The sequence below is a fragment of the Larimichthys crocea genome, chromosome XXIV (assembly GCF_000972845.2).
Source record: "Larimichthys crocea isolate SSNF chromosome XXIV, L_crocea_2.0, whole genome shotgun sequence".
Classification (NCBI taxonomy): domain Eukaryota; kingdom Metazoa; phylum Chordata; class Actinopteri; family Sciaenidae; genus Larimichthys; species Larimichthys crocea.
In genome coordinates this window covers 2051061-2328075 of record NC_040034.1, presented here as the reverse complement: position 1 = coordinate 2328075, position 277015 = coordinate 2051061, and the positions used below count along the sequence as shown (strand labels likewise).

The 277015-nt window shown below is 42.1% G+C and overlaps 26 protein-coding genes and 1 non-coding gene across 44 annotated transcripts in view; 11 read left to right on the top strand and 16 right to left on the bottom strand.

Annotated features, from left to right (window-relative positions):
- Positions 1-14129, top strand: part of gng2 (guanine nucleotide binding protein (G protein), gamma 2) — a 16166-nt gene extending 2037 nt beyond the window's left edge. The window contains exons 2-4 of one of the 2 annotated variants that reach the window (XM_019277961.2): positions 7838-7914; positions 12095-12212; positions 13339-14129. In XM_019277961.2, the coding sequence (XP_019133506.1) occupies positions 12126-12212; positions 13339-13467 (216 nt within the window). In that variant the 5' untranslated portion in view covers positions 7838-7914; positions 12095-12125 and the 3' untranslated portion in view covers positions 13468-14129. Of the gene's footprint in view, positions 1-7837; positions 7915-12090; positions 12213-13338 lie in introns of both variants that reach the window. The other variant, XM_019277960.2, reaches the window with a different exon arrangement.
- A 1699-nt stretch (positions 14130-15828) lies between these two features.
- On the bottom strand, positions 15829-15911 carry trnal-cag (transfer RNA leucine (anticodon CAG)). Its single transcript has one exon. It is a non-coding gene; the product is annotated as a tRNA-Leu (tRNA).
- A 155-nt stretch (positions 15912-16066) lies between these two features.
- Positions 16067-19662, top strand: dusp23b (dual specificity phosphatase 23b). Of its 2 annotated transcripts, none has more exons than XM_019277956.2 (3): positions 16067-16254; positions 18116-18391; positions 19042-19660. In XM_019277956.2, the coding sequence occupies exons 2-3, from the start codon at positions 18122-18124 to the stop codon at positions 19225-19227; spliced, it is 456 nt and encodes a 151-aa protein (XP_019133501.1). In that variant the 5' UTR covers positions 16067-16254; positions 18116-18121; the 3' UTR covers positions 19228-19660. The 2 variants fall into 2 exon arrangements, with proteins under 2 accessions (XP_019133501.1, XP_010751719.1); XM_010753417.3 differs by lacking the exon at positions 16067-16254 and adding an exon at positions 17832-17962 and having other exon boundaries at positions 19042-19662.
- Positions 19663-19686: 24 nt separating this feature from the next.
- afdnb (afadin, adherens junction formation factor b) lies at positions 19687-32916 on the bottom strand. The gene is made up of 22 exons (XM_027274979.1): positions 31657-32916; positions 30962-31154; positions 29438-29544; positions 29207-29340; positions 29044-29117; positions 28848-28928; positions 28551-28756; positions 28301-28446; positions 27522-27616; positions 27173-27444; positions 26821-26964; positions 24702-24900; positions 24487-24578; positions 24319-24405; positions 24146-24211; positions 23988-24061; positions 22646-22881; positions 22450-22544; positions 22206-22346; positions 20524-21390; positions 19853-19916; positions 19687-19745 (listed from the first exon to the last, which is right to left on the bottom strand). Exons 1-22 carry the CDS (start codon positions 31750-31752, stop codon positions 19690-19692), a joined length of 3525 nt encoding a protein of 1174 aa, XP_027130780.1. The 5' UTR covers positions 31753-32916; the 3' UTR covers positions 19687-19689.
- Positions 32917-36410: 3494 nt separating this feature from the next.
- On the bottom strand, positions 36411-40537 carry LOC104937232 (uncharacterized). Of its 2 annotated transcripts, none has more exons than XM_027275042.1 (9): positions 40278-40537; positions 39995-40088; positions 39787-39840; positions 39070-39115; positions 38845-38966; positions 38647-38761; positions 37630-37752; positions 37410-37547; positions 36411-37261 (listed from the first exon to the last, which is right to left on the bottom strand). In XM_027275042.1, exons 1-9 carry the CDS (start codon positions 40384-40386, stop codon positions 37154-37156), a joined length of 909 nt encoding a protein of 302 aa, XP_027130843.1. In that variant the 5' UTR covers positions 40387-40537; the 3' UTR covers positions 36411-37153. The 2 variants fall into 2 exon arrangements, with proteins under 2 accessions (XP_027130843.1, XP_019133487.2); XM_019277942.2 differs by having other exon boundaries at positions 38845-38972; positions 40278-40536.
- Positions 40538-42414: 1877 nt separating this feature from the next.
- Positions 42415-48206, bottom strand: txlnbb (taxilin beta b). The gene is made up of 10 exons (XM_010753416.3): positions 48100-48206; positions 46356-46608; positions 45918-46009; positions 45667-45837; positions 44172-44366; positions 43783-43902; positions 43596-43670; positions 43398-43490; positions 43155-43250; positions 42415-43075 (listed from the first exon to the last, which is right to left on the bottom strand). The coding sequence occupies exons 2-10, from the start codon at positions 46591-46593 to the stop codon at positions 42491-42493; spliced, it is 1665 nt and encodes a 554-aa protein (XP_010751718.3). The 5' UTR covers positions 46594-46608; positions 48100-48206; the 3' UTR covers positions 42415-42490.
- A 759-nt stretch (positions 48207-48965) lies between these two features.
- Positions 48966-66543, bottom strand: hivep2b (HIVEP zinc finger 2b). Of its 2 annotated transcripts, none has more exons than XM_019277864.2 (7): positions 66348-66543; positions 55098-59068; positions 54336-54499; positions 54066-54241; positions 53341-53439; positions 52476-53263; positions 48966-51769 (listed from the first exon to the last, which is right to left on the bottom strand). In XM_019277864.2, the coding sequence occupies exons 2-7, from the start codon at positions 58962-58964 to the stop codon at positions 51344-51346; spliced, it is 5520 nt and encodes a 1839-aa protein (XP_019133409.2). In that variant the 5' UTR covers positions 58965-59068; positions 66348-66543; the 3' UTR covers positions 48966-51343. The 2 variants fall into 2 exon arrangements, with proteins under 2 accessions (XP_019133409.2, XP_019133407.2); XM_019277862.2 differs by lacking the exon at positions 66348-66543 and adding an exon at positions 61845-62697.
- A 954-nt stretch (positions 66544-67497) lies between these two features.
- On the bottom strand, positions 67498-73346 carry fuca2 (alpha-L-fucosidase 2). The gene is made up of 7 exons (XM_019277928.2): positions 73048-73346; positions 70732-70919; positions 70305-70644; positions 70013-70223; positions 69295-69485; positions 68983-69091; positions 67498-67980 (listed from the first exon to the last, which is right to left on the bottom strand). Exons 1-7 carry the CDS (start codon positions 73233-73235, stop codon positions 67843-67845), a joined length of 1365 nt encoding a protein of 454 aa, XP_019133473.2. The 5' UTR covers positions 73236-73346; the 3' UTR covers positions 67498-67842.
- A 1468-nt stretch (positions 73347-74814) lies between these two features.
- On the top strand, positions 74815-78886 carry LOC104929415 (putative deoxyribonuclease TATDN3). Of its 2 annotated transcripts, none has more exons than XM_019277939.2 (10): positions 74815-74946; positions 75035-75067; positions 75149-75222; positions 75297-75381; positions 77107-77169; positions 77262-77371; positions 77924-77979; positions 78077-78189; positions 78383-78463; positions 78551-78886. In XM_019277939.2, exons 1-10 carry the CDS (start codon positions 74863-74865, stop codon positions 78692-78694), a joined length of 843 nt encoding a protein of 280 aa, XP_019133484.2. In that variant the 5' UTR covers positions 74815-74862; the 3' UTR covers positions 78695-78886. The 2 variants fall into 2 exon arrangements, with proteins under 2 accessions (XP_019133484.2, XP_010742234.3); XM_010743932.3 differs by having other exon boundaries at positions 74818-74946; positions 78386-78463.
- A 1424-nt stretch (positions 78887-80310) lies between these two features.
- coq8ab (coenzyme Q8A, genome duplicate b) lies at positions 80311-90786 on the top strand. Of its 2 annotated transcripts, none has more exons than XM_027275024.1 (15): positions 80311-80592; positions 80801-80941; positions 81945-82214; positions 82315-82381; positions 82964-83035; positions 84626-84751; positions 86268-86353; positions 86435-86575; positions 86659-86740; positions 86893-86986; positions 87946-88087; positions 88335-88442; positions 88536-88601; positions 88783-88869; positions 90227-90786. In XM_027275024.1, exons 2-15 carry the CDS (start codon positions 80834-80836, stop codon positions 90518-90520), a joined length of 1743 nt encoding a protein of 580 aa, XP_027130825.1. In that variant the 5' UTR covers positions 80311-80592; positions 80801-80833; the 3' UTR covers positions 90521-90786. The 2 variants fall into 2 exon arrangements, with proteins under 2 accessions (XP_027130825.1, XP_010742232.3); XM_010743930.3 differs by having other exon boundaries at positions 80313-80592; positions 80819-80941.
- Positions 90787-91082: 296 nt separating this feature from the next.
- On the bottom strand, positions 91083-97473 carry LOC104929424 (zinc transporter 2-like). 2 transcript variants are annotated; one of them, XM_019277932.2, is made up of 8 exons: positions 97361-97473; positions 97079-97287; positions 95658-95804; positions 94603-94756; positions 94317-94521; positions 92510-92615; positions 92252-92386; positions 91196-91385 (listed from the first exon to the last, which is right to left on the bottom strand). In XM_019277932.2, the coding sequence occupies exons 1-8, from the start codon at positions 97411-97413 to the stop codon at positions 91288-91290; spliced, it is 1107 nt and encodes a 368-aa protein (XP_019133477.2). In that variant the 5' UTR covers positions 97414-97473; the 3' UTR covers positions 91196-91287. The 2 variants fall into 2 exon arrangements, with proteins under 2 accessions (XP_027130835.1, XP_019133477.2); XM_027275034.1 differs by lacking the exons at positions 92252-92386; positions 92510-92615 and having other exon boundaries at positions 91083-91385.
- Positions 97474-97672: 199 nt separating this feature from the next.
- dnajc5gb (DnaJ (Hsp40) homolog, subfamily C, member 5 gamma b) lies at positions 97673-104068 on the bottom strand. 2 transcript variants are annotated; one of them, XM_019277949.2, is made up of 6 exons: positions 103876-104068; positions 103458-103587; positions 102472-102685; positions 102232-102385; positions 101531-101599; positions 97673-99548 (listed from the first exon to the last, which is right to left on the bottom strand). In XM_019277949.2, the coding sequence occupies exons 2-6, from the start codon at positions 103568-103570 to the stop codon at positions 99490-99492; spliced, it is 609 nt and encodes a 202-aa protein (XP_019133494.1). In that variant the 5' UTR covers positions 103571-103587; positions 103876-104068; the 3' UTR covers positions 97673-99489. The 2 variants fall into 2 exon arrangements, with proteins under 2 accessions (XP_019133494.1, XP_019133495.1); XM_019277950.2 differs by lacking the exon at positions 101531-101599 and having other exon boundaries at positions 103876-104067.
- A 905-nt stretch (positions 104069-104973) lies between these two features.
- Positions 104974-109095, bottom strand: tp53i3 (tumor protein p53 inducible protein 3). 2 transcript variants are annotated; one of them, XM_010743926.3, is made up of 7 exons: positions 108984-109095; positions 107419-107483; positions 107113-107283; positions 106717-106984; positions 106412-106624; positions 105517-105713; positions 104974-105403 (listed from the first exon to the last, which is right to left on the bottom strand). In XM_010743926.3, the coding sequence occupies exons 2-7, from the start codon at positions 107470-107472 to the stop codon at positions 105212-105214; spliced, it is 1095 nt and encodes a 364-aa protein (XP_010742228.3). In that variant the 5' UTR covers positions 107473-107483; positions 108984-109095; the 3' UTR covers positions 104974-105211. The 2 variants fall into 2 exon arrangements, with proteins under 2 accessions (XP_010742228.3, XP_027130836.1); XM_027275035.1 differs by having other exon boundaries at positions 107419-107494; positions 108984-109054.
- Positions 109096-110131: 1036 nt separating this feature from the next.
- Positions 110132-116951, bottom strand: cenpo (centromere protein O). Its single transcript, XM_010743925.3, has 6 exons — positions 116816-116951; positions 115123-115274; positions 113021-113174; positions 112662-112933; positions 112424-112583; positions 110132-111405 (listed from the first exon to the last, which is right to left on the bottom strand). The coding sequence occupies exons 1-6, from the start codon at positions 116835-116837 to the stop codon at positions 111296-111298; spliced, it is 870 nt and encodes a 289-aa protein (XP_010742227.3). The 5' UTR covers positions 116838-116951; the 3' UTR covers positions 110132-111295.
- Positions 116952-117028: 77 nt separating this feature from the next.
- Positions 117029-126539, top strand: slc5a6b (solute carrier family 5 member 6). 3 transcript variants are annotated; one of them, XM_027275015.1, is made up of 17 exons: positions 117071-117165; positions 118707-118769; positions 118980-119430; positions 119519-119584; positions 120447-120498; positions 120580-120647; positions 120801-120955; positions 122558-122698; positions 122906-123035; positions 123263-123351; positions 124392-124504; positions 124595-124665; positions 124740-124826; positions 125226-125398; positions 125479-125585; positions 125679-125800; positions 125917-126539. In XM_027275015.1, the coding sequence occupies exons 3-17, from the start codon at positions 119083-119085 to the stop codon at positions 126061-126063; spliced, it is 1869 nt and encodes a 622-aa protein (XP_027130816.1). In that variant the 5' UTR covers positions 117071-117165; positions 118707-118769; positions 118980-119082; the 3' UTR covers positions 126064-126539. The 3 variants fall into 3 exon arrangements, with proteins under 3 accessions (XP_019133454.2, XP_019133455.2, XP_027130816.1); XM_019277909.2 differs by lacking the exon at positions 118707-118769 and having other exon boundaries at positions 117029-117165; XM_019277910.2 differs by lacking the exon at positions 118707-118769 and having other exon boundaries at positions 117032-117165; positions 118956-119430.
- A 2608-nt stretch (positions 126540-129147) lies between these two features.
- adgrf3a (adhesion G protein-coupled receptor F3a) lies at positions 129148-141202 on the top strand. Its single transcript, XM_010743922.3, has 18 exons — positions 129148-129199; positions 131206-131260; positions 131346-131358; positions 131462-131584; positions 131681-131833; positions 131920-132026; positions 132142-132200; positions 132579-132700; positions 132966-133181; positions 133806-134051; positions 134165-134296; positions 137095-137209; positions 137378-137450; positions 137820-137999; positions 138814-140139; positions 140222-140263; positions 140991-141026; positions 141117-141202. Exons 2-18 carry the CDS (start codon positions 131213-131215, stop codon positions 141168-141170), a joined length of 3045 nt encoding a protein of 1014 aa, XP_010742224.3. The 5' UTR covers positions 129148-129199; positions 131206-131212; the 3' UTR covers positions 141171-141202.
- Positions 141182-143159, bottom strand: ankrd66 (ankyrin repeat domain 66). The gene is made up of 3 exons (XM_010743923.3): positions 142993-143159; positions 141746-141974; positions 141182-141566 (listed from the first exon to the last, which is right to left on the bottom strand). Exons 1-3 carry the CDS (start codon positions 143129-143131, stop codon positions 141428-141430), a joined length of 507 nt encoding a protein of 168 aa, XP_010742225.1. The 5' UTR covers positions 143132-143159; the 3' UTR covers positions 141182-141427.
- Positions 143160-144631: 1472 nt separating this feature from the next.
- tdrd6b (tudor domain containing 6b) lies at positions 144632-152519 on the bottom strand. Its single transcript, XM_019277865.2, has 3 exons — positions 152358-152519; positions 145143-150304; positions 144632-144773 (listed from the first exon to the last, which is right to left on the bottom strand). Exons 2-3 carry the CDS (start codon positions 150277-150279, stop codon positions 144748-144750), a joined length of 5163 nt encoding a protein of 1720 aa, XP_019133410.2. The 5' UTR covers positions 150280-150304; positions 152358-152519; the 3' UTR covers positions 144632-144747.
- Positions 152520-152618: 99 nt separating this feature from the next.
- Positions 152619-167320, top strand: smc6 (structural maintenance of chromosomes 6). The gene is made up of 27 exons (XM_010743939.3): positions 152619-152852; positions 153870-154045; positions 154123-154234; positions 155416-155521; positions 155640-155776; positions 156386-156447; positions 156529-156609; positions 156717-156818; positions 158111-158230; positions 158373-158468; positions 158657-158803; positions 158886-158974; positions 159059-159229; positions 159314-159492; positions 160427-160628; positions 160715-160829; positions 160925-161085; positions 161961-162096; positions 162195-162275; positions 162374-162544; positions 162633-162770; positions 162900-163045; positions 164904-165029; positions 165142-165247; positions 165589-165741; positions 165819-165916; positions 166714-167320. Exons 2-27 carry the CDS (start codon positions 153884-153886, stop codon positions 166799-166801), a joined length of 3285 nt encoding a protein of 1094 aa, XP_010742241.3. The 5' UTR covers positions 152619-152852; positions 153870-153883; the 3' UTR covers positions 166802-167320.
- A 937-nt stretch (positions 167321-168257) lies between these two features.
- vsnl1b (visinin-like 1b) lies at positions 168258-173226 on the bottom strand. Its single transcript, XM_010743921.3, has 4 exons — positions 172823-173226; positions 170883-171049; positions 170581-170796; positions 168258-169369 (listed from the first exon to the last, which is right to left on the bottom strand). The coding sequence occupies exons 2-4, from the start codon at positions 171042-171044 to the stop codon at positions 169172-169174; spliced, it is 576 nt and encodes a 191-aa protein (XP_010742223.1). The 5' UTR covers positions 171045-171049; positions 172823-173226; the 3' UTR covers positions 168258-169171.
- Positions 173227-175755: 2529 nt separating this feature from the next.
- Positions 175756-180686, bottom strand: LOC104929406 (sex comb on midleg-like protein 4). 2 transcript variants are annotated; one of them, XM_010743917.3, is made up of 8 exons: positions 180533-180686; positions 179406-179642; positions 178905-179034; positions 178606-178806; positions 178248-178409; positions 177946-178170; positions 177710-177858; positions 175756-177608 (listed from the first exon to the last, which is right to left on the bottom strand). In XM_010743917.3, exons 1-8 carry the CDS (start codon positions 180533-180535, stop codon positions 177483-177485), a joined length of 1233 nt encoding a protein of 410 aa, XP_010742219.1. In that variant the 5' UTR covers positions 180536-180686; the 3' UTR covers positions 175756-177482. The 2 variants fall into 2 exon arrangements, with proteins under 2 accessions (XP_010742219.1, XP_010742220.1); XM_010743918.3 differs by lacking the exon at positions 180533-180686 and adding an exon at positions 180007-180208.
- Positions 180687-183254: 2568 nt separating this feature from the next.
- Positions 183255-191092, top strand: afg1la (AFG1 like ATPase a). Its single transcript, XM_019277938.2, has 13 exons — positions 183255-183412; positions 183663-183868; positions 185269-185320; positions 185413-185514; positions 187506-187636; positions 187737-187836; positions 188046-188104; positions 188193-188275; positions 188362-188432; positions 188528-188628; positions 189416-189556; positions 189651-189761; positions 190488-191092. Exons 1-13 carry the CDS (start codon positions 183286-183288, stop codon positions 190617-190619), a joined length of 1416 nt encoding a protein of 471 aa, XP_019133483.2. The 5' UTR covers positions 183255-183285; the 3' UTR covers positions 190620-191092.
- A 1726-nt stretch (positions 191093-192818) lies between these two features.
- Positions 192819-202390, top strand: foxo3a (forkhead box O3A). Its single transcript, XM_019277911.2, has 2 exons — positions 192819-194097; positions 199119-202390. The coding sequence occupies exons 1-2, from the start codon at positions 193543-193545 to the stop codon at positions 200430-200432; spliced, it is 1869 nt and encodes a 622-aa protein (XP_019133456.1). The 5' UTR covers positions 192819-193542; the 3' UTR covers positions 200433-202390.
- Positions 202391-203706: 1316 nt separating this feature from the next.
- si:ch73-242m19.1 (coiled-coil domain containing 162) lies at positions 203707-220403 on the top strand. Its single transcript, XM_019277842.2, has 45 exons — positions 203707-203780; positions 203867-203977; positions 204050-204163; positions 204712-204906; positions 204997-205042; positions 205216-205367; positions 205450-205602; positions 206196-206297; positions 206378-206512; positions 206588-206655; positions 206922-207057; positions 207137-207340; positions 207457-207756; positions 207828-208028; positions 208476-208597; positions 208671-208899; positions 208975-209177; positions 210392-210544; positions 210717-210810; positions 210912-211046; positions 212051-212169; positions 212272-212383; positions 212468-212517; positions 212605-212760; positions 212989-213100; positions 213179-213332; positions 213426-213564; positions 213753-213906; positions 213998-214093; positions 214300-214464; positions 214557-214759; positions 214845-214983; positions 215068-215188; positions 215271-215380; positions 215477-215626; positions 215761-215808; positions 216163-216330; positions 216453-216605; positions 216692-216826; positions 217002-217154; positions 217362-217571; positions 218450-218570; positions 218649-218711; positions 218889-219043; positions 220302-220403. Exons 2-45 carry the CDS (start codon positions 203906-203908, stop codon positions 220353-220355), a joined length of 6054 nt encoding a protein of 2017 aa, XP_019133387.2. The 5' UTR covers positions 203707-203780; positions 203867-203905; the 3' UTR covers positions 220356-220403.
- Positions 219565-232216, bottom strand: zbtb24 (zinc finger and BTB domain containing 24). Of its 2 annotated transcripts, none has more exons than XM_027275007.1 (7): positions 232117-232216; positions 223174-223989; positions 222721-222888; positions 222566-222649; positions 222403-222486; positions 222247-222328; positions 219565-222161 (listed from the first exon to the last, which is right to left on the bottom strand). In XM_027275007.1, the coding sequence occupies exons 2-7, from the start codon at positions 223961-223963 to the stop codon at positions 221273-221275; spliced, it is 2097 nt and encodes a 698-aa protein (XP_027130808.1). In that variant the 5' UTR covers positions 223964-223989; positions 232117-232216; the 3' UTR covers positions 219565-221272. The 2 variants fall into 2 exon arrangements, with proteins under 2 accessions (XP_027130808.1, XP_019133449.2); XM_019277904.2 differs by lacking the exon at positions 232117-232216 and adding an exon at positions 226407-226536.
- Positions 223929-274636, bottom strand: sash1b (SAM and SH3 domain containing 1b). Of its 5 annotated transcripts, none has more exons than XM_027274982.1 (19): positions 274450-274632; positions 273353-273898; positions 241159-241287; positions 240226-240276; positions 239770-239819; positions 237975-238015; positions 237632-237718; positions 237356-237471; positions 236973-237074; positions 235739-235871; positions 234860-235254; positions 233995-234069; positions 233745-233885; positions 233528-233660; positions 233100-233269; positions 232796-233002; positions 232531-232690; positions 232117-232251; positions 223929-223989 (listed from the first exon to the last, which is right to left on the bottom strand). In XM_027274982.1, exons 2-19 carry the CDS (start codon positions 273797-273799, stop codon positions 223973-223975), a joined length of 2589 nt encoding a protein of 862 aa, XP_027130783.1. In that variant the 5' UTR covers positions 273800-273898; positions 274450-274632; the 3' UTR covers positions 223929-223972. The 5 variants fall into 5 exon arrangements, with proteins under 5 accessions (XP_027130783.1, XP_010742237.3, XP_019133416.2 ...); XM_010743935.3 differs by lacking the exon at positions 223929-223989 and adding an exon at positions 229516-230866 and having other exon boundaries at positions 274450-274635; XM_019277871.2 differs by lacking the exon at positions 223929-223989 and adding an exon at positions 229516-230866 and having other exon boundaries at positions 232540-232690; positions 274450-274634.
- Positions 227683-229393, top strand: ddo (D-aspartate oxidase). Its single transcript, XM_027275040.1, has 4 exons — positions 227683-227885; positions 228015-228123; positions 228212-228388; positions 228466-229393. Exons 1-4 carry the CDS (start codon positions 227714-227716, stop codon positions 229022-229024), a joined length of 1017 nt encoding a protein of 338 aa, XP_027130841.1. The 5' UTR covers positions 227683-227713; the 3' UTR covers positions 229025-229393.
- Positions 274637-277015: the final 2379 nt, after the last annotated feature.

The following is a 277015-nucleotide window of genomic DNA, read 5'->3' as shown; positions in this document are numbered from 1 at the left end:
GTGTCTTGGATTGGACTCGAGATTAAGAAGTAAATCAAATCTTAAATCAAGTCTTGAGGTAGTCTCACAGCTGTAACGTCCAACTGAAGTTCCTGTTCTTGTGTGATTTAAGTGTGACTCGAGTCCAAGTCTCCAGAGCTGCTGCAGGTCAAGTATCAAGTCTTGTCCAACCAAGTTTTAAATCAGGTTTTAAGTGCTGGATGGTAAAACTCGAGAGTCAAATGTATTGGGAGTCAAGTCAAGTCTTAAGACCTGTTTTTTTGTGACCTCAAGTCTTGTCCAACTAAGTCCTTGAAGGCAAAACATGAGACCTTTCAAGTCTCAAGCCAAGTCTTCAGGCAGTCATGTCACTGAAGTCTTGTTGTCCAACCAAGTCTTTAAAGTTTTTGATTGTCTCTATGACTCTCTTGTATAGTCTTTGGTCAAGTCTTAAAGTTTGTTGTCTTTTAGTTCCTACAGCACTTAAGTCTAAGTACTTAACTACGACTCAAGTGTAACTCTCGACTCTCAAGTATGTCTCAAGTCTTTGAAGAGTCGAGTCTAAGTCAAGACTTAAGTCAGTTACAAATGCAGGTTTCTGACAGCTTGGACGAAATCTCTGACTCCTCGTAGCAGATCATTTTCATCCAAAATCTGCAGTCAGATGAATCCCGGGTGTGAAAGAGTCCGAGCAGCAACACTCACACAGAATCAGCAGAATCTAAACAAGCCCGGATGTTTGTAATATTGTTAACAGCCCAGGAGTCTGGCCGTGTTATTCTTGGCATGCTGATTGATTCCAGAGGAAAAGTATGTTTACGCGTTCCTCGCTCAAAAGCAAATGCACCAAGTGCTGATTCCTCCTCACAGAGACGAGAGCTTCACGTAAAATCATGTAAAAAGTCTGATAAAACCATCGTTTGTGACACGCGGGTGAGAAGTGAAGCTTTTTCAAATCTGGTGACCACACCGGGCCAAGAGTGATCTCCAGGGTTGAGAAGAAGCTCCACTCGGCGGTGGTCGGTTTCCTGCCAAAGTGTCCGGGACGAATTTAAAACCAACTTTCTCACTCGCAGCCAGATTTCAGCGGCGTTATTTGGCCGGTGGCTGGTGTTAATTTTCCACCCTGGACACTCGTTTATTTCTGCAGAGATCTGAAGCTCTTCCTGTGACAGCGGTGTCATGCATTGTTTCTACACCACTAACTACCCCGCCGTTACATAACAGGCGTATAAAAGGTTTTATACACGAGTCTTTGAGGGAAAAAAAAGAAAACCACTTGGTCACTGCTTTAACCTGACAAAGAAGAAACATGCCAGGCCTTGATTGTTTGATTTAAGAAACATAATAGACCACATTTGCGCTCCCTGGAGCAATAAACCTCCTCCCTGCTGCCGCCTTGACTCCCAGGGGATGCATCATTTCCTGGGCCACTGCTTTCTCCCTTCCCCCCCCTTCTGGGACCTAGATTAACCCCCCAACACACACACATATACACACACTACAATCTCTAAGATGGCAGGATGGGCAGGGCATGCTGGGGGTGGCACAGATGTCCGGGCTAATCGAATATTCACGGGTGGCGGTGGTCTGACTGAGAGGCAGCGAGTAAGGAAAGAGAAAGTAGAGGTTAACACGAGGCTAATACATCGAGATCTAACGTGATTATTTCTGTCCTCTTCTCGCTGGTTTGGAGTGGATCTGTTGCAAACACCGGTCTGATGATCGGTTCATTCATTCCGCCTGACGTCGTGTTCACAGTAGCCTACTTGTTGTTGGGAGACGGGGTCTAATTTCTCAGTCGCGAGCGACAAACCCGTCACGCCGAGTTTACAATCAAAGGGATTACAGATTCATATCGCTGCATCGAGCTCATCCACCCTCGTGTACTTTGTGTACTTTGTGTTTTTGTGACGGTTTCTCTGTCGCGAGGTAGCTTTTGAAACATCGTTTCTGATTCCACCTACAAAACTCGGATAGTTTCACTGTTTCTGTTCGTCACACTGATTCAATCCTGACAGCTTTTGTTTCCCCGTCAGTCAAATCTGATGAAATCACGCCCACACAGCGCTGATGACGCCATTCATTTCTAACTGAAGAGAAACTTTAATCGCTGTAAATATATTCTGAAGAAAGGCCCATAACTTTATGAAACGTCATGAATGAATCAAAATCACCAACATACAGAAATCCATCCAAACCACTGAGGCACCATTGTTGTACCATAATTATGTCAACATGCTGCTGTAAGGAGCTGATTTAGTCAGTCTGAGTTTAGTTTATCCAAGGAGAGGACGCTGACAGATCCATCTGGAGTAGAAATACAAATTGTTGTTGTAGAAATTCAGTTTAAAAGTTAGTTTCACCCGCGGACACGCTAAGGAATGGACGGCGTATCCGTGAAGACGTGGATCATCGTCTCGTTTGAGCAGCCAGGCGTCATTCCAACGACGAGCCACGTCTTTGTCGATTTTTATATCACCTGGGAGGCGGAAGAGGCCGCACAGCCAGCATGGCAGCAGCCGGCGTGGCATATGTTTGGCTTCATCATCGTCACTCATGCTCTGTCCATTCTTTGGTTTTCTCTGATTAGATTAGATATACTTTATTCATCCCAACCACGGGGAAATTCACTTGTGACAGCAGCAAAGATATAGAAACAAAAGTAGAAAAAAAAAAAAACGAAGCACAATAAACCGACAGAAATATCTAAACTACACAATGACCACGAAAAAGTAATCAACCTTCAAAGACAAAGTACTGAGGATAAGTGTGGCATGATATATAACGAGTATTGTAGTGTAAAGTGACCATGATATAAATAAAAGTATTATTTCCAGAGTGGTGACATATGGTAAATGGTATAGATGACATATCATGATCATTTTATGATTTAATACAGTAAATATCTGACATATTGTTGCTTTAATACAAAGAACTTAGATACAAACATGTTGTCTGCCTGGTTTCGGTGTTATTACCTAATTTAAGAACACAGTTATCGATATATCTTGGTGTAATGGAGGTCTGAGTCCCGCTCAGAGCGCTGACAGAAATAGTGACGCTCAGCTGTCACGCTCAGCGCCATCTCCCCAGACAATCCCAGCACCGGCTGACAGCTCTGCTCTCTGTGTGTGTCCCGTCTCTTTCTGTGCGTCCTTTCTCCTATTCAAGGGCAGAGATCTGTGCCGTGTTACATTCAGTAGTCGATATCCTCTTGATTGTGTTCATTAATAACCCCGGAGGTCAGTTTTATGTTACTCCAGCTCGCTGCGGTCGCTGTAAAGCCACTCTGGAAGAAGATATTACCATCGCCTCTCTTCCTGATGAACTTTATTCCTATTTCCATCTTTTATTTTTTAACTCTCTGTGTCAGTTTACGACTCTGTGAATCTCAGCGTGCCCTTCACCGCCTCTTGTTTCACGGTGACATCGCAGGCCGTGCCTCATTGTCCTACGGCAAACTGAGGATGGATGGTACAGTCCCTCCGTCACACTGCGAGCGCTCCTGCCTACGTGCTGAGGCGCTGCCGCTGTCTGTCGCTGCTGAAATGATAAAAAACAGGCTTGCATTTTTTGGAAAATCCGCAGTGGAGGTTTGGATTAGTTTTGTGGGATTCATGAAACACAAAAAAGAAACGACACGGTCAGCACAGAAAAGGGTCGTGTCAGCTTTTACAGCAACAACACTGGAGTCAGGAGGGTTGTTCTTTCTTTTCTTTTTTCTTTTTGTAGCATCCCAGTTTTTCCTTAAACATGACATGCAAGTTCACCCAAATAAGAATAAAACATATCCAGGCAGATATAACCAACCCTTTATTAGAAAGACTCAGATAAAGTCAGGGATCTCCAATTAATGATTGTTGAGACATAACTCATCGTTCATTAAACATTCCCTGAACAGCGATAGTCCAATCATAGCAAGACAATACTTACAACTTCTTTCGATACCACTTGGATATTTCTAGTATCTCCCATGTCACCATTTGATTTGTACTTAATTCTTCACCTTATTTTAGTGTTTACACACAAACTACTTTAACTTTCAAACCCTGCAGTGTTATTGTTGGACATGAAAACACATTTTTTCTTTTACTTTTTTCAGTTTTAGGCTGCAAGTCAAAGAAGTTCTAGGGTAAGTTCCCTAAAATATGTGGAACATTTATTTCCAAATTAACAATCAGACGTATGACATTTTTATTCAAAATATCAGGCATGTGATATATTTGAGTTGAGTTTGAGTAATGCTACCTGAGACGTAGCCTGACATTCGATGATTGGAAGTGACGATTCCTCGCCTCTAACCCCGCTCGTCCTTTATACCGTTATATCGTTCACATAGGCTGATGGTAAAGAGTCTTTTTAGGACTCTGGATCTTTTTCTAATGACTTTATGATCTCCAGTCACTAGTTTTAAGTCTTTTTCTTCATGCAGCATGATGTTCATGTGATAAAACAGAGTATGATTCATCAAAATCAGATCAAACTGTCAGGCTATGCAGCACTAATCAAAGATTAATCTAGATACTGCACTGACGATTTCCTAGCCAAATGTTTCCTAGAAAAATATTTTAGTTTTTTTGCAAGCAGCAACCAAAAACTGCAGTTTCTCAAACGTCCACTTGTTGTTGTGCACCCGGTTGTCATTTGGTGTCACTTCTGGCTCCAAAAAACCAAAATGCCAAACTCTAGGGTTCAAAACAGTCGTCCACTAAACAATTTGTGAAGGCTTCATTGGTAAATCTGTCAAAAACACAAAACTTGACCGGGTGGGTCTTCGCGGTCTTTAAAACTTCGCCTCTGTTATCTCTGAGTGGGGGTCCCATTCTGCATCCTCGTGTCCCTGCAGACCTTCTCAGGTTAATCACCGGCTCTCCAGGGTCCAGATGGCTGTGCTAGGGACAGATTTTTAATTACCACGCTCTGATTTCACACCCTGGGCATCACAGAGGACAGAACACTCCCTGCCTTGCTGCCTTAATTTCTCCCTTTAGATGGTGTAAATAAAAAAAAATAAAAAAGGATAATAAGGTGTGGGGAAGAGAAAGGATGAGGGCGTGTGTGGGAGCGTGCGAGAGATCATCACTCTCGACAGGCCAGGAATTATATTTTCCTCACCAGGATGTTTCCTGCGGCGCTTAATCACCCTTTAAGTCAGCGACACCCAGAGTCGAGCAGCAGCTATAATCACATCTGTGGAGGGCCTCGTCACGAACACAGACCCCCTGAAAACCCGGAGGAAGGGGGTTCAAAACGGCTCCAAATGGCAGGGGAAGGATGACGAAGGGGGTCAGATTGATTCAGCGGTGTTAACAGCAGGACGGTGCACGCTGGGAGCGTTTCAGCCCCATCACTGAACACCTGTCTGCAACCGAGGGAGGGACGGGAAGCAGAAGGCTACGACACAGGAGAGAAATGGATCGCCAGTCACGTCCCATCACGTAATGCATCCTTTTTTTTTCCAGTTCAAGATGCTTCACTGGCATAAAAGTGAAGAATAACATCTCTAAAGTATTAAAATCTGTCTCCCTGCTGCTCTGCAACACAAATATGATGACACCAACAGTTCACGGGGAAATCAAATTCAGCTTTTTTAAGCTTCTTTTTTTTTGCAGTAAAGTGATCAAAGAGTGCAGAAAAACAGAAATAAGACATTGAAAGATGTGAAAGTGCAGTCAGCACTGACACACTGATGCTTCAGTATATATCGGCGGGCTGAATGACGCCTGAGCAATGTGTAACGACACCCACCTGTCAATCAAAGCGTCCGTGCTCTTAATCCTGCATAACTTTAAGCCTTAATATAATCTGAACAGGTGAGTTGTATATAAATTCACCCTCAGTACAGTTGTCATGAACGGGGAAATTAGCTACAGAGACCAAAACTGTTTTTTGTACCAGGCTGTAAACATGTTTATTTCTGCTTTAACATGGGGACTTATGGAGACTGACTCACTTCTGGAGCCAGCTTCAGGTGGACGTTAGAGGAACTGCAGTTTTTTGGCACTTGCCAAAGTTTCCTCCATCGTGTGTTTGCTCCTTAATCCTGCAAATATTGGATTAGCTCCAGTTTGGCTTGAAGAACACAAACAGTTTTTTTTTTTGCTGACGTGGACGTCGCTCTCGATGACGATGATGATGACTGACGAGCCGGATGTCTCCGTGAGCAAACAAAACTTGTTATGATGACACAGTTAAAGTTAAAGGTCATGTGACCGCGACTGTGTTTGTCAGCTGAGCTCATATTTCATCAGCTGATTAGTTGTAACTCGGCCATAGTGTTTGCACATATTCAGTCTGCGAGACTCCTGAAGCGTCTTTCTGGTTTTTACGTAGGAACATGTGAGTCGACAACAAAATGTAACATGTAACTCTCATTACTTTTCCATTTGCAAACATTATATACTGTGTAGCCACAACATGATTGTATCTTTTTCTAAGTTTATCTGTCGGCTTAAAGAGACTTAAAGGTCCAGTGTGTCGGATTTAGTGACACCTAGGGGTGAAGTTACAGATGGCAACCAAATGAACACTCTCCAACGCCTCACCTTCTTCTTCGAAACTGAACTGCTGGTCTTCCCACCCAAACCTACTATACACCATGACATCAACATTACAGTTGACTCCCTATCTCTTGGCCCTACCAGGGTAGCGAGAGACTTCCCGACATCAGTGAAATCAACTGACTCAACATGATACCCAGCTCAAGACTCGCTCCTCCAATGATCGACGCCCTGCTCTGCCACCCAGGTGATCTTTTCTCATCTGTTGGTGGAAAGTCCTACCAGTTCCTACCAGATCAGGGGCGCCCTCTCTACCTTCAAAATCCTCCTGAGGACCTCCTCTCCAACACTACCAACAACTTACTTACCTATGGCCGCCACTAACTTTTCTTTGTCACACTGTACCGTGATTGTTGCGTCAGCTAAATGACTGAATGTAATGTAAAATAATCTTGCTACACACCGATGACCCTCAGATTATATTATACATCTTGCATAGAGCAGCATAACGACGTAGATTAATGGCTCCGGTGACAGTACAGGAAGGTCTCCTGCTCTTTTTCTGCTTGATTTTTAAGCTCTAAGCATTTTTCAGCGTTGCTAAAACACTCTGGCTCAGGGCTTCGGCTTCGACTGCTGCTGCTGGCGAGGTTTTGTTAATGGATGCCTTACTGTAAAGTTGCTTTAAAGTTGCGTGCTGCCGTGATTTACGACGGCTGGAATTCCCTTCCTCTGCAGAACTGCTCATGCAGAGTAATTGGCCCATTTATCAGAAGCAGCAGAAAAACCGAGCTGCAGAGTCACAGATGCATTAAAGAATGGATCAGACCGACCGGAGAAAGAGAGAGGGAGAGGAGGGGAGGCGAACGGGTCGGCACCGACTTAAAGGAATACTCGGGGGAATACATTCAGAGTTAGATGAGAAGATTGACACCGCTCTCACGTTTGTCCGTTTAATGTGAAGATGTTGTTACCTTCATCTTAAAGGTCCAGTGTGTCGAATTTAGCGACATCTAGTGGTAAAGTTTTAGATTGCAACCAACTGGATACCCCTCTTGGTTCAAGCATGAAGGAATAGATAGATACCCTCAAATACCTGGACCTTTAAGCAGATAAATATGAAAGTATTATCAATCTTCTTATGCCGCTCTCAGCAAAAAACAAACAAATAAGCACATTTCCAAAAATGCTGAACTCTTCCTTTAACACCATAAATTAAGTTTCACTCCCTCTGCTTTGGTGTTTCTTCATCAGCTGTTTCTCCTCGGTGGAGTTTGTAAGAGCTACACGCAAACCTCTTCCTCTGATCAGCATCTGATCCTCACCTCATCTTTATTATCTGTTTGTGTTTGCAGAGAGACGGGCGGACGCAAACTGCTGACTGAACTGCAGGCAGACGCCAGGCCAGAGCGCGGAGGAGTAAGCAGACAAGGTGAGAGGTCAAGACAAGAGGAGGAGGAGGAGGAGGAGGAGGTTTGACAGCATGAGGAGGAGGTCACTGCTGAAGAGTTTTTTGTGTCGTCAGCTGACACAGTTAAGCCGCGCGTCCACCTAAATGCATTATTTATCAGCATGTCGACATCCATGTGCAACATCTCAGGACAGAGAGGAAGGAAAGGAAGCACAAGAGGGTTCATGAGGAGTCCAGTAGAAGCAGTTAACATCCTAAAAGAGGCAGGAAAGCATCCCACGAAGCCGGTTACTGTTCATTAAACCCCTTCAAGGCAGCGGCTATTCCTCCTGGAGCCGACACATGCATGGACATCCATCTCCTCCGCCCTCCCTCTCCAGAATCGAAAATGTCAGGGTGGCATTTTCACACGCTCGGCCGACAATAAGCAGAGAAATGACTCGGCTAAATACCTCGTAACGTCTCCTGTGTTCTGATTTTTTGAGCGTAGATGCAACGAGATCTTAAAGTTTTTATTTGCTACGTGTATCTTGATCACAAGTCTTGAATTTCCAGAGTTTAGCTGCTACAGAAAATGTTTCATTTCCCCACATACTTGTAAAACTCTCCGTATTAAAACTGTTTTATTTATTTATTAAAAACATCCTCTCTCTCCCCCCCCGTCGTTTCCACTCGAATCAGGCCACCGTGTCACATTGTCTGATTATTTTCTGTAAAGAATAGAGCAGACATCCCAGAAACCTTCAGCAGTGACGTCTCTCCCTATCAATAGTCGAGGCGATACGCTGGCCTGTTTTGACGTCTCCCCAGAGTGTTGGAACAATATTATGGCCTCGATACCGAAGACGCCAAAGACTCATTTCTGCACGTCGATCACACTTTTGTAGTTGGCCTATTTTTATTTTGGTGAGGGGACGAGAGTCAAAGTTTGTGTGCCAAGATATTTATGCATAATTCTACGTCAGTCGTTATTAACTTGACAGATAAAAAGGAAATATTCCGGACAACTCTCGTCTGTGATCGCAGGATATTAAAGCAAAATGACTTCCACAAAGGGAAACCAGATTTTAGCATTTCAACCCAACAAAAACAGTCTGGACGCAGGTCTAAACCAAAGATCCCTCTGGCTGATGAAAACAAAGTCTAGAACAAAGAATTATTATTGTCTCTCTCTCTGCAGCGTCTGCTTAAACAAGGACGTAATTATTATTTTCGAGGTAACATATCGACCCGTCACCTCATTTTCTTCCCAAACGACAGTGTTAAGATTAAATCCCTCGTGACCCTAAAAGGTGAAGCGCTCGTCAGACTGAGAACATCCAGGACACTTTAAAACATCGTGTTTATTTTACACTGTTAATACTGCGCGGCCTGCTGCAGGTCGTTCTCGTGAATCCCTCCTCCATCACGCTGTCAGCGCCTCGAGATTTTCCAGCCACGTTTCAGAGGAAACGCTTCAGTCCTAAAAATGTGTGAATCAGTAGGAAATACTTGACTTTCACTTCAGCTTGAAACTCTTTCCAGTGACTCATAAAGTGACAGTTAAGTATAGATATAGGAAGGAAGTACAGTATGGATATATATAGAGAGAGAAACTCTCCTGTAACGCTTGAAAACTGATGATGATTCATCTTTAGAGGTTTTAAGATTAGATTTAACTTCGTCATCGCACACAGCGAGCAATTAAAATACAGTTTGGCATCTGAACATATGCACACAAGTAACAAATGCATATAGAGAATAAAGAAGGGATCATAAATGCAACAAAACATGTCAGAAATGTGATATTTTGCCGCTTTTCTCCCTTTAACTGAAGATTTTGGACAAAATAAATCACTTGAAGGGCTCTGGGAACTTGTGATTAATGCTAAAAATCTCTGGTAATGATATAAACCTGGAAAATGTGTGTCATATTTAATCAGCTGCATATGTATCGGGCACCACAAGCTGCTAGACCAAGTGTTGCAGGAAGTAAACAGGTTGTATCACTGCATCTGAAGAGGAAGGACACGAGATTAAAACACGGGCAAGTTGGTGAATCTCCTGTGAAACAAACAAACTGTGACCCTGTGCAGGGTTTTTTAATTGAGGACCAGGTCATCCTGGTTTGTGATTCCTGCGGCGGTTCACCGTCCTCGTGAGCAGGTGTGATCAATATTCAGGCTCGGCTCCAGCAGCACCTCTCGCTGGGATCAGTCTTAACCCCACGCCGAGTCGTACCACAGCGCGTACAGACGGATGACGGAGGGGGGGACGGACGCGGGGGGGAGAAGATTGATCACACGCGGAGGACGATGCTGCTTCAGAGCGCTCGCAGCTTGATCCATTTAATCAAAGAGGAGGTTATAAAAGCCAGAGGAGCATCTGAGGACACCGAAACCTAAAAAAAACCTGAATAAACATCAAACGCAGACCTCGCTGAAGCTCTTCTTAAGACTTGTGGTGAAGGCCTCTTTATTCTGTGGTCTACATTAATTATTCATCCATCGGTCTGACATACACACCGTGCACTAATCTGCATCATTTTACATTAACACACACCCTGTCACTCATTACTGCTTCAGTCAGACTGTCGAGCTGTTTCCCAAGAAGTTTCTGAAGCGGTTTCATTTCTTCCACAAACATTTAAATCTTGAACCCACAGCGCTCGATCCAGCAGCCACTCAACCTGAAATATTAACATGTGTGCACACATGTTAATATTTCAGGTTCCAGGTACTCTGAAACAGCCTCAAGCTAAACCAAACACTCGTCTTTTGACACATTTCTATGTACTTTCTGGTTTAGTGTGCTAATTTCAGCACGGTACCGTTCTGAAAATGATGATTGCAATATTTTACCGAACTGCAACCGCAAGCAGAGCGTTACCTCCAACGTTTGACTGCTAAAATATAAATATAAAACACGTATTTGTATATTTTGGAATATACTGCAACCGCCTCAGCTCCAGCAGCTTCCTCGGTTCACTTCAGAGTTGCATAATCAGCCACGTGCATGTGTTTGTAATGGAGGAGTAGCGTAAAAAGCACGTAAATATGTGTTACCTGCAAAATGAACTTTCTTCTGGGATCAGTCAGCGGATATGCGATTTGTTTGCACGTCAGGGTCTCCAAAAGTCTCCGGTAACGCCAGAAAAAGTTGCTAGATTTGTCACTAGTAGCTTTTTTTAAAAATAAAGGTCGCTGGAGCGGTCTGAAAGGTCGCTAAGTTGAAAACAATGGCTCCCTTCCCTTCTCTACGTATCCAAAAAAGCGACTCCTGACGGGGAAGACGTGTCCAGAGTTCCACACTCTTCAATTTTGAGCATCATGAATGCACCATCTGGGTCAGGGGCACCGCCAGGAATTTTGGGCCCTATGACAAAAAAATCTAATCGGGCCCCCTAATTTTATATTAGTGTTTACCTATTTTTGAGGCCCCTGTCAGTCGTGTCAGTCCCCTGATCCGGGTACTCACACTCAGCGCAGCGCCGGTTTCTTGTTTCCGGATCTCACGTTTCTCGAAGAATCTCAGCGATCGAGTTTTATCTTGCAGCTGTTCTTTCATTTCGTGCATCACATCGAAGCATCGAGTGTACATCCTGATCCTGAGATCGCTTTCCCGGTGTGAACACTCGACTCAAGTCAGTTATAAATATATTTTCTGATCATCCACAGACTGTAGACTGTATATATATATAAAACAGTAACAGATGAAGTGAACTGAGGCGTCCACGATGACCCGTCTCACCTCAGATCAATGTATTGATTCATCATCCTTCACATGATGCGGCGGGTCGACACCGTGCCCTTGTGTGACACGCTGACTAACAGAAACGACCATTATCAGGACAGAATTAGAGTTTTTTATGACTGGAGTCAGTAGCGTTCATTATCGGTTTATCGATTTTAAATATAGAGCTGGACAAAGAGCTGCCCCCTCGCTCTCCTCCCACCTTCCCTGCCTCCCCCTCACTGTCACAGGCTGCCTAGCAACTGACACCATAAATAATATGCCTGTATGTGTGTGTGGTGGTGGTGTGTGGTACATGTGTGTGCATTCACAGGCATGTGACAATGTCTGTTACTCGCGCTCCTCTTTGCACCCCTGCTGTGTTATACTGCTCATCATCTCCGTCATCATTGGTGGCACATCACTGTGCATGATCTGCAGCGTTTTGTTTTTTTTGGGGATGTTTGAACCTTTTTTCTCGTCTAGGCAGAGCACGCGAGGAGACCTGACTGACAGCGCCCATGGCGAGCAATAACACGGCCAGCATCGCGCAAGCCAGGAAGCTGGTGGAGCAGCTGAAGATGGAGGCCAACATCGACAGGATAAAGGTGAGCGGACACAAAGTGACCACGAGTTAAAGCTGATGCAGTAAGCTCAGTCCGAGTCCGAGGGTTAGACGAGAAGATTGACACCACTCACACAAATGTCCACTTGAGGCTGGCTCCAGAAGTGAGTCAGTCTCCATAAGTCCCCATGTTCACAGCAGAAATAAACATGTTTACAGCCTGGTACAAAAAACAGTTTTGGTCTCTGTAGCTAATTTCCCCGTTCATGACAACTGTACTGAGGGTGAATTTATATACAACTCACCTGTTCACATTATATTAAGGCTTAAAGTTATGCAGGATTAAGAGCGTGGACGCTTTGATTGACAGGTGGGTAGCTTGTTTGAGCCTGACAACCCCCCAGTTATATTTTTTTAGAGGAGAAATTTCATGCTGTAACTGTTTCCAGTCGTTTTTCTAGGCTAATCACCCCCGGCTCCAGCTCCATACTTTAAGGATCCGTTTGACTTGTTTTGAGAAATATCTATTCATTATGTAGGAGCGGTCAGTAAATCAACGCGCACTCTTTCGTAGTGTCACAAAATACGTTCCTTTAATTGATTATCAGTAACGGCAATATAAATCAAACTCGTCTTAAACAGAAAAAACCCGCTTTGTCTCTCAAAATTGAAAATTGTTTGCCCTTCTGCTCTCAAAACACCTCCCCCCTTACCTGTGCTCAGGTGACATCTACATATAGAGTAACACCCTCTGACATCATCATCATAATCATTTAAGATTTCTTAAATGATTATGATCATCAACATGATCAACGTTATTTCATTATGATCAGCATAATTTGATACATAGGCAGGATTATGTTACTCACATGGATATTATATAAGTAAAACACAGATCAGTGTTATGGCTTCAACACAATATGCAGCTGCAACCAAAAAAACTCGCTACTAATCTTGTTTAATCCGTACAAACACAGAAGTGTAAAACCAACAAAGTTTCCGGTAAAGCTTGGTGGCTCTTTCCGAAAAACCAGCTGCTGTTTATTGACTGTACAGATATTAAAGAGGCATCGATCTTTCTTATCTAATAGAAAGCAAATGAGCTAATTCATCAAAATATCAAACTGCTTCCTTCTGTGTGCTGACACACGTGTGTGTTTGAATTCCAGGTGTCAAAAGCAGCGGCAGACCTGATGTCATACTGCGAAGCTCATGCCAAAGAGGACCCTCTGTTATCGCCGGTGCCGGCGTCAGAGAACCCGTTCAGGGAGAAGAAGTTCTTCTGCGCCATCCTGTAAAAAAATAAAAAAAACTCGGCATGGCCCTTCAGCAAGTCTGCTCAGCGTGGGGACTTTTGAACATGGACGTTCAAAATACGTAGAAATCTTCTAGTAGGTGGGGCACGGCGATTACTGCCCAACCCCACCCGCCCCCATCCTTTTTTTCTCGAACGGCACCTTTAAAGAGTGTGAAAAATTTAAAAAAACAAAAAACACAGAGTTTACATGTAACCATTAAAGGGGTGATGTGATTGCTTTTTTTTTTTTTTTGTTTGAGGGGTGTTGCAGCATGTTGAAGGGAGTCTGTGCTTTTTTTTTAGATGACACAAACGGGATGATGACGATGACGATGATGATAGCCAAGAGACGTACAACGAACAACCCAAGTCTTCAGGTTGTGATGTGTACAAAAGTTTAAAAAATAGAGAAAAAGAAACAGATAAAATGAGAATAAAAAAAAAATATTTCGTGGTTCTTTTTGGGACTTTTTGTTAAAGCATCGTAGGAGAGCAAACGAAAATACGCCACCTGATTATTGGAATGTTTCTTTTCCGTTTCTGTTTTATTTCAGCTTTACCTGTCACCTTAGATATCTTTCTATAACTGTACGTGATTACTGAAACAAACGGCTTTGTTAACTTCTTTTTCTTAGAACAGGTTAGTGAAAGCTTTTTTTAAAAAGAAAAAAACGGGATGTTTGAAACATTCGACTCTGTGATTCTCTTCTTAAAATCAAGTCTCTGTGTATCGACATCTATCTGGCAAATGTGATGCAGTTTGTCTCCTTCAGATACAAACCCTCTTTCTACTATTTGTATAAAATGACTAGCAAGTAAACTGTGCTGTGCTGTGAGTTCTGAATGGTTGTGTTTGTATCATTTGACTATTGCATGAAAGAAAATGGACAAACGGTTTAATCATGTGGAGATTGTATGAGAACAGAGGCGGCCTCCGTCTGGAAGTGCCGAGACATTAAAAAACAAGAATGATTCAATGCGGACTCGACAAGGACGTCTCTCACACAATTTGAAGCGTTGCATTGAGATAGTTAACTGCACTAGGCATTAAGTATTCGTCTGATTGGTTTAGATATTTCATATTTAGACAATTTATATTTATTTATATGCAAACTAAAGCCAGGGATGTTCAGTCTGGATGTTTACACCTTCAAAAAATGAGAGCAAGCTGTAGTTACGGATATATTTTATTTTCTACTTAGACCTGCAGCTAAATCACACATCCTCACATCCTGTACTGTACTAAAGGCCTATATATGTCACTGTAATTGCACTTATCTTACGTAGTCTAGCTGTTAAACTCTCTTTGACTTCTTTAAAACACCTCAATGTGCTCACCTGCAATGCCTTACATTAATTAAAACAGTCAAACCTCCGCCACAAATACAAATGCACAATGTGCCTACAGTAAACCACAGCAAGAATACATAATAGTAGCACACAAATCATCTGTTAGTGCATGCTCCAACTCTTAAAAGAAGTGTTATTGTACTTGAACATGTTTTTATGGTTGCATACCGTGTCCCGAACTCTTCACATAATTAACACTGACATCCAGTATCCTTGAAAAGTCCCCTAGAATTAAAAAGTAGTCTGGTTTCGATTATGGCTTGGTTGCACAACTTTACAAGCAACGTCTGACTTTGGAGAAAGAAGATTTTAAGAGAGAGCGTCACCATTTTGTTGAAGGAGATGATGATACGCCCTCTACAGGTATGTTCATACAAATTTTCTTTTTAAAGATATTTTTATTGAAGCTTTTTTTATATGTCTACTTTCACAAACAAGACACACAAAGGAACAGACATACAAAACTCCCACGCTCAACCCTGGTACAGTACAAAACAAGATAAATAAAACAATTGCATGAGTTCACCTTTGTTTACACCTGCAAAATAAAATACAATCAAATGCTGTATGAGGTCCCAAATAGTCAAAATCATAGAAGTAGACAAAATAGTAAAGGGGAGCAGGTTATATACTGACATACTAGTTAAACTGAGTAGTAGTGGTGGTGGTAAAGACAAGAGCCCCATATCTTTTCATACTTCTCTGGGTTCCTCCTCACACTAAATAAGATTTTTTTCAGGTGTGCTAAATTTATCTGACTTTATTGATAATTTTAAAACATATGAGAAAAAATAAATAGATGTCTGTGTCACAGCTACAGTGCGTTAGTGCGATTCAACACACAATAATCAATAATAACAACGTGTAGTGACGCAGCAGTATCCTAAACAGTGCACAGGACAAACAGACTCCTGTTTATGGACCGTAAACAATGAGAAAGAAAGTAATAATAAGAATGTCCCGGGTGGGATTCGAACTCACCGTATTCAGTGTACATGCGAGAAAAGGTTATTGTCAGAAGTGGGATTCGAACCCACGCCTCCAGGGGAGACTGCGACCTGAACGCAGCGCCTTAGACCGCTCGGCCATCCTGACATAGACACCGTAGAAACAGAAGTCATTTATAAACTGTACTGTACTCTCTTTTATCATTGCTTGATATATATTTATATATATATATGTATTATTATTTATTGTATTAATATTGTGTTTCACAGTTTTAACTAAAACACGAACAGAGCTCTTCTCTGTGTCCGCCATCTTTACGCTGATCTCTAGAGACAGCTGCTCCATGTAGCATGACAGCACCTAGCGGCGGTAACGCAGCGGACCCGCACACTTTGACGTAGTTTGTCAGCCAAACATGCTCCAACTCTAACTAACACCGACCGAAGCTGCACGTAGTGACGGGGAGAACATTCATTCAAAGACAGAAACTGTGAGTATCGCTGCTGTGGCTGTGTTTGGTGCTAAACGAGCTGGTTAACGGCTACGGCTTCGCGTTAGCTCATAGCTAACGGTGTTTCGGTCCAACGAGTGACCGTGTTAACCGGTGACTCGACTTAAAACTGTGGTCGTCGTAGTCACAGCGGAGACGTGTAGCTGTCCTCGTCAATGTTTAGTTTTTCTCTCATTAACGTTACAGTTAAACACACACACACCCGATGTGTCCTTTGTGTTTTTTTGTTTAATTCGCTTCCTGTAACGGTCACCAGCTAACAGGGTCACTCGTTGAACCGTAACACCGGTAACTAACGGTAGCAGAAGAGCTCGCTGTTTTTTTAATGCAGTTATATCGAGATAATGTGTCAATCTTTAATAAATAACTAAATCTGTCACTAAAGTTCAGTTGTTTTGCTCCTGAAGTCATTACACTGAATGTTGTGTTGAGTTTAATTTCTAATAAAACATATCTACAGTTAATTTCCCACTAGTCAAAATTAATTAATTATTTATATCAACACTTTAATTCTCACTTGTGGACATGTTATTTTCAGGTATCTGCAATTACATGACAGATATCATAAATTAATCCTAAAATTCAGTCAAATTAAATTATTTATATGTCTAGAATTGCATTGCACATATTAAAAAAAATGCAGATTAAATACAATTGTAACTAGTGAAAATTATATTGTGCATCTTACACTAATCCAGTGGGACGTCCCACATTGGGCAAAAAAATATATATGACTGATGGTATGATAATTATATGATTACTGTTTTAGCATTCACGTGATACAATGGTGAAATAATGAGGGTAGATTAGTGTGTGTGTGTGTGTGTGTGTGTGTGTGTGTGTGTGTGCAGGTCCATAATACTGCAACAGAGCAGAGCAGATCAATAAACAAATGTAAATGTAAATGTACTTTATTTATACAGCCCTTTACAACAGTCCTTTCGGTGTACCAAAGTGCTTTACAGCAGATAATAAATAACGAGAACAATAGGTAAAAAACAAACAAAATAAAAATAATAATAAAAACAATAAAATGCAACAAAATCGAATAAGAAATGATAAAAGTGTCATCATACTACTGGGTGTTAAAAGCCATCCTAAATAAGTTGCCGAAAACGCTCGGTGACCCCAGTGTTTGTATTTTGACCTGGGCACTTCCAGCGACAGTTGATCTTTAGACCTCAGAGCTCTAGCAGGATTGCGGACAGTTAAAAGCTCAGATAAAATATGAAAGGGCGAGGCCGTTAAGAGCTTTAAAAACAAATGTTAAGAGTTTAAAATCAATTCTATAAAGGACAGGAAGCCAATGAAGGGATTTAAGAACAGGAGTGATGTGCGCACGTTTGCTGGTGTCAGTTAAAAGACGGGCAGCAGCGTTTTGCACAACTTGAAGTTGACTGACTTCACAAAGAGAAGGAACATGATAATCGTAATATAATCTGCACAGTCATTCTCGGACTTTGTGTTATAGATGCTACGCCCACATCGTAGGTGGAGTCTGGTGAGGCCTACACACTGTATGTGCACATACCTACTAGTATATGTCAAACTAATTACCCCCTTCTCACACACTGAACTATCTGGCTGAGCCGGTGAGCTGGCGTCGTCTTGACAAATAGTTTGAGGCTGTCTCTGTCTGTACGGAGTGTTTGCTTTTAAATCAGCCTGAATTCAGCCGGTTGGAGAGGTAATGTTTACTCAGAATGCTTCCTAGAAAACGTCAGTTCCAGAGATAATGTTTTATGACACGGGTTCACTAGAGTGTTTTTCTGACTTCATGCATGTTACGTAATGAAGTGGCGTACAGCTCGATCTGACTGTCTTTGTCTTCCGCTCTCAGTTCGACATGGCCTACGCCGCCCCACACAATTTCTCCTGGGTCGAACCAGGAAAACTGGCCGGACTGGCGCTGCCCAGGATGACATGTGAGTACCAGTACCTGCTGGACAACGGCATCAAGCACCTGGTCTGCCTGTGCGAGAGAAAACCACCTTACCACGACTCGTGCCCGGAGCTACAGCTGCACCACATCAAGATAGCAGACTTCACTCCTCCTTCGCCCACTCAGATTGATAGATTCCTCTCCATCGTGGACGAGGCCAACTCCAAGGGAGAGGTGAGGACTCGCATAGCTGGATGGACTGTGCGTGATGGATGGTTATGCTTATAAAGTACTTTCAGGACTCTCCGGGCTCACACAAGCCACAAGCGCTGTAACCTAATACACTTGGCACCACGATTACTTGATTTTGGCAAAAGCCCTGGAACAGTGGAAAGGAAAAAAGTGTCTTTCACGACCTTGCAGCGCCTCCAAAGTGCATGAATCAAAAAGCAAAAAGGGGGAAATATCTTTAAAAAAAATGTTATTTTCATAAAGACTACCAGCAGCAAGGTTTTACCAAAGCTTAGTCTGTTGTGGGATCTGATTTTCTTCTTCCAGTAAGCAGACAGGGTCGGTATTTCCTGTTTTTTTGTTAGTGGTGCTTGCAGTTATTAGTTATTATTATCATCGATTAGTCTACCAATGACTTTATCTATTAAATTATACATCATTTGTTCTATAAAATGTCAGAAAATAGTGAAAAATACTTGTGATTTCATAACCTGAACATATTTAGAAAGAAAGAAAAGCAGCAGATCTTAATTTAAGAAGCTTGAACCAATAAATGTTTGTTTTGTTGGCTAGAAAATTAAATAGTTGGCATTTAAATTCTGTTGACTGACTGTCTCACAGCTACGTGCGTGCCTGTTGTTGTTTCTCCTCAGGGCGTTGGAGTTCACTGCATGCACGGACACGGCAGAACAGGCACCATGCTGGCCTGCTACCTGGTGAAGACGAGGAAGATGTCGGGCATAGACGCCATCAACGAGATCCGCAGACTGCGGCAAGGCTCGATAGAAACTCGCGAGCAGGAGAAGGCCGTGGTGCAGTTTTATCAGCGCACAAAGTAGGATGAAATAACAGAATCAAACATCGCTAAATTAAGATTTTATTATGTCGGGACAGGAAAGAAAAGAATTAATGTTTAAAGAACGTGATGACAACAATACTGCACCACCAGTACGTCACTAAAATAAACATTTCTACTGTAAATACAAACACATACTGCCTTTTTTACATGTATACTGTCATTGCTAGCACATTATTACTTATAGATTATATAGACACGTTCCACGTCTGAGGACTTCATCCGTCGTGTATTTATGCAGTGGTCGCCAGGGAAAAGAGGCGCTGGCGCTCCTTGAATGTGAGCTTTTCAGGAGCCAGCGCTCTACCGATGTTCCCCTCCTGGTTTCTGTAAATAATAATACGAACAATGACGTCAGCAGGAATACTTGAATTTTATTTACGCTCGTCTGCAGATTTATGTTACTCAGGGATCTGTCACTTTTTTTGTCTGACAGAAGTTGAACTCACTCCATCGAAGCCGTGTCGTTAATGTCTCGACTCTGTCCGCTTGCTCTTTCATCTGTCAGTAACATGAAAATATTTCAATGTAAAATAAAATAATGTGTCTAATATGCACAGACTTAAAATAAATAAACGAAAACTGAAACAGCAAAATCTGACCATCACCTGTCTGCGCCTTGTTTTCCTTCCTTCCTGCCTGCTTCTCCAGCTCAGCAGAGCTTCTCCGGCTCTAAAGATGGAAAAATAATAGAATTAAAACGTCGGTGACTTATATTTGTAACGTGATAAATCTGCAGCAGTGTCATCAACACTAATGTATGATATGAGGAATATCAATGTCTTAAGACATTATAAAGATTTTTTCTCATGTGTAGTTGTGGCATGCTGTGTAAAATGTGACGATGTGCTCATATATAATTAAAAATAGCACAAAGAAAACTTAAAACTGGGAAATTTGATTGTTTTGTTTTTTTGGGAGGAAAATGATCTGCCCGTTTTGAATTTGATGCCTGCAGCATGTTTCCAAACAGTTCGCACAGTGGCAACAAAAGAGTGGAAAAGTTGTGAAGTGCTGAGAGCAAACAGCTGCTGGAACGTCGATGAACGATGAATGAAGTGAACTGGCCACAGGTTGGTAACGTGATCATCGCTCAGAAAGATCCACAGAGGTTTGAACATGCAACATTTTTTGGAAAATCACGTCCCAGAATCATCATTAAGAGTGTTTACATACAGCATCTGGTAGTTTGCGTGTATTTGATCATGTATTCTCGATTCACTCTACGATTTCCTACATTTCCCAGAAAGTCCAGAAGTGGACTTGCCCTTTAACTGACCTGCGATCTTTCCTCCAGCTGCTGTATCGTCAGCATCATGTCCAGTTCTTCCTCCTCTTCTTCATCATCCTCCCCTCTCTGCTGAATCTCCTGCACCCTCTTCTGAAACTGCCACTCCAGACTGAGCCTTCGGAGCCGCTCGCTCTCCTCCACCGTGCGCTTGCCTTTAGCCTGGAGCTCCTGCACCTCCTGCTCCAGGAGCTCCACCACGTGGAGCCTGTGCTGCTTCTCCAGCTTCTCCTGGGCCTCCCTCCTCCACGGATCGCACAGCAGCAGCTCCTGAGGGTGTTTTTGCTTTGAGCCCTGCCTGTGCTGAGTCGGGGGTTCTTGGAAGGAGACGTGCTTGGTTGGAGAGATGCTGACTTGAGGTTTTGCAGTGTTGGATCTCGGCTGCTGTGATAGAAGCGAGGGCTGAGGTAGCTTCTTGGTTGCAGGAACGGGGCACGCATAAATATGATGCGCTTGGCTTTGAGGACTCTGTTTATTTCCATTCACTTTAAAAGTTTGGCTCGCCTTCGTCGCCAGCAAAGCTGAGCTCTGGAAGGTGGTGAGTGGAGGGTTAACGTGTGCGTTCACTGCTCTGCTCACAGGGATGTCTATGCGTATCGGCTGGTTCGAAGGCGTCGGCGTTGGATGTTGTGAGAAAGGAGTTCTCCAGACGCCGGCGCCGCTCGTACGACCGGCCTGCTGTCGCCTCTGATCTGAGAGGATGTCATGACTGGAAACACTCGAGCGGATTGGGAAAGATGAATAGTGGCTCGTGGTTTGCTTTGCATGCTGGTCCTTCTGCTCCCACAGACTCTGCCTCTTGTCCAGCAGGGGGCCTCGACTCTCCATGCACAGGTTCTCCTGTGACAGAGCCTGGCGCTGCAAGGAGAAATGTGAAGTTTTATGAACAATCAGTGGTGCAAGTACAACGTTTTCTTGAGTAAAATACCAGAACAAGTAACTTAAAGTCTTAATTAATCAGCAGATCATGTACTTAAAGTATCAAAAGTAAAAGTATTACGACTTTTCTATTGTCTTTGAAGCTTTTTTGTGAAATATTTGAACAGTTATTGAATGAAATCAGCCGAGGAATATCTTCTTTGGTGCAAGATGAAAAGGCTGCTTTTTGTAAAAGGTCTCAAGCCAACCAAGGGAGCCACTGTATTAATCTATGACAAAGTATTGTATTTTATAAGCTTATCTTGTGTTTTATGTCTAAGAAACTAGTAATACTTCTTTTTCTCCCTCTATGTCACATCCATCTTCTTCTACTACTTATTTTCCTGCTACGTCGGCAACGTCGGAAACGCAGTCTCCGCTGCCCTTTGTCTGTCTGGGTTACCGTAACAAGATGCCGTACATGTAGATAAAAAGACTAAGGTAATAAAAACATGATGATTTGTTTTATAAGGTGTTTAGATATCACTGAAAACATAATTATGCATCTTATATTTAGTCTCTGCCAATAGATTACCCTAAAAGTTACAAACTGAGCTTTTAATTTTCAGATAAGTCGGACAGTAAAAAGTACAATATTTAGTATAAATATAAAAGTAGTGTATATTCAAGTACTTGTAGTTCTTAGTTACTTTCTACCTCTGCCTATGTCAACTTTTCTTTTATTTACAGCTCAGTAAATAATAAATATGATTATGAGTGATATTAACTCTCTGCAGCGTTTGATAAAGACTTACCATTAAGGTCGTCTTACTGGAGCTCTGTCCGTCTAAAGGCCTCAAAGACATTTTGACAGTTTGCTGTGGTCGACCGGATTCAGACAAGTTCTTGTCCTGGGATTTAGGCGTCGGCAGCGTCAAGTATTCCCTGTGAAATGTCTGAAAAACAGGCGTGAAGTAAGCAAACCATTCAGCGTTTACATCCAGCTTGAGTGTTTTCAAGCTGAGAGGAATCATCCAGAGAAATCTAGAAAAGTCTCACATCAGCACAAAGGTCGCTACTGGAGACAGCAGCCATGTTGTTCCCTCTCGCTGCAGGGTCGACGGGTTCGTCTCCGTCCTCGGGGGCAAAATCTGCTGAAATGAGAAGAAGTTGTTCTCATGACTCGCCCTCGGCATTAAACATATTTAACATTAAGACTGTGCGCGCCCAGCAGCGTTTAAAGAAGCGGACCCACCGGTCACGTTGGGGTTGGAGCGGTACAGTTGTCTGTTTCTCTGCATCATCTGCTCTTTCTTTCTCCTGCTGCTTCCATGGAGCGTCTCGGAGGTGCCAGGATCCACGAGCGCTCTACCTGCAGTCCTCTGTGAGGTTGACTCACTCAGCAGAGCTCCCAGGCCGTGGTAACTCGCTCCACACTTTGCGACCCGCAAGGTCACGACGGGGCCGGTTTGCATCATGATCGCTGCTGCCCTGAATCAACACAAGATGAATAATATTCCACATTTATTGCCTTATCAAACTAAACAAACACTGACGACATATAGTCTTTGTTTCATATTTTTTATTAGATTATCTTAATCTGGCAGTAATACACGACTCTTTCATGTTGAATGAGATTTGAAAGCTGCTAGCACCTCCTTCGTGACACAATCGAAGTTTCACCTCGATATGTAGGTAATACTATCCAACCAAACACTGTTGTCACATGATTATATACAGACTTGACATTCGAGTGCATAAACATAACTGTACTTTTGCTTTACAAGGCCTTTTCTTTGAACACAGGTGTACTTCTGTACTCCATCCAACTCATTGTAGGAGGATCTGCTCTCTCTATGGACCCCCTTCATCCAAGGAGCAGATGTGGCTCAAGGTAGAGGTAGAATCAGAAGAATAAAACTTTATTTATTCATATAGCACCTTTCATGCAAACGTGTATCTTTAAAAACATGTCTACAAGAGGTGCAGTCCTTCAGATACACATGTAGACAGAAGGCGGACTTCTCGTATGTTTTTGTTTATGTGGAGGTCCTCAGCTGTCGAGGATCTGAGGGACCTGCTCGGGACATACCAATGTAGCATGTCTACAAGATCGGTCAGCGTCATTCAGCGATTTAAAAACTGAAGAATCTTTAAATCAATTCTAAAACTACACGCCCTCTGTCTGGTCTTCGTCAGTACCCAGGCTGCAGAGTTTTGTACAAGTAGTAGGCGGCCTAATGTTTTTTTAAAGAGCATTGCTGTAATCAAGCCTCGAGCTGATAAAAACATGAATTAGTTTTCCTGTGTTAGGCTTTTGCAGCGCTTCGATCCCCAGTCTGCATGTTGAAGTGTCCATGGGCAGAACACTGAACATGTACCAAAGTCCAAACGTCCAAACATTGTTGTGACATTTCACTCAACCGTAAATTCCACGGTGTCGAGATAATAGGGTATTGAGATATTTCAGTCTGGACCAAAGTGGTGAAAGAACTGACCAAAACAGGCAGACGGTGCCATCGCCCAAGCGCCACGCTGCTGAACAACACAAACATTTCCCACCCTGTTGTATAACAGGCTGTTACGTGGCTGGCTACCTTTCTTGGCTGAGGCCGACCAGGCTTCGACCGTCCACGCTCAGCAGCTGATCCCCGGCTGTTAACCTCCCGTTCTGCACAAAGAAGAGTGAGTTTGTGTTAAAATGATTCTCAAGCGTGAAATAAATCCACACAAAAAAAAAAAAATCAGCTCTCACCATTTCAGCCGGTCCTCCCTTGACTATAGATTTGATATAAATGCCAAGGTTACCTTGTCCTGCTCCCTTTGGCAAAATAAAAGGGAGGATGTTAATTAGTTGAGACGTTTAGCAAATATTTTTCATGTTTGAACAGTTCCAGTTAGTTAAAACACATCAGGAAAAAAAGTCACCTTGGCAGCCACGATGCTGACCCCCATCCCACTATTCAGAGGCTTGTTCAGGGCGATAGTCACAACCTCTGGCTCTCTGTGAGCTGCCTATTCGAGAACATAGAAATGAATTACATGACCGCTCAAATAAATGCTTGTTAAATTTATTGTGCTTCTGGAACAACAGACCAAGTGTGAGCTCTCTGCAGAGGAAGTTGTCTCACTGAAGTACGCGGTCCAGTCACCTCTGGAGTTTGTCTGTGCTGTCAAAGAGCAGAGACCTGCAGGAGGACGGTGTCATTCAATACAAATATCAAAGAGAGGACCCATTTTGGGCGTGTTTATCCTAAATACAATCCATCCCTGGTGTTTTATTTTCACATCTTGACTGAAATATCCTATACCTTTCCGGCATATTGGCTCCAAAAATTCCCTAAACCCTGGAGGGATTCCTCTCACGGTGTCACAGGAGTATCCTCCCTCCGGCAGCAGGAAGGGCAGGTGAAGGTCGAGGCTCTCCTCCAGCTGGATGTCCCGTCCTTCGCTCCGAATCAGGTTATCCGCAGAGGCCCGTGCAGCCGTCACTACGGCATCGATCAAATCCTGCAGCGGGGATGACAGGTGGATCAGGCGGCGGAAACGTTTCAGGAAAAGGTCGTTCTAGTGTATAGATTGGCATTTGTCATTCTGTGACAAGGCTTCAGGGAAGGGACATCCAATCTGTCTGCGGCGACCCTGAGCAAAACACCCGACCTCCTCAGAGGTAGAAAAGTACATTGAAAGAATGCACATACAGTGGAAACTCTGGTAGAAGTACAAATAGTTACCAAGGACTTCCTTGAGGACTACTTTAACGTTGAGTGTTTTTATTTAATGCTAATTTATACTCACACTTCACTAAAAGCTCCACCACTAAACAAAACACTAAAGTCCAGTTAACTACAATTATCCAATCATGTATAATAATAATAATTAAAGCTGCAATGATTACACAATTAATTCATTATTTGTCAACTTTTAATATTTTTGTAATTGTTTCGAGTAATAAATGTGAATATTTTCTGGTTTCTTTACTCCTCTATGATAGCAAACTGAATATCTTTGGGTTGTGGACAAAAACAAAATGATTTAAGGACGTCATAACTGATCAATTAATTGAGAACAGATGAATCAATAATGAAAATAATCGTTAGTTGCAGCCTTACTAATAAAAATAATGACGGGACAGTTATTTTATTATTTAACACTTTAATTACAATTTGTTGATAGGTAGTTTCTTGGAGTAAAAGTGGGATTTTTAAAGTCATGTCAAGCTGTTGCCGTTATCCGCGACTCTTCCCGTTAGCTGTTGGTTAGCTACACCAACTTCCACAAATATAAGCTTCAGTTTGGGAGTCCGGAAGTTTTTGTTTTACCTACGACTCTCATCTCACGATTACTTTATTTTTTTCTGCTAATGTTTTTAATGTGAGTTCTTGTTTTGGCCATGTTCAGTTGGTATTTGTGTGTTTGGCTGAGCTAACGTTACGAGGCTGCTAACACCTGCTATCTGCGACTCTTCCCGTTAGCTGTTGGTCAAATACACCAACTGCCACAAATGTTAAATTTGGGAGTTCAGAAGTTTTTGCCCTGCTTTTGATTCTTACTATACTTATTAAGTATTTTTTTTCTGCAAACATTTTTAATATGAGTCCATATTTTGGCTATGTTCAGTTGGTGTTTGTTTGTGTGTTTGACTAAGCTAACGTAATGAACCAACTGCCACAAATGTTTAGTGTGGGAGTCCAGAGGTTTCTGTTGTGCTGTTGACAGCCCGTGATTCAATGACATTCACACTGCACTATACAATACTTATATTTTTAACATGAGCTGATGTTTTGGCATTTACATGCCTCACCTACAGCTGCTGCCGATATCCGCAACTCTTCCCGTTAGCTGTTGGTTAGCTACACCAACTGCCACAAATATTTACTTTGTTTGAGAGTCCAGAAGTTTTTGTCCTGCGTATGACTCTGACTGTACTTATTAAATATATATATTTTAACATTTTTAAATATAAGTCGATGTTTAGGCTATGTTTTGGTTGATATTTGCGTTTTTGGCTGAGCTAACGTATCTCAAGATCTCGGGAAAGATTATGCCGTTATCTCGCGATAACATTTGTTATTTCAAAAGAATGAATAACTCGAGATCTCAAGCAAACAAATGAAATTATGTCATTATCACGAGAAAACTGAGAGAAAAAAGGTATGAATGTGGCTTTTCCTCTCGAGTCGACGTTCACACTTCACACATTTCATATTTAGAAGAGCATTAGAGAAATATTTCACTCAAAAGAAATGGGTTTATGTGACAACTCGCTTTACTATTCTTCATATATTATTCATCACAGTATTCATCATTGTTAATTATTCATATTATTAAATCTATACTCCTGTTCTGTGGTACAGTACATACTCTCTGTCTTTCATTTCTACAGGCTGTTCGTCTGAGTGTCTTTCAATGGACATGAGACGTACTCACAGGGGGGATGTGAGGCTCGTTGGTGGCATAGAGGTATCCAGCCAGCAACGTGTGCAGCTGCAGTGAGTTCAACTTGAAACAGGTATTCTGGATGTCCTTCGCGTCTTTCATCGAGTACTTATTCATGGTCAGGAGCATGGTTGCCTAGAAACAGACAAGGCAATGCTATTTTAACAGCGTGTACCGACTGAAATCTGTGATCTGACATGAAATTAAAAAAAAAGTGCAGAGCACAAGCAAGTTCTTACAAAGAAAGCTCATGTTATGAATGCAGAAAATAACTGATCTCATGTTTCTGAAAGCCCAGTCTTATTTTTTAACATATTTCCTTGCAGTGCCGGCAGGGACCGACCTGGATAATGCGTCCGAGGTGGCAGTCAGCAGCCAGCTCCAGCCCCTGCCTCTCCGCCCAGGCTTCGATGGCCATGAGCCTCTGGCGTAGGGCGGCTCCCCAGTAGTGGGAGCGAAGGCCCGGAGCGTCGGCCTCTGGGATCATCAGCCGGTTGAAGAGCCAAGCGCTGATGAAGTGGAAGAGCTGGGAGAAGAGCTGGATGGTGAGGGCCGGGTTGACCCGGCAGCGGCGTAAAAGAGACATGGTGTTCATCAAGGTGTTCAGCACCATCTCTGCAACAGGCAGGGTTGGAAGTTCAGAGCACTTGAAAAAGAGTCTTAAATGTGATAATTAGTGTTTAAACAGTTACCTATACCAGCCGGCAGGGGGCCGTGTTGCTCAGGATCGACCAGAAAAGTTGGCAAGTGCTTTCGTAACTCGTTCTGTAGACACTGCAGCAGGCAACTATGGAAACAACACATTTAGACATGAGCTACATAATTATATTCACTTTATTGGTACATAAACAACATTAAATATCCCTAAACATGTTTGTACTGCAGGTTCTGTTGCATGTTTTCTGCCATATAAGCAAGAACCAACACGGAAATGCCAAAAAACTGCAGGTCCTCAAACGTCCACTTGAGGCTGGCTCCAGAAGTGAGTCAGTCTCCATAAGTCCCCATGTTAAAGCAGAAATAAACATGTTTACAGCCTGGTACAAAAAACAGTTTTGGTCTCTGTAGCTAACTGTACTGAGGGTGAATTTATATACAACTCACCTGTTCAGATTATATTCAGGCTTAAAGTTATGCAGGATTAAGAACGTGGAGCTTTGATTGACAGGTGGGTGTCTTTACAGATGGTTTGTTTGAGCAAACAGGCCAATGATCGACCTCTGAAGAAGGACAGCAGGAACATTTATCATTCATTGTTTATAGATTTACAAAGAAGACAGAAAGATTGCATGTTGGTGCTTGTGTTTTACTGTCCCGGTTGGGATTTGGAAGTTCAGGGTTGCTATTGCGGTGGCAAACCTATTTTTAAAGTGGTTTGTTTTGAGCCTCGAGGAGGGCAGAGGCTGTGATTTTGATACTGCAGTTGATGAGGCGGTGGAAGGCCGTGTTGAGCGTTGAGTGCTCCCTGTACCTGTAAGCTTTGTGCACCAGGTGGGACAGATCCAGCTGACTTTGCCCCGTGAGCGAGCCGAGGTCTTCGTCATGCTTGAGGAAGTTCAGCAGCTCGGAGGAGTTGGCCATCCAGAAGGCGAGAGCGCCGGCGATGGCCTGCTGCCTCTGCAACGAAACATAGCAGCGGTGTCATGTTAAAAAACTCACAGGAACACCTGGCTGACTCGGAAAAACAAAAAAACAAATAGTAAGAGCCGTCGTGCACTTGCCTGTATGACCTTCCCTGTCATGGCCACCATTTTGTTTGCGATGGAGGTGGCACCGTGCGTGTGCCCCGAGGGTGGAGAGGCTCGCCTGTAATGGCGTTGCAGCGTGTAGCGCCCCGCAGCATACAGGATGTACGCAGGTGAGAGCTTGAAATGAACTGTGGAGCTGTTGGTGTAATTTATGACTGCAGACAGGAAAGCTTCCTCAGCTGAAATGTAGAAAACACCAGCAGGGGGCAGGAGGACGTTATGAGAAGGGAAGCACAGCTGATTAACTAAAAAATAACACTTCATACTCACAGTTAGCACTGAATTTTATTTGAGCTGGTAATCCAGGACGATCAGAAAAGTCTTGATCAAGACGTCCTGTGTGCTTTCCTCCTGTATTTTAGCAAAGAGAAGTCATAAGAGGAACAGAGAAACAAAGACTTGCCGCTATTATATATTTAAAAATGATCTATCGTTTCTATTTTTCTACAATCTGCAGATGACGTACCCGAGGCAGCCTCCCTCTGCTGCCTTTTTGTCCCACAGATGCTGCTGCTGCTGTTCAGTGGCTTTTCAGTTGACCTGGATATTTGTTTAAAGGGGTGGATGTTACTGTGACGGTTAGGTCAGCAGTAGTCTGCAAAAATAAATATTAATTTCAAACATTTTACCCATTCTCATCCTCCGAAACCTCAGCCGCTTTAGTCCTATTCTTCTCCTTCTTCTTCTCTTTCCTCGACAGCGTCCTCTTGAAGTTTTGGATCATGCCTCCTCCTCCTCCTCTTTCCTTCTCCGGACAGTTTTCCTTCATAGTTCGACACATCGTAAAAAATAACACGCAGATATGAGAGATGACGAGCGAGCGGACAGAGAGTGAAACAGCAGACTAGATGAGGTGTTACCTCCACGCTCTCCTTGTCCTTCTTGAGCACAAAGCGTCCCTCTCTGTTGTCTGTGGTCCAGTTTAATTGTACAACCAGAGGCCTCTCGTCCAGGTCCAGTTTACGCTCTTACAAAATACAGAAGCATTTAATACAGGTGTGTACCTCGTTAATACAGGTGTGTACCTCGTTAATACAGGTGTGTACCTCGTTAATACAGGTGTGTACCTCGTTTGTGTGCAGCATAATGGAGATCAAACAGTTTCAACGAAATAAAAACATGATTTTGGAAACGATTACATCGATCTTTGTTCAATATATTTTGACTTTTGGACTTTACAACGCTGTGGAGTTATTGGAAATGTTTGGATCACATCCTCTGTCAGCTGTGCTGTAAGTTGCAAATCCAAAACAATACATGTGAAGTTCACTATATCATATACTGTACCATATTTTTGTAACTACAAAACTAGCACAGGACAGTTTTGTGTTTGTATATCTGGAACTTATTCAGTTTGTGAAACTCCTCGATCTCTAGAAAGCTTTACGGGACTAGAAAGCATCTCATTGCAGGTCATTACTAAGGCTCGGACTTACATTAGTGTATAATCACCTGAAAATAAGAATTTTTGTGGTTTTGTTACATTCAAAAGAGTTGGCCGTGTTTCTACAGGAACTCAACACTGGCTCTTAAGACTTTCACATCATATGCATAACTCAGACATGAAATGTATCATTTCCATTTGAGATAGCTTTGGCCCCGAAAGAAGAACAATCCAAATGATTAAACTTTCCATTTAGTCGTTCCCACGGCGTTACATAACAGAGGAGAATACTGCTGTGACCATTTTTTCATCCCGAATAACTTCGATTTTTAATTATGTCTTCCAGTCCAGAGAAGCTTAAGCGACCCGAGATCATTATTGAACCAGAGCAGAGCTCGTAATTGGTCTCTAAATATTTTGGGAACCTGTTTGTGTCTTTGAGGCAGCTGCAGTCTACTCAGTGGTTAGATTGAACATTTTTTAAATGGATTTATCCGTGATCCTTAAACCAAACGTCTATTTCTGTTTTAAAGGTTTAACACAGCTCTCTCTCTCTTCTCTTACTGACCTGTGATCCCTCTCCTCTTTGTCAACCCCTGATACAAAATAACTTGTATTCATAAAAAGGACTTTATATAATGTTAAAGCATGAAAGACCATTCAAAGATACAGTGTATAGTCCTCACAGAGATCTGACCGTCTGTGCGAATTGATTGATTTCATTTCATTCGTTGACTCTGCCGTCTCCTGCAATCAGGACAATCTCACACATCTGCCACACACCTGAACACACACCTGAATTCCCAGATCCCCACACACTCACTGCAGGATAGTTCTTAACAGATCTCATGCAAGACTCTCCAGGATTTACTATTTGGACTCACCCTCTTCGCCTGTTTCCCAGTAAACTACCCTTCCTTTGAACTTTATCTTCCTTAATTATTTGACATATTGTGTTGTGATGTCAACCGTACGTCCCATCGAAGAGTCGAGTGATTACCTTTATTGCCGTGGATCTCATACAGGGAATAACTGGTGGTCAGCATTTTCATATCGGGCCTGAATTTCTCCGACAGAGTTTCGATAACTTTGTGAGTTGAAAAGTTGCTGGAAACTCGCAGACACTTTGTGGCCACGTTTCCTCCGACATGATCCTCAAAGTAGAAACGCATCACACCGTGAAACTCCAAGCTCTGCCCGGAGAAAGGAAATTGTAGTTGTAGTAATAGTAAATATCGCATAGTTGACATCAAAAATGGATGGATGGACTAGATGTGGTTTCAAGTGACAAATCTCATCATGTACTGGAGCTAGTTTAATATTTTCTCTCTGAAGAAACTGCTACCGGCTTTTTAAATTCACTTTTGCAAACAAAGCAAAGTGGTTTAGCCCTGAAGCAACGATATTTTTGATACAGTGCATGAATCTAACGGCGACTTTAGTGTTGAAATATAAGATATTGGATAAAACATGAAGAACTGACTTGTAGAAAATGAATGCAGGTGGGTAAAAGTAAAAAAAAGTACTCGAGTAACATCCCATTACCACAGAACTACTTCATACTACAGTAGTTTTAATAGATGTAATTTACATCAGTGGGTGTTGACTTTATAATATTTAAAGATGCATCCAAAAGTGCGTCACAATAAAGGTTATAAGTTTCTGAACCCTGTCTGACGTCTGCAAGCGACTTACCTCATCAGGTTGGCTTATTTCAAACAAGTCCAGTCTGTTGTCGTTCCACTGTCTGATGACTTTGGCTAATTTCTCTCTTTTTTCCTCCTCCGGCATTTTTCCCTTAATTAAACTCAAAGTTTTCGTCCGACTGGCCGCCGCAGATTTTAGATTCCTGTGACAGAAAAGTTCTTATCTGTCCTATTGTTGTATCTGTAAGGACCTGCACCCCGTCTTCAATCTATTCCCCATCAGTTATGAACTCATTGTGCTGCGCAGCGAGCTCTTAAACATAATTGCCTACTTCATCCCCACATCCACATCCCCTCTCCAAGCCCCCCGCATCCCTCTGCCCTCATTTAACGGGTCAGTGGATCTTTGTTATGTGAGGCAAACAGTTTCCTAATCGTATGTCTGTCACAGGGAGAAGATCCCCATCTTCATAGTCCACCGGCAAATTTAATCTGTCGTTTTGTCTTCCCACTCGAGTTTCCTGGTTCGGTTATTTACACACATTTTAAGCCGTGCTGCTGCAGAAAAATCATCATGTGACAGTGCGCCAGAGTCTCAGAGACATTTTCCCTGTCACCATGAGAGATTTATATCCTCTTTTTCTCAGCGACACGGATATTTACGCTCCAGGGAATGCCACTTCTCATGCATACCAGTGATTTTCAACACAATTTATGGTCTTCCCATTCAGTCACCGCCGTGTATGTAGGGCAGCTTTTGTTGGCTGCTCTGAAACTTTCTGGGTAAAACCTACAATGGAACAAAAGGCCCAGCAAAACCAACACTTAATTAGATATACAGTACAGCTTTAAAAACACTGAACAATCAGGGCTATTGTTGTCTGGATGGTGGAAGATGCAGAGGAGGCACCTTTCAGTCGGAAAAAAACAGTTTCAGCCATGAGAAACAGGTACAAGGCTCCATCAGCATCATTATGTTTGTATATGTAGAAAGTTTCTAAATCTATGAAGGTTCTTTTATACAATTTGGAGTCCAGCATCTTGCTCAGTACTCTAACTATTGGACCAGTGATCCTCCAACTACTAGACGACCACAGCCCAATGATTCTTACAGTCAAACATCAGAAGTTAGGTGGCGTTGTGTAAATCATAGACCGTGTAAACATGGATGTTGTATCCGTGACGTCACCCACAAAACTGGCCACCATCGTCGTCTTGGCAGTTCTGTCTCTGCCGGCTCCCAGCAAATCTAAAAATAGATGGATCATCAGTGGACTTGAGGCGGGCTGAGTGACGCCTGGTTGCTCAAACAAGCCATCTGTAACATCTGTCAATCAAAGCGTCAAACTTTAAGCCTTAATATAACCTGAACAGGTGAGTTGTATATAAATTCACCCTCAGTACAGTTGTCATGAACGGGGAAATTAGCTACAGAGACCAAAACTGTTTTTTGTACCAGGCTGTAAACATGTTTATTTCTGCTGTGAAACATGGGGACTTATGGAGACTGACTCACTTCTGGAGTCAGCCTCAAGTGGACATTAGAGGAACTGCAGCGACAGTGCTGTTAACAAATTTATCCCACTAAGTAACAGACAAACATACGAACAAAGGAAGATTTTCACGTGATGTTTGTTCGGTTTCAGTTAGATCTTTTAATCGAGATATAAATAGTTTCACTGTGGAAGATTTGCTTTGCTGAAGTGTGATGTGTTGCAAACATCTGGATCCTTTTTTTCCTAATTTAATTTCCCAACACCTCCCGTGTGCTTTTCTCTAGTTAACACCTTTAAACCCTTAGAATATCTAATGTAGTACAAGACGGCAACAACAACCCCTACAGTACGTCACAGTACTTCACACCGCCTGTAAAGAGACTACATCTGCACATATGTAGACAATAATGATCCAGGACACACATGTGAACATGAAATAAAGATTTCTGCTGCACCTGCCTGTTAATCCACATTTAGGAACATATTTTTGTCTCAGACGTCACGCATTGTCACCCTTTTTCTCACACTTTTCCTGCCATCTTCCTCGCTCTCGACACCTTCCTGCTCTGCCGTTTGTGCTTCATTTACAACCTTTGTCTTCTCTCGTACGGTGTTATGTTTGTTGTCGTCTTCTTGTTGTTCTTGAAATGTTGTTGTAATAAAATCTATTCACGCTATTTACATTTTCATGCGGTGCCACACACAGTAAGTTTGTCCTACACGTGAAGGCGATGTCGACGAGCTCCATCACAGCAGAGATGAATAAATCCAAGAAGAGGTCATTGCCTGTGATCCAGGCCTTGAAATTCAATGACACTTGTAAAGCTGGATGAGAGAATAGTGAACGATCAATATGTTTGATACTATAAAAAAACGTATCGATCTCTCATCCAGGTTTTGCAAGTGTCCCTCAGTCGTTCAAGGCCTGCTCTTGTCTGTAGCGTTCTTAGGAAAAGTACTGACGCAGGATTTACTTCTTTCTTTTTCACAGTCAGATTTGGTAAATTTAAAGAGCCTACCTAAAAAAACAACAGTGCTCACACAGTATAAACTGGGTTACATTAGAAGTCAGCAGTCAGTCTTGTTTGTTGCATTTGTTCTGGCTTTTCTTGCAGTCTACAAACGCAGAAGAACCTTGAGGTTTGTCCAGCCACGTTCCTGCTGTAGCCGGTCAGATCCAGGACTACAACACCAGTGAGTGACTGTCGAACCAACAATCTTCTTACCTGGAATAAGATGCCAGGTCTGTTAAAGCTCCTCCCTGAGCACGTCTGAGGTCTTTAAAAGAGTCGAGCTGGACACCAGTGTTGATCTAAGTCCTCCTTTCTTTGTCACTCTTGAGTTTTCTGGTCATCTTTTAAATGATTTGAGCAAAGCTTAGCTGTAAAATGTGCCCTGTGTACAAAGCTCCAGGTCTGCACATCATATTTATTCCAATCAGGAAATTAACGTCCTCTCCGAAGGACATTTTTCAGCTTTTTTTTAGTGAACTGAATTAATAACATAAGCTACAAAGCACACATTGCAATACAGACTTGTTTTTTTGTCCTGTGATGGACCCGATTAAACGACCTTTGTGTCATGTGGTTTTCTCAGAAATTTGTCCAGTTTGTTTGGTTGATCTTAAGCAGTTTGACATATTTTTATGTGTCAGTGCACATCGACCCCACATGTATAAAATCCCCTGCTCGAGACTCTTTAGTTTCATCATCAGGGACACAGATTGTCCTCAAACTTCGGGATCCAACCCCAGGAACTCGCCGCAAACAGAGCCACAATCACTACATCTGCTTTTACAAGATGTTACTCAAGTTGGTGTAAAAGTCTATAAAGGAAACAGACAAAACACACGAGGGCTTTACACACCCTTTGTCTTTATTTATTTTATACTGATAAGAGCTTTTAGCATGCAGTGTATATCACAATGGAAATTAACCAAGTGTCTTCTTCCAGAAAGTCTCTGAGGTGTTTGATGAGTTTGTCATTTGTCGTCTCTGCCGTGGGGCTCAGTCTGATGAAGTGTGGCGCCGGTGTTCATCAACGTCCCTCTTTCTTTGTCACTCTTGAATTTAGTGGTCATCTGTTGAAGTAATTAAGCTTATCGTGCTATCGAAATGCGTTATAAAAGGAGCCGCCACACCATCTTTACTCCAATCAGGGGAATAAATTAACTCTTCAGAGCTAATTTTTATTATTTTAATGAACACATATTCTATGAAGCGCTCTGTCTGTGGAGGTTTGTTTAAACTAATACACCTTCTAGAAACTCGTCCCAAATATATTGTTTACTTGTGATGAACGTATCCGCCATGGAACGATCAGAAAATAACAACTTTTTATCTTATTTACAGTTTTTCTCGCTATCTGCGCTCCCTCTCTCTCATTCACTGTCTACGACGCTCAACCACTGCTGAATACAACTGAGACAGTGTCATAGTTTAGTCGATGAAGTGGAATAAAACTGCTGTGTGAATTGTAATAATTTTGTCGTAGACTTTTAGACGCTTGATCTCCTGACTTATGCTTTCGAGCCCTTCGATGGGGTTGGGAGTGAAATGTCATGAAAGTTACCGAATGGATTGCCATGAAATTGAAAACAATGACGTTGCCCTCTTTCTTTGATAATCTCGACTTCTTCTCTCACTCTATCATCAGGCCGTTTTAATTTGTCCTTCGGTGCCTGCGAGACTAGTGAAACTCTCATCAGTTCTTTGCATTTAGTGCTAATTATCGAATGTACCGTGCTAAAATACATCAGCATGTTTGACTTGCCATTGTGCGCCAGAGCCACCAACATGGCTGTGACTCTCCCTGTAGTCTTTTTATCTTTAAAGTCTTTATTGATGAGTTTTGTGCAAGAACAACAGAAGGATTTACAGTCGTCCCTCGCTATAACGCGGTTCACTTTTCGCGGACTCGCTGTTTCGCGGATTTTTTGTGTGTAATTTTGCATGCTTTTTTTTTTTACAGCGTACTGTACAGTATGAACACGCATTGTGTTACTGGTAATAATAATGTGTCAAACCTCGTAGATTGATCATTAAAATTAAATTTGTTAAAAATGTTCGGGCTTGAAAACAGGTTTTGATCTTTGGTTTCATTTACTTATACAGTATTATACTTATTTTTGTTAAATCTGCGAAAGTTTGAACTTTGAAAGTGTTTAAATAAGAGAGAAATGTGAGCAAATGTTAATGCCTGTCGGCAGAGCCAGTCTGAGAAAAGTGTATAAAAGTGTGTGGTTAGGGGTTTTACGGCCTCAAAACATGTATAATAATTGTAAAACTTACTTTGCGGATTTCGTTTATTGCGAGTTATTTTTAGAACGTATCCCCCGCGATAAACGAGGGACCACTGTACACCGATTCCTACGCTGGTCAGCCAGTAGCGGTCCATATGTGGCGGAAGTTATAAAAGTCTAAATATTGGTAGAGTAATTCTAAAAATCAGCCAGTCCACTGTGGCGATTTGGTGATTTCTTAAGCTACTTCAAATGTTTATCAGGAAACTAACTGGCAGATGAATCAATAATGACAATAATTAATTGCAGCCGTGGCAGTAATTGTTAATTACTTTTCTCACAGTGTAATTAGTGCAGTGCAGTATTGATTTTGTCACTTTAATCCATGCTGCTGGGAAAAAGACGTGTTGAGGGTGGTTCCTTCTGGCTTACCCATTGAATTAATGGGTGTTCCTGTTATTGTGTCCACACCTATATTATATTCTAAGAAAAATAATAAAAGTGTTTGTCCTGTGCACGGTGTGAACCAATGAGATCACCATCATGTTTTAATTAGATTTTCTTATCAAATTAAAGGTGTTTATCTGCACAGTAACATTTAATTGGATGTGTTTATCATTTATCAAGTTTGTCTATAACAAGTTTGTTACTTTAAGCTGATTGTTACCATGTTTATCAGTTTACAGCTCGGCCCAGCAGTCCCTGTTCATCTAAACTACTGCATGAATTTAAGAGTTTATCAGCTGTTATCGGCCGTTTCTGCTCTCCTTTTTTAATTAATCTGTGTTGTGCATGAAGGAGTTTCATCTTCACTGTGCAGATAAAATGTCCTCCACTGAGGGTCTGTCTATGGGACTCTGACAGCAGTGAGAGAACAGCACCCTCCCATGTTCATCCAGAACAAAGTCGCCGCCCAGCTGAAAAACACAGAGGGAACAAACTCGAGAGGATCACACATGAATCTTAATAGAGTTTCTGAGGAGATTCACTGCAGACTTTAGATGCCTTGCACAAGGACACTTGAAGTTCCTGTGTTTGTCCGTGAAGCTGCGAGCATCATTTTACCTGAAACATGTCGTCTTGAATCGACGGAAGCCCTCGTGGAAACTCCATATTGTCGGCCACGTACTCAGCGTAGAGCAGCATGTTTCTGAAGTTTAACACTTTCTTCAGGGACGCTCCGAGGCCGAATGCTGCGTACATCTGAAACACCCAAACAGCTCGCTGTCAAGCAGATTATTTAATGTGTATTCTGCGTCATAGTCGCGTGATGTCGACCTCTGACCTTCCTATCAGGGTCCAACAGCATGTCGTATTGACAGTCGGTGTCCTGCAGCCAGTGTGAAGCTCCTTCCTGACAGCCGAACGAAACAACCACCACTTGAACTGAGTGCGCATCGAGGGAGCTCTGAAAAATACCGTCATGCACGGAGGATGATGATGATTTGTAGATATGATGGCAACCTGAACTACTCTTGTCTTGGGAGAGAACATGCAGGGTTTAAAAGAAAGAGAATTATAGCGTCCGCGGACAGCTGTGATAAATGTTGATTTTTAAGACCGTGGTCTCGCCTGACCTCTGAGGATGAAGCTGCACTAATACCTCGGTCAGATTAATTTGCTTTCTTACTGATAAAATTTCTGGCAGCCAGCGTGTGAGCGTGACTATTCTAAACTCTGTCTGCAATTTAAATCAAAGAGTTCGTGTACTTTTAATTATTTAGCTGAAGCTTTTATCCAAAGTGACTTACAAAAATGGGCAACAATCAAGGTACAGTGTGACAAGGACTGTCTGAGATTTATCATGTCCAGTTGTTGGTAGTGTTGTAGAGGAGGTCCTCTCTGAAGAGCTGGAGGTCTTCAGGAGGTCTGTGAAGGTAGAGAGGGACGCCCCTGATCTTGTAGGAATTGGTAGGACGTTCCACCAATGAGGAACAGGAAAAGTTTGGATTGCCCTGAGCGTACGGGTGGCAGTTTATTGGAGAAGGTACGTATATGTCTGTACGAGGACGTTCAAGAACCGGAGACTACTTTGTAGTCGGCATCAGGGATTTAAATTTAATGTGGGCTGATACAGGTAGACAGAGCTCGATGACTTTGGGTTGATTGAAGACCAGGTACTTGGTTTTCCTAACAAAGATCTGCCTCATTCAAAATCTTTTGTGATTTGAGGCTTAAACATTTGTTTTTGGATGCTGATTATGTTTAGTGTAGAATCGTTTATAAGATATTATCTAATGAGACATTGCCTTAAAATCTCGTGATACTTTGAGTTTTTGCTGTATCTGTATCTGCAGTTTACCTGTTTCTTCTCCAGATCTTTAAGGTGGAGGCGGCAGAGTAGACAAGAGAACTGACGGATCAACACCAGCAGGATCTTTTTACCTTTCCCGAGATATTTCTCGAATGTCACTGTTCTGCAGAAACACACAGAAACCATGAAATACTGACGATGAACCGCTCGAGTACGGCTATGTGAAAAGAAATGAATCAAACGTACTCTCCCGTTCTGGCGTTGATGAGCGATGTTTCAGGTGAAACACGTTTTGACTGATGGTCCCCATCCAGTATTTTAGCACTCAGTTGTAACTCATCATCCAAACGCTGCAGAAAGGCATCCCACTGCACCTGTGTTACATCGGCCACAGTCAGTTAAAAACAAAAACGCTCACGCAACGGCCCCCGATAAGAATGTTTCTGAATATCTGCGATGTCGATAACTCACCTCTAGCTGCTCAAAGTCTCGGACGGCGTCCCGTAAAGAAGCACAGCTGGAGGAGACGTACAACAAGTTTTTACTGTTTCAGTTTATTGTGAGTGTGAGATGTTTTCTGAATGAAATTAGTGAACGCACAGGAAGGTTTACTGTTGCACGATCAAATTTTGGATCAGATTTGTTTTACTATGTGGAGGGTTTCAGTTACAGTATCAGGGTTACAGCAGGTTTGGAGGCCCGAGGGAAGCGTTTTTTTTTAGAGAGTTAAATATATATTTCTGCATGTAAAAAGATTAATTCATTATTAAAATAGCTTCCAGTAAATTTACTTTACAATCTACATCAGCAGGATTTCCCCTAAGTGGAATGCAGCCATCATTATTACACCTGTGAGGTTTGTAGATGTTGAAATGTCTTGTCTGTGCTGCCAGTCCATTATTAGACAATAATTCACCCTTCCTAAGTCCCGCCCTTTTCAGTCTGTGCTCCAATAACATTTGGGTAAACGACTCACCTGTTCAAATGATATTAAGGCTTAAAGTTTAAGGATTAAGAGCGTGGACGCTTTGACTAGTTTAACCATCTTCTCAACATGACTGAGCCTAGCACGTAGCATGTCTGAGTACAGGTAAAGGTGAGAAGTTGATCACAGGTTTCTCAAATGTCATTGGAGCACAGACCTTAAAGGGGCGGGACTTATGAAGGTTCATTCGTTTCAGGTCTTACTGATTGTTTTTTCTCCAGAGATCTTCGGCATCTTTTATCCTCTTCACAGACAAACTGTGGAGTTAAAAAAAACACAAGTTAACACCTCATATCTGCACGTCAAAGACTGCAAATCTGAAGCTCTGTTTACGTTTTAAATATATATTTTACAGCCATATAAATGATTCAAAGCTGTTACAGTTAGAGGAGTTTGTGTACTGCTCTTAACCTTTTGTACAAAGCTGCACCAGCTTCAATCAGACCCAGCAGTGACTGTTTTTGCTCTATGCGGATTTTCTGCCTGATGAATTCTTGAAGGGAGCCTGTGTGAGATAAAGTAAATGAAGTTAGTCTGTTTGGACTTCATTCTTTATGGGTAATGATTGACAGGCCTCCTGCAGCCCCTCCGCTCAGGCTCCGTCCATAAATCGCCCGCCAACTGCAGAACACGGCGTCTGCATGTCTATTTTTACATGCACTTCAATGCGTCCCCACAAAACGCTGCAGCCTACCTTCCCTGCTCTCTTTCTCGGCGAGGTCCAGCAGAGCTTTTCCATTTTCAACAAAAGCCCTGAGAGCTTTCACACAAGAGTCTGCAGGCGGGTGTGCTCCATCAGCCATTTTCTGTCTCTAATGTGAGATATGTAACTTCTTATCAGCGCGCCGGACTGAAATAATCTCCCTTGCCTTCTCTCGAAGTCCACGCTGGGCAAACAGGGAAACAAAAGATTTGTTGTCGAAGCTCAATTTAAAGGGGCACTCGGCTGATTTTACAGTTTGCTGCTCATGAGGAGTACTGCTCAGCTTTGTCAGGTCTGAGAAAACCACTCATCAACCCAGTTATTTCACATTGTTTTGCTGACAACTGGTGGCAAAAACTGTTTAAGAAGATATAAGACCACACTATATATATATATATAACTGCACACAGCAGTGTATATATACTACATCCTAATCTTTATAGTGTTATTTTGTAGTTGGTATTATAGTTGGCATACTAAATAATAAATACAGATCATTTAGTGTGCTGTTAAAGCAGGACTTAGTGGCATCTAGCTGTTGATTGCAACCCTCTCGCCTCCCCATGAAGGGGAAGCTACAGTAGAAACACGGTAGTTGTTGTTTTCAGGTGATTATATGCAAATAAAAACATAATTATGCATATTATGTCCAAAGACATGCACTTAACGGGTTAACTGGTGACTCTAGATGTGAGTGTGGACGGTTGTTTGTCTCTGCGTCCCCTGTGATGACCTGACGGCTTGTCCAGGATGTACCTTGTGATAGTTTCCAGCCCCACTGTGACCCTGATGAGGATAAGGGCTTACAGGCCGTAAATCTGACACAGTGGACCTTTTTAATGTAAATTATTCTCCCATTATTATCCCCAGTACGGTGCACAAAGGAAATTGAGGAGCTTTTCACAGCAGGAAAAGAAATAAAATAAATTGAGTGTGGTCTTGGAAAAGATCTTGGAAAACTAAACAAAAAAGGATCAAATCTTTAGAAAAAAAAAAAGAAGATTTGGATCTTAGAATAGAAAATAAACTTTATCGATCCCTCGAGGGGAAACTCTTTTTTTTACAGGCCCGAAATACAACCACGCACTCATAAAGGGCTCATGGACATCCAACTGTGGAGAGATAGGAGCAGTTACAGGTTCGGTACCTTGCTTGAACCAGCAACCCTCCGGTTCCCAAGCCGAGTCTCTACAGACCGAGCTACTGCTGCCCACAGACCTTTGGGAACTTTGGAAGTTTAAACGTCTCAGTTGGATTGACTTTTGATGTATTGAATAATATCCTGTATGGTCATTTTTTTGTATACTAACTGATAAATCAGTATATTAGTATTGTAATGAGTATGCAGTATGGATTTGGGCTTTTTGCAGATGTGAGCAGATCATTTCCTTTTGTCACATCAAAAATCTGCTTAGAATTATTATTTAAATGATAAGGAGATATTTGGGTGACTGCGTAATTCCCAGCAAAGCTCGGCTAGAGTAATTGATAACACTTGTATTGGCGTGGACAGCCTTTAAATCTAAAATCCCTCTGCTGTTTTACATTAGACATTTTACATGCTACATAATCACTCTATGATTAGCTGGTTTGGTTTAGGATAGCTCAAGGCGATGATTAAAACATTTAAACGCACATTATCTCCCAGATAATTATGTAACGATCTTAAAGGTTTATGTTAGGAGTCGCGTTTTGTCTTTCGACCTAAACACTACAATACCCATCAGGCCAGAGGGTCAGGCTGCTGTTTCTATGGAGAAGAAGATGAATTTCAAAATGCTTCGTTGTCGTCTGGATTATTCCATTAAGCTCAATGATTGGAAGTCTCTACCTGAAATGCACCATGGGAGTTGTAGTTATATCTTTAGGTGCACAGTCTTCTACTGATGCATTTTTTTTTTATCAAAGAACAAAGCTGTTAATCTTTTTCTATTGATGATTAATCAGGAGATTTTCATGAAAGTGAGTCACTCACTGTTGACTTTGCATCTCTAAAGGTGGAAATAGAAGTGAAGGGTGCCTAAACGTCCTTTATTCTTAGATTTGCATGTTATAAAAGCCTGTTTAGTTGCTGTTGCAGGATCTGAAATGAACCTTGACGTATCAGGATCAGACACCGAACACGAAGCCAGCATTTTTTCCTTTTTATTGCTATGAAGCTCACATGAACCAGATATATATATTTTTCCACAGAAGTGGCAGCATTAATCAACTGACTCCATTTCCAGATCTCTCTGTTCTTGGAATTCGTCCTTCTCGACTTCCCGGAGTTGTTCGCCGTTGCTCTCCTCTATGTGGTTCTCCTTGGGCTCCTGGACTCCTTCAGAGAGTTCTTGTGATTGGCTGTCGCCCGTTTCTGTGGGTATGATGTGAGAGATCGTGAAAGAACTGGCGATCTCCTTCAGACGGGCCTGCTCTGACTTCAGTTTAGCCAGTTCCTTGGTCAGTGGAGATTCGAGTGTCGGCACTGCTGCAGCCGGGGCAGCCGGGGCAACTGGAGCAGCCGGGGCAGCCGAGGAAGCCGGAGCAGCCGGGGCAGCCGGGGCAGCCGAGGAAGCCGGGGCAGCCGGGGCAGCGGTAGTCTGATCCTCTTGAGGCTCTTTGGGCGTCTCCACCACCTTGGTGCTCTCCTTCTCCGTCGGCTTGCTCATGTTGTCGTCTGGTTGACCTCCAGCACCCTGAACCTTCTCATAAGATTTCTTCCTCTCCTCTTGCAAGGCCCTGCACAGATTCTCAAGCTTCTGGTTCTTGACGGTGACGAGCTCAAACTCCTTCTCCTTGATTGCTTTCTGTGAAGTGTGAAACACAATGAAAACATGCCTCACAATCAAACTGTTGTATTGGGCTAAAAAAAAAAATGTTTCTTACATCTGCCACCATGTCAATGAGACTCTTGTTGCAGCCATCAAAGCGACTCTTCCATGACTGGCACTCTTTCTCCAGCTTTTTCATCTTCTTTGCCATCTATGCAACAAAAACAAATCACGTTTACACGGCACGCAATCACAGCCACATCTAAAAATAGGGTTAAACACTTTAAATCACGTTTTTATTCACAGATGAGCCTATATCACGACGCCGACTTCAAATATCCCGTGTAATCGCTCTTACTTTGTCCATGTCCTGTTTGAAGCCGCTGTAGACGGTGTTACTCTTTGATACCGTGCCCTGGAACTCGTCAAACTTCTTGGAGTACATATCGAGCTGAGGGGGAAATGTTGACAAAAAAACATGAGCGGGAGACAGACAGAGAGAGAGAGAGAGGTAGAAAAACAAGCCAACGTTGCCCATGATGCCCCGTTACTGTACCTGAGTCTTCATATCGATTTCTTGCTCCTTCATGACCTTCACTTGCAATTTATACTCGACCGCCTGTTTTAGCATCTGTGGAATATCAAAACGTTCCATAAAAAAACGAGCATTAGCGGATTAGAATTGCAAATACGTCGCTTTGAAATGCTCATAGCGGTCGACAAATCTGGTACACGGAACGTACAAGCTCCTTTTCCAGCTTGTGCTTCTCCTCGGCCTCCTTCAGCAACATGTTCGCCTGCGTGAGTTTGGTGTCCAGCAGCTTTTCTTTCAGGTCTCTGTGTTTGAAGACCTTTTCCAGGTTCTGGAAGACAATCGGGTGAATTTATGAGACGTTTTCACACAGAAAGCTGTTTCATTTCTTGCTCAGGGGAGCTCTGGCCACATAAAAACTGAAATACTGGAGCTAATAAATGTGAGAGCTCGGGCGAAATGTGCGAATAATTTATGCGTCTCAGGCTGGCGCAGAGGATCAGACGGTGTGAGGTTTTAGTACAGTTTTTTAGGTGGTGTTGCATGTAAAAATTTCACTTTCAGACTTTGTTCTGAACCCGTGCGTGTCAGAATCAGTACCGCCTCTCGCTGGTCGTATTGCGTGATGAGTCCCTTCAGTTTCTCGGCCAGCGCGCTGTTCTCCTGGCACAGCTTGGTGTTGCGGGTGCTGTGCTCCTCGATCTGGGCCTGGATGTCGCTCAGCGTCCCCTGGAAGTGGGTGGTGATCTCTTTCCTCTTCAGGTCGTCCTCTCTGCACCTCTGCAGGGTCTCTTCCTGCATTTCAGGGATGGATGAATAAACACATGATACATTTAAGATCAGTACAGTGACGAAGCATCTGTAGCTTGTCCTCGTCTCTTGTGCCCTTCTGTTATTTCAATAAGAAGCTACCTGCGGTCGTACCCGCTGTTTCTTTCCCACCTACAAGCGAACAGCCTGTTTTGTCGTTTCACATCGCCGGCTTCGCAGCTAATTAACTGCTGCTCCAATGGGCAGCCAGCTGGGAGCGGGGAAGGGAAGTCAAAGCTGATTGGTTGATTTCAAATCAAAAGTCTCACTTCTGTAAGTGCGACGTCATCAGAGCTGGAACGAATTAATATTCTAGTATCGATTAACCTGCTGAGAATGAGCCAAAATATATTCAGTTTACTGTCACAAGCAGAAAATCTCCACAAGAGAAGCTATAATCAGATCATGCTTGAGAAACGACTTATTGATTATCAAAATAGTTACTGATGAATTTTTACTGACTGATCAATTCATCAACCAATAGTTTCAGCGCAAATTATTATGATAGTAGCTATAGAAGTCGGTGTATTCTCTTCTGCTTCAGACCTCAGACTATTAAAAATTTCAAATTTGGACATCAGGTCCTCAAACGTCCACTTGAGTCAGTCTCCATAAGTCCCCATGTTCACAGCAGAAATTAACATGTTTACAGCCTGGTACAAAAAACTGTTTTGGTCTCTGTAGCTAATTTCCCCGTTCATGACAACTGTACTGAGGGTGAATTTATATACAACTCACCTGATCAGATTATATTAAGGTTTAAAGTTATGCAGGATTAAGAGTGTGGAGCTTTGATTGACAGGTGGGTGGTGTTACAGGTGGATTGTTTGAGCAACCAGGCGTCATTCGGCCGACCTCAGGCTGATCTTTGCCAGTTTTTGAATGGCAAAGATCGGTGGCGGTGGCAGGAAATTCAAGATTCAAGACGTCACGGATACAGCGTCCATTCTTTATACTGTCAATGTTTTTTTTCCAGCACTAAAGTGAGCGAAGTGAGAGTCCGGTGTAAATGTTAATTAGATTAATTATTTCATTTACATTCATCAGCCTGATGAGCTCTCACACCACGATCTGTAGGTGTGACAGTTTACGAGGTCAGCCTGAGCTTTGACTGCCTCCAGCTGATGTCGCCTCCTGAAGAGCACAACATATGGTTACAACAGCTGGCACCCCCCCAAAAAAAATCAATTAACATCCCTCCCTTTTTTTCAGTAGCTCAGATTAGACACGATTAGCTGCTTCCACCACTCCACGAAGAGCGGACATGTCGGGGAGCTTCAAGTACCTTTAAGGTCTTGTTGTGCCTCTGCAGCTCTCGGCAGAGCCCCTCCAGTTTACTGCGAGCCAGCACGGCCCGGCTGTGCTCGCTCTGCAGCTGGTCCTTCTCCTTCATCACTTGGAGCAGCTTCTTCTGCAGAACCTTCAGCTGCTTCTGATCGCTCCGATGCTCCTCCAGCTGCAAGGAAAACACACACACACAAGCCCGTTAAGCGTAAAGATACAACACGTCCAGTTTTCCTATATCAGTGCACTCACCAGCTCGGCGTGCTTCTTGATGATGGCTTCCAGTTTCTGTTCTGGAGTGTGCAGTTTGTTCAGACTTTGCATGAGCAGCATGGCTTCTTTACCTGAACAGCCACAGAGATTAGAGTTAAGCATCGCACGTCAGTCAAGTTTAATTAGCGCCAGAGCACGAGGCGAATCAGATCCAACGTTCTCAGGGTTTGAGAGAAGCTTATACAGTGAAAAATCATTTTGGCACCCGAGTCAGCTGAAGCCAACTATAAAAGGCATGTGGAAATACTATTTTACCTGCTCGTCTGTTGCAGATGGATGCACTTACACGCATTACAGCTCTGCTTACACACCTATCAGTTTCAGTACAACTTGGACTTTTGCTGACGGCGCTGAATGAAAACCCACCCCGGCTCCAAATCGATAAAACATTCTGATAATAAAAAAACAAAACACCACCTAGATTTTTGAGCATCTTCTTCTCCAGTTTCTGGTCCTTGCGGGCGTCCGACTCTTTGACGGCTGTGACCTCCTCGGCGTCCTCTGGCTCAGCGGGAATCTCGGCAGCCTGGTAGGTGCTAATGATGTCCTCCAGCTGCTGGGCCAGGTCCTCTGTCAGGTCAATGTGCCGACCCTCGGCCGGAGAAGACTCCTCCAGACCCGTGGGTGCAGGGCTGCTCTCCTGACATGCCTCCATTATTCTGAGCTAGTACTGAGAGGGGAACAGTTGGTTTCTGGGGGACATAAACTCCTCTGTGCATCACCCTGACTACATTTCACATTCACAACGTCGTCTCCAAAGTGTGCAACACGTTTTGCATTTTCAAGACACATTAGTGATCAGATTACGGAAAAATAATCAACTTCTGTTGAGTAGATTTGTTCATTTTAGGTATACGAGTTGCAGTATGTGTTGCTACTAATATTAACAATGGCTCTGTTCTATTTAAGTGTCCTGGCAAGCTGTGATAGTGTTAAGGTGAGCCAGCATGGAGAATAACCAAGGATCCTGAAACCTAAATGGAATTCAGCCATGATTCGTTTACGTCCTGTGTTTTTAAGTCTGTGACCGTGAAGATGGCCCGCGGAGCTGCAGCGACTAGTCAAGTCAAAAAACTGAAAATTAATTACAAAGTGCTTTAATTATTAGTCTTTTTTTTACATTTTCTGGTTCTGGTTTTGTCAGAATTTACAGCTTTTTTTCCGCTGAATATATTTGAGTTTCGGCTGGACAAAAACAAGCCGCGTGAAGACGATTAATCAATTAATTGAGAACATAATCAGCTGATTAGTTTCACCATGGTGCCTTTGAGCAAGACACTTAAAAACAGCTGTATATCCCGCACTGGAGCGGCTCAGTGAGAAACATTAGCTGCCACAGACGGACAGTATTTTCCCGGTGTTGACAATGTTCCATGCTTATTTAGGCAAACGTCGTCTTTTCTGATTAAGAAGTGACTCATCTCCGGTCAATTAAAGCGCTGGCACAAGCTCGTTAGTGCGCTGCAGTGAGTGAAATGAAGTAATACACGGTGCCTTTGCTGCCTGTGTTTTTTGCGTCTCTCTTGTGTAAGCACAGGCTCGCAGCCAGAGCCTGTTTACGTGCATAAAATTAGTGCAGCCTTCGACGCTGCCTGTGCTTTCACAAGCAGAGCACATGGCACCTGTTCCAGACCCCCACGGGCTATTTTTAGGAACTTCTTAATATGGGCAAGATATTTATTTATTTCTAATCCACTCTCATCGATGTCAATGTCAGTGTAAGAAAAGCTGCATCTCGAACTATAAAAGAAATAAAATAAAGGTGCATCACCTCTGTTTGTTTTTAAAGGAGGGATCCAAATGGAGATTTTAACTAAAAATAAACCATTAAAAAAGGCATTATTGATGTTTTTCTCTGTCCGAGGAAACAACAGCAGCGATGCACAAACAGAGAAATAAATGAAAAGTGTTGTTTTTAGGTTAAACTCTTCCTGTTCTGTTAACATGTGACACGAGCAAGCCTCAGTCCGTTTAACCCCTACTCATTTTCAGCAAACTTTGCACCAGAAAGAAGCAAAACAAACAGTTATTAGTACGTTTAAAGAGTGAGTAAAGGTCTGAAACACACAACTTGAGATTATCTTTGTGTTATTTAAGTTGTTTAAAGCGTAAATGTCCCTGAAAAGAAGCAAGCTAAGGAGCAAACAAAAGGGGGTCTTACCGGGACCAAGGGCCAGAGAGGGAAAAGGAAGAGTGTCGAGGGGGGCTTGGACAGGCTGCCACCACAGATACACAACAGCTGTGATAAGACCACCTCAAAATAAACCAGAGGAGCACAGCTCACTCCGAGCAGAGAGAGGGAGGACAGAGATGTCACAAAGCTAAGCAGGAATTTACCTCCACGTCTGTGTGTGTGTGTGTGTGTGACATCCAAATGCATTTTTAAGGTTTTTCTGCAGCAGCCATTTTGTGCAATGCCTTTTTTTTCCGCTGCTTTGAACCACTATTCATTTTATTTTAAGCCCGGGATGCTGTTAACAGCCATATAATTATTCTAACAAATGGGCCTGACAGGGCCCGAGTCACCAGCAAGAGAGAGAGAGAGGGGAGAGGAAAAAAATGAACTGTCTCTCCCGATTGGCCAGAATTAGAACAGACCTCCTCCTCCTCCTCCTCCCCAGGCCTTGAGAAGATAATACACTCTCAGATCATAGTGATTTCCTCGCTTTAATACACGCTTAACGAACGCAGTGTTTGCAGAGCGCTGTGCAGTGCGAGCTCTGCTGACACGCAGCGAGAGGAGCTCTGCAGAATCTGATGCAGCCTGTGAAATGTTTGAATATTATCCACAAGGTGAGAACTATTTTTGGAAGCATTCATTTATTTTTTTCTCTTGTTCCTCGTGGTATGACTGCAGTGATAATTTCTCACCAGAGGATGTCACTGGTAGGAGTCTCTCTCTCTCTCTCTCTCTCTCTGGAGATAAAACTCTTGTTCACTCTCGTGTGATCTAATTCCAATCATCGTGAATAATTATGCAGGTGGGAAATAAAAAAAGAAAAAGTAAATAATCTGCGACACACATCCTTGGGTTAGAAGTATATTCTTTTAAAACAATTTTTGAATTTTAATTTGAAAAAGTAGAGCACCAAACAATAAAGTCCCCATAGCATAAAAGAGGCACTCCGTCCTGAACTAACCAGTTTTGATGCAAATCGCTAAAACAAACGGATTGGCTACTGAGGTTTTTTTCGCTCTATTTTTTTGTTTGTTTTTGTTTTTTTCTTCCCCTCCAAAAAAAATCTTAGCTGAGAGGTAAAATGATTTGTCCTCTGTGTGTTTTACAGGGAATTTCATAGACATGAGAGGCACAATGCAGTTCAGTAAATATGAATACACGATTTTTAAAAACAAAACAAAAAAACACACAAACACAATCTGAACAATGCAAAAAAACAAAAAAAAGCATAAATTAGAAGGCTTCGCTTTCCCCCTTCACATTTTATGAAGCGTTCTGCATCGTCATTGTCACGACAAATAAAAATTACAGAACCGTGAAATCAGAAAAAAAAACAAAAATTAAAGCTACATACATCTTCAGAAAAAGGGGAAAAAACACAAAAAAAATTAAAGCAGTGCACCTTTTTAAAATTTCTTTATGTAAACATGAGTGAACAAAGTGTTTTCTGACTCAAACTCTCTCTCCGAGATGTGAATACACATTTTTTCTCCTCTTAAAGACGACACACGGTGTTAGTGATCGACACTGTGCTATCCTCGCCCCGACATTTTACCTCTTGAAGAGATACAAACACTCTACGTAAAAAGTTTTCTCGACACTGCAAAAATAGTTTAAATCATAAAAATACACGTATATATATACAGAGAAGAAGAAGAAGAAGAAGTAATGCATTTGGTGACTGATTACTTACATTTTGAGCTGAAGCACAGTAACATAGTCAACCAACTCACGCAGTTAACATCATTACTTTTTAGTATAACTTACAGTAAGTGATATTGATTTTTATCCAGCTTTTTCTTTTTTTTTTTACACTTGAAAATGCAATAAAACACACTATCGACTGATCATCGTAGCCCCTTTTTGAAATCTGTGTGCAACGTGTTTCACAAAATGAGAAACGTGAAAAAACGACTGGAATGTTTCAAAAAACCACAAGAGAACGTAACATGTTTTCACTCCCCCCCCCCCCGAACCCGCCGCCCGCCCGCCCGTTTTTCACTGACCGAGTCAGTTTTTTAAAAAACATCAAAGATGAAAAGGATGAAAGTGCATCGTCAAAACTCATAAAACGCTTATGGTCATCTGTATAAGAGAGAAGAAGAAGAAAAAAAAAAGCTGTTTTAATCAAAGCAAAGACATGAGATCGAAAAAGCGTCGCCGGCGTGGCTCACTGCATAACTGCATCACTGCTGCATAAGTACAGATATACCATATAAATAGTAGTCAAATATTTACCAGTATCAATAAGTGCTCACGTTCTAATATATAAATACATCTTACAGTATTCATAATTACATATTAACTTCCTCTATTTTTGTGCAATAGCAAATCCCATGCATGTTTTTTTTTTAGTTTTTTTTTTACCAAGATTTAAAAACCACGACATTAAGAAAAAAATTGCAACATAAGAAACGTTTCGTTAAGATTGTTTCACGTAAATCAAGCCGCGTCCGCCCGTCCATCCGTCTGTCTGCAGAACCGACGGCACAATAAACAAAGAAAAATATTTTCCTTTGAGCGAACTCTCTCCGTCTCCGATAAAACCTCGACAACCTCCCTCATAACGAAAAACGCCGAAAAGCAAAATAAAGGCACGAGATCCTTGTCGCTTGATTAGAAGCACCAAACTGCACAAGAAGCGTCTACTTAAAATTTGGTCAGACTGTTTCATAATACACATACTTTTCCCCTTATAAATAGTCTTTATTTACTGCACTACTGCATCACACCTTGATATGATTACATTAAACAACAGTCTATTTCTCAAAGTACACATACAGTAAAATACAGTTTGTATGCATCTAAGGAGTATATGTTTAAGGACATTTGTACAGAATCCATAAATATAATTTATGTGCAATTGTACGCAAACTACTATGTCAAACAAAGGCATATTAGCATAATATCTTTCCATATTGCACCTGCACCCAATAATTGATTTTCCACCTTGCTTCTCGTCCAATCATTTCAAAGAGTCTCCGAAGAGAGAGAGAGGAGCACATCAGACATTTCTTCTTCTTCGCTGCGAAGGCTTGGTCTCCGCTCAGGTTTAAAAAGGAGGCTGTCTGGAGTAGTAGTATGTGCAAGTCCAAGAGGAAGTGTTATCATATTGCCTCTAATGGGATTAAAGATGAGGTTATGTGCCTAAAGGGCCGAGGGATGACAAGGTTTGCAAGGTGTAGCGTGGGGCGTCTGTTCCCCAGATCGAATCGAGGAGACAGTTTCAGTGAGGGTCCTCTGTTGTGATCTTCAACGAGGCGATGGCTTTCAAGCAGGTCTGGACGTTCTCCTCCTGTCTGCTATCGCTGACACCGGGGTCAAGGCTTTTCTCCTGAGCAGCCGGATGGGAGGACAGCTGGTTCTGGCCTCTGATGTCGTCTCCTCCAGTCTCGAGCCCGTGGACAGATCCCTCCCTGCTGCTGCAACGCTGGCCCTCGCTGCTTTGGGGGCTTGGCGCAGAGGAAGCGGTGACATCAGTGCCGGAGGAAGAAGGCGGGGAGTGTAACAACATCTGGAGCCCTCCGACAGGAACGACGGGGAGCAAACTGTGGGCCTGCTGCTGGGAGTGAAGAGGGAGGTGGCTGAGGATGTTCTGGTGATGAGAACTGGCAGCGGCAGGCAGACTGGAAGCCAAGCTGCTCCTTTGATCCTGAAACGACATATTGGCAGCGTTAGGAGCAGCTTCGATCTCGCCAGGATCATTTCTCATGTGAAAATATATTACAGTTGTACAGAAATGTGAGAAATATGGTGTTATTAAGTCAAAAACTTGGAGACAGCACTTGGAGATCACATATCATCGCCACATCTGCACAATCCATTGACGATAACAGTTTTTGTTGAAATAATGAAAAATCAGGAGCAACACTGTGTTTAGTTTATGGCAATGCTTCTTCCACCTCCCAGTTAATCTAAAAATTCTTAATCCTGCATAACTTTAGTCCTTAATATAACCTGAACAGGTGAGTTGTATATAAATTCACCCTCAGTACAGTTGTCATGAACGGGGAAATTAGCTACAGAGACCAAAACTGTTTTTTGTACCAGGCTGTAAACATGTTTATTTCTGCTGTGAAACATGGGGACTTATGGAGACTGACTCACTTCTGGAGCCAGCCTCAAGTGGACGTTAGAGGAACTGCACTGAACAGTTTTTGGACAGCTATTTAAGCGTGGTCTTCTTCAACACTGTAAGTCAGTACTTTTTAGTAACATCTGGCTCCACATCTGCAGTTAAATAAATCCAAACTAACGTCTGTAAGTCAGAAATCCTTCCAAACATCTTCCAGGCAGGTTTTAAAGATACTTTGCTAATTGGCTGAGCTTTATCTGGCATCATGCATCACGATACGTACCATTTCCATTTCAAAGGCTGCTTGTTGTTGAGCCATCTCCATCTTCGCCTGGTGTCTAGTTTTATCTCCGCCGCCTTTGTGTTGATGCGAGCCTCGGCGTGGTGAAACCGCCCTGAGCACGACTCTCTGTCGACCTCTGACCGAGGACTCTCGCTTCCCGGCCAGCTCTGTTCCAGGGGACATGGGTCGTTCGATCGAGCCCGGGGAGAGGTGCTGAATGGGCGTGAAGCTAGGTGAACCCGGCCTGAGCGGAGAGGTGTCCCATCTGGGAGAGGAGCGACCTCGCGGGGAGAGTTCTCGCCTCGGGGATGGGTAACGTAGACGTGAAGGGGAGGGTTCCCTGATGGGAGATTCCCAACCAGGGGAGAGCAGACAAGAAGAATAGGGGTCAAACAGGAAGCTGGCCTGGTCTGGAGACAGCATAGTCAGAGAGTCTTCATCCACAGACTTTTCTCTCTGGTCTGCTGCAAGGACAGGTCGATGGTCCGAGCCTGTCCGCCTGCCAGAGGACTGTTGGCGGACGTCGGCATCGGGCAGAGAGGTGAGGGAATATCCGTGGATAGCGGCGGTGGCTGTGACCGACAGAGAGGTAACTCCACACGGCTGAGGACTCGTGCTCCTCGAACGCAGCTTCGGAGTGGAGTCGCCCTCGTATTCGTCGTCCTCGTCGTCGTCTTCGTCGATTTCGTCAACTTCCTCGTCCATGCCGTCGGAGTCCTCCGCGTCCGAGAACTGGTGTTTGGCTGTGACCACCACCTCCGTCTTGGACTCTTGTTGGATGTCGTCCACTGTAAGAAAGAAAAACACTCAGTTTACTCTGCTGTACTTCATGCATGTGCAGGAATATCACGCGTCGGCATCTTACCGTGTTCCTGTATCTCTGCCTCATCCATCGTCACCGACACTCCCAGTTCGAGACATTTCTTCATGTGCGCCTTCGACTTCATATGTTTCGTCAGGTTTCCTGCAAAGTGATGAAACAAGTATGAAGTGAGTTATCGTTTTTCAGTGCAAAACACCCCCCATAACACCACCAGCAGCTATGTTTTGCTTACTACAAGAGGACGCTGAGAAATGAAGAAAGTGAAGAGAAAAATGAGGCGACAGAGCTGCTGATTTTGCACCATAGTACCTCGAAATAGCAGCAAAAAAACTACAGAGCGCTTGCTGCTGCTGCTGCAAAATGGTATTTTTAAATATCTGATATAACCCACAGATTTTTGTCTTTTCTTTTTTTAGCAGCGTCTATTAAGATTTTAATCATCTTAATAGACACCGACGTGACACGTCCATCTGTTTTAAAGGAGCAGCGTGTAGGCACCCCCTCGTCTCCTCCTTTTTAGTGTGAAGGAGAAATTAAGGTGGCCGTGCAATGCGCCAAAAAAAAAAAAAAAAAAAGCTATTTAGAGGGCAAGAATTTAGTTTGTCTGCTCAGGGATTCTGTAGAAACATGGTGGCTTCTCTAGAAGACGGTCTGTGGATATAAAAATCTCATTCTAAGATGATAAAAACATAAAAATTCTCATTTTCAGGCAATGAAAAGAGAGTTTTCGGAGTCTTACGATTCACCTTTAAAGCCGGTATGCGTACCTTTAGTTTTAAAAGCAAAGTTGCAGACCCTGCAGATGTACGGCCTCACATCTGTATGAGTCCTGATGTGTTTTTTCAGCATGCTCGGCTTCTTACAGCGAATGCCACACTCCTCACAAATGTATTTCCCCCGGCCCCGACCTCTAACGTACACGTAATCTTCATTGGACTTGTACCTGGACGACAGATAAAGTATCCCAATGAGGAAATACATTAAACAGTGCTAATACAGCTTCTTGTGGTGTGACGCTGACGTAAATCTCGACTGACCCTCCCTCGAAGATCTTAATGCGTGTCGGCATGGTTTGGGCGGTGGAGGTGGTGGCCTCCCTCTCTTTCCACTCCTCCTTGGTAGTTTTCACCCTGCAGCCGATGTCTTTCACCTTCTTCCCGTAGGTGATGTCCACCTCTTTGGGTTCGGGTTTCCTCTGCAGCTGAATCAGACGAACAAACGTTTTGTTAACATCCATTATAAGTGGACACCTTATCGACAACGTAACGCGATGCTTCCAATATTGTGTGTCACACGTGGCGTTACACAGCATGTTTTGCAAACATAAGTTATGCAGCTGCTGCTGCTGCTGCTGCTGCTGAGGAACAACCCGGTACAGGTTCTGCATGGTTTATATCAAACATATAAACTTTTATCAGCCCTAAATCCAATGCAACAGGGTGGGGGCAGCACATCGCCAAGACACATGATACTTATTTGAATTTAACTTTGGCGTCTAATGATCTTTTTTTTGTTTTGTTTGGTTTTTTTGCAAGCAGTAAATGCAGAGCGAGTGATGAATCAAAGAGTAGAACATCATAACTAGCAGCAGGCAAACGATTTACAGGCATTTGCCAAATGTGGCTGAAGCTTCTGCCAAAAGATTTGAAGTGTGCCTCATTCTAAGTAATAAGGTCATTTCAACTTTCAGTTATTTCTTGCTGAGGTGGAAAACTACCCAGTATTTAGTCAAACAGGCCAGATCATTATATATATGTATATTTAAGGCTGCTTATGCTGGGTTTGGATTATTTTCTCACCTGTTCCACGGTCTGCCTCCACAGGATGAGGGATGAAACCAGTTTCCCCGTGCCGGGCTGACACATGGCGGCCACGGTGTATATAACCTTGTCTCCCCTCTGTTTGGACTGCAGCAGAGCCAGAGCGGCGCTGGTGCTCAGTTCGAGCGGGTTCGGGTTGTGGGAACTCACGCACCAGGTGGCATAGACGGAGGAGAAAGGGGCATTGCTGTGGGAGCAGCTCGGCTTGGTGTAGTTGAGGTAACACCAGCTCACGCCCGTCGTCGTGCGAAGACTTGGAAACTGAGATAACGGCTTCGGATGCTCGGCGTCTGAGGTCAGGACGTCTTGACTGGTAACCAGCTGTGCGACCATATCCATCTGCACTCGTTTGTCCACGCCAACTTCTTTAACTTCACCGACTGATATCATGGAGTAAGGAGGTGAGCTACTTTCCATGGCTGACTCAAATCCATGGTCAGTGGCCTCTGTCACTTTTTGCTGAAGTGTCATAAACTTATTTATTAATCTACGTGAGTCATCCTGAGCGAGAGGTGTGGATGCACCCTGCATCTCTGACCTGTGCCCCTTCTCTTCACTCAAATTACATTTTCCCAACTCCACAGCACTCAGCTCCTCTACAATCTGCCCAAACATTCGCTCTTCTTTCACACGTTTTTGCTGCCTGACCTCCATGAAAAGGTCCAGGCTGCTGGCGGGGGAAAGCATCCGTTTGTTTGCTCCGCCGCTGGAGGCGTTAGTGGTCGAGATAGTTCTGGAGGTCAGAGAGAGAGGGATGCCCGTCTTGAGCTTAGCCGACGACAAATCGAGGGCTTCGACGTTGAGGGTGTGCGTCGAAGGCGGTCTGGTGTAAGCGCTGTGAGAATCAAGGTTTCCAGACAGACGTGAGGTTTGGTTCTGAGCGGTGGACGTAGTGGAGCTAACGCCGTCGTACTGATTGTCGAAAATCTGAGATACTGAAGTGTACGTGATACTGCCGTAGGATGGCACATGGGTCTGTATTCTTACAGGAACTAAGAGGCTCGGGTGTGACAGCTGGGGGAACGTATTCCCGGTGGAAAATATTGGCAGAGTCTGCGGTAGAAGAGCGACTGCTGTGAATGGTGGGGAGGTGCTGCCGAGGTACTGATGCGGAAACACTTGAGATGGGACTTGTGTTACCTCGGTGTCCATATTCAACGACTCCTGTCGCACCAAGTTCCCCCTCCTCCTCTCCCTCACAGCGCTTATGTCCACGTGTCTAACTTTGGACGTCGGAGAAAGACTGCCATAGTCAAACGATATGCTGCGGACCTCTGGGAACTCCTTGCGCAGGTTACACGGCGCCTGCTCCGAGGAGGAGCGTCTCATTTCATGTTGTTGACGCTGGTTGAGCACAGAGAGGGAGTGCCCACTCCCTGGCACGGCTAAGAGCTCCAGTGGTTTGCCAAATTCATCCTGCCTGGCTGGAGAGACTGACTTCAAGCTCTCCTCCCTGTCAAAGGAGAAGGTGGAGCTGTAAGATAAGTTGCTGTCCTGGCTCGGGCTGCGGGATAGACTGGTGCAGGCGGACTCAAAGCTAGATTCGCCCGAGGAGTGCTCAATATCAGCCAAGCGTAGCCTTTTCTTCTTTGGGGGGAGCTTCTCTGGAGGGAATTGTGCTAAAGTTTCACTCCTTTGAGGCCACTGAAACTCCTCCACGTGCTTCTCTGGCTCCTTCACCTGAACCTCTGGAGCTTTTTCTGGACTGTCAGGCTCCACCGTGACCCTGATTTCTGGGACTTGTATGTTGGGCTGTCGCACAAGTTTGGGGCCCATTTGAAACGATTGCCTTAGCCTACCGTCACTCCTTTCCATCTCGTATGATTCACTCGCCTCCATAGCTTGAAATGAAGAAATACTTTCCTGTCTCTGCCCGTGATACTTGTACGAGTCTGACTGTTCAGAGTAAGGCCTGTTTATGGAGTTTGTGTGCTGGATGACGGATATTACGTTCCCTAAAGTTTTTCGACCGGACATTTCGAGGCTCACTGATATGTCCATGTCACACCTGTCCATCTGTGATAGCATACTTGAAGAGTGTCCTTTCCCTAAAGCCATCATGCCGGCCGCAGCTTGCTTTGAGTCGTAGTCTTTGCTCGAATCAAACATTTCTTCACACTGTTCATGATGGGCCTCATACTGACCTGGCAAGTCTTCCTCTTCCCTCTTCTCTTTTCGGCGCTTCCGAGTTGCCAGCTCCATCGCGTGTCTCTGATGGCTCATATTAGACGCCGCGGAGGGGTAATTTTCCATTTCCAATCCTGAGGGCGAAACGGCGCTCTCGCCCATCTTCCCGTGACTTTCGGCGTCCGCGTGGCCGTCGTGCGCGGACAGTTCGAAAGCAGCTTGCCGCCTGAGCCTCCTCATGCCGCCGGTGCTCGTCCTCTCATCGAACGAGTGGCTGCCTCTGAGGGCTTGAGGCATCGGCAGACACACCGCCGAGGACGTTGGCATTGAGTTGCTTCTGATCAGAGGCCCCACATCAGAGCCGGCGTCCAGCAGGGGTTCCTTTACCTCCTCCCGAGTGAACGACTTTGTGTTTATTTTGATTGACTCAACTGTGTCTTTCTCTTGGGTGAAAACACGGGAAACGCCTTTCTCCGAACGCATCCCGGTGTACTCGCTCGGATCCGTGCTACAAGCCACAAAAGCTGCTGTCTGTTTGGGGCTTGGCCTGTAACACTTCCCGAACATAATCTCCTGATAGGACTTTGCGTTCGTGTTCGGGGGACCGGTCTGGTGCTCGGTACTCTCGGACCGCGAGAAGTATCCAGAGTCCGTGCTGCCTTTGCTCGACTGACTCGGGAGGGACAAATTGTGGTCAGAGTCGCTGCTTCTTTTTTCAGACAGCCGAAGTGCAAGCCTCTGTTTGATCGTGCAAGATTGAATTGCACGGCTAGCCTCGGCAGCGGCAGGAGGTGCATTGATTTCTTGGGGCTGGGATGAACCATCCTGAGCTGACACTGACGTGGCTCCCTTTTTCTGAGCAATGAGATTTAGTACTTTTACAGCAGTGTTATCCGATCCCTCCACTGGAGAGTCCAGCAGCAGAAGCGGGTCGTTAAGAGTGTCCTCGTCCGTGTCCGTGCTTTGCTCAGCATCAGAGAATAACTCTCCTTCCCCTTCAAAAGACCCCTGGTCTGTATTGGCATTGTAAGAACCGAGTTCAGAGAGTGGCACTGTTCCAGCTTTCACAGAGTGAGCATGGGACTTTCTGTGTTTGTATAAATTACTCTTGGTTTTGAAGGAGAACCCGCAGGGGACGCACGGGTAGGGCCGTTCCCCGGTGTGCGAGCGAATGTGTTTCTTGAGCACGCTGGGTTTGGCACATGCCCTGCCACAGTAATCACAAACATACTTCCCAGGCTTTTGTGGTTTCTGTTCCACCTTACCCACAGTCGTCTCTGACAGCTGATCCATCCCTGAATGGGAGCACTGTTGTTGGACTTCAGGTGAACTGGTGGACTTCCTGTGAGATGACGCGGGACCCGGAGACTGTGCAGAAACTAAGTGACCTACGGCTTTCTGTCTGCCAGTGGGAAATGATTTCGTTGTGGACTGTTGTGGATATGAAGACACGTCATAGTCTTGATGGCTTGTGGACTGGATTTGGGAGTGCTGATCTTCTAATTGCAGTGATTTCCCTGAGTCAGACATTTCTTTGAAACCACACGTGTCTGTGCTCTGACCTTCCTGCAGTTGTTGGTGCCACCCCTTTCCTTCCAGTTCGACCGATGGACTCCTTTTAGTCTGCGCTGCCTCTGAGGTACATTTTTTCTGGGCAACATTTCTGTCCTGACCCTCGGTGGAGCTTTTCACCCCTGCAGTAGTTTCAAGTGACTCCATGAATCCAATGTCACTTTCTTTGGGATCGATTTTCAAGGACACTGTCTGTTATGTGACTGTGGTGATATTAACATATATGTGAATTGACTGCGGGGAAGGGTCATCTGAAAGAAATCAGACAGAGGTGACAGTTAGACAACTCAAACATGAACGCACGAGAGACAATCTGAACTAGGACGACGTAAAGAATCGATCCCTTGGTTAAAGATGAGTTAAATCCTCTCCTTGAGAGCGAGAGCTATTAAAGACTGTTTCCCAAAAGTCCTCCTAATAAAATTGGAGTATAAAATTCATAATGAGCTCCATCACAGCAGGAGTGGAAAAAAAAAAAATCCTCCCTCTTTGCCAGCCACTAAAAAAACCAAAAGGTATCTCATATCAACTCTGGCGGATGCCCCAAATTTCCCTGTGAGCGTGCATAGATGTGTGTAGGTATTTAAGGCACATGCTCTTACTGTAGTATGTGTGTCATGGATGGTTGTAGATATGAGTGAGTGTGTGTGTGTTGAGTCTAATCTCCTTTCAACAAACTGCAACAGTCTCGATATCAACTCGTCACTTCTATCAGAATATTTACTCTTTTAAAAAGGCCCGGCGTGTTTTAGATTTAGTGGCATCTTTACCTCACCCTCTCCAACACCAGGGTATGCTTTCATGTAAACGAGGTCTGTTGGCTTTAAATTTAAAAAACGAAGGGAAAAATCTGTGGCAATGGGCGTGAAGGTGAAACACAGAATTGACAATTTATACTTTATGCTGCCGGGGGGGGTCGCAAGGCGATGATGTGATTACGACAGATTAAGGTCTAAGGTCTATTATCATCATGCTAAACATTACGACGTGTAACATCTGGGGATAGTGGCGGGTCGCAAATCACTGGTACCGTTGTTTTGGGGGTCACGGGATGAAAGGTTTGGGAAGCCCTGCTTTAAATAACGGCAATCGCGAGGACGTTACGAGGGTTAACTTAAAAAGATATAAAGACGAAAGGAAGCCCCCTAAATCACACACACTGGACCTTTAAGTGCAGATATCTGTATCTGTAATGAACAGTCAGATATTTTATTTATATAAAAATCCAAAAATTATATAAAATCTACAAACACTGTAAGCTTAGCTGTCAAATATCCACGACATACCGCCCCGAGTGCTTTCTTTCAGATTTAACATTTCAGTATTCATTTCACTTGTTAAGTTTCTGACACTGCAGCCCCGTGCGGGAACAAAATCCAAACTTAAAGCGGAAAATGATCTATAAGGGAAATAAAACACGGAGGGGGACGTGATGTTGAAGGGGGAGAAGAAGAGGGTGACACTGTTAGATCACGGTGATGATGTATCTACGTGAAAACATCTAAATGTTCAAGCTTAAGTCTTTTTTTATCCACTGCCAGGATCAGATCATCTTCAGCTCCCTGTGTCATCCTCTCCACGCCGGGCTCACATACTGCCTTGTACATAAACATCATCATCATCATCATCATCATCCTCGTGGTTAAAGCGAATTGCTTCTGCCACTACACTTTGGTCTCGTACCATGGGGATGAGTCTCTGAGGGCACGTCATTTCCATCTTCTCAGTATCAAACGCTGTGTCCTCCCTAACGAGGTTATGTAAGATTATCTGGTTCAAACCCTCTGAGTTCCCCTTAATTAGGACATCCTCCGACTCTCTCACTCTCGTTTCTCTCACTCCCTTCTCTTTCTTTGTTAGCACACACCGCTCGCACACACACACACACACACACACACTCCTCAGGCATAAACCAGAGGATACGAAGCCAAGGTGACTCTCTAGATGCCAAAAGATGCTTGAAAGCAGCAGCAGCTGTAAGGATGATAATTTCCTGATTGTGTTTTTTTAAAAGAAAAGATGCCTCTTTGGGCTTTTGGTTCAGTAGCTCTGCTCTCGGACAGATTTGAGCAGGATAGAGAGGGAGGGAGAAAAAATGATGAAGGATGGTGAGGGCTGCCTCAGATCGGAACGATCCATGTTTCAACGGGGAGGTTTACTGAGGTAAACTAAGTGGGGTGCCTCAGGGGGGGTAAAACAAACACACAAAAAAAATCAGAGGCCTGGTAGGGAGCTCCCTTTCAAGGTCGATCTGACCTCATTGCTTAGTTTCCATCCTCTGTGAGAGCCACGAGAGGAGGGAGTGCAGAGTGACAGCGAGATAAGACCCTCAGAAACAATGCATACCTTTGAACAGAGCCCACGTCTCACTGACAAAGTCTCTCAGCAGACTTTTTTTTTTTTTTGTGCATAAAAAGACTGTCGCTCTCGGGGCAACAAGCACTAACCTTTAATATATGACACAGCAGCAATGACGTGCAACAACAGGAGGCAGGTGGGTGGCAAGTAGGTGTGTGTTTCGGGGGACGATTGTGGGCTGACGGTGGTACAGTATGTCCGCATGGATGGAGAAATTACTTTACGGATCGGAGAGGCGGGAGGGGGGGGAGAGGGGGGGGGGAGGTTGGTGGAAGATTGTATTTGAACGGCACACATTCACATCAGCACCATCACTGAGAAGGACAATGAGCAAACAAACCCCTGGCCATGGAGAGCATCGTTATGCCGCTCTGCATTACATCATTAGAGGCTAAGTTGGCCATTAAAGGGAACAGGCATGAAGCCTCACGCTGACAACAAATCCATAAATATCATGAGGAGATGACCGGCTTCAGAGAAGCTGCTGGGTATGGTATTAAAAAGAAACCAAGCAAACATAGGACATAGCATGCAGAATGAATCAACAGCTCTGTGAGCTGTGTGAGCAGAATGACACACACACACACACACACGGTCTGATGGGAAGAAAGCCTGGGCTCCTAATACAGCAGCTGACATTCAGATATCAAATATAATCCTCATACAAACCTGACATTTGAATAGTCCCCTGTCCCATATCGACAGTCACATGTGACATTCCTCATGCTGCATAGTCCTTTTCTCCATTCTCCTCATGCCCCCGGACAACAATAATGAAATAAATTAGCAAGGTAAAGTCCCATCAGTCATGAAGCTGCTGGCTGACTGGGTGTACATTAGAAGATCTATTGATGCGAGCTAGTCACCAGAGAAAATACCCAACCGTGACGTGCGGACCCAGGCACAAAAATAGCAAAGGGGCCCTGGGAGGGATTACACAACAGCCCACGTTTAAGGACGCTTTCCTCTCTCTCCCTCTCTCTCTCTCTGTGTTTCAAAGCAGCAGCTGCCTCACACTACACTCACAAAGTGGGGGAGTCAGATATCATGATGCAAAAGAGCTAAACATCACCTTTTTTTTCCCCGGATAGCCAGACGTCTCATTCATTCATTCATTCATCCCCTAGATTCAGCCTGAAAATTGTGTCATTTCATTCACACACACACACACACACACACATTCATGCTCTATATAAATGAGTCGGACAGGAGCGTGTGAATATAAGCAGAGCAGAGGAGGAGTGTAAGTGACAAGCTCTTTGAAAGACACTAATCACATGGTGCAGCAGCTCTGAATGTACATTTCCTACAGCGTGATCCTATTCAGTGTGTGTGTAACTCAATGAAAAGACGTGGCTGACTGCGAGGGCGCTGCAAAAATTATAAAAAATAAATAAAAAATTGTGAGACACCCACGAGCCCCCCGTTCAGAGAAGCCAGCTCTTCCCATCATGAATGGAGAGAGTCGTGATGAGGGTGTCATTAACACGGGGAGGGGGGAACAAACCAGGACAATACTGCAGATTATGTGCAGCTGCAAACCTTCCATCTCAGCCTGTGAATCAGATGTACGAGTTCAGTGTGACATGGTGCTATTACAGCTTTCGACATTAACTTCTCCTCGATAAATACTTCCTCGTTAGGAAATTAAAAAATGCTCTAACGGGGCTATTTTTATAAGCCCAAGGACACAGACTGCATTGTTAAACTCTCCTCGAGTGGATGCAGTTTGTATTATATTTAAAATTGAGGCAAATTATATCATTAAGGTAGGAAGGAGACATTTGTGTAGAGTCAGTTTGACCTTTTTTTTGTGCCTCCGGTTTTATTTCATGATATGAAATCATGTTTTCTATTATAGTTTCTTACATCGACGTGTGGGATTTCTTTATCTTTTGACCAACAGATTTGGAAATGACAAAGTAAATTTGCTACTGAGCTTAAGTCCAGTTTTGAGGTATTAGTACTTCGTTTGAGTCTTTTTATTTGCTGGTACTTTAAACTTTTACATTTCGAAGAGAAATCTTGGTGCTAACCCCAATGTTACAGATAATTTTCTGATATTTTACATGCACCACAAACTGTGTTGTTAAAGACCGAACTACCCAACAATATACTGTATAAAGAGGTTAAAATAAGCCGCACTACAGCTTATTTTAACCTCTTTATACAGTATATTGTTGTGTAGCTAATTATACAGTTTGTGCTGCATGTCAAATGTCTGTAACGTTGTATCAGTCTCCGCGATCATCCTGGTATTAAGAAATCAAATCAAAGTGTGTTTCATTGATCAGTACGCATTTATACATTTTATATCCTCAATGTTCTCGTGAGTTATTCATGTCATCATCACCAAATAATGGGGATAATTTTCTCAAGATCTCGGGATAACGCAACTTTGTTTTCTCGAGATAACGTCGTAAATAACTCGTTATCGCGAGAAAAACAGAGAAAATAAAACGCGTGAATGTGTGACCGCTTTGGGCTTCCGTAGGTCTAAGGTGTGTTTCATTGCCTCTGAATTCGACACTTCATCTCTGAGAGGAAGAACGTTTGATTTCTTCTCATTCGTTTTTTTTTTACTTTAACTCCACCACGCGTTTCTGACGGATGCAGAGAAGATTAAAAACATTTCACGACTATAAACTACCTAAACAGTCCTAGCAGCCACAGGTAGAAAGTGATGGTTGAATACATAATGACAAAATATCTCACCTGCCATAATTTTATTGGATGCTGCTCACAACAAATCGTTTGCGTTTTGCCTGATTTACAATCACTACTGCACCTCCCGAGTCATTTGTGTGAAACTTCTGGCCTTTTGACACAATATAATTTACACAACTATAAATACTTCACCCGCTTTGACCATCCTGCTCAGTTTCACTCTGTGCCACCGGGTGAGAACAACTGGGTGCCTCTATGAATAGGAGTCCTTGGCTTTTCGCTCGGCCATGGCTAAGGCATATCTCAACACTTAACATAAAGCTTACACAGCAGAACAAAGGCTTTAATCTTATGTAACCACTTATCGCTGAACTTCACCTCGGAGTTCAGAATCCGAGCGGCAAGCCTTTTATTTTTCCCTTCAGAAAACTTCTCGCCGTGTGCCAGAGAAGCAGCGAATGCAGAGGCCGTGTATTGACAGAGTCCCTCCACAGTATGGAATTGCAGAGGAGCTATTATTAGATATCGCCTCTAACAAGCCCGAAGATGAAGTTGAAGCTAACTAACTGCACTGCAGCTGAGATCCATTATGCTGTGTTCAGTATCTAGAGGAGCGGCACTAAAATGGCTGATACTCAATGTGCAGTGAAGGTCAAGTCGCCCATCTCTATAAATATAATGGTCTGTCCCGCAGGATGTTCCACACTGCTCGGCATGTCCACTATCTAAAGCTCTGCTGACCGGCTTCGAGTCTGCCACAAATTTGCATGTGATTGAACGCCACCACATGCACCGAGGCCTCTAATGATATTAGTGCTAGAACAGGTGACGGAGGAGGAGGAGGGGGGGGTGTTTATGAATGGAAGGAATGAGGTTTTCCTCAGGTATCACTTACAGAGGGACTCTGAACATTAACACCTAAAGAAAATCACCTCCCTCTTGGATTCATTCACTTTTCTTTGTTGTTTTTTTTGTCCATCATTTCATTTATCCGTCTCTTTGAGTCAGCTCTCTCTCTTTTTCTCTCTCTCATACCAGGCGTACTTATGCCCATTATCATAGCGGTACCTGAAAATAATCTTGACTATGATTGTGTGTTTCCATGGCAACCTCGCCAACGTCTGTAGCAGTTTTTTTTTTTTTCCCGGTTCCTGTCTACATATATAATTACCAGCAAAGATTACAGCAAACCACGAATGCAGGAAGAAAAAGAAAGAAAAGAAAGAAACGAGCTGAAGAGAATCAGGCTTCATCAATATGTGAGCGCACGGTGTTAACAGGATGTACGGCATGAGATCCAGAACATAAAGAAAACGTTGACGTCTGCAGACATCTCAATACAAGAAACTGATGCTAAATACACTCCAACAATATGTGTGTGTGGCTGTGAAACCAATGAAAATGTAATTCCTGATGTGGCCACTTGAGGCTGGCTCCAGAAGTGAGTCAGTCTCCATAAGTCCCCATGTCCAAATGTCCAACTTCACAGCAGAAATAAACATGTTTACAGCCTGGTACAAAAAACAGTTTTGGTCTCTGTAGCTAATTTCCCCGTTCATGACAACTGTACTGAGGGTGAATTTATATACAGCTCACCTGTTCACATTATATTAAGGCTTAAAGTTATGCAGGATTAAGAACGTGGATTGATAGGTGGGTGCTGTCATTCGGCCCACTGCTGATCCAGATTTTCAGCTTTAAAACGACGCTTCGTTCACGCAAACGCTGTCCGTTCTTTAAGCTGTTGTTGATTACATCACACTCGCTTCTTAAATGGAGAGAAAATCATGATTAAAGTCATTTTTATGAACAAAAATGCCCCAAAATGTCTCAAATCCAGCTTCTTAAATGTAAATATTTGTTGTTTTGGAAGGCTTGAATGATGAATAACTGTGAGAAACTATGACTGTTTTTCACATTTCCAAATAATCATTAACTACAATTAAGTGATTATTCTTCTACGATATTAAACTAAATATCTTTGAGTTAAACATGTCATTTTAATTAATCGATTAATCACTAAATAATCAAACTTATCACTAATTAAATGAGTCATCAGTTGCAGGCTGCAGCTCATATTAATACTGTTAGTCTATAATTCAAACTTGACTTTGTGCAGCTCTGTCAGGATGCGATCAGCTTGCATCCTCCTCTTGTTGTTGTTGTTGTTGTGCGGGGGGGATCAGCTGTCATGTGCGGGTCCCAGGCTTGTGGGGATAGCCTTGCTGAAAGCAAGGGAGGGGGAAATGCACGGACGTGAGAACCCCTTGCAAACCCCCCATCTGCACGTCATGGAACATTTGCAGAGCAGGGACCTCCCACCTTAAAGGCGTGCAACACAGAGCAGACACAACAGAGAGAACTGCCCTGCACCGGACTCACCATCTTAGGTGACAAACACACCTCTCTGTCGCCGTTTTGTCACAATGAACGGCTTTAAAACGCGGTGTGGAGCAGCAGGAGGAGCAGGAGGAGGAGGAGGAGGGGGAGGAGGAGCAGGCTTACCGGTCACCGTGCCACATGCAGATCATGTCATTTCTCTGATGTGTGACAGGGGGTGGAAGCTTGTTTTTCTCGGTCGGCTGTGCACAGCAGGGGGTGGTGTAGGGATCAGTTTTGCGCTGTCAGCGTGCTTTAAAATGTCCCGCACGGCTGTGTGTGTGTGTGTGTGTGTGTGTGTGTGTGTGTGTTATTGCACACGTGAGCAGCAGGGGGCGCCAACAGGCTGCTGTACCTGAGATCATCCAGGTGATCAGGTGATGAATGCAGGTGGGAAACACAGAATGAGACACGAGATAAATCTGCATGTGTATTTATTGTTTATCAATAATTTAATAATAATATCAATAATCAATAATAACTTTATTTCTAGCCTCGATTAAGGTGAGACAGGTTGGATCTATCACAGGTGTGCAGGACACACGGATAGACAGTAGCTCAGTATGTTGGTCAAACTGGTAGCTGGAGAGGTGCCGGTTCACCTCCGGGGCACTGCTGAGGTGCCTTTGAGCAAGGCACCGAACCCCCCAACTGTTCTCAGGGTCACACCACCATCTCTCTCCAAATTTGCATGTCTATGGACTACGTATCTATCTATCTATCTATCTATCTATCTATCTATCTATCTATCTATCTATCTATCTATCTATCTATCAGTACAATAGGATGTGTGACTTGGTTGCAGATCTAAGTAATGAAATATATCGACTAACTACAGCTTGCTCAAATCTTTTAAAGGTTTAAACGTACTGCACTCTCCCAGCTGATTAAACAAGCTTTTAATTGATAGTTTACATGCATTGGTTCATTATTCCTGTCTGTGTTGTTGCTGTGGCTGCTTTGACATACAGTATGTTGGTGTTTGCTGTAAATGGACTGTACCTCATTGTTTTTTGTGAACTAACCATTCACACACAGAAATTTAGGGTTCAGTATCTTGCATGCAGTCTGGAGTACCCGGGGGTTCGAACTGCTGATCATCTGATGAGTGTTTGACCTGCTCTACCTCCACAGACGTCTCTAAGTTAACTTATAAATATGCAAAAGCGATGAATGCTGCACAATATGTTGTGTATCACACCCAACTCTGACTGACCTGACTGCTCTATAGTTCTTTTTATTGATGTAAATATTATTTAATGAAGAAATATGAAGCTTGAAGGTTTCATTTATTTTATTGAATCATTCTTTCACGTATAAAAAAAAAAAGACACCACCACATTGATCAGTGCTGCTGTAGACAGCAAAAAAAACAAATCATATAAAAATATATAAAGTGCAGAAAAGTTTGTCACGTGTAGCTGTGACCTTAAAAAACAACTTTTGTTTCCCCAAAGTTAAGAAATGTAAAAGATTCAAATCATAAAAGTTTCCCAGTACAAAAACAACAATCGTAAAATATTGTTTTCTTTCCCTGCAGAGTTATTTTAAAAGTTTAAAACAGTGGCGATCAGTCATCAGTCATATTACGTGATGTGATTTAAACATCGTCTGCTCCTCTTTAAGTGGCACCGGTCAGCTTCAGCGTCCACGCCCACTGACAGGGCATCTGGATGCTGGACAGCGCGGGCAGGAGAACTCGCAGTCCGCTGGGCTTCACGGGCTCCCAGTGCAGAGACCCGTGACCGAGGAGCTCCACCTTTTTATTTAACACAAAGCAACAAGGTTAACACGTTAACAAGAAGAGAGGAGGAGGCAAAGTGAGGACAGGATGCAGATATATTGAGTCTTTAATTAAAAACACTGGACGGACTTTTCTCTCTCTGCTAATGTGATGCAGGTTTCTGCCTGACCACAGCGACATTACACATAAAACCAGTGATTGGCAGCTGTTTCATTTTTCAGCTTCTGCAACGTGACAGTTTGTCGTTTTTTTCTTGTAGTAAACTGAATCCTCTTGTTTTGATCAGTGGAAACCGTGGACTCTGAGAAGTTTTCACTATTTTCTGACTTAATTGAGATCGTTGGATAAAATCGATAATGACAGTAATTGTTAGTCGTAGCCCTGGTGTGCACACCCGGAGCTTTTCCAGCATTAAGCGGCTGCACAAAGAGAAAAGCTTTATTCTCCTAAAAATGTGTAAATGTATCACATGGAAATTATATCAGACTATAAAAGAAAGATGCTGTTTAAAAACCATCCAAATCACATCTATACCAAGCAGCAACTGTGAAGTGAAGCTAATGCGAAGTACAAAAAAAAACTGCAGTTCCTCTAACGTCCACCTGAGGCTGGCTCCAGAAGTGAGTCAGTCTCCATAAGTCCCCATGTTCAAATGTCACAACTTCACAGCAGAAATAAACATGTTTACAGCCTGGTACAAAAAACAGTTTTGGTCTCTGTAGCTAATTTCCCCGTTCATGACAACTGTACTGAGGGTGAATTTATATACAACTCACCTGTTCACATTATATTAAGGCTTCAAGTTATGCAGGATTAAGAGCGTGGACGCTTTGATTGACAGGTGGGTGTGGTTACAGATGGCTTGTTTGAGCATCCACTTAGTGTTTATAAAGTGATGTGACTTCTTAGAGTCAGACCGACGAGAGTTAATATTATTAATAATCTGTTTTTGTGAAAGAATTGTGGCTCAGCGGGATGTAACTTTAACATTTGTGCACTGCAACAGTCCGGTCTTACCTCAGTGTGTCCTTGAGTGACCACGGGATCTTTCAGAACCACGGTTGCGTTTTTGGGCCACTCGACTAAAATGGCAAAGACACTCTTCTCCTGTGGTTTGGAAGTGTACCTGTCGATGACAGGGCCCACTCAGAAACTCTCAAGATATCCACACAGTATGATTATCAATATATAACGGCTTCTGTTTGAGCTCAAAATTATAATTAATAAAAGTCCAATTCTAGTGTGGTCGTTGTAACAAACAAACCTACACAATAAATTACCTGTATCAATATCATACTTCAAACCAAACATACACAGATGAAAACTGACCAGACGTTTGGAGTGACTGAGTCCTTCTGAACCCGCCACGCTGTCGAGTTGTAGATGGCGGGCCCGTTGACCTTCAGCCACTGACCCATTTGCCTCAGACGCTCCTCAAAGATTGGGGAGATCCTCCCGTCGTGTCTCGGACCGATGTTCAGCAGCAGGTTTCCTCCACAGGACACGGTCTCCACCAACGACTGAAAGAGATATTAAAGAGATTTAACTCTTAATCAGTTAGTCGACTGATCGGGCAACAATTCTTTTTCCAGCTTCTTGTAAATGTTTGCTTTGTTTTTCTTCGTCATCTAAAATAAAAAGCTGATTCTTAAATTCTTAAATCAGCTTAAGGTCCTCGTTCTCATCCACATCTGACAGTCTTATAAAGACTGCTGTGTGTTTCCAAGATCAAGACTGAACGTGGAAACTAAAGCTCCGAAAAGGTGTTCTGAATTATAAAGCTGATGAAGACCAGGTGATACGGCTGAAAGCTCCCACACCTCGAGTAGAGCTTGCATCAGAGTAATTGTGGTAAAAACACTGAATGTCGCGTGAAACGTGGAACGTTTTTTTGGGCTTTTCACACACTAGACTGACGGACTAGATAGGTAGAAATATTTTGATTAATGTTGATGGTCGACGACATCAGTGAGCCAAAAAAATACATTTAAAAAAGAGCCAGTCAATCGTTCGTAATGATTTCGTTTTAGAGATATTCAGCTCTCACCGTTACGAGCTCCTCGATGGTCAGGTAGTCGCTGAGAGGAGCGTTACGTCTGTAAGCCCACGACTTCTTGTCGATGGTCATGCAGTTCTCCCACTTGTGATTGAGCAGGTGTCCTGGCTGGTAGCGATCAGCACAGGTGTAGTACCCGCCGTGTTTGCAGATGGTGCCATAGCCCCAGCGGTCGTTGGTCACCACCGTGTCTCGCACAGGACTGTGATAAGACAAACACGCACCATGACTGATCTGATAAAACATTCACTTTGCATATCTTTGCTGTATGTAACTTTATTACCTTTCGTTATAGAGCCAGGCTAAGAAGCCCGTGCTGTTCCAGTACTTGTCAGGTGCGTCTCCGTCCCCGTCAGACCACACCACGTCCGGTTTGTACTTGACAACGAGCTCGTAAAGCTCAGGCAGAGTTTTACTGTAAGGAAAGTAGCTCGTGGAGAAGTGATTGGCAGCGTCCAGGTCGTAGAGCGGATTAAACCACTCGAAGAGAGAGTGATAGAGGCCTAAACGCAGGTCGCTGTGACCGCGGAGGGCGCTTGCCACTTCATCCACCAGATCTCTTTTTGGTCCGACGTCCACCGCGTTCCAGTTCCAGGAGAACTTCGATCCCCAGAGTGTGAAACCTGAAAAATATCAACATAACATTATTATCTGCTGCTCTGAAAAAAAACTCTATTATCGAGACAGGGGATGTGGATCGTGTCGCGTACCCTCGTGGTGTTTCGTGGTCAGGACGATGTACTTTGCTCCTGATGCGGCGAAGATGTCCGTCCATTCTTTGGCGTCGAAGAACTCAGCGGTGAACATCGGCGCGAAGTCTTCATACTTGAAACCTGGACGATAATTCTTCTGCATGAAGTCGACGTACGGCTTCAGTTTTTGCTTCTGCCAGTACCACCTGCAAGAGGAAAAGAATGCAAATCAGACTCAGCATGTTGTACATGTGTAGAGCACGTTATCAGGGCCGGACCGAGGCCCTGAAAGACTACAGAGGCTCTTCACGTCTGCAGCCAAATGAAGATATTAACCAGAGGACCTGTCTGATCAGTGAGAGCGAGGATAAATACCAAAACGTGCTGATCATTTGCACACAGGACAATTTAACATGCATCATCTTTCATCTACATTCATGATTTTATTGAGAATCATTATCAAGTTTCAGGGCGTTCCCGTAACTCAGGCATGTCCAAAGTCCGGCCCGCGGGTCGGAATTTATGCATCATTTTTATAATATATTTTTTATGGCCTGCTTCATGCAAGTTTAACGTATTCCATAAAAATGTATTCTGTGTTATCTGACTTCAGATGTGAAAGAAAGGCAGATTTGTTCACGCCTGATTGGCTCAGATCTGCTGACACTGCCATTTAAAAATCCTCAACACTTTCTTCCCTCCTGACTTCACCACTGACCTTTGACTTCAGCAATTCCTCCACAACAGAAATAAAAAAACTGTTACGTAAGTTACATTTGTACGCGACTTTTATTGTTAATTTTCTCATTTTTAAAATGTTAGTATTGGCAATGACCCGGCCATCTTCACGTTGTCAAATCTTATCAAAAGTTTGGACACTCACGTTGCCAGAAGAGCCGCAGAATGAAGCTGTTTTGTCAGGCGTGTTCTCAAAATACTTGACAAACTGGTCATATCAAAAATCTGATAACCGACGGACGAGTGGCATGAGAGCATGCGGGAAAGGGTTCATTGAGTTGGCAGCCTCCTGAGCGAGTCAGTCAACGTAACGCGGTAAAAAGTGAAGAGCGTGCAACATCAGTCCGAGTTCACGTGTGTCCCTGAGCAACCCTGCATGTTAGAACAACCTCATGATCAGGGTTGGTTGATTTGTTTCCAAGTTTCACATCAAATTGAGGAAATAAATCAATAACTAAAGAAGGAATCTTTGATGAAACTGCGGTGTGAGTGCAGGATGCTGGAAAGCTGACGTTAACGGGATGGCTGGACACACCGGTAATGTGTGAAAGACGTGAAACATCTTGACACCTCGTGTCTTTTTGCTAAAAAAGGAAGATGAATAAAGTTTGACACGTGAGAATGAGCTGGAGGTACGGGAGGGCAAACTGGTATTTCAACTCCAGCTTCTGTCTGCAAGACACGAGGACGACTGCCCATCCTCAGCTGAAGGAGGCCGAGTGAAGTGAAGCTGCATGAAGGAGCAGGTGAAGGAGAAGTTAGAGAAGTATCTGCTTCCCCGTCTGCGGCCGGCATCTGTTCCTGCTTCCTCCTGAAAAATGATGTTTTCATACAAACGTACAAGTCTGTTTGGTTTCGATGTAGAAAACAAATGTATGAAGGCGGAAACAGTGATTTCACAAACAACCTGCAACTGTGTTAAAACTGTGAGCTGATATTAAAAAGCAGTGAGAGACAGTCCTGAAAACTTTGAATATTTCAGAAAGTATTAAAGAAATAAAAGAGAAATTTTGATTGTGTCACAGCAGGAAACTCACAGGTGTGTTTTAATGAACTGAACACCTGCTGCTGCTTCATTGTCACTGTTACTTAATGGAACTGTGCCTTTTATTATTTATTTATTAATTTCCAACAGTGAACTGAGCGCACAGTGTAAACAGAGCTGCAACAATAAAGCTCTTTGTGTCTTTAAACAGGTGTTCACATGATCATGTGACAAACCTGTCCTGTCTGAGCGGAGTGTTTATTATAATAATACTAATACTAATACTAATACTACTACTAATAATAATAATAATATTAATAACAACAATAACAATAATAATAAAAATAATAATAAAAAAATGTTAATAATAATAATAATAGTAATAATAAAATAAAAAATAAAAATAATAATAATAAAAATGTTTATAATAATAATAGTAGTAATAATAAAAAAATAAAATAAAAATGTTAATAATAATAATAATAATAATAATAGTAGTAATAATAATAATAATAATAATAATAATAAAAATAATAAAAATGTTAATAATAATAATAGTAGTAATAATAATTAACAAAAATAATAATAATAATAATAATAATAATACTCACCAGAACCACTCGCTGCCGAAGCTGGGCACAGAGAAGACCCCCCAGTGGATGAAGATGCCGAACTTGGCCTGGTCGAACCAGCCCGGCAGCGGCCTGGAGTCGATGGACTCCCAGGTCGGTTCGTATTTGGCTCTGCTGGCGCCGGTGAACAGAACCGACAGGACGAGAGTCACGGCCAGTAAACCCATTTTGAAGTCAGTGACCGGGTGGCACCGTGAACCGGAGACCGGGCTGACTGTCACATGAGTCAGGGGAACACAACAAGGAAGAGGACTCCGAGGTTTGAACAACAAGCAGGGGTGTTTGATTCCTACAGCTGACGCGCCCGGGGAGCTTTCAACCAATCACATGTAACAGAACACCGCCCCTCCGGGCGACGCTGCGGTCTACATCTACGAGTCGCTTAAGTGATGGGAAGTTCGGTTCTTTTTAGGGAGTCAGATCATTTGACTCAGAATCAGAATCAGAAATACTTTAATAATCCCAGGGGGAAATGATGAAATAATAATAATTTTTGTTACAATCCTCCAGGTATACAAACAAACAAAAACAACATATGTTAAACAATTAAGAAATATATATATATATGTATATATATATATAAAATATTAAATAGTTCACCAAGAAGAGGCATATTTCCGTGGTTTTATGGTGGATTTCATTTCAAATAAGATATAAACTATATTAATATATAAAAGATATATAAATATATATATAAACTATATAAATACATAAAAGATATATAAAAGATCAAATAGTACACTAAGCTCACCAAGAAGAGCCAGATTTCAGTGGTTTTTATGATGGATTTCATTTCATTTAGCTTCGTTTTCGCAAGTTTCATTAAAAGCAATCCAAGTCTCCTCTTACGCTATATTAAACAATTAAAGGTATTAGGCTACCAAAAACAACACCTCTCAATCCATATACAACTGCCTTTTAAGTGAACGATGGGAGCCGGCTCCGGTACGTGAGCCATTGAGTGATAGTAGAAAAAGAAGAATCAGCATTTAGACCCATTTTAAAAAATTTAAAACACGAAGGCAGAAGAGCAGGGTCCACAGACACATAAGAACTTTGCATCAAACAGTCAATAGCTGTAAGTTAAAAATAGTTTTTATAGGTGTTTCTATCTGCTTTGTGTAGCAGAGTGGTTCTACAAGCACTTTAGTGGATTCATTGGGAGGTTTCAGAGAGTTACTAGGGTCTGTAAACACAATGAAAACAACTGGCTACATCAATTTATTGATACCCAGATAGCAAATATTTTGGCTGTATTATGGCATACATTTGGCATTTTTGGCTTTATTTTGGCATTAAGAAAGCCTTTTGGCTTAACTGTGGTATGATTAGGGTTATCCATAATAGATAAGGAGGCACCAGCAATAAAGTTGAGTTAAGGCATGTATGGGGTGATTTGGGGCTCTTCTGGGACATTTATGGCTATATTTTGGAAGTCCACAATTTGTTTTGGGTGAATTTTGGCTCCCTTTTGGTATGATTTTGTCTTTCCTAAACATCCACCCATAACCTTGCCAAAATGCAAGCCAGATTTGGGCCAAAGTGCCAAAATGCAAGCCAGATTTGGGCCAAAGCGAAGCCAAAAGATTTGATGTAATTTCTACTTTTGAATGCTTCAGTACAAACAATGTATTGAATATATACATGATATATGTATATACAAGTCAAATCAGAGCTAAATTTGGCTGAATTTTTAAAGGTATAAGCGGTAACATGAAGAGCCGAAAGAGTCGGATCTTCTTTGTGAACCGAACTTCCCATCACTTGTGTCAGCTGTCTCCTACGAGTCCACGCATGCGCGGAGCTAATGTTTTGGTTGTGGACATGCTGGGCTTCGTGGACTGTCACTGTCACATCTCTGCGCGGGACTTTGACAAAGTGAGACGCTTTTTAACGGATTTAAATTAACATTTCATCTCTTTAACTTTGTTATAACGAGTTAACGTGTCCTCTGTTTGTTTGTCAGGACATAGAGGAGGTGATTGACAGCTCGAAACAGGTGAGCCGGCTCGGCTGAGACATCAACATCAGGTATTTCTATGTGAGTTTGTTCATTTATTGTTATTTTATTGTCTCCAAGGTTGGTCTGTTGGCGCTTTTAGCTGTGGCCGAGCATGCAGGAGAGTTTGAGAAGATAATTGAGCTCTCACAGAGGTAAATCTAACAATTAAAGTGACTTAAATTGAATATGAAATGTCACCTTTTCTGATGTTTTCACGTTTTTCCAGGTTTCCAGGTTTTATTTTTCCCTGCCTGGGAGTCCATCCTGTGCAAGACGTGTCCCCGGAGCAGCAGAGAGGGGCCCGTCTCCAGGTAAACCACAGAAAACACTCACAGTCACTGGTTATTGTTCATTTCTCTGAGTTTTATTGTCATTTTAACAGGAATCCACTTTATTTATATCAGTGTTAATTTTGTCCCATTTTCAATTTAGTCTTAGTCTTGTTTCAAAGTTCATTCTTAGTCTTTTAGTCTCCAAATCAGTTTTATTCGTCATATTTTAGTCGACTAAAAGTCTCAAAATCTGAGTCTAGTTTTAGTCAAAACATTTTAGTCTTTTTCTTTTTATTTCAGGATTTTTTGTTTTGTTTATCCAGTTCTCTTGTGTTCCACAGCTGACGTACTGATTAAATGTCCTGATTGAATTGAATTGAATGAGTTCATCTTCAAGTGTCTTTGTCTGTTGTTTCATTGCACACTTAATATGCACTTGATTTCATTTTATCAAATCATTTTGATTTGCCTTTTCAGGTTGGTGGTATTTTTACCAGCAGTTTTGTGCATTGTGACTTTTCCTCTGCTTCTAAATAATGGAAATGGGACCACGCGTCCAGTCTCTTTTTCCTTCCGAGCATGATCTCGCTGTCCGTACGGCGTGTTTCTCCTGCATGCTGTTTGTTTCCGAGCCACAGGTGCGAGAGCAGCAAGAGGATCTCAAACGTGTGGCCGTGACGTTGCTGCAGTAAAAGAAGTGCTGGCACAAACACACGACAGCAGGACTGGACTTTCTAGACGAAAACAAGGAGGACGTTTTTGTTTGTTTTTTTTGTTCTTGCGTGACATTTTCGTCTCGTTTTTATTCGTCAACAAAAACGCACATTGGCACATTTTTCCTCAGTGTTTTTAGAACATTGTGTCGTCTCGTCATCGTCTCGTCTTAGTCAAAAGAAAAAGGCTCGTTGACGAAAATATTTCGTCTCGTCTCGTCTGACGAAATTAACACTGATTTATATAGCACGATTTTAGCAAACACATGGTTTTCAAAGTGCTGCACAACAAGATAAAACACAGTAAATAACACAATAGAAACATGAAGTAGATAATAGAAAAATAAAAAAACAATAAAATAAAATGAATAAAAAGCACTGCCTGCACTAGATAAAATAAATAAAATAAACATAAATAAGTAAATAAAAATATGCATGTATACACATAAAATCAACCCTCTACATGGTGTTAAAAGCCAATGAGGAGAGGCGGGTTTACACCTGCACACACAGCACACAGTGAAATGAGACAGCGCCTCGCCAAGGACCACGCTGCCACATGAAACATGCTGCAGACAAGACTACATTAAAGTCACAGAGAGCTCGAGATTCTCGAGTCTTGTCTTAGAGCGTACGTGGCACAAAAAAAACTAAAGAGAGGACAGGAGAGGTCAGGTCAGGTCGAGCCAACACCTGCAAAGTTCTTCCAATCAGTCAAACTAACTATTTTATGAAGCATCTCATTAAAAAAAGAGAGAAATGAACATGAGCTTCTTCAGTTTTGTCTCTCAGAGTCTCCTGTAAAAGAGAGACCAAAAGAAAACACACAGCAGTCTGTAAATCCTCAGAGTCTTGGTCTGTTCTTGGTCTGAAGAAGTCAACACTTTCTGTAGGAAATAAAGTAGTTCCCAGTGCCAGATTAACAGATTTATTGTTTCTGTGAAGAGTGATGAGCACCACAGGCGCAAATCTAATCCTGCCCACAGTGATGAGATGCTGACAGAAGCATCCGCGACAGATAGGACTGTTTTTCTTCTTGCCTTTTCTGCAGGATCTCGATGCCGCTCTGCCCATAATCGAGAAATACAAAGACCACCTCGTGGCCATCGGGGAGGTAACAATCCAGTTTCTCCATCACTTTGCCGTCTTGGCTTTCTTTTGCATTCGTGTTGACAGTTAACTCTTTTTCTACATCTAACACTTTAGGTTGGTTTGGATTTTACACCCCGTTACGTCAGCAGTGACACGGACAAAGACAGCCAAAGACAGGTCCTCGTTCGTCAGGCGCAGATCGCCAAAGAACTGGATCTCCCTCTGTGAGTCACGCTGTAGATAAGAGGTGTCAGAATCAGAGTTCATGTTCGACATGCAGCCTGATTTCAACACAATAATCTATAAAACAACATCACCATCGTCAGTCTGCTGTCGTGACACGTACACAGCATGTTTAGCCACATGTTTTTAACGTGGACACTTCAGGAAAAGCATCTTATCGACTTCTCTGGGATTTTCTAGCAGGACAGTTAAGACCCATCGTGGGCCGGTTCTGGCCCGCAGGCCACTTGTTTCACACCCTTACCATAGATGATATTAACTCTGCTGGAACTCGTTAATTTAAACTTCATGAATCATCGTAATAGTGCAATTATTCTTGATTAATATTTGAATTTAAGGAATCCACTCACGCACAAACTTTTAATGTTCGCCTGCAGCTCTTGGTGGCATTCCCAGAATTTGATGACACATTTTAAGAGCCGCTTTATGAACTGAGTCTCAGGTAGTGCAGGAGTATTTGTGCTTGCAGACACATCAAGTACAAAATGAAAACATTACGTTACAACATCTTTCATACTTTCATATTTTTGCAGGAATGTTCATTCTCGGTCTGCAGGACGACCCACCATCCACCTCCTGAAGGAGCAAGGTAAAGAGCTGACTTTAGATCCTCAGTCTGCCCGTGGACAAACTGTTCACTCGAGTATTCAGGAGGTAAAACTGCAATTCCTCTGAAATGTCACCAGGTGTCGAGAAAGCTCTGCTTCACGCTTTTGACGGGAAACCGTCTGTTGCCATGGAGGGAGTGAAGGCTGGATATTTCTTTTCTATCCCGCCGTCCATTGTACGGAGTGAGCAGGTACAGCAGATCATGCTCTCACATACTCTTATTTATGTGTGTAAACACATGTTTGTTTTTTTATAGATGGGTTGCAATTTATTTGAACATCTTTGTCTTTGTTTATGAGCATTGCTACTGCAGACAGCACTGACATGTTTGCATGTTTCTATTATCATATTAATAACTGATTCTTTGTGTATTTTCCAACAAGAAGCAGAAACTTGTGAAACAGTTGCCGTTAGAGAACATCTGTCTGGAGACGGACTCACCAGCTCTCGGTCCAGAAAAGCAGGTACAGCTTACAGTTATATATTTTTTTATATATATCATCACTTGAACAGCTTAAAACTCATGTTGCATCCTTCCTGCTGTGTTGCAGGTGAGGAACGAGCCCAAAAACATCTGCATAAGTGCCGAGTACATCAGTAAGATCAAAGGTGTGTCACTGCAGACGGTGATGGAGGTGACGACGCAGAACGCTCTGCGACTCTTTCCGAAGCTGAAATCTGCCATCAGACCTTGACGAAGCCGTAAAAGTTCATTTCATCAGTCTATGAATTAAATGCCTGAGTATCTTAACATGGAAGTCTGGTTGAACCAAGATGTCCTGAAGTGTGCATGAATAAAAACAGAGAGTCAGACCAGGTATTAAAAGCTGAATCACTGAATAATATCTTATATTTTTCTTAAATAAAAGGAAGATGAGGTCATTTCACACACACGTCGTGTATTTTTCACAAGCGTGATGCATCTGAAACATCCGGCATTTCATAAACGCCTTGTCACGTAACAAAAACAGCAGCTGACTTCACTCATTCAGACATTTGTGTCTCTGTAAAGGAGTAATCATGACGTAGAAACACACGTTCATATCTATCAATCATCAATATCAATCATTAAGTTAGTTGGTATTTATTTTAATGTTGTGGCTCTTTCTTTATCACTAAAGGTGATTTTGTTTTTCACTTCTCATCAGCTGTTGTAGTCAAACACTAATTACCTTGGATCAGTTCACAGTTCACAGCTATGTGAGATATTGCTGCCTTCACGTGCTGCTCATAAGATCCGGCTTTTGAGCTCTGAGGTTTTACAATAAGAGTTTCATGTGGAGTGTGTGCAGTGTTTCCCTGTAAACACTTAAATCTGATTTCACTGAAAGTTTTAATGTCATATAATGTTCTTAAAGCTCATAATGATCCCACACCAGGAGATTCACTTGTCACAGCAGCTCGTAAACACAGAGGTGGATGATAAATTAGTCCAAATTGGTTGTTTCATCACAGCCTATTCCAGCAACCCTCAACCAACAAATAACAGGTGTTTTCTCTTTTATTATTTTTCCAATTGCTCCAAATCTCGGCTGGATATAGAGAATGTTTCATTGAGAAGATTCCTATTATCTCCACCTACGCTCTAGTGCAGACACAAGGGCAGAATAGAAAACCTGAGTACTTGAATACTTTGTGTTATCTACAGACAAAAATGAGTCAAATATTGAAACCTGTTAAGAATTGAAAGTCAGCATTAAAAGGCATCGTACAGTTTCTGCTCTGCGGCAGCAAATAAGAAACATTTAATACTTTAATGCCTGCATTCATTCATTCATTCATTCATTTTATAATAAGAAATATAAAGAAAAAGTCTGACAGCTGTTGGAATGGCAGACATGTTCACATCTCAACTACTGGCAAGTATTATCTTAAATATATCAGACGTGTAATTATATATTTCAATAACTTGTACTTTACATTTCTACATAAAAACAGTTGAACATAATTTCTGTGTTTAATAAATAATATATTTTTCTAACAGTTTCACAAAGAACAGCACATGCACGTTCACACAACTGACTGATATATGAATACAGGATACAGGTAACAGTTTAGTTTTATACAGGTGATGACTTTACATTTATAAAGAAATACATTTATTTTTCTGTTTTTATTATAATTTATTTTGAGTTTAAACTTACATTTCTTTTGTTATTTAATAAAACTTTTTATTTTATTTTTATTTTTTGTATCATTTTACTTGGACGAATTTAAACAGAAGCTGAATAATACGAATTTTTCCGGCGTGATTGAACGCAGCATTGCTCGTGTGCACTTCACGGACCGCCCTGCCCTGCGCGGCCACGTCGTCCGAGGAGCAGCTGCTGCGTGACAGTCTGTCCGACCAGTGCGGAGGTTTGTTGACACCCGGAGCTCTCGGCTGAACTTTGCCTCATTGGCTTGACGCTCCCTCCTCCTGCTCCTCCTCCTCCTCCTCCTCCTCCTGCCCGGGGTCTCCTCCGGGGAAAGCTGCACGTCCTTCAGCGTGTCGCCTGGCTGGAGTTTGTTTGGAGGTGTTTACAGAAAGTCAGATCCAGGTGAGCGGAGGTGCACGATGCTCAGAGCTGAGGGAGCTGCTGCTGTGAAGCTGGTGAGTCAAAGTGGATTTATTAATTAATTGTTGTTAACTGAAGTTGAATCAGACTTTAAACTGTGGAGCTCACTGCTGAATGTTTGATTTCTTATCACTCACAGCAGAGCTGCACTTTCATCAGTGTTTGTTCAGGTTTCCACACATGCACCATATGGATGGACTCTTCATCCCACCACCAGCATGGGAACACTAACTCCTGTTAAAGTTATTCCTGTGCCTGCAGGTCTGAACCTCAGCAATGTCAGGCGACACGGTGGTCCGGAGGGGTCTGACCTGGATGAAGCAGGCGGCTGGCAGGGTCACGGGGAACCAGAGGGTGGCAAACTTCCATCATCGTGCTGCAAGGGTGAGCGAGACAGCCGTGATTTGGCCGCCCGTGCATGCATGCATGCATGTGTGCAGCTGCAGACATGGAAGAGGATAGAGTTTCACAAACATGTAACCCTGTCCGTGTCTGTCCCTGTCACCTCATCAACACCACAACAATAGTGACCAGAACAGGGGGCGAGGGGGGGTTGTGAGGCAGATGATGCTGGAATAGAAAACACACAGGGAAGTCTGATGGAGGTCGCTTATAGCTACAAACATCTAAAAAGCTGACGTGTGTGCAGAGAAGTTAAGCTTGCAAACTCACGTTCACACCTTTGTCTCTTCATCGAGCCCTCGTCAGAGCCTGCACAGCGAGTGTTGTGCTCCTTGAAATGTTTCTGATTGGCTTTAAGGAGGAGGCAAAGAGGCAAAACTATCAATTTTTCTAACAGTTTTCAGTTCTTTCCCCAGTAATCTTCTCTTGACTGTTGATTTTAAACGATCACAAGCCACTAAAAAGCAACTAAAACCCACAAATTCTTAGAGAAGCTGCATCTTTAGGCTCCATATTTTATCATATCCTCACCTTCGCCATGTCCAAAAAGGTAAGGTGAGTCAATTTTATAACGCAACAAATGAATCTGCAACTGTTTTGATAAACAGGTGGAAGCAAATTAGGAGACTGTGATTTCTTGCTGAGAGTTGGATGAGAAGATCAATTTCCAAAAGGACCAGCACATCTTAAACTCACAACTCAACACATTATATGTTGTTTGTATGTATCCGGGACTATTTCTTGGCCCGGAGCGACTTCCTGCAACTGCTTCCAGCCAAGAGACAGTCCAGTTTGTTACCTTTGGTCAGAGCCAGGCTGGTTATTTCCAGTGTTTACACTAAGATAAGCAAACCGGCTGCTGGCTGCAGCTTTATCTTTAAATGTCATGTGTCAATCTCCTCTTAACTCTGGGCAAGAACATGAATGAGCATATTTACCAAAAAAAATCTTAAACTATTCCTTTAACACATGTTTTATCATCCAGGAGACACTGAAGAAAGACATCCATGGAGTCACAGCGCGCAGATATTCGACGATGGGAGCTGGTTTCAGTGCCTGTTTCATGGGAGGTGTAAATGGCGAGCAGGGGACCTGCAGCACTAAGAAGTACCACAGAGACTGGTCGAGCCGTCCGTTCTCCGGACACACGAGGATGTTCAACCAGGACAACTCCCCGGTGGGGCGGCTGACGTCGGAGGACATCGACAAAGCGAGAAACGGCAAGAAAACAGACGTCAAGCAGCATAAGCAAGTGGTATCCACGCTAACAGCTTTTTTTTTTATCAGTTTGAGTAGTGTTAATAAATATGTCAGCGCTGCACAGTAGCTCTTTAAGTTTGTTTCTTGTGTTTCAGCTGAGTGACAGATCCAGAGAGAGGAAAGTTCCCGTCACACGGATAGGAAGGCTGGTGAATTTCGGAGGTGAGTCGTGTTACAAGCTGCTATTTCAGATCAGCGCCAAAGAAAAGTGACATTACAAATCACCGTCGTCCTCTTGACCCTAAAGGTCGCAGTGAGAATCCCTTGATCGGATACAGCGGGAAATGTAAATATTTAAAAAACGCTGCCAGCGTGCCCTTCAGCAAGGCGACACTTCCTCCAGAGCAGCATGGTAGAAAGTAGAAATATTGTTTATCATACATGAAAGTTTAATTTTGGATTTTGGATTTGACCTCGGTCCCCCGTTCTGCTGACGTCCTCTTCACAGGACTGGAATCACAGAGTATCAGTAGCTGAGAAAATGTTTGGGTGAGACGATCCGGCTGATATAAGACGCGTTGTCAACCATCAGCCTCCTTCTCATCAAAGCGCGGCACACTTACAGTAACTTCGAACTCTCAAGAGGTTTGCCCGGAGAAACCCGAGCTGCCTCTGGTTACTGATTGCTGTTATCGGATGCAGAGTAGGGCATTGTAAGGTTAAAACACTGTGGACAAACACATGTAGAGTTTCTGTTCAATGAAAGTTTCTGAATCATTTTTTATTCTGATTTCTTTTTTGCAGGTCTGGCGGTCGGACTCGGCATCGGGGCGATCGCCGAAGTGGCAAAGAAGAGTTTAAAACTGCAACCACAAGGTGATGAGAGCGAGTTTTACTGGCGGATTGAATGTCGTGAATGTTTGTGACCGGTCTACATTTGATCAACAACAATACAAACAACATCTGTATCCATGTGTACAGTTCAGAGGAACATTGTACATTGACGGTCCCATTTTCCCCCTTTCTGCTTTTGTAATTGAAGAGTTGATTATGCTATAAGGAGGGGAATAGTAGGATGGTTCTCCTGACTCCTGTCCAAACGTGTTTGTTATTCTAGGCAGTTATTATCACGATAATCCATGTCCAAGAGTCCATTTCCTCAGATAAGACGGGTTTTATTCGTTATTTGCCACTATAAACACGCTCTGACCTTTTTTTTTGGTACTTCCGGTTACCGGCATTTGAATTTGCATATTAGCTAAATATTTAGTTTCACCCGAAACATTTAGCTTCAACATTTAGATTTATATTTAACATTTAGATTTATATTTAACATTTAGATTTATATTTAACATTTAGATTTAGATTTAACATTTATATTTAACATTTAGATTTATATTTAACATTTAGATTTAGATTTAACATTTAGATTTAACATTTAGATTTAGATCTATATTTAACATTTAGATTTAGATTTATATTTAACATTTAGATTTAGATTTAACATTTAGATTTAACATTTAGATTTAGATTTAACATTTAGATTTAACATTTAGATTTAGATCTATATTTAACATTTAGATTTAGATTTATATTTAACATTTAGATTTAGATTTAACATTTAGATTTAACATTTAGATTTAGATTTAACATTTAGATTTAACATTTAGATTTAGATCTATATTTAACATTTAGATTTAGATTTATATTTAACATTTAGATTTAGATTTAACATTTAGATTTAACACTTAGATTTAACATTTAGATTTAGATTTTACATTTAACATTTGGATTTAAAGATTTAAAATAAGTTCACAAATATTGTTCTAAATGTGCAAAAAAAGTGACTCTCAAAAATTCAAACCAGTTTTTTAAACGTTGTTTGAAGCTAAATGTGACAAAATGTTGCTGCTATTTTCAGCGCGAGCCACTTTACAAACGGCACCCCATAAGAATTAACAGCCTGGTCCGCTTTGATTGACAGGTGGGTGCTGTTACAGGTGGCTTGTTTGAGCCTCCGCACGTCATTCAGGCCACCTCGGGTCAGCTGATGATCCACAGCGATTTTTAGAGACAGGGAGGCGAAAGAGTCACGTCACGTATACGCTGTCTGTTATTTTTACTGTTTACTTTTATAATAAGCATTAATAAGTATCTGGGTTATTCTCGAGGGCTCAACAGAATCAGAAGTTCTGATTTCATTTTAGAAAAAAGTGACAGATCTATAAATATATGTCTTCATACCACCTGATATTAGCATAACAAATAGTTGTACAGGTAAAAAAATGTAAGTTTCCTCTGAATGTTCTCAGGATACAATAACAGTGAAAGAATGTCATTGACAAACGTTCCTGTGCTTATCGATAGTGCTGAATTACTTCATCACATATCACAAATATGACCAGTAATCTTATCAGTGTGTGAAATACAATAAAAGCTGGACTGAACCATGTGTGTGTCTTTCAGGTGATAAGAAAGCCATCCTGGACTCGAGCGCTTTCCTCTCTGAAGCCAACGCTGAAAGAATCGTCCGGACACTCTGCAAAGTCCGAGGCGCCGCGCTGAAACTCGGACAGATGCTCAGTATTCAAGGTGAGGTGCTGTGAAAGAATGAGACACGCACATCTCCGTGCATCAGTGTGTAAATAAAGATTCAGCTTTCATCGGAAGCTAAACGGAGACGGTAAACTGGTGCTGCAGCTTCCCAACAACACTTCATCATGTTTCCCATTCAGACTCTCTGGCAAACAAACGGCGTCCCTTCACCAGCAGGGAAATGTCATCACCTAAAATAAACCAGCTGAACACAATAAGTGCCATTCCAGTCGAGCTATTGTCGGCAGGCGAGGCGGTGTGTTGACTGCAAACACTTAGAGTACCGTGTTGTTATGCTCTTAGATGTCCACTTGTGTGTATTATCATTACAGTCGAGTTAAGCGTTTGTTTTTCTGAAACATGAAACCTCGGCCATCACAAGGGCGTTCAGCAACGCTGGCCGCCGCTCCGAAGGTGTTTCCAGAATCTTCCTGGAGTTTGAAAACGTCAAATCATCTTCACTCTGAATGATTCAGCGACAATATTACAAAGTTTTATGATTTTTTAAAAATGTTTTTACCACCTGTTTCAGATTTCAAGTTTGAGGCAAGCTGAGCAAAACTAATTCCTGTCAGCTATGATAAAATGTCAGTTGGTAGAGCGTCCGCTCCGTGCACAAAGGATCAGTCCTTGCCGCGGCCCAGGATTCGAGTCCAACCTGTGGCTCTTTCCCACATGTCATTCCCCGTCTCTCTCTCTGTCCCCACATCCACTCTTCAAGCTGTTGTTGTCAAATAAAGTTTAAAAAGGCCAAAAACATATCTTTAACTTTAATGAAATGTCAATTAAGTATTTAATCTTCAGTCTAGTAAACTGAGTATCTTTGAAGGAAAGGAAACTGAAATCAAACCGATGCTCAGGAAAATAATCTGCAGATTGTTACTGAAAATAACAATAACTAATTATTAGTTTCATTAGTTGTTTTTTTTAGCACTTTAAAGGATTTTTGTTTCTATCTTATACAAATAATAAGACAAGAAGAGAAGGAAAGAAAGAAGGAAGCAAAGGAAAGAAAGAAAGAAGGGAGGCAAGAAGGAAAGAAAGAAAGGAAGGAAAGAAGCGAGGGAGGAAGGAAAGAAGGAAAGAAAGAAAGGAAAGAAAGAAAGAAGGAAGGAAGAAAGGAAGGCAGGAAAGTTCAACAAATTAAATGTTTTTATATTTTCCAAATTTACTTTTCTGTCATCTCACAGAGAAGACGAATCTTTCATAAATAATAAAATAATATCACACCGTTCCTCTGTTGTTTGAACCAAACAGGTCGTTTTGGTTTTTTTATATTTATAGATGTTGAACATAGAAACCCAAAGAAAGTAATTCATCCCAACTGAAAGCAGTTATCATCACCGTGTATCATCATTTACGTTTGGACCGGCCCAGAACAGAACCGGTGATGATGGTGTTAGTGGTTCGCCTCCAAGTTCTCCAGCAGCTGGAGGAGGCTGAGGAGTGATGAGTGATAAAATATCTGCTAAATGACTAATTATCTTTCCTCTGTCACGTCCTGTCCTCTCAGATGACGCCTTCATCAACCCCCAGCTGGCCAAAATCTTCGAGCGCGTTCGACAGAGTGCGGACTTCATGCCTCCTAAACAGATGATGGTACAGCACAAAGAGAGAGAGAGCTTCAATACACAACTCGAGTTCATCAGTGAGACAGTCTCTCTCTCCTCTGTCCTGCAGAAAGCCATCAGCAGCGACCTCGGCCCCAACTGGAGGGACAAGCTGGAGTACTTTGAGGAGAAGCCGTTTGCGGCGGCGTCCATCGGTCAGGTGCATTTGGCGAGACTGAAGGACGGCAGAGAGGTCGCCATGAAGATTCAGGTAGACGAGTGTTTGTAGATAAAAACACAGACGTGAAGCACGTTCACAAAAAAATAAATCACACAATCATTTTGTTCTTCCAGTACCCCGGAGTGGCCAAGAGTATCGACAGTGACGTGAATAACATCATGACTGCTCTGAGTTTGAGCAACGCGCTGCCTGAAGGTCGGAGAGTTTTTATCTTTTTTATGATAAAGCTGCTATTGTCTGATGTCACTAACCTCTGCTGATGTCAATAGACTCGCCTCCGCGAGCAGCTCGAGCGTCGTGATCTGCAGATTTTTTTATATTTGCCCTCTTTCTTTTTTCTTTCACAGGTCTGTTTCCTGAACACCTCATCGAGGTCATGAGCCGTGAGCTGGCGCTCGAGTGTGATTATATAAGAGAGGCGAAATGTGCCAAAAAATTCCAGTGAGTTTAAACGAGGATTATTCTTACTGACACCGACCAGAACCAGAACCAGAGTAAGGTTTATTTGCCAAGTAGGTTGGTGGGCTGCAAGCCGAGAAGCATAAATATAGAAAATATTTAATAATGCAACAAAAGAATGTGTAACTACACCATCAGTGGACCTGAGAGCTCAAACAACCCACCTGTAACACCACCCACCTGTCAATCAAAGCGTCCACGCTCTTAATCCTGCATAACTTTAAGCCTTAATATAACCTGAACAGGTGAGTTGTATATAAATTCACCCTCAGTACAGTTGTCATGAACGGGGAAATTAGCTACAGAGACCAAAACTGTTTTTTGTACCAGGCTGTAAACATGTTTATTTCTGCTGTGAAGTTGGACATTTGAACATGGAACACTTCTGGAGCCAGCCTCAAGTGGACGTTTGAGGAACTGCAGTTTTTAGCACTTCTGCACTGACTTCACAGCCACATGTTGGAGTTCCCCACAGTAATAATATTTATCAAACTGGCTGCTTTGACACCAGTTTGTTGCCGTTTTTTTGTAGTTCTTTAAATGAACTTGGGTAATATCGTAGCCAACAGAACTGTTTTCTTCCACTGCTGTTTAATGTAACGTCTGTATAACATGTTGAGGTTGCAGCTTGGTTTATACTCTAACATCCCTCCTGGCTTTAAGAAGTTCAGAAGTTTAGCCTGTTCTCGTGTCCGTATAAAACCCTTCAGATAGATTCCAAGCACACAGATTTTGGCATTTAAACAGACTTTGATATTGAACATGTCTGACAAAAACATCCTTCCTGAAGTTTAATCTATAAAAACCAAAGTGTTTGCAGCCCTTATGCTAAGTTAAGATAACCGGCATTAATCTAATATTTCTGGTATCTTCTTGAAAGAAGAGTTTCTCAGCTGTTCAGGTGTCTTTAAACTTTGTTGTTGTTGTTGTCTGCCCGGCAGGGAGCTGCTGAAGGATCACCCGTTCTTCTATGTGCCCGACGTGATTGACGAGCTGAGCAGCCAGCACGTCCTCACCACGACGCTGGTGCCCGGTTTCCCCCTGGACCAGGCCACCGACCTCTCTCAGGAGCTCAGGAATGAGGTACGACCGCTGCGCTGCGATCTCTGCGACAGTTCACACCTGTGCACTGCCAAGACACGCCACCCGCCTCGGAGGTGCGACGTGCTAAATGCAGACTGATGCCACCTTTTAAACCCCACAGTCATGTCAGCCCATCAGAGAGCTCACTTTAGCTGCTCGTGTTTCACCTGTCAATACATCGTTCACAATAATACATGCAGCACAGCGTGACGGTCCAATCAGTCTGTCCTTTTGTTCTTTCTGCTAGATCTGTGAGCAGATCCTAAAGTTATGCATGAGAGAGCTCTTTGAGTTCAGATACATGCAGACGGATCCCAACTGGTCCAACTTCTTCTTTGATCCACAAGCTCACAAGGTCAGTTTGTCTCTCAATCACTTCATAAAAACACGTTTTATGAATATTTCCCCCGTTTTCATTGAGGTCTGTTTTCCTGTTTCGTGTCTTCAGGTGGCGCTGTTGGATTTTGGAGCCACGCGAGGATTTGATAAGAGTTTCACTGACATCTACATCGAGGTGAGAAGCTGTGGAAATCAAACGTTGTCTCAGTTCATTGTGTTACGATGACGCGTTTTCTCACTAAACTGCAGGTTAAAGTTTTAATTCCTGCATCATCCATCCGACACATCATGTTAGGGTTATTACAAGATATGTTTCTTATAAAGCTGCAGAAAACATGTCTTCTCTCTGTCATCAGGTTATTAATGCAGCTGCAAACCAGGACAGAGAAGGAGTCCTGCAGAGATCCAGAGACATGAAGTTCCTCACAGGATACGAGTCAAAGGTGATAAAATGTCTTTACTCTAAACCACAGCAGAGACATTTCATTAAAACATTTCAGCACTGCTGGTTTTCTCCCGTGAGTTAGATCTTAATGATCAGCTCCTGAGGTATAAATCTGTCCGAGAGGATGAAAAACCTGCCGAGTTCAGAGAATTTAAAAAACCTTCAGTAAAACTTCACCTCTCCTTTTCTTCTGTCAAAGTAACAAAATCACTGTGTAAAAATACTCAAAAGTGTAAAATGTATAAGCATTGACAGCAAAATGTCACATTTCAGTGCGTTAAATTAAAATTATGGAGCCTTCAACGCCCAGAAAAGATGATTTTTAAAGATATTTCTTTGTCATATTCCCATCGTGTATCATGTCCAACAAAATAAAACATATTTTTCAGAACTCCAGGAGTTCTTTTACATGATAACTTCACATATAGCTTATGTTTAACACCTGTGATGGTCTGTGGCATCATATTTAATAAGTTGCTCATATGTTTGCATGTAAAATTGACTTTGTGTTACAAATATATTCTGTGTATTCATTTGACAGAACCCAAATAACATAGCATTAAGTCTTCTATTTATCGACCTCTAGTGGCGACCAGGAGAATCATAGCATCAGTTATAGAACTTGTATTTCTTCGTTTGCTGAATTAAACTGTAAAACAAATCAAAGTGTTTAATGGAGAGGAGGATGTGAACATGCAGAATGTGGCAACAGATAAGCAAGCAATTCTTTTAGATTATTTTTTGAGCCTATATTTTGATGTCTGATAAAGTGACAGGAAGTTAATCGAGCACCACACGCAAACAATTTAACATCTATGGAGAGTAAAGATAAAATAATAAATATTTACTTTTTGTAAATTTGTCTTTATTTTATCTAAGTATATCAGCAGATTTACATCGTGTAGTTTTTAATGAAACTTACACGCAGTTGTGGGAGTAATTAACATACATTTACTCCAGTACTGTACTTAAATATTTTAATTTGATCTTACTAAAACGAGATGTCCAAAATACTGTTCTTTTATTCCACAACATTTATCTGACAGATGAAAATTTTACATAAAAAACATGAAGTGAGCAGAAAAGATGTGAATTATATAATATTCTCCGTCAGTATATAAAGACTGAGAAAACGATGCCTTTGATTATTTATACACGTTAATGCTTCAGTAATAATTTAACATGTGACTATTTCTTGGCTCTGAGCAGTTGCCCGGCAACCAGCAGAGACTCCAGGATGCTTTACCCTTCAGTATTTGTACAAACAAGATAGTTCATATTGTTCATATTCTCATCTCCCTCCCTCCATAAGATAAATGAATGTATATGTACTAACGTGTGTGTTCTGTATCAAGGCGATGGAGAGCGCCCACGTGGACGCCGTGATGATCCTCGGGGAGGCCTTCTCCTCCTCCGAGCCCTTTGACTTCGGAGCTCAGAGCACCACCGAGCGGATCCACAGCCTCATCCCCGTGATGCTGAGGGAGCGACTCACGCCGCCTCCCGAGGAGACGTACTCCCTCCACCGCAAGATGGGCGGCTCCTTCCTCATCTGCTCCAAACTCAAAGCTAAGATAGCGTGTAAGAACATGTTCCAGGAGGCCCACGGCAACTACTGGAAGGACGGACGGACTGAAGCTGGAGTTTGAAACCGGGAGCTTCTGTTTGTGGCATGCTGAACAATTGAACTGACACATTCTGACCTGTGAAGATGTTTTTTTTACTCAAACATGACAAAAACTGTCGATCAGAAAAATGTCTAACTCGTATTCCGTCGCTCATCTCGACCAGACTAACATGAAGACGTGTGCAGATTATTCGTACGTACTGTTAACTTGTACAACTTAATAATTATGTGTCTGTATGTTTTTGAATGTCCAGGATTTGAAATAAACTGACTGATTGCAAAAAGAAATCAAAGATTTGTGAGTCATTCCTGAGATTATTATTTTAATTAAAACTGAAGATGAATCAAATAGATTTTAAAATGTTGCATTAATGATCAGAAAACCTGAGAAACATGCAGCGATATTTATACAGAAATCTTCACAAATATTAAATGTGTCAAGTCTTAAAATATATTTGTTACGCTGGCTGTCTTTATACATTTATAATTAATCATTATACAGTTGTGACTGTGCAAAGAAGGAGGTAAATCTGGATTATGACGGAGAAAAATCTGCTGCTTCATTAATAAAAATTAATTTTCTGAGCAGCCACCCTGATGGAAAAGTCATATTAAAACCAGATACGCCATGAATAAATATTTCCTCACAGCTCTCATATTTACAGAAGAGTAACCTGTACATACAATGCAGGGAGGCCGGACGCGTGCACAACACTCGATGTAAACAGTGAGATTTAAAGGAGGCCGTGAAGCAGAAGCAGCCCCGCTGTCGTCGTCGCCGTCGTCTTCTTAACGCTCCACTTGGATGGTGACGCCAGAGAAACCAAACTCAGAGCGCAGGAGGTTTGTCGCCTTCGTGAGGACGATCTGTGCATCAGCTTCTCTTTCTGAGGACACAAACACACACTCGACTCAAAGCTGTGGTCTTAAACTTCATTCATTCATCAGATGAATGGCTGCAACTTGTCCAGGGTGTATCCCGCCGCTCGCCCTAAGTCAGCTGGGATTGGCTCCAGCCCCACCATGGCCCTGATGAGGATAATAGATGGATGAATGTATCATCAGTACTCTTCAGCACCACTATCCTGTCCATGTATTTACACACCTGGATGGTGACTTCATATTAAAAAATCATTTTATCCTCAGCATGAACAACAATTTATATGACTTTACTTGACGTGCAACGACTGATGAATTATTTTGGTCTTTTAGAACTCTGATCTCAGTTCTTACTTGGATTTTATCCTGATTTGTGCTTAACTGGAGCCGGTTTAAATGTTTAAATTAAGATAAAAATTTGCACATTTCTAATTAATTTAACCTTCATTTAACTGGCATTTTGAGGTTGGAAACTTCTTTTTCAAGGAAGATCTGACCAAGTTGCAGAGAGAAAGAAAAATCAGGCAACAGATCAAACAATAAAAATGTAAATAAGTGAAATAAGTAACAATTACAACTACTGCTGCTCTTGGAGGGGGGATTATGAAGACATCTGTTATGTATTAGCCTATATTTACTAGAATACTTCTGATTTTTATTCATCCACTTCTCTGACACACCTCACCTATGGATGGACATAAAATGAGACTAAAATAAACTAAGAAAAGTCTTTTCCCTCATCACTCTCTGCATATTAGCCGATATGATACTTGACTAATTAAGCTTCCTCCTGTTCGTCCTGCTCAGTGGACGCAGTACCCAGCATGCAGCGCTGCAGTGTGGTAGTGATTAGCAGTGTTGATTTTGGCTCTACCTGCGGCCACGTGGACAGAAAGTAAAGAGTGAGTCATGTTGAGGCTCCACATGTGCAAACTGTGAACAGCCGTAACTCCTCTCACAGACAGCAGCAGATCTCTGACGGCGCCGAAGCGAACGTGCTGAGGAGCGCCTGCAGAAAACAAACGACATTCTTATCACAGACACACAAAGCGTGGTCAACAACATGATAGATGTCATTACAGACAGACAGGACGACATGTGTGTGTGTGTGTGTGTGTGTGTGTGTGTTTACCCTCCATCAGTATTCTGAAAACATCCTTTGTAACCGGGAGTGTTGTTCCAAGAACAAGAACGGAGAACAGGAACGTGCAAATCGGATCGGCTGCTTTATATTCAGGCTGTGAGGAGAAACAAATCATAAAATTATAATGAGGACGATGTTATTCTGTAAACTTCTGCTTGCTGGTTCCCGTTATGGATGTAAATCTGTAAAAACAGTTCTCTGATGTGTTGTGTGATGTTCCTAAAACAGCTGAACACTCACACACGTTAATCAAACAGAAGGAAAATAGTGTGTTTGTTAGGGACTATTTTCAGCTGCGGATTAATACATCAGACAGCACTGGAGCCCCCCAGGGCACAGCCATCGTTGGGTGCATCAGTGATGACAGACAGGAGGACTGAGGGACTTTACTGCATGGTGCCACACTAACCACCTACAGCTCAACACCTCCAAGACGAAGGAGTTTGGGAGGTCCAGACCAAGACCTCGACCAGTCCTGTTGAGCTGAGGTGGAGGCTGTGGACACACACCAGCCACCTGCATGGGAAGACGTAAAGCAGGTTGCACTTCCTTAGGAGACTGCGGTCTTTCAACATCTGCAGCAAACTGCTGTGGATGTTTTACTACTACTACTGTGGTTGCCAGTGTCCTCTTTGACTGCTGGACGTTATTGACAATGCCAGCCGCCCTCTGCACACCGTCATCAGCAACCAGAGGAGCCTGTTTAGTGGAAAGCTGCTCCTTCCTAAGTGTAGCACAAACAAACAAACTTTATCCCTCAGGCCATCAGGCTCCACAACTCCTCACTTGGGGGGGAAGAGGAAACAGAGTGAAGAGGACAGGAGGGAAGGAGTGGGAGTTACTCACTGTGCAATAATAATCTGGACATCTTTCTTTCTTTGTGCAATAACCTCATCAATTGTTTAATTAACTGCTAATTGAAGTCAGTCTTACTACATGACTGGTCATCTATCCACTGTACACTAACACATGCCATACACAGTTGTCTATATGTTCTATATGCATCCTCCATACAGAGCTCTACATTTATTTGATCTGATCCTATTTTACTTGAATTTTACTTTATATATTTAGTTAAAAATTCACTGCTTACTGTTTATATATTTAGCTAAGAGTCTATTGTTTAACTTATATTGTATTTTTTTCATTATTTTGTTTATTCAAGAGTCTGTATGCTACTGGAAATCCAATTTCCTTGAGGGAGTCATCCCAAAGTGCAGTCTAAGTCTAAGTCTAAGTCTAAGTCTACACATCTGCGTTCTAGTGAGCATTTCCAGCAGCAGGATTGACTCTCAAAGGAACGCTGATGTGTTTTTGATCTATCAGGTTTTGGCTTCACAGATACTTGTTAGTGAGTTAGTTTAGAAAAAAAGAGAATAATTAGAGTTATGATTTAAAGAAAATATAATAATCTATTTTGTTCCGCAGCCCTGATTGTCAAATGTTGTTATTATTTGTAAAGAAAGGTGTTTTTCAGCTCATTAAATACTTTTTATTCGTATATTTGTTCATTCTTTACCTTAGGAACTGTAGTGTAAGGTTTTTTCTAGAGCTTTCATCAGGATCTCATGGTCTTCATCAGCAAATGGTTTGCTCAGTTCAACATTAAGGTCAGTCCTTTAACGATCCCTTTCCACATTTATGACCAACAGTTGACAAACTCCATCTACAGATGAAGACCATGAGAGGTGGAAAAAGCTAGTAAGAGGGCCTTGAGGACAGTCTGCAGAGGATGACTCTGTTTGAAGTTCTTGTTGCAGATGTCAACGCCGTCAGCGTTTTGTCTGACACTGACCCAGAAGTGGATGATGGTGGCAGCCAGCAGGACTCCGACACTTTGCACCAGATCTCCCACCACGTGGATGAAAGCCGCCTTCACACTGGCGTTGCCGTGATGGTGACCATGACGGTGGTGGTCATGTTCCTGATGCAGCTGACCGCTGGGAAAGCTGTGACCGTGGCCGTGTGAGGCACCGGACTGATGGAGGATGAAGACCATCCTAAATAAAAAAAAAAAGGTTAAGAAGAGTGACTGGAAACCAAACCAATAAAAAACTGAACGGTGAACTCATCGGACTCACAGGATGTTGACCGCCACAGCACAACCTGAGGTGACGAGCATGATCTGACTGTCGATGTCGTAGTCTCCATCGGTGATCCTCTGTACGGCTGATATGACCAACGCTGCTGTCACGGCCCAGATAGACAGAACGGACAGCAACATGCCCAAAATCTCTGTTTAACACAACAGCTGAGAGTCATACAACACACGACATTCATAGATCATATAAATAATTTATACAAGGTCCTGAACAATCAACAGTCATGCATTCATACATTTTATTCCCTCCTTTTTCTCGTGTTAACGAGTTAATTTCATTTGTTTTCTCGAGATCTCGAGTTATTAAAGTCCGTCTAAAGGCAATTCTTTCAAAATACATTAAATATGTTGGAAAATAGTTGCTGAAAACACGTGAAATGACACGTGGAGTTAGAGGCTCAAATAGTTTTTCACCAGTTTTCAGTTGCAGGATTTTGTGGGCGGTCCTTAAAGGTTGGCTCGATGACACGCTGAGGCCACCCTGAGCATAACTCCGCCCCCCCGGCACTGTGACGGTTACTTTCAGAAACTTCTTCGGAGATGACGGACTCACGGGAAATTCATTCATTATCTCAAATAATCCTCCAAAAACACGGGAGAATTTTTTTCCGAGATCTTGCGATAACGAAACACCGTTTTCCCGAGATAATGGCATAAAATTATATGAGATCTTGAGAGAACAAAAGTAATTGCGACAGTATTTTCTCGAGATCTCAAATGAATTCATTAAATATCTCAGGAAAACTGTTTTGTTAACTTAAAATCTCGAGAAAATGATCCTGATATTTCGACATAACAACACAAATAACTCGAGATCTCGAGAAAACAAATTAAATTAACACGTAATCATGAGAAACTGTCCAGGTGTAAGGAGTTTATCTATTTGCTCAGTGCTTTAGGGAGACACCCACATATTGTTGTCTTAAGATGTGTACAGACGAAACACACAAGATATTACAGGTTGACTAGTGAAGCCAGCTCTGTGTTAATGCTTGTGATTTTGCACACTGCTCCTTTAAAAGTTTTTTATCTCACCTGCTCGATGCCACCCAAAGGTCATGTTGTGCGTCTGAGGCCTGGGCGAGATCCACAGAGAGAAGATGCTGATCACGATGCTGCCAAAGTCGGTCAGGAGATGAGCCGCGTCTGTCATGATGGCCAGACTGTGAGCGGCGTATCCACCTGCAGGGACGAGCAAGAATCCCTGCAGACCGTCAACAGAAGGAGAGTGTGTGTGTGTGTGTGTGTGTGTGTGCCAGGTTACAACAGAGCTGGACTCTCCATGAGTAAACTCATCTCTAAGACAAGTTTAGACGGTTGCATTCAGATTTTTTTTAATTACTCTTGTGAATCTAAGAAACGTTTTTAGTCTTTCTCGCTGCTTCAGATTTTTTTTAAAGCGATATTTTTAAAATAAATTCTGCTTCTTCATCTCAGGTGGAAAGAGTTTTAGCCTCTGTCTGATTTAAATTCAAGGTACTTTACCAGAGTATTTCTATTTTATTCAACTTCATGCTTTTCCTTCTCAACATCATCAGCTATTTTTTTTACTAGTGACTTTTCAGATTACAATTTTTCAAATCCTTCCTGTCCAATGAAACCATGTATCCCCAAATCTGGTAATTAATTTTTTTTTTTTTATTATGTTTTAATATAAAGAGAGTAAATTATTTAAAAACCCTCTTGGATTAGCATATAAACACTGTAAGATAATAAAACTGACACAGAGCATTTTACTAGTACTACTATTACATAGTACTTTTTGCTGATAATACTTTCATACTCTTACTTGTAGTACTTCCACCTCTGTGTTGTACCTGTATGCACCTTCTCAGTACTTACACACATTAGATACTGTGTATCAAACAGTCGGGATCTCACACATTTAAGATGCTCTTGTTGTTATTGCTGCTCGTCTTGGCAAACAGATTGATTCATGGTTAAATAAAACATTACAGGTTTGTCACTGATTGTGTTTGAAAATGAAAACCGAGTTGTCAGCGGTGGAAGAAGTAAACAGGAAGTTACTGAAGCCACAGCAGCAGTAAATGTACAAAAATAAACCCAGCATGCAGCTCTTCTCTCCTGGTCAGAGGTTCTTTGTCTCTTTCTGTCCTCTCAGCTGTCGCCACTATCTATTCATAAAGAGGACTGTATAAAACCTAAAAGCATGAAAGTGCATTCAGAAATACAGAGTAGTCCTCACAGCCATCTGATTATATTCAAACTTTGAGCAGTAGTGTATATCTGCAAAAAGCGAACATGTGCAGTAGTTTGGTTGGTCGTCTCATCTATAGTAGTAGATCTTGTATTTTATGCATCCAAACTAACTGTCAGGTAAAGGTGAAGTAAAAGGTTAAATATGAAATATACCAGGATCAGTTTTCACTGTCTGGCTGCACAAAGTTTCCTCTGTGTCAGGTGAAATCAGTTATGCCGACTGCTTTTCATCTCACCAATCACCTCCCCAGTCATGAAGACGATGCTGACGGCGCAGGCGATGTAAAGTTTCCTCCTGGCCAGACGTCTGGCGTCGGTCTCGGCCCCAGACGTCGCGTCCGTCTCCTGACAGAGCCGCTCAGGCTGCCACAGGCCGTCCACGCTGGAGGCATCGTCGCTCAGCTCTGATGAAGAGTCTGAGTATTTTTCATCCGGAGCGTTTGTCCTGAGAGAAGACAGACCTGTGACTGCTGACTTAAACTGATCTTAGATTAAATGTGCACACGGTAAAAACGTACCATCTTAGAGGCTCCAAATGAGCCTCGATCAGATGTTGTTTCTCTGAAAGCATATCCACAGGCGACTACACCTTCCTTTAACTTTAACTAGTGTCAGTGAAACTCGCCACCTGCTCTACAGCACGTGTTATCTGCACAGGGTGGAGCACAACAGGAGCCAATGACCGGTTAGACGACTGGCATTTTCAGGAGTTTATTTGATTAAACTTTAAAATTTCTACAGAAACAAAAACAAGTTTGGAAACACGTACAAGTTGAAAGAAAGGAAAAAAAAAATAACCTGGGAATGTTGAGATGTGACACAACATAGAAATCTGTGATCAAACAATTCAAACCTGAAGAAGAAGAAAACTCAAATGTGATCAGGCACCTTTGTGAAGTTCTGATTCGTTACTACAAAAATATACAAAACTTCAAATACAGGTTTCAGATTGTTTATGTATAAACAGATCAAATGCTAAAAATGACGATTAGAGTTGTACAAAACCCAAACACTCCTCCACCCAGCACAGATAAAAAAAAGACAATGTAAACATGACAGATGACATAATTTAAGGCGTTATCTTAATATACACTCCAATCAAAAAAATATATGTATCTCTGGATTTACATTAAAAACAAAAATGATTTCTTGTATTGAGTGCTGCGATTCACACAGGCAATATATCCTCACACACACACACACACACACACACACACATACCACAGAGTGAGATCTTCAGGAGAAGGCTTCGACACATCTGGATCATCAGAAGATTTGGCAATAAATCAAATCAGTCGTCACGATGTTGGCTTTAGTGTCAAAGTGTGCGCAGAGTGTGTTTCAGAAAATATCAGACGACTTGTTGGGAGTTTTTTTTTTTTTTCCAGTACCTGATTAAACATCTCTTGTGTTTTATCTCGAGGTCACCTGATGTGCACCTGAACAGCACCGCCCGTCTCGTTTTGAAGACCGCTCAATATCAACGGGAAAAACACGTTCATTCACTTTCTTTACGAGAGTTAAGATGAGACGATTGACGAGGGAAACAGCTAAAATCCAACAAACGGCTCTGAATTTGAATAATCAACATGCCGTGTGTCGTTTGTTTAATCTGAGGACATCAAGCTGTGGTTTTAACTTTGTTTATCCACCCGCCCAGTACTTCCACTCAGGGCGTCTTTGACTATAACACAGGATAGAAACCTGACAGTGATGACAAGACTAGGAAAGTAGCACTGAAGTCGACGGCCAAATGAGAATTACTGGGAAAGCCGGATTTTTCTGGAAGCTGCTGTGTGGGTTGATGTATTTTTCATATCAGAGATATTCGTAAATCTTAATTTTCGACTTGTAAATACTGTTTACCAAGTCTTACATGGAAAACTCTGCAATCATACGGCTCTGTCAAATATCGTCAACGTGGGAATCTCATCTAACTTCCAGAAAGAAAGTGAGCGAGTGTTTCTCCCAGAATGTTGAATTATCATAGTAATGTCAGCATTATTATATTAATTCTCATCAGGCTACTCACAGGCAGTGGACATCCAAACATTTAAAGTGCGTCCTTTGGTTTAGACGCAATATACATTTTAGATTTGAGGAAGATGACATTTCTATTTCTATGTGCAGCATGACTGAACACCTCGTAAGTCTCCGAGTGGTTGGCCTCTTATAAACTAAAAACAGTTTGAACCTGCCTATATAAAGTTGCATAAAAAAAAAAAAGAACATTTCTGACCCAAGAGGCTTCCTGAGCCGAAATGTTTTCAGACCGTTGCGGCAGATTTTAAACATGAACTTTAAAGTGCACGTGAGAAATATTTTCCAGAGCTTTGATCTGCGTGGCTTAGTCATTTGTCACTGCAGTCCAGATACTGCCCGATATTCAAAAGTTAAAAAAATAAATATAAAGACAAACCCGTTGGCACTTAAAAAGCAAAACAAAACAAAACTACGGCACGATCACAATGGCTGCATGACGAACACCTTTTTTTCTGCGAGTCTCTGATAAAAAAAAAACATTCAAACCCATAATTTAAATATCAGCCACTTTGAATATGATAAATGCAGCTGCAGATGACGATGACGTGGCTTTACGACACACAGTCCAGGCGCTGGAGGAATCCACTCACTCATTTATGCCGGATCAGGAACCCGAGGTGCCGTTGGTCGCGTGAGGCTGAATCACAATCGGAGCATTCTCACCTGGAGGTGTAAAAAAACAAAACAAACTTTTATTTAATGATCAGAAAAGGAGAAGAAAAACATTACTGTAACATAAACAGTTGACGAGTAGAATAATCAGTTAGTCGTCTGACAGATAATTAATAGTTTTTTGTTTGGCTGGCTGGTTCCAGCTTCTCAACTGTGATCATTTGCTGCCTTTTCTTTATTTCATATCGTCTTTTGTTTGGATCAACTAATACAATAATCTGAAGATGAACACCATCTTAGTTGCCGCACAGTTAAATATTGCTTAAGTAAAACTTTTCTGTATTTATTACTCTATTTCAATCATTTGTTTACACTATTTATCTTTTTTATTACTGTAAGTACTATCACTTTTTTCCACTCACCGTATCTCATGGTATTTATTAGTCGACTGGCAGTAATCATTTTGATCTTTTTCAGTTTTTCCATTTGAAATCTGCCAAATATTTGTTTATTCGTGCTTCTCAAACGTGATAATTTGTTGCCTTTTCTTTATTTCATATCGTCTTTTGTTTTGATCAACTAATAAACTAATCTGTAGATGAACGCCATCTTAGTTTAAACACATCTGCTGTTGCCGCCGAGTTAAATATTAGTAAAACTTATCTGTATTTATTACTCTATTTGTCACATTATCATTTATTTACACTATTTATCTTTTTTATTACTGTAAGTACTATCACTCTTTTCCACTCACCGTATCTCATGGTATTTATTAGTCGACTGGCGGTAATAACTTTGATGTTTTTCAGTTTTTCCATTTGAAATCTGCTTCATTAATGCTTTATAAATGTGAGGATTTGTTGCTTCTCTCTTTTTCTCTTTGACTCGAAGAACTTGTCATTTTCTTTATCGACGTTTTTTCTTCGAGTTAAATGCCAGAAACAAGTGATTCCCATGTTATTATAGAAGAGCACAGAAAAGAGAGAACATCTTTGGCATTTTGCTTTCTTAGTTGTCTGTCTGTAGACTAATTTATGAATAAAATACTTATTTCAGCTCTGGTTTTTCTCTCTTTTGTGGATTGAAATGAATATTTAAAAAATAATAAACAAACAAATCAACAATAAAAATCATTGTTGGAGTTGCACAAAACATAAAATCCTGCAAAACGTCTTGTTGTTGCTCAGCCAGTGTTACTTTAACCACTCTAAAGTACAATTCTCGTACTTTACCTGAGTACTTTTATTTTGAAAACCTTTATACTACCACTACATTTCACCTGTTGATGCATCAGTAATACTAAACTGTTTATGTAACATCACTCTGACAGCTGTCTGACGAGTATGTTCACTTTTGATAGTGAAAGTACTCCTGTACTTTGAGTCAAATAACAAATGCAGAAGTTTTACTTGGACTACTAACAAGTACACACTGTTACACTACTTTGTTTACTTAAGTAAATGATTTGAGTAAGTCGTCCAGCACTGGCTTCAGGTGTAGGATTAAAGAGTGAACAAACGCTTCCTGCAAAACATTTAGAATTACAAAATATATACACAAATGAGTTCTTCCTGAATGATGCAGCATTGAGGAGCAGGACAACAAACAAACACGCAGCACAGAAAGCCTAAAATCAAAAAACACTCACACCTTTGGGAACAGGTTGGACATCAGTGGTTCTCAAACGTTTCGACTCGTGAACCTTTAACTGACACTAAAGCACTGTGTGCTGAAATGATCCCACAAATTCACACGGGAAACAAACACTCAGATTGAGAACCACTGCTCCTTTTTTTTAGTATTTTAGTACACGATTATCAACAGTGAAATTTAAGTTATTAATAATTAATAAATAAGGAATGCCGGTGTAGTAGATTCTGCTGCGTCCTGCAGCACTTGTTAAAAGAGATGAGTACAATCGTTAGTATTTGTGTGAGTCCACGGCGGAGGTGTTAGAAGATTCAAGTTCTGCCACGTAACAAGCGAAGCAGCAGCAGCAGAGCAGCAGTCAGCCGAGGTCAGGCGAACTTTACCTGAAGTGTTGCCAACTTCACCTGAAGTGTCACTAGGACTGGGCTGAATAATTATTACATGGTCTCCCGCTGTGAAACAAAATTTAAAAAACACTGAGCAAAGACACACTCGTTCCTAACACAGAGGTCAGGACTTGGATTTAAAAAGGAACATTTAGAAAATACGCCGTCTTCAGATGGAGCCGGTAGATTGTTGGTTTGCTTCAGAATAAAAGCAGTGCTGCGTTTAATCTCCTTGTTCCTTTAATCTCCATCGGGCTTATCGTTCAGTATAAAACTCTCTGACCAAACAACGGCCTTGAAAAGTTGCAATTCGGAAATCTAGCAACTTAAATTAATCTCTTAAATTAATCTTTCCGGCGCTTTATTTCGATCACTAATCACAATGTACGTGTAATTCAGTTAAAGCTCCAACTCAAACTGTCTGCACAAACAAAGCGGGAGTGCAAACAGCTTAAAATACCTGATGAACCCAATTTACAATAATGAAATCATCCTGTCATGTGACGACTCATCTTTCCACATCAAAACAGAAGAAGCAAACCGAGGGAAGATTTTAAAGACTCAGGTTTTATACCTGAGGTAGGAGACGATTAGACCGTGTAACGTGTGATTTCCCACACGCTTCATCACGTGAGCAGCAGGTAGGCATCGTTTTTTTATTTCTATACGAGCTGAGGTCGGTTTCAAAGTCCGCTCACCTGCGTCCTGTTCTCTTATCTCTGCCTCGAGGTCCTCGGGGTCCATGTACATGAACTGATCCTCGTCCTCTGACGTTTTGCACTTCCCGCAGCAGAAACAGCAGCAGCACAAACAGCAGCAGCAGGTCAAAATACTGCAGCACGCCACGAGGCCCTGAACGCAGAAGAGAAGGGAGTCAGAATATGTTATTACAGCTAACAAAATAAAACGTTAGATAAACCGCATCCAACACCTCTCACCTTGAACCAGCACTTGGACATGAGGAAGTAGTATTTGACGCCCTCCTCCCCGAACTGCTCGGCGGCGTAGAGCCCCATGGATCCATACTCGTCGTAGATCTTGCGCTTGTTCTCGTCGCTGAGGATGGAGTTGGCGTTGTTGATCTCCTTGAACTTCTCCGCAGCTTCGGGGTTGTCGGGGTTCTTGTCGGGGTGATGCCTCAACGCCAGTTTCCTGAAAAAACAAAAACAAGCGAGCAATACATTTTTATAAATGTACATTTATTGGAATATATCATGTCATGTATGCCTGCAAAGAAGCAGAAGGAGGAAACGTGTCAATCCTTTTAGTATAACCTTAAAAAACGAAGCCTCAAATTTAAATCGGATCAATAAAAAGTCATAAATCTTCATCTTTATCGCTATAATTCCATTTACAGTGTCGTAAATTCACACAACACAAACCCGACGTCTCCGTTTTCATGTCTCGATCTCTAACGTGGACACCTGCATGTAACCACATACACTGTGTTTACCTTTCGTTTGTTTGTTTGTTTGTTTGTTGGTTTGTTTTCGTGCACCGCCTCGAGCGTGCAAACATCCACCACGCCGGTTTGTCGGCAGGTGAAAGGTGAAAGTGAAAACGTTGCAAATCGGCACACGGTCAACATTTATAGTTGACGCTTTTTATCCAACGCAACTTACAGGGAGTGATTTTTTTGGAGGAGACGGGGATCGAACCGCCGATCATCTGGTTAGTGGACGACCTGCTGATGACTTTGACAGGAAAACACATTTAATCATTTTCAAAACTATCTTCTAACCTGGCTACCTGCTGGGAATGATTGTCCTGTCTGCACGGCGTGCACAGAGTCAGTCTGCACTTATTAAAGTTGTTATTAAAGGATCACAGCTTCAAGATTCATACCAAACATTCTCTGCAGACTTTATGATATAAACAGGCCATACCTGTTTCAGGGTGATAGGTTCACCTGTCCTGGACTCACCTGTACGCCTTCTTTATGTCGTCTGCAGATGCTCCTTTCTCCAGGCCCAGCACTTTGTACAGACTGTCTCCTGCTGTGGACATCTTACGCTGAGGCTTGTTCGGGTCCTCCATGGTTCAGGATTTAACGGCTGTGACACAAACACAAATATAAATATGTTAAATATGTTTACATATATTGAATCTGTTCCTGTTTTCCTGACAGTCAGACTCAGGTGAAGCAGCTGTGACTCCTCCTCAGTGTTTAAAGTGCAGACGGTTCGTGTTACCGGACACACACGCAGATTAAAACACGTTAGTTCACGTTAGTTCACGGTAAACCGTGCGTTAAACCGTGCGTTAAACCGTGCGGGGGGGTCACCGCAAACCTGCTAACTGCTAACTTCAGCGCGCGCACAGGAAGGCAGCCGGTACCGTACCGGAGAGGTAGATGTGTCCGTGTTCGGTCGAACCATAGAGTCCAGAAGTGTGTCCGCGTGGATCCCGGTGAAGCTCGGACTCCCGGTGAAGCTCGGACTCCCGGTGAATTCTCCGTTTGTCGGTGAGACCGGAGACAAACTTCAAAGAGAAGCCGGAAGTCTGCAGCGGGCAGGAAGGAGCGCGGTGACGTCACCGGGGAGGCGTTGACGCGCGCGCGGCTGCGCGTGAAATGCGCAGGACGAGACAGACAGAGAGACAGGTGGACAGAGAGGTGGACAGAGAGACAGACAGAGAGAGACAGACAGGTGGACAGAGAGGTGGACAGACAGAGAGAGAGACAGGTGGACAGAGAGAGAGACAGAGAGAGACAGACAGGTGGACAGAGAGAGAGACAGAGAGAGACAGACAGGTGGACAGAGAGGTGGACAGACAGAGAAAGAGACAGATGGACAGAGAGAGAGAGAGACAGGTGGACAGAGAGAGAGACAGAGAGAGAGAGACAGGTGGAAAGAGAGAGAGAGAGACAGGTGGATAGAGAGAGAGACAGAGAGAGAGAGACAGGTGGAAAGAGAGAGAGAGAGACAGGTGGACAGAGAGAGAGACAGGTGGAAAGAGAGAGAGAGAGACAGGTGGACAGACAGACAGGTAGAGAGACAGACAGAGAGAGAGACAGGTAGACACAGATAGAAAGATAGATAGATAGATAGATAGATAGATAGATAGATAGATAGATAGATAGATAGATAGAAAGATAGATAGATAGATAGAGAGAGAAACAGACAGGTAGATAGATATACAGTCAGGCAGACAGACAGAAAACATAAAAGGTTTGTTTCCTGTGTTCTGTTTAATATTACATGTATAACACAACCTGCTGAATATTTATTTCAGCAGCTGTGTTTATGTTGACCTGTGTAGCTTTATGTCTGTATCTGTACGTACACTGAGAGCAACGTGTGACCTCAGAAAAACTGTTTGAAATATTACAGCAGCAGAAACATTTTACTTTTTTAATATGAAAATAAAACTTAAAGGTCTGATCCAAAGTGACTCGATAAGAGCTGAATATACAAACGAACTCGTCATAAACTCAAAGATTCAGTCCTTCAGTTTTTTATTCGCAGTGAAATACAAAGTGTCACATTCCTAAAGAGGAAAGAATAATAATTAGAGGAGGAAACATAAAGTGTATAAAAGTGTGTACTGATGAGAAACATTGTGTGATTATTGCAACACCTCAGATGTAACAGCACTGTGCGACCAGACAAACAGTTTTTAACACTGTAACACAAGATTCCTTGACACAAATCATATGAGATCACATTTCTGTTAACATTACTGAGTTTCCTGTGGAGTCACAGTAACGACAATCTTCCCCGTGTTCTTGTTGGCCTCCATGTGTCTGTGAGCCTCCGCGATGCTCTCCAGGTTGAATGTGCTGTCAATCACCGGCGTCAGGAAGGCTCCCTGCTCCGAGAAATGTGGCAACACTGTCTGTGAGAAAGCCTCCACCAGGTCTGCTTTGTACTGCGGAGATGGGGAAACAAAGATTCACATACGTGTTACAACACGGACACTGAGTCATTTCTTGGAAACCCCGGCGGCATTGTTTGGACATGATGAAGAAACACACTCCTCACCTGAAGGCTGCGAGAGCGCAGCAGGCTGCAGAGCAGGTGTCCTCGCTTGGAGAGCAGCTTCCCCAGCAGATCTCCTTCCACCGCTCGGCCTCCCAGGGTGCCGTACAGCACCCACCTCCCATCCACGGCTAAAGAGCTCACATTCTGCTCCCAGTTCGACCCGCCGACGCAGTCAAGGATGACGTTTGCTCCCTTGCCTGTGAAAATATAATTACGAGTTACACAACTGAGTTTATCTTTGGGCTTCTTCAGTGATATAAACATATTTTATTTGAAATATTTCTAAATAAACATGTGCATTTACTACAAATAAAAGGACATTTCTGGTGATATTATGTATTTTTCTGTCAACAAAACCCATAAAAAGACCAAAAACAACTGAAATTCAAATGAATTGATCCTGAACAAATATTGTCTGATTCCAACAACATGTTTTTTTATGGCATGTTGCTTTATTTTACCTCCTAGAGCGCCAAGTGTGTGTTAATCCACAGCTCAAAATGCAGTACTTACTCCTGCTTGAGTACCATTTGATAAAAAAAACTACCTTGTCTAGTTTTAGGAATTTATTAGACTTTATAAAAGATGATACTTTCTATATTTGTGACTTGTTTTGAAAAGATTTTCATCTTCATTGGGAACAAATGGGACACAGACAGGGCGGGGAAGAGAGATGTTGTTGGTTTTAGTCTTTTTATGGGATTCATTGACAGAAAGAATCATTCTTTTAAGTTTAAACCAGCCAAATCTAACTTTTTCCAACTGACCGAGCTTCTGTGGTGTGTTTAAAGTGTTTCACAACAGAGAGAGGAACTGTTATATGTAGCTCTCGTGAGCAGTGAGCAGAAAATCCAATGCAAAGTCTCACATTTGAACATCACATCTATCTATTCACCTCCTGTAAAGTCATGAACTCCCTTCGCGAAGCTCTCCTCTTTGTAGTTAAACCCAGCTGCTGCTCCCAGACTCTCTGCCATCTTCAGTTTTTCTGGGCTCCCCGCGGTGACGACGGGCACGGCACCAAACAGACGAACCAGCTGAACGGCAGCTGTTCCAACCCCGCTGGCTCCAGCGTGAGCCAGCACCACTTCACCCTCCTTCACCTGAGCTGCACACAGACCCAAGAATTTAATACTGTCTGCCTTGTTAGGATTGTTAATGTTGCATAAAACATTTGCCCTGCATGGATATTTGCTTTACCTACGAAAACCAGCAGCTGAAAAGCAGTGAGCCAGGCCTCTGGGATGGCAGCTGCCTGACACAGTGTGAGATTTGGGGGAACGTGCATGAGGAGCTGCTCAGGCACAGCAACATATTCTGCATATCCTCCTCCACAGAGCAAGGCCATGACCCTGTCATCAGGCTTCCAGCCTCTTTTCACCCCTGGGCCCAGAGTATCCACGGTGCCAGCCACCTCCAGGCCGATGATGTCACTCTCACCTGGGGGAGGCGGGTAGAGTCCTCGCCTCTGTGGAGAACAGAAAAATAAGTGTTGCACAAGAAATGCCCCCGAGAGCTGAGACGGTCTGGTCTCAGAATCAGTCACAGGGTCGACTATAAATGCAGAATATAGCAAGGAGCATGTAGTGTACTGACCTGCAGCAGGTCTGCCCTGTTGAGTGCAGTTGCATGAACTTTAATCAGGACTTCCCCATCTTTAGGCTGAGGTCTCGGGACACTTCGCAGCAGTAAATTCTCCGGTCCTCCAGGTACGTCAACACACACCGCCTGCATCATCTTCAAACTAGAGTAACACTTGTGCCGGGCCCGTAAAAGAAAGAAAACTATGTTTAATTCTCACATTGAGCCTCGACACAAATTACTGCATGGCTGATTATTAAAACAAGAATAATTTAACCTACAGCTTGAACTTTTTCTGTTATATAAATACTAAATACTCACTGTCTTGTAGGTACTTCCCAGTAGAAGTCTTCCAGTGTGCAGGATGTGATGCATTAGAGTATTAACTGTGAATTGATTGAACAAAAAAAGAGCAGATAGGTATGTAGGTACTTTTTTAACCCTGAGTGAAGAGAGACAGTAAACCTATAAGATACATTTAAATTCAAATTAAACCAGTGCACAGATACAAATAGAAACCATTCTTAAAATAAAATAAAAATAGAACTAGAAATAGAGATATAAACTGTATCAAATTAAATTAGACTGTAGAAAATGTTATGAAAGTCAGAGCATTGAGTATGAGGAGCGAGGGAATAAATACCAACAGCAACTATACATGAACCATTTATAATAATACAGTATAATAATAAGTGATCACTTATTTAAAATGGCCCACACTTCATCTGTTTGCGTTAATGTGTCTATACTTCATTATTAAATTCTACATTCGTATACTGTTATTTGTGATTATACATGTTTATAGACTGCCTATTATTATATTATGAAGACTGCAGACAGGACAGCAACAACAACAAATAAAAATCACTAGAATCATCCTGATTCTTTGTCAAACTGGTCCAAGCAGACTCACACAAGCGATTTATCTGGAAAAAAATGTTGATTAACATGCCAACATGAATTTATGTGATCATAAAAATGACTTGGAGTTTCTCCAAACCTGAAATTAAAACCAAAGCTATCTGCGTTGTTGAATACAGTCATATAATATAGAAAAATATTATCATCACTATAATTATTTCAGAATCTGGAGGAGCCGACTTTTCATGGACCGCTGTGCACGATTGACAGTTAAGTTGCAGAATGCAACCGCATCACCTCCACCTCTGCTTCCGAGCATGGAGGAGAAACTATGGTGTGTGCAAAAAGAAATGCAGAATGCTCTATAATATAATACAGAAAGGACAAACTAAACACTGGACATGTTATATGACATGTCCAGTGGATGTCACTGTGGAATCACGGTGACTCAATATAAGATAACAAAACATAAAAAAATCTTATTTTTAAATGATTACACACTAATAAAAACACAGTTATGCATATTATGTAACTTTTTTTCTGCCATAATCTGCAAACACATTAAAACAAAATATACATTGAGATGCATTTAAGGGCCGTTTGACTTTGCAAACAAGTGCAGAGCAGAAACACATGTAACTATCTAGTTTAGAGGCTTAACTCACTGTGGAGATATAGCATGGGTGTGAACAAGAAGAGGAATAAAACAGCAGAAGGGAAACTCAAAGAGAGGAACTGTTTTGCAGGGTAATAATCTCAGTACTGATTTGACGGATGGTCCGTGAAGTTCCACAATTGCGTAACAATCTGTTCACGAATGCGCCTGCGCGGTGGTTGCAGAAGTTTGCAAACATTAAAAAAACATTAAAAATCTGATTAAAGTGATAAACTGATAGAAAATATCGATCATATGCACGATTAGAAGAAGAACCTGCACATTGTAACACATGACAGCTGCTGATCTGACAGTGAATCACTCAGTCACCTGTAAATCATGTTTGAAACAATCAACAACATGAACTTACCAAGCCAGCAATGTGTCAACAGTTCATCAGCTTTGAGGAGACTGTCTGAGTTTTTGGGAAGTTTAGTGGTGCCATCATCCAGACTGGAGATCAGTCAGTTTGGCGCGGGAGGGATCAAACCAGCAGAGAGGCAGGCTTTGTGTTTGTTAAAGGGACACTGCACAGTGACTTATGAAGTAACATTTATGGCCAATAATAATCATTAAAAGTGACTTTTTCTGTCAGTTATAGAAATAAAACTAAAATAAAGTGAGTTATTCTATGAATGAGGATAATAAACATTGATTAAACACATTATATGTCAGCAAATAGAACAAAACCAGTCTTATTGAAATGTCTTGTGTCCGTATAAAACAGTGGAAAACACGTGTTAAATAAGAAAGTTTTGTAAAACCTGCTAAATATTCTCTGACTTTCTTTGAGCTGAACTCCAAGTGGGTGTGATTAGCCTCGTTAAAGACTCCAATTAACACGACTAAGAAGAGGCTAAAGTATGTTGTGATTACCCGAAGAGTCACACAAACTTTGAGGATTATTAATGTTACGAGAATTTTTAAAGAAGAACCCTTTAGTAAAGAAGACTGGATTCAAAGTATCAAAGTTTGAACTGGATTTATTATTCTTGCACAAGAAGGAGCGTTTAAACAGTGCAACACACAAAAGGGGTTCGAGAGAAAAGGCTCCTCGAGGAGCTCTAACAGTTTTTAAAAAATGGGCTGATACAGATAACATTCCTTTTTTTGGTTTACTGCTCAATAATTAGCACTATATTTTATATCCACGTGGTCGTCCCCTAGCCTGTCTCTCCTGTCTTTGTACCACTCATTTATAATTGTCTCTCCCTGCCAGCCTCAGTAAATCAGAGGCCAACTAAGGGAATAATGCGAGACAAGCAAAAGACAGGACACACTATCTATATGAGTTAAAACATCTGCAGCCCAGTATAATCCTAATTTTTATAACAGTTACCTAACTAATAAACTAACTTTTGGTTTGTAAAGTTCAGATTTGTCAGGAGGAAAAAAGCTTCTCAGTTATTTATGTTCAGGTTAACATCATTTATGAGAAAAGAGGATTCAGGTTACGATATATTAAAACAGAACATTAAAAAAAGACGACAAGAGGAGATGTAGTGAAACATTCAAACATTGCATTCTGAACATTTCTCCTTTTATTACAATGACAGACAGTACAAGTATAAATTGAACTCCCACAGAAACTCTGAAACAAGTCGTCGACCCCAAACAGTGAGAGATCACGTGAGAACGTCGGCTGACTTTGCCACACTGACTCATTGTTATTCGATTTGTATGAGCTGCGAGGAGCCCCGTGACTGGGAAATTGAAATTGAATCTGTGAGGAACGTGACAGCACACAATGACCCAACAATCCCATCCACTTTACTTCAAAACATAATAGGCTATTATGTTACATACGCTGAGACGGCCATAGCAGCAAACACAACTGTATAACACAAGCTCTCTGTGGGGACGTTGCTCACAGATCAGGTGAGAAAATAAGAGAATTGCTTTAATTTGATGAATTCTTTTTAAAAATTGACTCAGAAATACATTTTTTTTTCCTTCTAGTGTTTGTATGTGATGGATCAAAGAAGAAGATCTGATGTGCTGCAAAGAGATCTGAGGGTGTTGAACCAAAAGGAGGACAGGGAGCTCCAGCACAAGCTGAACATGTTGGACAGACAGTACAGGTACACTCGCAAAATGCTTCAACAAAGGAGAGACTCGCTGGTAAAAGAACAGAGCAGGATGGTGATGGTGAAAGTCTGCGAGCCCAAAGCCACGGTCACCATCGCTATGAAAGAAATCGACGCGGAGACGCACTGCACTGACGGCAGGAGGTTGTGCTCCAGCATGTCACGCCACAAAAAGGGATCCGACCCCGTGGAGCAGAGTCGGTCCGTATCAGCTCCACCGCCGTCTGTCCAACCCGCCGGCTCGGTGAGACGCAGAGGCAACATCCGGAGCAGCCTGTCTCTCATGCAGATGAAAAACATCGCGACTATCGACTCAATCTCAGAAAAAGAGCTGGCCAGGCGACAGCAGAGAGCCCGAGAGGAAATGGAGAAGCTGCGACAGTTTCAGAGGGAAACTTTACACAAGAGGGTGGCGGCGTTCATCGAAAAACTCAAGGACAAGACGCCACATGAAATACACGTGGAACCCCCGTAGAGGAAGTTCACTCTGCACTCAGATTAATACCTCAGCATCAATAAGAAGAGTTTAACTAACAGTGTTTTGTTATAAACATAAAAAATGTACAGATTTTTCCGCATCATATTTTTGAATAAATTACACAATATTCCCCATCCTCCTCATGGTTGACAAAGCTTTGTGCACAGGAGTTTCCAGGAGCAGACTGCGGGTTTTATCCCAGTCTGGAGAGTCGGCGAGCGGCTTGCCTGCAGAGAAGTAACAAGGAGACGTCAGTTCGTAATATTCACACATGCATGCTGCACTTTAACAATCAGTGTCTATTCTCTGTACAGTCTCTCAAAGACTCAATTCTTTATAAGGTTTTAGATTTACATATTGCATAGTTTTCTGTTACTGGTTTTATTTAACTGTTATTTATACATGTGTATATAGTGTGTATATAGGATATTGTATAGGTGTATAGTGTTAAAGTTTTGTTTTCTTACTATCTCACTTACCGTTAGGAAGCTGTGGTAACAAAAACAATTTAACAAGTATTTCTGATTCTGATTCTGATAATATTCAGGTTCGTTAGAGGAAAGCATCCCACATTTGAACACGTTTCATATTTCAGATTTTTAAAGCACATCTTCCCTGTCTGGCATCAGTTTAGATTATTATTATTATTATTGTGAATTAACTCATTGGACTAACCGGTTTTTAAATTTATCATCTTGCATGACTGATGTGTGAAATAGAGGTGCGGTGATTATTTTAATTTAACTACAACGGTCTTGGAAACAGAAAAACAGACGCATTGCATCAACAACTATGACACAAGTCCCCCACATGGTTGATCACATGATAGTTGTGCTCCTCTGACCATACTTGTACCAGTACTATGAAGCAATCTGCAGTGTATGGGAGTGTATTTTTCTTTAGTTTTCTGTCAAAAATAGTGAAAAATGAACGTCAGGATCTCCCCGAGACAAATGCAACATCTAAAGTTTGCTTCTTTTGTTAAAAAACAAAAGATATTTAATTTATGATTATGTAACGAGGAGAAAGCCGTCACATTCGAGCAGCTGGAAGCTGATAATATTTAGTATTTTTACCGAATAAGCTTCAGCTTGTTGGGAAACTACCGAGACAAACGGAGTCTTCTTAGAAGCGCCGTTCAGATTCGTATGTTTGGTTCTACGCTCCTTCATTACGTCCACCGTTAAGAAGACTATATCGATACAGAGACGTAGTAATCTGCTCGAGCTGGGAAACCTCTCCTACCGTTACACTCAAAGTGGACTCGTGTTGGGAGACATCTGGTGTGGTCGGTGTAGTCCAGTGTGCAGAGAATGGCCGTCTTCTCTTTGGGCACGGTGACCATCATCACCAGTATCGAACACAAAGCGTTACTCTCCATCACTTCCACGGATTTATGGAGTTCCTATAAAGAAGAAGCAGGAGGACACGGTCAGCACGTTATTCCATCAGAACAGAATCATAAAATCTTCACGCAAAAAACCTTCACGAGCTTCAGCTGCTGCTTGCGGCCGCTGAGAGCGTTGAGATGTTGGCTGAGGGTGTCCAGGAACGCCCTGATGTCTGTCTTCATGTCGCTCTGCTCGACCAGGTCGCTCAGGGGAATGAACGGAGGGATGTTGTGCCGAGCGATCCTCGGCGTTGGCTTCACGTCTATCTCCAGGTTGTAGGTTTCTAGGAAGACGCCATCGTAGGCGGTCGGCAGAGACAGGCACAGTCCTTGGCCTTGACGAGTCTTTATGGCGTCATAACCGCCTGGTGAAGAGGTAAAGGATCTGAGATATATAACAGCCTCACACTCAGAAACATAAAAGGGTGAATAAAACAACTGGACGTGAGTACCAATGATGTGATGAGCGTACAGAAGGTCATTCAGTTGTGTGTGTCTCGCCATCAGCCGCAGTAGTTCGGAGTCCTCAGAGTCTTCATCCATTCCCTCCTCTCCTTCTTCGTCTTCACGCCGTTTGTCCATGGACGTCCTGAGTTTCTGCAGATTCTGACAACGGCAACAAGAAAAGCAGCGTTAGAAATAAAGCGAGTGATGCACAGTGTGACTTTTTGTGTTCTCGCTCATCAACATTAATTCGCTGCTTTGAAAGCTTCGAGTGTTCTGCAGAGATTTGAGCAGTGGTGAAGTCAGACAGTCATGTTTGGTGATGAAGCTCGACTCACAGTTTCATCCCTGCCAGTATACGGTCCTCAAAACATACGCACGTACATTTCTAATTGAATTTGTATCTTTCCTTTCAGCCAGCTGAGGTTTAAGTTGCAGAGTTACGACACAGAAAAAAGTCTGGTGTGACTTATTGAACTGAAATCTGCGGCTGACTTTTCCAAAATTACAACACAAAATTGAAAACGAGGAACTGAAACTATAACGCTCAGCCAGCTGAACACTCCACAAACGTTCATTCACAAAATGAAACAGCACCAGCCTGTCATCGCACACGTCATCACCAAAGTGAAATAAAATAAGCAGCTTTTACCTTTCACACATTTTAAACTTCCGGATAATTAAAAGAAAACAGTTTCTTTTATTAAAAAACAAATTTACATATTTTCTGATTATATCTGAAGACTCCAACAATAATCATGTTGCACTTTATCAGGTACACGCAGCTCAAACTGATGCAGTCCTGCAATAAAACTTCTTGAAAGTTATAATATCCAGATTTTATTGAGTCACATATTCCTCTTGGTCACTCTGGATGTTGTAGCCTGTGCTGCTGTTGAACTGTAGACTGCATTATACTCTACGTTGAGTCGTACATTAGATGATCCGCCTCACCTGTACAGGTTCACCCAGGTACTAAAGTGGCCTGCTTTTATCTCTGTTGTTTCAATCAATGATGCACAATTTAGTCCCTTAACATCTCTGATGGTATTGGTTCATTTCAGTGGTTCCACCTGAATCTCACTTACCTGCTTGTTTTAAATCAATGCAGCTCAGGGTTCACGAACTTTTGCACCTACATAACTTGACCAAAAACTTTTTTTTAAATTACTATTTATTCGTTTTTTCTTAATAACATACACATATGTTCCAATCGGGCACAAAAACATAAACGTAACATGTCGAGGGAGGATTGTGCATCATGTAAAGCAGCAGAGTCAAAATAAAAATATAAGGATGCTGCTCGAAAAAAGGAGAAAGATTAAAAAATAAAATCTCGATGGAGGGTTTGATCTTGTCTTTGCGGTCTATATGAAATCAGGTCTTTATATTTAACACATAGCTGAGACCAGTTCTCTTCATAAATATCAGTTTGGTTTCTTAGTTTAAATGTAATTCTCTCCATAACATATTTATATTGTTAATTATTATTGTTTGTTTGTCTTTCTTAAGCCATTTCCCGGTCAGAGCCTTTTTACAACAACACTAACAACTCTCAACAGGTATTTGTGTCGCTTTGCATATTCAAGTCCATCCAGATCACACAGGTACATGACTTTGAAGTTCAGAAACATTTTCCTTTTAGAAACTGTCTCCAAGAATCTCAGAGGGACAGTCCAAAGAAATGTGAACTGAAGTATTTCCACAGGACGTCCAGCAGGCAGCATGATCAGGATATTTGGTGTTTTGTGCTGGAGAACGAAAAAGTCTTGTGAGACTCTGAGGCCTCCTTCTGCTTCCCATCTTTCCTTAATTTCTAGTGCATGGTCTCCTTTAAGATTTTGAAGAGCTGAGTATAGTTTGGATATTTTCTTCTGGAGGGTAAGCCCTCTTAAAAATATTAAGAATTTCATCCTTACCTGAAGTAAAATCCTTTAGGAATTTCTTGCTCATGAAATCAAAAACTCTTTTTAATTTAGTTTTGACCACATGATTGATTTATATTGATAAACCTGCACCTGTTGTTTCATATAAATGAAGGAACGAGCAGCACTGTAGGTGAAGCTGTCAGGTACCTTATGAACCGTTCCACCTGTACAGGTGACCTCACCTTGTGAGTCTCCACCTCCGCCCTCAGCTGCTCCCTCCGCATCCTCAGCTGCTCGGCTGCAGCCTTCAGCTCCGTCACACGGCTCCTCTGCTGGGGTTCAGTTTTCCGGCTCCTCGCCTGAACTTCCAGCCGACTCAGGTGACTCAAAACACCTGCGGACACCGACAGCACTTTAAAAATCTAGTGCCCGACTACATCGGTTAGTACGGTAAAGCGTGTGAGCAGCTTCATGGTGCCTTCAAGTGCACCTCGGAAACTCAGAAATCAAATAATCTCTTTTCTAAGATACAGATTTTAAAAAAAGTAATTAAAGAAACAAATCAAATTGTTTTCTGACAACTCCACCTGATTCTGGTTCTACATGTCTCCAGCTACTTCTGGGATGAATTTCAAGTTCTTTTACTGCACCGTTTACTAATAAAGATCAGTGCGTGTTTGTCTAAAATGGCCTCATAGTCTTCCTTGTTTAATTTCACATTAACGCCTAAGTAAGTTCTCTCAAAATGACTACTATAAAAAATAAATTACCACTCAGCCTACCTCTCAGATTCCCAAAGAAACTAATACATTGATAAATCATAGTTAGCAATATTAAACGGAGAGTTACACTATATTTAACCCCATAAAAACACATGTCAATACATGGTTTTACACAGGGACATCTGGGCAACAGCTGGAAAAGATAACAATATTTGTTTTGTTTACTTAATAGTTTATTTATTGATTCCAACATGTCTTTATGGTAAATTGCAGCAGTAAAGTCATAATAGGAGTATCTGGAGATCAGTTGTAGCCTACATGTGGCATAATAGTTGTCACATCCACAGTAGCTGTGGACATGTAGAACAAGAATCAGGTGGTGGAGTTGTCAGAAAACAATTTGGTTTGTTTATTTAATGACTTTTATAAATCTGCATCTTAGTGATGTGTCGGTCGCGAACGATCCGGTTCTAAGAGCCGGCTCTTTGAAGTGAACGACGGGGCCTGAGCTGTTGTTTTATTTTTTTCACTTCGGTGCCTCCCTGACACTCTCCCTCGTGCCATGCCTGTTCTCACACATCTTGACCAATCACGTTCGGCTTTCAATTAAAAAAGTGGAGGGAAAAAGCTTTTTTTTCTCCACTTTTTTTGTGTGAAAGCTGCACCGTAATTGGTCAAGATGTATAGCAGCATCCACGGCAGGGGTGACAGACACACACACACACAGCGGTCGCGGAGGACAAACACGACACGAGGGAGACGAAAGACATTATTTATTACATTATTGCATTATTTTGGGTGATAAATTAATTAAATAGTTAGTACGTTTTATTTAAATAGCACATTTTTACACAGCATGCACTGACCAAAGTGCTTTACAATGTCAAAAATAAAATATAATAACATTTAAACATATGAAATAGTAATAATTAATAAAACCAATTAATAAAATGTGAGGCGCCGTTTGGGAGCCGAAAGAGTCTTATAGTAAGCAGAGTCAAAAGAACCGGCTCTCCAAAAAGAGCCGAACTTCCCATCACTATTGTTGAGGCACCACGAAGCCGCTCACACGCTTTACCGTACTAACCGATGTAGACGCGCACTGGATTTTTAAAGCGTAGTTAGCTCGGGCTAGCATCGGCTAACGACGCCTCATAACAAACCCACTCTACGAGCTAGCTCGTGTTAGCATGGAGCTAAGCGGCGCTGTTACCTGTCGCAGACGCTCCCTGCATGTCTGTCTGTAGCACGTCTCTTTATTCCAGGTTAAACTTCGTCTCTTCTCTCTCGTCGAGCTGTTTATGGTTTTGATTTTGGCGCCTGCAGCTGCGTCATCAGTCCGGGTTTACGCACAGCCCCACATCCTCCCCGAGCCCGGAAGAGCTTCAAAACAACTCCTGTCATCACATGGCGAGAGATCCAGACACATGAGACTCTAAAACACGCAGAGTTCGTGTCCTGGACGATGATTCCGCATCGTGTCGTCTTTGGTTCTTACGCGTAAAAAGTGCCAACAGGTTGTTTCCAACTGAGCCTGACGCACCTTGATGCAGCCATGTCAAGGTAAGACGCGTCTGTGTGCACCAACACTTTGTTTTATTATATCATGCGCTCATAGACAGGCTGCAGCCTGCAGGAGCTTCTTATTTAATGCACCAGGAGTCAGGAATATGACTTATAAATCACCTCAAGACACTGCAGCTGCATAAATAACGTAATAAATAACATATAGCTGCTCTATGAATGTTTTATTTTGTAAAAACACCAACATACTTACATTACAGTGACATAAAACAACAATTCTTCACACTTTAGAGGCTGAAATAAAGAATATTTGGCATTTCTGCTTTAAAAAAACAACTCAAATTATAAATAAATCATGACAACAGTTGCTGTCAGTCGACTAATCGATTAATCAGTGCAGCTCACAGCCACAGGAGTCAGGAATATGACTTATAAATCACTTGAAGACACTGCAGCTGTATAAATGACGTAATAAATAACATATAGCTGCTCTTTGAATGTCTTATTTTGTCAAAACACCAACATGCTTACATTACAGTGATATAAAACAACAAATCTTCACACTTTAGCAACTGGAAACAGAGAAAAAAAAAGGTATTTCTGCTTGAAAAACAACTAAAATTATAAATTAATAGTATCTGATAAATTAAATCAGTGCAGCTCAAAGTCATACACAGCCACAGGAGTCAGGAATATGACTTATAAATCACTCGAAGACATTGCAGCTGTATTAATAATGCTGTGTTTGACTTTGAGCTGCACTGATTAATCGATTAGTCGACCGACAGCAACTATTGTCATGATTTATTTATAATTTTAGTTGTTTTTCAAGCAGAAATGCCAATTATTCTTTATTTCCAGCTACTAAAATGTGAAGATTTGTTGTTTTATATCACTGTAATGTAAGTATGTTGGTGTTTTGACAAAATAAAACATTCAAACAGCAGCTATCTATTATTTATTATGTCATTTATACAGTTGCAGTGTCTTGAAGTGATTTATAAGTCATATTCCTGACTCCTGTGGCTGTGAGCTGCACTGATTAATTGATTAGTCGACTGACAGCAACTGTTGTCATCATTTATTTATAATTTGAGTTGTTTTTTAAAGCAGAAATGCCAATTAATCTTTATTTCAGCCTTTAAAGTGTGAAGAATTGTTGTTTTTCTCTGCGTTATATCACTGTAATGTAAGTATGTTGGTGTTTTGACAAAATAAAACATTCAAAGAGCAGCTATCTGTTATTTATTACGTTAAGCATCCTGTATTTATCCAACTAAGAGTCCAAAACACAAAGATATTGATTCATTATTATCTAAAAATAAAGAAAACCAGCTGAAAAAAGCAGATTTTTGCTGAAAAAATTACTCAAAACTACTTTTTGTCAACTAATCCATTAACCGCTTCTGCCAGCTTCTTTGTGTCCTTGTTGATTTATAACGTGAATGCGACAAAGAACAATAACCGGATGATTTCGGTGTAAACATAAAAGTGGTTTTGGCTCCTGCCGTTAAAAATCTCGACCCGCTTGTTGCGTTTGACCTTGAGAAGCTCTGTTGCTGTTTGTCTTTGTGTTGCAGTTTGCACTCAAAGGCAGCAGGAGGCAGAGCCGCGCGTTGCCTCCCCCCCTTTTTTCAAAACCGGTAGGCTGTATTTTTGGATCAGCACAAGTGGGAGAAAGTTGACGCAGGGGTTGTGTGACCTCGGTTTGTTTTCGTGTCTCCTGTTGCAGTTTGTTTGGGTGTGTTTTTCAGATTTGTGTATTTGGGTTGGATAGAGTGATCAGCTTTGGATGATTGTGAACAAAGTGAACTCTCTCTCACGCACAGATTTATTTTTATTACTATTTCAAGGCTGATGGACTCTCCTGACTGATGGGTGTGGACAAAGACGTTTCCCATCCGTCTGAGCGTGTGACTGCAGAAGAACAGCACCCGAGAATTAAAGACAATCGAGATGGACCCGTCCGAGCAGAAGCACTTCACCGTCGTGGACTATGTGATATTTGCGACCTTGCTCGCCGCTTCCATGGGCATCGGGCTGTACCACGCTCTGTCCGGTGGGCGTCAGCGCACCACGCAGGAGTTCCTGATGGCGGACAGGAGCATGAGCTGTCTGCCTGTCTCGCTGTCGCTCATCGCCTCATTCCAGTCCGCCGTGGCGATCATAGGCGTACCGGCAGAGATCTACACTCACGGCACTCAGTACTGGTTCATCGGCTGTGCCTACGTTCTGGGCCTCCTCATTCCTGCACACGTTTTCATTCCGGTGTTGTACAGGCTGCGGCTCTCCAGCGCTTACGAGGTACGCTATGGCATGTTTTTATGTTCAAACATATTTCTGGTGTTTTCCCTTCATGACCTTCAGTCCTCCTGTTGTTTTTGCTTCACAGTATCTTGAACTGCGCTTCAGCAAACCAGTGCGCATCTGTGGAACTTTGACCTTCATCTTTCAGACGGTGGGTGGAGAAGCTTCAGCTCAGGATATCTGCAAGATACAGAGCACATATCTCTCTCTTTTTAAACATGTGTAGATCAGATTAGATCAACTTTATTGTCCCCACAGGGAGATTTACAGAGCTGCAGCTTAATTACAGGACATAGCAACCAAACCAGCGTACCGTTATAAAGACTAAAGACACTGCAGGTTTAGCAGGGCGCTCCAGACGTCCCTCTACCCAGCAACACATTCCAGCTCCTCCTGGGTGATCCAGAGACTTTCCGAGGCTAGATGAGCTATAAAGTCCCTCCAGCAGGTTCTTGGTCTCCCTATTCTTTGACTACCCAAAGCTCATGACCATAGTTGAGGATAGGAATGTAGATGGACTGGAAAATTGAGAGCTTTGCCAGAGTAAAGAAGCTGTGGAGAATCTGTGTGATGTGATGATGTTTCTACGTCCGAGTTTTTAATGATGCCAGAGAGCAACAAATTACAGTAATCTAGTAATACAGGTTTGATAATATCCAAGGAATGATCTGATCATGGAGGTGATGACAGCCGGATTGAAACATTGAATTCACGTGTTCGTCTAAGATGAGTTTTTCATCAAAAACAACACAAACAAGGTGAAACATGCAACCTTGGTCTGTTCAGCAGTAACTAATCTACTCACCAGCAGCTCTTCACCTTCACTAACATCTAACAAGTTGCGGTTGGGACTCCAGGTCACGTGCTGCGATATTTCTTGGCCAGGAACAGTTATCTTTGGATGGAGCCTCCAGCCCAATCTTCACATCTGACTCTGATTCAGTGAATAAGATCCAAGCATCGCTTTAAAAGCCTGAAGAATAATCTGTAATCTGTGTTTTCCTCTGCCTCAGGTTGTCTATATGGGAGTTTGTGTGTATACTCCTGCCTTTGCACTAAATGCAGGTACGTAAAGTTCCTTTATTTTTCTCTGACTCGGTCGTTTTGAACAGACGAGGTTCGATTTGTTTCCGTGTTTTCTTGCAGTTACTGGATTTGAACTATGGGGAGCAGTGCTGGCCACTGGACTCGTGTGTACATTGTACACAACAATGGTGAGGCATTGCAGTTTACCTTTACATCTGAATGTCCATTTTTGGATTTCCTGCATGCACCATTTCCATAATATGAGCTCATCTCTATGACTGTTAACTGAGACCGACATGTATCATATTAATCTCCGCGTGTGTCTCGTCTGGTCCTGACAGGGCGGCCTGAAGGCCGTCATCTGGACAGACGTCTTTCAGACTGTCGTGATGTTTGCAGGGCAGCTGGCTGTCATCGTGGTGGGAGTGCACAAGACCGGAGGAGTGTCTGAAGTCTGGAGGAAAGTCCTGGAAGGAAACCGCATCTCTGGACTCGAGTGAGTTCGTACTGAAAGTTTGTGAGCGATCCATCGAGAGTGGATAGGGAAGTCTGCGCATGAATACATCAGGACTAGAACAGGTCTGCAGATGCAGATATCAATCCTCGAAAAGCTGAAAGTCTTTTAGGTGGAGTATGGAAAACTTTACGTAGTCCATGTCAACACCTGCTATTATCACGACTCCTACAGGTCAAGTTCAAGTTTGTGAACTTAAGGAGAAAGAATCAAGGCCTTGAAAATATTCATAAGTAGACATGGTCATTGAAAGTTCTTGAATTTCTATAGAAATTTAATGTATTTTCACTTACCACAGCAACAAAATATATTGTGTAAGCTGAGTGATGGAGACTATTTTACTCATGTTGTGTTAGGCGTCCTTTAGACCAGATCCTGCGTCGAAAACACAAAAGATCTTAGATTGATTTAAATGTGGGTAGTCTGTTTTGGGTGCAACCATTTTGTGTCTGCAAAATGACGCTGTTGAGCCGAATTCAACTTTTGGAAAAAAACAAGTCAGACCAGTCAAACTGCTCCGACCACAGTCAGCCTGAAACGTCTCTGAGACTGAGACCGTCAACATGGATTCATGGGCTAAACTCTGATACTCTGATATATATTTTTTTGGCCTTTTTCAAGCTTTATTTTTGACAGAGACCGCTGAAGAGTGACAGGAGTGTGGAGAGAGAGATGGGGAACGACATGCAGCAAAGGGCCACAGGTCGGATTCGAACCCTGAGCCGCTGCTGTTTATTTCATACCGTGCAAGCTTCTAAATCTGAGTCTGGCTCACAATTTACGCTGCAAAATAGAGACACGAAGACTTTTAATTTAGTTTGTGTCTGATGGTTTGGGGTAGCTCACCTGGCAGAGGCCCAGGGTTTGGTTCATCTCCCTACTGTCCTGTCACTCTTCAGCTGTCCCTATCAAAATAAAAGTTCAAAACCCCCCCAAAAATGATAATATATTTAATATTTACTTTATTGTGTGTTTTGTTACACACTGCCGTAACACAAAGAAGTGATCGTAGTGGTGTTTATGGATTATTTACACATTATTACAATGTGTGTATTATTAACATTGTATAAATATCTCATTTTTAAATATCTATTTAAATATTTGCATCATCACTCCTAAAATAAACCGATAAAAACATTAGAATAACGCAAAGTTACAGAATAACGCGGCTACGTTTGAACGTTTTCAGGAAAGCATGGAACAAATAAATAAATAAGCTTTCATCGAGTTTGACATCTGAAATAAAATAATACAACCATACCACGTTATGCACAGGTCAGATCAGCTCTTCTATCAGAACAGTGACCACAGTTTTCTCCCAACAAGAAAGCCTGTGTATATATACATATATATAAAATATGTATCTATACTATTTTGCATAAACCAACATCACAAACAGAATGGTGCCTCTTCGCTGCGTGGATTGTGAATGTGCTAACTTCCTTCTGCCCTCATGTTTAAATAAATGGCAGATATATTCAGCACACACACTTTGTATTTGTTTCCTTATAAGTGATTGTAATTGGACTAGATGGGAGACTTGTTCCTGATGTCTCTATGCTGTGTTTTCTCTCTCGTGTTCAGCCTAAACCCAGATCCTACAGAGAGACACACCTTCTGGACTCTCGCAGTCGGCGGGGTCTTCCTCATGCTGTCCCTGTACGGCGTGAACCAGGCTCAGGTCCAGAGATATCTCAGCTCGCGCACAGAGAAAGAGGCCGTCAGGTACGCAGGCCGCAGTCTAACCGAATTCTTTCAGAATAGAATAGAAAATTAGGATAATAGAGGTCGCTGCTTGGTTGATCTAAGACGGTTGACATGATGAACAGCCTCACAGAGCTGCTGTAGATCATTTTTTGTCATCTTGAGTGTTAAGAAAAAGAAAAAGAAGAGTTCAGGAGTGACTCTTACTCTTACTACTCTTCTCTGCAGGTCTTGCTACATGGTGTTTCCCTCCCTGCAGCTGGCTCTGGCTCTGAGCTGCGTGATGGGACTCGTCATGTTTGCACGTTACTGCGGAGAGGATCATTCAGACAAGCTGGGCACGTCATCGCGGGACGCGGTGAGTCATTATCAACTGAATCATCTGCATCATAGGGATGTGATATGTCCGCTTCACTACTCTTGAAATACTAGGATGAAAGATGGATCATGCAGAGTTATGAAAATAACCCAGTCGTAAAAAGCACATTGGGCTTGTCATGCATAATAAACATTGAAGTATTTGCATTTTTTCCTGTAACTTTCATGCAAACAGATTTTTGTTTGTGCTTCTTTTTTTTCTCACAGATGGTGATTTACTTTGTGATGGACATGCTTCAAGGTCTGCCCGGACTGCCTGGTCTGTTCGTTGCGTGTTTATTCAGCGCAGCTCTCAGGTACGACACTTCCCGTCAGCGTCAAACAAACGTAACATCAACACATTGACCCGATCGGACGTGAGCTCTGCATGCGAGCCAGCTGATGAAACACCCGTCTGAAACTTATTCAGCAGCTCCACAGACGCCAGCCTCCTGTTTTTATTAGAGTGCATTAGTTTCACCCAGATCTACCAAATAAACGGAGTGTAGCTTCTTCTCCTCTCCTGTGTGCCTCATGATGAGTCTGCAAACACCTTAATGACGTTACATTCAAATAAAACCTATAATATTTCGTTTATGTTTGATATTGATGTGATGTCAAGTCAGCTCTTTAAAAAAACAGGAAATAAAATGATCACAGGTTTATAATTTAAGCATAAAACTTTTTGCTTGCTTTGCTTCAAGCTTCCTTGAAGCTTCTATTTGGGACCGGCCTTCAATTACTTTAATTACTCTAATTAAAATAAGCTTCTTGTTGGCAACAAGAAGGAACAAGACAGAATATTGTTTATGTCAGTTAAAGATTATTATTTGTTTGATGACCAAAGTTGTGGGATGTAAATAAACAAAGAAAGGACACATCGTCTGACTTTATGACACAAAAACTAGGGAGGTCTGAATGAATTACACTTTCATCCTGACAGTTTCAAGATTTAACTGTTTTATTTTAATTTTTCTCTGTGAGTGATTAAATTGAGGAGAATCTAAACCGACTAAAAGTGTGTGGGACGACCAACATTCATATTTCTTTATGATTCAAGCAGCTTAAAAACCAAACTCAGGTTGGTGACATCCAGACATCATCCAGACAGTTATCTACATTTATCTGGTTCTCGGCTTTTAATTTGAAAAGTTTTACAGCACTCAGAACCAGTAATACAATCTCAGTAATAATTTATACTCTTATTAAGATAATTAAGGAGAAAATAGCTGGAATTCTCTCACATAAAGAAGAAATATCAGACAAAACTGTAATTTTTGGTATATAATTATGGATAATTGATGTATTTTAATGATGTTAGTAACTGTGTGTATATTTTTTTGCTTTTCATGAGCAGCACCATCTCGTCTGCTTTTAATTCCTTGGCCACTGTGACAATGGAAGACCTCATCAAACCCCATTTCCCCCCCATGACGGAGTCGAGAGCCACCCTGCTGTCCAAAGCTTTAGGTTAGCTCTCATCAATGCACGACAGAAAGCTGCATCACAATGACGCCGTGTTTCTAAAAAAAGTCTCAACGTATGTCTCCTTCCATAAAGCTATGTCGTACGGGCTGCTGTGTCTGGCCATGGCCTACCTCACCCACCTCATGGATGATTCGGTTCTGCAGGTACGTTCACAGCTTTGAGTAATGACCGACACTTCCTGGCTAAATTTGCACTGACTGTTACGTTTGGACTCCAGGTGGCTTTGAAAATCTTCGGGATGGTCGGGGGTCCCATTCTTGGTCTGTTCTGTCTCGGGATGTTCTTCCCGTGGGCCAACGCCAATGTAAGTCGAACCCCGTCAGCGAGATCTGTTGTGGAGTAAAATGTTGCTTTATTCCAATTTTCTTTTGCTGATTTCCTGGAAATTTTGGTTGCAAACTCACATCCAGTCTTCTCCGGTCTTTTTAAAATTGCGTGTATGAATCGGGGATCATTCCTTTTAATCATTTCAAGACCTGTCAGATTTATCTTGGACCTTGTTTGGGATCCTGACCCTATGTTGGAAACCACTCCTTACAGCTGTTTCATCAATAAATATAAACCTGATTCAAGAATTTAGCAGATGCTTTTAGCCAAAGCGACTTACAGAGAAGGGAACGATGTCTGCACATTTCTTCCTCTGACTCTTAAAAGAGACAAACCGTAAGCCTCTATTAACTTTTTGTTTTCCTCCTGTCACCAGGGAGCTTTGGCAGGTCTCGGGGCGGGTCTGGCTTTGGCTTTCTGGGTCGGCATCGGGAGCATCGTCACTCGTAGCTCCGGCCCGAGACCCCCGCCGCCCAACTGCGGAGCCACCCTGCTGTCCAACAACACGACCGCCGCCATCCAGACTGCACTCAGCAACGTCACTCTGAGGTACGAGGCACGCGGACGGCACAGTTTTGTTTTCGCCGTGGTCGCTTCACGAGTTAACCCCTTTTCTCTTCGCTCTTTAGCCGCCCCTCTGGACTGAAGAGGTTCTACTCGTTGTCTTACATGTGGTACAGTGCGGTCAACTGCTTCACGGTCGTTCTCATAGGCCTGATCATCAGCTTCCTCACAGGTACGCGAGTTCTTTACAAGCCTGAACCGCTCTTTCAATCAATTTAAGTCTAACTTTAAAAAATGCTCAAATATATACATGTGTTTGTTTCAGGCCCCATGAAAGAAGAAGATGTGGCACCGGGCACAATCTATCCCGTGTTAGGAAAACTGTTTTGTTTTCTGCCCGAACACCTCCAAAAGAAGCTCTGCTGTGTGTCTCCTCTGAGACAGACGGTGAGTAAAAGACGTTTAACAACCAAAGAGCCAGGAGCCAGCCTCAAGTGGACGTTTGAGGAGTTCTTGGCACTTTAGCACCTCGTCTATATTTACCTTTTTAGTTATTCTTACAGCTCCCCGCAGAAGAGAGGCGTCCTCCACAACACAAAGAAATGAACGGGCTGGCCTACCAACAAGAGGACGCAGCGTCACAGGAAGAGACGGAGAGCTTCCTCCCTGAGGCTTGTGCACCAGTTGTGGAGCTTGAAACAACCGTGTGATGTGAAACGGTTAAAAACGTCTTTACACGAAGCACTTGGACTGAAAAACATGTAATTTATTTCTTATTTTGTTGCCTCGGCGACGAGGAGCGTAATTTACATTTGCACTGTCAAACGCTGCAGAGAGGTCAAAGCTAAACACGGCAGGTTGTTGACTCGAGTGCAGCTGAGCCTGTTTTTAGTTTTCTACATTGCCACAAGTTCGATTTTGAGTTTTTGTCACCTTCAGGCGCTTAATGGGAGTTTCCTGGATGTCCTGTGAAGGTTAGATCGACTAAAAATATACAAACATTTACATGTAAATGTATACTTGACAATCCTTTAGCACTACAGCAGCTGTATGAATGGTCCCGTGTCACGCTTTGTGGTGAGATGATGACGATGCCTCACCTTTTGTGTGTATGACTGATATCTGTCTGCATTACAACTGGAAAAACTTTTTTTCTAAGAAGAATTAAAGATTTTGTAGATCAACATTTGAATCGTTTTATTTGTCACAACTCAGGAATAAAGTTTAAGCCCAGATTAAAGGGACACACACCAAACACACACACAGTGTGAGATGTCTAACAAAGCCTGCATTATGAAGTCAGGGTGTGTTCACCCTCATGAAAGATGCTATCATGTTGACACACAGGAAGTGAATTAACCAGTCTGTTTTTAGTTTTTTTTACTCAACTCGACTTTTTTTTATTTATAATGCACCTTTCATGCAGAGATGCAGCCCAAAGTTCTTCACAGAGCAGAATAAAGACAGAAATAAACAACACCAGTTACTTAGGCAACAGAACAGTTGCATGAAAACAAAAAAATTAAAACAAAAATAAAAAGCTAATAAAAAACTAAAAAGTAAATTAAAACTTAGAAGGTAAAAAGCACAATTTAAGAACAGTTGCATGAAAATAAATTCTGCAACAGTAAAATAAATGAAATGCTAAAAGTAAATAATGGGATAGAACTGCTTGGTACACATGTCTCTTGGAGCCAGGCCATTCAGCGATTTAAAAACCAATAAGAGAATCTTAAAATCAATTTTAAAACTAACGGATAACAAGTGCAGGGGTTTTAAAATGGGGGTTATATATGTGCCCTCTGTGTGGTCTTCATCTGGTCTTTACTACACTGCATTCAAGTTAAGATTTGTTATTTTTTATACATTTACTACAAAATATTATAAACATAAATATTGTTGAGTATTTCAAGCTGTAAAGCCTTAAACTCAAATTATTATGCATGGGCACGTCAATGCTTCGAACAGGTGGAAACTTTTAATTCTGTCCTGGACTGTCCCTTAGTCTCTGAACAGGAAGTGAGGGGGAGGGAAATGTAAACAAAGCTGACCCACATTAGCATGGCATGACACAACACACACGATATCTGCTGCATAATATATAAAATACATCATTTGCATGCGCAGTTTGAAGTACCTCATGCAAAGTCTGTACACAGGTTGTATTCTAGCTGGTCTATAACACAATAAAGGCTGTAATTAAACACCACAGAGCGTCTTTGTGCAGGTGCAGGAAACATCAGAACTGTATCTCCAATAAGTCAATAAAAGATACTATCATAGACCTTTACAACTCAAACAAAAAATGCTGATGTTATTTAGAGAAATAGCTGATAAATATATGTAACTTGTAAGTCCAAAATCCTTCATTTCAATATTCAAATGTCTGAGATGCAGGATGTTTGCAGCAGTGATGATGAACTGATGAACTGTGTGAATTGCTCTCCAGGAAGGATTTCTGCCATGCACGACATTTTGAGAGAACATAGAACGCTCTTGTTGAACTTGAACGCAGGTGGATGAACTGAACACAACATGCAGCGAACACGCACAACCCAGAAGTTAATTTAGAGGCTAATATGACATGAGTGTAGCCTTTGTTAACAAGAGTCATTCATGTAAAACATTTGCATAACATAGCACATAATAACAGCGTGGTATGTCGTTCATATTTGATTGGAGTTGAGATGGAAATCTTAAACAGAAGGATTGTATTATAATTCATCTGGCCACCCAATAAAAGCTGTAATAACACACCACAGAACGTCTTTGTGCTCTGTTCTGCTACACAAACGTCCTTTGTGCACATTTTTACACCACGGAGGTCATAATTCAACAAAACAGAAAATTAGTAGTCATACGTCAAATTAAAAAAGTCTCCCTGTTGGACTTACTGATGTACAGTTCTGCATCTTGTTTTATGTAAGTGTGTGAAAGACCAAACATTAAAAACAAGACCAGGACTCGAATCTGTACTTCACGCTCACAATGTGAGAGCACTCAATGTTTCTCGTGTGTTGTCATGAAGATGTTTGTGTCTGTTTGCATGTGTTAAACTCTCAGAGCCACCACATACACTACCCACACAAAGTTTGGGATATTCGTGTGCACCTAAAATGCACTGTAACCTTTACAGGTGAACTTCATTTGACCAACAAGGGAGTACGATCCAACGTTCTGCTTTAACGACATGCATTTGCATTTAAACATCATGCTGTCCACATTTGGACATCATGACACCAAGACAACGCCTAACAATCCATCAACAGTACCTGGTACCAGGATGTACTCAGAGGGAAGTTACCACTGAGCGCTGAGAGTCATGGAGTGTCATCAGCAGGTTGTAATAAGTCGACTTGTAACAATCGACAAGTTACTGAGACGTTTAAATGTTTTGTTGTGGTGTAGCTTTTGTTTCAAGAAATTGTTTGAGATAAAGAAATTACCATTCATGATATAATGTCACTGTGAGCACAGGGGCGCCTATAGGAAAGGAAAGGAAGGACTATTCCAACGACTGACAGGGGGGGGCCCAATTAGATTTTTTTTTGTCATGGGGCCCAAAATTCCTGGCGGCGCCCCTGCTGTAGCAAGCCGAACGTCAAATATCTCTAATGTCTGCATGATCCCAGCTTTCACCACATTTCTGTTTGTTTTTATTTGCATATTCACCTGTGGTATACTTTTACGGACACTGACGACCTGCTGCAGTAAAACAGGCAGTGCGTTTCATTTCCATGTAAGCTGCAGCAGGAAAGATCTCCATCAGTGTGCTGCTGCTGCCTCTGTGGACACAGACGGGTTCTTCTAACGTGATGTACCACTGATCCAATCCAAGACAAACAGGTCAGCTGATCTTTACTTCTTTAGTCACTATCTTTCATTAACATGCATGTCTTAATTTAAAACACTTTATGTGTTTTAAAGTTATAATAGATATTTAAATTTAAGTGCTTTTCTATCAAAACACAAATATTTTAGTTCATTATTGAATATTTCTTTGTTGATGAAGGTATTATTATTCAAATTTTTGTGAATTTAAATGGGTATTATAATCCATGAATAGTTAGAATAAGCAATTATATATTTAACATTTGAGTTTGCAGAAACTCACCTGGTTTGTCTAAACTTCTATTAGCTTGAGCAGATTTTTTTATATATATATATATATACAGTGCTTAACAGATATTATATACATTGTGGAGTTATTAAGGGTGCCTGAACTCGACCAGGCGTGGCACAGAGGACGCAGGAGTCAGCTCGGTTCAACTCATTTGACTTTCTGTCGAATTATCAGCAGGTTGAAAACCAAAAGCGTCTCTGTGCTCCACTGACTCAAAACACACCCAGGCACTCACCCAAAGAACAAATGACATTTTTAATGCTAAAACATAATAATTATTATTGTTATCCATGAATTTTCAAATTTACTGTTTTACAAAAAATATTAAAGCACATTATTATTTGATTTGATTAATGATTAAGATGTCAAATTATAGTTGTTTACTTGCATTCCTGAACAGAAAAGTTAGTTTTAGTGGTTCGATGTTAGTTGATTAATTTCTGACTTCTTGGCTCAAATTTGGGTATAAAAAGGTGAATTCAGTTTGATATTTGCCGTTCATGTTCAAAATGGTAAAACGTCGAGAAGTCATGATCGGAACCCGTGCACTGTACATATTTGTTTATTTTATTATTTTAGCTTTTGTTGGATAGCAACAGTTTTAAAGCATCATTGTGTAGAAATTTGCATTTTGCCGCAATACCACTGTGGTAAATATGGACATGTGTACTTATTATGATTATATAACTTATCATCAAAGTTTAGCAGCCAGCTGATATTGTTTTCTAGTCCAACAGCAAGAGGCCCAGCTTGGCATCTGTCTTTCAGCCTTTAATTATACCGAGCAAAAGTCAGTCAGAGTTAGTCTTGCTTCGGCTTCTTGCTCTGCCACTCTCTCCTTACTTCTCTTCTTATTTTTACATATTCATTTTATAGATCATCTTTCTCATGTTTAGTTAGATAATTGCCATAATTAAACTGATGATATCTATGTGCATTCTTTATGATATGAGGTAAAACAGTGAGGTGACGTGTCACACATTCGTTGTCGTGCAGTTGAAGCGGACATTAAAAGTGACCATGTTGCATGTTAGAAACTTTACCATTACCCACACTCTGCAAGTAATTTAATTCAGTACCAGTCAAGTTACATTACAGCGTAGCATTACCTTCCTCCTGCCCCCTCGGCCCCTCACAGTTCAAGCAGCACGGCTAACAGACTGAGCTGATGATAGCAGCTGGAGTTTGCAGCAGTTTACTTGTCGAGTTAAAGTGAAGCACGCGGAGGACATCAGAGTTTTTGAATTTCAAATATATATTTCCATAAAATATAATCAACAAGTAGTTGGTGGTGTGACTCACACTTAGCCCAGAGCCTGAAAGGACACAGAGTGGGAATGACGGAGCTATCATTCATCAGTGTTGCATCAAAATTATTTAAGATCAGTTACATAATGTTACTTTAAAACTAATTGCTTACATAAGAACCGGTCTGGGAAGGCATTTCTGTGCAGGTGCAAACAAAAACGTTTGAGCGTTACCTCAGAATATACAGTACATGAGAAAAAATGTATGTTTTCTTTGTTAGATATGAAAGGAGCAGGGCAGTTCTTTCTCTGAATCTGAATCAAGGACAGATCTTGTGATTATGAGCCGTTTATATAAAACAGGACTTCTATTTGTTTGTCTTTTTTTAGAGACTTGGCAAAATGTTTAAGATAAAAAGGTAAATATGTGATGTGCAGCTTCACCAGAACAGACGACTTCTCATGTTATTCATTATTTACAGGGACATCATGTGGCTCTTTATACTGATTTATGTCCTGGGGTTAAACATCTCTCAGGTACGTTAGTATCATAAGATTACACATCAGATCTTAAAATTTAAAAATGGCATTCGATTAAGTGATTTTCTTTTGACTTTCACAGGCTTCTGGAGCAGGTAAAGTTCTTTGTATTTTGAGTTTGAAAATGTTCTTAAATGTGACATTTTTAAAAAAAGGTATTGCATGAAAACTGAAGTCTGTCTGTCTTACATGTTTCAGCCAATTCAACACAAATGTATTATTTCAAACTGAAGATAGATAAAAACGCAATCGGAAACCTATCGACAGCATTTGTGTACAACAACAACAATGTGCGAGTCAGCGACCTTAAAAAGACAACAAGTAAACATCTTTAATACATATATATATATATATACACACAAGTGCTGAATGTCTTGATTTTAACTGTGAAAGAAACTGATACCTGTTTCCAATCAGTCTGTCAGAATGTTACGAACGGTGTGCAGTGTACCTGCGAGCCGCTCCACAAATGGGGCGATAAATCTTGTGAGTCTAAAACTGAATGTTGTCAAAAAGACACATGCACCTTCTCCAAAGACAAGGCTACCGCATGTGTTTCAAACACCTCAGGTATTTGCTCATTTTCACTTTGTTTGCATGTGTGTGTATTTCTGTGTATCAGTGCGTACAACACTGACATCTTTTTTCCTTCACAGTGACCATCAACGGGTCCATGGAGTTGAATGTACTGAACTATGCCAGTTGTCTGAATGAGAAAACATCCGTGGAGTATAAAAAATGTAGCAACAATGTGACGACAGAGGTAAAACCAAAGTTGTATGAATAAACAGCACATTATTTAATTTAGTTATTGTCATTTGCTAATAATATACTCGTGTGTGAACATGTATTAAGTGTTGAGAGTTGTTGCCTTTCAGATGAAAATGATGTACAGCACTTTGAGTGGATTTAACAACTTAGAAATTCTCCGATACAGGTACGTACTTAAAAAAAAGTCTGTAGATTTTACAGTGAACAACTGCCAAACAATGACGGTAAAATATGGCATGAAATATGAGTAAACAGTCATGTTTCAAAACCTTTATTCATGCGGCATTTTAAGAGAATTTATACAGCATAAAAGTAGTGTTTTATATTAGAGACTGTTGATTTTACAGTAAAACACTGTAATATTTAATGGCATATTTTACTTTTTTTTAAAATATGGAATAAAATGCCAATCAATCAACAGTACAAATATCCTCTTACTGTAATATAAGAAAAAGTTATGCGTAAAAAGTTTTATTACGGTAAAATAATACAGTAAAAAAGTTTTTTCTAATTAAATTTTTTTTTTTACTTCTCTTCACTAAAGACTTGGAAGCATCTACGTAGAGTTTCTTATTAGCATTGCCGAAGCTGTCGACCCACAAGCTTTGATAAGTATATCAAAAGATCTGTCTGAGGCTCTAGGACCACTTTCTATGGAGACTACAGGTAATAAAACAGAGGGTGCATGTGTCCACTAATCTTAACTGTGGTTTGTCTTCTTTTAGTCCAGTTCATTTAATTTTGTCCTCCTTAATGATCAGTACTGTGCATTATTGATCAGTCATTCAGGTTGGATTGGACTTCTGTCCATTCATGGTGCTCAGAGGATAAATACCATGAAGGTATCATGGAACCTGAACGGTTTTTCAGATACCTTCTGGATGTAGTTGATTTGTGGTTTCCATACTGATTCAACTCTTGTTTTTTGCAGGTGTTGTCCATTTAAAAATACCAAAAGGCCCCGTGTGTTACAACAAGACGGAAAAGCTCGAATGCACTGTACAACATGACCTGCAGACCTCTCCAAGGTGGCAGTTGAAATCAAAGGAAAGATCAAAACTCATAACTAATGGCACACAAGCAACGTTGACACAGGAAACACTGAGGACCACAGTCACAATTACAGGCGTTGATGCACTCTGGGAAGGTATATCTGTTTCAGCCACTATATTTACATTATATTTACAAAGTACTTTTTAAAGTACAGCGCGAGCAGCCTGTGTCAATTTAACACAGAGCACCCTGAGCCAGGCACAGAAAAAGCATAGAGAATCTGGTGGATTTTCAAAATAAAATACCCCATGCAAACTGCAGGTCGTGAAAACAGATAAGAGGCCGAAACTGTTTTTTTGTACCAGGCTTTAAACATGTTTATTTCTGCTGTGAAGTTGGACATTTGAACATGGGGACTTATGGAGACTGACTCACTTCTGGAGCCAGCCTCAAGTGGACGTTTGAGGAACTGCAGTTCTTACAGTAGCATTTCATTTCTCAGCTTTTGCTGCTTGGGTCAGACCCAAACTCTCTAAATGCATACAAAACCATATTAAATACCCTTTATTGTTGTCAATGCCAATGTTGCAAGTGCTAAAAGTGGAGCTTATAAATGATAATTTATTAGGTATTTTATATTTTGTAGTCATGAGCCACAAAAATGATTAAATAAATGTAGGGAAGTAAATATACTTAGTTCTTTCCACCACTGATAATCACATAGAGGTTTTACATATAGTGGCTTTAATGCTCATCCCTGTTTTATTTTTTTCCTTAGGAGAGTACATGTGTATCTATGAACAGTCTGCAAACAATTCTTTCACCATAACTCACAAAGCCAGCGGTGTAATGGACGTAGCCCTCCAGCCAAACATTGCCATCACCACAAGTCCAAGTTTTCCATCGTGTCAGGATGAAGAAAGCGTCACTCTAACAGTCCAGTGTAATATAGATAACAGTGATGAAAGTTATGTTGTGAAGTGGAGCAGCCAAAAAACAGCAGTAACACAACCAATACACCAAGGTAAGTAAATGTTTAGTGGTCTTCTTTTCCTGTTCATTTAAATTTAAATTTGCCTTTTAAACGTGCGCCAACTTATTATGAAAATACATGACATGCATATCTGATCCTATCAGATGGAATTTATAAAGCTCGAATAGTTGTTAAATGTGATCCCAAACCAACCACACCGCCACAAGTGAATTGCTCGTTTGTGAACAGCTGCAATCAAACGAGAAACGCTTCGACTGATATCAACATCATATATGGTAAGTTTTAAGTCTAAGTTTTAATATTAGTCCTTATGAAGTCATAATCTGTGTTTTGAAGTGTTTTTATAACATATGTTTAGCATTATGTGGCAGCATTACGCCAATATTTGGTCCAGCAATGTCAAAAATGTCATTTTGCAGATATGGTCGGATGTTCTTAATCAGATTTTTTTGATAAAATACGGATGATTTGTGCTGAGTTGTGTAGAGTGTTCCTGAGATAGTTCTGGCCTCACTGATTACTGTACAAGAACACAACTGTATAACCTCATTCACTGATTCAGGGGAAAACGGATTATATTTGATAAAGAAAATACCCCTAAAGTCCCCGAGCTGCTCGGCCTATCCAATCAAATCAAATTTTATTTGTATAGCCCAAAGTCACAAAGTACATTTGCCTCGGAGGGCTTTACAATCTGTACAGGGAGTGACACCCTCTGTCCTTAGACCCTAAAAAAAAAACTTCAAAACATATTGTACAATAACAATGAAGATAGAGAGACACAGATGCACAGCACCAGCAAATCATTAACTAACTATAAACTGTAATGGAGATATGAAGATTTTGAGTCCTATGGCAGCATAACTGAACCAGCCCTAAGTATAAGCTCTATCAAAAAGGAAAGTCTTAAGTCTTGCACGATACCCACGATACTCACGGTACCCCGCAGTGCCGAATCACAACAGTTCCTACTATACTAGAAATTCTACACGATGGTACTATTGTGGATTACTATACTACCGGTGCCAGTTTCCTCTACTCCTGGCTTCTCACTGCATGCTACTCCCTTGTAAACAAACCACCCGCCCGAGTGGCGAGTCTGCCACAGCATCGTCATCAGTAGTCCCACTAATTTTGCTCAAAAAAATTTACTTTGTCTGGTATAGTATTGTGGTTACTCACTTTGGTATCGTGACAACTCTAGTCTTAAGTCTACTTTTAACTTACACTGACCGTGTCTGCCTCCCGAACCCAAAATGGTAGTTTGTTCCCCAGAAGAGGAGCTTGGTAGCTGAAAGCTCTGGCTCCAAGTCTACTTTTGGAAACTATAGGAAGCACAAGGAACCCAGTGTCCTGAGAGCACAGTGTTCTAGAGGGGTAGTAAGGTACTCATTTAGATATGATGGTGCCTGACCATGAAGAGCTTTGTGTGTAAGGAGAAGAATTTTAAATTCTATTCTAGATTTAACAGGAAGCCAATGCAGGAAGCCAAAATGGAGAGATTGATCTTGATCTTGGTTCCTGTCAGAACACGTGCAGCAGCATTCTGAATTAACTTCAAAGTCCTAAGAGACTTATTAGAGCAGCCTGATAACAAAGAGTTACAATAGTCCAGCCTAGAAGTAACAAATGCGTGGACTAGTTTTTCTGCATCCACTTGAGACACGATGTGTCTGATTTGGCGTTACGTAAGTGGAAGAATGCAGTCCTCGAATTTGTTTTATGTGGACGTTAAAGGACAAATCCTGATCAAAAACAACTCCAAGATTCTTTACAGTGGAGCTCGAGGCCAGGGTGATCCCGTCTAAAGTAACTAAGTCTCTAGAAAGAGAGTTTCTGAGGTGTTTGGGTCCAATTACAAGAACTTCATTTTGTCTGAATTTAACATCAGAAATTTTTTATATCCTTAAGGAATGCTTGGAGTTTAGTTAACTGATTGGTTTCATCAGGCTTGATCGATAAATATAATTGGGTGTCATCAGCATAACGATGAAAATTAATGGAATGATTCCTAATAATGTTCCCTAGAGAAGGCATATATAAACTGAATAGAAGTGGTCCTAGTACAGAACCTTGTGGAAGTCCGTGACAAACTTTGGTATGCATGGAGGATTCATCATTGACGTGAACAAACTGAGATCGATATAGGAAATATGACTTAAACCAGCTTAGGGCGGTTCCTTTGATGCAAATTTGATGTTCAATGGTGTCAAATGCGGCACTAAGATCTAACAGGACAAGTACAGAGATGAGTCCTTGCCATTGGGAGGTCATTTCTAACTTTGACTAATGCGGTCTCTGTGCTATGAAGCACTCTAAATCCTGACTGAAAATCCTCAAATAAACAGTTCTTATGGAGAAAGTCACACAGCCGTATTCATTGCTTTGCATTATTTCCTGGTGGACCCATAGCTTTAAGGTCAGGATAGTTAAATCAGCCTTGGGATGCCAGCAGCCAAATCCAGCAGGAAAACCACCTCTGTACTGTCGTCTAACTGGCTCCCATTGATCTCGGACACTGTCCGCAGTCTCGGTATAGTTTCATTTGAAGCTCAGGAGTCAGCTAATAGGACCACTTTAAAGGTCCCTCCCTAGCTGCCCAAGAAAAACAGAAAACATGCAAATATGTGGAAGCATTTAGCATCCTGTGACTTTGGTTTCTCCGACATAACTCCATATTTGATTTATGGCATTATTAGAAAGTTCAGTAGACTAGAGATGAGTACATTTTTCACTTCTATCCTCATTTTCATTCCCCTCCTTTAAAGTCCTTTCTTCTCTGGTGGAAGGCGATGCGGAACACGATCTTGTGAACAATAAACATTTAAAATTTGTAACAAGAACCAAAGAGGGTCCATAAGATACATTGCTTTTACCAAATAAAGTCTGTCCTCAGTGGTGTTACAAAATCAACTCAGCTATTCCAGAAATTCTTGAATTGTCTGATTCTAGTCTATGAAATGATTGGCTTTACTTTCTCCACATAGTCTCCAACATCTCATATATTTTCATAAAAATGTGACTTTAGTAAAACAAACGATGAATCTAAAACTTTAATTTTTCTTGAAAACAGACGGCGACAAATTCTGTACAGCAAACGGTGACTGGGAGAACACCAAAGCTGGTTTCACTGCAGTGTTAAAATGCAAGGATAACGGACCTGGAGAAAGAAAAAGGAAATGTAACAGGTAACGCTGATTAATCTGTTAATAATTTGGTCTATATATTTTCTAAAAAATATTGAAGAATGGTTGCCGCAATTTCTTAGAGTAAGCAGGACTAACAGAACTTTCAAATGTTCAATTTGAGGAGCTGAAATAAATTAGTTTTAGTTGTTAATCAACTGTCTGTTTCAGCGATGCGACATGGGGACCTGAGACTTCATCGTGTGTAAACAAGGCCGTGGACAACGTGCTGCAGAAAGCAAATGTAAGCCTAACTTTCATCACTATAATAAGATCTCCATCAATTAATATCATCAGTCCTTTACCCAGTTTGCAAATGTCTATAGATAGATACACATGTCCATATATATCTATATTTATGTTTATTTTTATGTCTATGTTTATGTTTAATGTTTTTTATGTTATGTTTTTTGAGTCTACCTGTCATGTCCCTTGTCTTTTATATGTATGTACAATTAAGAGCACACTGAACCGGAGTCAAATTCAGCCAATAAAGCGATTCTGATTCTGATTCTGATTCTGATTCTGAAAACAACTCACAGTAGGAGAATAAAGAGCAACATTAAAGTAGCCAGAATGAATCATCACCCATAAATTATCACTGTTGTTACAGATTATTGACATTGGACTTGGCGATGTACAAGAAAATGCTGCAGACGTGTTTTCCCTCCTTGGGAATGTCACAAATAACACACAGAATATCAACACTTTCGCCAACATGAATGCAACTATTGAAGTACTTTCCACTTTGAGTAAAAAGAGTCAACTGAAGCCGAATAGTACATCGACGAATGTAAGTATTACCGAATCACTTACTCTTTCAGTTTGAAGTTATAACCCTTGAGATTCTGATGAAATTAAACCCTGTTTTGATACTATTCATGTTCAATGTTCTCTCTATATAGTAGTTTTCATTGTTGGTGGATTGCAGGATTGTCTTTGCGAGGCATACATGCAATCCAGCGTAACCTCATTACTGATTAAGCAGTTCATTGGTTACTGCTAATGCAAACTGAACATTTCCTGCTGCTGCTTCACATTGTAATGATGTTTTTAGTTTTGCCGCCAACATTGCCACCTGTTTGCCTGGGCTTCATTTTGGATACAACGTGGGCGGTTCACAACAATCTATAACAGATATCTTCCATCCCAACTCCCGTTTCACTTGGAAATATGTCAGGTGGCTGACTCTGAAGCTGCTCTTATTGCCATTTCTGTGGGAAAACAGATCAAATCTGACTCCAGCTGCTCAAGGCATGATAAAAAATGTCAGATTATCGACTGACTTCTTTGGTGAAACAGTTTCACCAGCTGCCTTTGAGCTGAATTTCTAGTCTAGTCTAGTAGTATTATTAATAAATAAACCTCATCACTACCACTGTTCCCACCAACCTCAAGTGTCAAATCAACCAAGTCAACCAAGAATCTTAAGGATGACTTTAAAGCTGTCATTAATGATTATTTTGTGTCAATATTCATTGTAAATATTGCCAAACATGCATATTTTCCATGTATTCGTCCATTATACCGTTGCATAATTAATTTTCTAACTTTGACATGTTGTACTTGAATTAACTGCAATTAAAACAAAGCTTCTTTCTTTTCAGGACTTTTTGGAATCATCCAGCAATTTGCTAAACAAGTCTCTTGCCGATACATGGAAAACAAAGACTGAAAATCGTTCATTAGCTGGGACATATCTGGATTCTGTTGAGCAAATAATTAGGATGGCAGACATACAAAGTACGACTACAAAGAAAAATTTAGAGGTAGCCGCAAAAAATTGCTCAAAGGGGTCAAAGTGTGAGAACAAAGTGTTCAATGTCACAATCCTTCTTGATAGTGAGGACCCAGGCAGTGTAAAAACAGCTGGGTTTAAAGAGCTGGACTCTTATTTGCCTAACAAAGATGATGATTACCAGCCGAACAGCATTGTTGTGTCAACCACTGCTGAAAGGAAATCAAGTTCAGTCACGATTGAAATTGATTTCCCATTAACCAAGAAGAGACCTCGCAACGTTAAGATGCAGTGTGTGTCATGGGACAACACGACCAATAGCTGGTCGTCACTAGGGTGCAAATGGGGTGGTCCTGATGATGAAGGACGCTGCATTTGCACCCATTTGTCCTCATTTGCCATTCTAATGTCAAAGTATCCCATCGACATCCCTTACATGACTGAGATAACCTACGCTGGACTGTCAGTATCAGTCATATCACTCATTATCAGTCTTACAATAGAACTGATTGTCTGGAGCACTGTAGTCAAGACGAATTCTTTATATTTGCGCCACACTGCCCATGTAAACATTTCTCTAACTTTGCTGATTGCTGATTCCTGTTTTTTAGCGTCCTCTGAGCCGAGTCAAATTTCGGTAATCTGGTGCGAGATTGTTGTGTTGTTTAAGCATTTCTGTTACCTGGCCATGTTCTTTTGGATGTTGTGTTTGAGTACCACGCTTCTTCATCAAACAACTTTCCCGTTACATCAACTGAGCAAGAAAGTCTACCTGAGATACTCGTTATTTGTGGGCTACGTGTGCCCCATGCTTATTGTTTTTATCACGTTTATTACCAATAAGGCCGGTTCTGAGAACACATACTTCAGTAAAGAGACCTGTTGGCTGGTTTATGATGGGTTTATGGTAGGGTCCATCCATACATTTGTCATACCAGTCGGTATAATTGTTTTCATCAACATTTTCTCCATGGTGGTTGTAATCATGAAGCTTCTGCATCACCCTCAGTTTGCAAAAACATCTAATAGCACTGAAAAAAAGGCTCTTGTAACTGTCATGAGGTCAGTCGTCCTTCTGACTCCAATCTTTGGTGTGACTTGGATCTTTGGGTTTGCCGTGATGATTGTCGACCTCACGTCTGGAATCCTGGCCCTCGCAATCAATTACATCTTCACCGCGCTGAACGCATTCCAGGTATGGTCAATATAATCTTCACTAAACATCCAGAGCAGTAAAAGTATTTATTGCACGGTAACGTCTGTCATTTCATCTGCAGGGTTTCTTCATATTGCTAACCACATGCCTGTTTGATAAAATGGTAAGGCAGCTTTACATCGCCAAAGAAATTTCCAACGTAAATCATAATGCACTTTTCATTCATTTCATTTTTTCTTAAATCACCATTTTGCAATCATATCAACCAAACTAAGGTGGCCTTAATAGACCAGAATTCAAAGCATCCACATTTCGAACAATGTAAGCGGATTTAGAGACACTAGTTGAGCAACAGGGTAAACGAAACACCCGAAAAACCTGGATGAAGTGAGGTTTCATTGAATTCTCGTGGCTGTTGATAACTGCAACAAGAGTAAAAACAGCCCGTTAAGGGATTCACAATGACAGCAATCTGTGCTCTGTATCCACACCCACCAGAGTTGTCATAGTGTACTGAAACACCCTGAAGTACACTTTGACATCACTGCAGCAAGGTGAGGAGTTAAACCACTGAAGGTCAGCAAAAGCATTTCTTAAGCTGGCGTTAAGTTGACCTTGTCATCACCGTGGTGCCTCCTGGCTAAGAAATAGTCTGTATAGTACATATGAAACAAATGAAATATAACATGTTATGCTGTGAGTTCGAGACGTGCTGGTTGGCAGCACTTTTGGGGGCGCTATACATGCTAAAACAGTCACAGGCAAATCTTTTTTTAAGAGTTTTCGTGTGTAACTAGAAATGTTATGAACTACAAAGAGGTGTGGATATCTATATAGGGTTATTAAAAATGTTTTTAACTGTGTCTCTTTAAATTTTGTTATTTTGACAGACCCGTGAAGCTCTGCTGAATCGTTTCAAAATCAACGTAAGTTCACTAAACTGGGTTTGCTCGCATGCAAAACGCCACGATGTCTACTGATTGATTTTACTCATCCATCTCTCCTCTGCTCCCCAGAGTCCATCATCGATTACCGAAAGCTCTGCAAAGTCAGAATCAATCCAGAAATAAAGCATCCACTCTCTGATTCGACTGCTCTTTGGTTGTTTATTTTGGTTTATTTACCTGCGATTTGTAAGTCCACTGTACATACAATGTTGTTGTTGTAAGGTTTGTTTCGTAGAACTGTTACGGTGTTTCTCATCTTTAAATCAAACTATGGTAATGACAAATGTGGATTCAGCAATACTGTATGTTTTTCTTTACTAAAGCACTGAAATGCCACAGAAACACTGTTAATTGAAGGGTGTCCAAACACTTTGCTGTGTTCATGTCTGAATGTTACTGTTTGAGATCCTGTTTTCCTCGTTCTCCTTGCCTTGTTCTGCCCACTCCTCGTCCGTATCGTCCAGTGAAATCTCTTTTTGGGCTGCCATCTTTCGGTAGGCCTGGCACTCAATTTCTGCTCTGCAACATACAAACAGGTGAATTCATTTATGTTTAAAGTCATTATAATTTGGTGTGTTGTTGTTTTTTAACTGCATATTTGAAATAAAAGCTTTGTGTAGTTAATTTAAGCCATGATGTGTGAAAATCAAGGAATTAAAATAAAATCAGGAATTGGAAAACTGGGCTTCGTTTCATACTTTTTAAGGAATCGAACGCAGTCCTGGTGTCCATATATTTCAGCTATGCGCGCTGGTCTGTCTCCACAGCAGTCCTCCTTGTCTATAGGGGCGTGGAGGGAGTGCAGCAGGCGCAGCACGGCCAGCCGACCAGACTCTGCAGCAAAGTGGGCAGGGGTCCATCCATGCTCCGTCCTCAGACACGGCCTGGCTCCATGCTCGATCAGGATCCTGACCGTTTCTGTATGTCCTGTGGCGAGGGGGAAAAGGCATCACAGTGTGATCTGACACAAGCATTTAAGAAGCTGAGTTCTTATTGTGTTACAGCTACAAGGGGGATGGAAGAAAGAGATTTAACCTGTCACACACATTAAAGTCACAATTCAACGGTCCGAATGTAAACAAAGGGTATAAGAGGTGAAACAATTAATTAATTTAACAATTAATCTATCTGCAGAAAAAAGTCACTGCAACAAATTTAACAATCGATTAATTATTCTAATTATTTAAAACATCAAACATGTCCTGTTTCAAGCTTTTTCAGTGTTTGTGATGAATTGCTTTGTTTTATGTCAGTATAAAAGCTAAATCTTTGAGGTTTGACGTTGAGGTAAACATCTTTTGACATTATATAAACTGAACTGAACTGAAAAAAACAATCCATCGAAGAATCGATAATGAAAAAAATGGTTAATAGTTAAAAAATCCCACCTTATTGGAACAACACCTTGGAAAGAAACCCAGGTTGATTGACAGGTCTTTTAATAATAATAATAATATATATTTTTTATTATTTAAAGCGCCTTTCAGGACACCCAAGGTCTCTTCACAAATCAAACAGATTATTAAAATGATAGCAGTCACATATCTAAATAAAAATAAGTTTGAGTTTTTTCAGGATATGGACTAAACAGATGACTACTGAACAGCTGCTAAACACAAATTTGGATTATAATATTATACAGTGTTATATTTATGTTTTCTGATGATGTACTGTAGCAAAAAAAGTTTAGTTTAAATCTAGGCGAACAAAATAGATCAGTAAGTTCAGCTCTGATCAGCTGATAATTTGCCTATATTATTATTAATCATTAAAGTCCCCATAGGTGGACAAAATGCATGACTTTGTCCACGTTCAGAGCGTTTTGGACACCTTTTATAGTGTCGACAAGCAGCGTTTGAATGGTGTCAGGTGTCATAGTGACGACATTTAACACCTGCAGGTTGTGTCAGGTGAAATGATGACGTCACGGATCCATCATACTCACCTTTAGCTGCCGCCCAGTGCAGAGGCGTCTTGTGACTCCAGTCGATGTCTCTCTGGTTGGGATTGCATTTGTTTTGCCCCAGGATCTCCTCGACCCGATCGAAGTCCCCCGCTGCTGCCGCCTGGTGCAACTCGGTCATGTCGTTACAAAGGTTGCCCGGCAACCGCCGATCAGCAACAAAACCCAAAACCCTTCAAACCCCAAACCCTGTGAACGGCAATGCTGCCACCTGCTGTACATGTGGGGTGGAAAGCAGGGTCTGAGTGAAACTTCACAAGTTTATGTGAAATATACTAAATTTACTATAATTAAAACATCATTTAATATAGTGGAGAAAGAATTAAGTTTTAACACGGAGAATGAAGAATTAAAATCATATTACAGATAGATTAGAGCAGTGGTTCTTAACCTTGTTGGAGGTACCGAACCCCACCAGTTTCATATGCTCATTCACCGAACCCTTCTTTAGTAAAAAATAAAATATTATTTTTTTACTGGTGCACAAAATTAACCGTGCATTAACATCACCTTGTTCAAATAACAAAACCAACACAGTGCATGGACTCACAACAACTTACCTCAGTGTGACTTCTGCTGTTGCCTTTGAGAGACCAGTTCAGATATGCGTGGCTTCACCTTGGCAAGTGCCAGCCTCATGTCATTTTCACAGCAAAGTCTGTTCCTTTTCTTAGTTTTTATGTCCAGCATCCTCGAAAACGATTGCTCACAAAGATATGTTGTAACAAATGGTATAAAAAATTCCAGGGCGGAGGCTCCACCGAACCCCTGAGACCGACTCACCGAACCCCTAGGGTTCGATCGAACCCAGGTTAAGAACCACTGGATTAGAGGTTTAGAGGTAGATAAGTTCAAAGTGACTCAGTACACTGAAGAAAATATTTAATTTTCCATCCATTTGATTTAAATTGTTTTAATATAAATTAACTAACAAACCTAATGTGAAGCGAAATGACTGCATTGACTTCGCTGTTGGGTTCGGGGCGAACAAATTGGCTTTATTAATATCGAACGCATAATCCTGGTTACTGTGTAGTGGAAGCACATTGAGTTTATTGCATACATTGTATTACTTGCTTCTCATGATATATTAATTTATATTAAATCTATGTAATTCAATCGGATGGATGCATAAGTCCTGCATCATTGAGTTTTAGAGGATTAAAGTCTATTTATTATATATGTCTATACCAAAAATATCATAGGTCTCCTCTCTGCATAGAGGGGAGTCATAAGGTGTTTTTTTACAATGGAGTTGCAGGAGTCTTCGACTGAATCTGCTCATGAGGTCACGTATAGAGGATGTGAGCTGTTGTCCATGATGCTGAGAAGTTTATGGAGCATCCTTCTCTCCACAACCAGTTCCTTAATAATCAATTTGGCAGCTAAATTAATAAATCTGACTGTAATGACAATCAATCCATCACATCTAATAGCTCAATAAGATTCTTAGATTACCCACAGTCTTATAACTGGATATAACTGGAGATGTATTTAATGTAATCCAACTTTAAAAACATCTATGTTTATTGTCTTGTCTCATTAATTATTCTAAAAGGTCTTTTAAAAGCATGGCATAAAGATATATCCTTTTTTTTAAATGCACCCCCTTACTCAGCGATGTAAGTAGTGTAAGGTTTATTGACATAAATAACCACGTGACAATCTTCATTTAGTAACTTAATTTCTAACGAGACAAACACGAATTGTCCGTTCACAAAAGTCAAGAACTGGATTTCATGGGTATTCATCTGGGTCCAGAGCTGAAACAAACAAACACATTTAGATTAGAGCACAATTTGAACATCTCTAATTTAAAAAAGGTGCTTTTAATCATTCAATATTCATCAGAATTTACTCCACGATACTGGCATGGAATTACATATCTAGATCAATAATTCACCAATCAGTTTGATATTAATGAAAAGATGTTACTGCAGTAGGTTTTTAAATCATCATGACATGTATTAACTTTCCCATTTTCAAAGAAGACAAACAATATAGAAATAGTAATACAAGCTGTGTCTGTTCATTCAATGACCCCCAATGTTCCTCTTAATCCTGCTCCACTAACGAGATTAAATGGCATTAAAGAACTAATAAATATGGGATTCATACAAAAGTCTACTAACCTGATCCCACACTGGTCTCCGTGTCCAGTCCTTTCCAGTATTTCTCCATCTGTGCATTGACAACCACTCCCTCGCACTCTATTTCTACTGCATATTGAGGGACTGCAATCTCTGAATGGCTGTCCATGTTGAGAACAGTCAGTTTGAGTAGCTTATCAACCAGAAGATTGTAGAAGTCGTTGTAGATTTGGTCATCCCAGGAGCCCTCTGACTTATCAAATCCATTCAAAGAGCACAAAAAGGCCTGAGGAGCCTTATCCAGCAGGCTCTGGGGCAGTGGTCTCACATTCTTGATGTCAACATCAGACTCATTTCCATAGTCAATAAACAGAACGCAGAATGCATCGTCCAATCTGCGGATTACTTGAGCTCGATACCACTGGTTGTCACTGGAAAACAGAGCAAGACATGGGCTGCCAGGACCAAGAGTCTTGGTGAACATTGTGTCCTCCTGTGCCTGTCCTGCTCCCTGAGCAAGCCCGGATACTTCATTGAGCTCCTCAGTGTTGGCGTATTGACACCAGAAGAAATGTGGTTCCACAATACAAGAGGCATACACCATCTCAGTCTTATTTTTGGAAAGGTTTGGCTTCTTGTACATGCATGTATTAACATTAAGATGCTTTATTTCGGACTCAGTTTGACCACTCTGGGTTAAGTCTTCTGTTTGAGGGTTTTCTAACATAACATGTTCTGTCATGTTGGCATCAGTTTGACCATCTTGCTGGAAGGTTTCTCTTTGTGGGCTTTCTATCAAAACACGTTCTTTGGCAACTGGTTTCCAGTATTTCTGCATTGCTGCGTTTACATCCACTCCTTCACACTCTATTTCCACTGCATGCTGATGAGTTAAGATCTCTGAATGGTCTTCCATGCTAAACACTGTTAGTTTGAGGGGTTTATCAACCAGAAGACTGTAGAAGTCCTCGTACACTTCGTCAACCCATGAACCCCTGGACTTGTCAAATCCATTCAAAGAGCACAAAAAGGCCTGAGGAGCATTATCCAGCAAATTCTGGGACAGTGGTCTCACATTCTTGAGGTCAACATCAGACTCATTTCCATAGTCAATAAACACAACATGGAATGAATCATCAACTCTGTTAATTACTTGAGCTCGATACCACTGTTCATCACTGCAAAATAGAGCAAGGCACGGACCGCCAGGACCAAGAGTCTTGTGAACACGTGTCTTTGTGAACATTATGTCCTGCTGTGCCTGTCCTGCTTCCTGAGCAAGCCTGGTTACTTCATTGAGCTCCTCAGCGTTGGCGTACTGACACCAGAAGTAATGTGGTTCCACAATACAAGAAGCATATACTTCCACTTTTTTGTTTTTGGAAAGGTTTGGTTTCTTGTACATGCAAGTGTTCACATTTCCTTTGGAAACATTAAGCTGCGTCATGTTGGACTCAATTTGACCTTCCTGGAGTAAATGTTCTGTTTGCAGGGTTTCTGTCTTATTTTGGTCTGTGGCAGCTGGTTTCCAGTATTTCTGCATCATCTCATTTACAACCATATTCTCAAACTCTACTTGCACTGCATATTGAGGAACCGCAATCTCTGAATGGTCCTCCATATTGAAGACTCTTACTCTGAGTGGTTTATCAACCAGAAGATTGTAGAAGTCATCATAAACACCATCGTCCCAGGAGCCCTTGGACTCACCAAATCCATTTAAAGAGCACAAAAAGGCCTGTGGAGCCTTCTCAAGCAGACTCTGAGACAGTGGTCTCACATTCTTGATGTCAACATCACACTCATTTCCGTAGTCAACAAACAGAACATGAAGTATATCATCAGTTCTCCGAATTACCTGAGCTCGATACCACTGGTTGTCACTGGAAAAAACAGCAAGGCATGAACTACCAGGACCAAGAGTCTTGAAAAACCTCTCGGGTATGTCCTTTTGTGACCATCCTTCTTCCTGAGCAAGCCTCGACACCATGCTCAGGCCTTCAGTGTTTGTGTACTGACACCAAAAGTAATGTGGTTCAACAATGCAGGAAGCATATACCTCCTCTGTCTTGTTTAGAGAAATGTCTGGCCTCTTGTACATGCAGTTCACATTTTCCTCAGGGCAAAGGGGAAGGGAAAGTTGTGTAGTTTCCAAGTCACTGTGGCCACCTTGTATGAAAGTTTCTGCAGACACGGTTTCTTCGTACTCAAGAATGACATCCAAAGATAGATTTCTTTGTTCATCCAGTGTCGAAGTATTTCCTTGTTTATTCTCTTGTGCAGATGCATTAGCAATGGATTGTGGACTCATCTTTAGTTCATGCATTTCATTGCTGCTGTGGACCTCATTTTGTTCCGCCATCCTTGTTAATGACACATCCATTGGCTCTTGCATTAAACAGTGTTCATTTGGCACACTAGCGTGTTTTGTGTTGATACAGAGCTGCTGGTCAGTCCTCTGAACGAGACCAGTCATTGTTTGTCCCATCATCTGTGATATCATCTCTGTAACTTTCACATTTACATTTAGAGATCCATCAAAGAGTTCGACAAATAGCTTCCCTTTTGCCCCTTTTGCTAACACAGAAATGGTCAAACTGGAGTCAATAGCATGATCTGCAAACCACTTGTTGACCTTCTCTGGCACTTGTGCAGGGACACTGAACAGTCCAAGTGGAACAGCCTGCACAGGAACAGACCTGACGATGCTTGCTTCAGTTGGAATGGGGCAAACATCAGATTCATTCACTACAAGGGTTTGACCATAGTCCACAAAGAACACTCTAAGTTTTGGAGACGTTTCTACAACTTGACCTCTGTACCACTTATTATCAGTGTACCTTACAAAGCAAATCATATTAACTCCAAGTGGGTGATCTGTGCCCTGTGGCTGTCCAATGAGTTGTTGAACATTTGCCATCACTTTCTCAAACAAATGTGAATTCCTCTCCAGTTGGCAGTAGAAGTGATTCACACTCTCTGAAAAGGTTACCCACACTTTTTCTTTTCCGCCCACCTCAATATTGTGTGTGGGGTAACTGTATGCATCCGATGAGATCTGTGGAGGAACTGGCACATGAGATTCATCCTGTGCAGATCTCTGAGCCAGAAGCTTGCATGCACCTTCAGATGGTGTTTCAATATCTACCACATTAAGCTGCAGACCTTCTTCATCAGACATTACAGCTTTTACAATGCATTTCAACCCAATGTTGGACGATGCACTGAAATCGACAAAATTCTCCATTAATGCAGAGTTAGTCCAAGTGACAGCAGTGGGACTAGTAGAATCCTTCAGATTTGATAAGCAACAATGAAATGCCTGTGCATTCAGCTGTAAGAAAGCTGGATCAATGGGGCGCACATCTCGCAGAGGGACTTTTCTAGTTAGGCCATAGTCTATAAATCTCACATCTACAACTGGGGAGTGCTGACTTGCAATGATCCTTGCTCTGTACCACATCCCATCGTCTGGATTTCGGGCAACACAGACAGACTCAACGAGCGGCTGAGGGTGAGTGGACGCATATTGGTCTTGCAGGTTTTGCATAAGGAGTCGAAGAGTGTCACCATTTTCTGTTATTTGACACCAGAACCTCTGTAGACTTTCAATGCAAGATACATTTACATCGACACTGCGGCCTACAGTAAACACACCATCATCACAAGGCTTCTGGACCTCAGAGGGGAAACCTGCTGAATGATACCCATTGCGCTGTCCTAGAAAGTCTGGACGTTCTGAGCCATCCGCACCAGAAGTGGGTACATCATCTGTCCTGTCACTGGCCTCTACGTTTGCGATGTTTGACAAAGTTTCCTCTAGTAAACCATCAACATTTACACAGATTTTGTTCTGTATATCAATGCATGGTTTGTCTTCAAGTGAACTGAAGAATAGTGGCGGAATAGGTTCATTCTTACAAGGTCTTCCCTTCTCTATAAAAGAATTGTTTATGCATGAAGCATTTTCTGCATAGAGAGTGACATAATAGACATCTTGAGGTATATTATGCTGGTTAAAACAGGCCTCCACAGTCTGGTGCAGGAGCAGTGACTTCAAGTAGTCCGTCTGTTCTGTAGTCCACTCTGTGCTGTCATCTTTTAAGCCATCAAGTGAACAGGTATATGTGACAACTGGCATTCTCAGAAACTTTCCATGCAGTGGTTTGATGTCTCCAACTGGGACTAATTCAGTTATCCCTTCATCCACATGCAAGACTTCCACAGCACCGTCGCTAGTCATGTTTTGCTTAAGTAACGAGCGCTGCCATCTGCCATTTCGGTCTCTAGCAGCACATGGATCCCAGCAGTTCTGTGGTTTTGCCTCTCCTAAATCTGAGCTCTTTTCATAGTGCTGGTGGATTTGTTCAGATAATATCTTCACTGCTTTGGAAAAAATTAGGAGTTTGCAAAATATATTCTGTGGACTTGTTACCTCTGTTACAATAACTGTTTCAAAAGTGTCAGTTAACAGTTCTGGGTAAAAATATTGGTCATGCTTCTCAAGTTGGCAACTAAGCTTCAGATCCTGTTCCTGCGTTATGTGGTAGGCCTCAGAGTCCTCTCCTTTGGGTAAATGAAGACATTTCAGTACAAGACATTTAAATTCATCCATTGGTATCTTCTTTGCAACTCCACACTTACAAATGTACTTGGAAACATCTGGTATGTCAAGGAGAATGATCCTGTCTGGCATTAGCACATGTTGGACCAGTCCCTCAATCTTCTTGCCAGGCAGAGACATCAAAAGCCTTGTGGCTCTTTCAGGCCAGTTATTCTCATGGGAGAGGACATTTGCAAGTATGCATGATTGAGTTTCAGGAGGAAGGAGAAAACTGTCACTTTGACCCCAGGCTAAATTTTCACTTTTGGCAATATGGGGCTGTCCCTGGTCAATTAGAAAAACATTGTAAGTTTCACTCTGAATCGATACAATCCGAGCTCTATGCCAGGTATCACTGATGCAAACTAGACAGAGGTCCCTCGGTTTTCCTTCTAGTCCACAAAACTTCCTTTTAGGAATTTGAATGTCTTCTCGCATCTGCTCATAAATATGCTCCCTTCCATAATCCATGTTAACCCATAGTTCCACAAGACCACAACTGGGGTTTAGATTAACCCTCGTGACGACAACAGGTACTTTTGATCCTGGCGTTGGAAGCCCGGGAATCGAACACATTGTGAAGCTCAGAGGTCAGATATACCTGCGAAATAGAAATAATTAACCTATTAATGTTTAAGAAAAATATGCCTTTTGATTACTATACTAAACTAGGACAGGTTGGTTACCATCTTGTATCTGCTTGAACTGTCAAAATGGCTGTCACACAATGTTAATGTTTTGCATTTGACTGACACTAAAACAACATTTATGGCAAAAAGAGTTACTGAGTTACTGGTACATAAAGTTGAATAGATAAGCTAAAACAAAAAGTTATGTCATTCCTTACAGTCATATGGTTATTACTGAAAACCTTTGTCACCTTCAAGTAGACCGCTCTGGTATTTCTATAACTTTCAAGGTCTCTTTAGCCCACCAGGACCAAAAATAATCCATATGGTTGTAATCTAATATGTCATAGTGCTATTTAATTATATTGAATTATACATTATTATATTAATATTAGTTAGATGTACCTAAAAATACTGAGTGGAAGTTAGTACTAGTCCTTCAAAAAACTCAATGAGACAATATATCGATCTCGTTATGTGTCTTTCAGTTAGTGTTTTCCTTGTTTTGGAATATTGAAAGTTTCTGCCATACCTCCGATACACGATACACGAGCTCATTGATAATCAACTTTCAGCCTAATTTGACTCTAATGACGGGAACTGAGAACAACTTCAGAACTAGCTCCAAATCATCTGATCCATCAGGTATTGCCTCGGAGCTTATTGGTTCCTTTCATCAATGCCACAATGTTTCTCTGACAGTTGTGCAGTACAAAACAAAGCCATCAAACTTGTGCATCTACATTGCCGGGAAGTGACAACAAATACTGCTTCCTAACCAGGCAGCATGTCCCTTACAGTGCCATGGAAAGTTACCTACATGCACTTTTCTTTTTCTAAGAATAAAACAGTTTCACCTGTGAAGGCCTAATCAGTGAATTGATAACGATATTGGCAACAAAATCTATTTAATTTGCATCGATTCCGACTCTGATAGTTACAGTGAGACTGGTGTGGCACCTGTTATGAACCGAAGATGCTATCTACAGAAAAAGAGAATGACTCATGAATTATGTGAACACATGTCAGACACAGGAAACCAATCAGCAACATCTGTGGCTGTGAAATGAAGCCAGTGTTCTGGTGTTTATAGATAATCCATCGCCATGACAGCTGTACCGGGGTGAACTTGTTTCAATTATATAAAGGCTCAAGTTTATGTTTATTTAATTTCATTTGATTGATCCATTACAGATGACTTGTTTCACCAAGACAGATACGATGTCCATGTTTTATACAGCCTATGACAATAAACCCATACCTGAAAATCTAAAAATCGTAGATCATCTGCAGACCTGAGGCGAGACAAATGACGCCTGGATGCACAAACAACCCATCTGTAACCACACCCACCTGTCAATCAAAGCGTCCACGCTCTTAATCCTGCATAACTTTAAGCCTTAATATAATGTGAACAGGTGAGTTGTATATAAATTCACCCTCAGTACAGTTGTCATGAACGGGGAAATTAGCTACAGAGACCAAAACAGTTTTTTGTACCAGGCTGTAAACATGTTTATTTCTGCTGTGAAGTTGTGACATTTGGACATGGGGACTTATGGAGACTGACTCACTTCTGGAGCCAGCCTCAAGTGGACGACAAGAGGAACTGCAGGCTTCACTTCACAGCCATGGGGGTTGCAGCTGCAACAAAGTTTGGATGCTACAGTGTCATGTGTATGACATGGGTGCAGCCCCCATAGAGGCATAAAAAGTCAAAGTTTGCATTTTATGGGATTTAATTTGGTTACTAATAACTTTTGTAGCAATTATGGGGTACTCATATTTATGCAGCCACAACAGAAAAAAAAAGTTATTATAAATTTCAACTTAGCTCAACCAGAGAGGGCAAATGGGGCTGTTGCTCAGGCAACTTCCCACAGCCCAAGACGCATGCTCAGCACTACACACACACACACACGCTTAAGTCGCCTTTCAAAGCGCGCAAGACTAAACTTTAATCTTGTGCATTCATCTCTCATTAACTTCGAAGTATTAACATCAGCTTGCAGAGTATTTTCTCACCGTGTTCGGTGCAGGCGACTTATCATCATGCTCATCACTGGCGTCCAGAGGCAGGAGGAGGGGGGGCGGGCACTCACATGACTTTTTAAAGCCTCTGCATGCGCAATTACGCGCGCCGTTAAAATGCATGCATTAAACTGACCAGGCGGTGTTATGCATTGTGAATGTGTTTATGTCTCTGCAGGATTTTAACGTCTAAAGTTTGCATTCATTCAAACATACAAAAGGTGAGGGTGTTTTTTTTTTTTTTTTTTGGTCGTCTGTGTGGACGCGCACAAGGGTAGGCGGGGCGGCGGAGCCGATCACGCGGCACGGTGATCGGTTCCGTGTTTGGAAGTGAAGTGACACCCACACACACACACACACAAACTGTCAACTGTCTGCAGCACTTCGAGCTCAGCTCAGCTCACCCCGACCAGGAAGTCTCAAAAACGGTCTCCTCTCTCTATGATCATGTTATTCTTGCAGGCTGCACACACAGGCAATCGCACAATGGTAGGCAAACTTGTCATAATACTAATAAATAAAATAAAAAAAGCTAAAGTTTACCAAGGATTTTTAAAGTCACCTGTTGCTGCACTGCTGGTTTTAAGTCAAGAGAGTAAGCAGTGTGTGTGTGTGTGTGTACTAAGGCGTGTTGTGTTGAGCTGTGGGAAAAGCTCAACATGTTCAGCTGACAGATATCCCCAAACTTTAATGACTTTGAAATTAATGATTTCAATCTGAATCTGTGATCTGTAAGCAACCCAAACCTTCCAGTCCTAATGAATCTGACTCACAGTGTGGATCCCTTCTAAAACATTTGATCTAAATGTTTAATCTGCTTCTTTTTTCTTTTTTCATTTCACAACATCTGCTGCTGTTTGTGCAGTGTGTTGGTGCAGCTTTCAGGCGGTGGCTTCCTGGCTTCAAGACTTGGAACACAAGGCTCACATTTATTTTTTTATTTTTTTATATTCATGCTCACCACTCTTTCAAACCAGTTTACTCTATTTGCATTGTTGTTTAGAGCTTTTCAGTATGTCTGACGTCACTTCTGTGCACTTCTCAAAATAGATTTGTTCGCTTTGCCCGCCGTCGAGGAGGAACTTGAAGAATTTGTTGGAGGCGTCACGTTGTGGACGGAACTAAAGTATTAATAATGTGTTTTTGTGTAACACGCAAGCGTGTAAGACATCAAAAGTGCACAACAAGAAGTGACCTGTCACTGAACCTGAACTGTAAACTGTAAAACAAAGTGGACTCTTAGAGGGAAACCTGGCATCTCTGCCTCTTTCAGTGAAGAAAAAATGTCCACAATAGTTGCACCTGCACCAAGTTTGAAGATAAAAAAAAGTCAAACTAGGATTCCTATAAGTAACTATGGTTTAAAACAGCCAAACATATTTCTTTTCTTGTTGTTCCACCCTCCAGGGTCTCCCTACAACCCACTCAAGCACCCTGGTTTGATAACCGGTGTCTTTAGAGTACTGAAATTAGTGTTCTGAGTCTTCCTGTTAATTCTATTTCCAGTGACTTGTTTCAAAATGAGTAAGAGGAAAGGCAAAGTGATCGGCGATGCGCCAGCTGTCAAGAGCCGCCGACTGACAGCTGCAGGTCTCAAAGATGCAGCAGAAGAAACGAACCATCAGAGACCATCATCATCATCCTCCTCCGGCGGCGGCGGCGGCTTCTCTCACTCTGCCACAGTCAGTAATTCCCTCCATGATGCACCAATAATTTGTCTTTACATCTCACCGGATCATTAACCATATCATATTTCCAGGGAGATATCGGCCTCATTGAAAGCGTCACTCTGAAGAATTTCATGTGTCACCACTTGCTCGGCCCGTTCCAGTTTGGGCCCAACGTGAATTTCATCACTGGCAACAATGGAAGTAAGAACAAGATTTTTTAAATGTCATCTGATCTGCTGTTGACTTTGGCTTGTGTGTTGAACAATGTCAGTAACAGAGCCACAGCCTGTGAACGCGACAGGATCTTTAAAAACAGGACTGTCTTTTATGTGCTGTGAGACAGACAGACAGACAGACAGACAGACAGACAGACAGACACCTTGTTACTCCAGTGGGAAATTGCAGTACTTTATGCTTACAATACATTTTATAAACAATTACTTCATACAGAGATTAACTATGCAACTAACTAACTAACTAACTAACTAACTAACTAACTAACTAACTAACTAACTAACTAACTATTTCCATAGTCAATTGATCTGTTAATCTATTGTTTGGGCTGTAAAATGGGCTGTCACAATTTTCATTTCCCTCTTTTTCTGTCTCCCTATTATCGTAATCCAATTAAGTCTTAAAATGCCCCCAATAATAATAAGAAGAATAACAAAAATGGCCAAAACTCGGTTGATTCCGCATAAATCTCCACATGGGAAAAGCTGACACTGGGGAATATTTGAGTTTTCACTTGGAAAAACACCAATGAGGGGCACAGGGGGAAAATATGGAGGGACACTCAGTCAAATTGATTTTCATAGAGGAAACAAACAAACAAGAGTTTGCTGATTTGATTGGAAGTTTGGATGCTACAGTGTCACAGGTTCCGTCTCATATCAGTGCCCAAAGGCATCAAAAAATAATCAAAGTTTGGATGTTATGTGATTTAATTTGGTAACTAATAACTTTAGCAATTATGGGGTGTATGTACAGTGATGCCAACTTGCATGCTTCTTTATCGGTTGACATATTTTTGCTGTTGTCAGTCCAACTAAATAATTCTTAATGTCTCCTCGTCACAGATTATTAATAATCAGCATCTGAATAAGAGATTATGGTCTTTTCTGTTGCATCACAGCAACATCCACAGATACGCTTTGTTTTTTAATATACATCCGATATTTAAACATCTGTCTGCATGAAGAAATACATGGGGTGGAATTATCAATTAAAGTGACTCAGCATTTAGGGAAATAAATCATGTAACTTTTGGTTGACTAAGAACGACCCTCCTGATTTCTGTGTTTGGCGTGGTAACATTCGTGGTGTCTTTTTCATGCAGTGATTTAATCGCCTGTTCTTGTCGCTTCTGATTTAACTCTCAGGTGGGAAAAGTGCCATCCTGACTGCTTTGATCGTAGGCCTCGGTGGGAAGGCCACGTTCACAAACAGAGGAGTGTCGCTGAAGGATTTTGTAAAGACCGGCGAAAAGTAAGTCAGAGTACATCACGTTCCCACACCGTGTTGATACGTGTTGGAAATGCTGTGATTTTCCTTACCGGTGGGACGCCGGTCTTAACATGCAATCACAGTACAGTCTGCTCCCCAGTACTGCAGATATAACAATAAAGCTGAGAAACAGAGGACCAGATGCTTATAAAAGAGACGTCTACGGCGACTGCATCTCAGTCGAGCATCGCATCTCATGTGACGGTTGTCGGACCTGCAGACTGAAGAGCAAATCAGGTATTTTTTTCCTGACTTACAGATGTGCCCAAGTTTTATGAAACCTTCCCTAAATGTCTCGACACACATGGCAGTTCGGTCAGACCTTTATCCCTCCGAGCTGTATACATTCTTCACTCTCGGTCGGGAATTTTCCTCTATAAACCTGCACGCGTTTTATACGCATGGCACTGTTTTCACTGCTTCGTACCATCCGTCCAAGTGTGAATGTAAATGTGAGACGTATTTACATTCACGTGTGGACTGATGTTTTTCAGAGGTTGTAAATGTCACTCAGTTATTTCGTGAGTTAAAGGGAGTTGACGTGCACTTGTGCGGCACTCACTGATTGCAACGTTTGCCTCTGAACACCAACGACACCGACACCAACAACACGTCTTTGCAGAAAACGGTGAAAAGGCTCGTTATAATTTCCTGCAGCTCGGTGTGACGCATTCAAAATCTTGTTTTATGTGTCAAACGCTGAAAAACTCAAAGAAATTCATATTGAGTTTGTTCTAAGCACATTAAATCCTCACGCCCGAGAAGCTGGAACCAGAGATAGCTTTTATTTTAACAACAGCAGCAGAGCTTTGAACCACATCAGTCGTTTTCTCTCTTGTATTTCAGGACAACTCATCTCAAACAAGAAGGAAGAGCTGATGGCCATTCTGGACCACTTCAACATCCAGGTACGGACACACACATCCGTCTTACTGCATCATGATTATAGCTGAAGAGGCTGAGCAGCACACTTGTTCTGTGTGTTGCAGTTGGATAACCCGGTGTCCATTCTCAACCAAGAAATGAGCAAACAGTTCCTGCATTCAAAGAGTGAATCGGACAAGTATAAGGTACAACGCTGCCGTGTTATTTAAGATTACATCTGCACTGAGAGAAGATAATTAATCGTTTTATTTTTCAGTGTGTTTTGAATGAATGTTTTTGGCCTCTTTTGTAGTTCTTCATGAAAGCGACTCTGCTGGAACAGATGAAGAGGGATTACATCCACATCAAGCACACTAAAACAGTCACAAGACAGCAGGTTGAGAGACAAGAGGAGGTACTGCATCCAACACACGATCTTTACTGTCCGTTTATCACATCAGATCTTTCAACAGCAGTTCAGGAATTTACAGATTTATATTTTTGTCTTGATGTCGTCAACCAAGAGCTTTTCAGCGAGCTTTTGGAATACTTTACAAACTCAGTACCTTGGATACTGACTGATACCTATTGTGGATCAGCAAAATTGACTGAAGGTATTGAAAATAAAAGTACTCATTCTGAAGTATGATGATCCCTGTCAGTGTTTTACCATCATATATATATTGTTTTGGGATTAATACATAGACAGTAGAAAACATGGACATCGTATCCATGACGTAGGCCAAAAGATATGGAGCATGGGTGGAGCAGAGGTGGGCTGAATGAGACCTGAGTCATCTGTAACGACACCCACCTGTCAATCAAAGCGTCCACGCTCTTAATCCTGCATAACTTTAAGCCTTAATATAATGTGAACAGGTGAGTTGTATATAAATTCACCCTCAGTACAGTTGTCATGAACGGGGAAATTAGCTACAGAGACCAAAACAGTTTTTTGTACCAGACTGTAAACATGTTTATTTCTGCTGTGAAGTTGGACATTTGGACATGGGGACTTATGGACTGACTCACTTCTGGAGCCAGCCTCAAGTGGACGTTAGAGGAACTGCCGCTTGGTTAGCACCCTAGAGGGCACTAATACTGCATTTTTTTATACTTGGGGGGTGTGATCTCTGAGTCCACCTGTGTTTACAGATAATCCTGCAGTTATAAAATGTGAAAAATTCAAATAAATAAAAAAAACAGGTGGAGTCAAATATTGTGGATGGTGGCAGGGGTTGGCCTGGACTCCTGAAATCCTGGCTGTGGCTAGTTATCCAGATTTCTAGCAATAAAACTCAGTTTAACATGGGGACTTATGGAGACTGACTCACTTCTGGAGCCAGCCTCAAGTGGACGTTTGAGGAACTGCAGTTTTTTTGTACTTTAGCCACTTGGTTGGCACCCTAGATGGCACGAATGCTGCATTTTGTCATACTTGGGTGGTGTGAGTGAAGAATGTAATCTGAAAGTAACTAAAGCTGACAGACACATGTAGTGGAGTAAACAGTACTTGCCTCTAGATGTAGAGGACTAGAAGAATAAAGTATCTTTAAATGAAGATACTCAAGTACCTTTAATTTGTTTTACAGTACTCGATTGTGACTTATATTTCACATTAGTATCTCTTGGTTTTATGTGCTGTACAGATAAATGTTTGCTTCCCTGCATATATTTATTGAAGCTCTCGCACGTGTTTGCGTTCAGAGTCTCAAGGACCTGAAACTAGAATTTCTACAGAAGAAAGAAAGGTATGAAAATCTGTCATCGTTCAGCGAGATGAAAGTGGTTCTGGAGAATCTGAAGAAAGCCATGGCGTGGTGTTTGGTAAGCGCACTTAAATTTAGGTTCATATTATTATGCATTCTGAAGAGTGTTTGGGAAGTATGAAAAGATAAAAAGATAAGAAAAAAAAGATAAGGAAGAAGGAACGGGGTGAATCGTGTTAATTTAATTTCATCGCTCTCAGGTTCAAGAGAAAGAACAGCTTGTGCAGCAGCTGAAGGAGGACATTGAAAACGAAGAGAACAATTACAAACATCAGGACAACCTTCAGCTCTGTCAGGTGAGTCAAGTCTTCCTGCTCTGTTCAATATATGCAAATCTGTTTAAAAAACGTTGGAGCCCTTCAGACTCTCACCGAATGCCCTTTAGTCCACGTGCTGCTTTCGAGTGTTCACGGTAGATGTCCTCCAATGAAAAACACCATTGTGCTTCTACATGTCGTCTTTTTCTCTCTCATCTCTCACGCAGACTCGGGTCACGCATATAGAAAAGAAACTTCAGTGCATCAGAGGCAGAGTTGACGGTCTGAGGGAGGAACAAGAGTCTCTGTCAGGAGACAGTCTCAGGTTGAAAGAGCAAGTGAAGATCATTAGCAAAGCTCACAAGGAACAGGAGGTACCGAGTCTGAACAAAGCTGCATTATTGTATTCTGAATATGCATCATTTACACTTAAAGAGACATCATCTTCTCCCATAGATTGTCTACGTCCGGGCTCTGAACAAACTCAAACAGTCAGAGCAAGAGCAGGACATTCTTCAGGAGAAAATTAACAAGGCAAAAACAAGGTAGGGCAGCAGGAAGCCTCAGAATGACGCCTTTAACTTTAACGAATGCGTGCATTCATCTGTTTTTCTTTCGCTGCATTGTAGCGGGAGCCTAAGCAATAATGGAGAGACAGAATACACAGAGCAGCAGGAGAAGATATCCAGTCTGAGAGAGCAGCTCGCCGAGCTTGAGAAAACATGTTCGCAGCTGAATCAGGAGATCAAGAACAAACATCAGGCGCTTTTCAAAGGGAAGGAAGAACGAGACAAGCTGAGGTACGAGATGACGTGAATGTGAGGACGCGGGGCGGCGTGGTGTAAATCAGAGTTACATCTTTAACCTCTGCTCGTGTTCACTAGAATGGAGGAGAGAAATATCCAGGTTCTGTACGCGTCCAAACTGAAGAGGAAGAATCAGCTCCTCGCCAGTCGCTCAAACAAACTGAAGCGGTTTGGAGATCACGTGCCGGACCTGCTGGAGTCGATCGATGAAGCGTACGCCAAAGGACGCTTCCTCAAGAGGCCCGTCGGTCCAATAGGTGACTCTCTAGCTTTGTGTGTTTTGTTGGCTCAGAAATAAAGGTTCAAGTCAGAACCTGAAGTTGCTCCTCGTGGTCAACATTTTTCAGTTCTGCAAGTTTCTGCAAAGAATAAAATAAGTAATCGGTATTCCAGGTGAGATTATTTAACATGAAAAGGTTCGTCAAAGCACCAAAAGTGCTAAAATTATGTCTCAAAAGTTCCACAAAGAACTGTGAACAGCAAGAAAGGATAAAAAAAAAGGTTCCCCAGAGAATTCAAAGTGCTCCAGAGGTCAAGAACCAGTTTTTCAGAGAATTCAAAGTGCTCCAGAGGTCAAGAACCAGTTTTTCTCAGGAAGGACTTTTTGAAAAATGCACTTATTTGATTTTTTCCCCAGAGTTAGATATCATACCTTTCCGTTCAACAAGGTAATCCTCCTACCAGCACCTCTAAAGTTCAGTAACACATAAAAAAAACACTTATTTGTCAACTCTAGATGTACCAGATGTTCTTAACCATCCATTAAAGGTAACGCCCAGTAAATACGACATAAGAACCGTGTGTACGGTGTGTAAATACTCTGGCACATGCCCAAGAATGGACTTCTGTTTGTATATCACTTATTGCGTGAGGCCCGTTGTGGTTTTTACAGGGGGTGGGATATGTCCTGGACTATTTCTTAGCCAGGAGCAGTGACTTCCTGAGGCCCTGTCTTGCTGCCGGTTGCCTGGCAACTGCTTCCAGATAAAGATAGTCTGGTTTGTTATTGTTAACCCGAGCCATTGATTGACTATTTTATACGTAAAACTATATATTAACCTACTCTCCTTTAGAAACTACCACACGGATGCTTTGGTTTATGTATTTTCAGTTCATGCACGTCTTCGTACATTTGCAGTGGGTTCAGTTGGATGTTACACTTTGTGGTTGACAGTCTGTGTTTGCTCTCAGGGGTTTGCATCAGCCTGAAGGATCCCACGTTGGCCGTAGCCGTGGAGTGCTGTCTGCGGAGCTTCATGAAGGCTTTCTGCTGTGACAACTACAAGGATGAGTTAGTCCTCCAGGAGCTGATGTCTCGCTATTATCCGAAGGGAAACAGGCCGCAGATCATCGTCAGCCCTTTCTCTGAAAAAGTTTACAACATTCACGGACGGTCAGCCGCACTTTGTTGACCTTTCTTCCAAGGCGTTTCCCCCCCACCGACACATATTGAAGCTATTTTTTGTCTTGCTCGTGCAGGAAAGCACATCATCCAGAGTACCCGTCTGTGCTGGACACGATCACAGCATCAAACCCGGTCATCATCAACTGCCTGATTGATATGAGGGGGATAGAATCAATTCTGATAATCAAAGTTAGTGTGTTTAATAATGCAGGCGTTTGAGGATTGATGTGGTCGTTTTTTTTTTTGGTTTGTTTCATCACCATCTGATCTGTGTTTTATCAAAGGAAAAAGACAAAGCCAGGAAGGTCATGCAGCAAGGACGGCCGCCCAAAAACTGCCGTGAGGCCTTCACTATCGAGGGAGATCAGGTGTATCCAAACCGTTACTACACCTCCGACTTCAGCATGGCCAAATATCTTGGTGGAGATCTGGAGACTGAAATAAGGTAACTAGGATATTTTGTTTTTTATGCCCATTGAGTGTGAGCATAAAAAACAGAAGCTGTAGAAGAGAAAATACCAAAATTGATATTTTATATATTTCTTATGAGTTTGAAAAAAATCTGAAATACAAGTTTTAACCGGCCGCTGGTAATCTGATTCTGGCAAACAAACTTCATCGTGTCAGAACTAGTAGGTTACCATTAACTAAAGACAGAGCAGGCAGCACTTACACAACAACACACTATCTACAGGTGACCTTTCCCTTAAGTTTACAGACCAGTTTGACAAATACGCTTTTCACTTTCTTGCTGAGCGATGAGTAGATTGATACCACTCTGTAGTCAGTAAAACTGAAACTACTAACGGAAACATCCAGAGACAAAGGGAGGCAATGTGTAACCATCTGCACCTTAGTGTTTGTTTAACCCGAGCCAGGCTGGGCCATCCTGTTTTCACACTTCATGCCAAGCTAAGTTAACCGCCCGCAGCTTTATGTTGAGTGCAGCCTCCGTGTCTGTGAAGTGAAGCCGATGCTGAGGCGCTGAAAACTGTAAATCCTCAATCACTTGAGGCCGGCTCCAGAAGTGAGTCCGCCTGTAGTCCGACCTTTCATGACAACTGTACTGAGGGTGAATTTTTATATTACTCACCTGTTCACATTATATCAAGGCTTAAAGTTATGCAGGATTAAGAGCATGGATGCTTTGATTGACAGGTTACAGATGGATTGTTTGGGCGTCATTCAGCCGTCAAATGGAAATTTGCACTGTGCTTGGCTGCCCAACATCAGTGATACTTTATCTTTAGTACCAGCAGGTTTCTGTTTTTACATTTACTGTGTGGACTTTTGGTTTCAAATCGATCGTGTCTGTCACAGTATGTTGGAGTCCGACCTGGAGAATCTCCAGGCTCAGCTGTCCAGGTTTCAGCTCCACGCGACCTTTGTGTCTGAGGAAATCGTGAGCATGGAGGGCGAGCTGAACAGCACCATCATGACCCTGAAGAAGACTCTGGTCAGTGAACCAGAAACTGGATTCACTTCTTCATTCTTGTTCTTCTCTATGTTGGAAGTAAAGTTTGATTTTATACCTTTTTGACCTTTTCAACGCAGGCCTCTGTGAATCAAGTCAAGGCAACAATAACTGAGCTGGAGACTGCCGGTGAGGAGCAAATCGATGACATCAGCTCCTTGGTGATCACTTAGATTTTATTTTCACCCCTTCTAAACATAACAGACATAGATCCTACCGCGGATTATGTGAGTCTAATGTCCTCGAGTGCTCGTTGCAGGAGGAAGTTGCCCAAGAGAACAGACAGAAAATCGAGGCAGAGAAGCAGACTGTCCACGAGGCAAAGACGGAGCTGGACAAGCATCGGGAAACAGTGGAGGAAGCAGAGTCCAAGTACGCTTCTGTTAGAGAGCGGATTGATCAGCTTCCCGAGGACGTGGAGCCGTTAAAGGTACAGTAAAGCTTTGTTATATTATTATAGTCTAGATGTTTCATCTGATGTTTGAAGTAGTGATTATCATTATTTATTGACCCCAAAGGACGAGCAGATGAAGCTGGAGGCTGAGTGTGCAAAACATGAACGAAACCTGAAGGTTTTAGAGAACAAACTCAAGGCTCACGAAGACAACATTCAAGCTATGAAAAGTGACCTTACCCATAGAGAAGAAGAGTTACAGGTAACGAGCGCTGTGCTTCATTTGTTCAACAGATTACATTTAGTTCTTTCGTTCACCTCGGAGGCTTTTCAAGCTTTAGAGTTAGCAAACTCGACGGAATAGTCATCCAGACCTCGCATGTGACAACAGGAATATGTGGCCAAAGCCACGGAGATCAGCCCGGAGCGGCAGCAGGTGATCGGCACCACCAAGAGCATCGACGCGGAAATCACTCGGCTGAAGAGGACGATCAAGGTGTACGAGAGCAGCCACGGGGAGCACCAGCAGGTGGTCAGGTGAAGAATGACAGGCTTTTCTAAAAACATCTGGGGCTGCAGAAGGATTTCAGTTAGTGAGAGGCTGAACCTCAGTGCCACAGTTCTTCTATGAGCAGCAAAGAGGTGCACAGATAAATACAGATATAGAAGTACCTGTACTTGAGTGATATTTTACTTTGACACTTTATACTTCTACATTTCAGAAAATATTATACATAAATATAAAGTAGTTAGCTCCACCTTGACCAACTGCAACAGTACAATGCTGCTTAAATATCCATGCATCAGTAATAGTAATATAATTAATATAAATATTAGATTTTAATTACATTTTTAATGCATGACTTTCACCTCTAATGCAGTATTTATGTACAAAGGCTCGGTCCTTACCGCACGACTCCAACCTGTGGCCCATTGCCCTTTGCTGCTCCTTTACTCTCTCTCTACCGCCTTCCTGTCTTTCTCAGACTGTCGCTGTCCAATAAAGTCTCAAAAGCCCTTTAGAGTAAGTAAATATAGAAAATATAATAAATAATAGTGTTTTTAAGGATGTAATGTGAGTTAAGTAATCTTAAATAAGTAATAATAATGATACTAAATACAACAACAACAATGAAAACGATAAAAACATTAGTGGACAGTTGATGAATGGATTGAGAGTGGGAACAACACACAGTGGACTTCAGGTCGGGGTCAGAATCGCTGCAGGAAGGACTCAGCCTTTCATAGGTGGGGAGCTCACTGCTCACCTGTTGAGCCACCAGGATCCCCTATTCATTTATTTATTTATTTATTTATTTATTTAGTATTTATATATATACTATATATTCTGAGCCACCTTATATATGGTGAGCCACTGTGACAAGTGAATTTCCCCGATGTGGGATCGATAAAGTTATGTCATGTCACGCTACACTATGCTACATTATGTCTTGTCATGCTATGCTATGCTAAGCTATGCTAAGCTATGCTATGCCATGTTATGTCAAACCATGCTCTGCTATGTTATGTCATGTCATGTCACGTTATCTTATGTCTTGTCGTGCTATGCTAGGCTAAGCTATGCCATGTTATGTTAAACTATGTTATGCTATGTCATGTCATGTAACGCGACACTACGTCACGTCACATCACATCACGTTATGTCATGTCATGCTATGCTAAGCTATGCCATGTTATGTTAAACTATGCTATGCTATGTCATGTCATGTCATGTTACGCTACACTACGTCACATCACATCACGTTATGTCATGTCATGTCATGTTACGCTACGCTACGTCACATCACGTTATGTTATGTCATGTCATGTCATGATACGCTACGTCACATCACGTTATGTCATGGCATGTTACGCTATGCTACGTCACGTCACATCACGTTATGTCATTTCATGTCATGTTACGCTACGCTACGTCACATCACGTTATGTCATGTCATGTCATGATACGCTACGCTTCGTCACGTCACATCACATCACATCACGTTACGTTATGTCATCTCATGTCATGTCATGATATGCTACGCTACGTCATGTCACGTCACATCACATCACATTATGTTATGTCTTGTCATGCTATGCTATGTTATGCTATGTCATGTCATGTTACACTACACTACGTCACATCACGTTATGTTATGTCTTGTCATGCCATGCTGTGTTATGTTATGCCATGTTATCTTATCTGAATAACAACAACAACAACATGACCTCAGCATACTCAGCTGTTTCAGTTTACAGTTTGTTTTCGGTTTTTCAGTTTCTTCTTCTTTCAGTTTCTTCTTCTGTGTCCTTCAATCCAATCTGCCTCTCTAAATCATCTTCTGACCTTATTCTGGAGTAATAAAAATGTCCTGTCCTCTGCCGTCATTATTAGAGAGTACGCCGAGGCCCTCGCTCTCTACAGACAGAAATCCAACCAAGTGAGAGATCTGCGGAGGTTCATCGATCGACTCGACAACATCATGTCAGACAGGCAGAACAGATACAAAGTAATGCGCCGGTACGTAACGGTCTGCTGAGTCTGAGAAACAATTGAGAAATACATAATTACGGTGCGTTTAACTGGCAGTGGAGAGTCCAGCTGTTGTCTGATTCTTTTCTTCTTCCTGAAGGTCGCTCTCTGTCAGATGCAAGTTGTACTTCAATAACTTTCTGATAAAGATGAACTGCTGTGGCTCCATGGTGTTTGACCACAACAATGAAACGCTATCGATCTCGGTACGTCTGTTCATCTTTTTTAGTCAAAAGTTTGATCCTGTGTTTGTTTTACAGCATTTATCCTGTGGCGATGTTGTTGGGTTTTGTTTTTAATCACATGTTGAAGAAAAGATGTGGCTACATTTCTTAAAGATAATGGATGAAGGGTCGAGGGTCGAGGGGATGGTAGAGGATACAAACTCCAACATTGTTTGTAGATGGAAGAGTTCGTAGGTTAACCAGTGTCGGGAAGACGGGAGGGAACCTGGTCCACTTGTCGTCCTTCCTCTCGCTCCTGTCATTTTTCATCCTGGAACCTCTGACTTCTTATTTCACTTCTGTCAAAACCTCTTCTGCTAAAGGTAAAGCCTCCGGGCAGGGAGGATGATGGTGTGAGTGACATGAGGTCGCTGTCGGGTGGTGAACGCTCCTTCTCCACGGTTTGTTTCATGCTCTCCCTTTGGGAGATCACAGAATCTCCCTTCAGATGCCTCGATGAGTTCGACGTCTACATGGTGAGTGCACAAAAACAGACACAGTTTGTATAAAGTTTTGACTTTTTGACTGAACGATCTTCATCTTTAATATGCAGGATATGCACAATCGCAGAATCTCCCTGGATCTCCTCCTGGAGCTGTCGGAGCGGCAGCACCTTCGACAGTTTGTCTTCATCACTCCGCTCAACACAAGGTGGCGCTTTTCTCTGTTTACATGCTGCCCTTGAAACTCTATGGAGGCCTATGTGTGCCATCTGATCAATAACTGATTCGTTATTATCTATTACTCAACTCATCCTTTTGTAGGACAATTCACGACACGATTATTTATTTAGTGTTTAGATAAAAACTATAAAAATAAAAGTACACATTTTCTTTTGGTTTTTGTACCTGATTTATTTGAAGTTATTTTAAAAAGACATAAAATATGTTACTAATACTTGTTTATATCATTATAAATGATATTTAAAGAATATAAAATATATATATAATATCACATTTTTGTTATTAGACCTAATTGCATTATTTAAATATTAATTTAAAGGTCCAGTGTCAGATTTAGAGTGCTCTATTTACAGAATAGTACAGTTTAATGACCTAAACTAAATTAAAATAAACAGTGACTGTAGATAGGACATTTCGTGTTTCAAAGACAGGAGGTTACGAACCACTAACCTGCATCTTTAAAGGACGTTTTAGGAAATACACCTTGCTTTTTGCAGAGACCAGTCTTGTGTCTTTGTGGTAAAAAATCACCTAAATATAGGAATTTTTTACCGTGTTTCTACAGTAGCCCAGAGCAGACAAACTAAACACTGGCTCCAGATTGGACTTTTGTGTTTTTGGCACATTTTGTAGCCACCGTAGTTTCTCACTGGACCTCTTATACATCATAATAATATCTGAATGTTTTCCCCTCTTTGCTTTTATGAAGCGTTTCAGTAATATTTGATGGCTGATCAGATGTTAATCTTACTTTGTGTCTTTCAGAAATCTACCCAAAACCAGCTTCATCAAAATCCACCAGCTTCAGGATCCGGAAAGAGTCCAGAGTGAAACGGGGGATGAGGACGTGTGAGCCGAACACCCGCGACGTCATTTCACATTTAGTTTGTTTGCTGGTGTTATGAAACCTTGTAAATATTATTGTGTTTTACCGTATACGTTACCTTGACGCGGCGTTGGTGTGCCAACATTTCATGGGTTGTTTCACCGTGAAGGCTGCGTTTCTATTCCTAATATTAATATCATGAATATTTATCGTCCGCTATTACACTGAGGGGCTTGTTCTTCAGTAACTTTTCAGTTATGAGTAGAGAGTCTTCATCTCATTTGTAGCCTTATGTAAGTTTACTATGTTACACTGAAAATATTTTGATACAGTACATTTTTTTAAATAGTTTTACCTCAGGAGTCTTTAACTCTGTGAATCCAGGACTCTACTCGACCTCTCAGTATTAATAGTTATATAAGTTTGCCCTCTTTAATGACCATGATCATATTTGTGCTCTGTGACGTCTCTGACGTTAAAATAACGCTCATCTAACATTAGTTACTATCAGTCACCATCCCTGCTACAATAAACTTTGTGAGGACATTTTTTTTTTTTGGACAACACATTTTCATTCATATCCATTCATGCGTCCCCGTCCATTCATCCGCATCTAACGCGTATATCTCCAACGCGGCGTTAAAGTCGGCTCTGTTCGTTTCCCATTAATTACACCTGCCCAGACTGTGTCTTTTGAAAAAGCCCGGTGATGGTTTATTCATTTTAATCACTACAGAATTATTTTTGGGTGCAACACATGCCACATGTATAAAAGAATACAGTCACTTGTATAATGATTTTTCTTTTTCATATTTGATATAAACATTTACTAGACAAATAATCTGACGCCAGTGACTGGACTGAAATGTACAAAACAATAAGAGACGTTAATGAAGCGAGGGGTTCGTTATGTTTAGAGACAGAACAGTGAGAAAGCTTCTGCAACCTCCACTAATGAAAGTGGACTACAAGCAGACACTCCAGTCCATGCTTGCATAGCCTAGAAAAATGGGGAAGCAAAACTGTTGAAAGAGAATTTCCACACTTAAACCTTTCCCTCAAACGCTCTTTCAAAAGCTTTGTCGAGCACCTCTCTTGAGGGTCGTGCATCTTCAATGATTGTTGTTGCGGAATGGAATAGATTAGAAGATGAGACCTTTTCAATAAAAAGTTTCTCCTTTACAAAAAAGTAGGAATGCAGCGTGTCCAGTAAACATATATGTAAGGCTTGTCCCCCTTTTCTTTTGCTGCACTGGAAGTGGAGCTTCTCTCACGAGCGAGCTCCCAGCAACAAGGTCAAAAGCCTCTACGTGAAGACTCTACTCATTTTGCAGTGCTCTTCCTTTGTGTAAACATATTGATATGTACTGAGATCAGTCGTTTTGGTCTAAATCAAAGAAGCAGCTTGAAAAAAAGAAGCCAATTTTTTTTTTTTGATCAGTGTGGGGAATAATGCATAACGCGGTACTGCGCCTCGTGACAAAATTTGGGCCTTTAAAACTCCTAGATAGAGCGGCAGCAGTACGATAAATATATATTTCAGCTCATCCCAGAAGTCACTGAAGCGAAACGTAAATACAGTGTTTATGTGAAAAGCTTTAGCCCACAACTGCAACCCAAATATATCTCCCAAAATAAATAAAAAAGTGTCACACATACACGTGTATCGAATGAAGGGAAGCATGCTCCCACGTTATACTGGAGGTGATCTAATGAAAGTCAGATGAGTCACACACTGTACATCCCATGCAACAATACTAAATGAATCGTGGAGGGTTTCTCTTTTATAACCACCTAAAGATGCAAAAAGGTAAGAGATTATATCTTTTTTTTTTTTTTTTCGACACATAATATATGCATGCAAAGAACCTACTCTTCTTGGTTCCATCGTGAGAAAACATCTGGAACAGACAGGAGCCTCTCTATTCTCCAAGAGCTCAACAAGTCTGGATAGTAGAGACAGTTACAATTATCATAGGAATTATTGTTTTGTTACTATTATGTAAAGCGTACAGTAGTTGCAGCAGTCAACACTGGGGGATCCTAAATACTGCAGGAACATAATTGAATGCAGTGCTCCACTGATATACAAGCTAAGGTTGAATGAGAATGTATAGGGTTACTGTGCACGAATCACATTGGCATGTCTTGAAATAGAAATGTATGATATCTTATAGCTATATTCAAAATTATTCAGCATTTGACATTCTCATGCATACAACCACAAGAAGCGAGTCCATTGAAAAATAGTCCAAGCATTGTTTGTTTTGTTGTTGTTTGTTTTTTTCCTGTGGAAATGGCAGAGAACCTAGAATGAGACATTAAAACGTGCTGCTGTCCAGAGTGTGTGGATTACAGACGGAGGAGAGGCAGCGAGCGACGGGAAGCGGGGCGGCCTCACTTCTGCATGTCACACTGCAACAGCAGCACGATGGACGGGTCGCTCTTCGCCGCCTCTTTGAACTCCTCCAACGAGATCTGGTCGTCGTTGTTCTTATCCATTTTGCTGAAGATCTTGTCCACCCTCTGCTCTGGTGTCAGGCCGTCCTCGTTCATCTTCATCATGATCACAGTGCCCACCATTTTGTAGATAGCCTGCGGGTGAGGTGCAGTGAGAAAATTAGCCGAGGATTGTTCCCTCTTACGTAATCTGGTGAAGCCTGAAGCCCCATCAACATACAGCAGAGGGAACTTTTGCAGTTGCCAACGAGTACGTAAAGCTAAACTAATTTATTCAACTGATTATTGTTTGTACTTAATATTTTGGTTTTGTGTAACATAAATGGGACAAATTGTGCGACACAATTTACAATAACGTGAGCTGCCCATCAAACTCAGTCAGTTCACGCCACGTGTTGCAAGACTGTATAGCAAAGAAAATCTGAAATAATGCACGAAAAGCAATGAAAAGATGGTTGGAATAGTTAGATTAATGTTTTTAGTTGTTCTGTAAGAGTAACAAACAAACAGTTTAAATGGTTTGCTATTAAAGGTCCAGTGTGTAGAATTCAGTTGCATCTAATGGTGGAATCGCTGCATTGCAATCTCCTCACATCACCCTCGCTTTCCTAGTGTAAAAGGTGAAACAACACTCCCTGAAAGAGGACCCGCTGTAGATATACATTTTTAAGTAGCAAAAACAAAAAGATTCTTATTTTCAGGTGATTATACATGCATGAAAACATAGTTATGAATATTATATACCATGTCTGCTTATTCTGAAAATAGAGGCCCCTGATCTTCCACACTGGACCTTTAAGTGGTTGAAACTGTTATAAATGGTTTAAACTGTTAAAAACGAGAATAGGTGAATGTCTAACATCCATCCATCCATTTTCTGTAACCGCTTATCCTCACCAGAGCCAGATTTTTGAGTGGTGGTAGTATTAATGTAAACTTGACCAGCGATCTAATGAAAAAGTCAATTATAACAGCTCATTTTTATGTAATTAACAGTGTGATCGGACGTCTAGTTTATGCTCCATGATCATATTTGGGCCAATGAAAAAAGCGAAGTCAGACAAAATTGGCTGGTTTTGATACTTTGCAATAAAGCACCACATTTATCACTACGGGAATCGTCAATACGCTCCAATGTCACAAAGACGTATCAGATTTACTATAGTGATTGTGTTTCCAGAAAAAGGCACGATGTAATTCAATACAACTGCAGTTGTGTCGTTATGGAGCTGCCGCCTGACTGTCATCACGCCATCGCACACTGCAGGTGTGCAGGAGACTGATAACAACCCAAACCCAGCCAGTCCCCTGATGAGCGAGAGCTTAATGACTCGTTAATCCCTTACCTCGATTATCTCCAGCATCTCCACTCTGGTGATTTTCCCGTCACCATCCAGGTCATACATGTTGAAGGCCCAGTTGAGTTTCTGCTCAAAGCTGCCACGGGATGTGATGGACAGAGCGCAGATGAACTCTCGGAAATCGATGGTTCCGTCTCCGTTTTTGTCAAAGGTTCTGAAGGCGTGTTGTGCAAATTTGGATGCATCGCCATAAGGGAAGAACTGCAAATGTTAGGGAGAGGTGTGTTTTAATAATTCAACCAGGGCTGCAAGAGCAGTAGTTTTATGATTAGATGTTCCAAACCAACCTTGACATAAAGCTGCTGGAACTCCTCCAGATTCAGCCTGCCGGTGGGGCAGTCCTTCAGGAAGCCTTTGTACCACTGCTTCAGCTCATGTTCGTTAAACTCTGTGCTCTTCACCAGATCCTCCATCACCTCGGGAGTCAGCTTGCTGTTCTGCTTTCCCATGATTCCTGTGGTGCGAGAACACGTGAATAATGCGTTTATCTATGCTTGAGCGATGGCAGCATGAACATCTCTAGCACAGCAGAGGAAAAACTTCCCTTTATGTTTTTTTCCTAAAATATCCACTTCAAACACGAGTACAGAGAGTAAATGTGTGTGTTTTTGTGTGTGTGTGTGTGTGTGTGGAGGGGGAGTAGGCAGCAAATATTTCCCTTGTGCTCGTGTTTCTATTTCTGTCCCTTCCAGCCTGTTTATGCCAGTCTGTGGCCCCCGTGTAGCACTGACCTGGATCATCACTGTCAGAGCAGATCCAGTTCATCAAATGTTCGATCGCTGCTATCAAGTTTCCACTGCAAACACTGTCCTATAACCTGACAATGACAACAAAGCCTGCGCTCGGTTGTAAAGAGAGGCCTGAGTATGGATACAGGGGGCGCACAGCTGCAGCAGCAGCAGCAGCAGCAGGCCTGCTGTAATCTGGATCAGCAGTGAGCAGGGATATATAGCTTGTATGTAACATAATGTTTAAGCCAGTTGTGGAATGATCCACAGACTAAATGAGTCTGGATTAGTTCATGAACACTGAACGGCCCCTGACAAGTTGGAGTGACCATACCGGAGCAGGCTGGGATTCATTAATTATTGACTCATAGTATGGCAAATCAAGTGTCCAAGAATGCGTCAATTCACAATGCATGATTAAAAAAAAAATAAATGAGACTACTATTTGCACATCTGGGGTGGGAACCTCCAACACTTGACATCAACATATGGTCCACCTCTCTGCAGCAGCAGCAGCAGCAGCAGCAGCATGACAGCAGGCTGGACAGCTCCAGCACTGCATTGAGATCAGGCCTTTCCCACAACAAACAGCACAAATGTGCGCTGCTGCAGCCCAAATCAGTGCAAACCACAAGCCTTTAAATGTGCACCTTGTTTGTCCTGAAGAGCCTGATTGGTAATTAAAGGGAACCGAGTGCGGGTTGAACGTCTAAAATCGACTACAGTGAATGACCTTGAGGTTTTTTTTCACAAACTGTGAGCTGAGCAGCGTTGGTGCGCCTCGACATCATGCAACTGCGGAGAAATAACCGCCTCATAGCGCACAAGGCAGGCCCCACAGGTATGAATGACATGTAGGGGCCCCCCTTCGAACAGGCCCTAATAGATGCTGTTTTTATTTCGTGCTTTAGGGCAATGACATCCCGAGTTAATGCTGTTAAAGAGAGCAGAGAGGCTGAGCTGCTGCTGCTGCTGCTGCTGCTGCTGCATTCCGATGGAAACGACGCAGTGAGAGTGTTTCCACATCACCTCCCTGCAACCTAATCGCATCTTTGCATGCGCATCCTGCCAGAAAACCAAGAAAATCACCACCAAACATGTTTTTACAACACAAGACAGCTCAATCGGCGCAACTGGAGTCACCTAAGAGGCGCAAAAAAGGCAGTAAAATGCGCAAATCTTGGTGTTTATTCGTCAAATCATCCCCTCTCTTGTGTGTGTGTGTGTTTTTTTTTCCTGGTTGTTTCCAGGCAAAACGCAGTGGCTTCGTTTTTAAGGGATGCGCAGGTGCCCGTGATGCCAGCCCACCCCCACCCCCCTCTTCTCTCCCTCTCTCTCTCTCTGTGCTCCGATCCCATTCATTCAAACAGATGGAAAATATCAAAAATAAATAAAAAATAATACATGACACATCCAAGATAAAGCATCCACAGCTCGCTGCGTCTACAATCCGACAAAAAAACATGTACATGTACATCTGCAGGGCGATCACTTCTTACCGTGTTACAGCCTATATTTGGTGGATAATCGGAATAAATCTGCTCTGGTTTCTGCAAAGTACAGAAAACCCTCTTCCGAATGGAAACGTTTGCCCCCGAAAAGAGATTCTTTCCAACGCTGCTCGCCTCCTTTTTCTTTTCCTCTAAAAAATAAAAAGGCAGCCGCTAAATGAATTTCTGGATTTTCCCCCCGACGTTATTCCAGATGAGGCGCAGCAGGGACCGATCCCACGCCAGTCTTTGGTTATGCGACTACAGGAGCGCGGCGTCACCCGTGCGCATCACAGCCTGATCATAAGTTCACTGTTGCTCTGCCGCTCGCTCGGGTTTGGGTTCAGCTGGATCCTCCTGTCACGTTATAACCGGATCCTTCATCGTGATGAGGATGGTCAGACTGAAATTTCATCATCAGGAAATAAATTTGGAAATTGTGTTTTTCCTTTTATTTATGACCCTGTAACCATATTTGAGTCCTGTGGCCATTAAACGTCATTAATAAGAATATTTGGAGTTTTATTGCCAATAATCTAGATAATAAGGGCCCCATGTTTACTGTGTGCCAGACAGGATTTTATCCATTCACAATATTTGACTACACCAGATTGTTTTGAATTTTCCACATTTTATAACCACACAGTTATCTGTAAACACTGTTGGACTTATAGGGACATTAGAGGAAGTGATCACACCCCCCAAGTATGAAAGAAATGCCCCCTAGGTTTATTTTTTATAGATTTAAGTGCCCTCTAGGGTGCTAACCAAGCAGCAGCCTTCGTGGCCAAAAAAATAAAAAATAAACTGCAGTTCCACAAACGTCCACTTGAGGCTGGCTCCAGAAGTGAGTCAGTCTCCATAAGTCCCCATGTTAAAGCAGAAATAAACATGTTTACAGCCTGGTACAAAAAACAGTTTTGGTCTCTGTAGCTAATTTCCCCGTTCATGACAACTGTACTGAGGGTGAATTTATATACAACTCACCTGTTCACATTATATTAAGGCTTAAAGTTATGCAGGATTAAGAGCGTGGACGCTTTGATTGACAGGTGGGTGTGGTTACAGATGGCTTGTTTGAGCACTCAGGTGTCATTCAGCCCGCCTCAGGTCTGCCGATGATCCACATCGTGGTGGCCAGTGCTGCAGATTTTGAGCTCCAAAACGACTCGTCAGAAACCTGTGGGCGACATCATGGATACATCGTCCATTGTTTATACTGTCAGTGGTGCTACTGGTGTGTGTTTCCGAAGCGTTTTGTCCCTCAGACTTTGTTAACTTCTCCAGATTTTCTTGGTTTATGTGCTTCTTAATATGTAAATATGCTATGTGTTTCCTTTTTGGCTGTTTGGAAGCTTGCAGAAGGTGTTTTATTTTGAAAATTTACCCTATTCTCTATGCCGTTTCTGTGTCTGACTTCCTGTCAGCTAGAACTAGAATAGCCACATATTCTCAGCGGAGCCGGACGGACACCCGCATCTCGGAGGCTTCTGAAATGGACCATGGCACCTTTAATGCATCACAACTTTCTGCAGGGTGGTGCCCTTTTTTTTATTTTTTACCCCTTGGCCCTCAAACAGCCTGAGTCCGCCACTGTCTGTAGGTTTTATTTCAGAGTATGAAGGTTTAAAGATTTGTCCTCATTTCTTAGTATTCACAGAGCTTTACATCTTCATAATGTGTCAGGAATAAATCTCCATACAACCATTAAACATATTGTATGTTACAGGATACTAGTATGTTGTTCCTCCAGTCCATACTGGCTCTGTAGAGATGTGTACAGTGAGAGAAGAGGGAGACACACTCTGTGCAAAAATGGTTTTCAGGGGCAGAGGGAAGGATTACAGCGTCCAATCACTCCTCCCGTAGACGTGAGCGATGAGGTGGGTTTGAAACAATGAGCCTATCCTTTAACATGACCGCAGGTAGCCACGGCTCTGACTGTGTGGTAAATGGTTTCTGGTGATTTGATTGATTGTAAACAATTAGTGTTTGGGAATGTGGGAGTGTGGGGAATATATCAGCTGTCATGATGCTGGCCTTAAAGGTCCAGTGTGTAAGATCTGGGGTTCTATTTATATGTCAGCATATAATCTGAATAACCATGTTGTCATTAGTGTATAAGAAATAGGCTAGGTATTTCCCTTTATTTCCAGTCTCTATGCTAAGCTAAGCCAACTCTGGCTTCATATTTACCGCAGAGACGTGAGAGTGGCATCAATCTTCTCATCAAGAAAACTAATAACCATATTCTCAAACTATTCCTATAACACCTTCATTGTTTCAGCTGATTTTGTGCTGAGTTATATGTTACTTGCTCCAAGATTAATTTATGTCACACAGCAAACCAGCAGTGCAATGCACGGCATGTTTACCGGGATCCAGCGGCTCATTTTTTTTGCCCTGTGGCTCTCGAGCACATTGATCTGGACACCACTAAAATCAGATTTCACCATGACTCAATCCTGATGATGATATAAGCAAAGAGGGGCCCCAAATATTTTCATGCCAAGAACCTCTAAATAGATCTCCGCTGGTCCACACGCCTCCAAAAGTTCAGCGTTAGGTGTGAATTTGACTGGAAAGACGTGAAAATGTGGGCTGATTGGGAGTGAAACCTGTGAAATCTACAGTGAGTACAAGAGTAAAGAAGTGAACCTGTTCCTGATTTAGGAGGTCCCTCGAGAGCTCGGATAAGGACCCCTGGAGGACGGCAGGTTGGGAGCCGCAGATATAGGTCACCTTTGTTAAATTGTGTGTTTTGAAGCACAGATGAGGCTCCCAGCCAAAGTAATTCTCAGACGTGTGGACCCACATCCAAATCTGGATCCTTTTAAATGTCTTAGAGCTTTTGAATAAAAATCCAACATCGCAGACGTGTCCTGTCGGGTCAGGATCGACGCTGAAACGTGTGAATAAAAAGTCTAATCCACACACGAACCTCTGATTACTTGATTTCTTAATTTAATACTCACATACAGTACAGTATACACATAAGATTTCCTTTACATCTCACAAACACAAAGGCAAACAGTTAAATACATAGATAACTTTAGCACCAGCATAGAGTTCTGATCCACTCAGCTTTCTCTAAAACTCTTATTCATAGTGATTTTCAAAATAAAACACCTTAGCTTGATCTCACTAGGCATGGCTTACATGTAATATCTTTACAGCAGCATTCACTTACAAAGGTTAATTGAATAAAAAATGATGCATACTGTACACCAAAAGTGGTATACAAAAGCAATACTATATTATATACCCATTTACATGGCCGTTTAGGTTTTCTCAGTGTAACATTTAACTGTTTAGTGTGTTTTGACAACTTTTGTATCAACACCGATGCTTGATAAAAACATAGAAACATATGAATTTAAAAAAACGTTCATATGAGCATACATGAAGAGCCTACAGAGATAACAGGCGTGTAACAATCTTGCATATCGCAACATAAATATATCATGTTCACAATGCTGTCATTTTCCTTTATATATATACTAACAAGAGATCTACTGTCTCTCTATGTAGGCTACGTTTTGTTTAGGTTATACTGTTTTTGTTTTTTTTAAATATTAAAATTATAATAAAAAAGAATGACAAATCCAATGGGAACATTACTTTTTTTTTGTTGTTACATAGTAATGTGAAAAAATAGTATCAAAATGATTTTCTAAATCTCTCAATCAAAAAGCAATGTAGTATTTAATGCACCTGTTACAGTTATAGATATGTTTTCAGCTTGGTAGATGCAAGTAAACAAGATCCTATAGTGAGATTTGACAACGTGAAAGTTTTTTTTTTTTTTAAAGGTATAAAGTGTTTTCTGTTATACATTTCTTGTCAGATAATGAATATATATAGGATGAAATCTGCATGCAGCAGACGGATGTGCTGCTCGTGAAGGTTCGTGAGACAAACGCTGGCCTGTCTTTTACTGATTACATTAGTTAACGTGTGTATGAAGGATGCATTCCACAATCTGACGGTTTTTCAGTTCAAAATCTGTGCCAAAAGTCGAGTAAGTAAGTAAGTAAGAGAAGAGACGAGAGAGAAAGAAGAAAGACAGGGGTGAATTTGTCGATTATCACTACATGACATCATGGAAATCTTCGGGACCCGGTCTGTGAGCACAATGGGGGAAGAGAGTCACTTCCTTTAGTGGTATTTAACCAAATTTGAACATTTAGAGTTCAGCTTTACTGCCTTGGTTCACTTTCACTGTTCACATGGCATCATTTTCAGCCGCAAGTTGCGCAGCTTTACATGATCTGCTCAGCACCAAACAGTGAAGCGAGTAGCAAGTGAACATAGTGCAGCATTCAGCAGCTAAAGGGCCAGATGTTTCCAGATGTTTCCAGATGTTGGAAGAGACCAAAAACAGAGCTAAAAGACTCCAAATGAGTGATAATAGCTGCTGGATGTGTAAATAAGCAACAGTTTTTGAAGTTGAAGTTATCTGCCCGGTAACACTTGAACACTCTTTCTTAGATTTTTATTTAAATTCCAGCTGATTTTTAAAAAATTTGTGGCAGAGAAAATTAGTGATGGATCTTACTTCTGGTGGAATGCTAAAGGAAGAGATGCACCTTCCTCCCATTGGTTCACAGACCTGGATGTTTCAAATGTACTGTTGGATTCAGGGAGGGGAGAAAATGGTCGCAGGTTTTCAGAACTTAGTCTGCTTTAGTTTGTCGATGTGGTAGCAAAGCTTCAAGGCTGGCCCCAGCTTCAGTCCAAGGTACTTCATGATCATGTCGCTCTTTAGGAGCAACAAAGCGTTTCCATCTATCTCCTGAGAGTAGAAGAAGAAGAAGAAGTTGGTGGCAAATCAGCAAGAAATGGGTGACAAGGAACAAGGCAGCCTATCAAGAACACAATGGAAAATGAACTTACATGTTTCCTAAAGACGTCTGCATGAGGGCCGAGAGCCTGGGGATCTGCATCCCTGATGAACCAGACAACATCTTCCACAGACCAGGTAGATGGGTCTTTATTGGGTGGAGCCTTGGACTCCTGGGACTCTGAAGATGCATTGTAACCTCCTGGAAGAAGAAAGGAAAGAGCAGAGCTTTACTTTTTGTACCGCAGAGAAGGAAAGATCTTGGTTTGGTCTTTCTGTGACTTCTCACCTGTCCTGTTGCTCTCTGGGAACGTGTTTGGGCTGGTGGACGACTGCCGGCACATGTTCATGGAGGCCGAGCCGTTGGAGAACTGTTGTGACGAACGAAACCCATAGGAGGACTTTGGCGAGTAGGACGAGCTTATGGAGCTGAAAGCCGAATCGCCCGGGTCCACGGAGTAGCGTTTGCCATCAGACTGGTCTAGATGGTAGTCCTCGGCCATAGATGTTTCAGCTGAAGATGACAGACGTCAAAAATTAGCCTCAAGAATCAGCATTGTAGCATATATAAGACGGGAAATTAAGAAGTACCATCTGACTGGTAGGAGCCACCACTGTGCTGGGTAATGGGCTGATCACTGAAGAGGTTTTCACAGTGCAAGCTGCGGCAGAGCTTCTTGAGAAAACGAAGCACATAGTCGATGCTATTCACCACGGGGAGGCTGAGAAGGTGCTGCTTCCCATCAAATGTGGCTGTGGGAGTAAAACAGGGGGACCACTTGAAACAACATCACAGTCTAGAAGCAGATTTTCTCATCAGTTAAATCATCAAACATTCAATAATGCATGTTTTCTAGTCAGTGCCACCTCAGGTAAAGTGTTTTTTTTTTTAAAAAAAAGCTACTGAACAAATAGAAAGCAACACCTGAGGGAGGTCTTTGTACAACACCTGATATTTTTTCTCCCCCGTAGCCTTGCGTGAGGAGGGTGAACACTGTTTTCTGCTGGAAGGCGCTGTCGATGCAACCTTGGACGGCTTGTTGGAGAACCACGGAGGGCCTGTCGGGTCCGAAGTGATCGGGGAGCTGCTGGATCTTCTTCCGGTCCAGGTTGGGGCCTGTGTTGGCCTGCTTGTTTATGTAGATACAGACTGATACAGGGAGAACACACAGGTGGAGATTGAGTAAATACAAAGAGGTCCATTAATGTTTCTTACATAGGGTGGGGTTAGAGTATTTTGTGTCCTACCTGTAAGCACCTGGGGCGTGGCAGAGTGGGGGATGGTGGCGGCATCCTGAGGAATGGAGCTCATATCGGGCTCAGGGGTGCTGCTGGGTGGGGAGATAGCCAACGGTGTCATCACCATCCTCGGTTTCAGCTGTGGAAGTTTTTACACACTGTGTTTACATACTAAATCGCGTAGGGAGGTGGTTGGTGGAATAATCGGGATATCATGCATGTTTAAAGCTGTAGGTTTTATGCCACAGACGATGAACTATTTGTGTGTTTATGAATAAAATCAGACATATTTACGATGCATAAACATTTCCATAATGTTAAACCACAGCGGGGCCAGATGTTATGTCTCTTTCTGTTACACTGGGGTCCCACAAAATCCGAAGAGCATGGAGCCTGTGTGTCTGTGCATTTCTGTGTACACATGCATTTTTAAACACACTGCACTCACACACACCACATCTCATCCCCCTCTGTTTCTCCCCCTCCACACACACACTGATTCTGGCTGACCTTGAAGCCCGGTTTTCTCCCCCTCTTCTTTGGCACTTTGAGCGGCGGGAGCGACTCCGGGTAACGGTTAGGAAAATCCATCTTGGCGACATTGCGGAGTGGGGGTCTCCCTCTCTTCCTGCCTGGTATCTTCCCCGACTGGCTGGGGATGAAGGAGGGAGCCACTGCAGCTGATTGCATTTCACTGTTGTTGCCGTCTGATTTCTGTGCCGTTGCTGCAGGTACACTCATTTGGAGCTGGAGACAAAGGAAACAACCGTTGAGCTCAAATCCAAGAGAAACATGCACTTTGCCTGCACATTAATCCACCTTCCCCTCAGCGGCTACACACCACAGAGCCACATTAGCATCAGTTCAGAGCAGACACAGTAACAGGAAGCGGAATGGCTTGGTGTACAACATCCAAACACTGCGAGACTGCAGAATACTCAGCTGAGCAATGCGGTGTGAGAGGAGCAGCATTTAGCAGAGCACCATAATAATCAAACAACACAAAAGGCAGCCGTGCATGAGCCGTGGAGGGGAAACAGCACCTCCATCCTGCACTGATAACACACCAATAAACCTGAGAGAGGGAGAGAGGAGGGGGGGTGTCTATTACCTGCTGTCTTCTATTGTGAAAGCCCAAGAGCCAAGCCCTTTTGTCTTAAATCCCCGGAGCCTAAAGTTGACCATAAAGCTAAATCCCTATCAATGCAGGGAAAGCCATCTTGCTCTTGCTGTATGTGGCTTTTTTCCTTGTCCCCCTTTTTGGTTAAAACACCACCGCCACCACTGCTGCTGCTGCTGCTGCTGCTGCTGCTGCTCGGCACACAGGCTGCAGACATCTCATTAGACTAATGCATTCAGCAGTGGCAGAGGGAGGGGGAAATTGACTTCACCATGGCTACCCAGCTATGAATTACCATTACGATGACAGCTTCCACCCTAATCTTTAAAAAAAAAGAAGAAGAAGAAGAAGAAGAAGAAGAAGAAGCAGAAGAGGAAGCTAGAGAAGAAAGAAGAAAAGAAAACACATCTCCCATGCTGCAGCAGACCCAACAACAGGAAACAGCGATTCATACCCCCGTAAATGGATTCGAAGCAGATTTGTCAAAGGATGCAGGATGTAAACAAATAACACTCACCATCCAGAAACAGATGTGGAGTGTCCCCTACGCTCCGTGCTGTGTTTCCTATCTTTTGCCTGCCTCCAATAAGCAGAACACGGATCTCAAAGCCAGGCGGATTCCACTGTAATACTGTATATATATGAGTGTGTGTGTGTGTGTGTACAACAGAGGCAGACAGACAGAGAGAGTGACAGTGTGTGTGTGCATGCATGTGTGTGTGTGTGTGTGTGTGTGCATTAAAGAGACAGAGAGCGAGCGAGCGAGAGAGAGAGAGGGGGAGAAAGGCTCCTCTGTTGTCATGGCAACAAGCCTGTAAGCCCCTGTAACACCCTGATGGTTGTCTGCCATGTTTGGTCTGAGCTCTGTGCTGCTGTGGTGGTATAATTAGACTGAGGACAGAGTTTCTGCTGTTAATTATAACGAGAATATTCCTCTGGAAAAAGTCTGAAAGTATGATTGTTTTTTTGTTTTTTTTTTGTCTTTATTTTTTCAGCCGTGTCTGTCTAAAAATTGTCATTTGTAGCTTTGAATCTGTATGTTTAGAGACAGAAAAATAATTAAATGAACATTAATAATTTTAAGTTTAAGCAAAAATGCACCTTCTTGGTTAAATCTTCTAAAATGTGAAGATTGATGCTTTTCTTTGTCACGTATGAAGATAAACTGAATATATTTGACTGTTTGAAGACGTCTGGGAAATTATAACATGACATTTGTCACTATGAACTGACATTTTATTGACAAATTAATAATCAATAGTTGACTTTTTGGATATGGACATTAATACATAACTTGCACTGACTAATTCACTGACTAAAACTGCAGAATGCACAAGTTATTGTACAGAGTTTATGTATATTTTGGCCCCGCTGTGGTTTAACATTCATGTTTTACATGTATAGAACTATTGAATTCTAGCTATACTGTAGTCACTTTAAACGTATGTATCATCTGTGTGTTTTGTGCTTGTAATACTTATAACTGTGGCTGCAACACTTTCTATAATCTCTATAAATTAATCTATAGTTGTTAGCTGCAGCTCTGTATTATTCAAACAGCAGTTATCCGATATTACTGCAGACAACAATATTAGAGCTGAAACAATTAGGCCATTGATTCATTATTTCAATTGACAAAATTCAATTTGTTTTATATGACTGTTTAATTTAATATCTTCTGTTTCTTCTGTTAAACAAGACATAACAAGTCATCATTAGATGCAGCTCTAAAAATATAATACCATAAACATAATAATGGTTGCTTATCTATTAAATATTATATGCCCTAAATATCTGATTTGTCCTCAATAATGTGTTCATGTAACTGGTTTATTTTACAGTGTGATTTTTAATATTCTTGTGTTGGTGAGTGGGAAGGCTCAGCCTGTATTTTCATTTCACTGATTTGCATTTTTGCAGTTTCTCTGCTATCCACATTTCTGCCACACAAAACACAATATGTCTTTTCAGCATCTCCATTCCAGGTGTACAGTCATAAATCTATATTCTGACAGATGAAATGTAGTGTGTGTATTGTGCAATAAATCTGTAATAATTCCCAAAATTCACATTCTTTGACTATCTTGTTTATTCTGACAAATAGTCTAAATAAAACTGAGACAAAGATATATATAGATTGAAGAGTATTTAGTTACATATCCCATATTACTATCAGTCATAGCAGTTCTGCATTAAAACTATGATTAATGACATAAAGATAAGAAGCTAATCTAACACTTCCTCATGTTTTTATGGCTCTCTTGGCTTTTCTTGTGCTACAGTAAAGAGTTAAAGAATAAGTTTGACCCTCTCGTAAGGCGGCGGACTCCAGCTATGTCCGATAGTTTTACGGTATGTATATATATGGAATATATACGGAGTATATACGGAATATATATGGAATATATACAGAATATATACGGAATATATATGGAATATATACGGAATATATACGGAATATATACAGAGTATATACGGAATATATATGGAATATATACAGAATATATACGGAATATATACGGAATATATATGGAATATATACGGAATATATATGGAATATATATGGAATATATACAGAATATATACGGAATATATACGGAATATATATGGAATATATACGGAATATATACGGAATGTATATGGAATATATACAGAATATATACGGAATGTATATGGAGTATATACGGAATATATACGGAATATATATGGAATATATACGGAATATATACAGAATATATATGGAATATATAGGGAATATATACGGAATATATACGGAATATATACGGAATATATACGGACTATATACGGAATATATATGGAATATATACAGAATGTATACAGCATAATTACGGAATGTATACGGAATATATACAGCGTATTTACAGAATATATATGGAATATACAGGGAATATATACAGTATATATTCCAGAAAACTATCGGACGTAGCAGAACATAACAGTTAGCTGTTAGCCCTTCTCTACTGTAATAAGATGGCGGACTCCACCTCAGTGGACCCGCTCCATGTGTCGATATAAAAGCTGATTCTAATGTAATTAAAAATATATGTCACTAAAAACATGGCTGTGCACTTTATAAGCCTAGAAGCTGCAAACTGAACCATAACACTGTGTGTGTGTGTGTGTGTGTGTGTGTGTGTGTGTGTGTTGCTGCAGGGATGTGAACTCCGCCCCCTGCTGGCTGTCTCTGTCTCTGTCTCTGTCTCTGTCTCTGTCTCTGTGTTAATAAAGCTGCAGACTTTTGAAGCCATCATGGCAGCGTGCATGCCGCTGTGTTTACAGATGTCACCCTCGGTCTCTCTGGGCTTCAGGACTCTTTGGACCTTCAGATGTTTCTCCAGGCGGATCCTGAAGTCTCTGCCGGAGGTCTGCAGACGAGGTGAGTCCAGTTTGTGCCGAGTCCAGCTGATGGAGGCGGGTTTTAGTGGACCTGTCTCTGTGACATCCCTTTAATTAACATTTAATTACAATGAATCCACATTATTCTGAATATTTGTGCAGACTGACCGAGCTGTTTCCTCCTGTTTTGGTTTTGTCCCTGCACTCTCGGTCCATTGGATCAGTATCGTGACTTTCCGCTTGAGCAGACACATTTTTCTGAAGGTTTCATGTGTCCAATGTGCCCAAAGGTTACTCTGTGAAAGCCGAGCAGCAGGTGGAGGAGGGCGGCGTCACCTCCGCCGGGTTCAGCGGGCCCATGGATCACTACAACGGGCTGATCAGAGACGGGACACTGCGGGAGGATGAGCACCAGAAAGCGGTGTTAAAGACCCTGGAGCAGCTGCACAAAACACTCCGAGGATACAGCAACACACCCACATCTATCTTCTCCAAGGTGGAGACAGAAACACCCAGTCATTATTTATTCTGATGTCTCTTTTTATTAGATTTTCAAGAAATGAAACATAACATGAAAACAAACATAACATACATTTGGCTCACATACCAACTCATCACCCCATAAAAATAAGATAAGGACAAAAGATCCTGCCGTGCATAGAAACAAGCAACAAAAAGAAAATTAAATGTTATTTGCCTTTTGCAAAAATAGTAGAAATATTCAAACCATGACAAAAAGGGTTCCCATGTTTGTTTGTTTTTTATCTTTGCTGTGCAGTTTACACGTCAGATAGTCTAAAGCAACATATTCGAGTACCACCCTTTGCCATTGTACCTTTTAGATTAAGGATGGGAATTGATGAGATTTTTACGATTCCGATCCGATTATCGATTCTGCTTAACGATTCGATTCTTTATCGGTTCTCTTAACGATTCGATTCTTTATCGATTCTCTTAACGATTCGATTCTTTATCGATTCTCATTTGGGGGAAAAAAAGCATGTTTTACAAAGAAGCACATCGCGCTAACATGGTCGGCAGTGTGTTATTTACCTTCTGTAGTAACCGCAGAGGTGTTCATAGTCTGGCTGCTGCCTGGTTGAGATTCATCTCCAGTCTGCAGCGTGTCAAAAACACAACATTCATTTAAAAATATTGCATGTTGCGTGCGCAAATGTTTCTGCATGTTTGTCGTGTTCCCTCCCGACGCTGTTATCTCCACTTTGCAATGATTGCAAGTCGCCCTGTTGACGTCTGTTTCGGTAAAATGCAGCCAAACTTTGGAGCGTTCGAACCGAGCGGATGACATTGTTTACTACTGATTGCACTGGACGTGCCAAACTTAAGTTACGTGGCGTAATTTGTCGTGCTTGCTGGAATCGAGCGTGCGTAACTTCTTGCGGAAGTTCTGGAATCGATAAGAGAATCGTTAGATAAACTGCCAAACGATTCCATGGAATTGAAACACACGGAACCGGTTATCAACAAGAACCGGTTCTCGATTCCCATCCCTACTTTAGAAGGAGCTTTATCCATTATCCAGTTTAACAGGATACACTTTCTAGCACAAAAAGCAAGTGTGCAAGGTGAAGTCTTCTTTTAAATTTGTCAGCGACGGACAGGTCGGATATACCAAGTAGTAGATGTAAGGGGTTGTTATTTCTGTTAATGAGTAAAATCGTATTAATTTCCTGCCCAATGAACCACCAGAACTGCTGTACAGTGACTACCAATCTGCACTTTACACTTGGGGCACATTGGAGATGCAGTAGGGTTGAGTTTATGGCGTTGGACCCTATGCAGGAGCTTTAGTTGCATGGCTCTGTTTTATCATATTTAAACTCTTCTATGTGGGAATGAATCCTGAATCTGATTTTGCTGTTTTTTTTCTTTCAGTTTTTCACAAAGCCGAAGCCTCCAAAAGGTTACTACATCTACGGCGACGTTGGTAAGAGACTTACAAACTTAAACGACATGTATATGTTTCACATTTTGTCCCCTTAACTTAACTGCGTGTTTTTCTTTTTCATTGTTTTTCAGGCACAGGAAAAACTATGGTGATGGATATGTTTTATTCATACGTCGAGACCGAAAAGAAAAAGAGGGTTCATTTCCACGGCTTCATGTTGGACGTGCATAAAAGTGAGTTTTCTTCGTGTTTGTACCGATGATGCACGGTGACAGACGTGTTGTTGTTGTTCCTAACAGCCACTAGAGAACAAATAAGATTCGAGTGAATAAGTTGAACATGAGGGATGATCGATGAGCTGTCATGAATCTCAAAAAGTTTAGCCCTAACAACAAAGATACATAACATACATGTTTAAAAATCAAACCATGTGTCAGCTCTAAACATTTTGTATTATTACCGTTAGTGTGGTGATGTTGGCTTTGAGGTGAGAAAATATCAACCTACGCACTCTAACGGCTGTACTGTCGTCTTTGTTCTTTGTTCGGTACTTTATTGAGTTTTTCACATATAGAAAACCTAGAAATGACAACGGACACGACAAAAAAAGTATTGCATGCAAAGGAGAACTAAACAACCCTATACAAACTGTGCGGTGCAACAAAGTATTAAATCGAGATGAGAAAAATACATTTTAAAAACCCGAAAGCAGCAGCAGTGATAATCCAGAAAAGGTTTCCACACTTTAACAAACTGAAAACCTGTTAATACTCTTCAGCACTGATGACTGTGTTTTCTTGCAGTGGAACGTTCTTACTCACCGTCCGGGAAATGACTCGCATTGTAAAAAATGATGAAACACGGTGTAACAATGTTCTGTTTCCTCAGAACACTTAACAACAAATATCTGGAATATTAGGACTCGTTTTGTTGAATTTGACCGGGGTGATATGAGTTCACATTAGTATTATTAATCTTTATTGTTATTAATCTTGTATTAATTGTATTTTAATCTTCTTCACGTATATATCTTCTCCAATATCAACTCTCCATGCTCCTAATCTGTCAGATTTTTTTCTTCCCCCAAAACTTTATTTATTGAGTTTTGGTCATTTTCAATAAACACAACAAACAATAACAAACCTTCCAATCCCTTCCCACCCTCTCCTAACCAACAGTCCTCTCGGAGGAAAATAAGTAATTGAGTCCATAAGAGAAGAAAAATAAATAAACAAACAATAATAATAACACTCATAATAAAATACTTATATATAAAAAGAGTAAAATAGTATATAAAATAATACATTTAAAAAGACAGTTTAAGGTAGAGTTATAAAACGTGGTCACCATCCTATTTCTCTCCCCCAATTCATTCGAGCCATTCTGCAGGGTATTGGTAACTTATCTGTTCCCAGGCATTTGTATATTCATGTTATCCATAAAAATAAGAAAAGGCGTCCATATCTCATTCTCAAATCCTCAACTTTCCATAATCTGTCAGATTATATAAAATGTTTCATACTCTTGTCATCTTTAATGAGTTACCATTAATAAAAGTTCACTCAAATCCAGCTGACATCCTCCATAACAAAGCCTGACTTCACCGTCTTTTGGCCTACTCATATATTCATCATTAATAAATTTCATGAATCACCTTTCAGTGGTTACAGACAACCTGCTGAATCAGCAGCTGCGTGCACTCTTTGTTAATATTTTGGTGTAAACAGCCTCGTGTGTTTCACCATCAGCTTTAGACGCACGGCACCTCAGCATTTTATTTTGAAAGGATCTATATATTTGCGTCAGAAAGGGTTCAAAAATTTGTTGTGTTTAATTGCAACATAACATTTTCCTTTCATGACTCTGGTCTGAAACCGACACTTCACCACACGCTATATGTAGAACAACGCAGAGCTTCGCTTGCGCTTCCTGTTTCAGTCACCACGTTTCGGTTTTGTTACGGTTCTGGTACTGCTCACATGTTGTGGTCTATACGCACACTGCTGACAAAGCACTTTCAGTGTCTCCAGTAAACATCCAGTCTGTTTTGAAGATTTCTATGTATATATGAAGAGTTACACTCAAAACTAAAAAGTAGAAACGTTGCTTTATGTTTTAATTTTAGTTCAGCACTGTTTCGTATTCATGTGTTTTTAATTTGTACTCCTACTTCATCCTGCAGAGCCAAGACTCATTTCTGCTCTTCTTTTTTTTTTGTCTTTAGGGATCCATCGGCTAAAACAGAGTATGCCAAAGAGGAAAGCGGGGAAGATGGCCAGATCCTATGACCCAATTGCTCCGGTTGCTGAGGAGATCAGCGAGGAGGCTTGTCTTCTGTGCTTCGATGAGTTTCAGGTAATCGTCGATGTTTCTTCATACCACAGGATCCTTTGTAAAAAGAGACATCTGACAGTATTTTTTACCAAAGTGAATTTATTTCTAACACACATTTCAGGTCACTGATATCGCTGATGCCATGATTCTCAAGCAGCTTTTTGAGAATCTGTTTCTGAACGGCGTCGTCGTTGTGGCCACTTCGAATCGTCCGCCTGAAGGTTAGTAACGAGTGTCGTAATGTCCCGAACATCTCTGATCTACCCAAACGCTCTCACAGACTCACAGATTGACAGTTTTGTGTTGCTGATCTACAAACTCAGACGAGATTCCTTTGGGTGTGTTGAGGCTGAGCATATTTATTTAAATTACTCATCAAAAAAAGACAACTGAGCACAGTGTAAATATAAAAATGACTCTTCTCCCTCAGATTTGTATAAAAACGGGCTGCAGAGAGTCAACTTTGTGCCTTTCATCGCTGTGCTGCAGGTAAGAAAGGAGACAGGTGCATTATGTTGAAATGTCTTCTCTTTGTTTTCAATGCACCTGCTGTTAATCATTTTCCTCTCACGTGCAGAAACATTGTCAAACTCTCCGCCTGGATTCTGGGATTGATTATCGCAAAAGGAACAGACCGTCTGCTGGGAAACTCTACTTCCTGTAAGAAAGTCGGCCAGATTTTGATCTGCTGTTTGCGTGTTTTGTGTTTTTAAAAAAAAAAAACTTCTCTGTTACATTTACCGCAGCTCCAGCGAGCCTGATGTCGAGACGACGCTAGACAAGATGTTCGATGAGCTGGCTTTCAAGCAGAACGACAGTGAGTGGAACCTTCAGATGACATTTAACTTAATCCTGCAGCTGATGTGTAATTAGGTTTGCTCTGCGTCACCGTGTGCTGTTCTCCCTCTGCAGTAACGCGACCGAGAGTTATGAACGTCCACAACAGGAAGGTCCATCTGAACAAAGCGTGCGGGACCATTGCAGACTGTACTTTTGAGGAGCTGTGCGACCGAGTAAGTTATCATACATGTTGTGTGACACATACGATGACATAATCGTGGAAAATCTGCATCTTCAGACATAGATTTTTGCATTTTCTATGACACAAATCAGGTTTTATTCTCACGTTGTTAGTGAGCAGTGATTAGCATCTTAAAAAGTATGACTGTTTGACATCCTCTGTCTGTGCTCGTTGGTATCCTCTGTTAAAGTTATAATTAAATTGAATTTAAACGAGTTTAACAGGTTTCATCAGTTCTTGGTTGTGTCTATAAAGTTTAAATGACTCACAAGTGGCTCCGCAGAGAATAAGGGGACGTTCAGAAAAAATCCGGCGCTGCAGTGAATCACTGTATGTGTGTGTGTGTGTTTATTTGTGCTGCAACAAACCAAATGTGAAACAATCAGATTAACCGGCTTTACCGAAACTGACGCTCTCGCGCCCTCATTCACTGTCTGCGTCTCCTCAACCACTGTTGTCTCTTTCAAACCGTCGAACACAAACCAAATTAAACTTCTTCGTGTTTATTTTGCAGCGTACATTGCGAGTCAGACTCAGATTTAGAAGCTGGGTACAAAGCCAGAACGCAACAGGTAGAGTGTCAGAGTTTAAGTTTAAGCCAAAGCGCACCACCCCCACTCAGATGAATGAACTGTGTTTTCACGGCGGCGTCTGTCTGAACGCGCCCTAAAGCAGCCCATTTCTTTGGACAAACTCAAAGCCACGGCTTCCCAGTAAACAAGCTACTTAAACCAGTGTCGTGTGCTTTGAACCGTGTGTTGTGTTTGAATGTGTTTCAGCCTTTAGGGGCCAGCGACTACCTGGAGATGTCCAGGCTGTTTGACACCATCTTCATCCGACACATTCCTCTGCTGACCCTGAACAAGAAAACTCAAGCCAGGCGGCTCATCACGCTCGTGGACGCCCTCTACGACCACAAGGTTACCCTGCTGTTTGAACTGCGAGCACACTTGACCTGCGTTTAACACACACACACGACTTCAGCTTCGTGTTTTCGTTTCAATCCTGCTGCAGGTACGCGTGGTGCTTCTCGCAGATCATCCGCTGGAGGACATTTTCGTACACGACGGCGATCACAGTCACGATGAGAGCCACATTCTGATGGACGATCTGGGACTGAAAAGGGTGAGAGCTCCAAGTTAAACCAGTTTTTCATGCTGGGTGTGTCCTTTTTAGTTGGAAAAATGCAGATAGCTTAGAGTTTACAACACACAGCTGAATGTGACTCAGTCCACTTTTGTTGTGCACTGAAAAATCATCTTAACCTGAGTCTGTGATTACAATTATAATGAGTGCATTAGTCTTTTAATGATGAGAAATCTGTGGATCTTTCCTCTCCACCAAATTCCTTTTAAAGTTTTTAGGATATCCTGCTAAATAACTAATAAACAGACAAACAGGAATAAAAATAGACCTTCAATCAAGCAGCATTTTCTTAATACAAGTCCTCCAATTGCTGTATTCTGAGTGAATCTTTGTTTTTAGAAGTGATAAATCTAGTTAAATCATCTTGCCCAAATGCAAATTAATTCTGTTTTTAATTAAAAATCACCCAGAGATTTATAGCGTCTCATAACATCAGTGAAACGTTGAATTTAAGTGGTATTTAGTGGCTCCTCAACGTGCCAACCATAAACTGAAATGTCCCCGTTTCGACCTTTTTGTTGCGTCTCTTTGCCTCATTTCCTATCGTCTCTCTTATTAGCCCTATCTGGGGAAAAACTGATCCGAGATCAGCTGAACAATCTTTGGTAATGACCAAAAGATGAAGAGTAAAGATTGTAGCGTAATTACTCGTGCAAAGCAGCATCCTGAGTTTCACTTTCGGCTGACTCCCCCGTGTGTTAACAGGATGAAGCCAGCAGTCTGTCCATCTTCAGCGGAGAGGAAGAGAAGTTTGCCTTTCAGAGGACGGTGTCCCGACTCACGGAGATGCAGACGGACGAATATTGGTTAGAAGGAGACAGAAGCGCGAAGTCATAGGTGTAACTTTTTTTGTTTTTCTTGGGAAACAACACGACATACTCCATAAACTGTACTCCTCCTCTCTGCCAGACTGAACACTACTCCTACTCATCTCATCCGGCACAAACCTAACGGGACCGCTCAGCAGGATGCGTGCACAGAGAATATTTATTTAAATCTTAAGGGCTTTCATGACTTTATTATGACGTTGCACTTTACGGATGAACTTTAGGGTGCCATATTGCTTTTAACTCAGTATCATATCGCGGTCCAACTGTGTTTTCTTTTATACATCTGGAGTAAAGAAGTGGACTGAAATGGACTTTTATGAAGATTTACGAACATTTTAACCTCTTATGTTTCTAAAAGTATATATATACAGTATATAATGCATCACAATGAGCTGTATGTCACTCTAATGCAAGCCTAAATACAGTGGCAGCAGACCAGTTCTGCAATTTAAAGCTGTGTGTTTATTTCTGATGACGAATGTTTCATGTCTCATTTTCATTTCGGCGGATAAAAAGGAAACCAAACAGGAAGTGTTTGAGTTTACATATTAATCTCCAGAGTGCTGTTTTACTCCTCGTAAACAAATAACGGCTTCTTTGTTTTAAACACTTGGTAATAAGACACGGCTCTTTTGCAAAAAAACAAAAAAAGTGTCGTGGGCGGTGAAAGTGAGAGAAAAAAAAAAACTAACTTCAAAGTTCACAAACCAAAGTGTTACTGATACACGGAGACAGTTGGTTCTATCTTGTGGTTATTTATTTTGGAGGATGTTAACTGCATTTAACTGAGTTTAAACCACTAAATAGTCGGTGAGGTAACAGCCACGTTAATTAGACCCTCAGAGGTCTCATATTATGCTAATTATATTATGTTAATATGGATATTCTTCTAGTATCAATACACTGTATAGACAACATAATGTTGTAAGACAACCACATGTCATGATCCAGTCTCACCTTTTTATTCAATGAATTTTGATAGTAACTTTAACACAGGTGAATTTTTAGTTTTGCTGTTGTTGTTTCATTAATGAGTCATTTTCTTTCATTAGAATTTGGTTTAAATCTTTTTTTCCACTTTGGAAAAACTTCTTAATTTGTTCTTTTTGTTACAGACAGTCAGGATTTTAGGTCAAATACAGATCCACAAACTCCCCCGAAGAAATGTTTGACTGTAGCCTAGTTTAACTTTAACAGGTAGAAATGATTCAGTTTTTCTAAATGCTGCTTTCCTGCTGAGGGGACTTAGCTTTATAATTTGGGGGTAAAAAGGTCAAATATAAATATCTTTAGTCTAAAAATCAGCCTTTAAAACCTGCTGCGTGTTTTATGCGTGTACCTGAAGAACATAAACTCTTCTTCAGGTCATTAAAAGACACAATATGATCTACAATACAGTTCCAGGTAAGAAAATTATTAAAATAGAATCTGCAGTTTTGACTTTAGGGGATCACAAATTATTAAATTAAATTATTTTGACACGACTATTGACATTTTAATTCTTTGAAAGGTACAGCGCTGTGTTATCTTTGTATTTCTGTATTTTTAGTTTAGAAACCCGGTTTTTGATTTCACATTTTTTAACGGATGTTTAGACTCAGACTTGTCCGGAGTGTTTCTCGCCCTAGGTCAGCTCGGATTGGCTCCTGCCCAAGCGGTAAAAAGTCTCCATAAGTCCCCATGTTAAAGCAGAAATAAACATGTTTACAGCCTGGTACAAAAAACAGTTTTGGTCTCTGTAGCTAATTTCCCCGTTCATGACAACTGTACTGAGGGTGAATTTATATACAACTCACCTGTTCACGTTATATTAAGGCTTAAAGTTATGCAGGATTAAGAGGGTGGACGCTTTGATTGACAGGTGGGTGTGGTTACAGATGACTTGTTTGGGCACTCAGGCGTCAGGTGGACCAATGATTCATGACTTTATTGATTTATTTTTAGAGGCAGGGATGACCAGCTGATTGGTTTTCATTGAGCTTTAGAGTTTATTCTTGCAGCATGAACTCATCTCTCGGTTGCACAAAAAGGTGTGCAGAGTGACGTCACTGGTCCTGCGGACATCTCCATACTGTCTCTTTAATTTCAGGTGGGGGGGGGCAGGATCAGGATCAGGATCAGGATTGTGTGCGCTCCTTTTTTTTTTTTTTTTTTTTCTCCGTTTGCAGCAGTGGATTGAATGAGGTGTGTTTGCAGGCTGCTTGCACACACACACACACACACAGTGAGATGTACAGCCAGAATGCATCATTTTTTTTCAGCTGTTGAGAAGGCGGATTTGAGCCTCCAGTAGCCCCCCCTTTAAAAAAAAAAAAAAAAAAAAAAAAAAAGCTGCAGGGCCTCGAAAGCAGCAATCTCCGCCTTGATGGTATCTGGACAGCAGCGCGCTGCTCGGGCGGCTGGCAGCTCTCTGCACGGATGATAAAGAACTTGGGAGAAAGGAAATGGTCAAGATGGCAGCAGCTGTGTACGGGCTGATAAAGCCGCTGTGGTGGCATTAGTAGGTGTAGTAAACATTTTCCCTTTTTCTTTTTGGGGCATGCACGTCGCGGGATCGCGGCGCAGGACGCGGACGCTTGTGAAGGAACGCCGTTTTTTCGCTCCACTCCTTCCTAATCTTTCGAGTCCACATTTTTTGAAAATTGCAATGCATGTTAGTTAGGGCAGGGGTGTGGGCTGTGCACGAAAGGAAAGAAAAAAAAAAAAGGCAATGTTTTGTTAATGCCCGATCAGCCCTGTGCGTGCTGCGGATAGACGCCGTGCAGCAGGGATAGATAGACGGACACGTGTTGGTTGGGACTGGGCTGCAGGCTGCTGGACATTTGCATACCGTGCATAGTAAATAAACTGCCTCTGAAGCCTGCACTCAACATTGATGGAATGCGACCCGAGTGATTTTCTAACCCTTTGTGCGAGATACTGCGATTAACATGGCTGAGGCGCCGCGCAACGGCGACGAGCCTCCTCCTCCTTTAAACGTTGAGATAGATCCGGATTTCGAGCCCCAGAAGCGGCCACGCTCCTGCACTTGGCCCCTTCCCCGTCCGGAGTCTGGTGCGGGCAAGCCCGGGACAAATGACACTGACGTAATCCCCGAAGAGGAGGATGATGAGGGCGGAGATGCTCAGAAAGCCAGCGGTGACATTACCAAACCCCGAGAGACGAACGGCAGCGGGAGCTCCGTCTCCAAGCCCGTGGAGGTCCAGCGGGGCCCCCGCAAAGAGGAGGCCGGAGACGGCTCGCCTTCTTCGGCGCAGACCCCCCCGCAGACCGCGGCTCTGGGCGGCTCTGCTTCCCAGCAGCTGAGGAAGTCCTCCGCCCGCAGGAACGCCTGGGGCAACTACTCCTACGCGGACCTCATTACCCAAGCCATCGAGAGCTCCCCGGAGAAAAGGCTGACCTTGTCCCAGATCTATGACTGGATGGTGAGGTCTGTGCCGTATTTCAAGGACAAAGGCGACAGCAATAGCTCTGCTGGCTGGAAGGTGAGCGGTGACATGCTGGTGCTGTCATCATAACAAAGACCATACTGTGTGGTCATGTACAGACACAGCAGGAGGGTGCACACACTTCCACATAAAGGCTGGTTTGAGGATCCAGGGTTACTGGTGTTATTATTATTCTGATTATGAGGCATATCTGGGTGTCAGCAGGGGAATTTGGAGGCTGACAAGCACATGCTGTTAAATGACATGATATGATAAGTTGCTGTCAAAATATATGGGTGCAGTTGTAATAGTGTGTGTATTGAATTACACACAGTTCTGCAGAAAAAAAGACAAATCCAGTAAAAAAAACAAAAGGTGGGTATGAAAGTCGAGATGCAAAAACAAGGCGATGCAAAGTTAATTTCGCTTTCAGACAAACTGCTCACACTGCAGCACACGGGGGCCGGGGGCCCTGCTTCTGTTTGATTTGAAGGATTAGTTCGAGCTTGGGAAAAACCAATTCATCTGTCATGGAATCAAGTCTGATGAAAGCTTTGAGCTTTGCAGGATTTAGATGGTGCTGGTGGTGGTGGTGGGGGGTAGAAAAACTCTGTAAATAGGTTTGTAATCCTGCACGACTGTGGATGTGGGTCTGATTCCAGAGAGTTTCTTTACAGTAACGCTCTGATGATGTGGGGAAACAAACTGATCCTGATAACGTGGTTAATCAAGACGTTTTCAGGTCAGTTTTCATTCACGTTTCGGATGCTCCTTCGCCACACCAGACGTGCAGACGAAAGGGTTAATTTTTTTTGGGTGTTTCAGAACGGCTGACATCAGCATTTCCTAGGAGAATCTTTGTGACATTCAGCCCGTCAGCGTTAAGGTTGGTCATCTGCAAAAGAAATGTCCTCGGCACGTTCGGAGGTTGTAAATCCAAACCTGTCACGCTTCTTCTCAACATCATCGTCCAACCAGCATAACACACCGAGATTCAATGACAAACTGTGTGTGTGGCTCCAACATCAAATTTCCTGTCTGTTGTGAGTCCAAACAAAATATTCAGCTCCTGCACAGATAACCCTGCTGCATGTCTGTGTGTGTGTGTGTGTGTGTGTGTGCCACACTGTCTTTTCATGTGGCCCGGGCACAAGAATCAATCAGCTGACTATAAATTATGTAGGTCAATGTGTAGCAGCAGTGTGTGTGTGTGTGTGTGAGAGGAGCTCAGTGTTTCTCTCTGGATCTGGCTCTGGATAAACTGGCATTGCTCCAGTCTCTCTCTCTCTCGCCCCCCCCTACATGCTCAGAACGAGGCTTTGCTCAAAGGGTGCTGCAGAGCTGCTATGGCTGCGTGGGGGAAGGGCGGGCAGGAGTTTCTCTTTGTGATTTATCTTTTTTTTTTGCATGGCTCCTATACTGTATCTACCTGTGTGCAAGATTCGGAACATTTAACACGTCTCCGAAGCTCTAAAGAGAACGATAATGGCCACTAGATCCTCTCTTGTAAGACGCCTTGGCCTGGTTGGATTGAGCTGCTGCATGTCACACACGCTCAGAATATAACAGGAATGTTGCGTTTAAGTGTAAGGATTACTGTTTAATACCAGAGCAAACCATAACTAGCCGTTTATAGGAGGTGGACGCAATAAAAGCATCACCTGTGCAGCGGCATTCATTCAGATTAATTAAGCAATAATGCCATTTTTGTGCAGTTTATAGCATGAAACCTCGTTAAAGAGGAGTTGGTAGATTATATTGTATTACACTGTGTTGTATTGCAAAGGCTGACTGCTGTTTTGCCCACCTGCTGTAATATAATACAATCCAATACAGCAGCTTTTCAATTTACGGCCTCATAAATGACCAGAGAGTTGAATCAAAACCTCTCTGACAGGCTCGACCAGACCTGAAGTGTCACAAAGGTTTGTTTTTTTATTGCTTGGCTGTTGTATTAGATTTCATTAGACTGAACAGGACAGGTGTTGCGCTTATTGTGTCTACTCCCTGTGGGTCACGCGGAGAGTTGGCTCGCTTTGCTTTTAGTTTTTTTAGTTTTTTTAAATGTAAAGTCTGTGTTGGACTCGTCAATATTTTGTTTGGCAAAGGGAAAAAAAATGAGTGATAGTCTGCAACCGTCCTCTTCATCTTCTTCTTGGCTCTCTTCGTCAAATAATCAGAGATTTATCTACTTATGATTACCAACCTGGCCTCGAGGTTGTAAACCCAGCTGATGGAAATGGACTCGTTCCAGCTGAAGTTTTAGTTAGAGCCGCGTCAAAGGGGAGACGAGTCAATGGTCGGGTTAAAGGTTAAGTCTGGTGTTATTCTATTGTTCCATCTGATCAGATAATCCCCAGAAGACACCGAAACCAACAATGAATTGATCTTAAGTATTGTCCGCGTGGACAAAGCCGGATATATCTTATTCCTCCGTGCTATTGAGCTCCATTGTCGTCCAAAAGCTATTTAAAAACACATCAGTGAATCTGAGACACTTTTACACTGGGTGACATGTTTGTTAAGAAGAACATGGACCCTATTTATCCCAAATACACCATCCTGCTGCCAACTAGCTGGGTGCCATGCCATTGTCCTGCAACCCATTATTCCAAAAAAAGTCCAACAGTCCGAATAATGTCCCATTGGACCGAAACTTGCCTAACAGCCTCTGATTGCTCTGAAAGCCAAAAATGCTCCAACCAACCTCGTATGTCTTACATACGTAGCTTAACTAACATACTTAGTTTAACCCAAGACCTTTTCCAAACCTTACTAAGCAGTGTTGTTGCCGAAACCTAACCAAACTTTAACCGTTTCACAACGTACACCCACAAGGTAACCTGAACTTTATGAAGATACTACTGTGAGAGATTTTTGAGGTCAAGGCTTTTGTTTTTTACGATAACAAGCTGGTGGACTAATGGGCCTGTGGTCACGTTTTGGCTAGTCAGGTTTTACAATAACGAGGTGTCGGAACAATTGGCACTGCCAAATTGGCTGTCGGTGGTAGCTTCGTATTTATCCGACAGACATGAGAGTGATATCGATTTCTTGTAGAACTCTCAACAAGGTGTAATTCATCCAAAAAAGTTGAACTCTTGGGACGTTTTCAGTTGGAAGAAATGGATTTGGAGAGGCAGCAGTGTCGGGAAGTCGTAAAGTATTGAGAGATGGACGAGCTTGTTATTGTTGGTTTTGGTCTTTGCATGGTTTTGTTGATAAGATGGAAACTAAAGAAATGCAACAGGCTTATTCTTTTAAGTCAGTACTTAAACCTTGTTAGGAAACATTTGTTTGAAACCCTCCAACCTTTCCAGTTAACATATGGTGGAGGTGGAGTAAAGAAAGGAAAGAGCAGTGAGGGTACACGTGTGTTTAAGTGATGAAAGTGTTTGCTCGTTGGCCTAATCTGTTAATTGGCTTGAATCAAGGGCTTTGCTGGAAGTTTGATGTCAGTGGGTCATTCCATTGACTCATTACATTCAGAGAAAAAACCTCAAAGCTCGAGAGCAGCTTCCTCCATCGCTGCCTTTTATAGGATCCATATTGCAAAGACCAGCTGTAGCGTGTATGTGTTGAGCTTGTTTAGAATTTGATTAGTTTAATCTCCTGAGAGGTGGATTTAAATAGGACCTCGGTTTACTCAAGTTAATTCAAGCTTAAGAGAATTATGCTGGACCCTCTCCCGGTGAAGTTGGCCTCTGGGCTGCAGAGATCACTGCAGAGTTTTCTCCCCTCTGTTACTGCAGTGTGACTTAGTGTGGGCTGGTCGTGCGGGCTCCAGCTGTTTAATTTTGCATATGGTTGGGAACATCTCCAGGGAAATCCTGTAGACCTTTCTGAGCAGCCAGAAATAGGTCACAGTGTGAGGTGCAAGGAAGAAGTGTCTCTTAGAAGACACTGCAGTGTTGGTATTGTTCATAGTACTTGAGTTTCAGAAACATTGCAATGCCTACAGCATAAGTCTTCTCTACCTTTATTGCAGTGGTTCCCAATGTTTTCGAACTAACTGTGGCCTTACGCCTTAAAATATCCAAGATTTTACCAGTTAGTTATAGAAAAATCTGAAGAAATATACATGAATTTGTGTGTCTGATAACCCCCAAGCACCCCAAGGTTGGTAAAACAGTGGTGATCATCAGCTCCACAGACATACAAGAAAGATCATCATAGAATATATCATTCTGATTTATTACACCCTGGCTCTCATTTTCCTCATTTTATTCCCCTTTTATATCTTAAGAATAGATTGGTTGTACTCGCCAAGTAATTTGTTGAATTCTAAAAACATGCCATTGCCAAGAAAGGAGTCCTACGGGGCAACAACACAGGCAGCCAGACAGGTTTTTACACGAGTAAGCCGAACTTATTTGGTATAGAAAACAAAAGCGAACAGTAAAATGATTCCACTCGAGGTTCATTCAGTCCACTCAGGAGCTTTTAGATCTTCCTCAACAGATTCTCGGCGATGATTAATTCAAAGAACGTCTTGTTCACGTTAGTTTGTGCAGAAGGTTACAAAAGCACACCTATCCATCAAAGTACATGTGAAACATAGAAAAATAAATGTTCAAGGGAGGACCATCTGGTGTGCAGACTAATTCATGTGTTGTTATAAATTTAACAGTTTAAAACAGTTCGTGCAAATTTAAAAATGCGAGCATCACGAACGAATAGAAAAGCTCCAGCACAGATTACTAAATGGATCTTGTGGTTAGATTGTTTTGACAACCGTTTCCAAGGTCAAGAAATTAACTTTCAATATCAATTCCCCAAACTGGCTGTTTTCTGTAAACATGCAGCACAGTTTATCGACCAATGTTCTGCTTTAGCTTTGACCAAGTGCTCTTGCCGTAGTTGTGCACATTCTTCATACATTTGTCCTGGACAATTTAAGGATTGTTGGCGACATTTCAGGTGCACTCGCTCTTACTCTAAATAAAATGAGTTATATATTTGTATAAATCGTTAATTCATACATTTCAATGATGTCAGAATCAGCCTTATTAGCTTATGTTTAGGTAGCTCTACAGGAAGAACATGCATTCAATTGTTTTCATCTGTTTTTATTGCAGAATTCCATCCGACACAATCTGTCCCTCCATAGTCGTTTCGTCAAAGTCCAGAATGAAGGAACAGGGAAAAGCTCCTGGTGGATGGTCAACCCAGAAGGCGGGAAAGGAGGCAAAGCCCCCCGACGACGGGCTGTATCGATGGATAACAGCAAGTACATCAAAGGAGCCCGAGGACGTGCCACCAAGAAGAAAGCCTCGCTGCAGGCAGCTCAAGACGTCAGCTCAGAGAGCTCCTCCAGCCTCTCCAAATGGACGGGAAGTCCCACGTCCCGCAGCAGTGACGAGCTGGACGCTTGGACAGACTTCCGCTCCCGGACCAATTCCAACGCCAGCACACTCAGCGGTCGTCTGTCCCCAATCCTGGCCAATCTGGAGCTGGACGAGGTCCCGGATGACGACTCGCCCCTCTCCCCGATGCTGTACTCCAGCCCCAGCAGCATGTCCCCGTCCACGGGGCCCACGGGTCTCTCTGACCTGGCAGGTACCATGAACCTCAACGATGGGCTCTCTGACAACCTGATGGATGATCTTTTAGACAATATCAGCCTGACAGCATCCCAGCAGCCTCCTCCTGGAGAGGAAGACAACGGAGCCAATGGGCAGGGGACCTCAGTGTTTACTTTCAGCTGCTCAGGAAGCAGTCTGGGTAGCCCCTCTGGCAGCTACGGGCCTAACCCCCTTTTTAGCCCTCCGTCCATCACGAGCCTGCGGCAGTCGCCCATGCAGACCATCCAGGAGAACAAGCAGACCACCTTCTCCTGCATCTCGCACTTTAGCGACCACCAGACCCTGCAGGACCTGCTCAGCCTGGACTCCCACAGCCACAGCAACGTCATGCTCACCCAGTCCGACCCGCTGATGTCGCAGGCCAGCACCGCCATCGCCATGCAGAACTCCCGCCGAAACGCCATGCTGCTCCGCAAAGACCACATGTTGGTGAACCACACCAGCGCGGGTCAGGCCCAAAGCTCTTCAGTGCCTGGTTGGCAAGCTGGCTTGTCAACCTCTGACAACGACGCCGGCCACAACGACGCCAAGCAGCCGCACCTGAAGTCTCCCAGCAAGAACGCCTCTATGCAGCTCGGCCCCGGTTTGCCCGGCCAGGACCGCTTTCCCGCCGATCTGGACCTCGACGTCTTCAACGGCAGCCTCGAGTGCGACATGGACTCCATCATCTGCAATGAACTGATGGAGGCCGACTGTCTGGACTTGAGCTTCGACTCTCGCCTCATCTCCGCCCAGAACAGCAACAGGAATTCAGGAAGCTTCTCCAGCTCGAAAAAGACCTCCCCTCACAGCTGGGTCCCGAGCTGAGGAGCTCTGTCCGAGTTCAGCATGGCTAAAAAAAACAAAAACAGAAGAAGAAGTGTGGGGGGGGGTGATGTAAATTGGGGTTCATTGTCCTGCATTGTGCAACTAGAGGGAAGAAAGTATGTAAAGGTGTATTCATGTAGTATTTCTTTTCATCCTTTTTAACGTGAGGCATTAGGTTTGGTACTGTATCCTAAAAGTGTCTGAGACACACAATGGTGTCTTCACAGAGGAGGGAAGAAATGTCTTTAAAAAGATCAATGCCTGGGCGGTGTGAACAACAGTATTGACTGGAATGGAAGTACAGGACGTTTAAAACTCTACGAAAAAGCATCAACTCGTTGTTAGTCTCAGGGAATCACTCGTACGGTATCACAAAGTGATACTGAGGATGAATTATGTTTTCACCCTGCTTTCTCTCTCCTCTCTCACACCCTTTCATACCTAAACCAACAATTTTTGCCAAACCAGCTGTCGGCCTCGTTGTGAGTGACAGCCTGTTTACAGACGAAGCTGCAGAGAATTACATTATTACGTTCCAGTGGAGGATACTTGACAAGCATTTTTTTTTTTAAAGTTTCTTTTGAGAGACGTAGCCTAAACGGACTAAAAAAGATTTAAGTGTTAATGAAAAGCTTTTTTTTTTGTTTTTGTTTTATTTCCATCGATGCACAGAGTCACGCACCAAATATCAATCTGTAGAGGTTAATATGTTATCAAGATGTGAACTGATCTACATTGTGTGGTTTTATTGTATGTAATATTTTATTTTTTATTTTAGCGAATTTTACCCTGTGGTTTTAGTGACATTACTGTGAATTCTGATCCTTCTGAAGAGGTGCATTACTGAAGTCTTCATAACACGTTGTGTCTGCTGCAGACCCCCGCCCCCCTCTCCTTTCACCAACCCTTCTACCTACTGCAATATTTGGAAGTACTGCTCAAGCTTAGGAGTTTTAGGACAAGCGTCATGATTTTTAGCTCCATTTCTGCTCGGATTCAAATAAGCCACCCTTAGAGACGCCGTGGCGCTCGACTCATTTTGCCGTTTGTTCATTTGAAGGAGTTCTTTGGTGCTACAAATGAGAAGATAGCGAGGAGTGGCTGCAGATGGACATGAGTTAGAAACCTCCCCCTTTTTTTTTTATCAGCACTATAGCAGGTGCTGGTGCAAAGTGTTTCCAACCCTGTGAGGAGGAGGAGGAGGAGGAGGAGGAGGTCATGTAGTATCTTAGAGCCATTTTTGCCATTTGAGAAGGAAAACGACCACAGTATTTTAAATATTGCCAAAATATTTCCGCATTTAAATAAGTGGAAATAAGAGGATATACAGTGTATAAATATCAGGAACCAGTGTATAAGGGCAAAAAAATAAAATAAAAAAAAATACATCGACATCAGCACAGTTTTTTGTAGGAACAGCAGGATGAACCTTTTTTTTGTTTTGTTTACATTTTTATCAGCTGGAAAATTTTGAACTTTTATTTATTTCTTATTCCATGTGTACGTATTGTATGCTTTTCCATATGAGAGCTATGTGAAGGCACTTCTGTTTGAGTCTGTTGAACATTCAGACCGCCTCGATTTGGGTTTTAATCAGGAAACGAACGTCCTTCGATGGAGTTATTGATAATGAATCTTAACTGACATTAATTTTTTTTTTTTATCTCACAAAGATAAATTCTGCACAGCCGTGCTTCCAGATATCATTTTTTATTTTCTTTTTTGTAGCTTCACGAGGATGATTTCATCTTAAGAATACGAGATACTGACTTGAAGCTTCGTTTTTTGTTCGTTTCCATGAATTTTGAGTAACACTCACTGCCAATATTCATACAACATTTCTTCCTATTGCTCCTACAAAAGAAAAAAAAAAGACATCAAGTTGACGTTGCCAGTTGTAATTCCAATTCCTATCTTGGTTGTATCAGAGATGGTGCATGTAAATAAAGCTTAAAGAACCACTGAAAATCTGGAGTCTCTTTGATATTCATCTTTTTTATTGTTGTTGTTGTTTTATTTCTGTCTCTAGAGGAATTGCACAGCTGCAGACTTGACTCTGCAGTCACCGCGGAGGTGATTTCCTATTGGATAATCACATCATGAGCTAAGAACCAATCACACACTGTATCCAGGAGGAACGGAGACGCTGAGATTAAGTCAAGGTGTTTGAATGCATGATTTCTGAGGTGTGTGCTGCCCGACAACTGGTGCTCTGTGCATGATGTCATATCTACACGCTGCACTGTGTGTTAAAGTATAACATCATATGATTCTAACAAAAGCAGGTGTAACATTAGAGCCCTCTACAGATCAAGTGCAGTCACTGTCTTTGAGTCCACATCAAGGACAGGAAATGGGAGAGTCTCCATGGATACAGCACAACAAGTCAGCAGCATGTGGAGGCAGAGATTTGGCAGATCTTAAAGGTGTATTTCTGTTGTTGTTGTTGTTGTTGTTGTTTGGATTTTCTAAAGGTGTGGATCCTGAGCGAAGAGAAGCTCTGCCATGTGTCACGTGTACAGAGTTTCCTCCTCTGTCAGAGTGGAGCAGATGGAGGCAGAGCTGTCGCGTCAACTCTCAGCACTCAGGGTGGAAATCCAAGAGAACGGAGCAGTGACCTCCAGATGTTACAGGTTTGGTTATTCTGTGTCCCTGTGTCAGATCACAGTCACATATATAACTCAACTGTGAGTGCGTGAAATAAGAATAATAAGAAGTCTTTGTGCTCACCTGAAATCTGAGTTTAAAGGTCCAGTGTGTGAGATTTAAAGGGCTCTATTTACAGAGTATAAAATGCATAACTATATTTCCCTTGGTGTATAATCACCTGAAGATAAGAATAGTTTCTGTTACTTTCTATTGAACCTTTTAAATCTGCAGACTGTCACCATGTTGAACCACTGTCCATGTTTCTACAGAAGCCCAGAACAGACAAACTAAACACTTGCTAGGAAGTAGAGGGTGAAACGAGCGGGTTGTAATCAGCAACTACACGGCTAGATGCCACTAAATCCTACACACTGGTTCTTTAGGATGTATGCATCACTAGTTTGGAAGCCGGTCACGGTTCACATACTGAAAGTGTGATATTTGTTCATTGGTTGGTGATCAGGCCGATTTATTCTCAGTGAAAACATGATTAAACATGCAATATTTGACTGATCATACTTGAACCACATTAACCTTTTTCTAGCTCCATCATCAGGTCAACAAATTCCAACAAAACTAATCTTCTTCATCTTTTTTTATATCATTCCTTTCTGGCTTTGTTTCAGCTCTGTTCCACCTCCAAAGGATATTTCCTTCTTCCGTACGGAGAGGGAACACACACTGAGGAGGGGGCTTCAGGTGAGACGATCATTGGAAGGCTGCAGAAAATTAATTTTGTCTACAAAAACTTGAATTTGTGTGCTCCTCTCTCGTCCTGGTCGCAGGTGGCTGAAGCTTTGCCGGTTCAGTCTCCGGCTGACGTCATGCAGAGAGAGCTGGACAGCTGCTTGAGTTTGGAGTACACTCCTGACAGTCTGCCTCCACTGCTGCTCCAGGTGAGAAACCACAGATCATAAAAAGAAGGTCGTGAAGGTCAATTTAAAACATCTGTGTGTGTTTGTCTGCAGTTCTATACCGACAGATCATATCACCTGGCTCAGATCAAATATCTGCTCATGCTCAGATGGAGGAGATTCTGCCGCCACACCAGCGTCATTGAGAAGCTTTATCCTCATTACAAGGTCTCCACACATCAGGTTTCACTATGACAGACAGTTTTTCCTCTGATTGATGAGATTTGTCATGTGAAAATATGACAAGGACAGTGATGAAATCAGACTCAGTGTGTTAAAACTCATTATGTTAAAACATTATGTTCATTACTGATCATTCAGTCAATTATTTAGCCTCTAAAATGTCAGAACACTTTTCTAAAACTCAGTCTTAAACCCTTAAATATACAATTTACTATCAAAGAAGACAAAGAAAAGCAGCAAACACAAGTCAGAAGCTGGAATTAGAGATTTAATCGTCATTTAAATTATTATTAAAATAGATTTTGGTCATTTTGGGCCAACTATTAAATATAAAAAAACAATTAAATGTTTCATCCCCTCAAAATAAATTAAATATACGACTCTGTTTAGCGTATTAACTCTGCAGAATGACGATAGAAAGAGACCATAGAGGCATAACAGAGAGAAATAAAACGTCCAATCACAGTGATGGTTTCATAAACAGTAAGGGAGTTTCATCTGCGTCACATCACGTCAGACTCGTCCTCCCTCAGGATCAGGTGTCAAATCTGACCAGCGAGTACGAGGACGCCGTGCAGAGAGCGCGCAGACTGTCTGCGAGCAGAGAGAAGATCCTGACCGGACGAGGAAACCCCGCAAACCTGCTCGCTCAGGACGATGTGGTCATCTACCTCCGGTGGCTGGTCTGCCATCTGCACTCTGTTCAACACGTTCACAACTTTCTCACGGTAAAAAAAAAAAGAAAAAATCAATCAATGAATCCACAGACAGTCCAAAAACGCCTGTGTTTTATTTCACGGCGTTTGAATCTTTTACAGGTGCTGCACTACATCCCGGCGTGTGAAAGGAAAGAGAGTGTCGATGGTGAGAAATCAACTCGATGGAAGTCTTTCGACTTGACTCTGATATTTCTTGCGTACGAGTGGAAATGTTTGGTTGATGATGACGCTGGAGGAAAGGTTGCAGGGTCACCGAGATCTCACAAATAATCTCACCACCACAAGATCTAAATGTGCAATGTGACAATGAACCTGCAGGTATTTCTGGACCGGCTCGTAACGTCCCCCTGCACACCGCTCACCTGGAGGAGTTTCTACCTGAGCTGCAGGATTTGATCGCTCACTTCCACCTCTCCTACGACGCTCGAGGACTCAGGAGCAGCGCAGACGAGATGGAGTTATTCAGCGTGGTAACGACACAACACATAACAACACATCTCATGTTAATTATATGAAGTTCAGCAACGTGTCAGCCTGAATCTGTCTCACCAGGTGTGGAGGGAGTTCAGGACGGTGTTCAGGCATCAGGAGCAGATGAAAACGTTTCCTCGGTACGGCGGCACGGAGGTCAAAGAGAGCCAGTGGGGGAGGAAGAGCGCGAGCTCGGCTCTGAAGAAGGAGGCCGACTGGATGCCCTTCATTCAGGTTGGAGAGTTTCCTACCATGGACCCAAAAGTTTCCACGTTTGCCTCATGGCAAGGTGCTCCATCGCTTTGCTCTCAGAGGATGTTTTGGTACCATTCTTTATTCACGGCTGTGTTATGAGTGAGCCCGCTCCCTCACACATGAATGGTTTCAGGATATTTCACTGTTGGCATGACACAGGACTGATGGTGACGCTCATCTTTTCTTCTCCGAACAAGCTTTTTTTCCCGGAAAGGGGATTCGTCAGAGAAAATGACTTCACCTCAGTCCTCATCAGTCCGATCCCTGAACCTCATCAGTCTGTCCCTGGTGTTTTTCCTGGAGAGAAGTGGCTTCTTTGCCGCCCTTCTTGACACCAAGCCATCACTCTTCATAACATTCTGGAGTATTTGCAGATTGGCATCATAAAAACTGAGGCAGCAGATTTTGTGAAAATGAATATTTGTGTCATTCCCAAAACTTTTGACCACGACTGTAATCCTCAAATATTTAGAGCGACCTTCTCTCACATCCACTCGTTATTTTCTCTGTGTTTTTATGCATTTAATAATTAGTTTCAGACGCTGACTGGATTCTCACATCTTGTCCCGTAGGTGAAGCCCAGTCGGGATCCGTGGCAGCAGAAGCTCGTCACAAAGCTGAAGGAGAAGAAATGTGTTGACGAGCTGCTGAAGATGCACAGCAGGTTTCTTCAGGTGAAGACAGTGTTCGTGCATCGGTCCTTTAATCTGAGGCGGGAGTAGATTTATAGTAACCAACTTTTCTGTGTCATCAGGTCTCTGATCTGCACGACGTCGCTGCGGCTTTGAAAGAACACTCAGCGACCTCGGCTTCACGCGGCGGCGAGGCGAGACGACACAAGGCTTCGGAGATCTGGACGAGCATCTACAGCGCCGCCTCTCCTGCTCGGGCACGTATCATCTCTGTCCTCTGTGCTGTCTGTCTGTGTCGGACATCATATTAAAAGGGACATTTGTTGTGTTAGGAAACCAGATGTGGAGGCAGAGGAGACCACGATAAGAGTTTGAGGAGTCAAAGCACAACAAGTGAAAGGTGTGTATAGAAATATACTAATCAACAACAATTAATGAATGAATTCAGTGCTTTTAATCACTTACCAAGTATAAATGTCAAACATGATCTGTTTTTTGTTGTTTCATATCATTTCATTTTTTATCTTTTCGGGTTTTTTAGCTGTCTTTGGATGAAATAAGCAATCTGAAGATGTCACCGTGGTCTTTGGGAGCATTTGTCATTATTTTCTGATGTTTTATAGTTGTATAAAAACACACAGTGTGTTTTTCCGTGTCTTTGTCCAGCTACTCTTTCGTGGACAGCCTGCAGCTCTTGGGTCTGGATGATAGTTTAGAGGAGGGAAGCTCGGATGCCATGGTAACCAGAGGCGCTTACCTGTCTCTGATGTACCTGCGTCATCTCAAACTGAGACAGCTCCAGGTGAGGCGAGCAGCGGCACATTAGGATGAAGACGCGTGCCGGAACATTTGTTTTTTTACCTTTTTGTTACCGTCCACAGCGAGTCTCTCTCGGGCTGCTGAACTACCTGCGCTCCGTGGAGAGGACTCTGACCTTTGACCTGGCAGGTCTGCAGCTGGAGGACCGAGAGCTGTGCAGCACGGCGGAGGAAACGGGCTGGATGAATGCAGCCAGAGGAGGAAGAGGGGAGGCTGGAGGACTCGGCTCGATGCAGTACAGCCACAACACTCCCGTGGACTGTAAGGTGAGAACAGCTGACATCAGTAAACATCTTTACAGCTTTCGCCAGTGACTAAAAGTCATTCCCAGAAACATCCGTTCATGATCTCTGAATCTGTATCTGACTTCTTCTCGTTCCAGGTCCGCTGTTCGGAGTTCATGGAGTTTGCAGAGGTGGAGAATCTTCATGACTTCTACAGCTCGGAGGGCCGCTTCGTCCACACTCAGGACCAGAGAGGTTTTTACATCGTGTACGACGCCGCGCTGAAGGACCTGGAGGAGCTGGAGAACGAGCTCCTTCTGGTGGGCTCGCATTTCATCCAGAGAAACAGGATTAAGAAAACGACAGCAGGCGTCCACTCTGGGTCAGATTTCGACCGTGTGGCTTTGCTTCTCGACTTGTGGACGTGTGAGACAGAGTTTTTGGAGAGCAAAGTCCAGGTACAGTGATATAAATCAGGATTATGTCTTCCTGTCAGGTGGATCCTAACTGTCGGTTTCTTGCTCTCCAGCTCTTGAACTGTTACTACGAGGCCTACCAGCACGCAGCGGGCACTGAGGAGAGGTGTGCGCTGGCTCGAGTTATCACTGACATCATGCACAGCAGGCCACAACTGGACCTGAACCAGGATTACTTCGTCCAGGTCTACAGAGCTGAGATAGGCTGCCTGCGAAGCCACCAGCAGCTGATCAAAAACATTTTAGACAATCAGGTGAAATCAGGTCGAATTAAAGATCAAAAATATGTCAGATGATGGATTATTTTGATAATCTATTAATTATTTCAGCCATTTTCTGAGCAAAAATGTTTCCTCAGACATGCAGCTTTGCTACGTGTTTTTGTCATATACAATCAAATATCTCTTACTTTACTAAGTTATCCTTTGTCGGGGTGAAGTAAACAAGCAATTTTAAGATTTTTATTAAAGTTTTTAGACTAGAGAACAATTCATTTAATAAATAAGCAGTTGCAGCCCTAGTTTGAATGTAATAACTGGTGTTTTTTTGGAAAAATATGTATTTTTTAAGCCAAATTCCTGATGTGTAAAAGCATCTGAACACTAATAAACCTTATTTAGGTCGTAAGTTCCTCACTTTACTTTCTTTACTTGATTCTGTAGCTTGCATCTTGTGACTAATTGTGTTGTTTGTCTCATCAGATTGAAAAACAGCGGCAGTACCTCCAACGCATCTGGAGAGACGACCGGAAAAACTCTGTTCATGACTACGGCCTTCCACCAAACTACGTTCCCAAACATCTGGTCTCACTGGGAGGCAGCAGGCGAGTAAATGAATCAATAGAAGTCTAACTACCCTGAATTTGGTGTTAAATCTTTATGTTTACCTTCTTGCAGCCCTGCACTGATGAACATCTTCCTCCTGGAGGTTCATCCGTCCCTCTGCCTGGCTTCTGCAGTCTATCACGGTTTAGTTCAGGCTCACTCGGAGCTCTGTCAGCTGCACCGAGCCGTGAGCATCACCGACAAACTGGCCCTGCGACAGCAGCTCCTGCAGGAGGCCCTGCAGAGCTGGAGTGACCTGGCTTCACCCGGAGTCTCCTACAGCGCTCAGATACAGAAGGATGTAGGTCTGAAAATCTGTTTGAATGAATTCACATGAAGCAAAATAAGTCTGACTCAATTTTCCGTCCACTCTCAGCTGTTCTCAGATTTCTTTTTTGAGGATCCGATTTTGGTCCAGAAGGTTGGCCTGAGGTTTATAAGCTCCGCAGAGGAGAGGGACGTGACGCAGGGGAGGGAGAAACAGCCGTACGCTGTGGAAACTTTCTCCAGGCTGCTGGAGCTCGTCACCATCCGCCACCGTCTGCTGGGCTCGGCCTCGGAGACGGCACACCTGGCACAGTTAAGATAACGCTCACACTGGGGTCAGAGGGCAGCTGCAAGGTGAAAGAAATAACGCTGAGATACAAACAGGCAACATAAGACAGGGAACTGAGAGAATTTACGGTTAGAAAGAAGCTTGTGTTACAACTCATCTTACCGATATTTGATTATGCTGATGTTGTAACATCAGGCTGCAGCCAACACCAACCTCCCTCCTCTCAGTATAGTTCATAATCATGCAGATGTGTTTTGTTTATCATTGTACAACATGAAACTCTAAATTTGCCTTCTCAGACCATCATAAGAAGAGTGCAAGTTATTTTTAAGTGTTTACATTTCCATTAAAATCAATATTTAGACAGTTTATTGTAACTTTCTCCTCTGATTATCACTTCAGACGCTCTGCAGCTCCTTTTTTCTGTTAAATATAAAAATCCACATTCGTCTTTCCACTAAAAAACACCTCTATAATAGTGTTTTATAACTTCATTTAACTTAATGCTATCACTGCCTTTAATACTTTTCTATAGTTTATGAATGAATGATCCATTTTCATGCTCCACATGGGTTACTAGGCAGTTTTTTTTTGTCACATCGTTTAATTAACTTGTTGTTCTGTCTAATTATGCTCACGTCGTATTATTATTGTCGTTGAGGATCCACTTGAAAACGAGATCAACTCGAGGGAGTGATTACTAATTATAGAGAATTAGACAGAAACACGGTGACTGAATCATGAATTTCTAAAACAGTCAGATGCTAAAATATAATGTATGTCTGTTAATATGAAAGCCGTCTCATGTTTATTGATTTTCTCAGAGATTTTAGATGTTTAGTGGATAAATACATTAAATATGGCAGTTTATTTATTTATTTAAAATCTTTTTATTCAACCATTTTACAAAACATTTCCTGACATAGGACTTCATGTACTAAAATGACAGCCAGTATAAGTTAAAATATTAATAGACAACAAAATAAAAAATAGTATGATTTAAATTCCAAGAGTACAAATAAATAGATAAATAATAATACAAAATATGGCAGTTTAATTCTAATTTATTTCTAATATTAACTATCTTTAAATGATCAATATGTTTAGCAAATCATTTTTCTTTTTTCTTTTTGTCGTTTTATTCTCCGACATAAGTAAATAAGATTTCTCCAAGCTGAACCAAAGTCACCGAGTCCCGTGTTGGTCCGGTATCGTTACTCTGAATGGTTCTTCGCAGGTTGTACAGACACGTGGCTTCAGAGCTCGGTTTCGATGACTTCCACCTTCACCTGAGGCCGGTTCAGTTTGAGGTCGCTGAACAGAAAGACAAAGCCGAGCCGAGGCCTGTTTTCATCACAGCGACACTGGAGGATGACAGCTGCGTGGACAGGTGAATCCTCTGGACGTCAGACACCTGCAACATTCTTCACTGATATAAAACAGATGTTTTTATCTTCCACTCCAGAAATACTGCATGCATGTTTCCCCCTCTCCCTCCCCTCTGTTATTTCACAAGAGCACTGAAGTGTGTTTGAATTAAAGTGCACCGTCTGCTGCTGCAGGTTCACCCCGTCCCACCTTCCTCTGAGCATCCAGGAGCTGGACGAGAACCAGATCGGGAGGTTCAGCTTCAGCTCAGAGGAGGCAGTTATCCATGTGAGTTCAAATGACACGTCATTACCCAATAAAGAGATGAAGATAAAGATGTAAATGGATGTATTATTCCTGAATGTAAATGTTTGTGTGTGTCTCTGCAGCTTATGAACAAACAGAGTGTAGAAAACCTGCAGGTGACTCTGGCCTGTCAGGTGACACAGAAGAACGCTCTGATGAACGCCTTGAAGCTGGTTTGTCTTTGTCGCCGGGCAGAGAGTGTGATGTCTTCAGCTGAGGTGAGTATTGTTCACTGAGAGAAAGTAACTAAGTACATCAAGTACAAGTACTTCTACTTCACTACATTCAGAGGGAAATATTGTACTTGTTACTCCACTACATTTATCTGACAGCTGTAGTCAGAAGTTACTTACAAAGATTAAGATTAAAACAACTTTTTTTTTTGGCTTGTGACCTCTTAGAAAAATCAGTGTCTATGAAACATTTAGAAAACATTTCACAAAAAGTAGAAAAAATCCAAAATATTAAGTCAAGTTTTCAAATCTAGATCACAAGTTAAAGACTTTCTAACCCTGTTGATGATCTCATGACCCCTCAGATTCATATGGTGACCCTTTGAAAGGACCCGACCGCTCGGTTGAGAATCAGTGGCCCTAAATATCAAACTGTATATGAAGTAAATAAACTATCTCAAGTAGCTACAGCAGTAAAATGCTGCTCACACACTGATGCATCAGTATTAATATCTGATATTTTTATTTTTATTTCTGATAATACTGATATACTTTTATTTACTTGTTTTTTTATGCTGCTAGATCTACACTGTGGATATTGTTCTATATTTGCCATTTTTATACTGTTTATATCTTTTTAGATTTGTCATATTTTTCTTAGATGTCTTTATTTGTATATTTTTATATTTTATATTTCATGTTTATTGCTGTTTGCATCAGGGATATGGGGGGAAACATTATTTCAGTTCTCTGTATGTCCTGTACTTATGGCAGTGTTGACAATAAAGTTGACTTACATACATGTATTGGTACTTTTAGCAAAGTAAAGTATCAGAATACTTCTTCGAACACTGGTGTGGTCAAATCAAATCAAATTTGAGAGAGAGAGAGAGAGAGAGAGAGAGGAGCATAACTAAGGGATGACCTGAGCCAGCACTAACTATAAGCTCTATCAAAAATAAAGTCTTAAGTCTACTCTTAAACGTGTTGACCGTGTGCATGCTTTAACATGAATACATAAGAACATAATTAAATGATTGTTTTCATAGATTGAAGCAGCCTATCATTCTGATAAGGAAGTCTCCAAACGTGGACGCGACACCAACAGTCTGCAGGAAAAATCAGACTCTTCATCCTCAGCAAGAACTCCCACCACCACTAAGGAGAGGTGAGCGGCCCCACTCGAAGAACAAATCACAGTGACGTTGATGAACGTTTGCTTTTGTTCTGGCTCTCTTTTAACAAACAGAATCTGGTTTTGTTGCTGCAGGCTGACGGAAGCTTTCGTGTCCATCCAGCTGGAAAAAGTGGGTCCGCGTGATGAGATGCTGAATTCATTTAGGAAGAAGAAACAGGCCGCGGGGGGTCTCATAAAAACCCCGGTGAGTTGACACACAACTGGCTGAGCAGGATGATGAACGTGATTGGCTGCCCGTGAAGTAAAATTAATTTCTCTCCCATCGCAGGAGGAAGCTGCAGAGATGAAAAGGAGGCTCATAATGGACTTTCTCAAGCAGTAAGAAAAACATCTGCAGACAATGATCACTGCTGAGAGTCGTCAGGAGGAGGTTAACACAGTGTCCATCTATTTTATTTTAAACAGATTCAGCTCACAGGTATCTCAGTATGGTGTGAGGGCGCAGATCGTTGCATATTACTACAGTCTGAACTTCCTGCTGGACGACATCCCCTCCATCCGTCGGTCCCACTTCACGACGGGGCTGCAGCCCAAAGGAGCTGACCTCTGCCCTGACCTCAGGTACTGGCTGCACATTGTATTGCTGCATGAATAAAAAGAGCAATTTTTGCAGATGAAACTGTTTAAAAATGTTTATTGCACACATACTGATAAATGCATACATACATATATATTATATATACGTTTTCTGTCTTATTTTGCATATTTGGTTCAGACTTCTTCATGTCAGACTTTTACGTCTCCATCCTTCAAACATTGTGGTTTCATAATCAAACCTTCCTCTGACAGGACGCCTCAGCGTCGGCAGCTGCTGTCTGCAGACGGCAAAACTCTCCTCAACTTGTGGTTCCTCCCTCATTTCTCTCAAGTGCTGCACGTGTTCAAGACGCTGGATGTCTCGGTGAGGCGCTTAAACTCGTCATTAACACAGCAGTGAGGAGCTTTTCTCAATGTTCTACCTCTCTGTTTTGGATTTCAGGAGTGTGCCGCAGCTCTCCGCCGCACTCTGCAGATAGTTTCAGCTCTTCATGACATCGTTTATTACCTGGTTAGTTTCTCCAGACTGGGAAACGCAGAAGACTCGGATGCACCCGGCTCACTGGCGGCTGACTGGGGAGGCACTGAAGGCATCGGTAGGTGGATCTTGTTTGGAAGAGATCGAGTATAGATTTGACCTTTCACCTTTACCGAGCTGTCATGCATGGTCCTCTCTGGGTGCTGTACAGGAGCGGAGCTGCTGGAGATCCAGCATCAGATGGAGCGTCTGTCTGACCCCAGCTGCCCAGAGTCTGTCGGCCGTCTGCTGCAGCTTCGCAGGCAGATCCTGCTGCTGCAGTTTGACACGGCCGTCAGACACCTCATCAGGTCAGTGACCATCATGCACTGCGATTTCTGACCCTACAGTCACCGACTGACCTTTATGTAAGACCTGGTTAAGACAAAGTTGTTGTAGATAGAGTTTAATACTGTTTGGGTGGCCTTGGAGTTGAAGCACAGACCGAGTTTCTAATGAAACCCTCAGAGTTCTCCCGTTCTTGTCGTCTTGTGTTCAGGGAGGTGTTGCTCTCCTCCGGTGATGTTGCCTCTTACCAGAGTGTGACCGACAACATGGCGACCGCCCTCCCCCTCCTCAGTGACAGTATCCAGGCCGACGTGTTCGGCGTCACGCTGCCTGTTCCCCGACCTCTACAGGCCCGAGGCTGTCAGGTCTGTTTGGCTGCACGATATGGTATCAGTTAAAAGCGTGACACATCTTTTTAAAGTGCTTCATTTGTCTCGTGTTGTTCTGCCCCTGCAGGCACAGAGGATGTATCCATGGAGAAGCTTCATAAACTGTCAGGGATTGTTTCCTCTGCACGTTTGGGACGTTCCTCCCATTGAATACTGCATGCAGGTTCAACATCTAATCTAGTTTTTGCTTGTTAACGGTGTAACCTCAGTGAATCTGATCCAGAACATGATGATCCTTCCATGAGGAAAACACTCTTCTTCTTCGTCCTCTAGCACTATAATCAGGACAAAAACATCACTTGTACACAAACGAATCACCAAGAAAGTCATGCTCCCCAGATGATGGACCGTTTGTGTGTTTGTCTGCAGCTGTGTCTGAGCGGACTGAGCGATCGCCGCAGACTGCAGGCCAACGCGGCGATCCTCGGCGTGTCGCTGCTCATGGAGGACGTACTGAACAGCGGGAGGGAGGCAGAGCCGGTCCGTCTCCATGGCGACAAGGTCGACCTTCTGCACCATGGAAATCCTAACGAGGTAAAAGACCGTTACTGGGTTGTTATGGTGATCTGCGGTCGAGCAGGCAGATGGTTTTGGATCTGTGATATGTCACGTTGTCTTTGTTCCAGGGGGATGAACTCTGCTTGGAGGCTGAAGCAGGAAAGACAGCTGCTCCTCTTCAGGATCCGATCAGAGTTCAGCTGGTGCTCAAAGGTTTCCTCCTGATGATGAAGCAGCTTCAGGTGTTCAAGGAGAGCTGGACCCGAACACATCTGGGCGTCCAAACGTTCAGGACGGCCGGTTCGTATCAACAGTTTGTGAAACTCTACAGGTACGCTGGTTCAGAAACCTTCCCTTCATTTCTTTCTCATTCATCAGTATCAGCGTCTCTTGTTTCAATTGTTCTCACCTTACAGAGCTGAGATCTTCTACCCCAGCATGAGAGCTCTGGCTGAACAAATGGGGAAGGAGCGGGACTACGAGGTCTTGATCTCTGGTAGTCAGGCTCTCCTGCCGCCGCCTGGAGCTTCAGAGGTTGATGTGAAAGCCTGGCAGGTGCAGTCAAACTACTAAACTGCTTCATTATCGTGACGTGTATTTGTTTCTTGTAAAACACACACACACGTCTTTCCCTCTCAGCTTCACAAACTGCTGGAGAGCGCCGAGTGTGACATGATCAGAGCGGTGCAGAGGAGGATCAACGGAGAGATGACGCTGGTGGTTTCAGAGCGAACTCGACAGGACGCAAGCCTCCCTACAGGTGCCTGAAATCTCCCTTTAAGCACTGCTTAATACAAAAGAGAAAATAACCTAAGAAATATCATGTGTGTGTGTGTGGTCAGAGCTGTGGAAGAAAGCCCCACTGAAGTACACTTTGTCCCCTGAGTGGCCGCGGATTGTGGAGACGTTCATCCAGCAGCTGATGGAGGGAGCTGAAGAGGCTGACGGACAGGTACTCCTGTAACATGAAGTAACTAATTACAGTACAGTGATCCGTACATTTGCTCCCTCTGGTTTTGTTACGTTCGCTGGTACTCTCTTCTTTCAGCTGAGGGTTTCTCAGGATCGCCTCCAGCAGTGCCTCACTCACCTCGGCTGTTCTCTGACGGAGCGAGAGCGCCGCAGCTTCCTGCTTTACTCGCAGTTTTACGAACAGATCCTGCAGCAGGAGACTCAGCTGCTGTGTCAGAGAGAACAGGTACGAGCGAAAGACACACTGCACCTGTCGCCAGGTGTTTTTAGTCGCACATTTTCAGAGGTGAACTGCTCACAGAATCTTGACTGTACTGTTTTTAATGTGTCGTATGACGTCGTTTCCATGTTTGACTTCAGGATTTAAAGAATCTTAAGGACTCTCAGACCAGCAACTCTCACAAAGAGGTAACTACTGCAATCGCAAACAACTTTGTGGATCACAGAGATAAATATCAAATCCTCGTCACTACTACTCACTTTTGCTCACGCATGTCGGTTTTCTGAGAGAGCTGCTTAAACTGAGGCAGCTGGGAAATGAAGTGTTTTACCAGAAATATTGTAAAGTGTTTGGATTTAGTAAAATCATTTTATATAGACAGCTTTGTATTGTTTTCTATGCGAAACGTGGAGCAATGATTTGTTTTCTTTGGAAAATGGATCCTCTATATTCTCCTTTCTCCAACACTTCATGACACGATACTTCTAAAACTTCCTTGTCAAGTGCATTCCTATTAAAAGTTAAATGTTTTTGTGCGTCAGGCGGCTGCTGTTTGTCGCGGGATGATGTTGGAGATCTCAGCGCTGCAGGCTCAAGTCGCTCATCTGGAACAAGAGAAGAGTTTTCTGGAGCAGCGACTCAGCCTGAAGTTCAAAGAACGCTACGACCCTTTGGTCCGACACCTCGTCTCCACTTGCATCCAGCTAAAGGTGAGACATTTGATCTGCATGTTACGACATATATCATATTTATCTTTTGCACTACTACTCTTCAGTTTCCAGGTTTCTAATGATTACTCTTTGACCTTTATGTGTGTGTTTTTGGATCCCAGGCCCGGCTTGATGAGCACAGCCGGCAGATGGAGCAGGATGTGAGTGAGATGGTGAACAGGACGAGAGGCGAGGGAGTGGACAGGATTATTAAACTCAAGAAGAAGTACGGCTGCACCAAAGACAATGACGGACTCACACTCAGGCGGTTAAAGGTGTGCGGTAATGCACAGGTGATTCCTTCGTGCATGAACTGAATGTTTAGATTGGATAATCAGTGCGTCCTACCTGTCTCCATCAGAAAGAAGAAGTCCATGAGCTGCAGCAGGAGAACAGCCGGCTGACCGCTCTGCTCTGTAAGCTGAGGGCTGTGAGCAGCTGGAGGCGGCTGCTCGACCAGGAGAAGCTTCACCGGCAGCTGCTCCAGACTCAGCAGGTCAGCAGCAGAATATTCAATACTCAAAATCAGATTCATCCCCCGCAGGACGGCAGAGCAGACACAACATGTTGACGCACAACATATTTATCTTAAACCTTTGTTGAAACACCGTTTGGAAAAGTGACCGTATCACAGAGAAGGTATCGATGAGAACATTTCTCATGTCCTCCAGAGGGAGATGAACTGTCGGGCCGAGGCTCTCAGGGTGAAGATGATGTCAGAGGAGGAGGTGGTTCTGCTGCAGGAGGAGCTGGACGTGGTGAGGAAGGTGTTGACCCGCTGCCAGGCCGAGTGCAGCAGCACCAAGAAGCTGCTCAGCAGGAAGGTACATGAAGTCATGCTCAGACACGACACACTCACACTGATGGTATACAACCATATGATTTCAATAATTATAGGCTTATTGTCACATTTTGCTCCTAAAGATTTAGATTCATGCGACAGCAAAGTGAGAAATGAAGTTTTAAAGGTCATGATGTCGAGCCCAGGCGTGCAGCCTGTATATATTCACTAAATACTCCTTGCTCCACAGACAGAGGAGCTCCAGGTGTCCAGGCATCAGTCGGCGCAGGAGGCCTGCAGCCGGCAGGAGCTGGACAGCTACCGAGTGCAGAGCCTGGAACAAATGAGAGCCGACGTGGAGGACCGAGAGAGGCAGGTCAGGGCGCTCAGCGAGCAGCTGGACCGGGGCAGCAGGGTGAACCAGTTACACCGGCAACGCAGCGCCAAAGAGATCCGACAGGTCTGTAAATGACCTTCAGTAGACTTCATGTGTGTGTGTGTGTGTTGATGAAGTTACTGAGTGTATTTCTGCTGACAGACAAATCATTACGGATTAAAGGTGTCCTCTGAAAACTGCTTTCAACAGGTTTTTAACCATTTATTCAACTTTTAAATTAAAATCATGAAACTTTCTGACGCCTGATGTTACTGGACAGTAATGATGCAAAAATCAATTAAGAAAATATCAAATAAAATATCTTTATTCATGTTTAGGTCATTTTTATTTCATGGTTTTTGAGTTGATTAAACAAAACATGAAAATAAATAAATAAAAGATTGCGTCTTTGTTTTAGTGTCTGTATGGAAGCTCTAAGCAGCCATGCATTCGTACATTTTATTCTTCTCTCGTTAACTCAAATTATTTATGTAGTTATCTCGGGAAAACATTTGTTATTTCGGGATAATGACAAAAAGTGAACTTGTTATCACGATAAAACAGAGAAAATAACATGTGTCAGTGTATGACCACTTGGGGCTTCCGTATGTCTGAAGTTAAGAAGATGACAACAACTTAAAGATGATTATTTATTATTAAATACGAAACATTATGAGGATTTAAAGAATTCTTTTTATCACCAGATATTACAAATGATCCTGAGGAAAACATGAATGTGTGCAACAAATTTCAAAGCAATCCATCCGAATGTTATTGAGATATTTCACTCCAAACTATCCAAGTCAGCCATCGAAGTCGGTGTGGTTCCTCCTCTGGAAACCACGAATGTCTGTACATGAGTTTCGTGAAACATTTGGACCACAGTCTGGACCAAAGTGGTGGACAAACTATCCATGAACATGTTCATGTAATCGATGACTTTGTGTTTCCTGTGGATGTAGGTGAAGGGGAAGCTACAGCAGGCGCTCAGCCTCAAACAAGAAGCCTTTCAGCGGGTGGATGAACTGCAGGACCAGGTGAACGACATGGAGGCGGCTTTCTCCAGGTGCACCTCTATGACAGGTACAAAACCAACCGCCTCTGTAAGCCTCTCTGTTATGATCTGAGCTCCTGATTCTCTCTCTATCTGTTCCATCACAGGCCAAAGCAGGACTTATTACACGCTGTCACTCAGCAGACTGAGTACGAGAAGTCCCTCAGCAGGTTTTGTACCCACCTTAATCTAACCTTCATCTCAGAGCAGTGAAGTGATAATCTGCAAATCCTATCTTGCGAGTTAAACCTTGATTTCTTGCTGCTCATGCGGCGCAGGGATAAAATGAAAGATAAAACATTTTTATGTTGGACTGACGCTCACTCTTTGTTCTATTTCTGTCTCAGGTCCACACAGGACCGGTCAGCAGCAGCAGCAGCAGCTGCAGCTTGGCAGCCTCACAAACCACGCCACACTTCAGGACTCTGCCACACAGCCAAGACACCAGAGAGCAGAAACAGCCAGGAGCCGTCCTGACACAAGAATAGACCGGCCGAGAGCGGTGAGCGAGCCCGAGAGGCACGGTGAAGTGTATCTGAACAAGAACAACAACATTACATTATTGTAATATTATGATATAGAAATCAAATCAAATTTTATTTATATAGCCCAAAGTCACAAAGTAAGAGAGAGAGAGTTTTCAGTAAAGCGAGATGTGACTGCATCTTCAACTAATACCGTGCCTGACTAAAAACCCTGAGAGAGAGAGAGAGATAAATAAATAAAAGATCACATAAACATAGTATGTTCATGTGATTTTCTTATTCCTCACAGCTGGTAACAGTCGAGTTTAACACATATTACTCTTTTTGTTTGGTGTTTATGTCCACACGACGAGATCAGAAAATGTTTCCCACAAATCGTAGATGTTTAAATGTTTATTAGTTTTTCACATACAAGTAATTTGCATTGACATGTTGTTGACAACATAACATGAGAAAAACATGAAGATGAGTGACATACTCGAAGTTAAGAAACACAAATAGAAAAATTGAAATTCAACAGTAACAATAAAAAATATTAGAAAGACAATATGACTGTAAATAAAGAGTTCAGTGTTCTCGTCCATGTTCACTTTAAAATCGAGCCTCTAAGTTCATATTAACCCTCGAAACAATAACACAAAAAGTGTTTTTCAATCATATTTTATCATTTCATTCAATTAAATTATTGATTCATTATTATTCCTCACAGGAACAATTTAACATTTTGGGAAATTTGCTTTCTGATGGAGAGTAAATTGCTATCTGCCTCGTATCTGTCTGTAAAATATGAATCTACAGCCAGTGGCAGACTGGAATCAGCTTTGGTTGGTCCATAAAGTAACAAGCAGGTCTAAAGCTCGCTGATTGACACATTATATCTTATTTGTTTGAGCTGTACAATAAATAAAGTGTAAAATGAACAATTTGCTGCCCACTGGTCTCCATTGGTTGCCTGGCAACTGATCAGGCCCAAGAAAAACTGGTTTGTTTTTTTGTACAGGTTAAAAAGACAGATTTAGAAATAATGTGGAAACTGGTGAGCTGTAGGTGGACTTACAGACTTTGGGTCACTTAAGGTATGATCGAAAGATCAAGGATGAACTTTAAAGCTCAACTGAAGAGAGATGCTGAAGCTGCGGGCACTGCCTCTTCACATTAAGCCTGCCTGTGTTTCATCAGATACATGTGAAGCACTAACGCAGCCAGACGTCCGTCACACTGTCCTTGGATAAAAACACAATCAACATTCAAATCAGCCTTCCGTTGTTCTTTCAGGATGCGGCTCGCCTGCGTGTCCTGACTGCTGAGACGACGTTTCCAGACCTGTGAGCGTCATCCCCCCTCCTGGGTATTCTGTAAAGCAACACCGACTTTTTGTTTAACAAGTCGGCTGCTGTTTGACATGCAGAGCGCCCCGTGCTTTCTGCGCCGACTGTTCGAGCTCCAGGTTTACTGCGTCTTCTGCAGCTCTCTCTAAAACATGTTCAGGATACTGCAGTACGATACATGTCTCATTTTTAAAACACAATGCAGCTTTAATTCATATTTCAGCACCACCACACGACCAGTAATGAATTTCTATCAACATGTTGTAATAAAATGATGTGAATTTGATCAAGAAATCAAGAAATATTCACATTTTCCTTAATTTTTATAAATATTATTATGGCTTTAGATGAATTCCTGCATCCAGTCACCTCGTTTTATCATCCAAGACATGCAGTTTGCTGTCAAACACCCTTTTTTTTTTTAATGCAAAATGTGACTGATTACTCAATATCTTGATCAAATATGTCACCATTAAGATACTGAACAATATATTCTAACACTGAATGTATTAGAATATCCTAGGCAGATATTATTTTATTGCAGATACATCGTGCACAGTGTCAGGTGTCAAGTTTTTCAGGAGTAAAATGCTGCTCGGTTCATAACTTGGTCACGATTCTTTAAAAAAATAAAAATAATTTTAAATATCTGGATGCAATGTGTTTGTCTATAACTGAATACTAGCCAATATAATATTATATGACCTTTGTAGCTCTCAAATATCATTACTGGCCTCATAAAAAATCAAGTCAAGTCTGATTCTGAGTGCTCGTTTTCTTAGAACTTCATGTGACTCTTAAATCTCAGATCGTTGACTTTAACCGTGTGTTGTCATGCTGGCATGTTTCAGAGTTATAATGTCGGAAAAGTTTTGTAAAACTAAAATTCCTTTAAAAATGTAGCAGCATCATCCACACTCAGCTCTCCTGAGGCAGCCCGGTGGTGTACAGGTAGGAGACAGTTCCAGCCTGGATCTGGAACGTCTGTCCCTGGATGTGGTGGCTGGAGATCTGCTCGCTGGTCTGGCTGATGGAGATGGGCTGGCTGCTCTGGCTGCTGATGTGGATGGCCTGGCTGTGCTGCTCCCTGCTCACCGGACCCTGCGAGCTCTCCTGAGTGACGGCCAGCTGCTGGATCGGCTGGTGCATCACCTGCAGCTGCTGGACGGGTCGTGGTGCTATCTGGAGGGGCTGCGGCGGGCCGTGATGGGCCTGTAGGTGCTCCATCGCCTCTTTGCTCAGAGTGATAACGTGCATCTGCTCAGGCTGGTGCGTCATCTGGCTCTCTAGCATACTGATAGTCTGAATCTGGGGGCTCTGGTCCACGACCCCGGCCTGAGTCACCAGTGCGACGTTCTGCATGTTTCCCGACGACTGCGTGAGGAGGGCGAGTCTGGAGTGGGCCGATTCCGTCGCCCCTCCCTCTGTGGTGATGATGCTGATCTCCTGATCCTGAGCCGGCACGAAGTTGATGTTGTCCACGTCTCCCGTCACCACCAGCTGGATCTCCTGCTCGGAGCTGGAGGGCAACTGGTACTGCTGCAGCTGGAGGATGTTGCGCACCTCCTCCGGCGGTGCCGCGGCGTCCGGTACCGCCGTGTCCGATACCGAGGCTTCTGTCGCTGCAGCTCGTTCCTTGTTGTGGGACTTGGTGTGCGTCTTCAGATTGTCCATGCGGGTGAAGGAGAGGTTGCAGAGGGAGCAGGTGAACGGTTTCTTCCCCGAGTGAGAGGTGACGTGTCGCCGCCTCGCGCTCGGGTCTGAGAAGGATTTGTTGCAGATGCTGCAGTCATACGGCTTCTCGCCTCTGCAAGCAGACATAATCGATGCTTTTATATTTAAATTAGATCACAGGCGGTGTATATATATATTATTATATGAACGTTTCTCACTTGTGAATTCTGATATGAGTCTGCAGCGTGCTCTTGGCTGTAAAACACTTCCCACAGATCTCACAGGTGAAAGGCTTCTCACCTGCAAGGATCATCATTATTCTCATGAGCTCAGAAATGACTGACAGATCTTTTGTGGCCTTGTCTGACTTTTACCTGTGTGAGTTCTCAGGTGCTTCTTCAGCTGAGCCGTGTCCAGAAACTTGTGATGACAGTGAGCGCATTCCGGTAACGATTTCCCTTCAAAAAAAAAAAAGAAACGCATCGTTCAGCCGACAAAAGAACGAACCTGCTGCTCTCAAATGACTCCGACTCTTACCTGTGTGAACTCTGTAGTGGCTCTTAAGTTGCCTCTTCTGAGTGAAGTTCTTTCCACATTTCTCACAGCTGAACTGCTTCCCTTCTAAGGACGCAAGAGACAGAATTTGAACCCAAACAGAGCAAAAATGAAAAGACGTACCTGGTCCCACCTACCTCCGTGGATGTTCATGTGCTCCTGCAGGGAGTGTTTGGTGGAGAGCGCTTTGGAGCAGACGGTACAAACGAACGGCTTTTCTCCGGTGTGCATACGCTGGTGAGTCAGCAGAGTGTGCTTCTGCGTGAAACCCTTCGCGCAAACCGGACACCGGAAAGGCTTCTCTCCTGAGGAAGAACCATGAAGTTTGGTTAACTTTGAAGTCAATCAGTACAGAGACAGATCACATCAATCCGATCAGTCCTAACTGAGCCAAGTTGCAGACGTTTAATGTTCATACGAGAGCTGAATAGAAATGTTTGGACCTTTCTCATGGACCAAAACTATCAAAATAAGACTTCATTTGTTTAATTTAAAGTGGACTGATCCTTTAGGGGAGTCGATGGTGTTTTAAATTATGTCAAATTCAAACCACCTCCACCTTTATCCTCCTAACTCGCAGGGCAGATTACCTGTGTGAGTCCTCTGGTGGATCTTTAAGAACAGGTGGTTTTTGAACACTTTCCCACAGTCGTCGCACCGGGCTTCAGTTTTGGGGTATTTCCTTTTCCTGCCTCTCTTCCCGGGCTCTTTGCTTCCTCCCGTGTCGCCGTCCACCTTGTAGCTCTTGTATTTTACAGGCGGTTTGATTTTGCGTTTGCTCTGCCGGCTCTGGAGAGCTCCTGGGTGATAATCCGCATCGTCTTTAGGTCGTGACTCCGCATCTTCTCCAGCCTGCATCTCCTCCGAGCTCCTCTCCTCTAAAACTGTCACGGGCACGTGCAGGTTTTTCTTTGGTCGACCTCTTTTGCGCTTGGACGGATCGGGTGCCTCGGCTACATCCGCCTTCACCTCCTCACCTCTGACAGCAGAGCGTGCGAGTCCGCTCAGCACCTTCACGAGGTCGTTCACCTCCATGAGACGAGCCGTGGCCAGGAGCTGCTCTGTGGCGCTCTCCTCCACAGACACCTCAGCGCTGTAGATGAACTCCAGCACCGTTGCGAACGTCTCAGCTGCCACGCCGTCCAGCCGGTAGGTAGGCCGACCGATCCGATCCTCCGCCGTGAACATGACGGAGAAGTACTCGCTGCTTGCAGCCAGCAGGGCTTTGTGCGCCTTGAAGTGCACGTCTTCTACGACCAGAGTGATGTCGCACAGCAGGTCCTTTTTCCTGAGCTTGTCGAATTTGCTCAGGATGCTTTGCTGATGTGAATCTGAATGAAGGGCCATGAGTGACGAAGTCCCGGCCGCTCTCTGTGACATCTCAACACTTCAGTTCACTTCTGCTCCTGTAGCAATGAGAAGCAACACTCTTATTAACACAGAGTGACAGTGAATAAGACAGAGGCGCAACACGTGAATTTAAATTTACAAACTTTAACATCTGAGCAATGCATTGCCTTTTTTTTGGGCTTGTTTAACGTTTATTGGATGGATTGGATCGGTGACATGCGGCGAGGTGGGTCAGATTATAATCCTGGGCCACTGTGACAAGTCGCTAAGATTTTAAAGACTTTAATGATCTCACATCGGGGAAATTTACTCGTCAGCAGCAGCTTGTGTACACAAGGTTGATAATAAATGAAGAAATATATACAGAAACAAGTCATGAAGTCATGCTGGTGTTAAAGTAGATTTTATTTTATACTTTAAATGCATGATTTCTACTTGTATTTAATTATGTTTACATTGTTGCATGACTTCTTCTACTTAAGCAGTCTATCTAAAAGAATATGAAAACTTATTTCATCACTGGCCTCATGGCATTGTTGTGGAAATTCTTCCAAAAGACTTCTGCCGGCCGACAAGGTTTTTATTTTCTTTGCAAAGAAAAGTTCAGTTCAACACGCCGAGCGGTCAAGATGAAGAAAGACCCCGAGCATGGGGGCACCTAGATATTTATACCTGCTGCAGGAGTCGGCCCCTCCACGAGGTGTTTCCACCTCTGTTGATTGAATTTACTATTACAGCATACATACTTAAGATTTTTGTACCAGGCTGTAAACATCACTGTAAAGTGAAGATCTTCGAGTTTTAGACGCTGAAATAAAAAAAGCGTGTCGTATATTTAACCTGTGCAAGGTGTGCATACATACATTACTGCAATATATGTAGTATATCTGGGTGACTATTAAACAAGAAATTAAAGTCACCGAGAGGCTGAGTAGGGGAAAACTTTACCTGGCTGTTCAATAAAACATCGCTGGAATTCTGATTTGTTTGTTTATTCATGTTAAAACACAAACAGTGAATAATCCAACAATCCAACAATCCATGAAATCATCATCAGTTTACCTCCAAGGTCACACGGTCAGCAAAAGTACGACTCATGACTCTGAGTTCATTCATGAACAGCTGATTTTACCACGTGACCCACATCCCCATAGCAACAACCATAACAATACTAGCTGGCGTCTACATTGTATGTACACGTGTATATATCAGAAATACTTCAATAATCCCAGGGGGAAAATATCTTTGTTACAATACTCCAGGTATACAAACAAACAAAAACAACATATGTAAACAAGTAACCATCTAACTTAAGAACTATATGTATATATATTTTAAATGTATATAAAAGATCAAATTAACAGTTAAATAATGTACAACTTCAAAAAGTGAATGACCATGTTTGTGTCAGATTGTGTATGTGTATATATATATATATATATACACATACACAATCTGATATGATATACAGTATATAATATATATGTAATTTTTCATTATTTTCTTAGTTAATACACCAAATAATTAATTTGGTACTTTGAGTAGTACTCTGTGCAGTACTCTGTGTAGTACTGTGTAGTACTCTGTGCAGTACATAGTGTAGTACCCTGTGTAGTACTCTGTGCAGTACTTAGTGTAGTACTCTGTGCAGTACTTTGTATACTACTCTGTGTAGTACTTTGTGTAGTACTCTGTGTACTACTCTGTGCAGTACTTTATGTAGTACCCTGTGCAGTACTTTATGCAGTACTTTATGTAGTACTCTGTGCAGTACTTTATGTAGTACTCTGTGCAGTACTCTGTAGTACTCTGTGCAGTACTTAATGTAGTACTCTGTGCAGTACTCTGTGTAGTACTCTGTAGTACTCTGCAGTACTGGGTGGTATTCTGTGGTACTCTGTAGTACTCTGTGTCGTACTCTGCAGTACTCTGTAGTACTGGGTAGTACTGTGTAGTACTCTGTGTAGTACTCTGTGTAGTATTCTGTAGTACTCTGTGCAGTACTCTGTAGTACTCTGTGTAGTACTCTGTAGTACTCTGTGTACTACTCTGTGCAGTACTCTGTAGTACTGTGTGTAGTACTCTGTGTAGTACTGTGTGTAGTACTCTGTAGTACTGTGCAGTACTCTGTAGTACTGTGTGTAGTACTCTCTGTAGTACTGTGTGTAGTACTCTGTGTAGTACTGTGTGTAGTACTCTGTAGTACTGTGCAGTACTCTGTAGTACTCTGTGCAGTACTCTATAGTACTCTGTAGTACTCTCTGTAGTACTCTGTATGGCTCTGATGAAGGTTAGCTCACGTGCTAACTCACCGTCTGAATCAATGCAGCCGCCGCTCGCTCACACGAGCACGTGGGTGAAGTAACGCTTTATAAAGAAGTAACGTTTGTTTTGTTTATGTCTGAGACAGGACCCGGGCGGGTTCAGGTCACTCGCCGCTGTAATTTGAAGTATTCAGCTTTTAGGACCTTACCTTCTGCCGAGGACGAGGACGCGACGGACTTCTCGCGAGAAGATCTCGAGACGAGATCCAGGCGCAGCTGAGCTGCACGAGCTGCGGATGGCAGCAGGGGTGCGCGTGAGCTGCAGATCAGCTGTTGGTGTTTACCGCGTGGAGCAGGTGGTTTCAACAGCTGATATTTATGATCAGACTGATTGATCGATTTTATGCACTGGACCTTTGTCTAATTAAATAATTATGAAATAATCAAAGATTTTCTGCGCGTCCTGCAAAGACAAGAAAACACTGACCGACAGTCTGTGTGCAGTGACGGCAGCAGCTCATGTTACTGTGACAGGTAGGTGACCATCAACTCTGACTGCTTTAAAGTAATACTCTCTGTCAGAGTACACATTTGTTAAAAAACAGCGTGTACAATTTAATTTAATTTAATTTAATACAATTACATCATGTGTTGCAGTTCCCATTGATCACATTCACAGTTGATCCGACCTCCTGCACCACAAACTCATGCAAGCTGCACCAAATGTAGTTCATAATGTTGAGGCACCTTCAGGCTGTGTACATTCCAAAGGACAGGTATCAGGTGTGAGATTAAACTTAGCCTAGTTCAAATTGAGCTCCACCTCCTCCAGCAGCCACAACAATAAAATACTTCTTTACACCTTAATTAGATTAGATATACTTTACTCATCCCACCACGGGGGAGTTTACTTGTTACAGCAGCAGAGGAAAGTGAAGCACGCACTACAGAATTAGAAAAAATAAGTAGAAAAGGCAAAAAACACAACAGACAGACAGAAATATCTATAACCTACACTCAAATAATAATAAATAATGCGTTTATTTTGATACTTCTAAGTAGATTATATTTTCTACTTTTGTATTCTTCTGCTGAATGAGTATGAATACTTTACTAGTACTTTACTATCTCACCTGTGGCCTACTTAAGATAAGATAAGAGACTTTCCCACACAGGAAACGTGTCGCTTGTCACAGCAGCTCCTGAACAAGGTGGATGAGAAATGATTCATAAATAATATATAATATATAGAAGAAAGACTCAAATAAGTCAATGTGAGTTTTATTGTTCAAACTTTAAAAGAATACTGGGCCAGTTTGACACACAGTGCCTGTTATGTAATGCATTATTCCAGTGAAATGGGCTCTGTGTCGATTGTTGGACTGTGTAGTTGTTATTTAAACTTGTAGTTGTGGATTAACTTTTGTTGAGCCGTTCATATCAGAGGTCATCTTGCAGCGTTTGGCGCTCCAGTTTCACCTCCAGCTCGAGACGCTCGCCGTCTTTATTATCCAGGATGAAAAACGTCAGGGTTGTGGTGGTGGGAGCAGGCGTGATCGGCGTCTCCACCGCTGTCTGCATCGCGGAGGCTCTTCCTTTCTGCTCCGTCACTCTGCTGGCTGACAAGTTCAGTCCAGACACCACCAGCGACGGAGCTGCTGGGATCCTGTTTGCTGCAAAGTTTCCAGGTAACAACCTCTCTCTCTCTCAGAAAATGCATTAAAAGAAGGGATGTTTTAAAATGTTCTGCGGTTTTACCAGCATGCATATGACTTTATCATCTAGAAAATGTTGAAAATGACTCTTTTCTCGCTCAGATATTCCCTTGGAAAGACAAAAGCGCTGGTTCAAGGACACCTTTGATCACCTGTTGGCCATTGCTCAATCTCAACACTCACCTGAAGCTGGAGTAATGCTGAGCTCTGGGTAACAATTGAATATAAAAAGAGGCAAATACTCTCGATTAAAACAGATCCCTTTGCACCCAGTGACTTTTGTTGTTTGTTTTTTTCAGCTGGCAGATTTTCAAGGAGGTTCCAGCTGAGAGGAAACCCTTCTGGGCGGAATCTGTGATCGGCTTTCGATTCATGACCGAGGAGGAATTGAAAAGGTTTCCGGATCACAAGTTTGGACACGCGTTCACCACCTTAAAATGTGAATGCTCCAGCTACCTGCCGTGGCTCGAGAACAGGTTTGTCCTCTGGATTAAACCGTCTCTGTCATGTCAAAGATGTTTGTATTGTTATTAGAGTTCATGTTGTTTCACAGGTTCAGAAAAGCTGGAGGTCATGTGGAACAGAGAACCATCAACAGTCTCCAGGAACTGAGCAACAGCTATGATATCATTGTCAACTGCTCGGGTCTGGGCTCCAGAACACTGGTGGGTGACAGCCAAGTGTACCCAGTCAGAGGCCAGGTGCTTAAGATGGAGGCCCCGTGGCTGCAGCACTTCATCAGAGACGGAGATGGTAAGACCTACATCTACCCCGGCATGCACAGCGTCACTGTCGGCGGCACGAGGCAGGAGGAGGACTGGCGACTGCACGTGGACGAAGGAGACACGGACAGCATCCTGAAGCGCTGCAGCAGGCTGGAGCCGTCGCTCAGCCACGGCAAAGTTCTCAGCAAGTGGGTCGGCCTGAGGCCCAGCAGGAGGAACCCGAGGGTGGAGAAGGAGCTGGTGCAGCTTCCCGGTCGCAGGGTGCCTGTGGTCCATAACTACGGCCACGGAGGCTGGGGAGTCACCCTCGCCTGGGGCACCGCCCTGGACGCACTGGAGCTGGTCAGGCAGTGCCTTCAGGAAATGCCGCTACAGGCGAAACTATGAACTAAATGCTGCTTTTAACCAGAGCAGAAAAATCATAAAACACGCACTGGCTGACAGATTTAAATCACTAATACACAACAAATCCTTTTTTTTTTATTTCACACAGCGTGCATATGTAATTATTAATGTAAAAAATGATAACACTGTTTAGATCTGTGACAATGTGATAATAAATGCTGCTATTTTAATTTCCTTCAGAGATACAAAAATGTGCTGATGTGAGGGTTCAGCAGGGATTATGAGCCTTGTAAGCATTTTTAAAATGCGTATAGAAAAGAAACTTTTATTAGTTAAATTAACGAACATGAAAATACTGTACACGATTTACTGATATCAAATGGAAATAAACAAATCATGTTTACATGTGAGACGAATGCTACGTGTCCTGTCAACACTTAGATTACACGGATATCGACAAAAATGTTTGTGAGTTGTCGTAAGAAAAGCACAAATTACTTTAAATTACTTTACTTAGTTACTGATGAAAATAAAAAAATGCATCTTTTCACGTTCAAGGCCCGAAAACACAAAAACGGAATCGACCACGACGACGTGTCAGAATGTCTTGTTGTCAAAAACAATAAGAGATACAGACGTTTAACAACATACACTGAAAAACAGTTTAATTTAATTCATGAAGCTGCTGCTGACGGGATAAATGATGCTACTTGTGTCATTTTTGGCTGGATTCAGCTGAATGGAGAACATCTGACATAGAGACTGGGGTTTTATACATCCATCCATCTTTCTGTGACAGCTTATCCTCATGAGCACACCCTGGACAAGTCACTAGTCCATCACAGGGCACATGGAGACAAACAACCATTCACACTCACACCTACGACCAATTTAGAGTCACAGATGAACATATGAAGTGTGTGGAGAACATGCAAACACACAGAAAGGCCTCAGCCATGATCGAAGTGCTGATTTTATACCTGTTGGATTAAAACCACAGAAAGAGTAATCCCCCTTTGAACCAATCCATGCGTATGTTTTCAGGGATCATCGGCTGTCAAAGATAGATGCTCATAGTAAACTGAGAGCTCGCTGTACTTCTGAGGCCTCGTCAGACAGCGGCTGCGTCTCTGAGATCGGTACCCTGCAGCTACAGTCTTTCTTCTATCAGGGAACTCAGATTTCCTGAGCTCATGGGCGTCTTTCTTTTCATTTTCAGCCGGCGGGCTTCAAAAGTGGCTGAAATTGAACGTGTCCTCGAATCCTCAGACAACACGCTGTCTGTGTGGCCGTACAAACAGGCAGTCTGTGTTAGCGCGGGCTCTCGGCGTGGGTTTGCTGTGGAAGGTGTAATTAAAGGATGATTGGACCTTTCTGCCGGGGCTGTGGGTGGCAGCTGGAGGTGTGTGCTCTGTGTTGTCTCTGCTTGTTTAGGGGCAAACGCGTGTCCTGTGTCTGTGTTGAACAGAGACATGTCCTCGCAGTGTTTCTGAGGATTTGCTGCGTGCGGTACGCTCTCAGTTTTGGCAGCGGGGGTCGGCTTCCAGTTTTTGGGTTTGATGAACCGTCTCTCGTGGCGTGCAGTCACAGAGAAGCTCCGCCTCAGCAGCCCTGGTGCCGGGTTTCTTCTGAGCTCCGGGCAGCTCTGGCTTCTAGCTATGGCTCTCACGGGAACGAGACTTTTTGCAAGGCTCAGGAGAGTCAGACTGTTCTTAGGGGGTCTCGGTGATGGTGAGATACAGGGCGGGTGTGCCGGTTTACTTTGGAGTTTACGGGTTGAGATCAGAGTCTTGAGGACGACCGGGCACTCTGGGGACGGGAGCCGGCTTGACTCATAACCAGAAGAGGACCTGCTCATGGACGAGGAAGTCTTTTTGTCCCGTCCTGAAATAAACAAGCGAAGTGTGCGCAGATCATGCAGGTGTCGGTTCAGTTGCGACAAGAATTTGACTGGAACAAAAGCAGCAGCAGCAGCAGCAGAGCGCTCAGCGCTGGAAGAGAGTGGCTGTTGTGAAAGAGGATGCGGAAAGAAAAAAAAAAAAATCTAAAAATGAATGAAAGAAACGAAGCAAGCAGTCGAGTCTGGTGAAGCATGGAGCAATTTATTCCTCACGCTCAACCATGACAGAAGCACACTTCAGAAAATGAGACTTGAGGCCGTCGGCCTGCTGAATGAGTCGAGTTAAACCGAAGAGGTCGTCCTAAGTCTGCATTTTAGTGCGTTTACGATTATACAAAATGCCATATTTCAACAAGTATTATAGTATTTAGTAAATATTTTAAGTCTTCTTCTGCGTCACGCAGCGTTCAGGCACGTCATAAAATATTGTGCAACGTTATGTTTTACTCGACTAAAAAAATATACACACACAAACAGCAAAAATCTGTACAAGTGTGGCTGATCGGACACAGTTCTCCAACCACGTGACCTTTCGACATTCACATGAACCCTCATTTAACAGTAAGCACGACTCTGAGACTTCAGCCTACCCAAGTTAACCACAGTAAGAATGATATATGTGTGAATAAAGAAAGCATTCACAGTAAATATGGACTGCAATTACCGAGAAAGTTATTATTATTATTTTTAAAACTATTTAAATATTATCGCACGCCGGTTCAACGGTCACCATTTTCAGCAAACGCAAAAAGAAAAACCCACCACACATCTCACAGCTGCAGAGCTATTTGTGAGCAGACCTGCGAGCGCCTCCACATATAGTTTGTCTTGCAGAAGTCTTTAGAGGTCAGCGCTCGGTGTAACACGATGTAAGCCAACGTTCTAGTCCCACAGTAACAGAGAACCGTGTGTTATCCCCTTTTGAGTGTTATGCTTGTGAAGAAAGGTAAAGTAACAGACAAAATCATGACTGAAGAACGGTTTGATTCAGTGATGCAGAAACAGAAGAAAGTATGACTTGAAGAAGATGCTTGGAGAAAAAACAACAACAGAACATCGGAAGTGAATGTGACGATAGCAGAGTCTTGAAAACTGAATTTTGTGGCTTGGAATGCTCGAGCAGTCGAGAAGGGACTGAAGACCACCGCGGGTCTTTTTCTAGTGAAGGATGAAGGCGGAGGAGCGCAGGAGAGGAGGCGGACAAGTGTTCACAGGCGACTCAGGCTGTCATTACCGTTCTCCAGGTTCTCGTTACTCTCGTAGCAGCCGGAGTCTCGCGGGGAGTCTCCCGCGAGGCCGCGTCTGTCCAGGAGCAGCTTCTCCTGAGAGCCTCCAGACTGACTGCTGCTTCGCTCCGGGTCGCTGCTTCCTGCAAGGCAACAATGCCGCCAACAGGGGGCAGACAGTCACATCTTATGATCTTGAGAAAAAACATGCCAGTGAGCTCTGAGCGTGGCGTGTGCATGGGTGGTTTTTAAATATATAACCAGACTGTTTAAAATTATGCACTGGAAATAACCTAATCACAAGTTTCTCCTTTATAAGACAGGACTTCAAACTTGTACAAACGTCTCTCTGCATGTTTGATCTGATATTATTTGTGTTTCACATCTTTTGTACTGCTCAGATGAGATATAACACTGATTACCTGACCCACCATCGTACTCCTGCAGCAGCTCCACGGCGGTGAGCAGCACGGCTCTGTGCTGGGCGTCTCTGATGTTCAGCTCGTCCAGGTCCTCCTCCTCGAGCAACTTGAACGTGTCCAGATCCTCGTAGCCGTTAAAAAGGAAGGTGGGAAGGTGCTCCTGTGGAGAGGAGAGGACAGAATCAATAAAATTCATTTGCTGTATTTGCATTTTTAATGCTGGGAGTGTGTGAGACAGATTCTTATGATGTAGTAAGTTGATTACTTTGAGGTTGATGCGATCCAGCAGCTCCTCCACAGAGGTGGGTTTGGGTTGCCGGGCCTTCCTCCTCCTGCGCGTCTTCTTGGGCTTGGCCTCCTCTTCGTTCAGGACGTCCACGTAGATGAACTTGAAGGTTCCAACTTTGCCGTTGAGCATCCCCATCCACGTGCCCATCGGAGGCTTACTGATGATATCGATGACGTCTCCGCTCTGCAACACGAGACGAGAGTGAAGCTCGAGTTTCTCCGGAGGTGTCAGCTCAGCTCTACGTGCTGTGTGATTGGCTGGATGCGTTACGCGTTCCTACCTTCAGTTTGAGGGAGTCTGTGTCGTACGGACTGGGGGTGAAGTCGGTATGAACTAGAGCGCGTCCACAGAAGGGTCCGCGGTAAGGCAGCTCATCCTCTTCCCCGTCCTCAGACTTCACGCTCTCTCTGTTGCTGTTGGAGGAGTCAGTGGTGCCCACTGTCTGACCACCTACACAAACCACAACAAGACAAATGAGCTGCTTCGAAACCACAAGACTGCACGGGTGTGTTAGTATTTAACAAAATTATTTTTAAGGCGTCTTTTTAATCTGACTGGGGGGGCCAGAAAGTTTAGACTATCTGAAATGCGTCCTTCAAACACCTTTTCTGATAAACACCACACATCTGGTGTTCCAAGGCCGAGTTCAAACAAACACTGCGCACGGTGCGAGTTCACCCGGACCTGGCACTGTAAACACAGACTCACTCATGGAACTTTGTCCGCTCAGGGAGCTCCTCAGGCTTTCCACAGACCCTCCTGGCTTCAGTTTGGGTTTCTCCAAAGAGTCGGAGTCTGTCTGAGGCGAGTGAGGGCAGCTAGAGATCCGGTCTGGGCTTGACTGGAACACAAAAACAGAGAAAATGTGAGCGCAAAATGACCTACGCTTCACAGTAACACCGCTCCTGTGCTGTACTGTACGTACCTGTTCAGAGAGAGAACAGTGGTATCTCTTGGATATGTGTTTTCTCATGGTGTCTCTCACGGACTTGACTTTTTTGCCCAGGGAAATACGAGACGTCGGTGGAGACTTAACGGGATCCCTCGGACCTTCTCCGTCTTTATTCTGATTCACGTACACACAAAACGTAGAAGAAAAAAAAGAGGCAAATAAACAAACAGGTGTAACTGTTGAGTCGGTCTGTGGATGTTCAGGAGGAGTATCAGTTACGTACAGTGTTATCATTGTCAGAAATGACAGCGTGCACTGAGCGGTTGGTCAGGTCAAATCCTCCAAAGCTACAAGCTCTCTGTCAAAAAAAACAAAACAAAACGACAAAAAAAATTCATAAAGGAGATGCAGGTGAACTTTATGAATACTGTGAGTGTTCAGCCACCGCTGGAGGAACTGCAACTTGAGCATCACATCAAAGGTACTTAAATAAAATATGATTTGAGTTGATCACATCACAACAGTTTGAGTTTTACTTGAGGATATGTTGTTCTATTTATTATTTTGAACATTTTGCCAAAAAAAGCTGCAACACTGAGCGTAGAAGTTCCTGCAGGGGGTCGGTTCATCACAGATCATATGAAATCTGTAGAACTTAACATGATTGAGGATGATTGTCAATGTAATACAAAATGAAAGAATTTTTACTGATCCCCTCGTGGGAAATTCTTTTTTTTACTCAAGTTATTCATCCATAGGCTGGAAATACAACCACACACACACAAATGTGGACAGATGGTGGAGTGACTGGCAGCCATGTAGCGGCTCCCTGGGAGCATTTGGGGCTTCGGCACATTGCTCAAGGTGAACTGGTAGCTACACTATACTCAAGCCAAGTTCCTACAGACTGAGCTACTGCCACTACTGGATGGTACTGGCACATAATACTGATGGATATCAGTTTGGATATGATTGATGTTGAAAACTATAAACCCTAAGCCGGAAGGACCACGTTAAAATAACAAAAGGAGTGTGTACAGTATGTGATCAGTGTTTTTCAGGCATACAGGACTTCCTGTGTGTATGGCCTTCAAATGGATTAAGGATGAACCGCTTTAAGGATGCATCCGTCTCCCCTCTGTACTCACCCCATGGTGGCTGAGCAGGTTCCGGTGACGGAGTTCTCCGTCCGTCACCGAGCGAGCGATTTTGGGTTCCTCGTCGTTGCAGCCTTCTGTTTCGGAGAAGGAGGAGCCGCTGCCTTCACCCGCCTCCCCCGCCTCCTCCGCTACGCTCGTCTCCTGATGAACGGGGCTGCCGCCGGACTTGCTAGAGACCTGGAAGATCTTCTGGCTGCTGCACGTGTCCAGGCTACTGGAGGAAGGCGAAGTGGTCAGGCTGTCAGAGTCCCTGTTGTAGGTGAGCTGCTCCCGCATGGCTGAAGCCAGAGAGTCCACGGGGCATTCGACAGGCTTTTTCTGGACATCTGAGTACAGGGAGGTGCTGGCATCTCCACAGGGAAGACCGTCTATGTTTAGACTCTCTGGAGGGTAAAAAGAGGATCAGGAGAACATTGAATATCAATATTTGCAAGAAAATCCATCTTAAACATAGTTTTGTCCCCATTTTTAACTGGCCCACCACTGATTAGGTTCATGTTTTGCCATTTAAATCATCAAGTAGTAAACATGTTGGGGAAAAAAATGCATGCTGGAAAAAAGTATTCTTCAAAACATATATTCACACAGACTACACAACCTATGAAAACACTCTGTAAACACTGTTATTGCAGTAAATATGCTCAGTCAAACAGTAATTAGAGCCAACACAATTACTGATATTTTGTCTAGACTCTGCGTCATGTTCAGCATGGTGGTGTCCTGTTAATACAGTATGTGCTTACTGTAAACACCTGTTTACTTTTTTTAATGGCAGGATGATGAAAACAAGCAACATCTACGGAAACTTAAACGGTGATGGCTGCCGCGTCCAGGTGGGATTTATAAGATGAAGTCTGGTTTTAGTACCGTCTGCTCCGGTCCTCTTAGACTCGTCGATCCTGATCAGCTTCTTCTTGACTTTTCGGGTGGAGTTGACCAGTTTGTGGAGCCTCCTGAATGTCACAGATTCCTCTTGTTCAGTGTCTGACAGGTCACAAGGCTGAGCAAAGAGGAGAGACATTTGAACAATAACACAGCGGCTCTGTTCACAGTAGATTGTTTCCAGCTGTAAGTCTTCATGTTTTGGATATGCAAGGAGGAGATGTCTTTATAAGTGAGCTCATTGAGTATATTTGAATAACTTTAATTGCTCTCCTCTTCTTGTAACTTGTATGAAACTGAAAGAGGTATGCGAGTTGCGTTCGGGGCTACAGATGTTGCCGCAAGTACCTGCTGTAGAGGCTGCATGTAGCTGGATATAAAAACATGTGGTAGGAAACCACGGTCATGACACAGAGGCTTCATGCAAACAGATGTCCCACATGCTCTGCATCACAACAGACTGGTGAAGGCTTTCTATACGTGGGAAAATGAAAAGCTAGCTGCTTGGAAATCACCTAACCCATCACATGAAATGATAGTCCGTGGTACGTTTGAAGACTCGGCTCATATGTTGGAGGTTTCATCTGCTGACCAAAACATGAGCGGTATGCACATACCAGAACCGCAGAGGACAAAATGAAAAGAAGTTTTAGAAGTTTCAACTTTACAACGGGTGATTCGGTGTAAGCAGAGGCGGCCTATAATTAATAAAGAAACAAACAAGGGGGCGAGGAGCGACAGATGTGCTCTCATGGCACAGAATGTGAAAGTGAGATGAAAACACACACACACACACACTAAAGAGAAACAGTCAGGCCATCCAGACGAATCTGAAAAATGTGCCCTGAACCTGAGCCCCCTAATCACCCCACCCATGCATAAAAGAGCTGTGGCCTGCATAACAGGGCCCTGTGCTGAATCCACCCGCTCACTACAGCACAATAGGGGGTTAGCGCTTTGACAGCGATGAATAGGAGTCCGCCCAGTGCCCTGCAGTTTGGGAGAAGGCCCTGAGCTGCGGGGCTTTAGAGGGGCCCCGGTTCATCGGTGGGACAGCGACAGAGGGGGAAGAGAGAGGCGCTGTCAACAGCTCAGCAGCCTTGGCACTGGCAGATCTGGAGGGTCCCTCATGCACAAACACTCTGACGCCTGAAGTCGTGATTCAGCATGTAAAAAGCAAACTAAAAGACGCCCGCAGACCGGGCGCTTAGAGACTCACGTTGCAGTTGACCGACTCGTTCGGGGCGGGACTGAAGGGGTCGGTCCACTCGGTGGGCTCGGACCTGCACGTCTGTTTGTTTTGGATCTCAAACTCCTTCAGCTGCAACGAAAGATGACGAATAGTGCATGATGCAGTGCATGTGGCTGGCCGCATAAAGGGACTGATTAATACTGCATTCTTTACTTCAAGCAGATGAAACCATAAACTGACCGCATGTCTTCATCAGAGTGTTATTGCTTTCACAAAGCTGACAGTGTTAGATAGAACTGATCATTTCCAGCTATTTTAATGTATTTAGATCAGCCCACAGGCTTCAGGTTCAACCGGAGACTTTATTTACTCGACTAATGCCAACTCTTTTGGGATGCATGACATCATACCCGTGCCAGAGCTTCCTCTATAGAGATCATATTCTCCTTCACCATCATCATCAGCTGGATGCGCTCTTCGTCGCTCATGGTGATTTCACTGGCCACGAAACCGACGCCGTCATCGCCTGTCAAGGTAAAAAAAAGTCGAGACGTGACAGCTGACGGGACTAAAAACAAACAAGACAAATTCTGAATGTCAAATAAATAAATAAATAAAGGTGTGCATGTGTTGACGAGCAATCCTTACATACACACATTTATTTTGGTGTTATTGTCTTAAGGTACCTTTTGAAATCTGACGCGTCACTCCTTTCTGTGACTTGCGGAAACTCTGCCAAAAAGATTTGCTCTTTCTCTTCCCGTCCCATTTTCCTTCACAGCAACAACGATTCAGTTTAGTTTAGTGCAGAGGAAAAAAAACAACATCTAAAACAGCATCAGCACAAAATTAAATATATACATATTAAAAGTAAACAATGAATAACCTGTCCCAAATTATAATATTCTCAAAACACAAACATAAAGGAAGCATTTAAAAACATTCAAGCTTTTACCCCTTATACACACAAAAACATTTATCTGCTTAATTTATGCATGTAATTAAGATTCATCTGAAATTGCGACTCACCTCCTGATCCGTCATCGGAGCTGGATTTGTGCACGGGAAACCTAAAGATCAGAACGAAACATTTACTCCATCTGAAGAGTTCAAATGAGGAATCAAACCTCTTCGAACACAGCAGTACCTGTTGTCCAACGTTATTTTCTTCATTTTTCCTGCTATCCCACCCTCAACATGTCTGTCTGTCTGTCCTTCTTGACTTGCGTCAGATTAAAAAAAAAAAAAAAAAAGGCTCACAGAAGTGCTCTGTCCCTCATGACACTGGCATCACAGTGAAGGGAAATCAAAGTAGTCAAAACAGATGAAAAAGACTGGCTGCTCTTGGCTGATGAACAGAGGTCAGTGCTCTACGGCCATCGCAGGAACAATAGAGTCTTTTTCGTGTCCACTCAGGGTTTTGCAGAAGCAGCAGACTAACGTGGCCTCTGCATTCCCTGCACACTTTCACCCTCCCTCCCTCTTTCTCTCTCTCTCTCTCTGTCCGTCTGTCGCTCACTCTTCAGCTCTCTGGGTTGTTTGTTGTGTAGAGCTCTCTCTCTCTCTCTCTCTCTCTCTCTCTCTCTCTCTCTCTCTGTTGACACTTGTTGCTGCTGTTGGGTCAGTGTAGGAGTTTGCAAACAGATCAGACCTGTGCTTTGTGCTCTGTAGATGAGATATTATCATTATTGTCCAGTGCTGAAGTGAGAGGTTTCTCCCAGCAGTGAAATAGATTTTTGTTCATGTTTGATAAATACTAAATTATTCTTTTAAAGATTTTCATTGAATCTTTTATTTTTCTATTCATTGTGTTTCTATTGTGTTTTATCTTGTTGTGCAGCACTTTGAAAACCTTGTGTTTGCTATATAAATAAAGTGGATTGGATTGGGATCCGCTGAATATGATTTGTACACAATAAAATCTTGCATAACCCCAAGAAATATCATCTATGCGAGTATAAAACGTGTCTGTGTTGGTTGTCAAAAACCCACAGTGATCTGCAGAAACAAGCAAAAGGACAATTCGCACGGCTCACGATGCAAGCGGTAAACCATATTCAGTATCTATTCTATTGTGAGGTTATGAGAGTGAGACATCAGCACTTTCCCTTCCCAGTTTCCCTGGGGAAAAAAAAGTGCATGCAATAAATATTTGAAATGTTTTGGCATGAAAATAACTTCAAATGAAATGTGTGTGTGTAGCTGCTAATCACAGTAAAGAACAAGCAAAGTTTCTCATAAAAAATAATTAAACTAAGCAGATATCAATTAAAAAATGAGTCATTAAGTCGTGTTAGTCATTAACTGGCCAGCATTATTATGTGCTTGTCCCACTAGGGGGCAGTGCACATTTCCTGTTGTGACTCTTCAGACAAACAAATCAATATTCTGCCTTATCATTAGTCATCACCTGACTCACACAAAATATGACTAATCTTTTAAATCCCTGAAAAGAGACAATGGAGGGAAGGAAGGAAGTTTAAAGGTGACACAGAAATGCATCAGAAATGTTACTGGAGGGCACCGGGAAGCAGAAAGGAAAGGCACAAGTGAGATAATACGGGAGGATTAATCAGATCATTTATATTTAACGATGATGTGCCCGGAAAGCCACGACACTACATATCATCTGGACAAAATAACTAATAATTATTATCTATTATAGTATTTCCTGATGCCTAACTGTCTCTTTGGTCATGTGTTTCACTGTTCTTACTAATGTTTCACCTCAGCACCTCTAATAATCCAACGATCGGCCTTTCAGGAGCCTGAATATGCATTAAAATTAATAACTTACTTTAAAAAAATAAGTCATTATTTTTACCTTCTCTCAGTCTCTGGAGTTGAGGTGGTACTGTTAAGTCCAAGGGATTCCTTAAACAGATACATACAGAGATATATTAGATATAGTTTTGTTCCAAACTTAGATAAAAACATTTTTAAAAAGTAATATACACTATTTTTTTAAAGAAACAGGTAAAACACAGTAAAGATGTGTAGCAGGCAGCGTGTCATATACAGCCTGAACCAGCTGCAATTACATGGTGGCAACAAAACCCACATGTGGGCTCTATTTCCTGCACATGCAAGGACATCTCAAGGCCACCTCTCTGCATCGCAGCCAGTCAGATGTTACTTTCTAGTCCTCTGCTTTGGTTTTTGCTCACGATAATCATGACGAGACAATTCCTCGTCCTTCTTATCAGCCCCGTCTGCTGACTCGCATCAGAGGAAGTGGCCCCTCTCCTGGGGTCTGACACACTCGGAGCTGGACACTCACCTGGATCTCGGAGCGGAGCTGAAGTGATGTGGCCATTGAGTCACCCTTTCCCTGAATCACACACACAGGCAGGGGAAGTGGAGGAGTAAATTATAGTGTCATCATAACACCGAAATAGAAATAATATTCAGCTCACTGGATTAGGCCGGCACACGCTGTGGAATAACACTGGTTAACCAGTGGACCCCTGCGATCGCTTTACAACTAACAGGTGTTTGAACACGTCGGAATTTAAAGAGCTGACTTTGAGAAAATACAAACATTTATGTTTTTTAATTTGACATATTTTTAATCAATAAATGTGCAAAACACAGACTGTTCACACAACATCAGCAATGACATGAACCTACACGCTAAAGGAACAGTTCAACATTTCTAAAAATGAGCTCGTTCACTTTCTTGCAGTACCTCTCATGTCTGTATGCTAAATATGAACCCTGCTTTCAAAACCTTTATTTATACGACATTTTATGAGAATTTATAAAGCATAAAGAAGTGTTTTATATTACAGACTGTTGATTAAACACCATAGTATTTAATGGCATATTTTACGGTTTGTTACTCTCATGGTTTGGCAGTTTTTTTTAAATTATAAAATCTACAGACTAGATTAAAATATGGAATAAAACATCAACCTTAAACATTTGATTCACAGTACTAATACCCATTTACCGTAATATTAGAAAAGGTTATTTATAAACAAACATGATCAGTGAGTTTTAGAGGTGGTGTTAGGTAAATTTTGTCGACTTCTGACCAAGCTGGGTGAGCTGTTTCCTCTTGACTCAGTTTTTTATGCTACGCTGGTGTTAAACTTGTCATGTTCCTCTCAGCAGAAAAAACCTCAGTGATTTAATGATGAGATATTAGATTTTTTTTGATGAGCCAATGTCTTTACTGACGAGAAAAAGACTGCTACTGAGGAGTGTTTACCGTCTCTGCATCATGCACTACTTTGCGTTTCCGTATCTCCTCCATCCTTTCACACACGTCGCTGAGGGAGGTGCCGTAATACTGAGAATACTCCTGAGCCAGGTCATCAAGGCTCCCCACCGAGCCATCCTGAAAGAGATAAAGAGGCATTCAAACACTGACACAGATATGACCGCAGACACCCCGCAGAGGATGAGCGAGATGCCAAACAGCAGGCGGACACTGTAAACACTGACCACTGTCATGATTACAGCCATTGTTTCAAGCTTTAGCACGGTCACCGGCAAAGCAAACAGACAGGAAGCACCGAGATAAAGCACCAGGAGTGTAAAAGCATCAGAGACATCCAGCTGTGATATTGCCTCTGTCTTGACCAGCTTGCTGTCTTCCTGTCCAGTGACCCCTTCCACCTCCTCAGCTCTCCTAAGCCGTGACCCCCGTGGCCAGAGGAAGCCCCTCGTGACGCAGCCACGACTCTCACCGAGCTCTCTTACAGTCAAGAGGCCACAGTTCAGTCTACCGTAAATCACAAGAGGCAGAATCACTCAGTCAGATGAGTCTTTGTCCTGATGCAGAGCGAAGCCCCCTGGATGTAACCCCGTTTTAGTTTCCTACAATTGTGCTACCTGTTAGTTATGCGCTGTGTGGGAAGAAGGAACGAATGAGAGATCAATCATTTCAGAGAATTTTTGCTGAGTTTTATGACCTAGTAACCTTTTGGGACCAGAATTAACGCAGAGGACAGAGTTTTCCTTTCTCAGCAGCAGACAAACTGATTTTTTGACCACTAGGGGCAGCAGAAACAAACTGTAAACACTAATGGCAAACTACAGTACGTGCAACACTCAAAGTTGGGTGATGATTATCTGCGGGTTTGTCACCACGAGCGACAACTGTTCACATACAGGCAGTCAGGTGGCTTGTGCTAAATATAAAATTATAATATAAGAAGGACAGTGACTTTAATAAGTGAATGTGAAACTGATGGAGTTGTGTTTTAGTGAAAGTTTCAGGAGGTTGAATGTTTATTTATCCATTTTTTAAAAGATGTTTAACTGTTTAATGTCATTTTTAACATCTAAATAAATGTGTGTGTTTTTGTAAATGTGTCTTTTTGTTCTAGAGCTGAACAGTACTGAAAAAGAACATTATAAATATGCCAAATAATATCAAATGACTAGTTCTTGTCTATTTAATCTAGGATTATGTTGCCTATTTTATTACAATTTTCTGCTGCTGTCTGCATAATTACAGTTCCTGAGACAGTTTCAGTCCTTCGTGACTCATAAATAACGAGATGATATGACAAATAAGATCTAAACAGATGAGTTAGTCATGACTTAAGGCTGAACGGGCCAATAAAAGCTGCGTCTGATCAGTTATAGCCACCCAGTATGTCCGTAAACATCCATTTCACACATTATTGTTATTATTATTATTATGCTCCCCTCATGCCTTGCCCTGAAGGTATGCAAATGTGGCTGCTGAAAACAGTCCTCTGCAGTGAAAAGTAATACTGTGGGCTCACTTGTCTCGTGGCATGATAGATTGTGACTGGCTCAACTGTCCAGAAAAGAGGGCCATTCATTTGGTAAATGACATGCCCCCGGGTCGAAAATGGCCTGAAAATCTGGCTGCTTTTCATACAGTCGAGAAAACGGAGCTGCAGTCGGACTGAGAAGCTCAGCGCTGTGCCTGCCTGCAGCCTCTCTTTTGCCTCAGACTGCCACTGATCCACATAAACAGCCTATTGTGACACAGGCACATGATAGTGTATTGCCTTGAGTGCTTATTAGACACGGCGCATGCATATACATCTTCGTGGGGGGGGGTGAACGTAAACACAAAGTTTAAGCTCACAGAAAAAACTGACGCGATGTTGAATCAAATAAACAATATGAGTTCCATTCTCGTGCCGGAGATTCTTACAAAAAAGGGGAGTTTGGGGGAAAATATTCCAGTGTGCTTTATATTTCCCTCTGTCTCCAAATTAATGGTCTCAAAGCCAAAATTGCAGCATGAGACATCAACCACAGAGGCATGAAAAGGAGAGTGTGGTGTCACATTTCTCAGGCGCTCAGCATCTCATAGGCAGACAAAAGATCCACGTGCCCCCAGGGCCCAGAGTGTCTAATAAGTGTTTTTACAGTTCCTGTCTTGTCTTTCCCTTTTAGGAAACCAGACCGGGGACACAGAGTATCAGCAAATAATTTGTATCACTTTACGCCGCTCCGAGCCAAAGATGAAGAGGACGGTCCAGAGGATCCAGATCACAGACCACAAAGCGGATTTTTGATTGACAACTTCTAAATGTCCTGAAAGTCAACTCCATTTGGACCTACAGTAAGTTTCTTAGAGAGTATGTTCCATAAAATACCACATCTGAGTGACGACACAGACCAAAAAGTATGTTTATATTTCATATTTTATCCCACATTACAATAAAAACTGCTTGTCAGACACGTGTACTTGCTGCTACTTGCTGTCATTCATCTGTCAATCAATCCAAAAACTTCATTTCAAACAAATGTCACTGTGTTTTAGCTCAGCAGAGAAGGTCAACTATAAAAGTCTGTTGTTGTAGATGTCTCAAACAATGTGTTGAGTTTCAAAAGATCACGAGAACAAGCACCAACTTGTTAAAACTTTTTCTTCTAAATCTTCATGAACTGAATAAAACAGCAAACCCCACGGGGGAAATACGCACGCACTCTTTTTGAAACAAGGTTATATGAATTGAAATCTTCCCTCAATGAATCTACAGGAAACTACCAGTTTCAACCAAAGGACCACATTCCAGTAAAAACATAAAAATACACTCACCACAAAAAGGCATCTGGCTGCCAACAGTAGCTACCCGAGCACCAGAGGCTCTTCAGTCAGTCTCCAGCACACTGCTGTGAGTGAACGACACCGTTTTTGAAACTCAGCTCAGTTAGTGGAGGACAATACATCCTGAAGTGAAGGGGAGGGGTGTCCGGCACGCATAAATCAGAGAAGGGAGCTTGGTGGAAGAGAGAAAGAGAGGTCGGAGGGGGGGGAGTTACAACCACATGTGACGCTGGTGCTGCTGGGTGGGGCGCTCTACTCTCTCCAGCTGCGTCCCACAGGGACTGGCTGACTCACATGTTCAAATAAACCACCACTTCTTAGTGTGTGAGAGTGTGTCTGCGTGTTTATGTCTGCAGTGGATTCACAGTGATGTGTCAGGCCTCATGGGTTTTGCAAGAAATGTTAAATATTGGTCAGATATGTCTCCCTCTGCTGATATGGAGGTTTCTCTCTGACCACAGGCTTTATTTTTTTTATTGTCATACATATTCAATTATGGGTTTTATTTTGGGGTATTTGTTCATTTTTAAAAAAAAGTTACCCTGTGGAGTTTTCTTATCTTTACATTTAGGGTTTAAAAAAAAACACTGTGTATCCCTTAATTAAACATAATAAATGCATTTTCTTCAAATCAGATTTTCAATGTTTAAATTGTGTTTTTGAAATGTTTTTTTGCTAGCTGCATTAAAATATTATTTTTTATTGACTAATCTAAGGACTGAATGTTTGGATTAGTCGATTGTCTATCAACTAATTTATCAATTATTCTATTTTTTTATTACTCAATCAATATAACAATTCATAAAACCAAAATAAATTAATTTAACTTATGAAAACTTACATTAATAATAATCTCTCTCGCTTTAAAACAAACAAGAGTAACACGACACTAAATATGCACTGCAGCAAAAAATGTTAATAATAATAGTAACACTACATTTTAAAAAACATCGTTAGATGATGCTTGGTGTAATGTTACGTTGCAGCAGCCGTGCACAAGTTACTTGTCGTGAAGAAACATTTAGAAAATCTATTTTGTGTGACCACCTCAAACAGAAACAGGTTCTGTGTGTGGATGATCCTGATGATCTCGTGCTGGTGGGGACAAAAAACAAACAGGAGGTGCTGTCTCACTGTCTCACTGTCTCACTGTCTCGATGTCTCGCTGTCGTCTTGACAGGTGCTCCAGGATGTTTACGCTTTAAGTGTTCGTGCACAGTGACTGTACTGCCCATGTGCTAATAGTGGCACTACTACTGTTTAAAAAGTCTAGAGGGTTCCCTGCAGCTGAATATTTGTGGAGGGTCATCCTGCTGGAGGGAGCTGCTAACCTACTTTAAGTGAATCTCATTAGTTTGGTGTTTAAAATATATATTTTTAGTCTCTCTATGGGTTTTTATCAAAGTAGGAAGCTAAAGCTTGATGCCATGACTTCATGTAGATCATATGTAACACAAAGTTAAATTAGGCTTAAATTAGATTAAGCTTGATTAGACTAACAGGTTTACTCTCTTGCACAATCCTTCCTGTTCCCAACTTTAAATAAAAGTATTTACAGTATTAAAATAGGATATAATATTGTGAACAAGCAGCTGTATTGTACATACGTGTCCATATGTTCATCTGGCTTTAGGTATCTATCTATCTATTTGAACACTAGTGTCGAGGAACCAGCAGGTGGCAGCAAATTGTAACTCTACGCCTGCATGTTTCACTTTCTGAGTGAGAGCTGTTGGTGATGACAGTAAGTGGAAAAGCCGAGTGAACCGGATACATCAAAGTTTCCTCTCAACCCAAACAGTGAAGTAAAGTGCAGTGATCTCTGTGCACTCATAAACTACTAAATAAAGAGTTAACTTGTAAGTCAGCCTTTCAGTAGAAGTGTAAGGAGATCTGAAGCTGATTTTCCTGCTCTGCTCACTGCATCAACAGACATCTTCACGTGCCCTTACAGCATTAAGTATCAGGGCGGTGACCTCATCTGCTTGTAGTATTAGTCTGTGAGATTAAGGGTGGCGAAATAACCCTCAGCATCATTGTCTAATCATGAGCCCACTGGCCCATAATCTTCATCTTTAGTAAGTGACCGCCGACTCCGGAGCAGTGCACAGCGGCAGGAGGGGAACAATACCAGTCTCAGATCTGCGGCAGGAGGCTGCAGATTATGCTGAGCTGCAGATGGATGGTGGAGATGGTGGAGGGCTGCGTTCTGCGCACAGTGCAGCTCCTGCCAGAAAGGGCAGTTTTCCGCCTGGCTACACAGCAGCGGGCTGCTCGTCACCTCGGTGCACAGAGGGAGCCGGAGATAGACGCCAGTCCTCCCTGTCAAGCTCGGTTCTTTTCCCATCACCGTCAAGGCTCCTGATTTCGTCTGCGTCGACCTGGGGCGCACTGAGCACTCATCTGAGCTTCGATCCCAGCGGAGATGGCTCTGTACTCAACGATGTGAGAGACACAGTTCATGTGTCTGTGGAAAGAGTCGTGCACGTGATCAGAACCAAAGCAATAGCACAAACTCTCAATATAAATCCAGTTTGTTGAGTGATTGCATGTTACGGTTTCTCCACTGAGGTTTTGGACGTGGGTTACTAAAGGTCATTTTCACAAACCACAGAAAGCCATGAAATCATTCAAGTGAAGTTTAAACATTTAGATCACTGGGTCACAAGGTTCTCACATGCTCTGCCCTCTGAATACAGCGTAAAGCAACCAGGCTCAGCTGATTTTGGAAAAAGTGGACAGCGTGTGAGATTTCATATTATTCATTTTTAACACATTCATAGGAAAGTTTTAATTTTTATCCCGTGTCTGCTGATTCAGACCTGTTTCTTGTGCTCTCTAAGCTATTAATAAAGTCAAATCTTAAACTACATATGATAACGTATGTTCACTGTGTGTTGAGTGTTCCAATACAACTCTTAGAAACAGGTCTATGGGTAAAAACACTGTGTATTCTATGTTTTAGACATTAAAGGTGCAGTGCATGAGATTTAGTGACATCTAGTGGTGTAGTTTGACTGAGTGAAACCTCTTTGCTTCAGCCTCTCCCTCCTAGAGTGAAGAAGAAACTACGGTGGCCATGAGACATGCAAAAAAAAATAAAAAACAGCATCTAAGGCCAGTGTTAGAGTGCTTTGTCCATTCTGGGCTACTTTAGAAACATGGACCCCGTGGAAGAGGATCTGCAGAGTCTGCAGATACAATAGTCACTAAGTTCTAAGCTAACAAAAACATGAGAAATCTTATTTTCAGGTGATTATACACTAATGAAAACATCTTTATTCTGTAAATAGAGCCCCCTGATCTTACACAGCAGCTTGATGCTGATATATTTTTGATGTTCTCTGATGGATTCTGCTTTCTTGTGCGAATCTAAGTGCTGCAATCAACAAGAGTTTTCATGTGACAGCAGTGATATGTAACGGATCTATGAAATGTGTATGTGTGTGTGGATTAAAGGCCCGGTCCAGACAGACAGCCTCGGGGCCCCCTATAGAGAAAAAAAAAAAAGAGGATCAGTGGAAGAGCTTAAGCCATTCATGTCTGAGAACGGTGAGTGGATTTTGACATGTCCCAAAAGAGGGTCTGATGAGACGGGTCACGATGTGACATGCACACTGTCAGTCATCGATACACACACACACACACACACACACACACACACACACACACACTGCATACAGAGAACCTGGTCTTGTTTGAACTGCATCAGTAAGGTCTGCAATACGCAGCTCTGCTTCCACTTTCCATCCCCGTCAGCCACTGAGCAAATATCTCTGACAGACAAAAGACCAGATTCACTCTGAAAACTCTGAAAGGAAGCTCGCGGACAGGACCAGGATTTTTTTTTTTTTTTAAAAGATGCAAAACAAAAATGGAGACAATTTCCAAAAAAAGAAAAAATCTAATCAAAACTACACCGATATCTTCTGGCATGCAGCAACAAATACTGATTGATGACACTAAGGGAAAGCAGCCAGGGGGTCCGGATTAAAAAAAAGGATGTGGGTGAAACTGCAAAGAAGATTAAGAGGGCAGACGGGGGGGCACAGAACAAACCTTTTGTCTACAGCACTAAATCTTGCAAATACCTAAAAAAAACACACAGCCTAGATTCAGATGCAGGAAAAACATACAATTCTCCAAAAAGCCTTCAGTTATACAAATAAAAAACGCAGCAGAATTCACATTTGGAAACATCTATTATTGTGAAAGCACCCTGTGGATTGTTCGGGATCCCCCGCTTGTGGATTGTCCCCGTCTCTCGGTGCATGCTTAATTCAGCAGTGCAGAGATCAAATAGAGAATCATCCCTTTTAAATTTGAATTACATGCAGAGAAATTCATCCCCTCTGGATGGCAGTGTGTTTTTATAGCGGGAGAGGGGGGTGCGAGGGCCTGTAGATTGTTCCCATTCCTTGGAGCATGTTTAATTCAGTGGTGCTGAAAACAAATACGGAGACCTCCCTTTAAAATTCAACACAATTCACACCTAGAAAGACGGTGAACGGCTCTGGGTTTGTAGTGAATCAGTGGAAGCAACGGATTGTAAGTAATCCCTGGACCATGTGTAATTCAGAGGTGTTGAAATCATTTCATTTGCCCCTTCACCCCCGTGCTTAAGTAATTACCCTCGTGTGATCTCCAGAGACACGGCTGCCAAGTCGAACCGCTGTCTCCGGCTGCAGCTCGGCTCTAACAAGACCACAATCATCCACTGATCCTCCTGCGAGACACAAACGCAGGAGTCAAGGGCAGCTGTCAATCACGCGACGTAAGATCGCGGAGGGCCCCAGAATGAGGTCATTCTACATGGTGCGAACAACAAGTGAATTGGTCCAATCAGGCTAGAAAATACCCCGTGGACATTTGTCCTTTGAAAAGTGTCCATGGGAAAAACAGGCAGAGGAGACAGTGAGTTGAAAAACGCAGCAATAAGTCAGATGAATACAAGAGAAAGACTAGACCTCTGACCTGAGAAGTGACTAACGTCTAATGAATAGATTTCAACCAGCGCGGCCTTTTCCTGGCGTCAGTGTTTGAACAGTGACGGTCACAGACAGTGACAGACTTTTGAACTGCATCTTCTGAGGGCACAACCACAAATTGTTATCTTACTCAGGGAGTTACTGAGATCTCACTGAAATGTTTCTTTTGTCTAGTCAGAGCCAACATGTCCGCAAGACTTGCCAGTTGCCTCTCCTCCTCGGGGAGATCTGTTCGCGGCTCAGCACTGCAGCGATGTACTTCAGACGTTCAGGACGCCGTGCTCACTGATTGCACATGCCCCTTTTGACAACCGCAGACATCCCAGCAGACCTGATGACAACATCCCCTGTCCGACTCGATTTGCCAAAGCCCTCGGATGTTTCCGTCTCCTCTTCCTCCTCCTCTGCCAATTCCAAGGACATCCACCTTGTAGCCACTGCATCCATTAATGGAGGCTAACCGCGGCTAGCCAAGCGTGCTCTGACATCATAAGAATTGCATGAGGATCCATAATGAACCTGAAAACTTGTCTCCAGTTCAGCATCCAGGGGAGGTTTCGCTTTCAGTGTCGTCGTCTTCTGCAACGTTTATTGTAGTGTAGCTATTAAAGCTTAATCTCCAAAGGCTCGAATATTACTCCCTGAATTCCGTGTACGGGTTAACAACACTAAAATGCTGATATGCAATTAATTCTGTAGCGATTTTGATATATTTTAAGATAATTTCTTAAGTTAATTAATGCTTCAAAGTCAATAAAGTGACATTTATTTTGCATTGATCTCTTGGTCAATATCAGGCTCTTCTTTGAGACGTTTGTCTTGGATTTAATTAGAAACATTTGCATAAATTGCCTTCATGTTTATCTCCATCATGACAGACTCAAATCACGTAAAGGTGAGCTGGTGGCACAGACCTGAGTCGTCATGTATGTAAAAATATCACACAAACTTTAATAATGCAGAATGCTTAAACCGTATTAAGTCAAGCATGAGCACTCAGGAATACTAAATTCAATAATTAAATTCATGCATTATGAACAATTCCCCCCGTAGTAGGATTTACAGGTCACATATTACATACGTGGCAATTCAAATGCAATTGCACATTAACTGATACAGTGAATGAGTCTTTCCCCCATGACTAATATACTAATGAGAAGTGATCAATATCTGAAGACAATAAAAGAAGTCACGAGTAAACTAATGCGGCACAATGTTTTTACAGTGGCTGAGCTGTGCTGCTAATCAAACAACACATATATATATATATAAAATCTACCTTTAGACTCATGAAAGCTGCTGAGATTTGTTCTTTCACTTGGATTTATTTCATCACGGTACAGCAGAGTCATCCAAACCTGGCCCTCACCCTCTCAGAGGAAGGTCAAGCTTCGACGGTCAGTAGATCGCTTTCTTGATTGAAAATCTAAAACCTCTCAGTCCTTCTTTGTCATCACAAGCTGCTCCTTACTTACACGCTCTGTCTCCTCACTAGCCGTCTTTTGCTCTCCTTATTCATAACCCTTCACTTTTTTGTCTCTTCTGTCCCACTTTCCCTCTCCTTTATTTCTTCCTTTAGGCTTAATATCTATCTCCACGTGTGCCTACCACTTCATACTATAGTCGGATACCTCCATTTGCTTGATGATGCATGAAAAGAGGCATTATGCTGCATTATATCATGAATCCCGTCGTCAGAGGTTCTAAGTTACAGCCGTGCATTTGGATATTGAATGTGGATAATAAAAATAGATGATTCATATACTGTTGCCTAGTAAAAAGCATTTCTGCTCCAGGGGTGAAATAAAGGCCACGACAAGGTGAGGAAGCGATGAGACGAGAAAGTAACGAGAAATGCTAAGTGGTGATGAAACTTTCCGGGCACATGATAACCCTGCGGCAAGGATCGACAAGCTGGAAGTAGAATAAAATAAATATAAATAATATTACAGAAGAGAACCCCAGAGTGAAATGGGACTTTAGTCAATGATGTGTCACAGGTGTCAGGACATTTTAAAAGTATTCTAGGTGTTATATAAGAATTCTTAGAAAGTCTGTATCATATTATGTAAAATTCAACCAAATAGGCATGATTATATCGTACATGGTGAAAATGCTGCTCAGCCCTGGTCCCAACTCCTACGACCGTCAACTTTTGTTCAACTTTACAGTGATTTCATCTTTTATTTGGAAGAAACCGACACAGATTACTTATGGCTTGGCGCTGAAGTATAAGGATTTGTTCAAATTGTGGTGGGACCCTCCACGAGACTATAACAATAAAACATTGTTGCATTTATTGGGGCTATTTCCTCATCGGATATTACCTAAAAAAAAAAGTCAGTACATTATTGCATGAAGGAATTACACCACGCTCGTGAGAGATTGATTAATATTTATAAAGTCGGACCAATTAAACTGGCAGTGTAATTATGTGTGGAGGGTAGATTGACTGTACCAATGTTAGATACTGTACAGTGTGAGGTACAAAACCAGCAGCTAATAACAATTATTTTCATCAATGATTGATCGTGTTGTCTATAAAATAGTAAAAAAACAAACTGTTAGAACAGCAGTCCAAAACCCAAAGATAATTAGTTAATATATATTAAAATATTTATCATTGCATCTCTATGAGGAAAATATCTTTTCAAAAACGTTCTAATTTCAAACTAAATAATTAATCTTACAGTTGTCACATAGTTAACCATCTGGCAGTAAAAATATCTTCATACAGTCATTTGAATAATCTGAGATATTTTGCATGTAATCTAATGTTTAAATGCAGACTCAGCCGCGTTCCTCTGATCCTCTCGGCTGCATTCGGCAGTGTAATTATGTGTGGAGAGATCTAAATGACCCCGGTGGTTGAGTCAGACTGTTTACTTCTGAAATTGGCCGTGCACTGACCGCTTGATCTTGCTCATACTAACGTATGCTGTCATACTCTCACACACAGAGACAGAACTAGCCCACATACGACAAGTTGTGTTTTATTTCTCAGCACTGACGTGCAGTAATGTCATGTCATAGTTTGGCATACGCTACAGCCTTTTTAATAAATAAATAAAAGGACTATATTGTGTCTATATCATGTGTTTATTTGTCTTATTATGTAATCGTATACGTGTAAACCCTTGAAGGAAGTTCAGCTGCCAACTTTGACAGCAGTGAGGGTCACGGGGGAAATTTAGATTTGCTCCGTCCATCCTGCGAGCCCCAGCAGATACGATAACTGTCATACAACTTCCCGTCATTCCTCACGGAAATGCACATTGTGCACATTTTCGCAGCTTCCTGACATCCTCTCTTTATTTTTTATGTCCCCTTTGTACAAACTAATATAAAACAGTAGCCATCAGAGGTAAGCAGAGTGTGTTTGTCAAACATTTTCCATGGATAGCTCAAACACTTGTGGTTAAATTATAACTGCTGTGGTTATCTATTAGGACTTTACAAGGGTTAGGTTACCTAACTGAAATGATATTGTCTTTGGCTGCTCGAGTGTGTCTTGAAATCAGATCAGAGAGTCACCTTAACATGTTCCCACTTTGGGAAAAGAAAAGTATCTTCTTGTAACGTCAGAGTCTCGATTTTTAATTAACGCGGACCCCAGCTGAGCATATTTGACTTGTCTCGCTTCCAATCATTCACCCGTTTAAATTTTATTTAAGCAGCTGAGGCTGTGTGGTGGAAAGTCTGGCTAATTATCGATTTTGACTGAAGCCAAACGCAAGATGAGAAGCCAAAAAATACCCAAGCCAAAAAAACAACTCAGCAGCTCCAGCTAGGACTGACACAACGGACTGGAGCTCTTCACAGGTACTGTATGAGTGAGCAGCTGTTTAAATGGCACACTGATACTGCTGCAGCATAACAAGCTCATATGATGTTCAGAATCACATTTTCGTTTTTTTATTAAGATATAAAAGATCTATATTTCGATGTACAGATGTTATTGTAAACGATGATAGAGGCGAGCTTGAAACTAAATGATCACCAAACTGTGAAACGCATGCGAGGAGACAAAGAGAAACCATGATTCCAGGTACATCAACCGTGTTTGAATAAAAAAAGACATCAAAGATCTGGCACACGGTCAAACGCGACTCATTTCTACGGAGCTCAGAGTGAATTTCCACGGTTGTTTGAAATCTGGTGACCGCACATGACACAGATGCCAGCTTCCACGGTGAAGCTGAAAGTAAATCCGTTGGGAATAATTAGCTCGTACTCTGAAAGTCAGTACCATTTGTGGCCGCTCAGGTGTTAACAACAAATGTGTAAACGATTTTATTTGTTCGGTTGAACTGATGGTGATCGTCTCAAAGGGAGTCCAGAGTCTGGGTCACTGTGAAGGTGATTTAAAGATGGAGGCCGAGCTGCCATTGTTTCAAACAGCGGTTTGAGTGTAATTATACACTGATGGACACGATACACGTCGAATCTAATCATGGTCACAAAAGCTGCAGGAAATCTGGAAGAGGAACATCCACTGGAACTGTTTTAGTCGTGTTTTTTTATTATGGTCCAAACACTGCCCTTCGGGAAAATCTCTGGAAGGGGGACAAAATTAGGATCCGGTCTGATAATCACGAAATGGACAATATTTGGAAAACAGCTGGGATTTCTGCATTATTTCTGCTCAGGTGTTTTAAGGCATGCCAGTGGATAGAAAAGAAGAATAAATGCCTACACACAGCAACACAGCACTGGAAATACTGTACATATTTATGAAGTCAGACTAGTAACAAATATCTTACAATGTTTTTGTTCAAACTGTTTTAGATTCAGTTGCATGATATTGGACATATAACTGTATGATGGCTTTAGAGACTAAGGTTTATGCTGCTAATGATCTGTACTACATTATATAACAGAGACACCTGATTTATTGCGAGACTACTGCATTAGATTAATCTGTGAACTCTGGGCAGGCACTTTTAATAAAGAGCTGGCAGGTGATTGGATGACCCACCTGTCTATCACCATCAATAACGTATAGTCAAACTCTTACTGAAACATCTTTAGCATTAGAAAACTCTTCAGCGCTGTTCTTTGCTCTTCCTTCGGTGAAGAAATACTCTTCATTTCCGATAAAACTGCATCTAACATCTTTAGAAGCTGTCATTTCTACACCCACTGGAAAACGAACCACGTATGTAGCTCATGACATAGTCGCCAGTAGCTCCTCATAGGACGCTGACCGGTCTGAATAACACATATGTTTCTTGTCTTTTCCATCTAGCGAGTACAGCTGCCTCACAAGGTCAGTTTTGTCTAAACGGGACTAATAAACTCAGTGTATATCCACCAAACCTAGACTTTTGTCCCCTTAAGCTTGACTCATTTCTGTCAAAAGAAGTAAAAGTAACTCTAAAAAAGCTCCAAACAACTCGATTTGCATTGGGAACTCAATACAAATCACGCTGAATAACGGAGACCAAATATGCTCAACAAAAGATTTTACCACAAGACATGCAGAAAACATCATGACGGACATCATGAATATTTTTGGAGGAGAAAGCGAATGACGTCCCTTGCAGGCGGTTACCAAATGGTTGTCAGCACGGATCTACTTTAGTCCTCCAGGTGCAATCACACGGAAAGGAGAACAAGAGAAGAGACAGCTCCAACTTTCAAGAAAGACGAGCAGCTTTTCTAAAGATAATCCTTACACCCAGCGCTAAATGATGTCTGTCATCACATGTGCACCATGCCAGCATGGTTGTTTAGATGTTTTACATGAACATACTGTAGATAGTTCAACTTGAATACTGATTTGATTTTTAATTGATAGCACTGGGATGTCTCCCTGCTACACAAGCGTGATGTTCTAAATACAAATACACTGGCACTGAAGAGATGCATGACATTAAACCTTTAAACCTTTTACGGACACACTCGATTCAGTCAGCTTCTGCATTAGCATACATGAGGTTACATTTAAGTGCACGGGGTTAATCTGTCTTCTCCGGAAAAAAAAAACGCAGATTAAAGAACAAAAGAAGTTCAATTGTGTGATATCCGGTACGTAAGACTTATATGGGGACGGGCCATAAATGTCATTTTGCAGAGCTAATGAGATAATAGATGAACACAGTCACGTTTCTCGTGTAGACTTTATTGGCCGCCATGGAGGCAATTACGTGATAATGTCTAATAGGCGTCAGAGAAAACTGCATAAATAATCAGAAGTGGACGTAACCTTGACGATGATATTAAGAAAAAAAAAGCAGACAAGGTGATCTGTATGTGGCACACTGAAGACACTGATGTTTCCTCATATAACCCTACACTAACCCTCTAATCCACACTTGGAAAACAGGAATAAACATCTGCGTAACTCAAAGAACATTATTATTTTTGAGCTTTGAACTGAGCCTTTAATTATCAGTTTGGTCCCAACCATGGTTCCAAACACCCGATAAATCTCTACCCATCTCTAAAACCATCATGTAAGCACATAAAGCAACATTTTTTTTAATTATCTGTGATAATAAGTTGATATTTTTATGCTAAAAAACCACAGTGGGAAGCCAAGCATTTAAGATCCAAGCTATCTTTTACTTCACAGATCTACATCCATGGTTGAACCTGTCTGGGTCTGTCTGTGCCTCATGTCATCCATGTAAAATGTATTGCACTTTGAATCAATTTTTCTGCAAGGATGACTCCAGAGAGGAACCTTAAAAAGCTGAGCGCTAAATGTCAGCGGCTCTGACCTCTGTCTTGTTCACTTCATTGTTTCATTAGGAGAGACTTTAAAGACAAATATTCAAGTAAAGTTCAAGCCATGGCTGGGTAAGACGTTCAGACATGAAACATGAAAAAACATCTGAATGATGAATATTCAACACGGTGGTTCGAGGCCACAAATAGATGCAGCCTGCCTGCAGGCACACGTCGGCTCGTGGGGGGGCACAAACAAGATTTCTTCGAGGAACTGCTGCAAACTCACGTCATGCGATGCATTCGAGGATTCACAAACGACCTAACAAGATGAGATGCACACTGTCAAAACCAGAAATCATACCACAGTAATATTTTAGCATAACATTTTTCTCTACCCTCTTTAGTCTACATGAATTGCATGTCCTTGTCGACAAAGTTTATAATAAACTGGTTGGCAACATGCAAATTTAGATACAAAGTAAAATACGTAGCGGTTCTGGCCACTGGCAGTCTGTTGGTTTTATTTGGGTTCATGTATTTTGACTGAGGCGCCTCATTAAACATTCTTATACACTGTTGACACCCCCCCCCCTTCCTGACCCCTTCCTGGCCCTGTGGATAAACTCCATCCATCTGCTCCACCAAGGAGATTAAAGTAAACGCGAACTATTTGCCAACAATGCTTCACCCCGAGTCCAAACGGGCTGAGCTGATGTTTTCACCACATTGTTTAATTACATTTTCGTACTTACCCGTCTGCATTTGGCTGCGATCCTCGCACAGCTACCGTATTGTTGAATGTTCTGCAAATTAAAGTGACATTTTTCAAACGTGGAGGACGATATGTTCACCTCCAAACCATGCCACCCATCCACAACCTTTTCGCTGAACTTAAAACCTAAATGCCAAGGAAACCTCGGAAGGGTTCGTGACAGTGACATAAGAACTATGTGACATTTAAGAATTTTGAAAAATGTAAACTGTCCACTCGGATAACTGTCAACGGGAGGTATGCAAGCAGGCTACAAGTTTAGTCAGTAATGAGTCAGATCTCTGTGTTTTCGAAATATATTATTTTAATATTCATTAGACGTGGACTGGAGGCACTAGGACTCTCACTCGTGAGTCATCCCGACTCGAACCCACCAGACACCGGGGCAGAAGTCCTGGTGTGTTGGTACACTGGCCCCATTGTGCCATATGGAATTTATTTCGAGCTTGTCCGCACTAATCCAAGTGAAAGCCAGCAGACATGGCAACTTCTGAAACCTGCTAGTGCAAAGGTGAACTCCGGGCTTCGGTATCTACCGCAGCTGTCATGTCTGGGTGGATGACTGTGGGAGCCTGCAGCAGAGTGGGCAGCGAGACAGGCCAGGGTTAGTCATGAATGCAATAGCTAATGGGCCTCCTGTCAGTCTGCCAGATCAGACTCAATAAGGTACCCGACCAACACTCACCCACTCCACCCACAGGGTGTCATTGAGCTAATGACTACCCAAAATGCACCGCTCGCACAGAGCACAGTCAAATAGTATTAGTGGTAGTAAACAATAAAATAGAGTTCATATAAAATCAAATATAATAAAAAAAGCTGTATTCTTGATTGAGACCTGCAGCGTGCTGTAGAATAAATCAAGCATCACTGACCGAAATGACTTGTCACAGGGCTTATTCAAATCCCTCTGTACCTCTGTGCATAAATAAGAGGTTAGGCTGAGGATAGGGTGGATTTAAAGTGCTTTGATAGTATTGGTTTTATTATCGTACTTAAAAGGTCTCGGGGGAAGGTGTTTTTATAATGAAAACGCTCCACAGCGAGGTGTGCGGATTATCCTTTGAAGCCAGCACACTGCTGTAAGTTCTTAGGATATTTTACACTTTGAACACGGCGGTTATACGTCTTCATTGTGCTGGGATGTCAGCAAGAGCCGAACAAATTACACAATTAATCTAATATCCTTGGCGAGTACTCTAAATAATAAAACACTTTTTTTTTTTTTGCTTTAGATGAAGTAGCAGACTTTTATTAAATAATTCTGTATTATGTGGTACACCATGCACCACCCAAGTGGCAACCTCCATGGTTGGGAGATGAAGCCAAAGCAGAACTGCCACTTGAGGCTGGCTCCAGAAGTGAGTCAGTCTCCATAAGTCCCCATGTTCAAATGTCCAACTTCACAGCAGAAATAAACATGTTTACAGCCTGGTCTCTATAGCTGACATCACACATACGTCCATTCTTTGTACTGTCAGTGATACGAGCTCAAAAAATACTCTTCAGGTAGCACCATTGTGACGGATGTTAGGATACAGCGCCGCAGGGCGACCCTATTCACAAACGGACAATTAACTCCGTAGGCATGTTTTATTCCTGATAATAAGATCGTCTATTCTTGACTGACAGAAGGAGTTCAAGAACCAGGGCTAATCTGGTGGAAAAGGGGCACTCATGCAGACTTTTTGAAGACTAATGTTTCCTCTGCTTACTATTGCCGTTATATTTTAGCTCATGGATGTATGCGTTGGCTATGTGCATCAACGTGACTACTATATTGAAACAAAACATTACAGTAAATGCACTTATCATAAATTACATATGATTGCATTGCATAAATGATTTTCATCTTAAACTATGTAGTATTTTCATAGTATAATATGTATAAAATATTCCACTACAGGTTGAGAAGCGTGCATTAATAAAGCCAGATACTGTGCACGGACAGAAAAACTGCAATGTCCCCTTGTCCCCGTTCTATAAAACATTATCAGATAACACGTCAAGGTCAGCCACTTCCATCACAGTGCAGTCTCCCCATCACATATTCTCTGTGACATCCGACCACACGCGGTTCCTAATGGACGCACTATCAGAGTGAACGTTGTCATGGTAAAGCTTTTTCTGACCAAAAATAGGCACCGAATTCAATTACAACGTAAGTGAGTGCTTGAATGTATGAATATTCAACACCACTGCACTCTGGGACTTCGACACTATACGAAAAGGTTATTTTGGCTGACAAAAGAAAGAAGAAGAAACAAACGACGAGATTATATGTAGAGCGTGTTTATGTAGCGTATGATGGATGTTTGTTTGTCCATCCACAATGATGCTGCTGGTGTGTGGGCTCTCACAGAAAACAACTGCAGAGGGTGTTTTTTCATGCAGTTCATGGGCGTGTGTCGACTTTAAGGCAGAAAATGAGGCGTCAGTACAGAAAAATAAGAAGTATCACAACCCCAGTTTGCCCAAACTAATCCCAGATGTTTGGTGTGTCTAGAGAAGAGAAAGATAAAGCAATAAAACAATGTAATATGTAAAAAAAATACTTGCTGCTTACATGCAGTTTGAAATGTCTCGTTTTCCCCGTGATTATGTCAACGATCGGGGGTTAACCAAGTCATATACATGTAAATGTGACTGAACACCTGGGACCACGGCTTGGACATTACCAATTACAACATGAATAATTAAAGCAGATGTCCGTCTTGTTAAAAGGAATTGTATCACAGTAAATGATTATGCATTATAAAACAGTAAATAATGCAGTTTCACATCTTTCTATGAACAATGTAGATTCATGTTTCTGTTCTGTCTGTTTTTGACTTTATGAAGTTTCTACGAAGGGCAAACCAGCTTCCAGCATGCGAGCAGAAATCCAAGCTCCAATTAGACCAACCAAATGGGATCAATAGAACAGCGCCAGAGGGAATCCCCTAATCAAATGGTAATTGATTGAATCGAGCCAATTAATTCCACCCTCGCTTGAACATGGTCGCGGTTTCAAAATGGATAGCACGTGAAAAATACAGACGAGTTTCATCCGAGCCTGTAGAATCTTCTCTATGATCTGTCTACATCTTCCACCCACAATTTTAAGAAAGTTTGAATAAATTCCAGTTTATCTAAAGACGAGGTAACAAAACACTTCTTGAAGTCCTTAATCCTTCTGGAAGTGCACGGAAGGAGCTATGTAGACATAAGCTGTATAATATCACCCTGTTGGCAGTGGGTGAATTGGGATATACCCAAGCTATTATGTTTGGCCCGTTTGACTGCCAAGCAGTATGGGTCGACTGTACCGTAATACATCTCATTTAACATTTCACTAAGCCAGTTGGCACAACCTCTGGAGGATGTTTCTAACATTCACAGCCTGTCTGGGGGGACTTGTTGCCTGGCTACTGTTCAGCTCCTTCCTTTATTAAAACACAACTCCAACATCTGTGGAATTTGGGGAATCAGACATACGATGTCACACTAAGTGAAGATCTGGACATGATCCAAACATAGAACTGAGACAAGGCAGATGACTGAAGCTTAGACTACGTTTCAGCTTTCAGCTGTTTATTGTAGTCTTACCATAAACGTACTAACTTTATACAGTTTTATGTCCACCTTTGTGATTTCTTGGTCTGAGTGTATGTGTATTTTGACTTGGACTTGCCACTGTTGGATGGTTACTCAATAATTAGTTGGGTTTTCAAGGTTGGAGTACACAGCTCTTTAAAAAACTCCTTAATCATAGGTTTTACATTTGGAAATACAAGTATACTATTTTTTTGGTATTCTGGTCTTGGGCTGGAATGAGGTGTGATGTGCTTTGGTCTGTCTTGGCTTGGCCTAAGACCTTCTTTGGCCTCAACTCCACCATATCAACAATCAACTAGGGTGGTCCGGACTTTAACCCCAGAACATGTGGACGCACACGTACAAAAGACTTAACAGTGATTTGACCTTTCTCGTTTGACCTCTTGAGCCGTCAATGTTTTAATCTTTTACATGGCACTGACAGTTGTTAACCCTCCAACTGACTGTACAATCTCGCTGTCAGATTAAAGACCAAGCATACCAACAGCAACAACCCCTTCACTAAGCCCTCCAAACAAAGGCTCTACGATAAACAGTGAGACATGAGAATGTAAGCAAGAGAGACTACTGTAGCGCTATGAAACCATCCAGCACCGCCACGACTACACAATCAAAACAGGCACCACAGAGGAGGAAACTCAAACCACCACCAACTTCGCAGCTTCTTCACAAAAGTGTAGAGGAAGCTGACCAACGCTGTCCTGCACGGATATAAAAAGCGACAATCAATATTTCACAACGGGCATTACTTTTCATGCGCGTATGAGCATGCATATGCGCATACAATTTTGTTTGCCCTGATTCTTTCAGTTGATAACGTAACACCCGCCCTAATGGTTCCAGAAACATACTCTTCCAGCACTATCACTTTCCCTCAGCTTCCCAGCGTTCACCTTTGGGATGCATCGTAGTCGTACAGTACACATGAACTATTACACCAAACATTCTTCGCTCACTGCCATCTACTTTCCCAGGAGGCATGGCCTGCTCTTCAGAAGCTTTTTTAGAGGAACAGGCTTCTTCACTGTCGCTGAGGCAGGAAAAAACATTGCTATCCATTATTCAAAGAGTTGGATTTAGATAAGATGTAAAAGATATGCAGCTCGGAAGCTCTTGATGAGACTGATGAGAGGCAAGACGAAGACAGAGGTTCATTACGGTCTTATTTGGCACTTTCGTTTGCCTGGTTATATTTGGATTCTGATCTGGGATGGGAACTTCTGTGCCTGCAAAAATATGACAAAAGACAATGACAGCATCTTCCAAACAGCAGAGTGAGAACAGTGTCTTTGCAGTGCCAATGCAAAGATCAGACACAAGCTGGATGCTGGACAGTTATTTAAGATTTACCAGACACTAACAACTACACACACGTGACTAGTAAATGTTCTTCAATTTACTACCAACAAACATAATTTTACTGCTCACTAATAGATGCAAACGCCGTTTCAACTGTTCAAGCATTGAGTCAGTTGAATGTGCTGTAAGTACATATGGACAAGCACTGACAGGGCAGTGTATGACTGACGGTCTTTGTTGCATCACAGAACATGCACGTCACCACGATTTATTTTAGTTTGTTTCCGACTAGCTGCACAGCCCCGGCGTGAAGGCACTTAAGGTAAGAGCTTGTGTTTTTAATTGTCTGTTGCACTTAAACCTGTTTACCATTTTATTTAAATTTGCAACACATGGGAAAGTAATGCATTTTTGATGAGGGCCAGCAGGGGTGAAATATAACACACCAGCAAATGTGTGAACCTGTGGGGCACAAAACAGCACTTTACTGTTACAGTCATCTGAGCATTAACCTTAATTTGACTTTTTTTTTTTTTTTTAATCTTAATTTAACTCAGGTAGTTGCTCCCAGCCACTGCCGCCCCATTTAAAAAGACATGAGAACATTGAGATTTATCCAATTAACATTAAAAGTGTGGCAAACCCTTGCAGCAAGTGGCGAGTATATGGTGTATGCTATAGCTTCACAGGTTTGAAATGTGGACTAAATTAAAATGGAGTTTACACTGTGCCTTATTTGATTTAGTTAGATCCTGCAGGATGTGGATCCTGGAAGCTGAAGGCTGCGGATCAGATGTTCCCTGAAAGGTGCAACCGAGGCAGTCTGCGATTTTCTATGCTTTCTGTGAGACTAGACTTATATGAGCATTAATGAAATCAGTCTGGAGGATATCACTTGCATTTCCTACTTTCGGAATATTACAAAGTTGTTAGTTCAGGCTCACGTTTCCAACCTAAGTCTGTAACAGAAAAAGTTTGTAGTACGCAGCTTTTATCCAACTCTTGGATAAAAGGGAGAGCATTACAGACATTTTTTAGAATCTCCCAAATATAAGATATCGCATCAGGATTTAGCACATTGTGTGTAATTTAAATGAATCTTTATCAATCTTTTCATTGACTTGAAGATGACAATCATCTTGCAGCCACAACATTTCCTTTATATCTTTCAGACGAGGAGTGAAAAAACGACAACAGCAGCTCACATAAGCTTAAAATGATCAAGTGAAAAAAGGAGGCAAATGGGTGAACCTGAGGCTAAACCAACACAAACACTCCACAGCTGCTCCGTAAAACTTTTCATGGAGTAAATACGTTATGAGTGCTGACAGGGTGACATCAAGCACGTTAAATATTCTTAGTGAACCAATAGGGATGCGATTTAACGGTGGTGTCTTCTTAGTTTCACATGGCAGTGAATAAAAGAGGAGCCATATTCCATGCAAACGGTTCACCAGGGATGCAGATCGGCTAACTGTTTGTTGTGGCTGAAGCTGTGTAATGGAGTAAGAGTTGTCATATGAAATTCATAAGGGAGGAGGGTCTTAGCCTCTGTGGAGCGAGGAAGAGGGCTGGAAAGTGGGTCATAATCTGAAGATACAGTACTCACTGCACTACAGGCTTGTGACCCTTGGCTTTCTCCTATATAATAACCTCCATGAAAGGTCAGATACAATGCAGTTTTCACGGGTTGAAAGTTCACTCGCACTGATCCAACCAATAGTAACCACACACAGCTGGATGGGGACCAAGCCGTGAACTCCTGTGCTGCAGTCGATCAGCAGCGGACTCTGCGGGGAAGCCGCTACGGCGAACTGTCACTGGACAAACAGCAAACAAGTACTGATGTGTGACTGCTCTTCCCGCTGTATGTAAGACGTATTCCCACTGTCCTTTGCGCAGCAGGATTTCCACTGGAAAGGCCAAAATGCAGTTATTGATTTCAGAATATTACAGAAATATCACATCTCCGTCTCTGCTGTCGACGGGAGAGCCGGTAAAGATGTTACCCCTTCCCCCAACTCTACAAATAACACTACATTATAGCTCAACAGTCATATAGCTATGTGAAAACAGAATAAACACTATATAAAACACTGACTTTCCTTCATTTAACAATAGGTTTGTGTAAATAGGAGAGTTAAATACATGAATATAAAATGTTAGAACAATAACCTGCAGAAAAAGCTGGTGAGAATCATAATACGCATAATATATGTGTATATATATATAGATCATAATAATAGAGTCTTGCTAGGGTCTTATCCTTTGGCCCTTCAGGGTCATAACAGGAAGGGAAGTGCCCCATTGACCATATTAGAAATCTTTGCATGACATTTACAGTAGCATGAGCATAAAGAAACTCAGCGCTTGATAAGAAATTGATGCGTTCACTGAATATGCATTCAGCCAGTATTGGACTACATTCACGAGTGCTGTCACACGTCATTTCTGTCTGTCACTGTCAACAGAGACCAGCATGCAACTGTTGTTCCATGGCTCAACGCTCGCCAGGCTAGCAGCCAGGCATCGGTCTGTGGTTACCAATTTTCAATCAGCTTATATTTTGAGTAATCAAGACATTATGCAGTTATATGCTTAAATATGGAATCATGACTTAAAACTGGTCAGATAAAGTATGCTGACCTGATAAGACTGGGTTTAACCCTCAGCACCGGTTTGAAGGGGTCATCAATTGTGCACAGGGCTTTAGAGAGAAGATGTGCCAAACAAAACATAAGAAGGACTTAATATTTTATAGGCTTGCGAAGCCTGCTGACGGTTTTCTGCTTTTCCTACAGTTAACTGACACGGCATCGTCAGTGGTTCAGTTTGTTGATGTTTTAGGTTAGCCTTAAAGCAGTCAGTGATCAGACAAACCAGATGTGAGGCTCAGTTAAAAATTTTAAATATGGAGCTTCTCGTCGTCATGTAAACCACTTCCCGTAGTTCACTGGTTTGTATAACTACCAGGCTCGCTTCGGTGCTCGGTTAGGTTAACTCGTCTCCAAACAAACCAGAAGGCAAAAAACATCCTGTCTGACTTACGGACGCCCCTGTGAGAGATGCTACACAGAAGAACAGTTGAATAGCTCAGAACAAAAATGTAAACCACTAAACGATTAAATTTTAACCGTGACAAAAAAAAAATAAAAACTTTAATGTGGTTTGCTGCTTCTGCTGCTTTCAACTTTGACGTGGGAACAGCTGAAGCCAGACAACCTGAGAGACGTAATGTGCTCACAAATGCCTGACAGGCATGATTCAGGAAGAAGTATTTCAGTGTTTTTACGGGATGTTAAGTGCTTGGCTGACCTGCAAAAATGAATTGTAAAGCTGACTGCCAAACATCTGCAGAGATTTGACTGTGTGTAGTTTTTGTTCTTTCTTTTCAGACTTTTGCATTTTGAATGAGCTGCGGACGCCTACGAGTTTCTGAGCGGAGGAAAAGACAGACGAGATTTTAAACAGTCGATTAGCATCCTTCCTATAATTTGCACGTCCATACATCTCATGTGAGTGGACAGGTGATGGACAGGTGAATGGAGTGTGAATTGACAGGTAATGTGTGACGTCACTCACAGGTTTCTGAAGGCCAGCTCAGAATCCGTGGCTTTAGCCGCCACCATGTTTGTAGTCCTGCCTCTTCCGCCTCCGAGCTAATCTAAAAATCAGCAAAGACGTGAATCATCAGCGGACCTGAGGTGGTCCAAATGACACCTGGTTGCTCAAACAAGACATCTGTAATGGCACGCACCTGTCAATCAAAGCGTCCACTTCTGCATAATCCATAATCATAACTTTAAGCCTTAATATAACCTGAACAGGTGAGTTGTATATAAATTCACCCTCAGTACAGTTGTCATGAACGGGGAAATTATCTACAGAGACCAAAACAGTTTTTTGTACCAGGCTGTAAACATGTTTATTTCTGCTGTTAAAGTTTTGACTTATGGAGACTGACTCACTTCTGGAGCCAGCCTCAAGTGGACGCTTGAGGAACTGCAGTTTTTTGGGCACTTCCACATAGGCTTCACGTCACAGACACGGAGGTTGCTGCTTGATCTCATTATTGTGTTCTGACTTTAGTACTAAGATATATAAGGCAGTGTTGCTCTGGAGACGGACGTTATTAATACCAAAATATAATAAAGTACCAAAATCACCTACGTGACCCTGCCGAGAATTTCATTCAGTGTCATCCTATATGGAGAATCGTGCAAAACTGACTGAAGCCGCATCATTTTAACAATGCTTTAGCTTGCACTGAATGACAGTGAGTCACACTGTTAATATGTGTCATGCAGAATTAGCACGAATGTACTGAACATGACAACAAACTGTAAGCTGCAATCCATAGCTGACCTATATTTCAAAAACAAATACCGCACTAATGGATCGCAATGTCTCTAATGATGAATGAAAAAAAAATCTAGGCCCCTTTTATTGTCACGCCAAAATGTGTTTCAGTGTTTATGGATGATGAATTACTGTAGTTAGTCTGAGGGCAACCAGACAGGTCAGTCAGGCTTAGGTTGGTCACAGAGTTGGTCAAATTCATCCTGACAAAACATTTAGTAACTAGAAACAGACAGTCTGATATAACCGTAAAAAAAACACTTTTCATATTTGATTTCTGTTACAATGAGAGATTAAAATGGTGTAGATGAATTACTATATTTTGATAAATATGAAATAAAATGATATGAATGACATAAACCCTTTACAATGTACCAATACATTGTATCCAATCATGCAAAATGCAGAAGACGAAGCAACGTATTACAGAAACGATGCCTCTCTCCAATCCATCTCTAGCGACCAGGTTCGTCTGCTTGACCGCCACCGTGCACACGCAACAAAAATAGCCCAGCAGAGAGCACGGCAAGACTCTTGTAAAGGAAAGTGATCAAGGTCAATGTAGTGTAGCTCAAAGACTTCCAAGAACCCAGCGGTGACAAAACACTCAGAGACGGACTCGAAAACATCTTTGGACGCACAAAGCCAAGTCCAAAGTCAATTATAGAGTTTTGATTTTAAATTCTGCTGTTCAGAAGTGGTCATTTGTTTCTGCTTTACTTATTCTTGGAGGCTGTGGTGGTAAACGAGGAAAAGCAGACAAAAAAAGCATGAAAACTTAAGTAGCTTTAAGAACATCACATGACATTAAAAAGATAGTCCACTAATGTATCAACAGGGGAAAACAGTAGGACTGACTCAGGTTATCTTAGCAGAGGTCCAAGAAGACTGACTATCTTCATGCTTACTCATTATTTACATCATCTATCCTGCTCTCTTTTCCCACTTCTACTCACAGCTGACCTTGGGTGTTTCACTGTTTCGGTTAAACCTATCCTGTTTTACCACAAACCACCCCCCCAAGAGCCTCGTCGATCATCTCGTCGCTGTCAAAGTTTAAAGCTGTTCCTCTCTCTGCTGCTGTCAGTTGTCATTTCAGTCAAATTGATCCTCGACCCTCCTCCACCTCCCCCGGTCACCTCCGGTGCTCATCACATTCAGTGCCCAGGGGGTCCTTCCAATGTGTTCATCGGAAAGTCCTGCTCCGCTTCACAACCATTCAGATATTCTGTGCGAACGTGGCATCAACCCCCATCCTCTCAAGATGATGTCATGATGGGGTCTAATCCACAAAGACTCTTCATATCCTTGGATTTACTTCAGCAGTGTTGACGTCTCTGATTTAAATGTCCCGATATCACAAATCAACTCATTTTAATAATCAAATTATACGTGCAGAGACATTTAAATCTCCCAAGGACAGCAGTCCAAAGATGAGTCAAACTTCCTCTCAGTTCAACTAAATCTCGCAGGCTTTCTCTCTCTATCACTTTTCTCTTGAGTGATTTAAATTCAGAGGGCGCCCATAGTTTCAAAGACCTGCTTCGTCATACAATAGCTGAAGCAACAGAGAGGTAAAGAGTGTTTTCAATAGCTAGGGGTGCTGAAGGGAAATGTTTACACTAAATACTTTTCATTCAGAGAATAAACCCCCTCCCTTCTTGATCTTACACACTGTTAAGTTCAGAACAAGAACATGAATGGTGTGTTGCTGGACAAACTGAGTGCGTGCTGCACTCGCCTTGGTTTCTCTGACGAAGCCCCCTCCAGATGCTCTTCTGAATTATTTCTTCTTGAAGCGCACACGCGAGCGCTTATGGAAATGAAAATTAACCGGATAGAAACGCAGTACTCCGAGCTACAAGCTACAACCCTGATGTACCTCCAGTCCGCTGACCCTGGACAATTCCAATCTTAAATTCACAGATATAGGTCAGTGATTACGGCCTGCTTAACACGGGGTTTACATTATACATAGCGCGGCATTCCCTGCGTGAACATATGCATGTCTGCTATCATTCAGCAGTGATGTAATGTGGAGTGGCTCAGTAATGTGCTGGTCTCAATGACAGCTGCCCTTGTGGTCCTGGTTTTGTTGGGGGGGAGGTTAACAGGCTACTGCATGAGTAACAAGCTGGACAGGAATGTACTGAATCTCAAACTATAAGCGACAAGCGTGGTCATGGCATGTTAAGCTTTTGAGTGCTATGCGGAATATCCACCACCCCCCCCTCAGTGCAATAATCCAGCAATATTTCTATAATGGCCCAGTGGTTTGATTGAATAATACTGACAGAACATGAATAAAGTCAAGAAAGATGATGGTAGTAGATTAGATCGCACACAAATTAGAATTCATATATTCAGTATTGACCAATCACAGTTGAGTGGGCTTTGAAAGAAACGCCTCACTGAAGAGTCATCTCCTGTGTGTGTCACGCTGCCTCTCTCCTTTAAGAGACCAGCGGCATGTCCTGAGTCGATGGACTCTAATGGGAGCACTGAACGTGAATGTGAGCGCAGATTGTGAGCGGCTCTTTCGGCCCACAGTCACCAAAGAAGTAAAAGCTGGAGTATCAACATTTTCTCTGGTGAATCGTCATCCTGGTTTCACCAAACTAAAATTTAAGTTACTTCCTCAAGAGTCTCTGGCAATGCAACGCAATGTTCACAACACTTGATGGTGGAGGTTTGGAGATTAGGAAGAGAAGACCACACCCAGATCATCTTTGGTTGCAACAGTTGAAGGTGAAAGAGGCAGAATTTTGGAATCTGCTATCATCCGACGAAAAGTTAGCTTTTTATTTACTTATTTATTATGCTTTTGTGTGCAGATATGTGTTCATGGAAATTAGCAGAAACGTGTCGGTCTCGTCATTCTTGGCCCAAATATACGTTATCCCTTTTCTGGATATATACTGGCTACACCGGAAACCCAGAAATACTGGCCATTGCCTCCAGAGGCTACACTGTCGTCAGCCTATTCTGAAATTATTTAACAAGCCAGACAGGAATTTATAGGATTTTTAGTTATTAACAGCGTTTGTGTTTTGTATATAATCAGGAAGTTATAGTGTACCTACTAAAGGCTGTTCACCAGGTGCAACAAAACTAAAAGTACTTGCCTTGGTTGAACAGCTACATTGAAAATAAAGAAGTAGAAACATGATTCCTCGGTGTGGAACTCATTGGAATTGTTTGTGTTGCGTGACATGAGACCAGGGATTGCTTTGGCATATGAGTCGCTGGTCTGCTGAGACCCAGTGAATGATGGTAAAAACACAGAATTTCATAGTGATGAAGAAACTAGTTTGCTAAATAAGGTAACAGAACTAATCAGTGCAACCCCGGTGATAATGCTAATGAGTTTACAACACAATGTTATTTGACAGATCTGACAAACCCAGTTAGAGTTTTAAATTGACCTAACTTGCCTTGAGGAACGGTTGCCCGAACAAGTTGCCTGTTCTGAAGACAATAAGGATGAAGCACTGAAGTCAACAGAGGAAAAACTGATTGATGTTGTGAACCATTAAACTACAAACCCGCCGTCTGTCATTTATTTACAGGTCCTCATGGTAAAAGCAGGGCTGGTGTTTTAAAACCCAACTCTGTCCGACAAAAACACTTCCATTCAGTCTCCATTTAATGGCAACAAAAGGCAGCGACAGCTGTCAGCTGCTGCAGAGCTTGTATTTTGCCAGGCTCTATTCAGGCTGGCTTTTCTTCTGTCAAAAGCGGCCTGCTGGTTTTGCTTGTCCTCCGATCCTCTAGCAGAGCAACACGGGGGAAATCTTCTGAAAGACTAAGATCTGTTCTCCCGTTCTGAGGATGTTTTTCAGGCTAGGTGGGCACTGCAGTGAGTCCTTCTAGGGATTTGAAGCTCTTTGTTTAGACTGATAAAACGGGAATCTAAACAGGGACATTGAATTATGCTTTGCTGTCAAATGATTTAGAAAGCTTTATAATCTTGATTTGTACTGCTGAACCTATCAGCAAGATTTTTATGTTTTAGGCCAGATCGAGAGGCTGCAGCATGGAAGTGCATCCTATCTCCACCAACCAAAACCTCTAATGTCAGGTCAGGACATTTCTAAACAGACTTGAAGTGTCAAAGTGCAATTTTTGTGAGCGGATTAGTCTGGAGAAAGTCCGGCATTCATCTACAGAACACATCATTCCTACAAATCAACATGTCCAGATCAATCCAGGTTCGTGTGAGCATGAGACAATAACAAAATACTGCCGAATGTGATGACAAGACCTTTACAGCTACACAAACCTCGTCTGGCTGCTGAAATGTTTGTTTATCTGGGTTCTACCTTTGGGACAGACACGGTCATGGTTCTTAACATCGTCCTGGGAGTTTTGGTTTTAGGCTGGATTCTGCTTTTCCATGTTGTGATGTTGATTTTGTGGAAACCTCTCACACACTTTCAGTCACGGTGCCAGTGTTTAGGTCGTTTACAGCTCAACCAGCTTTAATCGCGTTACTTTTTTTTCTCTCTCTCCCTCGTAGTCACTAATAGGTCCTCTGGGCCTGTGTGAACTAGTCATGCGTGCAGAGTAGTCAGAGGAGCACGTTGCTCTTTGGGAATTGATTGCACTACCCGAACCCGTACTGAGAGGCAGAGTGGCATTATAGAGGCAAATCACTGCAATTCCTGAACTGCAGGAAAGAATACAGCTCGAGGACATACAGTACTGATTTCACCTGGATAAACACAAACAAGGACAATGTGAGTCACACGAGCGTAAAAAAAGTGACAGTATGGTATGAAAATTATGCAACCAGAGCAGCTGCCACTATAGAGTAATGCAGAGAGAGATCACAGTATTGATATATTAAAATTATACTGATATCTGGCCTCGCTCTGCACAGGTTTAAACAAAGAAGTGTTGCTGGCAGAGCCAGACATAGCCTGAAGCGGCTGTATGCTATTCCTGGTAAGAAAATGGGCCATAGTGGCCTACATACCTGCATCCTGCAACTGTTTAATGGACTCGATCTGATGAACCTGAACGGCCAAACTGCTCCGAAATGCTGTTATCACACAGAGCCAACCTGTCTCACTTGACTGTTTTAAAATCGAGTCTTTATTACTGACGAGCTTCTTCAAAGCAAGCCGGTGTTCAACATTCACACCATAAATGAACGGAATGATCATGCGTATCCTTATGTAGTTACTTAGAAGTTTAACTAGCCAGAAAGGCTGCCCTATTTCCTAGAGAAATGTAGCATGAAGACATAATACTCAGTGCTAAAGATAACGGATTTGTCAGCTTCTATCCCATTCACTAGTGTAAAATCATCTTCAGTAACATCTTTCGTATGTTTTGGCCTGTGAATGAACCTAAAACCTCCGTCCTGCTGACCCCAGAGTTAGCAACGTTTTTAGGTCTGAAGAAACTTTTCCGGGTGACTCTAACAGTGTTGGCGTTGACTGTAACCTACAAAAAGGCTTGGGAGTGAGTCACAAAGTGCCTTTGCACTTAGTAGTTTACAGCCTCTGAATCTTTCATGAACAGTATATTTGTGGAGCTGTTAAACTGGCTAGAAGCATACAGTAATGTTGTGTACACTGCAACTATTTTATATATATATATCTATAAATAAAAAAAAAGGTGATGGCTCCATGGAGAGGTAAAAATAAGCTTTTCCAATTAGTCTGCGATTATTACAATACGTGAGAATACAGCAAACTCTAGCAATTGTTGTGTATGGATACATACGAGTGCACAAAAGCAAGGCTTGTGTAAACGTAATCTAGTAAAGCGGGGTCAGTATTCTCTGTGATTTGTTATGACATAAAGATCAGCTCTCCACACACACTCTCTCAGACCACATTCACTGTAGATGAATCCGCTGAGGAAAGACAAAACCGAGATCGAGAGCATGAATGTGAGTTAAAAGAATGAGTTCTCTCTGGGCTAAGTGCCACGTGCGTGCCTTAGGTCTGAAAGTGTAAAGATGTTCGGGTCCCAACAGTGTTGCTTAGCAGGGATTCATTCTGATTACAATACAGCTGGAAACGGGTCCTTGTTCTGTGTGATGGCAAACTTCAGTTCTCTGTGATATAATCAAATCTAGAATCCATCAATCACGCCTTGCACACGATGGCAGCAGGCTGTTGCCAAATAAGCCAAATGTGCCACAGTTTGGCCTCTGGCTGGCCTCACGCCGTTCGCTGAGTGTATTAACGACTGAATGGACGCCAAGGCCCGAATAACAATCCTCTGCAATTATATTAACCGACGCTCCCTGCTGTCAACACAGACTGGACGGTTGTCAGACCAGAGTATTATACCAGTATTATTTGTTGAGTAAACATCTGTCATCAACAGCCTAATGCTTTGTCCCAGTGACCTCCGCCTACAGAGGTCAGAGGGTTTAGCACTACATCGAACCGGCTACATTCAGACTAATGGACGACCCGTTCTACCGCCTGACCCATGGCCACCCTACAGCACGACATCACTGTAGGCCAAAATATTAGCAGTGTTGGTTTTGGTGTTTGGAGCTTTTTCCCTCGACTCACTTTGCCCCAACCTCCTCATCAGAGGAGAGCTATGGCGATAGCACAGTATCTTGCCCAAGGACACTGCAGACTAGAGGTGCTGGTGATCGAACCACCGATCTTCTAATTAGTAGATGACTGCTCTACCACAGCTGCCCCAAGGTTAAAGTTGGGATCATCAGTCATAGGGGACAAAAGCTGACTGTTGTGTCTCATTCCTAAGACGGAATAGGTGGCATTCAACCAAGAATTCAACCAAACCAGGAGTTAATGGTTAAATGTCATCAAATACACGTGCTTTGGGTTGGTTGCTTGAAGATAGTTGATCATTGAGTCTCATTCTCAACACAAACACCACCTATAGTATACCTATACATATTGATAAAGTTTCAACTAAACTTATAGGGTCTCATGGCTCATTTCTAGCCACCTATATTTGTTTCCCATTTACGTTGGTATTTCATGTTCTGGGAATGAGACTCAACGATCAGTTATCTTTCTAACCCCACCTGTACTAATTAATAGAGAACCATTGTGTAAAGCACACCATGGTCACCATGGTATGGGCAATACAGGATGATGGCACAGCCATTGGAAAGACAGGCCACCATAGATGAATCCAACAATTTCATGGCCCATCCTCTGAGAATCGAACGGCATCCTGGGATCTGGGATGAAAGAACTAAAATGGGGCTCAGGAGGTAGAACGGGTCGACCACTGATCAGACGAGGGATCAGCGGCTCCTCCAGTCTGCATGTCGAAGTGTCCTTGGGCAAGATGCTGATACTAAAAGATACTGAACCCCAAATATCACTTGAAAACAACTGCTGGAATGCAGTGAGTCCAACCTTTTAATATCACTTCTTAATGCACAAGATCAGAAGATACTGAAGATCAGAACCACAGATTTATTAAGAGTCCAGTAAAGTTAGTGATAAGATGAAGTTCTAGAGAATGTGAACTCTCCAGTAGACCGCTGTCAGAGAAATCAAAGCATGTTGGTGAGCTATGCAGAAGAATCACAGGATGTCAGCGCCATCAAAAAGATTTGTCACACTCTACATCACAAACACGACAAAGTAAGCGTGTTAAATCCCGTGAGACAGGCTTTGAAGAGGCAGCATTTAGCATCAACACAGTGTAGCAACCTTACCTTGAAGGTGTAAGGTGCTTCTCCGAGGTTGATTCCATCTTTTGCGAGTTTATCTCTTATCAGCACCTTGAGCTTGAGTTTGGGATAAGTCACAAAGTCGTTACAATCTGTGACCCTCGGGTTATGGTTTCCGGGACAGGACGTCTGGTGCCGTGGAGTCCTGAAGTCATTTTCTCTGTTCTGGTTGCAGGCAGAGGGATCCAGAGCCTCTAAGGTGAAGTAGTAGCTCGGCGTCTTCCTTTTGTCCTCGTCTTTAAGCGTCTGCACCGCCGTCAGGAGCCTGTGTCTGTGATACTCAATGTGCACACCTATGGCATCGAGGTCTGGCTCCCCGATCTGTTTGCACACCTCCAAGTCATCATACCCATTGTCAATGAATGACTCCACATAGTGAGCCAGGTGGAGCTTGGACAGCCACTCCAGGACGAGGTTTGGCCCCTGGGTCATTTTAAAAACAGGATATAAAGGAGGCCTACCTTAAATATATCCATTCACACCTGGCTGCAGGGATGTGTGTCCCAAGTTTAATACTCCACATCTGGCCAGCTGCAATAAAATAAAATAAAAACACAGTGAGTGCATGCAACCTTTAAGCTTTGCCCAATCCAGGAAGGAAGACAGGTTCAAGCTCCCCTTGGTGACCCTGGAGGCGTCCAAGTTCAGAGACCACCACTAACATGAGACCGTTACAGCCGTTAGGTGAAGGAGTTAACCGTTGCAGCCGTTAGGTGAAGGAGTTAACCAGGAGTTAACCGTTGCAGCCGTTAGGTGAAGGAGTTAACCGTTGCAGCCGTTAGGTGAAGGAGTTAACCGTTACAGCCCCAATTTGAAAATTAAACGTAGCTACTCTCCGTCGTCGTTAAAAGTTAACCGTTAAATGTTTTTGTTCCGTGAAGTTATCCTCCTCCTTTAACAGTCGGCGGCTCCTCGGGCTGCATCCATCCCCTTTGTCTCACTCATCGCAGCGGGTAAACAGAGCAGAGACGCTCCGGTCCGTCCAACGTCCATCCCGGAGCAAACCTCTCAAAGGTTGTCGCTGTCACATGTAAGTATTAAAAACTCTCTCTGTCTATATATTTATATATATTTATATATACCTGCTCTCTGTACACTTGTTGTGGCTGACTTTGTGCCGAGCTCTCCGCCGTGTTTTTAACTTTGCGGTCCCTCCCGCTCCATCCGCCGGCTCAGGCAGTGTGATGCTGCCGCTCCGGCTTCACCGTCACCCCGCCGGACGACGGGAGAGCCGCGGGCAACTGGCGCCACCTGCAGGGGCTTCTGGGAAATGTAGGACAAAAATAACAGAATTTTAAAAAACATAAACAATGAAAATACAAAAAAAAAAAAATAACACATGTAATCCTGTGGGTTTGAATTATCAAATGAATTACATTTTATTGTATATTGGTGTGCATCAAGTCACCTTTATTGTCAGTGCTGCCATCAAGATGCTGAAACTAAAAGATACTGAACCCCAAATATCACTTGACAACAGCTGCTGGAATGCAGCGAATCCAACTTTTTAATATCATTTCTTAATGCACAATATCAGAAGATACTGAAGACCCACTCCTCTCCAATATACATGAAATATAAAATATACAAATTTAAAAATATCTAAAGGAAAATATGTAAATGTAAAATGTAAATGTACTTTATTTATACAGCCCTTTAGGTGTACCAAAGTACCAAATAAAAAAGAACAATAAGTAAAAACAAACAAAATAAAAACAATAAAGAACAATAAAAACAATAAAATACAACAAAATCGAATAAGATAAAAGTGTCAGAAACAAGACGCATCTCAACGGGGAGCTTATTCCAGAGCCTGGAGGCAGCAACGGAAAAGGCTCGGTCACCCCAGTGTTTATATTTTGACCTGGGCACTTCCAGCAAAAGTTAATCTTTAGACCTCAGAGCTTTACCAGGATTGCAGGCGGTTAAAAGTTCAGATAAATATGGCGAATTCAGCATCCTGACAGCCTGGTGGATAAATAACAACAACAACAACAACAATAATAATAATAATACATTTTATTTCTTAGGCGCCTTTCTGTCACCCAGGGACACCTTACAATAAATAAAAGTAGACAGCAAATAACAGAAACAAACAAAACGAACCATAAAAGTATATCAAATTACAAAAACAGGTTAAAATAGGACAATGCAATTGAATCAGTCAGATGGAAAAGGCGATTTTAATTTTAAACAGGTGGGTTTTGAATGCGGACTTGAATTGTGAGAGTGAGCAAACACTCTCACAATTCAAACTGTCTCTCAGTCTGCTGGTTCCCACCCGGAGGCTCCTCACTCTGAAGAAGCAGTGGTTGGGATGGGTGCATGGTATAAAGGTGCATCTCAAGTAAAATGAAAACACCAGAGAGAGATATCATAACATCTGTAATCACTTTTCCTCTTCGGGGTCACGGTGGGGCTGGAGCCTAGACTTCAGGTGAGAGTCACTAGCTCATCACAGAGACACAAAGAGACAAACAACCTTTCACATTCACAGCTATGAAGGCAGCATTGGACCATGCTGGAGGGTTCTTCTTCTCTGAGAATTTGTATCAAGACCGGTTTGAGCGGTATGCTTTTATTCATTTTATTCCATATAAAATAACCCTCCACATTTTGTTTCTCCTTCTCCTGGAGTTTTATTGTTTCAGTATAACCTTCATCCCCTCACATTACGCCTCCAAGGACATATAAAAAGAGGGAAAGAGGCCGTATTAGATTAGCCACAAATCCCAGCTCACACTTTCTCTCACCATTTTGATTCTACCCAATTCTTTGCCTTATTTTAGTGTTCACTCACAAACACCTTCATGCTCACCTTACTTATTGTTTAGAGGCAAAAAACGAACTAGATCAGGTTAACTTGAAGTGATTTGATTTTTGATTTGGTAAAGGGAAATCTGCAGCCGTTGGCTCGAGGTCAACCTGGAGCTGAAGACTCCTTTCCTCTCGTTGCTGTTCTGTGCAGGCTGGAAGAAATTTCATATGAGAATCACTTAAGCATTGATTTTTAAACGAAGTCAGTGAACAAAGAGGAAGACATGGAACAGAAAACACATGACAAAACATGTTATGATTGGTTTTACATTTATTTTCCATTGCACAGTAATATATTATTTATATTTTATATTTATATATAGTTTATACTGATCGACAGTCTAAATTGTTTGGGGGGGGGTTGGGCAGCAGATTAAGTCAGACATCCATGTGAAATTTATTTTAATAAAACTGTACAAAGTGGCCTACTATGAGAAAACTGCAACTCCAAGATAGTCAGCACCAGAAGACAGACAGAAGATGAGACGGAAGTATGGGCTGCTGAGAACCCTCGAGCGCTCTCCTTGCACACGCGGTGGATGAGTCCGAAGCTTTTTTTCGCTTTCGATGCATTTCTACAGCGCAGAGGGAAAGCCAGAGTTCACATGAAGCAAACAGTAACGTAAACGGATGTACCAATAAAATAAATATATCCTCCCACACATGTACAATTGGCATGACTGAATGAAAATGGGGACACGCTTTCTGATGTGCGATGAGAACTTCGGTTTTGTTCGACTTGGTGGTAAATACAAATGTCGGAACGGACAAATCTCTAAGAGGGATAATACATGGTTGTTTCAAGTTTGTAAACACTTAATATCATGCATC

What these genes read in the sequence shown, in the direction of transcription:
- fuca2 (XM_019277928.2), bottom strand. Translation starts at nt 73,235, where the DNA reads ATGGGTTTACTGGCCGTGACTCTCGTCCTGTCGGTTCTGTTCACCGGC. An exon ending in TCAGTCACTCCAAACGTCTG is followed by an intron (nt 69,092 to 69,294) that starts GTCAGTTTTCAT and finishes TGTCATCGACAG; the next exon opens with GTACACTTCCAAACCACAGG. An exon ending in TCACTCAAGGACACACTGAG is followed by an intron (nt 67,981 to 68,982) that starts GTAAGACCGGAC and finishes TTAAATAAAAAG; the next exon opens with GTGGAGCTCCTCGGTCACGG.
- cenpo (XM_010743925.3), bottom strand. Translation starts at nt 116,837, where the DNA reads ATGCAGGGAGCGTCTGCGACAG. An exon ending in GTACGCTCATCACATCATTG is followed by an intron (nt 112,934 to 113,020) that starts GTACTCACGTCC and finishes CCTCTTCACCAG; the next exon opens with GCGGTTATGACGCCATAAAG. An exon ending in AGCAGCTGAAGCTCGTGAAG is followed by an intron (nt 112,584 to 112,661) that starts GTTTTTTGCGTG and finishes TCTTCTTTATAG; the next exon opens with GAACTCCATAAATCCGTGGA.
- zbtb24 (XM_027275007.1), bottom strand. Translation starts at nt 223,963, where the DNA reads ATGTCACAGAGAGCGGCCGGGACTTCGTCACTCATGGCCCTTCATTCA. An exon ending in GCACATGAACATCCACGGAG is followed by an intron (nt 222,650 to 222,720) that starts GTAGGTGGGACC and finishes TTGCGTCCTTAG; the next exon opens with AAGGGAAGCAGTTCAGCTGT. An exon ending in GCACCTGAGAACTCACACAG is followed by an intron (nt 222,329 to 222,402) that starts GTAAAAGTCAGA and finishes TGATCCTTGCAG; the next exon opens with GTGAGAAGCCTTTCACCTGT.
- dusp23b (XM_010753417.3), top strand. Translation starts at nt 18,122, where the DNA reads ATGGCCTACGCCGCCCCACACAATTTCTCCTGGGTCGAACCAGGAAAA. An exon ending in AGGCCAACTCCAAGGGAGAG is followed by an intron (nt 18,392 to 19,041) that starts GTGAGGACTCGC and finishes GTTTCTCCTCAG; the next exon opens with GGCGTTGGAGTTCACTGCAT.
- afg1la (XM_019277938.2), top strand. Translation starts at nt 183,286, where the DNA reads ATGGCAGCGTGCATGCCGCTGTGTTTACAGATGTCACCCTCGGTCTCT. An exon ending in CATGTTGGACGTGCATAAAA is followed by an intron (nt 185,515 to 187,505) that starts GTGAGTTTTCTT and finishes TTTTGTCTTTAG; the next exon opens with GGATCCATCGGCTAAAACAG. An exon ending in TGTGCTTCGATGAGTTTCAG is followed by an intron (nt 187,637 to 187,736) that starts GTAATCGTCGAT and finishes CACACATTTCAG; the next exon opens with GTCACTGATATCGCTGATGC.
- tp53i3 (XM_010743926.3), bottom strand. Translation starts at nt 107,472, where the DNA reads ATGCATCACATCCTGCACACTGGAAGACTTCTACTGGGAAGTACCTAC. An exon ending in TGGGAAGTACCTACAAGACA is followed by an intron (nt 107,284 to 107,418) that starts GTGAGTATTTAG and finishes TTTCTTTTACGG; the next exon opens with GCCCGGCACAAGTGTTACTC. An exon ending in TGCGCTCTCGCAGCCTTCAG is followed by an intron (nt 105,404 to 105,516) that starts GTGAGGAGTGTG and finishes CCATCTCCGCAG; the next exon opens with TACAAAGCAGACCTGGTGGA.
- LOC104937232 (XM_019277942.2), bottom strand. Translation starts at nt 40,386, where the DNA reads ATGGCTGATGGAGCACACCCGCCTGCAGACTCTTGTGTGAAAGCTCTC. An exon ending in CTCTGGAGAAAAAACAATCA is followed by an intron (nt 39,116 to 39,786) that starts GTAAGACCTGAA and finishes CGTCTCCTCCAG; the next exon opens with CTGTGCTTCTTTACGGGACG. An exon ending in ATCAACGCCAGAACGGGAGA is followed by an intron (nt 38,762 to 38,844) that starts GTACGTTTGATT and finishes GTGTTTCTGCAG; the next exon opens with AACAGTGACATTCGAGAAAT.
- si:ch73-242m19.1 (XM_019277842.2), top strand. Translation starts at nt 203,906, where the DNA reads ATGCAGAGAGAGCTGGACAGCTGCTTGAGTTTGGAGTACACTCCTGAC. An exon ending in ATAATGGACTTTCTCAAGCA is followed by an intron (nt 212,518 to 212,604) that starts GTAAGAAAAACA and finishes TATTTTAAACAG; the next exon opens with ATTCAGCTCACAGGTATCTC. An exon ending in CCATTGAATACTGCATGCAG is followed by an intron (nt 214,094 to 214,299) that starts GTTCAACATCTA and finishes GTTTGTCTGCAG; the next exon opens with CTGTGTCTGAGCGGACTGAG.
- ddo (XM_027275040.1), top strand. Translation starts at nt 227,714, where the DNA reads ATGAAAAACGTCAGGGTTGTGGTGGTGGGAGCAGGCGTGATCGGCGTC. An exon ending in GTTTGCTGCAAAGTTTCCAG is followed by an intron (nt 227,886 to 228,014) that starts GTAACAACCTCT and finishes TTTCTCGCTCAG; the next exon opens with ATATTCCCTTGGAAAGACAA. An exon ending in CTGCCGTGGCTCGAGAACAG is followed by an intron (nt 228,389 to 228,465) that starts GTTTGTCCTCTG and finishes GTTGTTTCACAG; the next exon opens with GTTCAGAAAAGCTGGAGGTC.
- foxo3a (XM_019277911.2), top strand. Translation starts at nt 193,543, where the DNA reads ATGGCTGAGGCGCCGCGCAACGGCGACGAGCCTCCTCCTCCTTTAAAC. An exon ending in ATAGCTCTGCTGGCTGGAAG is followed by an intron (nt 194,098 to 199,118) that starts GTGAGCGGTGAC and finishes TTTTTATTGCAG; the next exon opens with AATTCCATCCGACACAATCT.
- txlnbb (XM_010753416.3), bottom strand. Translation starts at nt 46,593, where the DNA reads ATGGAGGCATGTCAGGAGAGCAGCCCTGCACCCACGGGTCTGGAGGAG. An exon ending in TCAAGAAGCACGCCGAGCTG is followed by an intron (nt 45,838 to 45,917) that starts GTGAGTGCACTG and finishes TTTTCCTTGCAG; the next exon opens with CTGGAGGAGCATCGGAGCGA. An exon ending in AATACGACCAGCGAGAGGCG is followed by an intron (nt 43,903 to 44,171) that starts GTACTGATTCTG and finishes ATTGTCTTCCAG; the next exon opens with AACCTGGAAAAGGTCTTCAA.
- sash1b (XM_010743935.3), bottom strand. Translation starts at nt 273,799, where the DNA reads ATGACCCAGGGGCCAAACCTCGTCCTGGAGTGGCTGTCCAAGCTCCAC. An exon ending in TAGTGCATGATGCAGAGACG is followed by an intron (nt 240,277 to 241,158) that starts GTAAACACTCCT and finishes TGTGTGATTCAG; the next exon opens with GGAAAGGGTGACTCAATGGC. An exon ending in TAGAGGAAGCTCTGGCACGG is followed by an intron (nt 237,075 to 237,355) that starts GTATGATGTCAT and finishes CTTTCGTTGCAG; the next exon opens with CTGAAGGAGTTTGAGATCCA.
- slc5a6b (XM_019277909.2), top strand. Translation starts at nt 119,083, where the DNA reads ATGGACCCGTCCGAGCAGAAGCACTTCACCGTCGTGGACTATGTGATA. An exon ending in TGACCTTCATCTTTCAGACG is followed by an intron (nt 119,585 to 120,446) that starts GTGGGTGGAGAA and finishes CCTCTGCCTCAG; the next exon opens with GTTGTCTATATGGGAGTTTG. An exon ending in TGGATGATTCGGTTCTGCAG is followed by an intron (nt 124,666 to 124,739) that starts GTACGTTCACAG and finishes TTTGGACTCCAG; the next exon opens with GTGGCTTTGAAAATCTTCGG.
- LOC104929424 (XM_019277932.2), bottom strand. Translation starts at nt 97,413, where the DNA reads ATGCTTTCAGAGAAACAACATCTGATCGAGGCTCATTTGGAGCCTCTA. An exon ending in TTTCAGAATACTGATGGAGG is followed by an intron (nt 92,387 to 92,509) that starts GTAAACACACAC and finishes TGTTTTCTGCAG; the next exon opens with GCGCTCCTCAGCACGTTCGC. An exon ending in TTCTGTCCACGTGGCCGCAG is followed by an intron (nt 91,386 to 92,251) that starts GTAGAGCCAAAA and finishes TTGTGTCCTCAG; the next exon opens with AAAGAGAAGCTGATGCACAG.
- vsnl1b (XM_010743921.3), bottom strand. Translation starts at nt 171,044, where the DNA reads ATGGGAAAGCAGAACAGCAAGCTGACTCCCGAGGTGATGGAGGATCTG. An exon ending in TCCAGCAGCTTTATGTCAAG is followed by an intron (nt 170,797 to 170,882) that starts GTTGGTTTGGAA and finishes TAACATTTGCAG; the next exon opens with TTCTTCCCTTATGGCGATGC. An exon ending in AGATGCTGGAGATAATCGAG is followed by an intron (nt 169,370 to 170,580) that starts GTAAGGGATTAA and finishes CCTCACCCGCAG; the next exon opens with GCTATCTACAAAATGGTGGG.
- LOC104929415 (XM_019277939.2), top strand. Translation starts at nt 74,863, where the DNA reads ATGCGCGGAGCTAATGTTTTGGTTGTGGACATGCTGGGCTTCGTGGAC. An exon ending in CTGCGCGGGACTTTGACAAA is followed by an intron (nt 74,947 to 75,034) that starts GTGAGACGCTTT and finishes TTTGTTTGTCAG; the next exon opens with GACATAGAGGAGGTGATTGA. An exon ending in CTCTCGGTCCAGAAAAGCAG is followed by an intron (nt 78,464 to 78,550) that starts GTACAGCTTACA and finishes GCTGTGTTGCAG; the next exon opens with GTGAGGAACGAGCCCAAAAA.
- smc6 (XM_010743939.3), top strand. Translation starts at nt 153,884, where the DNA reads ATGAGTAAGAGGAAAGGCAAAGTGATCGGCGATGCGCCAGCTGTCAAG. An exon ending in TTTGTAAAGACCGGCGAAAA is followed by an intron (nt 155,522 to 155,639) that starts GTAAGTCAGAGT and finishes TCTGCTCCCCAG; the next exon opens with TACTGCAGATATAACAATAA. An exon ending in TGACCCTGAAGAAGACTCTG is followed by an intron (nt 162,097 to 162,194) that starts GTCAGTGAACCA and finishes TTTTCAACGCAG; the next exon opens with GCCTCTGTGAATCAAGTCAA.
- afdnb (XM_027274979.1), bottom strand. Translation starts at nt 31,752, where the DNA reads ATGCCGGAGGAGGAAAAAAGAGAGAAATTAGCCAAAGTCATCAGACAG. An exon ending in AAATAAGCCAACCTGATGAG is followed by an intron (nt 31,155 to 31,656) that starts GTAAGTCGCTTG and finishes TTCTCCGGGCAG; the next exon opens with AGCTTGGAGTTTCACGGTGT. An exon ending in AGGACAAGGAGAGCGTGGAG is followed by an intron (nt 29,341 to 29,437) that starts GTAACACCTCAT and finishes CGAACTATGAAG; the next exon opens with GAAAACTGTCCGGAGAAGGA.
- coq8ab (XM_027275024.1), top strand. Translation starts at nt 80,834, where the DNA reads ATGTCAGGCGACACGGTGGTCCGGAGGGGTCTGACCTGGATGAAGCAG. An exon ending in TGCCTCCTAAACAGATGATG is followed by an intron (nt 86,354 to 86,434) that starts GTACAGCACAAA and finishes TCTGTCCTGCAG; the next exon opens with AAAGCCATCAGCAGCGACCT. An exon ending in CTCAGGAGCTCAGGAATGAG is followed by an intron (nt 88,088 to 88,334) that starts GTACGACCGCTG and finishes TCTTTCTGCTAG; the next exon opens with ATCTGTGAGCAGATCCTAAA.
- LOC104929406 (XM_010743917.3), bottom strand. An exon ending in CCCAGAGAGCAACAGGACAG is followed by an intron (nt 177,859 to 177,945) that starts GTGAGAAGTCAC and finishes TTCTTCTTCCAG; the next exon opens with GAGGTTACAATGCATCTTCA. An exon ending in CAGACGTCTTTAGGAAACAT is followed by an intron (nt 177,609 to 177,709) that starts GTAAGTTCATTT and finishes TTCTACTCTCAG; the next exon opens with GAGATAGATGGAAACGCTTT.
- hivep2b (XM_019277864.2), bottom strand. Translation starts at nt 58,964, where the DNA reads ATGGAGTCACTTGAAACTACTGCAGGGGTGAAAAGCTCCACCGAGGGT. An exon ending in ATTAAGATCTTCGAGGGAGG is followed by an intron (nt 54,242 to 54,335) that starts GTCAGTCGAGAT and finishes TCTGTCGTCCAG; the next exon opens with GTACAAGTCCAATGAAGATT. An exon ending in GGCAGAGATACAGGAACACG is followed by an intron (nt 53,264 to 53,340) that starts GTAAGATGCCGA and finishes TCTTTCTTACAG; the next exon opens with TGGACGACATCCAACAAGAG.
- dnajc5gb (XM_019277949.2), bottom strand. Translation starts at nt 103,570, where the DNA reads ATGGAGGACCCGAACAAGCCTCAGCGTAAGATGTCCACAGCAGGAGAC. An exon ending in TGTCCAAGTGCTGGTTCAAG is followed by an intron (nt 102,386 to 102,471) that starts GTGAGAGGTGTT and finishes TTCTGCGTTCAG; the next exon opens with GGCCTCGTGGCGTGCTGCAG. An exon ending in GATAAGAGAACAGGACGCAG is followed by an intron (nt 101,600 to 102,231) that starts GTGAGCGGACTT and finishes TTTGTTTCACAG; the next exon opens with CGGGAGACCATGTAATAATT.
- ankrd66 (XM_010743923.3), bottom strand. Translation starts at nt 143,131, where the DNA reads ATGACCGAGTTGCACCAGGCGGCAGCAGCGGGGGACTTCGATCGGGTC. An exon ending in GCACTGGGCGGCAGCTAAAG is followed by an intron (nt 141,975 to 142,992) that starts GTGAGTATGATG and finishes CCCTCGCCACAG; the next exon opens with GACATACAGAAACGGTCAGG. An exon ending in TGCGTTCGATTCCTTAAAAA is followed by an intron (nt 141,567 to 141,745) that starts GTATGAAACGAA and finishes TGTATGTTGCAG; the next exon opens with AGCAGAAATTGAGTGCCAGG.
- adgrf3a (XM_010743922.3), top strand. Translation starts at nt 131,213, where the DNA reads ATGTGGCTCTTTATACTGATTTATGTCCTGGGGTTAAACATCTCTCAG. An exon ending in AACACAACCAATACACCAAG is followed by an intron (nt 134,052 to 134,164) that starts GTAAGTAAATGT and finishes TGATCCTATCAG; the next exon opens with ATGGAATTTATAAAGCTCGA. An exon ending in AGAAAAAGGAAATGTAACAG is followed by an intron (nt 137,210 to 137,377) that starts GTAACGCTGATT and finishes TGTCTGTTTCAG; the next exon opens with CGATGCGACATGGGGACCTG.
- tdrd6b (XM_019277865.2), bottom strand. Translation starts at nt 150,279, where the DNA reads ATGTGTTCGATTCCCGGGCTTCCAACGCCAGGATCAAAAGTACCTGTT. An exon ending in GGAGACCAGTGTGGGATCAG is followed by an intron (nt 144,774 to 145,142) that starts GTTAGTAGACTT and finishes TGTTTGTTTCAG; the next exon opens with CTCTGGACCCAGATGAATAC.